Source organism: Nelusetta ayraudi, unplaced genomic scaffold (genome assembly GCF_046127955.1).
Source record: "Nelusetta ayraudi isolate G7.1 ecotype Tasmania unplaced genomic scaffold, CSIRO-AGI_Nayr_v1 ptg000131l, whole genome shotgun sequence".
NCBI classification, from domain to species: Eukaryota; Metazoa; Chordata; class Actinopteri; order Tetraodontiformes; family Monacanthidae; genus Nelusetta; species Nelusetta ayraudi.
Genome location: NW_027466181.1, coordinates 1,417,353 through 1,680,000, shown reverse-complemented (window position 1 = coordinate 1,680,000; position 262,648 = coordinate 1,417,353). Strand labels below are relative to the sequence as shown.

The following is a 262,648-nucleotide window of genomic DNA, read 5'->3' as shown; positions in this document are numbered from 1 at the left end:
AACTATTTAGCATTTGCTCCAGGGGGTCAATGCCTTCTTTAAAACATCAAACTCTAAAATATCAGAGATGCTGTAAAATGACTTATTTTATTCTGAGTTTGGAATTAAGTTTAAACCTATACTAAATTCACTGAGATGACTTTGCAACACGTTTTTCTTTTCTTCTCTAAACTGCTTTCACGGTGCCTACAAATTATTCTTTCATTTTGTTGACTTGTTTTTTGACACCTCTTCCCGAAAATAACACAAACTCCTTTTCTCTCTCTCTCTCTCACACACACACACACACACACACACACACACACACACACACACACACACACGCACGCACGTACGCGCGCGCTCCTCTGTTCTTTATAGGCGTGAAGTTGAGCCCAAAGGACACTCATCTGTTTCCTGGAAACAACAGATGGTTTCCTTGTTCTCGCTGTATCACCTTGTCTGAGGAAGTCAGAATCAAACCTGGACCGAGGAAGGAGACCAGGTGGTGGGCTCGCGACGCTCGAAGTGTGTAGCTAGTATCGAGGCACATCATGTTTCCCCCTTTTTTTGTTGCATAGACTGTGTTTTATTCCAATTTCGGTCGCTTCGTTTGCATATTCGCCCCGCAGTTGTGGTTGGAAACGCGCGTCTCGCTGCGCGCTCATAGGCTCTCCTGCAGTCAAACTCTTTTTTGAAAAAAAAAAAAAAAGGGGGGGGGGGGGAGCCACGCGCGTGTGTATTGATACGCTTCCGAATGCGCGTGCACGCGTGCGCGAAGGTCAGCTCGCCGGCGCGTTCGCTCCCCCCCTTTTTCCTATTCCTCTTCCCTCGCGCGGAGGTTTTGATCTCTCAGCCGCGAGATCAAAGGCGCTCTCTGGCTATTAGTCAGCGCGAGCCATTGATCCCGCATCGATCCGCGCGAGACACAGCCGCCCCGCGAACACCGCGCGAGGCTCCCCAAAGCTCGTCCCGCGCGTCCAGAGAGAGAGAGAGAGAGAGAGAGAGAGAGAGAGCGAGAGAGGAAGACTGTGTGTGTGTGTGTGTGTGTGTGTGTGTGTGTGTGTGTGTGTGTGTGTGTGTGTGTTTCTCCTGGCGCGGGCGGGCGGGCAGAGCCAAACTCGAGCTTTTTCTTTGCCGCGGGACATGAAACAATGAGGCTCGAGCCGGTTTTAATAAAGCGCGCTTTCCCTCCTTTCAACTCTGGCGCGAGGCGGACGAGCCGGCAGCGGAGAGCGATCGATAATTAATGACGATGAATAATTTAACCCTATCGATTGATACTTTTTTTTTTTAAACTTCATCCTTTGCCACCCCCCCCCCCCCTCCCCCTCAACCCCCCAATCTTTTTGCTTATTTTCTTAAGGGCCGTTCCGTTCCATACCGCGCTAATACCTTTTCAACCAACTCACATCCTGCGCTCCGCGCGCACTCACCTCCGTCTCACCTTTCTTCTTCGGTAAAATAGCGCAAATTGCGTTTCGAATATTTAAATGAGGGCAATTTTTATAGTCCTAACATCCCACAGGTGACAATTTACAATCAGCTCAAGTTGTTAACATGACAGCACATGTAGTTAAACCGCTTCAAACTTTGAATGTCACACCATTAAAAGGCATTCCGAATAAATCAGTTTTAAACTTCTGTGCGTTTACGTACATTTGAATAAATAAATAAATAAATATCAGAGATTGAAGTGAGGAACAGTTGGAGGGAAAATGACTTGACCTGCATTTCTCTGAATGATGTAGGGCGATATCACTCTGCTTAAGTGGCTCTGCTGCATCAGCTGACAGCCTCTCAGTGTGTGACAGCCACAGCTGGCGCTGCTCCCTGCGTGCACAAATTGCTGCACTGATGGAGAGCGATCCCTGCTCAGCAGCTTGTGTTAAGTTCTTTTCATGGAAATGTTAAGTTTACAGTAACTTTACCCAGGTTATTTTTTGATTATCACTACTGCCCTGAAAGTCTAACCTGAGATTTGAGATTTGTTTCACATTATTTTGGTACAAGCCCATAAAAAAATCCTGGTAGGAGGATTTTTTTTTTCCCCAAAAAATGTTTATTTTTCCACATGTCTAATTGTGTTTGTGTCTTTTTTTTTCTTTTTTTTTTAAACCGATAAAAAGTATAATGGAAGTTCTTTCATCTGAGGATAAACTTGTAAGGTCGTGTTTTTTTCTTTTCTTTGCTGAATGCAATTTTGTGTTTTCCGCAAGCAAGTCCACTGAGAAATGTCCAAACCTAAACGTCTGGGAGGTGAGTGCAGTGGTTAGAAAAGGGGCTTACGCTAAAACCAGAAGAATTATGGGCCACTGTGGTGATCAAATCTGATTCATTGACTTTTTTCGCTGTATGATTTAGACGGATATGGTCCTTGCCCCCCTCCTCCCTTGCACCTCATCCCTGACCTCTCCCCCTCCTCTTTTCTTCGTCCCGCTCCTCTTCTTCTCCGCTCCTCTCCCTCGCTCCTCCTCATTTCTCCTCTCTTCTTCCTTCCATCTCCTCTAACAAACCCATCGCAGAGTCCCTCTGTTCTTCCACCCTGAGGCTGACCAGTGTGTCAGAGCTAACCAGGGAGAGGAACAGAGGGAGAGAGGGAAAGACAGAGATAGTGGGAGAGAGAAAGGGTGTGTGTGTGTGTGTGTGTGTGTGTGTGTGTGTGTGTGTGTGTGTGTGTGTGTGTGTGTGTGTGTGTGTGTGCGCGAGAGAGGGAGAGAGAGAGGGAGGGAGGGAGGGTGCAGCCGGGCCCTTTTCAGGGCTGCCGAAAAAAAGGGGGGAAGATGAGACAGATGTACAGAGCCTGTTTCATCTGGTGGAAAAAGAAAGCGGGAGAGGCCAGACTCTTCACGCTTCTCATATTTTTCCATCTTTTTATATCATGACCCATCACTCTTTCCTTCTTTAGACAACACTGGAGACATAATGTTGCCTGAATGTCAGCCCGGGCCCCCTTTCCTCCCTTTTCCCCAGTCACACTGCAGAATTTTAAAACGCACTCGGCTCCACAGCATATTTCCTGTTCAGTCCTGTCAGCGGCTCGCCAACCTTGGCTTGCCTCCGCTGACAAGCGCTGTCGGCGCCGCGGCTCGCTGGCGAAAGTGCGCCACGGGTGTTTGTGCCAGACGCACGTGCACATACGAAGAAACAATCAAAACAGCCCCCAGACCAGTCGAATTGTCACACCAGGGCGGTGCTATAAAACAGGCCAGATATATCAACAGACACCGAGACGGTTGTTGGCGTGGCGTCGCACCGCATTGTGGGTAAAACGAAGCATCTGTTTAAGCAGGAAGATCGACAGGATGGTGTCGCAGAAGGATGTAACCAGAGGGCTAAATATGCACAAGTGATCCATTGAGCATTTTGGATAATTATTCACATGAGGCTGCTGCACTAAAGTGTGTGATTAAAAAATGAATTGACATCGTATGGGAACTTCACATAATAACTGTCTTTGAGCACGGTCAAGACTTTTACATATTTCAGTATTTCCTTGCAAGATCTAAACATGGAAAAATGCCCACAAACTTCCTTTTTGAATGCACCACTTAAAATATTATATGCAAGATAAGACAAGTTGACAGACATTAAAAGAATAAGACAGAGAGTTTGTGCCATGCAAGGTTTATTATGGGATGGATTCAGAGACCTGGGCTGGCCCACTTACTTTCTAATTTACTTTCCCACCTTTCCAGAGCAGAAATGATAAATAAATGTGCGCTGACTAATTGGCCCTGAAACACGACCTTGACCACATATTAGTTACCGATGACTCCTCAGCTGCCCTGTCCTGAACCGCATCCATGACAAATCCTTCTTAATGGCTCTTCCAAAAAAATTCGCAACTTGTAAGCTGGCTGTTTGCAAGCGTAGCCACGGAATCAACAGCGGCGCCGTCCCCTCTCAGCCTCGACCGGCCTTGACCCGACCCCGGGAAGTGTGTGAGTCGCTGCTTTGTGGTGCACTTGGCAAAAAAGCGAAGGTTGCCGCCTCCCCCGCCTCCCTCCAAACCGACGCAGTCCTCCAACCAAATTATCAAAAAAAAAAAGCCTCTGACTCACCCACGGTTGCGGTCAGAATGTGTTTTTGCTCAAGCGTAGCCCGGGAACTGCGTTCGACATCACGTAGGATCACAGGCGAGGCCTCCTTTGAGCGGTGGAGGTGCTGTTGTCACGATGCGACTGCGCTCAGTAACTCGGCGACCCCCTTTGCTGTGTGTGTGTGTGTGCGTGCGCGCGCGCATGTGTGTGTTTTACCATTGTTGCTGGCAACTGTGTGATCCATCATCCACTTGTGGGATTGAGGGTCCTTTGTCTGTGTCCACGGTCCCTTTGTGCAGAAAATAAAACAAAATGCAATTGGGTTTTTTTTTTGTTTGTTTGTTTTTTTTGTCTCTGCACATCTCTGTGTTCCATCAGTGCCATGGCATCTTTGGCATGAAAAAGAGGGGGAAAAAAACAAATAAAAAACAAAGTGCATTCTGTCTTTCAGCTCACCAAGGTGTGTGTTTGTACGTCTCTATTGATTCAGTCAGTATCTATGGGCTCCATGTCTTATTTTGTGTGTCTCCGCTACCTGAATACCTGTGTAGCCGTGCGCTGCATGTGTTGGAGACTGTGTGTTTACTGTGTGTGCACAATCCATTACAATCTGCCAGAGTCTGCATCTGACAGTGTGTGCATGCCTGTGTGTGTGTGTGTGTGTGTGTGTGTGTGTGTACGAGGAACAGTATTCCCTGGGCTGCTAGTTATAATGTTTCTGGGGGTGATGGGGGGAACTTGAAAGCCCTGCGCTGCCCAAATCAAAACTAACAAGGAAATGATGGGGGCTCCTTTATCTCCTCTCTGGCCTGGAGGGCCGAGAGGGGCGAGAACGCGAGACTGGGGCGGAGGGGGGAGTGAGTGAGGAGGGAAGTGGAGGAGGGGAGCGGGGGACGAGGAGGAGGAGGATGAGGAGGAGGAGGGGAGAGGGGCGCAGCCCGGGCTTCCTCTTTGATTTGTAAAAAATGCATTACCTCCGAAATCAAACGGAAAATTACTGCGCCGAAGCAAAACACACAGAGCAGGAGAGAGGAAGAGGAGAAGGGAGGTGGGCGGGGCGGGAGGACAGTGGATGCGCACGTGCGTGAATAGGCGAGGAGGTGGGGAAGAGGAAGAGAAGGATTCACCTGTGCGATTATGGCTGTTGCCTGGTGGAAAGGAAGGTTGAGGTGTGCGTATATATAGGCGGCGTGTAGGTGGTGCGAGTGGTGGCGGTGAAAAGTAAATAAATAAATAAAACAAATCCTGGCCGCTGCGAGAGCTCGTCCTCAGAGGAGACCGTCTCGTTCATGACTGGGCGTCAATGACCTGCAGCCCCACTGGGAGGAGAAAGAATGTATAGATTACTGCACAAAGATACCCGGCAGTACTAAGCTGAGGGTCCTCAATTAAAAGCACAGCTTATACTTATTAGGGACATGTGTAGGTGAGTGTGTGTGTGTGTGTGTGTGTTCAAAGACGCACTTTCTGCATTACAATCTCCCTGTGCTTTACAAAGTATTGTCTATTTTCTTTTGAAAAATTATAAAAAGTTGTACCATGCAAGTATATGTTGCGATTGCGACACTGAACTCATATGAAGGCTGTGTGTACGCTAATGTTTTTTTTTTTTTTCTATTTTCCTTATTGAGGTGCAGAAACTTCCTCAGTCTAATCCTTAACAAAAAAAAAATAAGAAAAACACAAAAATGACATGTAAACCTGAACCCTGATAGCAACGTACTGAACAGCGCTCAACCAGGACAACTACTCATTTTGTTTCCGATTTTTTTTTTTTACCGCTACTGCTTCTCCTTGCATTTTATTGTAGCCTCATGACTGTGCATTTTGTCTAGGGTCACCTACTGGCACTGCCATATTTTCACTCCAGCCATTTTACAAAAATACACGTAGGTGTTTTCTTTTTTTTGCCGCCCTTTCAAAGGTTATGCCCCACTGAAGCAGAATCAAGTGCAGGTCGCTTCACGTTCAGTAGAAGGAAATAAAAAGGTCCCTTATGAAAATGAGGGTGCTTTCTCTAAACCTGTAGTTGACACATAAACCTGTGCGACCACTTTAACCCGTTAGTGAAAGTGTGTGTTGGCAAACAAAAAGAATATACTGGAAAAAAAAAACATAACATGAATGATGAGGAGGGAAAATAAAAGAAATGTGACTTGGATTGGATGAATGCGGAATCTGTGTCTGAAGACAGAAGGAGCGACTTGAAAACAAGAAAGATGAAGAGGAGAGTTGGGCCACGATCCGAAGGCTGGGAGCAGGGCGGGAGTCGGCAGCGTAGACGAGAGAGAGTCGGTCAGAGAGAGAGAGAGGGAGAGGGAGGGAGAGAGAGAAGTGCCTGGAGTTAGCAATAATAATTTATACAAACACACCTTAATAATTCACGTTCCATTTCAATGCTGGAGGGAAAATCCAAAATTCACAGAGCATAATTAAATAGCGGCAGAGAGTGAAGGGAGAGATAGAGAGGCCGGCATTAAAGATAGCAGTGTAGCAGCAGGGTATCTCTTCCATCAGAGCTTTGTAAAACAAGCCTGATGAGACCTGTGATATCCAAAGCGGGTCCCGTCCCCATCGCTCCCCGTGGAAGCGCCGCCTCGCCGTCTCCCGCCGCGGCTCTTCTGAATGCATTTAGCTAGCAGGGTTTACTAGCTGCCTTCCGACAGAAGCTGCCTCGTCGGCACACGCTCACATTCAGGTGTTTGGTTCAAATGCTGTTTGTTAGACTGTGATTCAGCGTGTTGGACCCAGGTGCGAGTACTTTATGCAAAGAAACAACAATAAGCCATAGTAGATAATGTTTATACACAATGTATGATGCGACAGGAAAGATTCTTAAGACTTTAGGGTCTCTTGCTGTTGTCAAGTGTATCGGTCGGTCTAGAAGGGAACAGAATAACATTATAAATACATTCATTATGTCATTAATCAGTCATTTGTGAAGGGAAATATAGGAAATCAGACAGACAGCTGTTTCCTCTCATTATGATATAACGGCCTCATCTTATACGTCCATGTATATTGTATTGTATAGTATGCATGCATATATTTTACTCCTGCACTCAATATACCCAAAACGAAACCTTCCCGCTAAAAACGATCCTTTGTTGGACCTTCCACAGGTTTGGAAAGGGACAAAACATGGCGGACTCAGGCGGCAACAGCGCACACAAGTAAACAACACACAAGCAAAAAGTGGACTTTTTTCACTTGTTGGGCAATTGGGAGTTCTCTGACAAATTGGGATCCCTATTACGATTAGAAAACACAGATGAAGTGAATTTTGCATGATGTGAGACTCTTTAAACATTGTCTACGTGTCACTCCTCAACAAACTTGTTCGCGAAGGGCTGACATTATAAAAGTGTTTTTTTGATGATGACAAACATCAAGGGATTCCCAAGCAGCGTTATCTATTAAACATGTTATTTTTGATACATGACCTGCTTTTCAAATCTATTAAATTGCTCCTGTTCATAAATGCACTATGGGGATGTCCACCACGTTGCATCAGACACTGCCTTAGGTGGCCTCGCAAAATCCCATCCATCAAACACCTGGTTTCAAGTAAAGATGTGTGAAACGTAGCCTTGCCCCGGCATCACATTGATTTTGAAGCAGCGGTAGCAGTTGAAAGTGCGCTGCACCCTCATGCAATACCTCCACTTTCAATATAGTTTTCAGCTTCAATTCCATGAAATAAATAAAACTTGGCTACAAAGCTTCACCACTTGGCCACCGTCTGCTCTGTGAAGTGTGTTTCTCTAGGAGTGCTAGCATGAATCTGCAAAAGTAAAGAAATCATTTAAAATGTTTGTTTTTTGTTGTTGTTGTTGTTCAAACTAACTTTTCTCCCTGTGCCCTCCTCCTCCTTTATTTTTGCCATCCTGTTTTCAGGTGTTGTGGAGGCATGGACTGTAACTGCGTCAGTGATCTGCTCCTGCCCCCGGTGCCTGCCCTCTGGACGCCAGGTTGGTCCCATGTCGTCATGGTTACGTGATGCACATTGTTGTTGGGATTACTCCATTAAAGTAATTCAACTACTGATGACTGATTACTCCTCAAAGAAGTAATCCAATTACTTCTTTAACTACTTTGTTTCATAAGTAATCAATTACTAATTAGTTTAAAAAAAAAAAAAAAAAAGATAAAGTAACAGTTGCTTTGGAATGAACCCTGTTAAAGTGCAAATTTTTGATTATGCCTCTGTCCTCTTAACATGATTGAATGTTTGCTCTCTGAACACAAACTGCACATTTCACAGAACAAACTGCCTTTTGCACATCCCATATTGTTAAAAATAATTAGAAGATTTCGGAAAAGTAACAAAATTGTTACTTGATAAAGTAATTATGACATAATTACCAATTTTGCCACAGTAATCTAGTTACATTACTACTCAAAAAGTACTTAGATTACGGATTACTTAGTAGTAGATTACTGTTCAACACTGTTCCTGACCATGCACAAAAAGACAAGTTGGTTTAAACCTGACTGTCCATACAAGCAAATATCTAACTGCCAGGGATCAACCTTGGAATTCATTTCCAAACGCACCACACACTCGCGCGCACGCATGCTCACACACACACGCACGCACGCACGCACTCACACACTCATTCACACGAGCACGCACACACGCACTTGGGTAAACAAATTCAGCTTCTGGTTTTTAGGGGGCTAGTTAGATCCGGCCTCACCTCAAGAGGGGTCAAAAAGCAGCTTAACTGCCTCCATGATGAACACGCCAGGCTTTTAGAATTCAGGCCCGGGCCGCATCAATCAGACCTCTCCCAGTGAGCTGTCATCATCCCACTGACCAATCTGTTGAAGCTAGAGGGCATTAGCGGCAGACTAACATTGCTCAAGGCACGTGCCGTAATATTAAACACATCATCCCTCACGCGCATCACTCATCAGTCATTCGGACAGCGATCCCTCTTGGCGCAGCGCTGGACAAATGACGGGCCTCCGCCTCACCCTCTGCCTTTTCCTTTCCTTCTCGCAACAACCTCCGCCCACCTCCTCCTGCCTGCTCAGGGTTCGCCTTCCCCGACTGGGCCTACAAGCCCGAGTCGAGCCCCGGCTCCAGGCAGATCCAGCTGTGGCACTTCATCCTGGAGCTGCTGCAGAAGGAGGAGTACCAGGGCGTCATCGCCTGGCAGGGCGACTACGGCGAGTTCGTCATCAAGGACCCGGACGAGGTGGCCCGGCTGTGGGGTATGAGGAAGTGCAAGCCGCACATGAACTACGACAAGCTGAGCCGAGCACTGAGGTAAGTGTGCGGCCGACGTGCTTAAATGTCAGGCAATAACGTGGCTGGAATCAGATAAATCAAGATGTGTATCGCGCCGCGGTTTACATAAATTGTTTACTCCGCTTGGGCCGAATGTGTCTGTGTTTCATGTTGGCTTAATGGAAAGATAAAGATGGGAGTGTGCCGTGGTTTCCAAGGGAACGTCAATACACTCAATTTCTCCTTATCTGTGGACATCCAAATGGAAAGTTCACCACTGAGCTGCTAAATACAAAAAAAATTCGATAGGGATTTGGAAATTAAGCCCCGGTGCGAAATTGCTTGCACTACTTCTAAAAACTGGTGAAAGTAAAAGTTGCTCCACACTTGGGTGAGATTTTTTTTTTTTTTTTTTTTTTTTAGCACCACCGCCTCGTACGCACTTCTCTTATGCAAATACACACCGCTTCAGCACACACACACACACACACACACACACACACACACACACACACACACACCACCACCCACCTCAGTTTTCCTTTGGCCTCTTGTTAATGGGGGCTGTCGTCAGAGTCTAATTGTTATGAATTGGCTGGGGCCACAATTAGCCTTCTTAATTAGCCTCACTTAATTGCTCAATTAGGGGCCACAGCACAATTGCCACGCGCAGCAAAAACACGCACACGTCGTCACGCCGGGCGCCGCCACCGTGGAGAGACACACGCCGCCACTTAGACGCCTGCCGTGTTTTTCTTTTTACATATTCATATGTATATATATATAGTGCGTCTGCTTTAATGAGCCGTTGCGGTGTACTAACGTCGAGGGTGCCCCAGCTGCATTTCGTATGAGGGCACGCAAACTCCGCCACGGTCACTCAAGACAAAGACATCCGTGCGTGCAAAAGAAGTCGGCGGGCGTATTTAAACCCTCTCAGTGCTGGTCTGATTTGACATGTCAGCCTCGGCAGCCTCCACCAACCTGAGCGCTCAGCCCGGCCCCACCCTGCCGCCTCCTCTGCGTCTTGCCTACCTGTGCCAGATGGCTCCGTGTTTGTCGATGGCAGACCTGGCAGACTCTGACACCTCGGTGGGTGGCACAGGAAGCTGGCATGACACGGCAGCTTGACATGCCCAGCGGGAGACTTTTGGCGTCGTCGCCATGGAGACCTTCTCCCGCTGTCCCGCCTTTCTCCGTGAATGCACTTCCTGTGGTGGTTGACTGGGACACGTCTTCCTGATTAGACCTACCTAAACACTTTAAGCAACCTAAATTTGACTGCATTATTCTGCATCCAACCGGGAGACCTGTGCATTTTTTATGACTTTAAAAAACACTCGTTACCTTGGAAATACGCCCGCGTGTGCGGACGACGTGCTGGTGTGCGTCTGCGCGAGGCCCGACAGCGGAATAAAATTCCACTTTAAAGAACCATATTGTATTGAATCAGGGCAGTCAGACATGAATCGATTTGAGGAAGGAGGAGATGAATAAAAACAGTGGGAAATCAGCATAGCGCTCGCCCCGCAGCGCTGAAGTTGTTTACCTATTCTCTTCTGCCCGCGATGAAACAAAACCTTGATGTGAGCATTGCATTAATCCTTCCCTCCTCTTTTCCTCTTCCTCTTCCTTTTTTTCACCTGCATCCTTTATCCTCCCCGCTTCCTCCCTCGATATCCGCTCCCTCTCCTCCCCTGCCCTCCCTCCTCCTTCGCAGGTACTACTACAACAAGCGCATTTTGCACAAAACCAAAGGGAAACGCTTCACCTACAAGTTTAACTTCAGCAAAGTGGTGCTGGTCAACTACCCCATCCTGGACATGGCCACCTCTCCTTTTTTCCTGGCCCAGAACCACTTCACTGGAGGCTCGGCTGCACCGGACTGCAGCCCGGAGGTACAGTAGGGCGGTGTGGAATGGATGGAGCGGATTTTAAACCACATGTAGGACTGTTTAAAAAGACGTTTTGGAGAATTATCGGTTTTCTTCAGCAACAGCAACAATTTCATATTGTGATTTAATACGACGGGCAAAAATCCATTTCATTTTGGATTTTCATTTCTCTTGTATTTCCTTTAGGCCCCTTGCTTCTGTCTCTGTCTCCGCTTTTTCTGGTTAAAGGAGACAACAGATGTTATTCATCTTGTCTTTTATAATAATATATATTATATATATATTATATATTATATATATATATTATAATATATATATAATAAAACGTTGATATCCTTTGGTCCGAGAGACCGTAAGATGTTTAAACACACACAGCTGGGGGGGGAAATTTTCAATTACCATGCGATGTTGTTCTTTAGACATGAAATAACGGCTTAATTATTAAAGAAACAATGATGTTGTTATTTCTAAAAAAAAATCTGCAGTTATGGAATCTGTGTGGGTTTTTTTTTTTTTTTTTTTTAACTTGGACACAAATTCCAGAGTGCAGGCAATTTTTCTAGTGTATAACCAGTGTGGCATGAGGTGCACACAATTTAAAAGTACAGTAAAAAAGCAGGGAAAGAGTCATCCGTCATTTGCCTGCGCTCTCCTTAAGACGGGATAAGTCTCCAAAGAAACGGGAGCGGAGGGGCCGCGGTTTTAACTTGTCCTTAAAACAAAAGGAGACGTTATCCTCTGCCTCGGCTCTTATCCCCGTCTCCGATGGCGAATCCATCTGTCATCGATTGAAAATGAAAGGAACACAAAGCAAAGGCCCCCGCGTCAGATCAGATCAATGGCGGGTCATTAATGCGGTTAGTTAAGACGACGTAGATCTCGCAGCTTGGGAGTACAGTCTTGTCTTTCAAACTTGGGGCAGCGGGGGTGACAGATATTATTGATCCAAAGTCTGGCTCCCTTTGTCCACAGGTTTTCCTTAGGTTCCTCAAGTTCAAATTATTTTCTACCTTGACACCTTCGCGCAGCTGTTTAACACACGCCAACGCCGGCGCTCGGCTCGGCTGGCCTACATCCTGAATAGATGTCACTCCCTCGGATCTGAGTCCCCTTTGCCACATCTCTCCTCGCGAGAAACTGAAAATCCTTCTCTGCCTCCTTGTCATTTATCCTTTGTGCCCACATTCTTAATCGCTGGTCTCCATTTGACTCTGTACTCTTCCTGCCTTTGAGTCTCGGAGCCCCTGCGTCCCCCCCCCCTGCCTGCCTCTCTACCCCCCAAGTCCCACGACGCTTCTTTTATCCCGTCCTTGCTGCGACTCTGTCACTGTTTGCATCACACTCTGTAGTGTGTTGCTGTCAACACACGACTTTAACCCCGGTGCAGAGCCCCAGCACCAAGACGCATATCATATTTCTCTTTTTTTTTTCTTTATTTTTTTTTCTTAGGAATACGTGTGGTGCTTTTAAGGAAGTGCATAAAGTAATTCCACTGATTTACACTCTCTTCTTCTCTGTCTCTCAGGCGATACAGTCCCTCTTCCCTCGTCTGCCCGAGTCTGGCAGGGGAACGTCCCTGTTTGATCGAGGAACGGCCGCACCAGGACCAGAAGGAGACAAGCTGAGATTGGACACGTTTCCCTTCCTCAGTTCAGGTGAGCGACAGAGGGATAAAAGTTAGCTGGAAGTTTTTTGAGCAGCCATATAAAACATTAAATGGCCTCGTTTGTGAGACTGAGCAGCATCGCATTTGGCACAGTACGGTTGCCTCCTTACAAGTGGAGCTGCTCTGTATGTAAATATAAATTATTTTCGTAAGTAAATAAAAACATCATTTTTGTTGACGTCGACTAAAAACATACGCACACACTTTCTGTTCCTCGCCACACCAGAAGATGCCTCCAACTCTTACACGTTGGGCCTTTAAATAAGAGAAAACTGGAAGCTCTATGTCCCCCTGACACACACTCAGTCTGCACACTAGTAAACAAGGCAGGTGATAACAAGGAGGAAGAGAGCAGGCAGCCGAATGAGGATGCAGGGGAGGCGTGAACATTTACTGTTGAAGGAAATAAGAGGGTCGGCCGTCCCATCGCAGCCGAGCGGCAGCACGGCGGCTGAGCTCCAGGTTGAGAGCAGCCAGGTCGGTCCGCCGACGATGAATTATGCACGTCGGCACCGGCGAGGAACAAATTGAAGGTTGTAGAGATCATCCGCCGCGTCCTGGCGTGCTTCACCGCACTCTTTCCCCAGCATGGGCTTTTTGTCAGACGATGCACGCTCCATATAGGTGCATCAGAATGTACATGAAAAGTGTAGTGTGTAAACAGATGTAACCCCCCCCCCCCACCCCCCAACCCTCCCCACCCTGTATATCTCCCCCCTCATCATCCTCCCCACACACACACACACACACACACACACACTTGACTCCTGATCACACAATCTGCCACCCCCTTCCTCCCCAGCCTGTGTGTCCTCGGGTCCTTTCCCCCCCCCCCCGCTTCACTCCCCCTTTCTTCCCTTCCCGCCCTCCCCTCCCCCTCCCATGTGTCCCCGCTGTCCTAATCCCTTCCCAGGCAGGAAGGCCCTAATTGAGGGTGCAGGCTTCGGTTTGTGGCCTGTGGGCGCCCATTACTGTGTTTTCATAAGCAAGTGAGGCCTGCCTGACTGATTCAATATTCATGTGTCTGCCAGCTACTTCTGGCCCAGCACGCAGAGTATTCACCACTGTCAAATTAGCCCTGCATAGTAAATAACGGAGTGGAAGGGAGAGAGACGAGGAGGAGAAAAGGGAGTGAGGAAGACGGAGGGAGAGGGAGAGGGAGCGAGGCAGCGGAGGGGGAGAATCTTTGAGTCAGTTGTCAGTTGGAAGGAAGTACAGTAGGCCGAGAGGCGATGCCTTTTGTTTGTGCATTAAAATTGGATCCCGGCATCACCTCGCATTTACCTCAGCTCGCTGCCGACGAGCGTCGCTCACACGGAACCGAATCCGGACGCGGCGCGGTGTTTAATTTGTCATGTCGCAACTCTGGGACGGGGAGATTGACAGTTTCCTCTCCCGTTTGGTCACACGAGCCTGCGTGTTGGCGCATTCTTGATGAAACCCATGACGATATTGAGCGGCAGCCAGCTGTTACATCAATGTTTGATATTTGATTGTTGCTTTGCACAAAAGATGCAAACTAAAGTTGTTGCTTTAGTTTTTTGGTTTTTTTCCTGACGCCTTTGTGCTCAGGCTCCAGTTTCCAGCAGCGTGCAGTGGGTGTATTACACAGTACAGGCATGCATAAATCAACCATCAGGTTTTTTTTTTTTTGGTGGGTTGAAAGCAGCCATGGCCCCTGTGGCTTCTGATTAGACTTGCTAATACCGCTGATCATAATTAGAGAACATTCTTGGATGCTGTATGTCAAGAAACCTTTGGCCCCTCGGAGAGCTAACCTGCGCGTCTGGATTTCTCTTCTTTCCTTTCACAGGGGCCCCGTGCTACTCCAAACCGCCATCCCTGCTGGGGCCCTACCCACGTAACCCACCCTTCGACTACCCCTGGGGCTTCAACCCCTACCTCCCAGGGGCCTTCTCCCTCAATAACTGCCCCAAACTGCCCCCCGGCTCCCTCTACCCCTCGCAGTTTTACCCCAGCCCTCTGCAGAGTAGCCTCTCCCAGCTGCCTCACCCCTTCGCCTCCATGCTTCCCCCCGGGGAGACGGGTGCGGGCGAGAGGGGAGCGGCGGGCCAAACTGGAGGGACGAACGGCACGGCGGGCAGTCAGCCGATCAGACTCTGCCTGCCGTCCTACCCGGGGAGCCTCGCGATGGGTCGGACAGAGATCGGGGCCCCGCTGGGCGACAGGGAGAGGGCAGAGGCCAATCCCCCAGGGAGGGGCCTCAGCGTGGGCCTGGGAGCAGTCAGCCTCGGGGCCGGGACTGGGGCAGGCCGGCAGAGTCCCACGGAGAGACGAGGAGGGGTCAAGCAGGACCCGGAGTCAGACTCGGACCTGGAGATCACAGACCTGAGCGACTGCAGCTCGGACAACGAGAACGAGCACGACTTCGGCATCGTGAAGGAGTCGGGCCTGGCGAGTCGTTCGCAGATGGTGCTGGATGGGAAAAAGGGCGCCGTGCTTCCACCCATCTCCTCTCTGCCGCCTCCGGTGTCCCCGCATCCGCTGAAGAGCCTGGTGCCCATCAGTCCTCCTCCCCCGTCCCTGCCGCCGACACTCTCCCCGTCCATGGCTCTGCATGAACGACACAGGGAGACAGAGACTCTCAAAATGATACACAGCTAATACATTCTCTCCCACACACGCGCCATTTTGCCAGTCTGCACTCTGTATAATTCTCTTTTTCTCTCCTTTATCCAAGTCTTTTCTTTTTTTTTTATCTTTTTTTTTCCTTTGTTTTATATTAATGCTCCCCAATCGCTCTTAATGGATTTTTCCTGAAAAGGCACTTAAAACCCTGAAGTCCAAAAACGACTTTTGGCCACTTTGCTGTCAAAGTTTTCCAACTTGCCTTGAGTCCAACACACTGCAGGCAGGTCGATTTTTCCAAATACACCGGCCGTGCGGTTTTGCAAGTATCGGCTGTCTATTTCACCATCTTGACCTCTCTGTTTTAATCTCTCATGCCGAATGATCACTCCATGTTTTGTTTTTGTTTTTTCCAAACTCGTTTTGAAGCCACCGCGAGCAGCAGCCCTCCACAATTTGCTGTCTGCTGGGCGACCATGATGGGAGGCAGTGAGGTGCTAAATTGCAGCGCAGCAGTGTCTGCCTTGACAGACAGTAACAAACAACATCCCAGTACAAACATAACAGCACATGAAATGATGCTCGGATCGATCCAATTTTACACATTTCCACTCTAAGTCCCGAGATTTAGGTATGTAGAAAAAATATATACGGCTCAAGGACTGTCGAGACGTGGTCAAATACTGCCACCTAGCGGTTCTTTCTGCCCTTCAGTTCCGTTAAAAAAAAAAAAAAAAAAGCGCATTTCTTAAAGCTTCTTCTCCGTGCATTTTTTGGTTACATTTTTTTTTTTTTTACTTGCAGGTGAGTTTAAGTGTTAAAACATGTATTTCTGAAAGTATTTATTGTATTTGTCCATGATTTTTTTTTTTTTTTTTAATCTGTACTTTGTAAGTATTTCCCTGTACACTTTCCAAAAGGAAAGAAAAAGGGAGCAGAGGGAGCTGGACCCATCTAGAAATTTGTATGAACATATCCTGTGTATATATTTTATTATGGTGTACATTACATTTAATTATTATTCGCTATGATAAGATTTAGCTGTATTGTGATTTAATTCCGTATTTAAACATGTTGGAAAATTTATAAGCCTAGGTGTATCAAAGTTTAAATTATTAATGGCAGACGATCTGCACTCTGAAGGTGTTTTTCTACGATGAGGACAGAGTTCACACTGGGAATTGTCTCTGAATTTTCTCAACCCCAATTAATTGTGCCCTTTGGTCATTTTTTGCCAGATGCCCAATGTACAAACCCTTTGGGTTCAGAAATATGCTGGTAGACTTATTTTTATAGTTAGCATTCACCAAGTGTATCTGTACTGTAATTAGTCTAATGTGGATAATATTGCTCTTTGCCTTTTTCTTTTTAAAAATCCCCTCACTGAAATATGTTTGTATTACTTTCCAATGGGTGCTTTTTTTGTCCAGGCAAGCTGCGCATTTGGGGGATGGGGGATTTAAGAAAATTGTTTATCTGTGTCTGATCGGATAAACAAAACGCCTCATCCTGTGGGGCAGCACAGGGCGATCACAACACCATATTGTACAGCTTCATAGCTTTATAGCCAATGATTTGTCAAACAGTGGCAGTATATGATTAATTGTGAAAGCTATATTGTAAAGTTAATGTAAAGTCTTTGTTTGTTAAGTTGCAACAGAAAAAGACCTCCCGCCATTATCACACGGACGACACTGACAGCTGTAAATACTCTTTCCTTTGTGTGTGTATGTGTTTGTACACAAAAAAGACAATACAGTGGTTTCACCTGTCATCTCTCTTTGTTTTAATGTAAGGAGGAAAAGAAGGAAGTGCAAACAGTGAAAAGAAAAAAGATTAATATCTTCAAAAGCAATAAACATTATTCTGGATAGCGTACAGTTTTTTCAGTGACTTCTTTCTTAAATGACTATTGTGACAAAGAACAAATCGAAGAAATACAATTGAATATTATTTATTTCTCGGTGACTGTAAAAACATTTGTGCTTTATTGTCTATTTTGGTTTGATGAAAAGAATTAATGTTTCCAAATTGAAATGACAAAAAAATAGAATTTCCAAGAAATTCTAGCATGTTTTCATAAATGTCATTTCAAAATGTAATTACATAATTTACACAGGTTTACAAAAATATTAAATGTTTAAAATATAAAATTGTATAAAAGTAATGTATAAATTGAAAATCCAATTTGCTTGTGTTTGACTACTTATTCTAATATTGAAAGCAAATTACATACAACATAAGAGATTACTATTGTAAATATCATATAATATAATTATTGGCTAGGTCTGATTTGTACAAACAAATTAAATTGCCATCCAGTCAGTAGAACAACAATAAAGTTTTAAGACTAGCTCACACAACCGTACATTTAAAATTTCACACATATCATTATATTTCAACATAGGCATGTGCTATAATACTACTATTCTAATTAATTAGTAGTCGTGGTAGTAACTGCATCATTAAGAATGCACCATTGATCACAAAAGTAGTAAAACCTGGTTTCAAAAAAATGAAAATAGTACTTTTGGATCGCATTGCAGGAAAAAATTTGACCGAGCCTGGTGTGTCCCGCCGACACGTGCCCATGCCTGCTGACCCCTTGTTTAGTGGGTGAAATATGCAGTGAAAGAGGTCTCATTAATCATATGTGTAAGCAAATCATGCAAATTGTGCACTTCTTGTTTGTTTTGAGTAAAGTTTGTCACATGTAAATTGGAGGCCGTGATGAAACAAATACGTGAGTTTTTGCTTGACGACTCTAGGACCTTTCTAAAATGGCAGCCATTTATGTGTGTGTTGCAGGCAGGACCTGCAGCAGCTACTGCCATGTCTCCCCTGGGAAACAAACACTTCCAATGCTTATATTTCTTTTCTTTAAAAAAAAAAAAAAGAAAAAAGAAAAAAGAAACTTTAAATTAAAGAAGATTGGGCATTTAACTTATTTAGAATTTGCCATTTGTAATCTGTTACCATCAAGTAAACCAAAAAACAGTCCCAAAAAACTCTTGTCCAAAGTCATAGTATACTTGTAACATTTTTGTTTGTTGGTTTGTTTGTTTTTTTTTCCTAGAAGAGCTGACAATTACCTAAATAAACAAAGATTTGGCTTTTCAGTAATTGGTAATTTGTCATCCGGCGCACCAACTGAGAATTTGAACCCACATCAGAGTTTAACCAACTGAGCTAACCATCTAGTTAGCCTGATAACTATGGAGGTAAATAAGTAACCCTATTTACACAGCCAGCCTCCATGTCAGTTCTCTGCTTATGATAAACACACTACTATAAACTGTTTCATGATATCATACAGTGGCCTATATGTTTTATATCTGTAAAATTTGCGTATTCTTGATTTGATCATGATAGGATCTTCTGTAATTCATAACTAATCAGGAAATGAGGTGAAGAATCTTTTGTTTGGGAGACTTATTGTATGCCAAAAAGGTTGTTTCAGTTTATTTTTTTTATTGTGTGTGTGCGTGTGTGTCTGAACAGCTGTTTATTTCTAACTGCAGCGGCAGTTTATTCAAGAGTCCAGTGGCAAAATGGATCAATGTCTTTGCTGTTTACTTATGTAGGCTACTGATGTCCACAGATCCTATGAAGCTGGCCAGGTTAGATCAGTGGGTTAGGCCTCTGACTTTGGTGCGGGAGCCCAGGGTCCGAATTTTGGAGCAAGAGCAAGAAAACAACACATCATCTCATCAGAACAGATAGCTCAGGCTGGAGGAAGCCTGAATGTAGTGTATGAAGTTGTAGGTTTAATTCTCCACAACACCTTGTGGGGTTTTTATTATTTCTACCAGTGATGACACCACAACACAAACATGACACAATATGAGGGTGAGGGTTAGGTCTTCCGGTTTGTCAGAGGGCAAAGGTCAGAGCTTACAAAATGAAAGGCTTGATCAGACAAAAGATATTGGATTTTTGTTTCATGTCTCCAGGACCTTCCTAGTTGCCAGTAGCACAATTTTAGTGTTAGAAGTGTTTTTGCCTGTGTACGGCACTGTGGAGCAGTTTTCATGTTTGCATTATATCAACTTTTTCAGCATTCCTGAGCAGCTTGCCAAATTTGGTGAGTTTGGGGACAGTTTAAGGGGTCAAATTGCGGATTGAAGCCACGTATGAACAAAAATAATAATAAAATTTGCCATTTCAATGTATGCCTTTGACCTGGCGATTCTCATTGCTGGGACTCATTCCTTAATTTTTCACCCTAATCTTGCGTCATCCAGGATGCAGATCACCAGATGCCAAGCCAAGCCTGAGGTGAGAATGTTTTGTTGTTACAAAGTTCATACCTATATTATTCCGTTGGGTGGCGCAATTAGGTTAGAATAGAAAAAGCTGGCCGATGACCGGACTCAGAGGCTAGAGCCAAAAAAAAAAAAAAAAAAAAGGATAGAGTTCGCATATTCATAGTTTTGTTGATGTTTTTTTTTTCTTTCAAGAATACAGTTATTAATAACTTTTATGTAATTATCAATTTAAAAGCCATTTTAAACAACAACAAGAACACACAGTTACAAAGATTTGTTTGTAAATAGTATGTGTTGCTTACCAAACAAAAACAACTACAGGCTTGTTTCCCCCCTTTAACTGCTAAAGTTTTGGGCCAAACGATGACTCGTTATCGCTACTGAAAGATCTTCAGTTCACAAAAAGTTTGCACAACTCGCCGGACCGCCGTACAAGAGACACAGCATACAATGAGCACACATTTCCAACTATCAGATTAGCAGAGTGACAGAATTCACTTCATGAATACCAACACTGTTACCAAACTAACTATATCAAGTAGTAGCAGTAACACTACGATGAAGCAGAGCTCAGAGGTGGACCTCGTCGGGGACGGCTTAGTGTGTGACACAGTGCGGAAACAAGCCGTTCAAGTAACTACTTTATCTACTGCGAGAAAAATAAATAAATAAATTTCACTCGAGACATAAAACTGACCACAATCACATTCATCTTTTACAATCATTCTCTGTGTGTGGCCATATATTGCCCCCTGTTTGGAATCCGTCCAGCATCGGCGAGAGTCGCCGTCTGTTCGACACGACTTTTTTTTTTCCTTTTTTTGATGTCTACTTCCGCGTACAATGTTTTTTCCCCCCACTGACACACGGCAACTCTCGAACGGCGAACCTTTAGACGCTCCCACTGTCGTTTTCCTCTGTATTCACGGGTGAGTACGCTATATTTAACCTGTTCTGATGCTGGTGATCGTTAGAAGTAGTTTTGGTTGTGTGCGTTGTGGGTTTTTTTTCTCCTTCTTTCTCTCCCATAAGTCTGAATGGTTTTTAGCGAGACGAACTGCTCACCCCCCTCCTCTTATAGCTACAGACAGACTGGTCCGCATACAGGAATGCTGTGCGCTGAACTACATACCTAATCCTGGTTGGATTGAATTGAGAAGAAAACCGTAATAGTGGTGAATAATTGTTATAATAATAGAATAATTGTGTTTCTGCGTTTCATATTTATGACTCATTTCTATTTTATTTTTATTTTATTTGGGGGGTGGGGGGTTGAACGGGTCTGTTTCATTGAAGTTTCAATGTCAGTTTGTACGTTACCTGGGCTGGACTTGACTTCGGTGTCAGTATATAGTAGTCTGACTACAACCTTGTGGTCCGCCAGACATCAGTTTTAGGAAATTACGTTTGGCTTTCGTCAGAATATTACACTGATGAAATATTAACCCACTTAAAAAAAAAATCCATACCATATTTCCATTTAAGCATTGTGTCTTCCCCTTTAAATTGCTCCCACTGTTGTGATTACACACTATCAGTGCCCCTGCTCTCCCCTTTTGTGTTGTTGTTTGGCTGCCATTGTCAAAACCGTGTTTGAGCAACATGAAACCAGCACAGTTTTCAACCCGTCCCAACCATGTAACCTCTGTCTTTCTCCTCTCCCTATACCACAGACTCCGTCCAGCCCGTATAGAACTAGGGGGTGGAGGGGGTAAGGGTGGAGGGGTCAGTGCAGACAGCGTTCAGTAATTAGTTGTCTGGATTGAATTGATTACCCATGATGACTTTGCCTGGTGAAACAAAGCGACATTGCCTCTGCAGAAGTGGGTGAGTAGCTTCCTGTCGTCACAGGAAGCTGCAATTACTGTGTGAATAGTTGTGCGCCGTCATTATCTGGATGCAGTCGTTGGGTTTGAGATAGCGGGGCCGGATTGTGGGGTTTCTTCGCTGTGCTTGTGACTGAAACAACAACACAACTCTTAGCCAAATAGCCAACCTGCCATTCCAGTTTGACTTTCTCGCCTCTATGACTTTTTATTTATTGCACCAGCTCAAGTTGTGTCTTGACAAAGCCAGGCTCTTTTCATTGTGATTGCAATAAGGTTTCCTGATTATTATTTGGCACTGAGTGTGAGTGCGTGTGTGTGTGTTTGGCGTCTGGTGTGTGTGTGAGTTGCAGCTGGCGGTTTTTCGGAGACTGTGACGTGTTCCCAGCCCGTCGCTGCACCCCAGAGGCCCCATGTGAAGCAGGCCCTGCCACTTCCTGTTACGCTCTGGTACGCCAGTGGAGTGCTGCACTTGTCATCTCTTTCTCGCTGTTTCTCCTTCCTTCGCCTTCTCTCTCCCTCCACATTACTACAAGTGCTGACCTGTCTGCAGTCCAAAGGCTACCGTCTCTTCCTTTTAAAGGAATGTTGACTATAATCTGACTCGCTTCGGCGCTCTCTCCTCTCCCGTCTCGCACTATTGTCACCACTTTCAAAGGCCCTGCAAAACAACAACAACAACAGCAGCAACAAACTCACCCACGTTCCCTCACCTTTCACAGAGTAGGTAACAGTGAGTAACACGTGGTAACAGTGAGGCGTTTCAGTCATTGTTAGCCTGTGTGAGAGATGGCCAGCGTCGGGAATGAAAGCTAATGGCACCCTCTGTGGAAGAGCCAGGAGATGTCCTCAGGGCCCAAAGCTGTGTTACGGGCAAGCTAATAATTTACTGTAGTTAGGTTCGGACTTCAAAGCAGACACAGGTATTCCTCTCTGGTTGCCGTCAGATTGACGCATAGTTAGCAGATAATGAGAGACAGACTGGATCAAGCTCCTGTTCTTCTCTCGGCATCTCCGCAGTGAAATCTGCTGATTCCTCCTGAGCGGGCACGTGGGGGTGAGACAAGGTGAAGTTTTCAAAAATGTGTGTGTGTGTGTGTGTGTGTGTGTGTGCGTGTGCGTGTGCGTGTGCGTGTGCGTGTGCGTGTGTGTGTGTGTGTGTGTGAAAACATTGCAAGGAGTTTGAACTGTGGCTCAAACAGAGATTCACCTGACACCCAAGATAATCTTTGCACAGATCAAGGTGACATTCACTGCAAGGTGTTTCTCTCCGCTGTTTGTTTGCATGGTTTAATTATAGTCGAGTGTCCTTGCATACTGTATGTAACATTGCGCGATTGGCCATTTAAAACGCTGCAAGAGTAATTGACCATTACTGGCTGATATTGTTTTCTAGAAGAAGCCTACTTTGATGCACCTGTGCACGACTTCACCAAGACTCCAACCCTCCTTTTCAAACAATGCAGGCATGTCAGGCCTCCTAGAGTCGGCAAAGCATGCTAGCCCTGTACTCCTGGAACATCTGCATCTCACACCTTTCAGACAAAGAAGGCTGAAAAGCAGAGGGGAGTTCTCTGTAAACTCAGCATTTGGAACTTCAAGTATCTTTGTTAAATCCAGGCAATAATTATATTTTTTCCTCCATCCGCATACTAGTAAATTGATAACATTTGTTTTAAAACACAATTTACTCTTTTCTTTTCAGTTCACAGTGTGCGTGTGTATGTGTGTCTGTCTGAAAGATCTTCACCTATAAAATGTAAGAAAAAAATAAAAGGGCGCCCCCAAATCTAAAGTCCAGAAGAGGAGTTTGGCCACAGTCAATTGATTCTGCTGCTCATTGGTATTGAAAATCTAAAATGTGAAATTGATTCTCTGAGCTTTAATTGGGAAAATGAAGAGGACAAATGGCAAGCAAAAACTGGAAAATATGAGGACCTCTCCAACATTGTCGCCCAGCATACTGTCGTTCGTTACACACACTGCAGATGATTTAGAACAAAGTTCAAGCTGAATCCAGTGGCGATTCTTTCGTTCAGGCCAGTCAGATCTTCTTCACATAATTTTAAATCCCACATCGGTGACCAACTCCACCTGACAGTCTGCCCCTGCAGCTGCACAGGATCGCTCTGCAGTCAAACTGCAGCCAAACACAGCAGGTTCTCCCAGCGCATGTGATCAGCGTGCATGTCTGAAACATGTGAGCCATGTGTGGCCGGCTGAGACAAACCCCGACCCCGACATTCTCTCACACCATCATGAGAAGGAATTTTGGAGAGTGTGACCGCGGCTGCGGCACCTTGTTTCCCCGCTCTGGCAGAGAGAGACGAGCGAGCAGGGGATGGAAAGAGTTACGTCTCTCCGTCCGTCAGTCCGGGTCTTAGCCAGGGAGACGACTGGAAAGCTGATGTGACAGAGTGTGTTGGAGCCAACGAGAGAGGCAGGAAAAGGAGAATGGGCTCTTTCATTTTTCGGGGTCGGGGTGGAAAAAGCGAGAGCTGACTCCGTGAATGGTGTTTACTCTTGAGGAGTGAACGACTTGCACTGGCGACGGCGGCAGTGTGAAAGGTCCTCCAGTCTGCCTGATTGAGTGCAGACAGTGGGCTGGCACTCAGGCCTTCAACAAACACACGGAATCTTGTTTGTGACACATTGTAACAACAACGGGGATAGGTTATTGATGGCACAATTTTAAGATATCTCATCATCTTCTTTAGGGGTCTTTTTTTATTTCGTATGGTCTATAAAATTGTGTTCTGTTAAATGAAAGAATTGACAAAAATAAAAGCTATTTTACTCTGATGGCGATAAAGAAGTTTTCTAAAATGAATCACAATGATGTGCTTTCAAGAAAGTGTTGTTTTATTTAATGCTAATTCAGTCAATCAGGATTTCCTGATTTGCGATCACAATTTTTTTCCAAGTAAAAGTAATATTTTTTGCCGCCATTTATTTCACCAGTAGTATCAATCGAAACCAAATGATTCACTTCCAAGCCATTATAAACTCACAACACGTTGTATTGGGAAAGCCACATGCTGTCAAAAGGTTATGATTTCAGAGGAAAGTTTAATGTAAATTTAATGTGACTCCAGACAACACTCAAGAAAATATGTATAAATATGATCACACCGTCCTTCAAAATCTGAAGGACGGTGAGACTCGGACAGAGATGAAGACTTCACAGTCTTCATCTCTGTTTGACTGCCTGTAACATGAGGAAACGCTAAGTCACAAGCCACAAATGTCAAGTGGTTGAGCTACAAGATGTCGGTGCCAGGGTTTGATTAGGAAGAAACGTATCTATGTCAGGTTCTACTTCAGTTTCATCCTTCAGTTTGCCGAGAAGTGTGCCACATCGGTCTGACGGCGTTATCATCGATGATAGCTCTGTCTGTAGCCAGCCATGTCATTATTTAGATATAGCTGAGTTTAACAGTGACATAGAGCTTAGATAGAGAGGAAGGATAAAGGAGGAAGTGAGTGGAGAATGTTGTCTGTCTGGATCGCTCTCTCTGTTGGCATCAAGGTCTGAGGAATGCGGGTGAAATGAAATCCTCTTTTTTAAATTATTATAATTTTTAAATTACTTTTTAAAATTTTAGAAATTTCACTTCTGCTCCTGAGCTCGTGTTAGCAGTACTTCTCTACTTATTGGTGCGAACGGTGTGTTTGGCTTCAGTGCTGGTCGCCCCACCCCCTTGACTACACGCACACACTGAAGCAGTTAGCCTGGGCTAAAGGTTCACTGTGAATTGCCAATCTATGCCTGTCGATTGGCCCTGGCCTATCAACTGTTTCCATGAAGCCAGTGACCTCCATACTGGGACAGGCAGCTGGAGGGGGACATTGTTGGGGGGGGTTGCATGATGTCTGTGAATGAGGTGTTCTTTGGTCGTAAGCAGAAGCTGGAGGAAATGAGGAGGAGTCCTGGGCCAGCAGTGGATGACAAGCAGCTGCTTGTAATGTGTTGTATGTGGATATGTTTACACTTTGTCGAAAGGTCGCGTTTTATATTGCAATGTCCCAATTTTGAATTTTTTTTTTTACCCAATCTTTATTTTATTTCCAAACCGAGGTCGTTTCTACACACACTAAAAAAGAAAATGAAGTAAATTAAAGAAGTCAAGGATGAACCTTTCTCATTTCTATGGAGTGTGCTGAGAGCCACATGACCGTTAGGAAACCCTTGCTGAAGCATATTTTGCCTAATAGTTTTACTGTTATCCTCAAAAATCTCTGGAAACTCTAAATGGATTAATCCATTTGAGAGCAATACGAGGTCTACTTGACTGAAAATCACACAATGCCAACGATTTTCTGCTCACGATGAGTCACTGAGGTCCGTCTGACGTTGAGACGAAGAGTTTTGAACAGCGTTTTCTCCCCTTGTGGGATTTATTTCCAAAGCACCTTGAACAAAGTGCAAGGTGAAATCCAGCGGCACAATGAAAAAGACCTGCCTGTGTCTTGCCTGCACCCTCGGTCATAATCTTATTTTAGCCGCTACGCAATGGTCGTTAAATTACATAATTGGCCCTTGTCTGCCGGGCCGTGAATGCAGCGGCTTGTCTTGGAGGGATTGCACAAGGGGCCACTTTATTTTCAACCTGTTGGGGGTGGAAGGCAGACGCAGTTCGAGGGGGAGGAAGAAAAACTAATCGGAGGAGGGTGACGGGGGAAAAAAGGATGCGGTATAGAGTGGAGGAGCGGAGAACCTCTGCGGCAGCACTCACCACAGCTCTACCTGTCGCATGCGCACCCAGAAGCCACTTCCCTTGTGTGAACACAACACAGTGCTGTGTTTTCATTTTTTTTTTTTTGCGATCTTCAGTATCTCACAGGCTGCGTTCAGACTGCAAGCGAATCTGATTCAAATCAAATTTCTTCTCAAATCCCATTTTTAGGGCTGACTGTCCACACTGGTTTTAGCAAGTGTCCAAATGGGATGTGGCTCTGTTCAGACTGGGCCACATTATTGACCCATCTGACAGGTTGCTGTAGCAACCACGTCGGAGCGGAGGCGTCGTCTAGCGCGTGTAGTGTGTGACGTCGTATGGTTGCGACAGCGGCACTTGTTGCGATACACGGCCTGGAGCTTGGCTTGAATGGAGCTACAGTATCTCCCCACACACTGATGAGCCAATGAGTTTCCTCCTCTGTCCAGGGACTGCTGCTGTTTTCTACTGCTTCTGCTGCTTCATGGCGTTCCAGCTCCGCACCTGGAGTGGCGCCCTCTGGTGGCGCATTGGGTCTTGCGTCGCGTAGAGTGGCGTAACAGACAGTCAAAACCCATCGGTGTGTTTGGAGCTGTTCACACTGAGACGCCTCTGTCCAGATGCCATTTGAAACTACCTCCTCGAAGGTGGTTTCAATCTGTTTTGCAAAAGTCTGATTTCACATGATTTGTGACTGTTCAGACTACTAAAGAGCCATCCGGTTTCAATCGGGATGGGCTAAAAATCGGATTTGGGTGGCAGTCTGAACGCGTCGATAGTAAAACCTCACTTCCGTCTGTTAGCTTGCCGCCGGTGCAGTGAGCAGATTCCTGGGCGAGCGTTGCCCCCTCTGTTCCAACCCTGCTGTCCTTCTGTTCCCCTCGACTGCCCTCGTCATCGTGCACGCAGACGTTTGGCCACCGTCAGCTCTGTTACCGCAAAATCTCTTGTGTCTGTGACTGATAAGAGCCTTATCTGGAAAGAAAAACCTGTGTCTAGAGGATAATGTAAGAAGCTTTGGATTCACCCGATTGCAAGTTTAATCCAGCGCCTTTAAACAAATTAAGAAGGCAGTCGGTCCAGTTGTAGGAGCAGCAGATTTTGACTTCCTGGCTTTGAGTTGCTAGCACGAGTTCCGAACATCTCATTGTGTTTGTTCAGAGTTTCATGCGAGTGCCTTTGTTCAGTTGGTCATCAGATAATGAGGTCAGTAATTACGATCTGTGTCTTTGGGTTGGGTTGCGTAAGCTCAAGTGTAATGCAACTAATCTCCTGTTTGGAGCATATTTAATTGTTCACTGATTAACGTCTCTGCCTGCTGCCTGGTTTTGACCGGGACCCCGGCTCTCATTGTGCAATTCTCAGTAGAGATCCGGAGGAAGTCACATCTCACAGAATTCTGCAGAATCAGGCCTTTCATCAGTATGACTGGGGGAATCCCCTGCTGCGCTACGTGAGAGACGACTTCTGACAATTACCCACGCTGCCGTGTGGGTATTTATCTATGACAACTGCGGATCGTGCTACATCTTCTGTTCCAAAAAACGTCCAAACAATGTTTTATCTGTCACAAAGGCTTTCTAAAGCATTTCCTGCTGACTCTGTGTGATCCTGGTATATCGCTGGTATGTCCCGATTATGTCGTTACAGGGCAGAACCCTTGTCATTCCCTCCATAAATCGGCTTCTAAAGCCAGAAGCACTTCTGACGATTTCAATCTCCACCAGCTGCCAAAATGAGCAGAGGCTCCTAAATTATCCTCATATTCTATGTGCGCATTCTTTGCACGTGCATTCGCTCCGAAAGGTCAGAATGCAAAAAAAAAAAAAAAAAATGAAAATTATAGGCCCCGTTCCAGCAGACTCATCTTCAGCTCTTCCATCTGCAACCAGGAGTATTTTTTTCCAAAGCTGTAGCGCACATCCAGATTCTTCATTACTCCACACTCTCATTTTCCACTGCCCCTTTTCTCCCTCCCTTTTTTTTCAGCGTCACTACCTTGTTCTTCACTTCCTGCTACATCACCCCTCTCCTTCCTCTCCACCATCTCTGCTCACAAGATCCCCTTTTCTTTCTGCGTTTAGTCTATGGAAATATATTAAGCCGGTGTTTTACCGCTGCGGTAACGTCCCTGCATTTCACAAGAGGTGGATGAACATATTACAGACCTCGTCGCAATGAATGAATTACTCTTTTTTTTTTGTTTGAGGGGTAGAGGTAGAATCCAAGTTTCCAGCAGCGACACCCACCTCTGCGCTCCTGAAAGCCCATTCACATGGGCCTCACGGTTACATAACGTGCACGTTGACCCTGGCGTTTAATGCCACCTCCTCCTGTTCGCACTCCTCTCTCCTGAGCTCTCTCAGTTCCTCATTCATTCATCAAGCTTTCGTTCATGCTGCGCTGCAACTTCCTTCCCCGGGTCTCCCCACCACCACCTCCCCGCTGTTAGCGTTGGGTCAAGTCATACAGGAGGTTTCTCCGGTTAACGACCTCTACTTAATTTTTTTTCCCTCCTGCCTTTTTTTTTTTCTTCGTCACGCCTTTTCTCCTCTCCCTCCTTCCTTCAGAAGTTCGGATGGACTGCACAAGAAATGGCTCTGATAGCTTCCTGAGGAAATTACACCCACTTCCTGTCTGTGTGCCTCCCAGTTTGCCACCTTCCACCACTCCCCTCGGTCCTGTTTTCCCCCTCCCCCCTGCTTTTCCTTGGTTTCACAGCCACGGGAGAGCGCCGGCGTTTCGGAGGAACTGGCCACTCACTCACAGTCGCTAATGAGGCTGCGGCCTGATGAGAAAGGCAGATAAACGGCAGTAAAAACACAGCGAGTTCTCGCCATCAGAGGCCGGGCTATTTTCGGACACTGCCCTCATAATGTATAGAGGACAGGACACGACCCATTGTGTGGATACTTAGGAGGAGAAGTGATCTTTGCTTATAGAATAGCTGCTGCGGCCAGGTGCGTTTTAGGAATTGTGTGAGTCAGGGTCTTGTTTTAGTTTTTTTTTCCTGTGTTTACGGTTCGCATCAGACGCCTAAATACCAAAAGGCTTTCATGCAATTTCTGATTGTTTTTTTTCACATTTTGATTTAAAAGTCAGTGAAATGAAGGATCGAAAAACATTATTGTGTTCGATGTCATTCAAACAGCCAGTCATACAGTTTCTCATAGCTTAAATAAAGAAAAGTCGTTTGTAGAATTTACGTTGTCCCTTTTATACAATAAATATTTATTTGTTTGCCCTTTTTGTGAACTAGGCTCTTAAGTGTTGCTGAAACTAGTGCTGCAAATGGCTCATCATTTTTTTAAAAAAATGCTGCGAGATCCGTTCTCGTGATCCAATCACCCAAAACAGTTACAAGTGTGCTGCTGGGTGTGGAAAACAAAAAGTGTACTCCTGGTGCTCTTCGGCATGGGGATCAAAAAGTTCGAAAAACATTTTTTTTTTTTTTTTTTAAAAAACGAGGCACTCGAGGAGATTGAAGAATATATAAAACGCCTTTACATGTTTCGGCCCTGTAGGCCTTCTTCCAGGCAGAAAACAGACACACAAGACACTGCTGAAACTGGTGCTGAAAAATGGCTCATCGTGAATTAAAAAAAAAAAAAAAAAATCAGTTATCTCCAAACCCATCACTCTGCCTTATGACCATCACCTTTTGACAAGCGTGGGCTCCACAGGTCGTGGTATGGAGGCAGAAGATGCCCACTTTGGGGTGAGGTCACTGCTTGACTCCTCCTGCTCCTCCTCCTCCTCCTCCTCCTCCTCCTCCTCTTCTCAACTTGTTCCGATGGGCTTCTACTAAATCTGCTTACTCAGTTTCGCAATAGATTTCAGGGTGTGCGAGAGCACTGCTGACGTAACGACAGCTCTGTTGTTGTTACAAGGGGGCGCCGGCCTCCGAGCGGCCCCGGTGGAAATGCGAAGCGCTCACTGTGCTGCCGACTCAAGAGGCCTCGTAAAACAGGTGCTGCTTTCTCCCGTTTTGCCTGTGTACAGTAGAGCGAGCGCAGCCTGGTCAGCCCAGAGATGGAGAGGAATGCTGCCGCTGTAAAGACCAGTTGTCGTATATAACGCACACATGCACACACACACACACGGGCGTGCGCGCACACATTCACTGGCAGCTCACCACAATCACATAGGAATGCCCCCCGCCAACCCCCACATACGTGCTCAGTCTTAACTCACACACACAAAGGGGCACACGCTTGATGGCTATCATTGGATTGATGCCACCTGACACTTAGTTCCAAGTGGAATGTGAGGAGGGGGGCAGCTGCTGACTTGCAGGAGCACCAGCGCAGATTTCTTTTTTTTTTTTTTTTTTTTTTTTGCACTGCCCAGGTCTTATGTGTACGCAAACTGCGTTCTCCTCCGTCTTAACTGACCCTGGAGAGGTTTGCCGCTGCTGCCTGTTATCTCGTATTAAAGCAGCAACATGAGGAGGTGGGGGAGTAGGAGGAGGAGGGTTGGTAATATTGGAAGTTACAGACTGCCTCCATCTGTTGTCTCAACTGTGCCATATGCTGGAATGCACCTCTTGGCTCCTTCCGGGACTGAGGAGTCTCTCGCTGCTGCCCCTCAGTGGTCTCATGCTCCTCAAATAGAGCGCCGAAATGACCCCGACGGCGACTTTTCCAGTTACCCAAGCTGCCAACCAGAGGGCACAAATCTGATTGAATTTACACTTGCATTGCAAGGAAGGCGTGGCAGCGACCTGGGCCTGTGCAACCTGAAAAAAAATGTACATTTCACCCCCAGGAATGTGAAGAAATGCAGTTAGCCTTAAGCTTTGACTGACACTGACATCCCCTGTAAGTCTTACACACATGTACGAATCACATTGTATATCGACAATGTAGCTTAAATAGGCAATTTTCACGTCTTATAGATCCACCACCAGTGTAAGAGTGCTCTCTAGTGGAAAAAATTTAAAACATGCTATTAATTAAGATAGCCATAAAAATGTACAAAATGGGATATTTAAAAAAAAAATGCAAGTAATGAGAAAATAAATGTGGGTGAGACAGTAGCTGTGTTTCCATGACTCCATGTTTCCATGTTTTTTGCAAAATAAAAGCAATATTTCTAAAATTTTGACAAAGTACAATTGCAAGAATTCCATCCCCTCTTCCATCCGGGATAAACGTCATTTTTACTTGAAGTGAACTGGTCATGTGACCCCGTATGTCACATCCGGTGACGTGGAAAAGTGGAAAAAAAAAAATGTTTCCACAACGCTTTTGCGATATACCTCTATATTTATACGCCTGAAAAAAACCCTCAGGAGAGAGTCAAAACCTTTTAGCGATATTTGAGAGGTTTTTCGAAGTTTAGGTGTTCCCATTACCAATTTTTGTTGCAATATTTAGTTATGTTTTGCACAATTCTAGGGGTAATAGAAGCGCAGCTACTGTGACGACAATACCATGCACCTGTCACTGCACCTTGCCTTCGATCCAGAGTGCCGTCCTCTGTCAAACTGCAGCACAGCGAGATTTTGCGTTTCCACGACAAAGTGGTTGCGATCAGATTGGCTTCTGCAGCATCCGCCATTCATGATCTGCAGTTGTTGTTATTTTGTATTCATGGGAGTTTTTTGTTTTTCCCGAGAAACAAAGGCGTTGTGTCTATCAGCGTGTGTGCTCATGTCTGTGAGTCCTGGCCTGCGTCTCTGTTTGACTAACCCCTCCCACGCATGTTGCACTGACACTGGCCTTCCTTGACCCGCCGCCCGCTTCTGGATATGGTCATGAATGAACACATTCTCTCCACCTCGCACTGTACGTCCCATCACTTTCACACACTCTATGCTTCTCTCTCTCTCTCTCTCTCTCTCTCTCTCTCTCTCTCACTCTCTCTCTCTCTCTCTCTCTCTCTCTCTCTCTCTCTCTCTCTCTTTGCAAGAACTCACCTTGACTCTTCGGCGATTGGTACACACAAGCAGCGGTCCGGTCTGGGCAGCGAATCGAAAGCGTCATTATGTACACACACACACACACGGCTGCATGTCCCTGGGAACCCCAACTTGTTAATGTGTTCACAGTTCCTCCGTTGGCCAACAGTGACACCGGTTGTAGCCTCACACTAGATTCACATTGGCTCTGTAAAATGTAGATTTAAAGGCCCGGCGGGCAACATTTTGACAGAATGTACCAACCTGGAACGGAACAGATAGTACGTATGTATGTAAATGACTGTTGGCCTTTCAATTTCTAAAAATAAGCTCTTGGGTGGGTTTATTTGCTATCAAGCGGCTCCATTACTATCTACAGCAGTCCTGTGGGAGGATCTGCTCCACAGCGGGAGGTTCTGCTCATTTTGCTCCACAGGATCTGCTGTCACCCTGACAGTAACCGCTGGTTTTAAGAAAGACGTGCCATCATTGGGGGGGGGGGGGGGGCGTTGTTTGCACTTAGTTTGCCTTAACACCATTAGATAAATATAAATATAATATAATAATTCTTTCATGATGCACATTTAAGTGTGTAAATGAAGAATTGTAATAATGTTCATTTCTTTGCATCTTTATCTACCATGTGACCCTGTCACCCACGAGCAGTGGACAATGGTAAACTCTGCACGGCGCTTCCGTATGTTTGTGCATGTGTGTGTGTGTTTGTGTGGGTGTGTGTGTTTGTGTGTGTTCCCTGGTAGCGTCTCTGGGTCTGCAGGCTTAAGAGGGCCTTACACGGCACACAAGCTATGTATTATTTGTGTGTTTTGGGTGTGTCTGCATGAAGAAAGGGAAGTGGTGTGGGGGTGAAACCTTCCAGGGCATCATGACGTATTTTTTTCCCCTGTCGTTCATTTTTTTTTTTTCTCATGCTACGGAATTTAACACTCGTCCAGAAAGTTTTTTTGCCTCCTAATTTGCTTTCAAATGTATTTCTCCTTCATTGAAACCAATAAATTAAATGGACAACAAAAACAGTGTTAAGTATTGAATGTAACTCGCTTAACCAAGGTTCTCTGGCAGTAATTTATGTATCTGTCCTGTCAGGGAAATCAAGTAAATAAAGAGACATTTTAAAATATTTTGAATTATGCAGCAAAGTGAGTTGATCCACACAAAGACAAATGCAAAGCTATAGTTTGGATTAACTTTTAACTCTGTTGTGTGTCTTGTTCGATATACCCGTATTTGCATGTGCCTCATTATGAAACATGAGGTCAGCTGGAGTTGGGACGTGGGTACCGGGATGTTTTTCCTTCTCTGGGTTTTTTTGTTTTTTTTGTGTGTGTGTGTGTGTGTGTGTGTTTGCATGTGCCTAAGTTCACTGTGTGCAGAGCCTAATCGGGCTTTATGTCTGGCTCTGCTCAGCAGGGGCTCAGGATGTCAAAGTTGGAGTCGACCCGTTCAAGTATGTAGCACTTAATGTTTGCTAATTATCTCCTTCTCCCTCCTCTTCTCGCCACAGCAGGGCGTGTTTGGGGCTCACAGCTCAAACCCAGCCATGAGCATCATCGGGGCTGAGGATGAGGACTTTGAGAATGATCTCATGAATGATGTGAGTGTTAACAAGTGGCATGATGGGATGCCGCGGCCTCCTTTGTTTGCTGCTTAGCCGAGCTCTGTTTAATATCTTCCTCCTGCTCTCAGGCGGTGGATGACCATTCCGGCCGCTTCAACAGTATAGAACAGCTGAGGGAAAAGCCGACCCACCTGCTCGTCTTCCTGCAACATGTCATCCTTCAGTTTGACCCTGCACCCCTGGTGAGAAACGCAGGAATGACACACAGTTTGTTCATGACAGGGTGCAGACATGGCCATTGTTTGATTTAAAAAAAAAAAAAAAAAAAAAAAAAAACTTAATACTGTACCATTGCTTTGGCTAAAATGCAAGAAATTAGTTATTACCCTCTATTTTTGGCATTGCAGGTATTTGGCTTCAGTTTTTTTATTATATATATTATATATTTCATTTCAACATTGCCCTCTATAAGATTTGAATCGTAAGCTGGGGTAACGAAAGTGATTCAAGGAAAATTCAAAGCATTTGCACCAGGGATGTTAACAATGAATCGATTATCGATTCATTGTCGATTAAGAAGTTAATCAATTGAATTAAATTAGTTGCGATTAATTTAACATTTTTTTTACATGGGTAGTTAATATTATCATAACAGTGTAGTGGCAGGAAAGAGCAATTCATCTGTAGATACTGTGATGGTCATAATATACCTAGAATAAGTTACTTTTAAACAAAATAAAAAAAAACAAACTTGAAATGTGACCCATAAGAAGTCAACTCAAAGTCAGAAGATAAATGTTTAGGGTGTTTTTACTGTTCTCTAATGTAAAAATGGGTCACATTGGACCCTCAACATTATTTAAGGGTTAAATAATGTTTTCCTTACACATTTTTCTTTGTGAAATGTAGGTTCTCAGAAAAAAAAAAACGCCACTTATGAATTAATCGTGAATCGATCGATAAGGTCAATCAACTAACGATTAATGAATTAATCAATAATTTGCATCCCTAATTTGTACTGAAGCCACTAAAAGTCGATCATGTTGCTGTTACACACACACACAAACAGAAAGAAAAGCGCTATGTGTGGGCGCTTTCTTATCTGTCACACCTTTTCTCCGAACGCATCGACCTCATTTAACATGAGAAAATCTGTTGCGGCTATTAAACGTTTATCCAGAATAAAAGCTCGGTATCAACAACTCGATTAATCTTGCGGCTTATGTAAACCACTTGGATAAATAACCTTTCCCATTGTGCCTGTGTGTGTGTGTGTGTGTGTGTGTGTGTGTGTGTGTGTGTGTGTGCGCGTGTGATCGCACATGCACAGCCTTCCTCATTGTTCTGCATACAATCAGTGTGACGTACCCAGGTACTATTACACCCCACCCACCACAGTCACGGACCACTTACCTTCCTTTATAACCGATTTCCTTCCCCGAGGTACCAAAAAAAAAGAAAAGTACCCTAATAGACTGCAGATTGGTGTTTACGGCAAACAAGAATATTTATTATTATTAATATTTATACTGCAGTCATAGATCAGTTATGTCCATTATTGTACAAATAATATTTGAGGTCAATTTCTGATATTGTGGTGTTGCCAGATTAGCTTGTGTGGTAATTAATTAAGACGTGCATTTAGTGGTGCTGCACAATACATCTACTATTCATCATCATCATAATAACAAGAGAAAATAGCAAGAATGCCCTCTGTTCGTGTTTTGTGTGAAAATGCGTTTGTCAAGTCATGGAATTAAAAAGTCGACACAGTTGATGGTTGAAGGAAGGATCCAAAAAGGTTTAAAAAAAAAAAAAAAAAAAAGACAATGTTTTCTGGTCTAGAAATCTAAAAACATTAGTGCCCAGCTGCAAAGTTGGTTTGCTGTCTGTAGATCAGCTGTGGTGAGGTGGCTCTGCTATGTTGCTGAAAAGGAAACGGTAATTCCTTTTTTTAGCGTCTGCATAGTCAACAATCTGAGGGGTCAACTGTAGCAGCAAGCTGACAGTACAAAAAACAGCGGCAGTGTGCTATTAAGCATTGTAGTGTTTATTGTCAGTAATATTACACATTCATATCACATGTTGCCTTCGTATCTTCTTGCAATCACAGTTCATATCATACCCTCACTTTTGTCCGTCTGCCATCCATCCAACAATCATTTGTCTCCGTGTTGCACGAGCAGATGGACCCTTACAATCAAATTTTCCTCATGTGATCCTCGTCAGTAGAGTTCTACACAAATGGCCTCTGCTAGATTTCCCAGCATCCATTTCTGCCTGTAAACACAACTCACGATGTTCCTAAATGGAACAAATCTTAAAAACCTCAACGCTTGTGACCTAATAAACAGCTAGTAAATCAAAAGACATCCACCTTGTTAACGAGTCTCTTAACTGAACTTCCGTTCTAATGCTGCGCAACAGGCGACTGATTCCTTTCCCTTCTCTCCTCCACCACTAGCTGTGCTACCTTCACGCCGACCTTTTCAAGTACTTCAACGCCAAAGAGACCAAGAAGCAGTTTATGGAGTTCTACAACACTTTCCTGGACAAGGGGGCAGTAAGTAGCGCAACCGCATATCATCGAGTCCAATTTGGAGTGAAAGCCTACAGACTTTTAAAGAGCCACTTATCGAATTGTGGCAAATGGGGTTTATTGGGAACTTGAGGGCGAGTAAGAATAATTCTGTTACTGCTAAATAAGAACACATGTGGCGTGCGGATGTATGGGCACGTTAAAATACCAACTTGGCGACGGGGAAGGATGCCGGGTTGAAAGAGTGCAGACACGTGCGCGCTCATCCACATGCAGCTCCGAGTTAACTGAGGTTTTTTCCGTGTTATTGCAGGGCAGACTGTGTGCAGTAATTACTTTTGCTTTAGGGTAGCAAAGATTAGGTTTAATTTTCTCGGAGAGTATGTCTGTAGCTCACGTTCTTCCAGCTCCAGAGTTTTAAGGTAAAGGAAAAATAGAACCTTTTGTTGTTTTCTGGTACGTTTTTTGCCTTTGTTTCATGTTGACTCGCCTCAAATCTCCATTACTCTTTGGTGCAGGATAAAGTTATGTTCTTTTAAAAAACAGAAACAGAAAAGACATACAGTAACCTTCTGAAAAGATGCACTGTGCAGCTGTGCAACTGTGTAGCGGGCTCGGTCCCGTTTGCTCTGTCAGCGTCCCCCAGTTTGTCCTCTTCCTCTCTGCACACCTGGCCTCTGTCTGTTCTCTCCTGTTTCCTCCCCGAGCGTCGTGCTCTGTTCATGCCTGTCACTCAGTCCCTGTCTCTCAGTCCCTGTCTCTCGCTGTGCCCCTCCCCCACACCCCACCGGACTTCCTGTCAGGATTGTGGGAAAGCTCTCGGATAGTGCCTGTTCTTTTTTTCTTTTCTTTTTTTTTTTTCAAACTCCCTCTCTGTTGTTAACCCACTGACTCACATGGTCATATGCAAGTCAGAGTTAAGTGTCTTGAGTGTTGCTTGCCAGTCATTTTTTTTATCCCTTATGTTGAACTGACCTCTTGTGGTGAATAGTGGCTCCTGCACATTTCAGTTCCATCCCTGTTTCTGAAATGCAGTGCTGGTAGAATCATTCTCATTTGATTTTGCTACTGTCTATGAGTTATCCTGCATATGTAGTTATCCTGCACCTGTCTATCAGGAAATAATGTGAAACTTTTTTTTCTCTTCTTTTTTCTACAGATATGATACAAAAAAACTGACTGTTATTACGTCATTTACTTTCCAGTCCAACAGGGGGCAGTGCCAGGCATCGTAATCAGTAGCTGTTGGCCATCTGAGTCAGTTTATCCTTGCTTTAGTGGTTGGCATGGTTGGATCACAGCCAGAAAATTGCAGGTTCAATTCACATTTGGCCAACTACCAACCCTGAATTGCCCAATTGAGTGTGGATCTTTGTTACCCTGTAATAAACTGGCAACGCGTCCAGGGTTTAACCCTGCATTGTATATGGAGTACAATTAAAACACTTTTTTTTCCTATCATAAATAGGAACCTACAAGCTTAACGTGTACATAATACACATTTTTATGTCTGTTTTTCTTCTTTTACAAATAGATTCTCAGAGTGTCGGTACCACTTCACATATCCAATGAATTTGGTAAGCTATGTCTGTGCTGTGTTTAAATAAAATTCTTAATATTTGACTTTCTTTTACCTCCATACCTTCTGTTATATACCTCTGGCACCAACAAAAGAGTAATTTAATTTTATCTCTCCCTGCCTTATAAGACCGAACCCGACCAGACGTGCTCTCTGATGACACCCAGAAGCGTTACGCTCAAGAAATTCAGGGCTTCCAGGCATCTGAAGTGGCCAAACAGCTGGAAGATTTCAGGTGAGAATGATTATTTTCCGTCTCGTTGAAGAGTATGTACAATTCACTTCCTCTTAAAAAAAAACCCCAACAAATGATGTTCTTTCTGGAGCACTTTTTGTTTTTGTGTTTATAACTAAGGCAAACCATCAGCCTGCATGCGCAACCTTGATTTTGTTGCCTAGCAACAGGGGCCAAAAGATTGCTTGTCACTGTGGTCAATCTGGTCTCACTGCTCAGTCTGTTGTCATCCTCATGCAAGGCTGATTGTTACACAGTTCATTCCTTTTTTAATTTTTCATTGTTTTTCGACGTCTGCCCAAATTTGAAGGACGCATTTTTGTATCCTTGGAAAATTCTGTGGCACGACCCAAGGGAGTTCCACAAAGTTATTTGGAAGAAATCATCTATTTCAGAACAGGTCCAGCTGTGTAGACACTCAGGCACCCTTTGACAGCAGATTTGATTCTAAGGACTGTTGGAGAGTTCTTGCCTGTGCAGTAGTCATCAGTTTTGAGCTATATTCCGTTTACAAATTTAGTCAATGTGCTACACATTCATGTATCACCATCTGATGGGATTAAAATGAGCATTTCAACATTTTTCGAACACATCATTGGGATAGGTTTGAGATTAAATCACACATTTATTTACTTTTGCCCCTGTTATTGTTACTGTTGCTTTCTGCCTTTATTTGAGACCACATTATAACTGTGTTGCGCAGGAAAACAACCAGCACCATTTAAAAGCGGGCTGCATCTAAAGTGCACTGTACAGCAGTGTTTTAATAAATCATGCAGAAGCAATCGGTCCTATTTCATTGCTCTTGAAAAGCTGTCAATAGCCATATTTTTAGTACAGCGCTCCTTTGTGTGAAATTTGTGTTTTTATTATTCATCTGCCAACTGTCCGCTTCCCTCCACCGCCTCGCGCAGGCAAAAGAGGATGATGGGAATGACCCAGAACGAAAGGGAGCTCATCGACGTGGAGAGTCACCATCCCACTGAGCGCATCCCCATGGAAATGAAGGAGAAGTCCGTTGCTGAGAACCTGCTGGACAGGATGTCCGAGACACAGTAAGCTTTACATGTCATATCAACAAGCAAGTGAAACATTTTAAATGGCAAAATCAGGTTGACGTGGCTCGTAATGTAGATTGGGAAGAAGCTTTGGGAAGTAGTTTCCCCCTGACAACTGAGGAGCGCAAGTTTCTCAAAGTATGAGCTTCACTGGTTTTGTCAAAGAGTTGCAGAGAGTTACATTAGACTCGAGATTGAGGTCTTTCACAAAATGCGGCCAATGTTAAAATAAGGCAAATTAGATGAGCAGACAATTGAAACAATGCAACAATTGGACATTGGATTATAAATATCAATGTCCCTTCTTTTGCACGTTTTCTCTTTCCTTAAATGATTGCTCACTGTTGTGAGTGATATCAAACATTGGGTTTTCACATTCCCCCTAATTTAAAGAACACACACATATGCAAACTTTCAGCAATGCAGAAAGAGACATTGAAGCAGGGAGAAGATGGTGTAATAGGGGGAACGAGGAAACAAAGAGGGAAAGAATGGAGTCGGCTTTGCCACGTTGGCAGGAAGGCTCTCCCCTGGCATTCTGCCAGCCTGAGGGGAGGAGGGGGATTGGAGGCGGCGGCGGTGTTTACACGGCGGAAGAGACGAAGGCCAGAGGGTTATCCACCGTGCTGGATAGCTGCTGTCCTGCACACTGTTAAAGAAAGAAGAGGAGAGGTCTGTCTGAGAGAGAAAGAAGTTAATCCGTCCTTGACCCCGTGTTCAGGCGGCGGCGTGTGATCTGCAGCGAGAGTGGATGCCGACACGGAGCCGTAGATCAGGTCAGGGAGGGCGCAGCACACTGTCTAACTCCATCTTGTCAGCACAGAAAAGCCTGTGTGTGCGTCTGCGCGTGTGTAAAAGGAAAACAGCAATAATACAAAAAGATCCAACTGGCCATTTTGGATGCGAGTCTGCTTGGCTGTCGCTGCGGGATGGGAGCTGAGCTTTTGTCTCACGCAGCCAGACCCTCAACTGCGACGCACAGATGATTAATTCAGCTCCGCGCTGTTCATTTCCCCCAGCCGACAATCATCGCACTGTTCCTCTCACTCTCAATGCACTCCTCACTCTCCCACACTCTCCTTGCACCGAGTCACCCCAGTCAACCGCGATGTGGCGACCTCGCCCCCACCGTCTGCTTCTCATTGGTCGCCGAGGTTCTGAGAGCGAAGCGGACCGGGCCGTGCCATTGGATTATGCAGGGGAATCCCAGGGAAAGCCCTCCCTCTCTTTCTGTTTGTGTCCAAACACGAGTATCCAGTTTCATGTGTCTTGCCTGCCTGTTGCATCAGATAGAAACGTGCTTAAATAGATGTTTCCGCTGAACCAGAGCATTTCTGACTTTGCAGACAGCTCTCCAACGTCGACCTGGTCCAGAGAAGTTTTTTTTTTTTTTTAGTGGTTGTTGTTTCTGCAGCCTTTGAGAACAATATTCTGTGTTATTTCTTGATCCTTAAAGGTCCAAACTTGATTTTTCTTGATTTTTGAAGTTGTCGTTGTCATAGTGTGCAGTGGTGCAGCTTTTAATGCGTCTTCCACTTTTTTAAAATAATTTTTTTTTTGTTTGTTTTTTTTTACTTTTTGCTTGAGGTGTAGAATATGTTTAATAGCTTCTGCTGTGAACAAAATAATACATCAGTGAGCTTTGAGTTGGATCAGGAAAAGATCGTTAACTTCCGATTTCATCGACCTAAAACACTTTTAACCGTCAGCCGAGAGAGGGAGAGAAAAAATGCTACTTAAAAAGAAGAGGTGAGCTCAATTCCGCAGACGCTGGACAGTCTTTTTGGAGCATTTGTAACTCACAATCGTCTCTTTTCTTTCAGACCCACAAGCGTCGCAGATGAAGAAAAATGGTGAGTTTGCTGCTTTTGTCTAAGAAAACTTTGAGATGAATGCCATGTGATGCCAAGTAGTCTGTGTGTGTTCTCTGACATTGAGCTGATGTGCTTGGGTGTGGCCAGAGTGCAACATTTTTGGGTTGTCGCTCGTCTGTATCAAATCTTTGTTAAAACGTTACCTTTTGGTTGGTGTTTTTCTTTCGAGAGAAGGTTCTTCTTTTTTTTCATTTCTAATAATAAAAGAAGAGTGCACAATTTCCATTGAATAGCTCAGAAAACGCATGCATTTAAACCTTTTTGCAGTCTTGGCCTGTAATGCCTGCACAGCTTGAGTGTTTCCCCCCGTTTGTGGTTAAAGAATATTGGTTCCTTTTATCAGTCTCTGCAAATGTTGTTCGCTCCTGAACTGTGTGCTGATGATGCGGGACACTCACACTTTTGTTGTGGGCTGCCTCCCCAAAGCTCCTCCCTCATCCTCTTTTTTTTCACCAATACTCCTCCTGTTTCAGTGAACACCCTCTTTGTCTCTGTGATGTCTTTCCCTCGTCCTTCCATTTTTTTTTTTACTGCTCACCATCCCAATAGAGCTCATTATTGAGCTCTATTCCGTTATACTCCGTTATACAATAACAAGTATATATACACACACACACACACACATATACATATATATATATATTTATATATATATATGTATATCATGATATATATATATATAGTCGGCTTTGTATATATATACAAATATATATATATATATATATATTTATATATATATATATATACATATATATATGGGTGTGTGTGTGTGTGTGTGTGTATATATATGTATATATCACATTTACTAAGAAAATACAAGCTTCTCTGTCAAATTAAATATATTTCATTTATATAAACAGCAAAAAGCTGAACAATAAATCCAGTTTATGAGGTAATACTGAAGTTTGTAGTAAAAAAAAAACAAACAAAAAAAAAAAATGTCTCCTCTTTTTTGTAGCCAATCCATTTTTACAGCGGTGGCCTTCTACATGAAGCACCTCGGTGTGAAAACCAGGGCTGTGGACAGCAAGAAGTCCAGAGGAGGCTTCTTCAAGAACCGTTTGGCCAAGGTAAGCACTGACTGCAGTGTCCTAAAGAACCTTTCGGAGTTTGTCTTGAATTGTTTGCAGCATTTGAACTTTTCCTAAAGCCCGCGTGCGTCCTTGTCCTTTCAGAATAGGAAGGAAGAGTCCGCAAAGGGCAAACCTCGAGGAGTGTTTCCCAGCATTCCCAGTTGGATTGCAGGCACCAGTATGTATCCCACTTAAAGTCTTGTACTTCCACTTCCTCTCTCTAGTATTTATTGTCATACTGTGAAATCACTACATTTAGCCTCTTCACACATTGATGTCTTTGTAAAGTGCGGCTATGAGAACGTGTTGTCCTGCCCTTTTTTTCCCCTACTGCAGCTGAGGTCAAACCTAAATCGGAGGCCGAAGGTACTTTAGCCGTCTCGTAGCGCCCATCCCCCAACCTTTTATTTGTCCCAGCGGAATGAACACGCATTGCCTACTAATCAACACACAAGCATGTCTGCATGTCCCAAAATCACCATGGGAGGGGTGGTGGGTGGGGACATTGCTTGGTTGATTTTGTGTTTCAGAGATTCTGCTTGAAGAATTAAGTCCCCATGTGTATTTCATCGTTACTAGAGAATCAAAACAGCGCACGGGTTCTCTGACTAACCCTCACATTTGCTCCAGAGACCCTAACTGCACCACATCCGTTCTTTTTAGTTGTCCATCCCAGTCTTTCTCAGTCTTTCTCAGTTTTTCAGACTTAAATGACTTGTGAGTCACGTGTATCTCTGCCGCATGTCATTACATGTGTTGATTTTTTTTCTTTTTTTTTTCTTTTTTTAATTTTTGCACTCCTTCCTCGTTTCAGGCGAAAAGGACAAGGCGAGCATTGAGCGGAAGGGTCCATCATCAGGCCGAGGCTCCCTGACTGAACAGTCGGCCCCGTCTCTCTCCGGCAAGAAGAGTGTTCCCAGCCCGAGCCCCATCTCTCCTCTGGGGTTGGACACCATAGACGTCTCCGGCAACAACATCAGCACTGCCAACAGCCCCGAGTCGGTACACAGTGATGGTGAGTCCTTCATGTCCTATCCACAGCTTCACTTGGAGTGGGGACTGAATGTAATAATCATACACTTCCACAGTAACTGCATTGTGAATTCTTGACATTCATGTCATAAACATTACTATATATTCATGTTGAGCTGAGCTTAAAGGCTCAGAGCACAAGACTGAAGGTTGAATATTGCGAGCAATTATAATTTTTATCCAATGTCCTAATGTGTCAGGGTAAATGGGTTGGATGTTCTGGGCCACTGACACGGACATGTGGTGGAGCAGGTGGCCCTGACAAGTGGATCTGCTCTCTTTGGAAATAAAAATGCGTATTATTGGTCCGAAAAATGGAAGAAAAAAAAACAAAACAATTTGATTTTCCTAACTTTGTGTAATTGCATAATGAAGAAATGTGATTTCTCTGTTTCATTTCATCCCTAGAAATTTTACAGTCTGACCCAAACCAAAGATGTGTCATAGCTCCCTTTAATTTCTCTTCTTCCTCGCTGTCTTACCTCGCAGGCCCTGTGAGCAACCGTTTAGAGCCTCCCAGCCTTTCAGACGCAGGCGATGTCTCCCCTATCATGCTTATGAGCGGGCTAACTGTGGGCGAGCCTCTCTCACCCAGTGACACGACATTTGAGGAGAGTCTGGAGAGAGACAGGTGAGGATGATGGCGATGAGCAAAAAGTGAAACACGGGCAGTGAGATATTTTTAACCTCTAGTGGCAAATACATTTAATTCAGGCTTAAGGTGTCGATTGAACAAACTTGAAAATGAGCGTATAGGGGCTGCTAGCGAAAGACATCTGACCTGCTGCGGCTGAGGGAGCATGGTAAAACTCCCCCGGCTGTTCGTCCGTCCATCCGTCTGTCCCCGCTTCATGCAAGCTTTTGTCATGCTGCCTGTTGCTCGCTAGCTAACAGAGCCCAGTGTTGTTCAAAAGGACCCTCCCCAGGTGAATTTGGACTCCGCCTTCCCTCTCCCTCATCCCTCCCTCCCTCCTGTCCTCTCTCCTCTTCTCTTCATACTAGCATTTTTGCTCTCCTCTTTTTTTAAACTACCATGTGTGTTATTGTTCTCCAAAGCTTTTGTGTTGCTATTAAAACCATGTCTTTGCATTCCTTTTTAGATTCCTACCACTCAAGCGTGATTATTTTTTTTCAGACAGTTCAGTTGCCTGGTCTGGGATTTTTATCAGAAAACTTTGTTGAGGCATATGACAGTTGGATGTGTGGTCTATCGCTTTTAAACTATGCCAGTTAGCGACTCATGGGGCTTTCACACGCCTTGGTCCAGTTAAGTCGCATTAAGGCCTCGTTTACACGAATATGGGTTTCTCTGAAAACGCACAAATATTTATGCGGTTCGGCTTTGCTTTTACACGTATCCGGCGTTTTCACTGAAACCGCACAGAGAGAAACCGCACTTTTTCGAAAACGCTTCTCGGAATGGAATATTGAGCCCGGAAACCTAAATGACAAAAATGTTAGCAAACTTTTGCTGGCACGACTCCTAGTCAACCTTAACATGGACCTTTAAGACTTTGTGTTCTAAAGTAACTCAAAGCAGAAGTTCAGCTCATTTATCCACACCGTCTTTTCACAAGCAATCTTTCTTTTTGTTCTCAGTGGTGCTAATGTTTTTTAGCAAACTCCTGCTTCTGCAAACACGGCGTGCTTCAGATGTTTTTCTTGTTCATTCGCATTCAGGGAGTAAACTTACAGCGCCACACCAGGCCTGGCTTAGGTACTACATCGTTTTCAGTCGTTTCTGCGTAAACAGGAATTCTTTTTTAATTCGTGCTAATGCGAGCGTTTTTGAAAACGTGCTGGGTTTTTTTGTTTTTGTTTTTTGTTTTTTTGTTTTTTTTAGTAAGAGGTCTAACTTTACACTGTGCTGCGCCTCATTCGGGCATGTGTGAATGCGGAACTCGTACTTGGCATTGCTGGACTAAACCAGCTGCTGTCATCAGCTGTGGAGCATTGGATTATGGAATTAGATTGTTTGCACGTTAGAGCCGTGGCAACCCATGATGGGAAGGATGAGCGAGCCGTGAAAAGATGCAGAACCAGTAGGAATTTTCTCTCCGATGACCATTCTAGCTCAAACGGTGTGAACGGTAAACCTGAACACCTTGAAAATTCTGCAGCGTATGTAATCTGCAAACTGTTGTGAATAAAAGGCCGCAGCTGTGGATGTGGAAGCAGCGTCAGTCTACGGCTGGTGACTCACTGAAGCCTTCATTCTGTGCTGTTGTGTACTTGGTTTGTTGTTGCTCGTCCCATGTGCTTCTCCAGGTGTCGTCTGCGTCCCCTGTTGCCAGGGCTCCTTCTCTGTCCTGTTTGTCTCAACAATGTGTGCGATTCATGTTTTTTGTTGTTGTTGTTGGTTTTTTGTTGTGCCGTGGGCTTTGGCATCACGTTCGGCATGCTTTTCACTGTAGCGGCGGTTCATACGTTGTTCAGTACGTAATGCGGGGCTCTGAATTTGTATTCTTTGGTTGTGAATTTGGGGGCTTGGCCTTAAAAAGGCGGACGTGTAACAATGTGATGTCCCGTATTTTTGCAGACGGAAGACAAGGTGGGTGTCTACGCCTTGACATGGAGATGGCTTCAGGCCTTATGTCGATGCATGCAATACACACACACACATACACACTAACACGTGCCCGCTCGTGGCCAGCAAGTTCAAGGTTAGTTGGTTTATTTCAAGGTAAAACTAAACATGTTTTGTGGATTGAGTGGAACATTACCTCTAGCATTCAGACAGGTCATATGAAGCAATGCATGGCCACTTTACATTTGTTGGTAAAGAAATAAAATATCAGAAATGCCTTCAGGTGCTACTTTATATGTTTTATTACTAACTACCATGTGCATGTCATAAGTAATCATGCATATACACATTGTCATTTTACTATTTGTTTTCCCTTTTTGTTGATTTTTGTTTCAGTCCTTTTTGAGAAATTCTCGTTCATGTGCTCATCCCCATGATTAACAGTAATGTCTGCGCCCTCTGGCGCCACACATTCTGATCTGTCTGATTTTCTTCTCCTTTCTTTCCTCCTCTTTTGGCTGTTTCCCCTCCCTCCGTACTACGTTGCACGTTTTCCTCCTCGTCCCGCCTCCTCCCTCCTCATCCCTCTCCAATCCCTCCCCCACAGTAGGAAAGTGGCACGTAGCGAGAGTGCCCGCGTGGACCGACACCCCTCTCGCCGCCGAGGCTCCTCCCGCTCCAAACAGTCTCGCTCTCGTAGCGACGTGGACCTCCAGCCGCCGTCTTCGACCACTCCGGCAACGTCACCCGTCCTGCTCACCCCCCAGCACTTCCATCCGTAAGATGGACAGACCCACTTTTAGTCTCGTCTCTTGTCGGACGGGAGCGCAAGCGGGGACAGGCCGCCTTGAAACAATCAGTAAATCCTGAAGCTTAGTAATGATTCAAGGAAGGTGAAACAAGTGAATTAATAAAAGAATGAAAATATGGGCAGGTTAAACCCACCGGGGTTTATTCAGAGCTCCAAAGTGAAAAGATTAAAAGGGTTAATGGAGAAATCTTCTTGTAAGTATGTTGTCGTCAAACAGGGAAATAATCTTACTTGACCGGTTTGTTTTTATTCATTAGTGTTTTGTATATCTTAATGATTTAATGATTCGTGTTTGGACGAACAAGAGCTGACTGAACATTTCTTAACCACCCTCAAATATATCGGAAGCACTGATGTAGTTCTTCAGGGGAAAAGATGCTGAGTAAGTGATGAGAACCAGGAAAGTGTTTGCTGTCAGCTGTTAATTAAAGCTTCCCTTACCCCTGCCAAAATACCCACCACTTGTTCATCTTTACTTTCTTATTAAATTCTTTTTGAAATTGAATTCTGGGCTTCAGCGGTCCCAATTGTGCCATGGCAGATGATTCATTTCCTTAATCTTGCGGATATCACGTCTATTTGGGAAGGAAAAGCTTCTGTCTCACAGATTCAAGTAGAGCCGTCAGATTTGTTGCTAGTACCCTCGTGGGAACTGCCTGGTAGCTATCAGTGGCTTCTTACTATTTTTTTTTTTTTTTTTATCTAAAACCACAGTTTTTATTCTAAAAGGCTCCTGGAGATAAAGAAAAAAATGCCTTCTGATTTCTTTTCGAACAAAACATTATTTGGTGGATCCTCACAATCTCCTCTGCATTACATTTGGATAAAGCATCGGCAGCTGCCCTTTTCATTAAATTCATTAATTTAGGGTTTCACTTTTGCTCCTCAGTTTTGAGGGAGCAGTTTCTGGCTCCGAAGGGCCGGGCCCCTCCCCGACTAGTCCCTCCCCTCAGCTGGAGGAGATGGATCCACGCCTGCTGGAGTTTGAGGCGGACCCACCTAACTGGAGGGAGATGGCACCCCCGGAAGCACTGGGCCGCCTCGGCAAGAAGGAGACCAAAAGGCAGGAGGTCATCAACGGTGAGGGCGGAGAGAAACAATGCTCCTCGTGACTGTCATTGAACAGCCGCTCTGAAAGTCTGCCAAAAGTGTCAACTCTGCATGTTCACTTCTGTATTTTTTCCGTGTCTGCACCTTCGCCCAGAGTTGTTTGCAACCGAACATGCCCACGTACGAATGCTCAGCGTCCTTCAGATGGTCTTCTCCAAGCCTCTGGAGAGGGAGGAGCTCCTGACCTCCACGGATGTGGCCACCATTTTCCCCAGCCTAGATGAGATCATTGAGGTGCACTGTGAGTGCAAAAGCATGAACTCCAGTACCACACTTTGTCCTTCCCCATGCAAAAAAAAAAACAGGAAGTGCTTACCAGAGTCCAAACGTCTCCGTCTTCAAACATGAACTTTTATAGTTTGTTTTTCTCGTGGCAGAGAAGAATTTTTCAGCAGGAAGAGTGGCAAGTCTTCTATTTGGAGTGATGTTTTTTATTGCTTGTTGTTCCAGATAACTTTTATATAAACCTGAAGAAACTGCGCGCGGATGACAACTTCATTGTCAAATCCATCCGCACCACAGTGCTCAGCATCGTGAGTTTGTTTCAGTCATTCTCTGTTCATAGTACTACATTTTGTTTCTCCATGTGACCGTTCAAAACAGTGTCAAAATATTTGCTCTCATAATTCGGTGTTGGGATGCTGCCAGTGCTTAAGAACAAAACAATTACAAATAATCGCAAAGGCTGTTTGGCCTGGTGTAACACAGTTGTACAGTCTAATGTGGGCCAGTGTGTCGCTGACTTGCGCGTACGTCTGTTTTCTTCAGTTTGAAGGTCCTGAGGGGGAGTGGTTCCAGAAACTGACCGCCAGGTTTTGCAGTCACCAGTCATGGGCTTTGGATCAAATCAAGAGCAGGCAGAAGAAAGAGCCGCGCTTCAATTCCTTCATTCTGGTATAGCTGGCACAGAGTGAAGCACGCACAATGCAATCTTATCATTATGCTTTGCAGATATTGATGCAAGTGTGTGTTCAAATTCCAGGAGGCAGAGAGCAAACCTCAGTGCCGCAGGCTACAGCTGAAGGACATCATTCCTATAGAGATGCAGAGGCTGACCAAATACCCACTGCTGCTGGAGAACATCGCCAAGAACACGGGTAGGTTTTTCGACCATGTAAAAGCCAATTGGGAATGTGTCAATGGTTATATGAATAAGAATAACAATATTTTTGCATTAAAGCAATGCCATCCTATGCAAGCGCATTGCTGCCACATGATAGTTTCACGTTATTTTGTGATACTGAGCCTTGTTTTGTTTTGTTTTTTCCCTAGGCTGGTAGCAGAAGCAATGCACTTCTGTACCATCCTAACACTGATGTGTAAATCAAAAGTCCCCAATCCACTTTGTTTAAAACAATATTTTCAAGCAGCTGCCTAAAAATACAACTCAGCGTGAGGCTGAATTAGTGGGAGTGTTTGCATCAATAATTTGGAACTTACTTGGGACAATGCAGAATATTAGAATGTCAATGTTTGGAACCATCAGCCTCTGATCAGAGCACATGATTAATGTGGAGTTGCGCAGATTACACGGGTGCACAAAGAGAAAACCCTTTCACTATCCATCTCTGTCCGTCCGAAAGTCTTTTTTTTTCTTTTTTCTTTTTTCTTTTTTCTTTTTTTAGTGAGCCCTTATGATTTATTGCTTTTGTTTAAACTCCTCTCTGAAAGCCGCCCCCCCCCACCCCCTTCATTTCTATGTTTATCTGACTGTCCGCAGAGGACCCAACAGAGAAGAAGGGGATCCAGCAGAGCGCAGAGTGCTGCAGGAAGATCCTCAACCATGTCAACGAGGAGGTCAAACTGATGGAGAACCTGCTGGTGAGAAACGCACGATCCATCACTCAGCACACCGTTACGTAGTGACTGCGTAGTGACTGAGCACCAATTGGCGGCTCGACTCGTTTGGAGACCTCCAGAGGTCTGCGCCTCTCTGACAACCTCTCTGTCTGCCTGCCCCCTCATCTCCTGTCCCAGACTCTGAAGGACTACCAGCGTCGGTTGGACACTTCAGGGCTCAAACCCAGTAATGAGCTTTACACAGAATATAAGGTAAGTCAGCAAACACCGTCGTTGGCACCTTCATTGTTGTGAATACACTTTGTTTTTTTTAATATTCGGAAATGAACCTTCCCGTGTTCTCTAGAACGTTGACCTGACACAGAAGAAGATGCTGTACGAGGGCCCACTGACCTGGAGAGTCACCAAGGAGAAGGCAATTGGTGTGTACATTCATTCTCTACATTTACCGCTGTCTGTTTTGTCTTTTGTCAGCTTTGCTAAACTCCCAGTGAACCTCAGAAAACATCTTGTACAGTATTGAGGATGCCCAGAAAAAGTCATTTATCCTTTTGCTGTTGTCATTCAGCAGTAACATTGCAGGTCCATGTCAATTCAAAGAATATGCTGGTACATTCAGCAAAGACATGCAGCACAGAGGAAGTAAAAGGATTTAAACCTCATCCGAGCAGTTAACCAAGTGTGATTCTACTTTTGATACTGATGCTAAATATTGTTTGATAGCATCAAATAGCTATGGTATTAATCTTATCTTTTTGTTTTCTTAATATACGTCAAAATAGTCTGCTATCTGCCTCCAGGTAGCAAGTTTATTTTGACTTGATGAAACTGAATTTCCCGTTCACAACTCTGCTGCTGCTTGATGTTTTATCAGCTCTTTTCTTCTTTTATTTTCCTGAAACCGTTCAACCCCTTCTCCCCCTGCTCTCTCTCTCTCTCTCTCTCAGAGGTGCAGTGCGTGCTGCTCGGGGACCTGCTGGTGCTCCTGCAGAAGCAGGACGACAAGATGGTCCTCAAATGCCAGAGCAAGAGTAACATCGCCGTGCAGGAGGGCAAGCAGATGCTGAGTCCCATTATCAAGCTGGACTCGGTCTTCCTGCGTGAGGTGGCCACAGGTCAGCGGGCACGCAGCGGGCCTGATGCGCCGTCACTGTGACTTCCATTGTCGGATCAATCTCGTCCAACCCAAAGATTGTTCTCTCTTTTTCTTTCTGCCAGATCCAAAAGCCTTCTACGTGATATTCACCTGGGAGAGTGGCGCTCAGATCTATGAACTGGTGGCTCAGTCCGCCGGCGAGAGAAGATTGTAGGTTCCCGGAGAGAAAATTACTGCCTGTTCACGCGCTAACCGGGTGTTGGAAGACACGGGAAGCATTGTGAAACCTGTTTGTGTTTACAGCTGGGCCAACATCATAAGGACTGCTGTGGAAGAGCTAAAGAAGAGCGGAGCGTCCAAGAATTTGCCTAGTCCACCGATTCCCGCCCCACCGGGACCCTTCACGTACGACCGATTCGAGTTTGTTTATCTATGTTTTCCGACACCCTAAGACTCATCTCCGTGCTGTTGTCCCTTTCAGGCATAATTCCCAGTTGAGCCCGGCGGAGAACGGCGGCTTGAAAGGTGACCGCGGTGAGACTGCGAGCGCCTAAATTAAACAGTTTCATCCGTTATTCTGGAGTGACTGTGAAAGCCGCAGTCTAAGTTGAGACCCTTGTCTGTGTCTGCAGAGCGCGATAAGGACATCTTAACGGATGACAAGTCAACAGAGTTTATGTCCAAGCTGATAGATTACCTGTCAGACAAAGGGATTGACTTGATCGGCCACTCCAGGAGTCAGGAGAAGGTGGCCGACAGCGCGATTGATGAAGGTGAACAAGTGCTCTTCCTCTCAGCGTGACGCTGCTGAGGCTTCTACCACAGTTCCTCTTGGCTTTTAGCTCTTTGCTTTTTGGGTTTTGTTTTTGACACCATTCAATCTCTCTTCCGCAATAGCCATGTTGCTGAAAAGACTGCTGGTTGGCAGCATCAGTTTGTCCGATGACGTGCAGCTGGACGAATTATTTGGGGAGAACCAAGCGGATGGGATCCAACAAAATGCAGACGGTTGTCAGTCGACGGGTCAGTTTTAATGTTTTATTTTGTTTTTTTGATGACTTTCTGAAGTGATGATGATCTTTATCACCTTAATACTCTCAGTTTGATGTACACGTTTATTGGAAAAGAGCATGAAATGATTGGTTTCAGTTCCTTCAAACGGATTCTCATCACACAAGCCATTTGATAGTTTCAGCAAATCTTATGGCCTAGTTTAAATGATTTTGTTTAGCTTCATATTTATCTGGCAACAATACCCACCTTCCGCCCGTGTTCAGGCTCTCAGAGCTGCCATTAAAACTTGAAAAACAAATTGCAGAACGAATTTGCTCCCTGACAGATCACATGCCTGACACGGGCCCTTTATGTATCCGCAGAAGAAAACCAGACGACGGACGGGGGAGAGGAGACGGAAAACAATAACTTGTGTGAGAAGGAAGCGGGGCCAGGCGACGAGGAGGAGAGGGACATCGGCGCGCCGCTGGTGCTGTCCCCACATAGGGTCGCGGAAGTTTGCAGGCTGCTCCACCGGCTGCAGGAACTACTGAAGAGGCTACAGGTGAGGGGCGAAATCAAGAGCGAGGGATAAGAGCGTGGAAAAGAAAAGCTATTAGTGGCGAGCGCGGAGCAAAGATGAGGGGGGCCCACACCCCCGACCAAAGATGAGGGCTGAATGGCAGAGACACGTGGGGGCGCCGAGGCTTTCGGCGAGGATAACTTAAGTAAGGAGCGGGCTGCGGTGTACTTTGGACAAATAGGGGCTAAAGTGGCACGCAGGAGAAACTAGAGAAAAGAAAAACCGTTTAACCACTGCCGTTATGGCCCGGCTGAAAATTGCCTGGTGAAATTGGACTGTTCTCAAAATGGCTATTATGTCCAGCGCTTTGCAATGGGATGTGTCACAAAAGAAGCAAGGGAGATGAAGATAAGACGTTGAGAGGAGGATGCAGTGTGTGAGTGCGCGTGCTTGCGTGTGTGTGTGTGCGTGTGCGTGCGTGTGGCTGATGGAGTGGCGGCGGGCTCTGCGGAGGCCTGGACTGGAGCGACTCTCCTCCATTACTGAGGTGATATTGATTTTGTGCGTGGCAGACTGTCGAGGAGGACCATCACAGGCTGCTGGAGGCGCTCGCCCACTGCTCTCTGCACGAGGCCAGGAACTTGCAGTAGCATGACGTCACGCCACCTGCTGGCCACGAGGTGAGCGACACTGACAAGTTTGTTTTGAATGAAAATGTGTTCACTGATTATTGAATATTTTCGTTTGCTTTAGAAAATGAAATGCGTACTACATTTTCCAAATATTTGCGTTTCTGACTTTGTTACTTGTGTCAGTGAGCCACTCACTGACAAAAAAAAATGTTCCTTTGAACATGTTTTGTATCTTTGAAAAAAAGGAAATGGGAAAATTGCACCAAAAAAAGTGTTTTGGCCAAAGCATATGTTTATTCTGTTGTATTTATTGATTTTTTTTTTATTTTCCACATATTTTATCGGTAGTTATCATAAGTGTCCACAAGGTGGAATTGTTTCCATCTGTAAAAGTTCTATTCACAATTTCAATTAGAGGATGAGTAACAATAAGATTAAGTTTCAATTTTCAGACGACCAACTATCCCTTTGTTTTATCAATGAAATTCAGATCAGGCAAATCATGTAGTGGCATGAAGTTTTTATTTGTTTTTTCCGTGTATCAACGCATGAGTGTAAATAGTGCAAAGAGGAAGGAAGTTACTTCCTATCACCAAAAACAGCATTTTTATCACATTTTTCTCAAAACGACACACTTCTCCTTTGTTAGTGCTGACACTGGTCTTCATTGTTTTCCTGTTCACACGTCTCTTTAGTCCTTTACAAAAGATAGTTGTTTTTTTTCGCAATTGGATGTCCGGTGTCCTATTGAGAATATAAAAAAAAAGCAAATATTTTTTAAAAATTGTTTCTTGCGCATGTGATTCAAGCATTTATCAACAGCTCTAGAGTTTTGAAGTTCCATTGGTTACATTTTTATACTCTTTGTAATCATTTTCCAAAATTTCAGTTTGCCATTTACAAACAAAGGCTGGCACATTTTTTTATTGTTGGATGTTTGCTTCCCTGCAGGCCTTAGTTAGACTTAAATTTGAGAAGCAGCAGGTTTTGTTTACCTCCAAAGTGTTGCCTCCGTTTTACATTAACTTGTGCTTATTCGCTCTGTTTGCTCATCCCATCAGCCATTTCCTCCCTGCATTAGAAAAAAAAACCCTGGACTTTCATCTCAAACTCTTGAATGTCCACAGTCACAGGCCGATTATACTTCGTCTGTACCACAAAACGCAGGCGGCCGACGGCTTCCGCCGTACGATGCCAAAGCACACAGGGCACATTATCTTCTCTTGAAGTCAGCTGCCTCCGATATAAACCATAACCAGACCGTAACCATATCATGGAAATTTGTTAAGGTCTTTATGTACTCTGCTGACACACTGCGTTCTGTTTAATCTGATGATTTCATTCAGTCTCATTTGGGTGCGTAAACATTGTTTGGGTAACAGAAAGGAAGCTTCACTTGAGATAAATTTGAAGTTAAAAAGCAATTCTAAAATTAATCGGGCTTTATTGCAGACTTCAAAAAGCAACCAAGACTTTGACCTTTGTCCCAGAAATCTATGTCCTCGTTTATTGTTGTTTATTTATGGATGTGCTTGTACCATATAAACATTCCCTTTCTTCTCCTTCTTTAGCTTTTTTTCTGGTGCTGGTTTGGAGTGCAAGACTTCCTTTCAGAGGCTCCCTGGAAATTCCTAAACCCTCGTGCAAGGACTGTGACTGCATTCGGGGGCTGCGTGTACAGTGCAGTGCTTCAGTGGTGGAACATGGGCGGGTGGGGTGGGGTGGGGGTGGGGGGAGCATGTGACTGTTTGGCGAGTGCGTGACGACGAGGTGTGCAAAGAGAAGAAAAAAAAATGGGACACCTTTTGGTGAGAGGTCGTCTGCGTCTTGTTTTTGTGTTTGTTTGTTTGTTTTGGGTTTTTTTTCTCAAAAGGAGGGTTGCCAAAATAACAGCGCAATATTTTGCAGTGCGAGAGATATTCCATAACTAATATTCTGATTGTGATCTGCTGTAACACACATACGCACACCGGACACGTGCACGCGAGAAAAAAGGATTTGTATCAATGCCAAAAGCTGATGTACAGCAAAGGATTCCTGTTCTCCTGCAAAGTTTAGTGTAACCAGGTGGAAGCCTTGATAGGACAGGATGTAGCATTTAAAGATGTATTAAATACTACTGCGTTTATAAGTATATATAAAGTGTTCCTTCTAATCTACGCCAAAGTACCACAGAGATGCACTTTTTCTGATCAGAACAAGCTGAACCGACGCTGTTTTTGCAAAATCTATTGTTTACTTTCCTCCATTTAGCATTTTAGTCCTTTAGGCAGCCATTTAAAAAATGCATGCCAGAAAGTGTGTGTATGTGTGTTACTAGGTCTTTGTTTTTTGTTGTTGTTGTTGTTGTTGTTTTTTGTTATTATTCCTTGGACGGTTCTTACCGTTACTAGACAACGTAGAATGAGTTAAACGTAGTGGCACTATAGGTAATCATGCTGTCAATAATTGAGACTTGTTTTGTATCTACTGCTTTTATTTATTCTCACAAGTTGTACTGGGGTCCATTAGTCGCATCACCTGCACCAAACGTGTTGCCGGCAAAGCAAAACAGGCACGTTGTCGAGAAAAAGAGACCAGAAGGCAAACTGAGAACGTGCGGCAGAGACGGAGGAGCGAGGACGAGACGTAGGGACGTGCAGGAAGTGTAGAAGAAGTCGTTGTTGTTATTGTTGGCTATTTTTAAGTCAGAAGATCAGAACTTTTCCCAAGAGTTTTGTAGAAGTATGCACATACACACAAACACACACACGGACACACACAAACGCTCATATGTATTTAGGGCTTAAAAAGGAACCCAGTGCGAAGTTCTCTGACGTCATCACAGCTTGTATTAAAAGGATGTCATTTGCACACGAGCAAGTTACAAAAAAAAAAAAATATGTATCTCATTTGTTTTTATCTTCTGAGTAGTGCTAAATCTGGAGTCTTTCAAACTGAACCAAAGATGTAAATGAACACCTCTAGATCCTCCTCACTCAATCTTGTCTTTTGTCTTGTCCTTTTAATCGAGAAACCTTTTTGTTAGTGTGTAGTTTCCAGTTTTCACGTAGCAGCGCTGCCTCGGTGGCGCCGCTCTGCGCGCTTTCCATATTTGTAACACGTGCCAACACAGTGTTTTTGGAATTGTCTTGTGAATCCAAAGGTGGAGGAAAGTTTGTTTTTGTTTTGTTTTTTTCCTTTTCTTTTCTTTCCTAGGCTTATAACAAAATGCGAGCAATGTGCATCAGGCCATGTTTGAATTTGGTGGGCGGTGCTCAAGAAAGCCACCATCCCAACCCAGGTTGGGATAGCACCGTTACCGCCAGGCCACGAAAATCTCTGGTGCTAAGCTAAGTAGGACAACTGAGAAACCTGTGAGGGGATACAAAGGAAACCTTGACCATCTGAAGGAAGGAAGGAAGGAAGAGCGACGATTGGTTCCAGCGGCTCTCGACGGTCCCTTCCTGACACGCGTTCACATTGTTGGTTGCCGCGAAAACCTTGGCTCAGCTCGCCACCAAAGCTCGGCCCTGAGAACGTGCACGTGATGCTTCCAGGATTTGCTGAAATTCGTCTGGTTTTAGGATTCTAACACGCGCTGCAAATCACTGTGCCCTCGTCTCCGTCATGGAAACTGTACCATGGTGTGAACTTGAAGAGGTACAGGGGGCAGTGAATGACCCTTCGCCTTAGACATACACACACAACCACGCCCCTTGACGGCGCCGCCGCTCAATTTTTGAAAGCATGTTCTCTTTTCCCTTTGTCACATCTGTATCATGTCTTTTTGTCTGTTTCTATTTTTAATCCGACTGGATAGGTTATTTTTTTTGTTTGTCTCCACGTTTTCATACAAGCGTTTGTAACTTCCTACCACGGCCGACCGAGACAGGACATGTCTGCAACTTGTCTATGCATGATTTGACTAATGCAAATATTGTAAAACAGATTTAGATCATCGTGGGGGTGTTGTCGAGGGCTTGGGGGAGGTTAAACTTTGAAACTGCAGCGGTCAGCAGGTGGATGCCCGTCGCCGCCGGCTTACAGTGCTGCCCTGCTCATCGGCTCAAGAAGTAGTATGCACACCTCTTGGTTTTTTGTCTTTGTCTACCCACTCAGATGATTTCCCTTAAGGCATTCTTTACGCAAATATGTATAGACCTTGTATTTATAGAGTGGTGCCTTGTCCTGGCGATCAAGTTGTCTTGGTTTTCTTTGTTTAAAAAAAAAAATAAAAAAAAAAAGGTGCTCTTAGGCCAGCAAACGCAATCATTGTTGCTTTGTTTTTTTTATTACACTCTGTTTTTTGTTTTTTCCTGATGCTGTTTAATGGTGGAGGATGAATTTGTGACCTCCATCACAGCAACAGGATTGAGATCGTCACCCACGCAGCCAACTAGTGCCGTGTGTAAAATCAAAACGAGAAGAAGAAAACCGGTAATTGTTTTTAGAGGCATCTGTCAGCTGGTCATTCTATAAACAACAAATATACAAGAACTATACTGTGTATTTGGCTTTGATTTTTATTGTTTAAGACGCTCTTGAGGGATGTATACTTCAAATTGATTGTGGTACGTTCTGTTTTTTAATTCTTCTTCTCTTTTTTTTAAATAAACTGGGGAAATAAAGTGTTGTGTTGTTATTATTTAATGGGACCTTGGAGGAAAAAACTATTTATTTTAATTTATTTAGGATAGCCCCTTGAGATGCATCTCGGTTTCAAGGACGTCACACAGACAAATAACACAAAGACATATAATACAATGATACACAAAACACACTGCTCTCCAACTTCAACAGCCCGCACACTTTATTCTCAGCTGGTGCTTATCTAATATTGACAGCTGCCATAAATATAGAGAACTGTTTCCCACTGCGGTGCACTGCGCTTGTCCTCAAAGTTCAAGGTCAACTTTATTGTCAAATATGCAATATGTACTTGACATACAGCATAGATGAAATTTCTGTCCTCTCGGGCCCCCGGTGCAGCAAGTAATGAATAATAAATAACTAATAACATAAAAACTACTCAAGAACTGCAATCATGATATTGACAATGTAACTACAATCATAGTAGTTGGTAGAAGGCTTTTTTCAATAGGATTCAACTTCATTTAATAATAAGCATGCACGAAAGCACTACAGCGCCAAGATTATTGCTCTGCTGTTGTTTTTTTACTCCCTTTGTAATAGCAAAGAGATAATATGTGGACTCAAGACCTGCAGATGTGACTTTAATGCAAATGCGAGACCCTCAGGGTTCACTGAAGCGTGAATCCTGACGGATAAACAAGACAGCGGACCAGCCTCTTAACAGTGCAGCAACAACATCCTCAAGTCAGGCATAAAAAAATAACTTGGATCTTCTCATCTTATCTCAGTATTGAGCAAAATGTGGAATATTTCATACATTTTTCTATGCAGTTTTGTTGGTGAGTTGACACATTCGTATATGTAATTATCTTTATAATAATTAGCATATATTTGTAAATGTGCACTGTATCAATTCTATTTTCAGATATGCTCCAGCTTTTGTGGAATGTAGGGATGAAAACGAACATAATTGGTACATTTTGTAAAGAGTTCTATTGATGTTGTGTGCACTTCATATAAATGTGTTTAGGTTAGTTCCGCTTCAGTGAGCTGGACTTCCTCTCAAGGCACATGGCAATAATATGCTTCTCGAATAGATTTTTGCAGGTACTTTACGCTGTGGTAAATCCGTACTTTGCTAACATCTGCTTTATTGTACAATCTCACAAGGGCTTTGGAATTAAATGAAACAACAACAAAAAAGTGTGAATTAATGTGATATAATTATCACTTCTTTCGCAGTGGCTGTAGCTGAAAATGAGGTGTACTTTGAGAGAGACAGGCCCTATTTGAAAGTAAAACTCCACGGGCGAGCTCAGTTGGAATGCTGTCATGCCGCCACCAGCGGGCAGCGGGAGTCATATTGGCTCAAGCAAACGAGGCCGTTGAAGAATCTAACAGAGGTGCAACCCTCAGAACGCATCTCTATTGGAAGCAAAATCATATCCGGCAAATTCTGTGGCACGGTGTTGTTCGAGTACGTCCACCTGAATGACACCGCGATGTACCACTGTTACGTGACCAAAAACAGCACCCACAGGTCGTACGGCACCTACATGCAAGTCTACAGTAAGTGTTGTTGCGTTTGGGCCGTGGGAGGGAGGGAAGTGATGGGGCATCTGATAGCAATGCAAATCAGTCTGATATACAAGCAAGGAGTGTTTGTCTAACACGGAGAGATAGCGTCACTTGCGCCCTAAGCGCCACTAACACCTCATTAGCCACAAATCCTGTTAACCTCACTCCACCCAGAGAGCCATGTGTCAGTGGCACCGTTCTCACATGTTGCAGCATAGTTAATCTTTGCATCATCATCATCAGGCTGGACTCAGTGCTGCCAGTCATTTACCATAAATAGCTCTGAGATTAAATAGAGTTCTAATCAAACTAATGTGCACAGGTATTGGACGAGAAGGAAATGCCTCCTCGCGTCATAATCCCATTAGCTGCACATGAAAGATGTAGAAATGTATAACAAGCTATAAACTCTCTGTGGGGATTATGTGTGCAATAACCTGCATTAGTTTGCGTGAAGCTTTGCAACAATACCATCAATTGTTTATTTAGGACTTCCTTACGTTCTACTGGGCTAATGCTAAATGGAGTTATATAACAAAGCATTATTTTTTTCTCAAATCGCCAAGACCCTTGGTTTCTTAAGTCGGCTAATTATATTACATTTTCTTTTCTTTCTTTCTTTTTTTTGTTTGGCACTGCACTCAAGCAAGCATGCTTACACTACAAATGTCTCTCCTCTGACTGTGCCCAGGAACAATCGACAAGACACTAAACCTCTCGGAAAAGACCAAAAACCGGATCCTGATTGTTGAGGGATCGTTACTGTTGCTGTGTGTGCTTGTACCATCGTTCACCCTGCTCTTCCAGGTTAGATAGTTGCCTCACTAGGTCTGCCTGTATGTCACCACACCCAATTACACATTAATCTCTCTTTTCAAAGTTAGGTAAGGGCTGTTGATGCAGTAGATAATATTCAAATTTTGTCAAGCATACAAGGCCTAGTATTGCTTCCTCAAAGTCGGGTCCTTCAGTTCTTTTCCAACCATTAACAGCTATCACTCTCTGAAATGTTTTGTTTACATTATGCCTTTCCATTTCAATGAGCAACATCTCTCACCTTTTCTTCCCTGTTTACAGTCAAAGAGGCTTCAAGAACTGGAGAAAAAGAAAGCATTGAAAGAGGAGGAAAACATTTATCAGGTTACCTTTAAATCTTGTTGTCTGAGCCAAACTTGTCAACCCCGAACAATGATCTGTTGTTGTCAGTAAATGACTCTTTCATTGTGTTTCCTTGTCGCTATTGTCGCTAACTATAAACCAGGGTCTGACTCTGGATGATTGCAGCAGCACATACGACCAGATTGAACGCTCCCAGAACCACGGCCCGTACCAGGATGTGTGCAATACTCTGCATGATGACATCCAGTTGGAGAAGCCTTGAACGGCGAGTCCTCAGTCCACTATAGCGGATTTGTTTGTTTGTGTGATATTCACTTTTAATCAAATATTACACTTTTATTTACACATACTTTTTATGCTTCAGTTTAAAATGTGCATTTTATAATCTTTTGTTTAATCAGTTTTCAGAGCAAATTTAAAAATACATATTTCGGTTTTGTTTGATAATGGATGATAGAGGGACTCATTTAGTGTAATTATTTTTGCATAATGTGTGTAATTTCTGCCATTTCTGCTCAGAGAAACAATAAAGTCCTTCTTAAGAATCCCACAAATTTCTCTGTACATTGTCTGACCCCTCCTTTCCCCCCCTTTGACCTTTCCTGTGCTCGCTGGACGGGAGCACGTTACATTACAAGCCAAAGTTGTACAACCGTATTGGGCGGAATTTCGAGTGTCGCGATTGGCTTGCGGGGACACAAAGGCGGCGTTCATTGGCTTTGAGTTTCGGCCATAGGCGGGGCTTACGCACCCCCAGGCAGGTATGAAGGGGAGACGTGAGGGCTGGATCGTAAACAAGAGAGTGGGCGAAGATGGCGTCGAACAAGAAAGGCGGAGGAGGTAGCAGGTTCGAGAAAGGCGTGAATGGGAGACGCTCCTCGAAACACAAAGAGTGTCCCGTGGGTGAGTCGGCGGTCTTCCGTCCCGAGCCCTTTCCCACCCTCTTGCGCTCTTCCCTTTCATGTTGGTCCCTCGCGTCACCTCTCGCTAGCGGGCATTAGCATCTAGGTTAGCTTCTCCGCGGTGTAGCCGCACAATCCACCGGCGGTGACCCGGTTACGTCGGTCCCGTGACAGGCGGCTTGAGCGAGGTGTCCCCCTGTTAGACTCCGTTCTCTAGAGCACAAACACCACACTAGCCCCTGCTCGAATCTTCTTCTTCTTCTTCTTCTTTTTTTTTTTTTTGGTGACAGAGTCGTGTGTACCGTTGGCTGTAGTAACAGTAGTGATCTTCATCCGCCACGCATTGATGATCTTTGTTTATATTCACGGTTTCACATCTTCTCTCAGCTGCTGCTGACACTGGCAGGACGCACCCGAACAGGTAACGGTGCTCCTCACACTCACACCAGGGCATGTGAAGGGGAGGAATGAGAGAGGATAAACGTCACCAAGTACAAATAAACCGATTACATGAAGCGATGGGGTCCCGGGATGACTTGTAAACGGGGTTGACGTTTATGAGCAGCATTTGAATCAGGACCCCATTACCTGCTGTGATCCGCTGTCGGACATAAACGAAAGTTCCTCCTCTGCCCTGTTATACCATTTCTTTCCTATTGCGACTTCTAGATTTGTCCAGTCAGGCCCAAGCCACAGCTTCAAATGCGTCCTTGATCTTTGACAGGACCCCATCATGATGTAACTCTTTAAATGCATCCAACAATTGAGCTTTTCCTGAGGTTGGATTTGTACTGTATTTGTTTTTTTTTTTGTTTTTTTCCTATAGTGTGTGTTGTGTGTGTGTGTGTGTGTGTGTGTGTGTGAAGTTTCTTTATTAGGGTTTCTACAGAATAACGTGTGTGTAGCCTGTGAATAAGTGTTCAAGAGAGAGAGGAAAAGTCCACCTTTCACTTGACACACTTTCAAAGTATCTGTGCTACTTGAAGATTAAGTTGAGGCAAATGATGAAGTTATAGAGCCCCTTTAGGACCAGATCCAAGTTTTTTTTTGCCCCACCTTGCTGGTTAAATAAGTTGGAATCTCCAGCCAATATATTTATATTTTTAGAGCTGTATAAGCCTCCTTGGATGAGAGGTGAAACACGTCTAAATAAAAAAAAAAACAGTTGACTCAACTTAATCTTCTCAGTATTACAATTACTTGGATGTCAGAATCTTCAGACAATCTGTGGCATCTGTGCTAAAACCTTTTCTTCTCTTTGTGATGTCACAAAGTGCCCCGCTACCTCTTGCAATTCAGTGACAACGCCTTCTGCCAGATGTTTTTTCACCCTCTGACCCGGTGTCTGTTACTGCTTTGTTTTGTCTCCTTGCGATCACGTGGAAGATAAACCTAAAGCATCAGTTTTTATTTGAGACAATAAATAAAGACAATTATTAAAACAAGTACATTGTATTCATCTAATATAGAGACTTTCTTTATTTAATATATGAAATGTGCAGTCTTGAAGTGAGCTTTGCGTTTTCTCCTTCAGCTGGGTGAGGAAACTCATTGTTGCTCGTTTCCTGTCGAACCTGATCTGTATCTGCGGAGGGTGGTCAGAGACTTCTTAGAACAACGCCACTATTCTTTTGACGACGGTGCTTCCCTTTTCTGTATAAGCTGTCTATTTTCAAATTCTGCTCTACTCCCGAGAAAAGTCTCTTTGTAACTTGACAAAGTAAAAAAAGAAAATCTAATTGCGTCTATTCTTTAACAAGCAGTATACAGACAGTTGCAAACAGACACCAGTCCACGCGAACAATGCTGTAGCCTGCACATTGATAGCCTAAAGTGTAACTTTCAGGAAACCAAAACAATACGGTGGAAATCCTGAGGGTCATTTTATTGACCGGTTACATACCTTGTCACGTGGCATTGTTCACAAAAAGTGAATGATCCTGTTTTATCCTTCATATCCTTATTGGCTCAGTGGAGGTTCACTGCAGTGTACAACTACGACCTTTAGCAGTGGAATAATAATGCATGTAGCCAATTCACCTCTCTCTGAATGTCTTTTCCCACTTTATATGCTTATAAGTGCAAAAAAAAGAACTGCGGCGTCACAAAGAGAAACTGTGTTCACTGCTGCCCTGTCTAGTTGGGTGCATGCACAGAGAATTGTCTGCTTGTAAAACATGTTCTTGTAAGTGTTGTAAATGATCCTCCACACTTTCAGCCTGCTTTTTTTAATTTACGAAACACAGTTTGAAAACCGAGTGTCACTAAAGTGCACAACAAACAAACATGGACAAGAAATGAGAAAGACCCCAAAATAGACCAAATTATTATTCTTTTCACAACAGAGCCCTAATATGCACAAAGTGCTTTAAAAAATGTTGAAGGTAAAACAAATATGATGTAAGCAGCTCCATTAACCGGCAAGTCATGTCAGTGACGTCAGGACTGATCTGATATTTTAGTTTTTGGTCTCATCAAACTGAATTTCGAGCTCTGTGTTGGGAAGTGAAACAAATCAAAGATCTTAGATGAAGGGAGTGTTGTCTGTACAAGTCACTGTGGCGTCACTGGTAGTATCTGCCTTTACCGGCTCTGCCAATAATGTTAAAGGTTGCGGGGAGTTGCACACTCAACTACCAATAGCAAAGGAGTCCCAATGTCAGAGGGATCCTCTTCACTGGGACGGGCTTGTCTGAAGCCGTGGCTCAAAAAGAGGCTGCATGGGAGAGACCATCGGATCGGAGAGAGCACTCCCTGCTGTCAAGCGCCGCTGCCGGGTCGGTGCAACCAGGCCGATTCATTGGACGAGCAAGTGACAGACGGGAGAGAAACAAAAACCAAATTGGAAAACCTTATCTCATTCCTCTCCGATTCCTCTCTTTGCCACGCCTCCTCCCCTCCCTCGTCCTGCTTCTCATTCCCTCTTTCTTTACTCTTGAACTGCTTTCATGGAAGAGAGGAGACAGACATGGACACAGCCTTGATCTCAGACACTGGTAAACACTTTTACTTATTTCTCCCCCTCCCTCCTCTTGTCTTTCAGTCGTCATGTCCTTACACTTGGTTCCTGGATGCACCCTGTTGGTATTTTTGAATTATTGAATAAACTGCTCCTCTTGCAATGTGAGGGCTTGGGGTGAAGTGCTAAAAGTTTTTTATTGTCCACTGGCGCCCTTTGGATGTTTCAGGATAGTGTGATGTAAATGACAGAGGGCTTTTTGCATGAGTAGAGGGCTTATTGTTTGAACAACAAATGTCCTGCTGAATAATAAGAAGCATTGCAACAGCCTTTAAAAAAAAAAAAAAAAAAGATATTACCATGTGGAAATAAAGGCATAGTGCCTTGCATTATAAGGACAATTGCATTTAAAATAACATTCTGCTCCACCAGTGCAAATCGCCCTTCATCATATACAATGAAAACACTTATACAAAAGTCACGTGGGCTCAGCAAGAGTCATAATAATGTTCCTTTGGTTGTATTTTGCCGTGGTTGTTGCACCTGACTTTTTAAAACCACCGCCCATCTCTGTCTAATGTGGAGGAACCGGCTGAAGTGCTCTGACCTTGGGGCCACAGTGACCACACGGCTCCACTCTCACGTGGGTGGATGACGGTGAAATATGATGCTTATTATCAACACGTTTGGCCTTTCACTTTTCTTTCTAGGTTTTAATTCAAGCATCAAACACAGTAAAGCACTCTGTGGCCGCAGAGGTTATAGAGTTTAAAGAGAAGTGCTGAGTGCCGTTGTAATTGCAAAAGTTAATTTGCATCATGTTTACGCATGTTCCACTCCCTGCGGTCGGCAGGGCTGTAATATGCACAAACTTCATTATAATTAGGTGAGTTTTAGAGCAGCTTATGCTGATCCAGTGGTTCCTAATGTCCACGCCTACATTATTGTGTCAACACGAGGCCCGTCGGCTCCCAGTGCCGAGAGTTTTACCTGCAGCTCTAATTATTAGAAATGCAATTTGAATTTTGTCTCTCTGTGATGACAGTAGCCGCTTCTCTGGTATGCTGTTTGTGTGCACCCCGCCCCACCCCCGCAGTTGTTGCTCCCCCCCAAGAGCAAATGAATGTGTTTGCACACTGCTGCCAAGGCTGGCGCCTGCAACATCCAGTCAGTGCAGCACAAACAGAATCGATTTATTTGTCCTGCCTAGTCGGTGATGACGAGCACAAGTTCAATGGCAGACCGTTATTGAAACAATAACAATTGAACAGTTGAAACAACAAAACAAGGCGACACAATGAAATGTCACTGGAAAACTACCCAACACCACTTGACACATGAACAAGAAAAAAAAAATATTGAATTCAAACAAAAACCTGTCACCATCTATGAGGGGATAACAGGGCATGTTTTCTGTATCCATAATCGACCTTGTCAGATAAGCCTCAGGGAAGCTGAGCAGTGTTCAAAATTCACATGGAAGTTTTACAAATACACAGTCTGGGCAAGTATTTTTTTAAACATCCATTTTTTTTGCCAGCCAGGAGCTCATATAGTGCAAGTAGAATAAAATGATCTGACTGCCTCAGAAAACAACGATAAATTGCTGAAAAAGTTTCAGCAATCCATATTTCGTGTCTGCACAAATTGCACCCCCCCCCCCAAAAAAAACCTGTCTTCCTCGAGAAATAAAAAGGAGTATTTCTGATTGCTGCCACATTTAAAATTCGCCCAGAGACCCTTGATTAGATGGAATACCTAATAATACGGATAGTTGCATTGCCCCTATTAGCTTTAAGAATCTCCAGGCTGCCCAGTGAGAGGAACATACCAGTCAAAAACACTCAAATTTAATGCGTCAAGCCAGTGCAGTAATCACAATTTTTCTGTATTTTTATATTCATTTTGTTTTTTAAAAATACCAACTGGAATTGCACTTTCTGTGTTCTGTTTCCATGGTGGTTTAGTCATGAGACATAATTATATTTGATGGGGTTGCAGTCATTTGCCCTGAATGGGCGTGCAGTCAAGGCCCACAGCAGATATGTTAGCCTTTGTAAGTATTTATGAGAGGATTGTGAAAAAAACATGAGTGCAGTGCAGCTCTGTTTTGTCTGGCCTTCCAAATATTTTATCGGGCTGTCTTTGGCCTGGAGGACCATGAAATGTCTCTTGAACTAAAAAGGAACATTAGCTCAGAGGGACGGTGGTAACATGGATGTGTAGCGCACGTGGGCTCGGTTCATCCGAGTGAGACAAGGCTAGGAATTGTTTTTTTCCCCGTTTCTTTTTTGAATGGCCGTTGATTTTGGTTGGGCCACAAATCCTTGCTCTGTAAGGTTTGGGTTGTTAGAGATGACGCATGTTTTCCCCTGCCAAGTGAAGAGAACAAGTCAAATGTCCCTGTTCTTCACATTGAATCCAGTTTGCTGGTTTGCTAACAGCTGAAATAGGGCAGTTTTGCACCGCAGCATTAGGTCATTTTTCTTCTAGCCTTCCTTATCTGTTTGGAATCTGCACCCATAATCGCAATTAGTCACAGACTCTCTGAATGATCTTGTTGTAAGCAAAATGTCAAGACAAAGAAATATCTCTGTACAGGTCTCTTTGGTTCCCCCCTGGTAACCTGACACAGCAATGTTTTTGTTGTTGCAAAATTCTAAATAGGATGGGATGGCTTTATTTTTTCTTTTCTTTTTTTTTTTTTAAGTGTTAAGGTCCTTACACACCGGGCAATAGGCGAAGCGACGCAAATAAGCGATGCAAAAATGCGAACTTTTCGCCATTTTTTTCTGAACACCAAGCGCGACACAAATATGCATATAAAATTCACTAAGCGAATAAAGTTTGGGGCTCAAGGAGAAACGATGGAGTCGACTACATCCTCAAGTGATGATGTCCTGGTGATGGTTGAATGAAAAAGGAAAAAGAATAGAAGTCATTGGCTACACCCAATATTGTTCTTGAGAAGTGTTGCGGCCGTTAAATGAAAGCGATGACTTTCGAATGCTTAGTTCCTCAGTTTATAGTGTGGACGTGTGTATTCTTGTTGTATTGTTAAAGATCTTTATCATTTGTTTTTCCTGTCTTGAGAGGGTGTGTTGTGGGCATCAGGTGGATTTACAGGTCCATGTTTGCAAAGGGAGAGAACAAATTACCAAAGTTTTGATGTGATGTCATCGACATGCCAACATCATTTTGATTGGTAAGAAGTCCAGCCGTCCGCCTTTTCGCCTCTGCAAAATTTGACACGAGCCAAAAAAAAAAAAAAACGGCTGCTTTTTCGCTCCGTGCAAATTCGCTGCCGGTGTGCAAGGACCTTAAGAATCAATTAATCAACTTTGATTTGTAAAATGCTGTATCGCAACCAAAGGTGTCTCTGAGCAATGATGCACAAACCGACACAACAACAACAACCAACAACAACCAACAACAAACAAACAAACAAACAAACAAACAAAACTAACTGAAACCAAGACCAACAAGGTGTGATGGCAGCCAGGAAATACTCCCCTGTAGGAAGAAACCTAGAGCAGCTCCGGACTCCAGAGGGGTGGAGATGGTTGGAGTAAAGAAAATTACAAAAATGAAGAGAGAGATTTGCATCGTCAGAATTGAATGATATAATTGGCGTTTGTTAAACACAAGGAACGGAAGAAGTTTATTTTATCGTACTGTTCCAGTAGATTGATGGCCAGAATTGTCTCAAGTGACCTGAGACTGGGACATCCCAGGCTCGATCCCCTAGCCTTGGTGCGCTGTTTACGTTCAGTGTGGTTCGGTTCGGTTCAGTTTATTTCATGTCCCAAAGGGCAAATTGGGTTGCAGCTCATAGGACCCCACAAAGTAAAACATAAAAAACATACACTGACACAATCACACGTCATACATACAGTACATATAATATAGATAGTGATATAAATATGAATAGCATGATCTATATAAAAAGAATACAATAAATATAAATAGCACTCTACACCAAAATACTAAAACTCCTAATTAAAACTGTTAATAGTATAGTGCTCCATCAAGTGCATTAGGTCAAATAGAGTGCAGTCTCACACAGTGCATTGGCCAATACAGACAGCGACAGAGTTGACATTGCGCATCCCGCAGCTACTTTGAGGCATTCAGTGCTCAAATGAAAGTAGGCACAAAAGAGAATTTATATCTCTGTTTTTTCAAGCTTTTAAGGTCCTTAAACAGCCCACTCCCCCCTCCCCCCAGTGTCAAAGGAGGACCTGCCCCCCCTTCCCATCCCAGTCTCCTCTGATCTGATTGCCACTTGCCTACTGTCAAAGTCAGGCTGCTCGCAGACAGCCGCATTGTGGAATGAGAGCTCCCATGTGACGACGGGCTCAGTCCACAACAGTCGGGATCCAGCGGGACGGGCTGTCAGGTCTTTGTTCTGCTGCATTAGGGCCAGTCTGTCCTTCCGCACACCTAATAAAACTCACACTGCGCTGTGTGTTATCGGCGACGCGCCTCCCTCTGGGCGGCCCAAACCCGAGTCGCTCTTTGTCGGCGTGCGACTAATCTCGTGTTTGTTCCTGCTTGCGTGAGGTTTGCAAAGGGCGTCTGCGGTTCCACTCGTGCCCGCCCAGATCTCAGCGGAGTTCGGCTGCTTAGTCGGATTTACGTCATTTAATTTCAAGCCTTGTTTAACATATCTCAATCAATGCACTTTTTTTTTCTTCTTTTTAATTCCAGGCTATAGGGGATTAGTTAATGAGGGCGAGAATATTGTGTAGGATATGCCCAATGATATCCCACCTGGCACAGTGTCTACATACTGATAACACCTCCGTGTGTGTGTGTGTGTGTGTGTGTGTGTGTGTGTGTGTGTGTGTGTGTGTGTGTGTGTGTGTGTGTGTGTGTGTGTGTGTGTGTGTGTGTGTGTGTGTGCAAACGTGATTCATTATCTTTTACCCCCCTTGTTTCAACTCCTGGCAGTGATGGACACCAAGGCAGTGTTTGCGGCCCTCTACAGCGTGTGCGAGGAGAACGCCGCCTTCTTCTCGGGGGGAGACAAGGGCCCGCAGGGAGACGCGGCGCGGCGGCTGGTGGCCGTCATGAGGCTGATCCAGGAGCACGCTCGCAGCCTGGAGCCCGTCGTCTCGGGCTTCGCTTCCGTCTACCACCACTTCGACTTCGACCCGCACATACCCGCCAATGGCTACCGCTCGCTGGTCAAGGTAGGCTGTGCAATGCGACGGTTATGGATGTGCTCTCTCGCCCGCTGAGCTTTGGGATTTGCAAAACCCTGTGCTTCGGCACTTCCTTGTCGATATCCCTCTACCGCCCTGTGATTTTTCTTTATTTTATGGTCATTTATTATGATTATTATTATTTATTTTTTTAGATATTGATTTAATGTTAGGAACCAAGTGAATTAATTCCTTCTTGCTACAGATGATCTGCCCCGGGCTACAGCCACTGTACTTTATCTTCTGTACTCATCGATAAAATTTCATGACCTTTAGTGACTGCGGGCCTGAATGGATGCAGTGAAACAAACAAGTCTTCTCTCTCCAGATTGCCTCCTATAGATGTGTATATGTAATCCTCAGAGTAGACAAAGAACTTTTTACTCCAACCGCAAAGTTTCCAGGCCTCTGAGGAATGTTTTGCTTCTTTATGCATTCAGGGCAGACCTACATATTCTTTCAAAAACAGAACTGTTACAAAAATGTGTTGAACTCTCTTGTTCTGCAAAAACAATTGTTAATTTGCAGAAAAGTTTGACAGTCTGAAGTCTAATTATTGTTTTCAATCAAGATGAATGGGTCTAACTACGGCTATAAATGAATCTTTGTTTTGTTTTTTTCAATGAGCTCCTGATATTGTGCTGAATTCTGAAATGCGTTGCAGGTGGTGCGATGCTGCCTCCTCCACATCATCCAGAAGGGCCGCTACATTGCCGCCAACCGCCGCAGCATCTTCTTCCGGCTGGCGCACAACGCCAGCGAGATGGAGGCCTACTGCAACGCCCTGTGCCAGCTGCGCGCCCTCATGTACCTGGCGCGGCGCATGCTGCACGACAACCACCACGGTGACCTTTTCTTCCACGACGAGAGCGGCCTGAGCGAGAGCTTCGTCCGCGAGTACTCGTCCATGCACAAGGGCTGCTTCTACGGCCGCTGCCTCGGCTTTCAGGTGAGGACGGCCACGCGTGGAACAGCGGAGATAAGAAAAGGGGGTGATGAACAGGGGGACGGCTGTGACCCCAATTCTAGATAAAGATAAAGGCAGAGGAGTTCAGGGTGTAATTGTTTTTCTACGTTCAAACATTCATGCAAATTCTGCATCACCTTTGCCTGCAAAGCAAGATATGCAACATTCTCATATTTACAACCCTGGCAAAGGTTCACGTGCATGTTGCTGCACATCATGAGATGGGACATCTCCCCAGTTGCAAATATTTGGATAGCAATTTCATGTCCAGGCTCGTGCAAAGAGACCTTCCGCACTGAAATCAGTATGGGGTTGGGGGGGAGGGGAGTGCGATGTTGATTTGTATTTGTTTTGCATGTGTAATGTCTGTGCCAAGGGAAGAAAGTGTTGCATCGTCAAAGTTTTTCTTTTGAATGAATAGTTCACTCAAAATGGATCCTCGCACAGTTACTGCCTGAATTGGTTTGCACTTAAATGTAATGTTTGCGTGAACTGTCTTATGCAAGTGTACAACGCACACCAGTGTCATTATGTGCAGTGGCACTGCGCAGCTGTTGAGGAGTCACATTGGTTCAAAATGGCAAAACACATTCAATTATAGATTTGTTTCTATTTTATTTATATTTATATGGCCTCCCAGTTCACAGAGGGGGAGACTTGGAGCTCTTTTTCTGGCTGTACCTGCGAGCTGCTTCACCACTGCCTGGAGCCAATCTCCCACCAGTCGGCCGATTTATGCAGGCATTTTAAAGTAGAGGAAATGAAAGAATTTGCAATTTGAGGAAGCCAGGAAAGGTGCACGGCGCTAAAACCTGCAGTAAAATGAAGCGGGTGACAAAAGCTGCAGTGCACGGAGGAAAGTACTTTTTTTTTATGGGGGCGGTCCGACTAGAAAGGCTGAAGTCCCAGCGGGCAAGTTGTCAAAGTTATCTGAAGTGAAGAAAATGATGAAAGCCTTTTCGTATTATTTACATCAATTAATTATGTACAAGGCTGCTGCCCGTCTCAGGGAATGGAGCCTTTTTTTTTTCTAACTCTTTATCAAAGCCCCTCACATCTGATAAAGAAATCTACCTCTGGAATTTTGTTAGGACTGATGCCTTTTGCTCAGGTTTTGTCATATTAAAGGATGTGACAGCCTGTGGGCAGGGTAGTCTGGAACCATGTGATGTTGTTGCGTATTGCAAGTGACAGGTGAAATCATGCCCTCAGGTCGAGGTGAGTAAAGTAGACAAGTCGTGTTTGACTTTGCTTGTTTGGTTGTATTTGTTTCTCATTTGAAAGCACCCCAGCAGCAAGTCGCAGGGATTGCTCTCCTGGATTTGTGTGCAGACACTTTGCCACAAAATGACCTACATTTTTTTTCTTTTCTTTTTATGGAATGATGCATTGCTCTCTTGGCAAGCTACACACAATACTGCTTTTGACTGTGGAATGTCTGTGGCCTTTTAGCAAGAGAAAGCTATGAAAGAGAACATAATTTAAGCCAGGTTTAAGACGCGTCTAATTTTCTCAATATACGACACTATTTTTTTTTTTTTCTTTTCATTTTGCTTTCTCCGCCCCCCCCCAACCCCCACCACCACCAGTTCACTCCGGCCATCCGGCCCTGTCTCCAGACCCTCGCCATCGGACTGGTGGCCTTTGGAGAAAACTACAGGCGCCATCAATCAGGAATAGGTCAGTCTCATCTCGCCTGCCGTTAAACGGCCTCCCCATCCAACCACTTGTTCATTCTGAGCTCGTACTCATCCCGATGTTTACACCGCTCCACAACCCTGGACTCTGCACCTTTTGATGTAATGTGGGTTTGGGGTGTAGTTGCTCTTTCATCCCTCAGAGTCTTGTGTGGGGGAGGGGGTGGGAGCTGGTGCGCTGGCCTTCGGTCTGTATTTTTCAGTATTTATTTTTTTAATTTTTTTTTCGAAACATGCCCAGTTGCACCCTAAGCTAGAGCTGGAAACGCATGTTTAAGGCTCAAAAGGAATCCTAAAGTTGTCATGATTTCTCTGTGCTCTGTGCTGCACCACAGTGGAGGCAGGCGGCATTGCACCATACGGTGAGTGTCCTGGTGTTGTGCTGGGTCCTATGTAGTGTAGCATTAGGACTATGTTGATGGATAATGTCTCTGTTCTAAATGCTAACTGGTTTAGCGGTTAGCCTCATTAGTCACCCACGTTAGTTGTGCTGGGATTGTGTCGCTGCTTGTGTTTCTTTGTGCTACGCCTCCCACCACTGACTCCTTGTGCAGTGGGGAGGATGACACCTCGCTGAAAACGTTTCTTTCTCAGCGACTCAGCTGGAACGGCATGTGGCAGCAGGCACAGTTCATTGCTGCAAGGAAGTAATTAACTGTTGTCAGCCGCCACTCCTCTGAGGTTTGCTGTGTTTTTAATGCTGTGTTTTCTTCCCGGCCATTCTTCTTCCCTTTTATTATTTCTCGTTTTGGATTCTCATTAAGATGTTCCAATGATGCTGTTTACGTGCCCCCGTCGCTTCTGTTGAATTGTTTCTTCCTTCTGCAATTCCAATTATTTATTTTTTTTTCCCCCTTATCTTCATTTTTTCTGTGAATATTTTGAGCAAATACTAAACTCTTATTTTTGCGGTGTAATGCCTCCTCCCCTTCTGCAGGTGTAGCGGCCAGCTCCTTCTTTACCTCAGGCAAATATGCCATCGACCCAGAACTGAGAGGGGCCGAGTTTGAACGAATCACCCAGAACTTGGACGTCCACTTCTGGAAGACGTTTTGGAACATCACAGAGACGGAAGTCCTATCAGTAAGTTGACTGTTAATGCTTCACTTTCTCTCTCTCTCTCTCTCTCTGTCCCTCTCTGTCTCTCTCTCTCTCTCGCACATGCACATGCACACACACAGTCAGTCAGTAACCGACCCGTGTCGTCACACGTGTAGGTGCTGCCCTTTCTTTGACTTTAAAACCACATCAGGAACATTTTTTTTCATTAGGTTCTATCATTATGCATTTTTGGCTTACAGGCCGCCGTCTGTAATAATAGAGTGGAATTCAATTTCTCCTGCCTCATGATTTATTCATCCGGTCCCGTCTTCTCTCCGGTGACCCGACTCGCTCCATAACTCGCTCTCCTCTTTCTCCCCCTCCCCCCCCCCCCCCCCGACTCCCGCAACTTCCTCCGCACCTCAGAGCCTTGCCAGTATGACTTCCACTCCGGTAAAGGTGAACCGGGCGCTCTCCGTTCCGCCCGTGCCCTTTGACCTCCCGCTGGCAGCCAACCACAGAGCCTCTGTGACCATAGCCCCGCCCTCGGCGCACATCGGCTCCGCTCCGGTGCAGATGAGGCTCATCTCCTATGACCTGAGGGAAGGACAGGTAACAAATCACCCGTCTGTGTGCCGCTTTATAATGTCGGTCGCTGTGCGACTGTCTTCTCACGCTGCTTCCCTGTAACCATCTGAAGAACTGAGTCGTTCTTCTCTGTCGGTTTGTACCAGGCTGCAAAAGAACAGTGTTTTAGTGTATTTTTCTGAAGCATTCTCTTCAGTCTATTTAATGCAGCCATATTGATTTGACACTTATCAATTGAGAATGACTTGCTGCCAGCATGCTTCAACACCGACAGTGAGGTCCCTTTTTTTGATTGTGCAAGGTTCGAGTTTGCATCATCGCTCTGCAGCAGCTACTCTCAGCTCCTCACCCTCCTCTCCCTCCCACCCTGTCTGCTGCTAATGAATAGAAGTGATTGTGTGTGGTCATGCAAGGACTGGGGTGGGGGTGCAACTTAGCTAATCCTTCCACTAAAAAAAAAAAAAAAGTTGCAGTGACGCACATTAAGAGGGTGTTTAATGAAGCAATTTGACTGAACGTGTTCTCACCTTGGTCGTCGTAACCCACTTTTATCCTGTGTGTCGCTCCCTCCACTCCAGGACAGCGAGACGCTGCTATCTCTGTGCCGCTCTGAGGGGGGAGCCATCTCGCTGTCGCTGGGGAAGAAGGCCAAGAGTCTCCCCTCCTCGCCCTTCCTGCTCATCCACTTCCACGGGGGAGGCTTCGTGGCGCAGACCTCCAAGTCGCACGAGGTAAGCGGGCTGCCGACAAAACGCACTTGTCGTGCTTAACGTGCTTGCAAAGCAAAGTGATTAGTGTTGAGAAATAAGCCTAAGCCTTACAGCCAATGAAGTTGCTTCATCTCTGCGTCTTTTCATTCTGGCAGCATGAGATTTAGATTTGTCAAATAATTTTTGATGAAATACACATTTCTGTTTCTTCAATTAGCTTCAGCTGGATTTGAGCTAGCGAGACGTCACTTCACCTTCTCTTCAGATCCTCAGCCTGAAATGATGTGTTGATTGGTGGCTGGCAGTGAAGAGTTTGGTGCGGGGGTGGGCGTGGTGGTCCAGTCCGGATGTCGGTGTCGCTGCTTATGTCGGGTGTTCGAGCTAATCAGATTATTTTTGCTTCGTTTGTTCCTGAAAGAGAGGACTGTTTTGCACCCTGTTACTGAGGCACTGATGCTGAACAGTAGTTGTGCCCAAAATGACTCATGTTCTAAATGAACACTTTCTTCCCATTTCGTTCGTCCCCAAATGTATTTCAATCCCTCTGCACTTTAAAAGACTGTAGCTGGAGGCAGTGGGTTTTTTTGGGGATTTGTCATGGGTCGATCCAACTCTGTAACCGAATTCTGAAGAGTTTATTGTGACCCTGAAATTAATTTTTGTTAATGTGAAGAGTTATGGTCAAAGGTCAAGTCTGCAGGGCCATCAGATAATCCCATTATAAGCACCTTAATTCAGAATGGCAACTTTTTTGTTGCTGTTGCTGCATCATCCATTCATCCTAGTAGTGTTGTAGGACCACTTTTTAAGGGTCTTGCTGTGGTCTCGGACTGGGCGGACTTTTTTGATCAAGACCAGTCAAGATTTAGCCAGCACTACAATGACAGATAATAATAATCCACCTGCTGTGGTTTTACACTCTGTTTGTGACTCCCAGAGTGACACGGCCCCTTTATTCTTAGTTAATTAAGTTTTTAATTTTATTAAGCAAAGTTGTGTTTTTGGAAATGATTCAAAATAATTGGCAAAGCAGCAAAATGTTAAAGAATATTATTAAAAGATACTTTGCTGAAAAGAGATGTTACTGTTCGATTTAGAAGCAAACTTGAATTTAAAAAATATACTGGTCATTTTTTCTGTTTTGTTGTTATTTTTCTTTGATATATAAAGTCTTGTCTTGTCTTGTCTCAATCTCGATACTCTCTTGTCTTGATGATGTCTTGGTCTCGGTTGGTGCGGTCTTGACTATAACACATCCACCAATACATCCTGGTTTTGCCTCCCACTTGCACGTGAAGGCAATTCTTAAGGCTCGTTGTGTGCGTGATCTATTGGGCAGCTCGAGTCAGGTGTGCAGGGGATTTATGTTCCTCCACGGTGCCACGACTTCCCAAAGTCCCCCCTGCTTGGCTCAGACATCCTCATCCACAAAACTTTTTGGGGTTTAGGCTTCAGTCTTTCCGCCGGTTTGCACGGTCGGCGGGACGCAGCTCCATGGAATCACAAGGACACGACCATCCTTGATCCGCTGCTGCGTAGCAGCCAGACGACGGGAAGCTGCAATCAGAGAAGGGCGTGAACGGGGGCCTGTCATTTCGAATTAAAGACAAACTCTGCAACCCCACCAAGAAGGATTACCGGGGGCGCTAATGGAAAGCCTGTCTGTGTGTGTGTGTGTGCGCGCCCCGCTCCTCCTCTTCTTCTTCTTATTGGGACTTATTTGGGCAGTACACACTCTGCCGCTCTCCATCATTTTAATATCACAGTCCTGTTTGTTCTCTTGATGTTAGTGAGTTCCAGCAGACGTTGCACCCCAGCCGTTCGGACTTCGCTGGGATGGATGTGCTGGCTGCTCATTTAGCAATTTGGCACACCCGCCCTCACCCCAAACATGAATAGAATGTTTGTGTACAAGACGAGCTGCCTGAGTCATGTCAAATTAACCCGATTAGTTCTAGCTTAATAAGTCTGTGTGTGCGCACGCGCTTGCAGAAAAGCGCGTCTGCCTGCTGGGCCTGTTGAGTCATTTGCTCATTTTGTGCAGGGAGGTGATGAACTATGACTGGCAGACCTATCGGTGGTCTCTGAAGTACATTGAGACTCTTTACCGCCCGGCAACTTGCAGCTGTCACTCGTACATGGCAGCAGCACCTCCGCACACCTTTGGGAACAGCAGATAACTACAGATGCACACTTGCAGCACTTTCACCCACTAATCTGCAGACACTTAAGATTTAGTGGGAACACTGCAGAATGGGTGTTAGATTTTAGGCTGCGTTCAGACTGCAGACGGATCTGATTCCAATCAGATTCCTTCTCAAATCCCATCTGGACGCATCTGTCCAGTTGGGATTTGAAACTACCTCCCGAAGGTGGTTTCAATCCTTTTTGCAAAAATCGGATTTGATGTTATTTGTGACTGTTCAGACTACAAACGAGCCATTCTGCTTCAATCTGGATGGGCTAAAAATGGGATTTTGACTGGCAGTCTGAACAAGGCCTTTATAGTTCAATCCAATACAACAGGTTGCCGCTTTGTAATCTATCCATTCCTTTTTCCTCAAAATGTTCAGTGTATAGAATAGTGCAGGTATGTTAGTTGTTATACACTTGGTAGAGTAGTATGAAAGCCTGCCAAACAGTTCTTCCTCTTTTGTTGAGGAAAATATAAATTTAGCCAGTGAAATAATTTCCCCTCTATAACTGACGGTAAAAACAGGAATTGAAATTTACATGCAAGCAAACGTTATGCGCATTCGCGGTTTTCACGTCTGATGCTGCAAAAACCAGTGTGGCCTCCATGCAAAAATACAACATGGGCTCTCTTGGTCTGTAGCTATGCAAATAATTTAGTCAAAGAAAAGGGCAATGCGCTGTATTTTAATTGTAGTTCATTGTCGACTACTGAACTAGTAGATTGTACTCGTGTCACAATGGCTCGAAAATAATTATACGCACTCAAACCTTTTTTTCGTTAATATTCTGTTTTTTTAATAGTATTTGTGTGTATTTCTCGCACTTTTCAAAAACTTTCTGCCATAACACACAGTTCAGGAATTTGGCTCCTTATGATGTCAGAAAGGGCACCAACGCTCCACTCCACACAACCACCTGGCTTTAGCAGTTTTTGTTGGTCTGTCATTTTTTTTTTTTTTTTTAATATTTATGTAATAATTAATCAAGCGAGGCTTCTGATAGCAGGTATTATACAGGACCTTTAATGCTCAATTAATTGCTTGTCACTGTAAAGTTATACAAACACCGACAGTGTTTGTGTTTTGTTTTACTCTGTGTCTGTGTGTGTGTGTGTGTGTGTGTGTGTGTGTGTGTGTGTGTGTGTGTGTGTGTGTGTGTGTGTGTGTGTGTGTGTGTGTGTGTGTGTGTGTGTGTGTGTGTGTGTGTGTGTGTGGTGGATCCAAAGCTGTCACTTGTGAGCCGAGCCCTGTCATGGTTATTCAACAAGGTGTTTGTGAGGCGATAAAGACGGAGAAGGGAAGAATGGATGCACCGCCGAGGGAATATTTTGTCAAGATAGGTTCTGACATATCTGTCCCTCTCTGAGGTCACAGCGTTTGCAGGTTTGTCGACGCGCCTCGTTTCCGTCGTTGCTAGGAACAGGAAAAACATATTCAGACGGAAGCGGTGCAATGAGGACGGCCTACAGTCTGCTGCCTCGGTGTCACGGCCCTGTAAATCCACACTGTTCCGCTGCCGTGAAAAATAACGAATAAAACAACGCCAAAAGTAGGACATGTGGGAATGTTATTTGTTTCTACTGTATGAGAAGAAAGGAAATGGAGGTGACTGCGAGGGCAACGCTCATTCTGCTTTAGTCTAGACAGTAAGCCCGAAACCAGACAGATGACATCAGAGCGACGCATCATTTTCATAACTTTGCCTCCTCTCCTTTTAAAGTTCACTCTCGCATCTCTTCCTGAGCGCTGGCATTTATTTATTCATTCATCTTTTTCCCTCCTCTCCGCCTCCTCACTTTGTTGTTTTACTGCGGCTGCTATTATTTCTCATACAATAATGGAGCGATTGTCAAAGGGAGCGTTTGTCTGCTGATGACTTTAGCCCTCAGAATGCATGTTGTTCTTTGTTTGTTTTCTTGCAGCCGTATCTGAAGAGCTGGTCTCAAGACTTGGGCGTCCCCATCCTGTCTGTGGACTACTCTCTGGCCCCTGAGGCTCCCTTCCCTCGGGCCCTGGAGGAGTGTTTCTACGCCTACTGCTGGGCTCTGAGGAACCATCACCTGCTAGGTAGGTACCTCACGTCGCTAACAAAGCAGAGCTGAACTGAGGCCTTTTCCGCGTGTATGTGGGTGGTGTTTTTTTTTTTTTTTTTTTTTTAATAACAGCTTCTCCTATGCCAGTTTGCTTATTGCCTTTTTTAAAGCCAATAAAGAAGAATGGGGCTTTTGTAAAGCTAAAGCTCAACCTCTTTGTCTCTTAGACATCATCTTTGAAATAGAACGGGAGAAAATTGTCCTTTTATTATCATTGCAAAATATATTGTAGAGTGCTGCAATTTATTTTTTTTTCTCAACGATGTGCAAAAAAAAGCAGTTGCAAAAAGTATGTTAAAGTAAGATAGATAAAAAGCAAAGATGCACTCCATGTCTTATGTGCAGAATTTGTTTACATGATCTTATCCCCTCTGCAGCCGTCCGCCAGAATCACAAGTGAAGCTAGTTTTCTAGCAGCACTTTGTATTTTTTTTTCACAAACCTTCATCTATTCTCCCACTCATGAGTCTTTACATCCAGTTTCTCAGCCGTCACTGTCACTCCAAACTGGTGACTCGCTCGTACACTGTGCCGCTGCCATTGCTGTTGTTGTTGTTTGATCTATTTCTGGTATTGTGTTTCATTTCTGCTTACAGGACCGGTCACTACAGTGTTTATGTCAATTTTGGTGTGTCTCTGCCATCACACAAGAGTTTTTTGAGCAAAGATTGTTTAGTTTATAACCCTTTCTGCGTGTATGTGGACACTGTCTTGGCCTCCACTGTCCAGTTTCTGTTTGCGGTTTAACCTCAAGTCAGTCAGTCACGCTAAAAAAGGCTAGAATTTTTTTTATTTATTTATATATATATTTATATATATATAGAGCCAGGATGCTCCATCAAAGTGAAATAGCCCTCACGCCTTTCAAGAGTGGACTCATTCATCACTGTGAACGTAGCGGCACTTGACTTTTCCTCTGCTTTAGTGCCACTATTGTGACACTCAGAAGGCAGAAACAAGGATGATTAAAAACCCATCAATAGGTCTCCAAACCAAAATCTGCCTGCTCCACTCTAAATCTGATCTCCAATCACCAACCCGTCAAATGAACCGGTGGAGCGGCGTTGGAGAGGGTGAAATCCAGCGCTGCAGCCCCTCGACAGCCACACATCCAGCTGTGATCCTGCGAAGGAAAACAAAGCAACAAAAAACCCAAAACATTCTTGTGACACGATGTGCATCACATTCCTCTGTGTATTTCAACGTGACGTTCTATTTCCGTCCATCTGTCCCCGCCTCCCCCGCAGGTTGGACGGGGGAAAAAGTGTGCCTGGCTGGTGACAGCGCTGGAGGCAACTTGTGCGTGACGGCGTCGATGCGCGCCGCTGCTTTCGGTGTGAGGATGCCAGATGGTATCGTGGCGGCCTACCCGGCCACCCTGCTGACTGCCTACGCGTCACCGTCCCGTCTGCTAACACTTATGGATCCCCTGCTGCCGCTCAGTGTGCTCTCCAGGTGTCTCAGCGCCTACGCAGGTCCGTGTCTCTCTGTGTGTGACTATATGTGTGCATGCATACAAACAAGTGGCTTGCAGAAGTATTTTTATACTCTTTGCACTTTTCCACATTTAAATGTTTGATTGGATTTATGTGTGAAATGAGCAACAAAAAGTGATTCTTAATTGTGAATTGTCAGGTGAGTGCATGGTTTTCCATTTTTTTTTTTTTTTTTGTTGGCCACAATTAATGTCGCAGTAGTATTCAGCACCCATCAATACTTTGTAAAGCCACTTTTAACTGCTGTTTCAGCTGCACCTCGTTTGGAATTTCAATCAATCAATCAATCAAATTTTATTTATATAGCACCTTACAACAGCCAAACGGTGCACAAGGTGCTTTCCAGAGTAAAACATAATAAAAGCAGTACTAATAAAACATAGTTGAAACACAAAATTGCCATGAATGCGCAATTCTAAAACAAGAATAAAATGCAAAAAGTGGAAGATATAATGAAAACAACAGTCCAGTCAGTGGCAATGCATAAAGTGCCAGCCTGAATAAATGACTTTTTAAAAACTGTGAGTTCAGTGACAGCTTGTAACTGAGCTGCGAGAGAGTTCCACAGCTTAGGGCCCAGAACGGCAAACGTCCAGTCTCCAAACGTTTTGTACTTGGACCCGGGGATGGAATTTGTGTCTACCAGCTGCTCACGTCTAGACACTGAACTTTTCTTTTGGGCCATTCTTCTTTGAAAAATGGCAGATCAGATTGGATGGAGAGCGTCTGTGAATTGCAAATGTCTTGTCTGAGATTTCTAGTTGGATGAAGGTCTGTCTGGCCTTTGACCGGGCCATTCCAACACACGAGTTTGCTTTCACCGGAACCGTTCTGTTGTATCGCCGGCTGTGTGTTTAGGGTCGTCGTCCTGCTGCAGGGCATAAAATCTCAGTCACACACGTATATTTGTGGTTGTAATGTGGAAAAGTTCAAGGGGTATGAATATTTTGGGAGCCACTGTGTGTGTATATATATGTACTTGTGTATGTGTGCCATTCCTTAGAAATCAAACCATAACACTTTCGATTTAAATTCTCTTTGCGGATCTTGGATGTGAGGAAAAGTACATTTCACTTAAAGGTTCAATGTTATTGACCTTTTTTAGATCTTTAGCTTCCATCTCAGGCTCCAGAGCAGCAGACTTGCCTGATAAATTATACCAAACATGCTCCACAGTTTTCCAGAAAACGTCTTATTTCATTTAGCCCTGTGTTTCCAGCTTCCTGCAAAAAATATTCTTTAGCTTCTGGCTGAAACTGATTTTTTTCAGGTGAGCTTTCAACGCGTTTGTGTTCCTCTCATTTCTGGGAAGTTCACAGGCGGGCCACGTAACAAATTGTGGTTTGAAAATTAAATTGAAATTGAATTGTTTGAAGATTGGCAGCGTGAGTTTAGCATAATCTAGGAACTGTTAATATTTAATGCGTTTCTGGTATCTGGCAGCGGCTGAAGTAGCTGCACTGCTGCTGCTATGAGCCCCATCAGTCTCGGCCACTTCACTCTTGACGCGCTCTGATCTGATCCATCCACGGAGCCGCAGTGCAGCAGTGATGAGGATATTAGGGGTTTGATCACTAATTGGTTAACATCATTAAAATTCTTGTCACAGGAGCCCTGAAGAATGGCACTTGGTGTTACGTTGCTGTGCCGAGTTACAGCAGCATAACAGAAATTTTTACGTGTGTGTGTGTGTGTGTGTGTGTGTGTGTGTGTGTGTGTGTGTGTGTGTGTGTGTGTGTGTGTGTGTGTGTGTGTGTGTGTGTGTGTGTGTGTGTGTGTGTGTGCGCGCATTTTTTCCATCTGACTTGGCTAAAATTAGTTTATTTTTTGCCATCCTATCTGAAGCAGGAGGTCTCCTGGGCTAACTGGAGATTTGCTGACTGCGTTGCACTGTGAGATTTTTACTTACGGCTCTCAATGTTTGTTATTATTGCCGTTATTGAGCCGTCCGCTCGCCACGCGTCAAGTAGGGGGGAAAAAAACGCTGCATGCAGCGTGTTCGGTGACAGCGGCGCACGCTGCAAGCTCTTTAGCTGCCTCGTAAGACAAGCGGAAACGGTTGTTGGCAGCGATGATGACGGTCATGATGGAAGGTAAAAAAAAAACGAACGTGGAGGTGAAGAACCTCCCACGCGCTGTTTTGTCGATGTGAACAGATTTGCAGTTATTGGCCAAATTTGCAAAAAAGAGTTGTGGTTTCTGCTGCGTAGGTTTTTTTTTTTTTTCTTCCTGCTGCACCACTTTGCATTGCTGCTTATCGAACCTTCTCCCCACGCTGCCATTAACCATCCAGCCCTTATTGCTCTCCAAATGACAAAAACCACACGTGGCGCCTAATGCTTTCTGACTGTGCCTCCACCTCCCCAACACCTTCTCCTCCTCCTCTTCATCCCTCCTCCTCCGCCATCCCTGCCCCCTCCAGGCACTGAGCCGCAGGGGACGGAGGCGCAGATCGAGAGGGTGAGCACGCTGAGCATGGTGAGGAGAGACACGGCGCTGCTGCTGAGGGACTTCAGACAGGGGGCCTCCAACTGGATCCACTCCCTGCTGGATTCCAACAGAGCGCCGCCGTTGGCTGGCGCCGCTGCGGAGGCGCCTCCCGGAGCCACCGGTACACAAACACACACACACACACACACACACACACACACACACACACACACACAAACCCCCTGCTGCGGCCGAGAGCTTGGGTGTGCGTGTGTTTTGTCTTTTGACGGCTCCCGGCGGTCCGGCTTTTCTCGACGGCACCCGGCCGCCTCGCCGCGCAGGTCCGCCGCCCACGTTTGCGCCGCACTTTTCATCAGACAGATTCAGTTTTTTCCCAGCCCGATTTTGATCGGCGCCAAGGCCTCGTGCCACAGGTCCCCTTTGTTCGACGCTTGTGTGCCCAATTATCGCCGCGTCGCGCTGCGTCGCTCCATTCATAGCGGCTCACCTCTCCGGCGCCGCGGGCCCGCCGACAGTAATTTTTAATTGTAGCCGCCGTAAATCCGCTCGTGAATAGCAATTTCCCCGCCATCCCTTTAGCAAGGTAACACCCCTGCAGCTGCGAGCGCAAACTAATGAGAATGTCATCGGCGTGTGTACATTATTAAAAGGCCGCGGCGGTTCATTATTAGAGGGCTGGGAGACGGGCCGCAGTGTTTCGCAGGAAACCGCCGTGACGGCGACTCGCTCCTCCGTTTTGACGGCGAGCGTCGGGCACACGCCATCGCCATGGCATGACGCAATTTTTTTCCCCCTCCTCCTGCCCTCGGCCACCTCGGCCCACCTCTGCCGTCGCCCCCTCTGATACATCCCAATTTGCATTTCGGGCTTTTAACTATTGGCTGTCAACCAGAGGACGTATTAAAAGTGGAAACGGTAGGATAAGCAAAAGTGCCTGCGCGCTTCTTTCTGTGTCCTTCCGCAGCTGCCGACCCCAATTAATTCTGAGTGGTGTCCTCATCATAGGCACAACACTATGTACTCTGTGTGTGACTGTGTGTGTGTGTTTGTTTATGTAATTACGATTGTTTTCCAGGGCATTTACTCTGCACTTAGATTTTTGTTTGGCCAAATATCTAATTTACTGCCACCGCTCCACCTCCACCTCCCCTCCCCCACCCATCCATCCACCCACCACCACCATCTCGTCCCTCAGGAACGGTGAGGAAGAGCATCTCGGAGGCGTCCATTTCCTCCCCCCACGCTGACCCCCCGGTGCCCTCAGACTTCCCCAGCAGGCAGCTATCTGCCAAGAGCCAGACCTGCCAGGATTTGGGATCCCACAGCAGCTGCACCTCTCGCAGTGCTCCGCTGCTCTCCGAGTGCACGGTACGCCGCGCTTCACTGGCTTTACATTAAGATTAGGGAAAGCTGTCCGTTCGGACGATCCCAATTCAGAGAGTGTTGACGGTATTAAACAGCTGAAGAGGGCCGGCGTGGCTTTTTAGCGGCCCCCGCGTAGTCCAAATGTCACATATGCCGCGTTCAGACTGCCAGACAAAATCTAGATTTTTAGCCCATACAGACTGAAACCGGATGGCTCTTTTGTAGTCTGAACAGTCACAAATCACATGAAATACATATCTGTATCGGTAAAGTTTTGCAAAACGGATTGAAACCACCTTCGGGAGGTAGTTTCAAATCACATCTGGACAGATGCGTATCAGTGTGAACGGCTCCAAACACACCGATGGGTTTTGACTGTCCGTGACGTCGCTCTACGCGACGCAAGACACAATGCGCCACCAGAGGGCGCCATTCCAGGTGCGGAGCTGTAACGTCATGAAACAGACAGGAGTAGAAAACAGCAGCAGTCCCTGAACAGAGGAGGAAAGTCATTGGCTCATCAGTGTGTGGGGAGATACTGTAGCTCCATTCAAGGCCATGAATCACAACAAGTGCTGCTGTCGCAATTATATGAGGTCACGCACTACACGCTACGCTGGACGACGCCTCCGCTCCGACGTCGTTGCTACATCAACCTGTCAGATGGGTCAATAATGTGGCCCAGTCTGAACAGATCCACATCCCATTTGGACACTTGCTAAAACCAGTGTGGACAGTCAGCCCCTAAAATGGGAGTTGAGAAGGAATCTGATTGGAATCCGATTCGCCTGCAGTCTGAACGCAGCCTTTGGCAGTGTGTTGTCACACCAAGCCGTGTCTCTGCGCCGTCACTCGGCTCCATAGAAATGAGAAAACTCCATCTTTTCGTCCCTCTTTTGCCCAGCGATGCTTGGTTAAGTTGCAGGCTGAGTGCCTCTCAATGTGCTGAATTTGTGAAATCGGCATGTTTTTTTTTTTTTTTTTTTTTGGGGGGGGGGAGATGATAAATCTTTGCGAGGCTGCTCTGCCGGAGTCCAGTGTGGAAAATGGGAGATCTATCTACTAAATGGGACCTTCAAAACATAACGGGACCGGCCAGTTGGGAGGATGTAGTGGGAGATGAGAGCCACTTTGCGGCAGTTGCTTTTTTTTTTTTCTTTTTTTTTTTTACAAAGCCCGCGTGAGCAAGGCTCAGATTTAAAAAGGTATCAAACTCTTCTGGCCCTGCCTCCCACAATGCGGCGTGCCCTGCAGCAGTGTGCGCGCCTTTCCTTTCATAAATCTCGGCTCAGATTATGTCACCCGTGCCTCCAAGACAGTTTTTTTCTCCCTCGTTTAAAAAAAAATGCTGACTGAATATCAAAGTTTCTGTTGCGTGGGCGCCGGCAAGGTGTTGCAGATTATCCTCAGATGTATTTTCTCACCGAGCAGACGGGATTAGCGGCGGGCTCTGGGAAAACTAGCAAGCAGAGGTGATTTTCTGACTCAGACGGTTTTTTTTTCCGTCTGAGTAGAGATCATTTTGCCGAGGCCATAAGGCTGTTTGGATGATTTTTCAGATGAGGGACTTTTTTATGCTTTACAAAAAAAAAAAAAAAAAAAAGTTTTAAGTTTTCTTCTACAACAACGTGTAGACTTCATTCCTTTTTTATTGTTTCTTTTGTCATCCAGCCTGAGGACATGAATATCTTCCTCACCAAGAACGCAGATCCTGCCGTGTCCAGCGACCTGTACTCAGTGGCCATACCGCCCCCTTCAGGAGAGGAGACGTCGGGGCTGGAGTTCCCTCGAGAGTTCCCCCAGGGGTTCGAGCCCCTGCGCACGGAGCAGCTGACTGAAATGAGAGTGCAGAGTTCCCCGGTGGTCAAGGACCCTTTCTGCTCTCCGCTGCTGGCGCCTGACAACATGCTGAAAGGACTGCCGCCCATTCACATCGTGGTAAGACACAGCTGCAAGATGAATCGGTCCACATAGAGAGCAGGTAGCAAGCCGTGACTACAGCCCATTATATCACAGACGTTTTACTTTTTTATTTTATGTCTTGGTTTGAGATTCTGACTAGTTCAACTAATTTGACAGCCAAAGTGTGTAGCTTTTTATTTGAGGAGAGAAAAAATATTCAAAGTAATAATCCAAGACTCAAGCAAGGAGGATAAAAAAAAAAAGAAATATATATATATATATATATATATATATATATATATATATATATATATATATATATATATATATATATATATATATATATATATATACATATATATATATATATATATATATTTATATATATATATATTGACCTCCGTCTGGTTCCTCGCTTGGGAAATTTTCCAGCAGCTCGGAGCTACCCTGTTCATCTGTACAAATAGGGGCTTGAGTATAAACAGCGGGGAATATTCAGCCTGTCAAGCGGCCGAGCTAATGAGACGGGTTATTTCTTTTATCCCGACGCTCCTTCTTCTTGGAGGAGACCTGTTGGAAGGAGGCCTGCACACCTGGTGGACCAATTTCACACTGTTGGAGGAAAGAGTTGCTCTGTTCCTAGAATAACAGGAGAGGGATGGAAAAAAAAAAAAGCCAGCGTGGGCTCTCGGAAAGCCTCTACAGACGACCCCGGTGCTAAGCTCGCATTTCCTTTCACGCCACAAGTGTCAAACTCTGGCCCGTGGGCCAAATTTGGCCCGCAGCGTAATTATATTTGGCCTGCGTGGCAATACAAAAATCACCACTACAGCTGGCCCACCGGTATTGTACAGCACATGTACTGCTAATGCTACACATCCCAGAGTGCTCTGCTGGTATTTTTGCTTACTATTTACTTTAACACACGACCATCATTATCATCAACTTTATTTATATAGCACATTTTAAAAAACACAGGGGTTGCTAAAGTGCTGCACATTGGGACATACAAATAATAACTTGAACAGTTGATTTAGAAAGATAACACAAGCATAAGGACAAAACAAACAGGCTCACGGCAAGTGCTTTCCTAGAGGAAGCCAAACAAAGTGGAAATAAGTGTATTTAAATGTATTGAAAGCCAAGGAATTAAAGTGTGTTTTTAAAAGAGATTTAAAAACAGGAAGCGACGCTCCTGTTTCTGTCTAATGTAAAAAGGCAAATCCTTCCAGAGCTTGGGAGCAACTATAAGTAACATTTTCTTTATGCACCTTTTCTTGCCCCTCCAAGGCATGGACTTGAATGGTTGCACGTTCATTGAAGGATGTTATGATTAGTTAATTAGTTTATTGTTGTTTTTTTAAATATTTTTAAATGTATTATCATCCCGTGGAAAAAGCTTCCTTTTTAATCAAAGGTTGCAAATAAATAAGAGGCAGTGTTGGCCCAAGTTTCACATTTTGGCCCAACTGTGTATTTAAGTCTGGCACTCCTGTGTTATGCTGTTAATCCGCACAACCTGAGTCAAAGCGCCAGTGCGGCTAATAATGAAGGAACATTAATGGCAAAAGCAGAGCAAGTGCAACAAAAAAAAGCCAACAAAACCAAAATCATTTAATCCTTTTATTTTTTGAAGCATAACCGAACTGACGAAGAAGCGTTCCGTCTGAATACACATCGGGAAGAGAGTGTGTTTGAATATTGAAATGTCTCCGCCTCGGGAACCGTGTTAACCACCACCGCCCGAGTCCCGCGTGACGAGCGCTGCGACAGAGGGAAGCCGAGGCCCGCCAGCTCGCCTCTTTTTGAGACGGGTGTTAATATGAAAGCGAAGGGGAATCGCCGCTGAATTTAAAGCGGCTCGATCAAGTCGGCGGGAATGTAAAGGAGAGGCGGGACAAAAGCGATCAGGGCTTCGTGACTTCCTTTGCTTCATCCGTTAATTAAGATTCTCAACATGACTGACGGGAATCCTAATTTGCTTTTCGCCATTCACACCCCACTCTCCTCTCCTCTCCACTGCTCTCGCCTCTGCTCTCTCTCTCTCTCTCTCTCTCTCTCTCTCTCTCTCCCTCCCTCCCTCTCTCTCTCGACTCTCAGGCTTGCGCTCTGGACCCCATGCTGGACGACTCGGTGATGTTCGCCAAGCGTTTGAAGAGCCTGGACCAGCCCGTCACCCTGTGCGTGGTGGACGACCTCCCCCACGGCTTCCTCAGCCTGTCGCAGCTCTCCCGCGAGACCCGGGAGGCGGCCAACATCTGCGTGGAGCGCATCGGCGCCGTCTTCGCCCAGAAGGACACGCCCCCGGAGCCGCGCAAGCACCGCAAGCTGGAGCGGACAGATAGGGGCGTGTCGGGCGCTCCCGGGGAAGCCGGCCCCCTTATCGTCCGTCCCGTTGACGAAGTGACGCTGGCGCCGGCCAAGAACGGGGCCGAGATTACCGACGGAGAGGACTTGGTTGCCGCGGTTGCCCAAAATAACAGCGAGGCCGACGCTGTCGTGCTTTGAGCAAGGTTGTATCAAAGGAGAAAAAGTAAAAGAAGAGGCTGCAGAGACCTGAGGAGCGAAGGCAGAGAGTATAAATGAAAGTCAGACAGATTTAGGCACTAGGCAGTGTAATGCCTAGGAAAAAAACCCCAGAGTAAGAGAAGGGTGTCATCGCAGGAGGAATGCCTAAACTTTTGAGAGCAAAGAAAAGAGGAGAGCATTAAAATTCGCCTTCCTGCGCTTTAAAATTCATGCCACTTGTCTGCACGCCATCCGTGCACTGAGGCAAATCTCACAGAGGAGAGGGGGGAAAAAACCATGAAAGATAAAAAAAAAAAAAAAAAAAGGCGAAACAACCACAGACGACGGTTTTAGAATAAAATGATAATGAAGCAGCTTCTTAAAATCAAAGAGCGGCTCTCATCCGCCACGCACAATGCAGACTCGGTGGGCTGAGTTCTGCCGTCGGGAGGCAGAGGAGCCCAAAGTCTCAGTGGGTGACTCATCCCAGGCCAGCCAGGCCAGCCTGGGCCCCTGAAAGGATGCACACTGGAGGGGTGTGTGTGTGTGTGTGTGTGTGTGTGTGTGTGTGTGTGTGTGTGTGTGTGTGTGTGTGTGTGTGTGTGTGTGTGTGTGTGTGTGTGTGTGTGTGTGTGTGTGTGTGTGTGTGTGTGTGTGTGTGTGTGTGTGTGTGTGTGTGTGTGTGTGTGTGTGTGTGGAGCCACTGAAATGGCCGCTCCTAACTCACACTATATAACCTCTCATCACGCCGCTCGGTAGGTGTCGTGCACACAGCTGCTGCTGCTGCTGCTGTTGCTGCTGCTGCTGCACCGACTCGACGATGCAGAGAGGAAACCAAAGGAGCAAGATTCCCTCTTTCCTGAGGTTTCATTTTTAATCATTTACCTTTTTAAGAAAAAGTAATCAATAGTATTATAGATATACCCACTAACCCCGCACAGTTAGCTCACTTTACTTTTGATTTGTACACTATGTTTTGACCTCATGCTGATTGGTGTTGGCCTCCGCTTGGACTCGGCTGCTCCGGCACGCCCCGCACCACCTGACAGTTTGGTTTTGCCCGCCTCCTCCTGGCGATGCATGCTAAGTGGGCAACTTAAACACAGCGCGTATATGGGGAGGGGGTCACGGTACTCAGTTAAGATGCTGCAAGGTCACCTCTTCTTTTTTTTTGTTGTTTTTTTTAACGGCGGCAGAATTATGAATGCATAGACTGCATTTTATCTGAGATTTGCCGTTTAGCCGATGAGTCGCTCAGCAAACGCTGCTTCACATCTTTATAAGGAATTCCAGAAACACTACTCATTTGTTTTTATTATGTTTTTTTAGGTTTGTAAAAAAGTAGCTCTGCTCCTAGAATAACAGGAGAGGGGTGGAAAAAGCCAGCGTGGGCTCTCGGAAACCCTCGACGGACGACCCCGGTCCTCAGCCCGCACTTCCTTTTTTTTACGCTGTTTATCCGCACAACCGGAGTCAAAGCGCCAGTGCTCTTGAGCAAGGCTTCTTCCGCTGCTGGACAATCTGCCTGCACAAAGCAGCAGCTTTCAGGCCAACGTTCAGGAAGTCGGGCTGCAGCATCCACCAAACTTCTAATTTGGATGCGACAGCTCGTCCAGATCCCTCCTCCCTCCTCCCTTTTTTCTTCCCCAGCACATTTTGGGGCTGTTTGTTTTTAATAGGAAGTTGCTTCCGATGCAGTTTGAAGTCCGAACCCCTACTACCACTCTGTCCTTCAGAGAGGGTCAATCCCTCTGCCAGGTCCGACTAAATATAGACGGCAACAATGCCGGCGTCACGCCGCCCTTGCCTGGTTGAACCGGGACTCGGGGTTGCCAGGTCTGCCGAGAAGGGATGCTGTGCAATGAATAGGATTTCGCCGAAGCTCAGAGTGCAACAATTCCACCCCCCGACACACATACACACACACACACACACACACACACACACACACACACACACACACACACACACACACACACACGCGCCTCCCCCTCACTGAGAAGAGCTGGATTTTCAGCAGCAAAGTCACACTGCGGGATTAAAGCGCGCTCAGTTCTGTCACTTGGCGCTACTTACCGCACATTTTTTAGTCAGCTTGATGGAGAGAGAGAGGGAGAGAAAGAGAAAGAGAGGAAATGTAATGCACTCATCCTCCCTGAGACTCGTCCAGGCTGGAGTTTGGACTTGCTGGGAACTCACCACTGTTTATGTCCACTCTGCAGTTGTGCAGGAGCTTGATTTGTCGATCAGCGCAAGTTTGTTTTTTTAAAGCCTGTGTGTGTTTGTGCGAGTGTGTTTTTTTTTTTTTTTGTTTTTTTTAAATGTTACTCAAACGGAGTGTACACGTGTTTGCCAATTCGCCGTCTCCCCTCCCCCTTCCTCCACCCGTGTTTGTCGCACGCGCAAAGTGAACACAAGAGTAGCACTTTAAAGCAAAGACATTATTACCGTGTTAATCGTCCGTCAACTCTGTTAAATCCCTGTGGAGCACTCTTTTTTTTTTCCTCTCTCTCTCTCTCTCTCTCTCTCTCTCTCTCTCTCTCTCTTTATGTGGCTTCCCTCCTCTCGAGCGCTTAAAACACTTGACGAGGCCCATCAGGCCTGGCTGGTCTGCGCCACTTTCTTGTATAAATTATACGAGCCCGTATAACACCGTCTCAAATTTGCCCACTTCCTGTTCAATGAGCTGCGTATGTCTCTCAGTGTTGTTGTCGTAAACCCAAGAGTTCATTTAAAGGCCCCGTCGATGTGACATTGGAGTGGATCTACTGGCAGGAAATGAAATATTAAAAAAAAAAAAAAATGTTTTCTCTGTATTAGGTTAGAGAAGGTCTGCAAAGGGACATACTGCTCATGTTCATTAATGAAGTCACTATAATTCAGTTCTGCATAAAGAGTGAATCCGCTAGTCCAGAGGTGACCCAGTGGCTGCTGCCTGCCTGGTCCCTCCAGTAGCCCCAAACTCAACTTTCAAGATTTGCATCATATGAAATTTGCTCTCCTGCCATGCGATGCAACTGAATCTGACACACACGGGCCTTTAAAACAAATGCAATAACAATAAAAGAGAGAGAGAGAGAGAGAGAGAGAGGGAGGCCACGGTTTAATGATATTGGCTTTTTGTGGTTCCAACAAACAGCACCTGCAATGCAGAGTGCAGGTTCAGCGTTGCTGCCTCGCCACAACTACACTAATATTTTATTGAAAGTGACTTTCATCATCGTCATCGTCATCCACTTTGATGCTGATTTTGTACCCCTGCATCCCCCACCAGCAAAATGATCAAGTTGCACAGATGCACCTCCACACCTTTACAATGTGAGCTCTTCTTCTCATTTGAGATTTCCCTTTGCCCCGGGCTGATTTTTAAGTGAAACGCAATCCAACGTGCAATGCTGCTACAAACACCAGGACGAGAGGCTGGAGCTATGCAGTAAACACACCAGCATTACTTTATGTTTTTGTTTTTTTTCTCCTACCGTCTTCGTCCTGAAGATTTTATTTTTTCCAGCTTCGCTCAGAAATGTTTTTGATGTTGTTTGTTGTTGCACTGTTACATGTTTGATCCGCCTCAAGGTTGGACTACTTTGACGCCCATCAGTATTCCGCTGCAATTGTCTCGGCACCAGGGGGGAAATAAAGGATTCCTGGAAAGCTTAATTTCCCCGGCCGGGGCGTTAATTAGACTGGTTTTTAGCATTTTTGTGCGAGATATTTATATGATCCAGGAGCCGGACGCTTTATCCATCCCACCTCTCCGACTGCGACTGCAGCCCCGCGAGCAGATGTGCTGTCAGTGTCGTTTAGTGCTTCGCCGTTAACTGTGAATTTGCAGGTGTTAGTCGGTTAGAGTCGCAGTAGCCTAATCCTGCCACACATGCAAATGAGTTTGCTCGGCGAAATGCTGCTCCGATGTTTCAAATGTGTTTAGCCTTTTACAAGAAACAAGCCATAGACTGGAAACAAAAGCTGAATTTAAGTTTACTATTATTATTTTTTTTCTAAGTCAGTCATACGTTATTTAAAACACCACAAGTGCAAACATGTGAATGGAAAAGAATGTATATTTAACACCATGTGATTATTTTTTAGATATTTTTACCTTATGGTTTTTTGTTTTTTTTTCCTCCTTTGACTCGTCGCCAATTGACGCGACCGTGTTGTTTTTTTTGCTGGCTGGGTTCTTCTTGTTTTGATTTTTATGGAAATAAATATATTCTGCCATGAAACTGCTGCTCTGTCGTGTTCCGGCTCGTAACGCCTTTTCTTTTCTTGCCGTTGATTAGAGAGAGACACAAATGTCAAATGTCACAGAGGAAGGGAAGCGATGATTTGCTCTCATTCCCGCTGATGAATTGCGTTCAGCAGACTTGAGGGTTTTTGGTGGCGGCCTGTGATTTGTAATTTGTGACTGCTTTTGCTATGAAGACCAAAAAAAAAAAAGAAGTTTCATTTACGTTTGCCATCGACGTGATTTATTTCAGAATTCATGCAAAGGTCAATGACGATGCTGACCTTTTAATAATCTTAGAAATGTTCAGATCACATTCCCTCTGATGACTCTATCGTGACATTATCATATTTTTGACAAGAAGGAAAACCAAAATCATGATTTCCTCACAGTGCCATTTATCATGTACAACTATTTATATATTGAAGGCTGTGCTGCTCCCAGTTAATGAAAAACAGCATTTTGTAGGGGGTATAGAAGGTGTGATGATGAGACAGATGCACCCTTTAAATATAGATCATAGACCTGCATGAAACACTTGCAGCTATTTTTTGCATGTTCAACCAGTGAAACGGGCTCTTATTCCTCTGACACTGTTTGTCAATTAAGATTCCCACCTGACGCAAGGTTCACTTCAGCTGTTTTTTATTTTTTAATGTTCCTCCAGTCTTTCAAAGAACTTCCCTGAATTGAGAAAGTCCTTTTATGATGTCACAAAGCAAATGGCACCCATCTTAGTTTAGTGACGACAGATTAACAACTGCCTTGTTTTTGTCCCTTTATAAACAAGTGGAAGGTCAGACAAAGTATGAGTGTTAGCTGGGAGCGTTGTTCCCCCCCCCACCCCCCACCCCCCTCTCTCTCTCTCTCCCTCCTGCAACAGAAGGCTAAATATGCTGTTTTCTGGGAAATAAATTGCACGAGGCTGCAGGCTACGGGAGCTTTAAGATAGTGCGGCTACACCCGAGCATAATATTTTATCAGCTACACTGGGTTGCGCTGACCCAAAGTGCATCTTTGGCCAGAGACGTTTAGATACTGGCACTTTAATTCACTTTATTTGTGCAATGTTTTTTGTTGTACTCATTTGAAAACCCTACCGAGTGGGTCCACGGCCTCCACCTCTGGCCACTCAATCCAGCTGTGTTCACACAGTCCACCGACCCTGTGGGCACCGTGTCGCCACCGTGACATCCATCCTGTTGATCAGTGATGTCACACACACACACACACACACACACACACACACACACACACACACACACACACACACACGACATGTCGCATTGTCGAGGTGGCACGAGCGGAACACATAGGCACGCGCGCTCCCTCTCTCTCTCTCTCTGTCTCCAAGCCGAACATTGTAGGGGTCCGGCGTGCACTCACCCGCCACCCCTCCCCTCCCCTCCCCCGCAACTCCTCCTCCTCCTCCCTTCCACCTCTCCCTCCCACCCCATGCGCGCGCCCGCTCAGACCCAGGCTGCGCGCGGAGCCCCGGGAGCAGACGAGCGGCGGCAGCGGAGAGCGAAAGATGGAGGCGCGGGTCGCGGAGAGACTCGTGCACCTGGCGCTGCTGTCCTGCGTGCTGTGCGTGGCGCCCGCCCTGGGGAAATACGTCAAAGGCATCGTCGACACCAAGGATGTGAGTGCTGTGCACGTGCGCCTTATTATTTCTTTTATTTCATTTTGTATTTTCTCATTTTTGTTTTGAATCCCATCGCCACCGTTGTTTGTTTGTTGTTGTTTTTTTTCTTTCCTTCCTTCCTTCCTTCCTTCCTTCCCCCGAGTTGCGACGATGACAGTAGCGCCGAGGCGAGCGAGCGAGCGGTACCCGGCGGATCCTGGTGGGCTCCCGGCCGAGGCTTCAAGGCTCGGGGGGCTTCCGCCAAGAGTTGCCCCTGACATTTGCTCACATCACCACACACACACACACACACACACACACACACACACACACACACACACACACACCTCTCCGTCTGCCTCGCGCGCCAATCTTGCGTCGCGCGCGTGTGCTATCGAGTGGCGTTCTGTTTTCGACCCCAGTGATGACGCTCTTTGGCACCGGGGTGTAGTAGCGCCGCTCGGCTGCCGCTGCGTCCCGTCGCTCCGCCGCTGCTACTCGCATCTGCTCACGTCTTCTTTTTCCTGTCTTTTTTCTTTTTTCTTTATTTCTTTACAAAAAAAACAAAAACAAACAAACAGCTCGTTATTAAAGCTCGTGGCGCTTGGCTTGTGTTCGCCCCGCTCGGAATTCCCATCTGTGATGAGGTGAGACGTTACAGGTGTGCGTCATCCGTCTCCTCCTGGGGCGCAGCGTTGATACGGTGCTGGCCCCTAGCTGCCACAAAAACACTGGTCTCAGTCAGTCAGTCAGTCAGTCCAGTCATGGCTCTGCTGATCTTGTCTCTTGCTTGTTTTTTTTTTTTTTTTTTTTAAATCTAAATAAATCAATATGAACATCACAGTTGCCTTTGTCCAGGTTTAACGCTGACAGGTGTTGTGCAGGTGTTGTACAGATATTGTTGCTGCTTTGCAACCCACCCCACTGCTCCGCATCTCGGACTGCACGAGTTTTGCAGATCGAGTGCAGAGGAGACGAGCTGCAGGACCATCTGTCTCTTTCAGGGTCCCCTTGTTTGCTGCCGTTTGAGGGTCTTTAGTTTTCATCCTGCGCTCTGTTTGATGCAGCTTGTTAAGATTTGTCATCACGAAGGCGCTCCAGATTGCTGAGAAACAGCAAATTTAGCCCTGTGTTACCGGTCTCCTGCAGAAACCCCTCGTTTTGAGCTTCCTCCTGGAACTGATGCTTCGTACGACCTTCTGCAAGGCGTCTGCAAGGCGGGTATCAAAGGGGCCTGACTGGGAATCAGCTTGTAAAGTCATAAACTGAACTGTGTTTCAGTGTGCTCTATCACGCAGAAGAAGAGAAGGGGGAACTTTTCTTCTCCCCGGTGGAACTCACTGGAGGCTGGGGATACTGATAATTGTTGGAAAACACTGAAAAATATCAATTTGCCTGATAGGGGAGCTTTCTGAAGTTAAAACAGTCCACAAACACAGACATGAAGCTCTTACACCGCAAATTCAAAAAGGACTCAAATTAAAATGTCTTGTTGTTTAGAACGTTGTCGTTAGGAATTTTAATATCAGCCTCATTAAAGCAGCAGGGGGTGTGTTCGGCATTTCTGTTTGTTGCGTCAACTCCCCAGGGTTTTAAATCCTTGGGAGAAAATCTGATATTAAATGAAAAAAAGGGCAGTAAAAGGGCAGTAAAGAGAATTATCCTGAGAACAAGGTGACACGTTGTTCATTTGGGCAATGATATGATTTGAAGCTGTTAGATGTCGTCCACCTGCGTGCTTTGACAGCAGATTGAAAAGCTGTGACTGGTTCATCCTGGTTCGCTCTCAGGTGTGACCGTCGTCACTCACCAGCTGCTGTTTCACGCTTTGTCGGTAGCGGGCAGAAGACTTTTTTTTTTTTTTTTATTGCGCTGACAATTTGCAGCTTTCCAGAACAATTTCCAATTTCTTTGTTTCCTGCAGCGGCGGCGGCGGCAGTTTCACCTTACCCGTCGTCTCGGTCCAAACAACGAAAAAAAAACAAAAAAAAAAAAACAAGAGGCTGACGGCAAAGAGGCCAGCGCGCTTTAATTCCCACTCTAAATTCCTCTTCTCACGTTCCATGAATTTTGACGGCGGTTAATTTAGACACAGCCCTGATCTGAAAGATTGAAGTCGTCGGCTGGGAATCCTGGCAGTGGTGACGATGTTCTGACCGCTTATGAAATGAACACATTCATCCAGCCGTCCTCACTGATGAGACGGCCTTGGAGGCAGCACCGAAGCCTGTACCTGCTTTGTCCGAGCTGATGTAAGAAATGTGGCCTTGGTTGCACTGGGTTACTTCCAAGTGTGTGTGTGTGTGTCTGTCTGTCTGTCTGTGTTAGCGAGCAAGTTCGGCTCTGATTATTTGATTTAACCCGACTTTCGTATTGAAATACAGTTTGAACGAAATTGTCTTGCGATGCAAGGGTGGGTTTTCAACAAGTCTATCGATTCCTCTCAGATCGTGTTCGAGGGTGCAACAAAGAGCCGTTCACACAGCTGACAGACTGTTTTATTCGTAAAAGTGCCACCTGCAAGGCTGGTCAAGAGATTCTTACATATGATTTTGTGGTGATTTTATTTTTACTTTTCCAATAAATGGGGCTTGGATTTTGTATTACAGATTGATGCAGTTGTGTGTATATACTCAGATTTAACGCATCGGAATACCGACATACTGACAATACTGACCATCCTGAGCTGTTCTGACCTTTGTCCGAGGCCAGTTCTCTTCTCTCGCTGCTCATCGTCTGATAACCTATAAGGAAAACAACGGAGCGCTGTGAATGGCACCGGGCAAGAGGAGATTTGACATTTTGATATTGTGCACCTTGGCATGTGTGTGCAAGAGAGGGACTACATCGTTTTGAGACATCACCCTGTCAGCGTTCCTCGCAGACTCCCTGTCTCTCTCTCACAGACACACACACACAGACGCACAAAAACACACGCACGGAATAATCACCCAGAGTGAGTCTCGGCACTTGCGTCCACAAACAATTTAATCCCGGGATGATTTGGCTGGATGGCTGTCTGCGGAGTGCAGAGCCGTTAATTGACACAACATCATTGTTTTCTCTTCTTTCTAACGAGCGGGGACGAAGTAGTTTGAGGGGCGCGGTGCCTCCGCAGAGATGTGGACAAACGGGAGCAAAGTTATCGAAAGGCATCTGCGCTGCTGCTGCTGCTGCTGCTGCTGCTGCTGCTGCAGACCGGTCCACAGGCTCGCTCGGGGTCGGTCGATGTCTTCAATTGGCTTTGGTGTCTGGTGGCGTGTGGAGGCACTGATAAAAACGTCCCTGGGAAAGCAGCTTTAAGGTCAGAGGAAGGATGCTGCTTTCAATCCAGCCAGGATGCAAACTGGAAAGAAGGAAAAAACTTTGCCGTCACTCTGACGTCAACTCTGAACGGACCATCCATCTTGTCGAACTCCCACAAGAAAGAATTGTCAGCCTTGTCATGTTCTGTTTTTGCTTGGATTAAGTAACGTTTCAAAATCCTTTTTGGATAAAGAGGGGCGGATGTTTCATCCATTGCAGTACGCTACAACTCTGAAATCTTCTTCCAACTGAAATTGTTGTGGCTTCCAGAACCTACTTTTTATGAATAAAGAGGTTAGAACATCCACGTCTCAGAGCAGCTTTTTAAAACCACAGAAGAAGACCAGGAAGAACTTAACCCTTCTACGCTACTACAAGTTGTAAACTATGGCGGCCGATGCTGAAAGTGATTAGCATTGATGCTGCAGCCGCAGTGGCAGTTTTATTACAGGTTTTTTTTTTTGTTTTTTTTTACGACATTTTAACAAAGGAACCGCCAGAGAACAACACCGTGGGATTTCCCCAATAGACAACATTGTCGGATTTTACTGCGGACCGGGTTTGGCAAGAGTGCCGCTGTGAATAGGGGCGTGGCTAATGTCAAACGCTGCATCGCACCACGCGAATGATGGATGATGTAGCGATATACTTGCCCAATCACCGCGGCCGAAGTTTTCTATCTCGCCTCCCCAGAAATATTTCTGCGAGCTCGTCCACAGATGGATGCGGCGGATAAATGTGAAGGATTTAGGAGCGTTTCCATCTGGCTGGGTTGGGGAGGTGGGTCGGGGCTGTGAGCGCGGTGGTAAATCCAGAGTGCTTGTCCCGCCGTGCCAACGTCCATAAGGCAGAGAGGAGACTGATTAAATTTCTATGCAAGCAAAGACCTTGTCTGACCTCCGATCTGGCTGAGGTGTTGCTCAATGGACTGGTTCCACCGCGGACGCTCCGATAGGTCGGGAGGCAGGAAATTGTTTGTTGCGCCCGGTGATTAATACGTCTCACTTCGGAGGGGCCGCCGCTGTTGTGCACGCTCGTTCACTGTCGCAGTTAGCGGGCATTGTAATGGAACCGAGCCGTCGCTGTACTGCCGCATTTCTCCCCCCCCCACCCCCCCCCACTACTATAGGTGTTGTGTCACAGCGTTTGCTTGGACAGCGAGGCCACGTGCACTCCCTGTTTGCGGTTTCACACCTTGGTTTAGACTAAAGGTGAATCGTGAAACATGAAAAATAGGACCTGAGTATAATTTTCTTTTGTATTTCTGCAAATCAATTTACTGGCTTGCGCCTGCTGGTGTAACTACACTTAAGGGCCTCGTACTCTAGCTTTTTTCAGACTTCAGTTCTCCTCCTGTGCTGCTGTGGAGCAGCTCAAACATTAAATTATGGAGAAGAAAACCAAACAAACCCAGAACTGTCCAGAAAGGAGCCTATTTAGCCCTCTATTTACATTCTCTGGCCCTTCTGTGACATCACAAAGGGTGGTAAACCTGAACTGCCTGTTTCAGCAGTTTGCTTTTATAGGATAGGTTTCATTCATTTATTTATTTATTTATTTATATTTTATCTTGGCTTACTTGTGTGTGAAGGACTTGACAAAGGCAGATGCTTGTTCTCAGCGTGAGGGTGTTTCTTCTGAGACGACTCCGACTTCAGTCACTGTAGAAAATTGAGCTTCTGAGGAGCGAAGGTGAAGTGTTCAGTCAGCGTCAAAGGCTCAAATTTCACCGCCGACTTTTCTTTTTAACGTCTCACCAACACATTTAAAGGATTATGTGGAAATGGGTCAAATTGTTAACCTCCGACTGCATCCACCTGCGGAAGTTCAGTAGCAGTCGGCGATTCAAATTCAATACACTTTTCTTTTTTTTCCCCCACTCAGATTCAGCAAATATCATGGTCTGCTAGCTGCCCACTGTGTGTGCACACAGCCACAGTTCCCTTTGGTCCACAAAGGGAGCCTGTGTGTATGTGCGCGTGCATGAGAGTGAATGCACACACATCAGAGAATGTCTTACTTTTCATTTTGTGGCCAACATTAATGTGTTGGAGGCGCCAGTGCACAGCAGCACTGCGTCACGCTCAGCTTCAGTGGGGCCTCATCAAGAGATTTGGGGTCACCTTTATATATTTTAACTTCCTTTCATGCCAGACACACAGTTCCCAGCCAAAAAATAAAGTGTACCTGGAAACTATGTCCCATTAATTTACAATATATATATATATATATATATATATATATATATATGGAAGAAAATATGTCACAGGCGTGGACAAAATCATCAAGTGCAGGCCAGCTCTGCACCCCCACCCCCCCACCCCCCTCTCTCTGCACTCTCAGAGCAAGGCTAAAGGAAAATCGTATCATCCTCATTATTGGTAACATCAGAGGAAAAGCAAATAACAGTGTTTCATAACAGCAGCACTGCGACTGGCCTGAACTGGATTTTCCCTTCACTTGGGGCCGACGGCCACTGGCGACTGTCAGAGACGACTCTGGCTGAGAAGTTAAGCACAATTTTGATCAGCGCCCCCTCCCTCCCCGCTCTGACTTAATGAACCAGTTAGGCCTGGAGACTCTTGTATTCCAGAGGCCGTCGACATATTTTAAAAGAACTCACAAAAAAATTAAAAGTCGGCTCTGGCTTGCAAAGCAGTGTTCTGAGTCTCCGTCTTCCGAGTTTTATGGCTCTTTTAAACTTCCATCTTTTAAAAATTGATGAAAACGAAGCAATGTCCTTGAAAGTTATTTTTTTCCCTTTCATTGAAACATTCCACAAAAAAAACCCCAGCGATTAATATCATATCTCGTTTGATCAAAAAAAGTGCTTTTTTTCTTTAATCAAGAAATTTCCTGACGAACACTCGCACTCGACAAGGAAGTTTTGCTAGCTGTGCGCACACGCCTGTGTCTTGTCAGTTTGTTGCGTGTGTTTTTAATTACGGCATTGAGAGTTTAGGTGCTGTTTGTGTGTGTGCGTCTGTGCATGTGTGTGCAGTGTGTACAGGTGTCCATATGTTTGCGCCTGTGTGTGTGTGTGTGTGTGTGTGTGTGTGTGTGTGTGTGTGTGTGTGTGTGTGTGTGTGTGTGTGTGTGTGTGTGTGTGTGTTGTGCATCCTCAAGGTCTGTGAGCAAACTCATGCGAAACATCTTCCAAGGGACACACAGCGTGAGTGTGTTTGTGCGTACATTCACCGTTGAGTGTGTGTGTGTGTGTGTGTGTTTTCGTTGCCGTGTTGTGTAACCCTGACTAATGAATCATTGAAAGGCCTGGCGGTCCAGGGGTGACTTGACTAGCTGATTGGTAATTAATTGTTAATGAGGCTTAGCGAGCAAATGGGGATCTGTAGAAGAAGAAGAAGAAGAAAAAGACGGAAACCTCCTGAGATGATGGGACAAAAACTGTGATATCCCCCCCCTCCCCCCACCCACCCACCAAAACAGAGGAGAGACTGAGACGACGGGCTTGTGAAATTGAGCTAAAACCGCATTAATGCACAAAAAACTTGATTAATGGGGTTTCCACAAATACGTGCACGTGTTTCCTCAGGGAGGGGGCGAGTGACTCTGCATCACAATGCAGTGGCGGTGAATGAATTAAACGTTGGAAGCTCTCACACTCTACCTGTGTGGTCTGTTTGTGTGCACTGCAATACAAAATGCAAAAACAATTCGCCAAGTTTGTTGGTAAAAGATGATTCCAACATCGAATATAGAATATTGACGCAGGATATTTTAGTGTATTATTTGGCATATCTAGTGTGTTATTTTTTTTAGCGGAGAAGGGGAATGCCACCTGTAGATCACGACATGATGACTGATGAAAACTTTGGAGTATTTATCTTCTGAATCATTCCCTTAACTTGAGTCCCGAGCATAAAGTAAATCCACACAAGCTCACTAGTGGGATCTGAAAGAAATGCATTGGTTCAAATCCATTTGTTTTGGTCCTTGGTTGGCTTCGTGTCGAGCAAAGTAGAAAGTTCCAAACCGACCGAGTCGAACTGCATCCCTGCCTTCGGGAAGCAGCTCGTGCCGGCGACTGCTGTATATTCTGCGGAGAAATTTGTTGCTTTGATGTTTGCTTTGCCGGGCCATGAAACTCATTACGCAAAGAAGATAAACAACAACAACAAAAAAAAAAACAGAACCGAGCAATTCCTCTAGATCCGGGGCTGTGGTTCTTTTTGAGTCTTGTCTGAAGATTTGTCGTGCAGAAAGTCCAGGCAGTTTGTCGCTCGTGACAGAAAACGTCATAAATGAGAAAGATGAGCTGAGGAGGAAAAAAGGAGACGGGATGAAGATGTTTTTCTCTCTTGAACTATGTTCCGACGGCATCGTAGATCCAACAGGAAGGAGGTTGTGGACCGGTGACGGGATCCGACCGGCTGAACTGCCCTTTGTCAGGCCTAGCCAGCAACTCTGCTGCCACTTCCTCTTCTGCCTGGCTTCCATTGTACCAGAGCCGAGAGTAGCACATGAATTCCTTTTGAATGCTCGTCTTGTGTGTGTTTAAAGGAGACCTTTGAAATACATTTCTTTTTTTCCTCTGTCCTGGCACACGCTGATCGCTGAGATGCCTCCATCCACCCCCTGTGGATTGCCGAGAATCCTCCTGGTCTCCATGTGATTGTATCCCACCACTCCACCCCACCTCAGCTCAGCTCAGCCACCCTCATCCACAAAGCCAGGAGGTATCTGTCTGAACGTGTTGACCAAGACTTCTCTGGCTGCGCTGACCTCGGCCCTATCAGACACCTCCGGCTGAACCGAATGCCGGCTGAGATCCGGGACTTATCGCCTCTTTGCAGCACTTGTGGCTACAAAGAAGCCAATCCCTGCGGCCATTGTGCTTTATCTTTTCATTTTTTTTTCTTTTTTTTTTATCGTTCTTCAAGCTCGCCAAAGATGAGGTCACGATGTTGCAGTGGGTGATACACTTGGAGTTTATGTTTTCAGGAAGCTATTTCCATTCGCTTGCTTATCTGCTAGCCGGCTGCCTTTATGTCAGGTTCATGTCCCATTTAGCCCGACTATGTTTCTCCTGCTTTTTTTTCCTTCCACATCCTGTCCATACGTCTTTTCCGCAGCATTTACAGTATTTACTGTTTAGTGGTTGAGGGGACTTCTTTTTTCAGTAATGACACAACTGCTGTTGCCCTCTTATTTGCTTAAAATTTCATGACTTGAGCAAGTTAATAGAATCCCAAGACACCTCCGCCGCTACGTTAAAGCTATTAATGCCACTGACAATGTAAATGGCCTCTGGAGGCTCTAAGTGAGTTAAAGGGTTGTCTGGAATGTTGATGTGTAATTTCTTCATGCGCAGTTAAAACTCACAACAAATCTACTTCTATTTGGCAGCGTCGCTGGAAAGCACAGGCTGTACTCGTTAACTAGCAGGGTCCCTTGCTCTATAACTCTATCACTAATAAATCACCTGATCTAGGGGTCACCAACGTGGTGCCCACGGGCAATAGGTACCCCCCAAAGGACCACATGAGTAGCCCGCAGGCCTGTTCAAAAGATTGCTCGTTGAACTGCGTCTATAATTCAATTTTATCCAACCTTGTTAAGTCCCTGTTGATAATTACTGAGAACTCGTTGACTTGATAAGTGTCTTCACATAGATGAGTATCATTAATACTAATATGTAACTCACAGAGTTTGTTATTTCAGCAGAGTCTAGCAAACTGGTAGCCCGTCATATGACTCAGGACCCATGAAGTAGCTCTCAGTGGCAACAAGGTTGGTGACTTCCGGTCCGATCCATCCATCATTTTCTGTCACCAGCTTCACAGAGGGCGTAGAACCATACCAGACTAAAAAAAAAAGATGGGCAGTCGGTGGATGCTGCTGATATGAAGACCTTGAGCATATAATAACCACAGTTTTGCAGTTTCATGGCTTTCCTGCCGCCCCTCTGAAGTGAGTTGTTTTGAAACGCCTGGCACCTGCCTGCCTTTGGCCTGAAGTGTGAACACCGACGGTGGGATTGTTGGACCAATGAAAGATCCCCAGTCAACGCTTTGCTGGCCTGACCGACGCGCTACCAGTTTAGTGCCAGCTCACTGGTTTTGGTGTCCAATTTAGTGGGTCAGCGAAGAGAAGAGTCCAGTAGAAACAAGCTGAAAGAGGACGTATTGCCCCCACGTATTGACTTCTTTTTAAATCAGAGGCCTTTCACCCCACTATTTACTAGTAGAAGTGTTATATACAGATGTATGTATATATGTATTGCAAACATTTACTTGCCATTTTGGAACAATGTCTGCCTCCAGCCCGTCAGTAACCACTCCAGGGATGGAAAAAGTCCACCCCGTCTTTCTGTTGATTGATCTCTTTGAGTTCTAGGAATCCGCCAAAGTGATGTCATAAAGAGCTGCAATACCTCTCTTACGTTATTTCAGTCCACGTTCACACTATCTCAGAGTCAGTCATCTTGTTTTCATCTATTTCCAAACACGTGAAAGGTCCAGCAAGGCATGATTTTTTTTTTTAAACAGGAGGCTGTAAACAGAGGGCTAATTGTGCTGTGTATGTAGAGATCAAGAGAGGTGTTTTTACAGTCATTTTATAATCATGTGAGGCTGCTCTACTACAATCTGGGATTTGAAAATGTGCGTAATATGTGACCTTTAACTTCTCCTAAGGTCTCGGTGCTGGTAGCTGATTACTGAAACGGTTCAATTTGACATCGTTTTTAGACATCAAGGACTTTGGGCGGGTTTAAAAAAATTTTAAAAAAGAAAGAAATTCAATTACAACAACTCGCCGTGTTCCATCCGACCCGAGGGTCAATTTCTCTTCGCTCTCACTGATCACAAATTAAAAGTCTTTGAACGCACTCATTACTTTGTTAAATACATTTTACGATACACTGTCGGGATCCTCCGTGGCTGCTGGTGGAGCTGAATATAATCATCTCCCATATAGGAGGAGAAGGAGGAGGAGGAGGAGGAGGAGGAGGAGGAGGAGGAAGAAGATGTGTAATTATCCACTTTGATCATCATCTCCAGTAGGAAACATACAGTGACGGCCTTTCTCAGGGACACTTGGTGTGTGTGTCTGTGTGTGTCTGTGTGTTTCTATTGAGTTGTGTGGCCTTTTGATGTTTCTATGGCAGCTGCACACTAAGGCTTTGCAGAGGTTGCCATGACATTAAGGCTGTGAAAGTGTGCGTGCGTGTGACAGATGCTTATTGGCAGAGTTCTGTGTGTGTGTGTGTGTGTGCGTGCATGTGCATGCGTGCGTGTGCTGGCCCCACAGGGGGGTCTTTCACAATCCAAGCCTATGGTGAGATAAACGATACCCCACAATCATCCCAGGCAGGCAGGCAGGCAGGCAGGCTCTCCTCCTCTTCCTTCTCCTCCTCTTCCTCCTCTTCCCCCTCCACCTTCTACCCCTCCTTCCTCCTCTTCGTCCACCTCCTCCCCTCAGCATTTCCTTCCTCCGTCTCCCGGTTGTCATGGAGTAATTCTCGGGCTTCACTTTGTCGTGAATTACAGGCCGGAGGCTCTGCGTCCGGGGGGGGGGGGGGAGGTCGACGTCTGAAATATGGCCCCTATTTTTTTTTTTTTTTTTTGCCCTGATGTATGGAGGCCGCCGCCATCACCGCGCTACACCGCTCAGCCTGCACTTCATTCCTCGGTGCTGGAATTATTGTGCTTGTTTAACACACGGCGAGGTAATTGCGGTATAATGGCGCAGGGTGGGATACTGCCGCCACTGCCGCTGCTGCTCAAGACACTGACAGCGACCAACCCGAAGTCCCCGTTACAACGAAGAAGTGGAGCGACGCCGCCGCCTGTCTCAGATTGTCCTCGTTTTTAATATTTGTAAAGCAAAATAGATTTTTCCCATGCAGGAGGTGGGGGGGCGGGGTGGGGTTAACCTCATTTGGAGCCGAACGTGGAGTTTCATCAGCGCGTTGGCCGTGTCCTGATATGAGAGTCGATGGTTCGCAGGAGGCTGTTATTGATACGTGAAGGGATTGCGAGCGTGGAACCAGCTGCTCTGTAAATGTTAAGCTACTCAAGAGTCGACTCCCCCGTGCAGCGGCAGATGAAAGTCTATTGTGTCTTCATCATAAGAGAGACTCCACAGCAGCGGCAGCAGCGGGTTTTTTTTTTTCTTCTTCTTCCTTTAAAACATGATTATGAATGAGTTTTAGCCACCGACTAAAGTGTGCTCCAGGCAATGAGAACCAAGCACACTTTTGGAACATTTCTGCTCAGGTTGGAGCTGCTCCACTTGCTGCCGTAATGACAAAGTCATTTTTCTGACATATTCGTGATTAATTTTTTTTAAATTGGTTTTTGGTCATTAAAATGTCAAGAGAGTAATGGAAAATGCCCATTATAATTTCTGCCTTCTTGGCGGGATAAATTTCCCGTGAAAGCAGACAGGGAGTGTAAGCAACATAAGTATAATGATACGACGTAACACTCGGAAGACAATGAATAATCAGTCATCGGAGTCGTCATCATTTTTCTGTTTATCAACATTATTCTTTATTAGTGATCTTTGTTTATGTTTTAGGACTCTTTACTTTTACATCCTGGATTCTTTGGAGCGGCTTGACTTGGTTAATCATAATCAATTATTCCAACAAAAAAAAACACCCTCTATAGAGACACAAAAGCAGCGTTTTACGCCCTTTGTTTAAACCCTGCTGCAAATGTACTAGTATTACTAGTATATATACTACATAGTTGGACCTTCCCCCAGTAAATATGGGCATCTTTAATGCCAAGACGAGAGCAAATTGGTTTCCAGAGTTGAGTGCGTGGAGGAAAAGTGTTAAAAATTTCAGCATTTGTCGCCGACAATAACGCATTTCACCGTTGGCTGCTCAGCGATTATCCAGTTGCTTTGGGTCCCACTTGATGTTGGGGAAACAGTGGCGGTGACAGAGCTGCTGGACTTAAACGTCGTGCCGCTGCTTCTGCCTCGCTTTGAAAGAAAATATATTTTGAGCTAATCATTTAGGAGAGCCCTTGATCCTTCTCCATCTCGCCGGCTGCCGTTTGTTTTGCCGTCTGCGAGCGCTTCGCTTCGTCTTTCTTTACCCGCAGCATTAATGTCTAATTCCAATTTAAACTCGCTATTTATTGTCGAGGCTGCCTTCGCACTGGGCAGCCGTCCAGACGCAGGAGACTGTGCAAACAACATGCCAGAGCTGCTGTTGGTACAGTGGACAGTGGACGGGCAGCGGGTCGAACACGCTGCTGCTGCTGCTGCTGCTGCTGCTGCTGCTGCAGTGTCTTACGTAAGGCCTGATGAAAAACGCCGTCAGCACTGTTGTCTGGCCTCCTGGTGTCCAGGTTTAGGATGAATAATGTCGCCCCCCTCTTTTGCATCTCCATCCTTCATTAATCTGCTCAGCGGCTCTTCGCTCCCCTGTTTGTTTACGGGGGAAAAGAAAATCACCCGCTTGGCACCGGATTCCTCCTTCGCACTTTTTCTTTGTGATTTTCCTGCTTCGCTAACTCTCTTACACACCACGGCCTCCACGAACACCCCCGCCCCCATCCCGCCTCCCCCAGCGCCCCGCTGCCGCCACCTCCTTCCTTAACTTTGTTAAAACTTTGCTCTCCTCCCTTTTCTTTTCTTCAACTTTTTCTTTTTTTTTTTTTTATTACTGTGTCTTTTGTCCGCTCCAGAATTGATCGTTTTTGTTCTCTCTGACTTGGCTAACCCTACCCTACCCTACTCTCCGCACGCACGCACGCACGCACGCACGCACGCACGCACGCACGCACGCACGCACGCACGCACGCACGCACGCACGCACGCATGCACGCACGCATGCATGCAGTCTGTGTCCCTGAATTTTCTCAGCGTCTCTTGGAAGGACTTGTGTTAGGTTGTGGGTACACTCTGAGCTTTCAGGAGTGAATTCAGTTTTCTTTATTCACTGACTTCATTCAGCAGCGCCACCAGAATGAGAGAGGTATTCATTTTTTTAAAATATATATATATGTATATGTATATATATATATATACATGCGCTAACATTTTATAGGATGGCTTAAAGGGTTTCCCAGTCATTTCCCTGGTCATTCAGGCTCCCCAAACGGAAGAATTTCCAGTTTTCCTCTGACTTTATTCCCTCTTTTCTCGCTTCCTTTTCTTGGTTGGCTTCCCTGATAAAAAAGAAAATCCTTCTTTCAGAACCGTTCGCACCATGAAGCCAAGTTTCAAATGTTGCCACAGTAGCGGGTGGAAGAACAGATTGAGGTTGTGTGTTTGCAGTGCGTTTGACTCCCGCATGCATTCATCCAGCTTGCGGGAAGCCTGTTGTTCATCTGCTCAGCTGGTTCCTTTTAATCAATTAAAAGACTGCAGTCCTGAAATGCTCAAGAGAGAGAGGAACGGAGAGGGAGGGGATGAATTCTGAAATATTGTAACGGCATCACAACCACACAAAAACACACATTGCGGCAGTCGTACTCGACTTCCTGATGCTGTCGTTCTTGATGTGCAGCCGCCTCCTCACTCTGGCTCAGGGATTCTGCTCAGGTGCCGTGAGAGGTGACGTGACAGAGTGTCGTCTCCGGGGTTCTGCAGCTTCTGAAAAGGGGGGCTGCCGCCCCGCGAGCCAACCGCAGGTTCTCTGTTTTGTCGCCTTTCAACGGCCGCAGGACGCGCGGCAGGGCGTGCATTATGCATTTCGCGGGGGGAGCCGCTTGAATTGCAATGAGCTCTTCTCAGCGCGCCGTCCCCTCCGCCAACGAGTCCGACAGTGTGTTTGGCAGATCAGATGGGGGGCTTATTGCCTTGGATGGCTGCCACTCACGGAGGCGCTCGTGGCTGGGCTTTGTGGCTACCGGCTTTTAAGGGTTTGCAGGTGAGCAAGCGAGAGTGGAAAGTCAATGTGGTGGCTGAAAGAAAGGAAGGAACGGAAAACGTATTTTGGGGTGATTTAAAATGTTGAAGGAAGCGAGAAGCTACTCGCAGTGCGGCTCTCAGTCATTGTCTGAGCTGCAGCGATGTGTGTTTCTCTCGATAAAAACATGATTGGTCCCTTTATTGCTGCACAGTCACCTGACTCTCAATTCGAAGCAGCCTTTGCACTGTGATCACTGACTGTGTATTATTTCTGGTTTCTGGTTATCTCTGGTTTCTGGTTTTAAAAAGGAGGCCAACGCAGAAGTGCCAAAAAAAGATTGCAAAATGAAAAGGAACCTTAAATTCATGCCCTACCTGCCTTTTACGTCCAATTTTTGTTGTTGTTGTTAGTCAAAATCGCATCAAATTCAATTGATGAGGCTATAATGTTGACCTAATTAAAAGGCCCATGAAGTTGTTGGCTACAGTTCAGTGGCCACATTGCAATTGCACTCCATTCATTGCCCACCTTCAGTACAACCTACACATCCAAACATGGAATCTTCCAGGTTTTCTACTTATACGTCTGTGTAGGCTCTCAGTCTTCCATCTTAAGGCAGAGGGGTTACGCTTAGGGCAACTGGACTTGTTATTGTGATCTGAAAGGCTTCTTCAGTTCTGAAGGGGGAGGTGAGACGTCTTCAAGATCACAAGGACGAGTCCAGTTGCCCTAACTTAACCCTTCTGCCCTACTAATCTAATGATAAACCATATCGCCTGTAAACGTTCATCAAAAACGTTGTGAATGTCTGGTCACTGGTCACACTGGAGTCCTGCCAGTAACCACCGTGGACATGTGGTCCATCCATTCATCCATCCGTCCATCCATCCGTCCATCCATCCAGCCGTCCATCCATCCATCCATCCATCCATCTGAACTGAATCTTGAACTGTCTTCTCCTCATGTTTCCCTTTTTTGTCTCCTCACTCCAGGACTGGGTTTTCCTCACTCGCTTCTGCTTTCTCACTGACTTCGGACGTCTGGACTTCCGGTTCCGCTATCCAAAGGTAGGAGGCTTTGTCTGCTGCTGCTGCTGCTGCTGCTACTGCTGTTGCTGCAGCTCTGTGTGAGACCTTTTCACTCTTTGCAAGTGTTACCTTTCCTCTTTCTTTACTCTCTCACTCAGTTTTTCTCTCTTTCACTCAATTTTCACCTTCTCCACGCTGATGCCTCAACTCTGTCCCCGCTCTCCTCCTCCGTCCTCCACCTGTTCCCACCGCCCCCCCACTCCTCCTGCTCCCGCTCCAGTTCCGTCTTCCTCCCATATTTCACCACCGTCGCCTCTGGACAGTTTTTTGTCTTTCGAATTGTCTCCGCTCCTCATCTCTGACCCACCGGCTCTGTTTCCTCTCCTCTGTGCAGTCCCGCTGCTGTCAGAACATACTGCTCTACTTCGATGACAGTTCTCAGTGGCCAGCTGTGTACAAGAGGCCCGAAAAGGTGAGAGTCTGGAGTCCCCCGTCTCCCTGGGAGGCGCTGCAACCGCTCTGCCTACTAATTGGACCGTCGCTGTGCTGTTGAAAACGCCCATTCAAGTGAATTTTTGTCTGCATTTTGGGTCCAACCGTTGGTAACCACTTGAACTAAAGGATGGCTCGCAGCCCGGGGTGAAGCCGAAATGAAAGGCTTTTCCCTGGCAGGCAGTGATGTATTATTGATGATACACACAGTGATCAAGGAGGGAACGATCCGTATGTGTGATCAGAGGATGAAGCCCGGTCACGGAGAGTGACAGCGGGATTCACTGCACGTAAACGTCTCTTCTTTTTTTTCTTTTTCTTTTTCATCCAATGTGTCAAAATGCTCTGCGTGAGCCCAGGATTTCACACCATATTTATCTTTATTTAGGTCGATGACAAAAATTGAAAGACGTGTTAAGGTTTATTTCAAAAAAATATTTTGAAAAAAAAAAATCAATTTTTTGTTTTATTCTGAGCATTTAAATCTCAAGTGAAATCACCTTCCTCCACTCCTGCCTGACTGCATTGCTGGATTTATTTTGTGGGTTTAAATGATTTCCCCGTCAATACAGTGAAACCGTGAAGGTTCTGCTTATTCTCAGATCTTTTTTTTTCCAACTCGTTCAAAGGACTTGACGTTAGTTTCAGCTTCTAAAAGGGAGCTGCTTTACAGGCATAGGTCGCATTGGATTTACGATTTGACGATTTGGATGAAAAATTTGACTTTTACTTTTTAGTAAATCTTCCTTTAGAAATAAATGCAATAAAATGAAATAAAAAATAAAAAACCTAGCAGAACTTCCAGGGGAGTTCCCCGACAGGCAAAAAATAAATTATTATTTAAAAAACCCCAAAAAACATTGCAAATCTAATTTATCAAATCAAAATATCCATACTGCCTGTCATAGGATAACAAGTGCATTGGTGTTACATGAGTTTGTGTTTATGACTCTCAAGTCCTGTTTTGGGTCTGTCTCTGTAGCAGTTGGAAAGAGACACGCTGCTGTGCATGAAATTGACATTAAACCGCCACCACAGTGGATGAATAATACATTACGCAACCATTTGAAATAGGACGAGGTTTCATTTTAAATCCTAAAACAGGTTTTGTCACAAAGTATCTGCTGTAAGTGCCGAAATAACGCACAGACACCACGCTCTGTCAGGGTTTGAATCCCCTCCTCCACCTCAATCTTCCTCTCCGCCGACCTATAAACAGTCAATGGTTATTTCGACGTTCTCAGACAGATTATTGTGTCAGTTAGCCCAAATTAAAGCGGCGCAGCCACCATGGCGCGCTCGCCGAGGTCTGCATCCATCACGGAGCAGACGAAAGGCATCGCTTTTAATTGAACTCCGCCTCGGCACTCATCAAGCCGGAGGAGCTGCCGCTGTTTATTTCACGCGCGTCTGAGCTGGAAAACATGAACTTTGCGACTGGCTGGAAGTTCTCTTCTGGTGGAGTCTTAAAGGTCCCACTAAATTCACTCTGACACACAAGTTGTTTGTATGAAAACCCCATCGATCTCCAGAAAACTGCACGTTTAGCCCTGTGTTTAGCACCTCCTGCAAAAAATGCCGGGTTTTTATTGCTTCCTGCTGATTTCCACGTGTGGAAGCTCCACAAACGGCCTCGAGACGCAAATTATTTTGAGAATAAAATAATCAAGCGCAGACCCGTTTTGAGATTCTTTTGAGCTGACACGGTTTCGGCTTCTCCCAACAGAACTGCTACCAGAAGGAAGCGGTGCTGCGGCCAGAGAACAACCAGGTCATCAACCTCACGACACGCTACACCTGGTCGGGCTGCGTGGTAAGAGAGCACCTGTCAACCCACAGTTTAACGTCCACAAAGCAGCATTCTGTTTTCCCACGTTTCCACTTTCTACAGACTGCAACCACGACCTTTTAACTCGAACTGCATGCCGTGTTCGCACAAATTAGAAATATGCAAAGGAGCAGATCAGCACGCGGAGAGGCAGCCGCAGCCGCAGCCGCACCCACACAGGGTCAACAGCCTGAAACGTGTCTGGCCGTGTTCGCCCTCCTCCGATTCACACGTTTGGCTTCACATCTCGCTCTCGTCCACACGGGAGGCGAAAGATATCTGCAACATCCAGCACCCCCCCCCCTTTCCCCCCCCTTTCCTTCCTTCCTCCTGCCTTTTTTAATAAGCATCCCGATGTGTTTGTTTATCGCGTTTGGAAGTGTGACCGCCTGTGTGACTCTGCATGTGTGACGTTTATTGGAGCTCGTTGGCGCTCCTGGAGACACGTCGGGGTGTGAAATATGTTAGCATCTTGATGTATGTCTCCCGGCCTGCTGTGATTGTTCAGCGTAGCCCCAGAGAACCGCGCTCCTCTCCTTTTTTTTTTTTTTTCCCCTCCTTATCCTTAAAATCCTCTACATTTCTCCTGCACACACAGAGTGTCTTTCTCTCTCCTTTCTGGTGTCGCTCAGGTGGAGGGAGACGGCGACGAGGAGGTTCTGAGTTGCGTGGGCGGCCGCAGCTTCCGCTCGGTGCGGGAGAGATGGTGGTACATCGCTCTCAGCAAGTGCGGGGTAAGGACCGGACTCGGTTTTGGACATGAGCGCGCTTCAAAATCCAACACGCATTGTTTATCTGTTTTTTTTTAATTAGTATTTTTTTTTTTCTTCAATTCATCAGAACGGAGGACACATTTTTTCCTCAGAGGGAACCACTGATCCGTGAATGTCATCCACCATTTTTTCAGTGTTTAGCTGTTGGAGTGAAGAGGCAGAATTCAATGTTTGGTAAAGAAAAGCAGCGGAGGAAAAACGGTGCAGTCAGGAACCGGGACACGCTTGAAGGTTGTGTGAATCCCTCGGTGTTTAACTTCAGGACACTGAGAGAGAACAAGTCTTATTATTTCAGATATGACAGTGTTCCAGATTTGATTTGAGGTCATATAAACACCGAGATTCCGGTTGGATTTTTGAAGTCGGCCTGTTTTTGAATTTTATTTGTAATATGTTATATATTGAAGGGATATTTCACTTTCAAACATTTTCAAACTTTTTGGCGATCTCTCGAGAGACAAAGTACTTTTCAATACTTGATAGGGCCGTCTTGTTCAGAAGGACTTTTATCTCTCAAGCGATGGACGCATATGTTGTAAAAGTGAGTCCCACGTGGAATTTGAGGTAAATGGATTTCACTTATATAGCATTTTTCCAGCACCTTCATGGTACTCCAAAGCGCTTTACAAAGGCCTCTCATTCACCCATTCACGCACACATTCATACACCAATGGGTGGCTGCTGCCATGCAAAGGCGCTGACTATCCCCATTGGGAGCAATTTAGGGTTCAGTGTCTTGCCCAAGGACACAACGACGGACTAGGATGGAGTGGGATTTGAACCGCCAACCTTTCGGTCATTGGACAACCCGCTCTACCTCCTGAAAATGGTCTCTGGAGTTCACATGAGCCCAAGCAGACACAAAAACAGCCACAAAACATTTTCAGGTGAAATATCCCTTTAAGCTGTGCAAAATGTGCCGAGTTTACTTAGTTAATTAGTTTTTCTACTATTATTTCTCACAGTCTGCCAAGAGGGTCAGCGCTTCCTGCTCCTCCGTTTGCCTCAGCTATGATATTTGGGGATTTTCTTTAACGCTCGTATTTATTAGTTTGAGAATATTTATCTCTCCGAGCGCTACAAAGGTTGAAATGTAAGCCCTTAAATTATGGAGGAGACATGAGGACAGCTCCAGCCCAGCAGCAGCTCTGCAAATGTCAGTGTTTTTCACTCCTCGGTGCGTTTGTTTCTGTGCGTACTTAACGCCACGCAGTGTTTGCTCTCCCATCTGTGGCCACTTGCCTCTCCAGCGGCGCCGGAGCCTGTTACGCCTTCATCTCGCTGCCCCGTGTCTCTCCCTCTCTCTCTTGATCATCCAAAAGTTTCTCCGTCACCGAGCTTATGCTGCGGGGGAATTCTCCATTAACGGCGTCTCACGCAGAGCCGCTAAAAAGAACGACTTGAGGAGACGATGATGCAAAAGTTAAGAGGAGCGCGGCGGTGATTATGCGCCGGGAACGGGAGCGACGTGACTGCGGTTTTGCCGAGGAGCGAGAGCAGAGACGGGAGACGAGTTTGCATGCGCGCTCCCCCGGCCACTTTATTGGGATTAGCTGTATCTGAAATGCATTGGGTGCCTATTAAAGTGGCCGCTGTCTTCAATCGTGCTACTCTGTGGGACCTCGGCGGTAACCAGTGGCTTTTAGATTTGCTCTCGCCTTTCTATGATTCTGTCCAACCAGGCCGCCCACTCTGACCTCTGACCCCTGACATCAACAATGCATTTTCCGTCCGCACAACCGCAGCTCCCGGGATACTTTTCTCTCTGGGACATGTTCTCTCTGAACCCTGTGAAATGCGTCGAGTTGCAGCCGTGCGATTGGAATGTGCATTATGTCCATTTGTTAGCCGTGGATGCAGCTTCATAGGAATATGGAAGAGGATTAGGTCCACATGAAGAGAAAAAAATCAAGATAGAATTTTTTTTTTTTTTTTTTAAGTTTCCAATTCGAGAATAAAGTTGTAATTTCGAGAATAAAGTTGAAATGTTCAAGAGTAAAGTTCACGTAAAAAAAGACGAAATTTCGTGAATAAAATCAAAATTTTGCATTTGATGTCAACGTAAAGTAAGTCACAGTGTCGAGAATAAAGTCGAAAGGCTCTGTGCGCAAGTCTAGTGGAGTACTTCCGTTTCTACCAGTTTCCTGATTACTGAGGGTGAACCTTGTGGGATGCACCTGTTTTCGACAGTTTACTTTTAGCTGTGGATAACTGGGCTAATCCAGCATCCATCAAGTCTGCCCGCCAATTTCCACTTTATTTGCGTCGACTGTATTCACCAATTTTGTATTTTTTTACGTTGACTTTTTTCACAAAATTCTGACTTTACTCACGAAATTTCAACTTAAAACTCAAAATGAAAACTTAAATAAAAAGCTCCTTCTTGTAATATTTTTGTCTCCTCTTGTGGCCCTAATCCTCTTCCATACAGGAATGATGCCTGTCTTGGAAAAAGGTTGGAAAAACTGGAATATTAACATTTTAGTATGAGAAAACTTCTCTCTGCCTCAGCCGAGGTCTAATCTCTGCATCTGAGTTTGAATTGCCTTCTCGCCGCCGCCGAGTACTTTATCTCCCTGCCGTGTTCCGCGGCTTTGTGCAGCGGACACTCTTAATGTCGACCCTCTCATCTTAAAGTGTGCTAAACGCGGCCGACAAGGACTCCGGTGTGGCCGGTTGATCGGCAGCCTTCAGGGACTTTCGAGGGCAGGAGATCAGGGCTAAAGCTATCAAGATATTTGGTAATCGATTATTCTATTGAATATTCCATCAATAAATTGAGTAATGGGATAAAACATACGTTGGCTTGATTAAAGCCCGCTCCGCATCGGATTAACGTCAGTGTGCAAGTCCACACCAGACGTGGCGCGGGTTTTAGAAGCGTCCCAGAAGTGTGAAACCCTGGTACGGTCGCCCAGAGGCCGCTTCCGTCTTCTCCTGATTGGCATTGGGCGCTTGGCCTGGGACGGAAGCACGTCGTGTCACACTAAAAAGAGTCTGTGAAGAACGCGCGCTTTAAATTTAATTAAACAACGCCTTGAGGCGGATGAAATTCCTTGATTATTTTTTGTAATCGAGTTACTCGAATTACTCGAGGAATCGTTGCAGCCCTGCAGGAGATTCTGGATTCCCTCACCGTGTCAACGGAGCTCCAGCGTCTCGTCGGTGTTGCAGTCGAAAGCTAAAATCAAAAAAGGGGGGGGGGGGTTTTGTCGTTGCTGCCGCGTGTGCTCGTCTGAAGAATCCATCCGTTTTTGTGGTGACGGTGGTCCATGTATGATGGTGGCCGCGTGCCATTCCTTGTTCCTACGGCTGCCTGTCGGCGCCATAATCCCAGGGGTTGCGTCAGTGTCATGCGTCGCTGCCTGACGCGCCACTGTTTGTTTTTTTTGTTTTTCACGCTGTCGGCAGAGCGCGCCGGCCGAGGCGGGATCTGATTAGAGGGGGGCGCTTCCTGCTGGGCGGCGTGGCGGCGTCTGCTGATAGACGCGGCGCCTAACGCTGTCGGACTACAGCGTTAAAGCTCGTCTCCACTCAGGGAGGGGGGACGTGGTGCTCGCCGGGCCCCCCCCCCCGCCGCCGAATTTCCACCCCTGGTTTCCTCGCCCTTGCTGTCTTCCGTCCGCACGTCTCCGTCCCTCCCGCCACTGCTGCCGCGACACGTCAGTTTCAGTCTCTCAGATTGTCTCTCTGATTTTTGTTTCTTCCTCTCCGTCGTGACACCTCGCCAGTCTCTTCCTGTCTGCGCCACTCGTCTGACCATCATCGCTTCAACTTCTTCTTCCTACCTCTGCCAACTTTTCATCGACTAGCCACCTGCGCTGTGCAGCACCGGGCTCATTTTCCTTAATGACTTGCAAACTTGCAAAGCGCAGCGACTGGCTCTCTCTCTCTCTCCATCTCTCTCTCTCTCTCTCTCTCTCTCTCTCCATCTCTCTCTCTCTCTCTCTCTCTCGCTCTGTCTCCGATGGAGACCTGCTCACACAAACTGCTAAAATACCCCCGTGTTGTCAAATTTCAAGGCAATTTCACTTGATTAATTATAGTGATTGTAGTGGCGGGCCTCGCTGTGGCATCAGCTAGGGTGAAAAAAAAGAACACGACCCTCTAAATGAAATACAGGTCACTTCAAATTACAGCACGGAGCCAGATGAATAGTTCTCAGCGAAGTCAATTGGCAGAAAATGGAACGCTAAATACAATGACCTAGTTTAGATTTGGATTTGTTTACCCTCCGTTACTGGCTTTTAATTTGATCATTTAGAGCCTTTAAAAACGCTTTGGTCCACCTGCTTAAAATGGGCAGTGGAAGCAGTGGTAGCTGCTGCAACATGGTTTGTCAAATACACAGAACAATATATGTATATATATATATATATACATATATATATATATATATATATATATATATATATATATATGTTTTTTTTAACCCAGATGTGCTGCATAATTGACAAGTAAATGATAGTGTTGTGCTGCAGATTAATCTGGTCCAATTTCTGAGGAGATACAGATTGGAATCGGTAAAAACACACCAACTCTGATCAGAACATGTGGAAATGAATTGGCTGCGATTGGGATATCTGCCGGTGCACCTGTACTCCCGCCAGGCCCGTCGGATCTCCCCCGGTCCTGCAAGCAGTGCTCATCTCTCTCTTTCCCGCCTCAGAATGTGAATTCATTTCCTTCTGTCCTCCTTTCAAGCCTGCCAGAACAGATAAGGAACACACTGATGCTATTTCACACAACTTGACCTGATTTAACCTTTAGCAGAAGAGTGCAACCCCCTTGCCCCCTCCCCCTGCGCTGGATCGTGCTGTACTTTGTCGGCGTTCCGCTCAAATCCTTCCCCGGACCAATAGCTGTCCTATATTGCTGCAGAAAGCCACAGTCGTAGTATCTCTGCTCCAAATCCATCAGCTCTGTCCAGCTGCAGCGGTGAGCCAGGGGTGCCACGCCGGCGGCTGCAAGCTCCAGGGCTGCTTCTCTCCGTCCCAACACCGACAATGTTCAAGGCTGCGGCTTGTTTACCCGTCCAGGTCGATCAAGCATAAGTAAAGTTTCAAGCAGGACAAGGAAGAAAGACTTTAACCAACTGAACGGTGGTTCTCTTCTCTCAGTTGCTGCAGTGATGAAACTAACTCCGCTGTAGATGATGTGTGTAAATGGTCCAGGCCACTTACCAAGAGGCTGTAACTGCTTCAGTAGTTAGCCACAGTGGATGGCTGCAGAACATCTGCACTCTGGCTCCTCTGACGTCCTCCTGCAGCAGCTTGGTAGCAGCCAGACGAGGCCTCTGGCTGAGCAAAGTGGAGTTCATGCTTGACTACCTGGACCGCAGCCGTCAGAACTTTTTTTGAGCGTGTTATGTTTCCCCGCTATTGAGAGTAACAGCTTGCGACTGGTACTAGATCACTCGAGGGAGAAGAAGAAAGCACTATGAGCGGGCCAACCTTTGGCAGGCGGTGTTGCCCTTAAGGATTTTGTGCCACTGCGGGTGCGCCCGCAGCTTCTGGCTGACTCTATTTACAGCACCTGTTCTTAAACTCAGGTAGGCATGAATCATTGGCACGTCCTCGTTCGCTCACACAAAAGCCGGGATCCGAAATAGAAGAATTCTCCTGCTAACCCGACACACCGGGCGGAACGTTATTTTCCCCTGAATCCACTGGACTTATTTGATGTGTTCATCCGGGAGGAAATGAAAATGTGTCAGGGGGGCAAAAAAAAAACTCACTTCAGAATGGACCAATCCAGTTTTATTTAACTGCGAATTTTGCCCATTGGCCGCAGCAGCAGTAGCTGGATTATTCCTGTTGGAAAAAAGTGTCCCAAGGCGAGCTGTGATTTGCCGTCTTGTTTCACTAAACTCTTACCAAGACTGGTGGAGAGTAAAGCAGAAGCGCCGAGGGAAAGGCTTCAGTGATCATTCTGATATAAAAAAAACAAAACAAAACAGCCTCTTCTGCTGCATCTTTAGCATACGAAAGGGGATTAAGGCTACAAGAAGAGAAGAAACTGTTACAGGATGGAGATTTTTGTGTTTTGTGAAATTTCGTCAATAAAGTCAAAATTTCGTGAAAAAGACAAGACTTCATGAATAAAGTTGAAATTTCGAGAATAAAATCAACATTTTGAGATTAAAGTCAAACTTCGTGATTAAAGTGGAAATTTCAAGAATAAAGTCAAAATTCCGAGATTTTAAGTGAGCGTAAACAAATTTGAAAGTCCAAGAATTGAATGAATTTGAAATGTCGGGAATAAAGTCGAAAGGCTCTGCACACAAGCTTAATGGACTACCAGTTTCCTGTTTTTTTTCTGCTTCTGGCCCTAATCCTCTTTCGTATCAGCAGCATCACCGCACGCTGAGACTGTCTAAAGATGGAAAATAAAAGCTTTGGGTTGAACTTTGCTGGTTTGGCTCGTCTGACATTTTTTTCGACCTGAAATCTGGTTGGAATTCCGACTGCCAAATGCTCCCTGCACCGTGGCACTCTTCAAATAAATCTCTCGCCAAACACTTTTGGGCGAAGAGGCTCTCGAGCATTTGTGGAGTCTTTGGTAAATATCAGCGACTTTGGCGACGTGCGCGACCGCACGCGGGATGGAGTGAAGGCGCCTTCAGTGGAGTGACACCGCTGGGAGGAATATCAAGAGGCCGCTGCCTCCAAACATCTGAGGCCGACCAATAAAACGTCCACATTCATCCCGTCAGTCTCTCCTCAGACCCCCCCCCCTGCCCCCCCCCTGTTTTTAACTCCTCCACAGCCCTCTATCTCCGTCTCCTCGCTCTTTGTGCCCGTATTGATTTTTGTGGCAGCGTACGCCTGGTTCGCTATCTTTTTTTTTTTTTTTTTCTTGACGGAAGGGAGTGAGATGGAGTCTGGAGCTGCCAAATGAAATCAAAGTCCCCCTTCCCCCCTCTCCCCCCACCTCAACAAGGCGCAAAACCCCATCGGCTTTGAACTGGTGGCTGTGAAATGAGCTCTCTGTGCTCTGATTGTCAAGCCATCTCGGCGCCGCGACGGCGCCGCGACGGCCCCGGCTGCGCTGATTTTCGGCGCAGACATCCGTCTTTATTCTAACCCCCAACCCCCCAAACGCCCTCCCCCTGGCCCCCTCCTCCACCTCCACCTCCACCACCACCACCACCACCACGTCAAAGTTTGTTTCTGCCTGACACTCTTCACTGGTGGGAGCGGCAAAAACATGAAGCGTGGCTGCCGCGGTTCGCCACACAGGTGCAGTGACACGACTCCTCGCTGCTCAGATGCTGCATGTGTGTGTGTGTGTGTGTGTGTGTGCGTGCGCGTGCATGCACAGTTTCGTCACTGGCGTAGACATCCATCACACTGGGTTTAATTATAACAAGATATTGTTCCTCGCATTGCTTAAAAAGGGGGCGGCTGACCCGAATTGCTAAATTTATTGGAAAAAATTCTAATTCTGGTTCCTCTGAGTCAGACTCCGGATTGACATGGATGAGCGGTGGGATTTTGAGTGAACTTTCCCCGCAGCAACGAGTCAAGAATATATTGACTGTAAGAGGTTTAAACGCTGCCTTGAATGCGCTCCATCAGTCATCCTTCCTGCTCTTTTTCCCTTGTTTTGTTGGTAGCAAAGCAGGGCAGGAATATTTTTTTTCTTCTAATCTTTCTGCCAAATTCTTCTGCACGTCCCGTCAGCCAACTGAGGCGAGTGTGTGACAATGTGGGACAATTACAGAGAGCCGCACCCCCCCGCCCCCCCTCACCCCCATCCTGAGGGAGGAGTCTCGCCTCCCCCCCGGCTTCCGTTGTTGAAACTAAAATTTGCCGAGGGGATTCATTTTTTTCCCTTTTTCTGCCACAAAGAACCAACATGATAAATCTGCACCATTAAAAATTGATGTCCAAATAAATTAGGAATAATTCCATTGCTGCCCTGTTCAGTTGCTGACGCATCATTGACGATGAAGCTTACGTTTCCTTTTTATGATGGGCTTCAGGTTCTTATTCTCCTGCTGTTAAAAGCAATTTCAAGGAACCGTCTCGCTGTGACTTCATTTGCAGGAGAGGGTTTTCACACACTCAGCCGCAGGAATTGAGCTCTTTAAAATAAAAAATTGCGTTCTTTAAATTGTTCCCATGTGTGAAAAAAAAAAGTTCTATAAATGTACCAATTTTCTTCTCTAAAATGAAAATCAATTTCTTTTTATACTGTAAAGATTCCAAGGTGTTATTTCAGCTGCAGCAGTTTAATTCCCCTTGTTTGCTCTCTGGATGATCCACCGAGACGACTTGAGTTTTTTTTTTCCCTCTCTCTCTGTCTCTCTCCCTCCCAGAACTGCTCAGTCAAGAGTTGAATTGAAACAGCAAAATGTCACAGGGATCATGATTAAAAATACATCTAAGGGGTTGAAAGCCCCTCTCAGGGCTTTCTCTGAGCCAAAGCTGCCTGCTTGTATGTTTAAGAATTGATAAATCCTCCCTCCACGATTCCCCCCCAAAAAAAAAATAAAAAAAATTGGGGCTGGAAATAAAGTCAGGGCTTGAACTCTTCGTCTCACCTGGTTCCCGTCTCCTCCACCTCCTCCTCCTCCCCCTCCCCCCACCCCCTCGCAGGGCGATGGCCTTCGGCTGGAGTACGAGATGAAGCTGACCAACGGCCAGTCCTTCTGGACGCAGCACTTCTCCGCCGACGAGTTCGGTGAGAGCGATTAGACTGAGAGATTACGGGAGCGATAGCCGATGGCACAGGCCGGCGGCACTTAGCACAGCCAATAAAGCACAGTGAACTGAGCAAATTGCAATAATGAAGGGACGGCCGAATGAATTAATAATGACGGATGAACTGTGGGCCGGGGAGTGGCGCCAGTGCCGTCCTCTCCATGGGTTGTTGCTTCGTCCCTGCTGATCTTCTCTTTTTCGCTCCTTCCCTCCATCAGCTGCTCTCTTCTCTTTTTTTTAATCTCCGCCCAGCCTCCCTCGATCTTTTAATCCTTTTACTTCTTTTTGTTTTCCCTCCCTCATCCCCTCTGCTTCGAGACAGAACCTCATTAACTCGGCCTCCGCTTTTAATTTTCTGGCATTCGTTTAAACTTTTCCTCTTTCCTCTCTTTTTTGTGCTGATTTCTGTATTTCTTTGTTATCTCCTCTCTGCCAATAATTTAAGTCTTCTTTTCTCTCCTCTAATTCCTCAACCACAGGTATCCTGGAGACGGACATCACCTTCCTGGTCATCTTCTCCTTGGTCTTCCTCCTCTCCTGCTACTTTGCCTGTGAGTATCCGCTTTTCCACTCAGCGTTTTCCTCTTTCTCGTCCTCTTCGATAATTCATCGAGATTAAAAGAAAAAACGGCCGGCAACCCCACGGAGTGGAAGGAAGGTATCCTAAAGATCTACATGGATCCTTGAGGACAGAGAGGTTTGCTTTGCTTTGGAGGTGAAGGTGGCCGAGTGGAGGAGGAGGCTTTCCCATTAGGGTGGGAGGCGAGGGGAGGTTTTTACATGAAGGTCACATCAGGAATCATCGAAGCAGCTGAGAACTTGAAGCTCCAGTGACGCACGTCGCTACACTTTAAGCTTTTAGCCCATTAAGAAAAAAAAACCCGAAACAGCCAATGGCTGTAGCCGTCTCAATGTTCAGTGTAGCGTTTTCACGCATCGGCGTCTGCGTCCCGGGAAGAAAATAAAAAATAAAAAAATCGTGTGTTTACGTCACGGTTGGCAGCCGCCGGCTGCGCGGCGATGGCGGAGCCGTCGTGCGGGCCAGAAGGTTGATGTCTCCACCGGGTCATAACTTCCAATGAGGTGCTTCCTGGTTCCCGGGGTTCCAAATGACTTCCCCAGGATGTCGAACCCCTAATTCACAGCAGACCCGCTTGCAGTGCATCTCCGGTCCGTCAAAGCTGCATGCAGCGAGCCGGAGCCTCGGAGAGGAAAGGACCGGGTTTCTGTTTCTGCTGGATGGAGGGAGCAGGGACGCTAATGATGTTTCACAGAAATGGAATGATGATTCGGCAGTGGGACACGCTTCTTTCAGACTGATCACAAGCTCACATAAACACGTTAATTGTTTATGGAGGTGTTTAATTAGAAATAGTAACAATGTTCCCTGTGGTAGAAGAACAAAAATCTCCTAAACACAGATGAGCAGCTCAGTCTCTGCAGTACTGCAGTCCAGCACCGAGTGCCACTTTGACGAGTAGATTTTTACTTGAGAGTTTCTTTGCTTGATTTTAGCCCTATACTGAAAAGGCAGAAACAGCCGACAGGCAGTCAGTCAGCTGTGTGGGCTCGCGTGGACCTCCTGGTTGCAGGTGGATGTGGCTGCGTGAAGCTCTGAGCTTCGGCTCCCTGTGACCTTCACGCTGCTGGGACATGGAGAACCTCAGAGAAAAGAAAGCGTGACCCTCGTATCCTTCAATTTCAACCTGGCTTCAGTTTGAGTGGCTTCTAATCTGAGCGGGTAGCAACCAAAAGGTGTTTTTCTGTCTCTCAATCTTGAAAGCTGGCATAGAAACATTTTTTTTAGAGCTTGTTTTTATTGTTTTTTTCCGTCGGATGCGCCTCCAACATGATGACATTGATTGAAAACAGGGCTGACGTAACCGTGAATGGTTCGCAATGGTAGAAAAAAAAAACTACCTGATGTGCGAAAACGGTTGACTGATGGATTCTTCAAAGTTTCTCTCCTCTTTTTATCAGATTTATGCAGATTGCGTGGAAGGCTTTCAACAAACCGTGCCTCCTTTTTTTTTTCCCCCTTCTGAAAGTTGTTCTAGGCGCAGAGAAAAAAAAAATGAGGCAGCAAATAACCGGCTCACACGGACCTCTCATCCATCACATCCACGCTCTCAAGAAATGCGATTATGTTCCGAAGGAGGTTTTAAATTAATAAAAAAAAAAAAGACAAGGGGAAAAAAAAACTGATGCGGGGTGACGGAAAGATTTGCATTTTTAGGAGCGATCGTTACCTTTGCTGTTTTTTTTTTTGCTGAGCAACGGCTGCACAGGGCAGCTGTGTGTGTGTGTGTGTGTGTGTGTGTGTGTGTGTGTGTGTGAGCGTTCACGCCGGCTCTTCCTCCCCTCTCTGCAAATTCGTCCCCGGGCGGGCGCTGTTTTGTCGGAGTGTTTTGCTAGTAAAATTGCCTGCTTAAATATGCATTAAAAATGTTTCCGGGTAGATTAAGACGAGCGGACGGGCGACGATGTAAAGGGGCCTCATCGAGAGACAGACATCACAAGGCGTTTGCATGCTAATGACGGCGGCTCCCCTCGTCTATCTGGGCTCCATCTTCTGCCTCTCAGTGCCTCTGCCTCGCCATCTGTTACCGGAGCGTTTATTCTTTTATCTCTGTCCCTGTGCTTTCGGGCACGCGCACGCATGCACAGAGAGAAACACTTCCATGCACAAACCTCCGCCGACTTTATCTCATTCTCGTCCCTGCTTCTCTCCCCCTCCTGCAGATAATCTAAAAGGAAGACAGCTTCTTCACACCACCTACAAAATGTTTATGACGGCAGCAGGGGTGGAGGGTAAGATCACATTTCCCAGCACGACACGCACACACACACACACACACACACACACACACACACACTCAAGGTGACAGTATCCCGTATTTCTGTCTATTTTTTTTTTTTTTTAAACTTCACTTCATATTAAACTTTTTCTTTTTTTTTTTCAACGTCAATCGAAACGCAGTTGGAAAATTCCGTTGAGTGATGTTATGCAACAACAACAACAGGACCAAAAAGTTTGTGTTTTCTCCTGTCTCGTTCCGGGAAGGATGGTGGCGGCCATGGTGGTGGTGATGGATGCTCTACATTTTTGTCATCTTTGTTTCCATCAGAACAGCCGCGCTCATCCAACTGTCAGCGCTTTTTGTTTTTCTTTTTGCTAAAGTCTGTTTTATCCACGGGAAGCTTCTCTTCGGAGAGTTTCACATTATTTCCAGCGTTGGTATTTGCCACGGCTGAACGTCCCTCTCCTTCATTTGTTTTGTCTTGGATCCGTTAATATACAGCCTCGTGGTTTGAATCTAGTATCACAGGAATAAAAAAAAAAAAAAAAAAATCTATCACTGTGCTCAGGTATCTCAAGCCTCCTTTGAGATATTCCACGCCGTGCAACTTTCGCAAATGGGACAAAGTGTCGCTTTTTCAAAAAAACATCTTTTTCATATTACCTGGCAGAAACATCACCTCTTTTTTTTTTTTTGTTGCGTGTACCAAAGTTTATTCCCCAAAATAATCACATGCTCCTCCTCCAGCTATTCCCTTTGCGCCATTCCAGGGTTGATAATAAGCAGCACCCTGTCGCCGTGCAGCATCTCGCACCTTAATCCCGGGCTTCAAGAGAAGCCCAGATACAATCTGCCTTATTAGCCTCTGAATAGCAACCATTACAGGCAGCCGTGCGCCCGCCGCGGCGCTCAGCCAAGTGTGCCGTCGACTGACGAGCACCCCCGCGCCTCCCCTGACTGCCTCACTCGCTGCGTCGGCCCTCGCTGTTGCCTCGCCTCCGCCGCCCCCACCGAAACCAGTTTCCTGTCGCCCCCGAAAATCTCAGCCCTCCCCTCCCCCATTTTTTTCCCACCTCCCTCCGGCTGTTTTCCTCTCCATCATCTCCTGCTCACTGACATCCATCCTTCCTCTGCTCCTCTCTTGCTTCCCTCTCTTTACCTGGGTTCCTTCCTGACTTCGGCTGGATCATAATAATGAAATGAGGCTCTGGGATAGATGCACTTTGTAATGTTGTTCACTGCTGCTTGGTTTTTGCCAGTTCCTACTTTGGCGTTTTGCTGTCTGATGTCTTTGTTGTCTGTACGTGTTTTTATTTGCTAGGCCTGTATTTGATGCCTAAAACAAAGTTCCTATGTGGACGTTAAAGTTAAACTCCTCCTCCTACTCCTCCTCATCCCTCTCTCCTCGCCAGTGCTCAGCCTGCTCTTCCACTGTGTCTACTGGGGCCTGTACGCCAGGGACGGAGTCGGCAACAACAGCCTGAAAATACTGGGTGAGCTTGCGCACGTCGGCCGCCGAGTGACTCCGCCCACTCCGCTAGCGCCACTACCTGGATAGAACGAATGACTGCCCCAATAGTGTGTGTGTGTGTGTGTGTGTGTGTGTGTGTGTGTGTCTACATCCAGTGGTTTGACTGGCAGAGACATTGGTTGTGAGAGCGTGTGTGTGCGTGTGTGTGTGTGTGTGTGTGTGTGTGTGTGTGTGTGTGTGTGCGTGTGTGTGTGTGTGTGTGTGTGTGCTGCGACCTGATTTTATCTTTCCTCAGCGATCTCACAGATTTGGAAGCACAGCCTAATTAGCCTCGGTCTTCTCTCCCCGTCTCCACCCTCACCCCCCCCCCACCACCCGCCCCCCCTGTGTCTCACCCGCCCTCCTTCCTCCCCCCCCCGTGTCTCCAGGGAAATTACTGTTCTCCGTCAGTTTCCTGGTCTTCCTTCTGATGCTCATATTGTTGGGCAAAGGTTTCACCGTCACCAGGTGAGGGGGGCAACTTGCCCTTTTTTTTTTCTTTTTTTTTTTAGTTTTCTGTGTGTGTGTACTCGGGCTTGTCACATTATCCGGTATCGTATTTTGCCGCGACCCCCCCCCTCGCCGCCGCGTCTGCCACTGTCACGCCTGGCTGTCACAGCCATAATGTCGCGGCTCGTCACAGGACAGAGAGAGGTGTCGCTCAGGGGTGTCGGCGCACTGAAAGAAGCAGCCGTCACGTCCGAGGAACCCGGATGGCCGCTCGCCGCTCCGACTGTGAAACTGTCAAGGATGGAGGGGAGTTTGCTGTCACCGCCGCCAAATTAAAGTGGACACTCCCAGAGCAGCAAGGTGTCAGAGTTGTAAAATAAAGGTTTATGCAAGCTAATGAAAGTATAATACAAGAGAATCAATTGGATTAAAGTGAAGTAAAATAAAAAAAATCTATTAGTTTAGGACCTCTAAGAATGAATGGATTTTTATCAATTGCAGAGAGAATTTCTGTTTTGAAGAGAATTCCAGAAGGAGCAAAGAAGTGACGATGAAATCTTCCGACCTTCCATCAGTCCCAAAGTTATTTGCATTCAGTTGTTTCTTCCATTTTAAAATACTGTTTACTGCGTCAGCCAAACGCATTGGTGCCCATGAATATAAAGATTTTTTTTATATATATTTTGTGAGATGGGAATATGTCTCTGCGGACAATGTCCCCCAGGGAATCACTAGTGCACATGGACCATCCGCACAGCACTGTGTGTAAACATTACAAGTGTGGTGAAATGAGGCTAAAATCGGACATTGAAAAACCCTAAAAATCAGAACAAAAGTTGTCAGTTGGCCCAAAATTCTTTGCAAGGGATAAAAAGGGTAAATAGGTGTTTCTACAAAAGTAAAAAAAAAAAAAAAAAAAAAACATGGTAAAAGGTCAATTTATTTCACCAAAGGAAAAATTAATTGTGGGATCATTACAGCAGATTTTACAGGGCCACTGGACGGCTAAATGAAAGAAGCCTGCTTGATGATTGCGGCAATAAATAAAGATGATGCACTTTTAATAACCCTCCTGTTTGCAATTTGCTTCTAATCAATCATCCATCTTCTATACCCGCCTCCTCCTGCACTCAGGGTGACAGGGGGTCAGCTGGAGTTCATCTCAGCTGTCATGGGGCAACATTGAAAGACAGACAAACAAAATTCACACTCACACACACACACACACACACGGAGAATTTAGAGTTCCCAATTCGCTCCACATGCACGTTTTCGGATTGTGAGATTAAGCTCAATCTAAGTTTGCGGCACCTTATTCATTGGAAATGTGTCAACTAAATGGCAGTGGAGGTGCAAAGTCTTGTCTGGTGGAGGCAGCGGCTCGGTGGCCGTGCTCCTCCTGCACCGCCAGCTGTTGAATCCTCAGCTGGAATCATTTTTCACCGGGAGATTCTGGGAACGTTTTCCCCGCAGCAGGTGACATCAGATTGTCTCCAGGAATAGGTTTTTATTTATGAGCTCACTGCTCGGCGGGAACGTCAGCGCTGTGCATCCGTCGCACGGCAGAACAAATGCTGTTCCCTCACCGCGCTCTGCTGCCTCGTGCCTTTCCTCCCAGTGGCTCCTTCCTGATTTCCAGTTATCAGACACGGCAGATGTGTCAGGGAAACGAGGGTTTAATTCCCGCTGAACTGTCCCCAGGATTGCGTCTCCCACTCGGTTACCACCGGGAACGGCTTAGTGGCTAAAAGGAGCAAGGAGGTTTTGAAGCTTGATTTGTGGTGACTCATCATCGCCCGTCGCCCCCGCTGCTAGTATTTCCCGGCCCTGGAACTAAACTCCGATACATATCCGAGACTCTGGCAGCTCCAGGGATTAGAACCCTCCTCTGGGTTGAGAAGATTGTGCGATCGCTCTCACTCATTAAAATCCTTTCAACGGCCCCATTGAACAAACCTGTGAGTGCACCGTTGCCGAGCTAAAGAGCGCACTCATCTGGAGCGAGTGATGACTTGACAGTCTGAAGATGAATCGCCCGCCTCCCATCGTTGACTCCTTTGGCATTCGGTGTTGAATCAGCTGCGAGTGGAAGGATGCTGGAAAGCCGCTGAAAACCCCTCAGAAATGAGATGTTACTATTTTTTGCTTCTCGGTTCCGCAAAATAAATAATGTTTTCTGCTTCCTGGTTAGCAGAGACCCGGAGCCGTCTGTGTGCAGCCGGTGTGTGTGCAGAAAGTGTTGGAGTTGAGCTCGCTGGGATTGAGTGGCTGTTTTTAGAATGAAGCCGTAGTCGTGGCTTGCAGTGCAAACAGGCCAATGTGGTGTTTAGTGTTTGCCTTCTTCTTCTGTTGCTGCAAACACTCTGAGTGACCTACCTTAAAACTGTCTTTCCTCTGTGTGTGTGTCTGTGTGTGTGTGTGTGTGTGTGTCGGGTGTCAGGGCGAGGATCAGCCACAGCGGCTCGGTGAAGTTGAGCATCTACATGACCGTCTACACCATCACCTACATCATCCTCTTCATCTACGAGGCCGAGGTAAGATCGCCGCTGCCGCGGGACTCCGTTTTCCAAACAAACCAATTGAAATGAATGAATTGATTCAATCAATTAAAAAAAAAAAAAAAAAAAAGTTGTAAGTTAAAGTCTGTGTCAGTTGCCGTGGCAACTTAGTCTGTGAATCTAAACCTGGCCAGGCAGCGCAGGTTTCTCCTCGTTGTCCTTCCTGGTGACAAAGTCACTGAAAATTTATTTGTTTCAAAAAAAAAAAAAAAAAAAAAAAGATTTTCTTTCTGAGTTAATGAGCAAATCCAAGATGCCTCCGTTGTGTACAGTCAAGAGTGTTATCCTCATTCACCCCCCCACCCCCGCTGTTTAAGACACACTTATGCCACAGCTGTCTGTTTCCCTATAGGGAGCCTATAGAGGAGGAGGCTGCGATACTCCGCAGGGACTTTCCTCTCACACATTCATTTATTTTGAGAGACGCAGACGCGATCCGCTAATTAAATTCTTTCTCTGTCTCCCACATGTCTGAATGAGCTTATACCCGTTCGTGAACCGAGTTTGTTTATCCCCCTCTTCTGAAGCCACACCCCGGGGCTACTAGACGGGGCTCGAGGGGAGCGAGTTGGAAAAAAGTTGTTATGTACGGGGCAAAAAAAGTGAAAGTGGCTGTGTTGCCCTAGAAAAATGAGACAATCTCTCCAAGAAGTGCAGTGAAGAAGTCACTGAATCAGTCAAAAGGATTTAACATCCACATTAATTAGAAACAGATCTGTTGTTTTGTCTCCATTTGTCATATTTTGGTTTGGAATGAATCTAATTTTGATTATTAATCGTTGAATGATGGAAAAAGATTAAAAGATAAAAAAAAAAAAGAAAGTCCTACTTCTTTTGAAACAAATTACTTTGTGTGGCTGTGTTATGCTGACACAAGTCCTTTATGTTTTCATCATTTTCAGCTGCATCTGGGATATTGATAATAATAATCAACAACCGACAACAGTTGGTGTTGACGTTTCTTTCCTCTGCTTGCAAAACGTGTACGCAGACTCTTCTCCTCCTCTTAGTTTACTTGACAATACAAATATCAGCAAACTTAATTGGGCAAATAATTGGCAGAACGAGCTGCTGTGGAAATTACCCTCAGAGCGAAGCCTTAATTTCACACTTATATAAGACATTTTTCACGCTTGCAGCAAAAAAAAATGAAAGTGGCTTCCGTGTGTTGTGGTTATTTTTACCCTTATGATCACAGCTGGGAAATAATCGTCGTTTCACAGACTGCCATAGCTCACATAATCGATTCTCGGACCATCGGCTGTTGTTATTTTTTTCTCCACATTTCTTTTTTTTTTCTCAGGGATTATTAATCAGCACACTGTGTGATCTCCCCTCTCATTAATTTTGCCACGGCTGTGTGGTTGCGAGGACGGAAACAGATTTCACCAGCCATGATGTTGAGCATATGAGCTTATGAATTAATAAGAGGCTCCGTCGTGTTCCAGATACATGCATCTCTGCACTCTGCAGAGGCTTCTCCGCCGTCTAATCGCCGCTTCCCACATGGTTCCCCGACACCGTGGTGGGTGACCCTCAGCCCTGCTGCCGGGGAGGAGAGAGGTCCCAGGAGACGCTCCTCCTCAAGAAGATGTTGCTTTGTTTTAATCGAGTTTGAAATGTAGGATTCTTGATTGCAAGCTCCTGTGCTTTGGCATGTGCTCACTTTTGGCTGAATTCTGCGATAATATAAATGAATATCTGGAAACACTTTGATTTGTTGATAAATACTTTAAGTACTGCTTTCATTAGGCAATACTTGAATTGCATCCAATGTCTGGCCTGCAGCAGACAGACAGACAGACAGACACGCGCAGCTTATTGATACGGACAAATTAAAACAGATGGCACAGCAGCTCCCCGTTCGCGGTATTTTCAGACCTCGGCAGGAACAGATTTGCCTGATTGGCGTGATCTTAATGTTTTGTCATGTTTTCTGATTCAAGTTGAATCTCACTCAACTTGTGAAAGTTTTGCACTTCTGGCAAAACAATCCCAAAGGTCCCATGTTTTGTTTTGTTTTGTTTTTGTTTTTCCCCACTGGTGAACGCTCGGAAATGACAATGGGTCGAGTCCTCCACTTCCTTTGCTTGCTCCACTTTTTAGAAATTGTGTTGAGACAGCTGTTAGCTCCGCCCTCTGAGACCGCCTGGTTCTGGCCCTTGTCGTCGATTTGCAGTGGGGAAAGTCCGACATAGCGTCGCATTCAGCAGGAAGCAAATCATTTCTTGCAGCGGGCTGCCAAACATGGGGCTAAATCTGCTGCTTTGTGGAGACACGTGGGGGATAATGAATCATGTGTGTCAGCTCCACTGGAGTTGAGGATAAAAGAGCCAAAAATGGGAGCGTTAATCCTCTGCCTGGTAAGAGGTGGAACTCGTCTGCTTTTGGAGCAGGAGGTGCAACAGTTCAGACGTCTTCACGTTGTCGAGTGTAAATGCGACAATGCGCAGCGATCATTTCAAAAACTGCCACTGCCTGAGTGGTAAACGTGAAAAGCGGCATTGCGGGCTGCGACGATAACGGCACATTTAGAGTGACTAGATTACAGTGTTTTCCATAAAGCGCCGTTATCACCCGGCGGGAACGGAGCGGTGGAAGTGTCCGTGCTATATTTAACAGCGCAGCCTATAGCACGCTGCCCAGCACGCTGCAATATGTGGATCCAAAGCAGTGTAATTTATCTAGTGCCTGCCTTCCTCCACACTTTAAAAGAGCCCGGAACTCAAGGGAGCTCCAGCTAAAAATACAACAAAGTAGGTTACAATTGGAAATAAAATATAGAATACAAGCCCGCATGAAAAAAAAAGAAAGAAAATAAAGGTTGGACTCTTCAACAAACGGAATGTGCTAAAAAAAAAAATGATGCTTTTTCTGACATCCAGTCAAAGCAAGTGCAGACAAGACAATTTTCAATCCAATTTAGTTGTTTCCAAAAAAAAAAAAATATATATATATATATATATATATATATATATATGTATTTTAGTGTTCAACACATTCCTGTTTGTTCTTAGATTTATTTGTCAGGGAACATTGTATCGTGACTGCAGTTCATTCAGAAGTTGACTTCTTTTTTTGTATTTGCCAAATTAGCTCCAGACCTTTAACAGCAGGCAATCTGTTAGAATTTCACGAGTTTCGCCGGTCGAGGAGAGAAATAGCCGAGACTTTCAGAGATGGCGTGTAATGAGCGCCGAAATCGGCGATGGAAGCTTGTGACCTTCACTCCCTTCGGCAGCTCGGCCTGCCTGCACTACAGATCGCTCTGGCCCGCAGCGCCAGGCAGCGCACTTACTGCGGCAGACGCTCATTACAACAGCACAAGGTTAAACACTGCATATCTCACCGCTGATCTCTTATCATGTATTTTTCGGTTAAGAGGTGGAAAATAATTGCGGAGCTTAGCTCTATGGCCTTAAATAAGAGGGATTGCTAAAACAAAGTTCCAGAAATCAGTCTTCCGTGATATGAAGGGCACCGAAACCTGCCCCCAGGTGAGTGACAAAGTCTGCAGCTATGTGACGATACCATCCTTATAGGATCTGCCTTGTTTCTGTAACCTTCCAAACATCATGAAACTCCAACAAAGCCTGAGCTTTAGCAGGAAGCTAAAGCCTAGCCAGTGGCGGCTGTAAACAAAGGGCTAAATGCAGTTTGTGGAGATCTGTCGTTTTTCTTTGGATGGTTTATTCAGAGAACAAAAGACCAAAGACAAGAAAGATCTGGCAATAAATATTACATGACAAGAGTCCTTTTTTCCTATTTTTACGATGATGTCAGCGATGCTGGGAGTGTTTCTGCAGCCGAAGCTCTTCTGGACTCTTGTTGCATCCCAGAGAAGCTTCACTCTCTGAAGTGACACACCTATACATAATGCAGTGAGGGTAACTCTGTATGCTGGCTAACGCTAACCAGTCCCCGGACACTGAAATGCAATCTGGTGTCCACACCTGCGCCCGCGCGGGCACGCAACCCACACACACACACACACACACACACACACACACACACTGACCTAGTTGTGAAGAAGAGCTTCAATGTCAAAGACCTGCTACAAACTGGGCTTTGGCTTGGTTGAACCACCAGCAAACAGTCTGTAATTAGTAAGTAAGTAATTAGACCGCAGGGCGCATCGCTTTTTCTTTTTTCTTTTTTAACTTTGTGCAGTTTGTGCTTCTGCTTAACCAGCAGCGTGCTGTGTGTGCTAGTTCTTCGACCCAGGTGAGGTGCTGTACGCCTACGACAGCCCCGCCGGCTACGGGCTGATGGGCCTGCAGCTGCTGGCCTACGTCTGGTTCTGCTACGCCGTGCTGGTCTCTCTGAAGCACTACCCTGAGAAGCAGCCCTTCTACGTGCCCTTCTTCACCACCTACACGCTATGGTGAGACTCTCCCACTCTACTCACACACTGGCGACAAATCTAGCAACTTTCTCTGGTGATGTTGGAGACTGGAGACCTCACATCGGTTCTCTTACCTGCCGTGTTTATTTTTCTCTCCCATGCAGCACGACAGCATCCATTACAATCTCGTAGCAACTTCTAGGTTAGCCAATGGCTACTCTTTCTTACTGCAGTAGTTGGCAGCACTGCGGGAGAGGCGCGTCTCTCTGATTTGTGTCCCCTTGATTTCGAGGAAATTGACGCTGGTTGCTGGGAGGCGTCGCCTCCCCAGTAGTGGGTCATTCTTTTTTTTTTTTTGCAGCACACTTTACAACATTGTGGCGCTCTTTTGACGCGCAACATAGATAATTATACCAGAGCCAGTAGTTTCCAGATGGATTTTTTCCCCCTCTCCTTTTTATTGGAAGAATTTTTGTGCACTTGATAAATCTTCGCACTCAGAGGCAGAGGTTTTTTTTTTTTGCATTTTCTCTGCCCTTCTACACACACACACACACACACACACACACACACGCACACATTCACACTGTGCTCAGTTTCTCTGCCCTTCAGCCTCTCTGCACATAATGACACGAATGAAGACTGGATTATAAAGGCCTCCATTATCTCTGTATTTTTCTCTCAGTGCCGCCGCTATCTCCCTCCTCATTATCTCCGCCTCTCCTCCCATCCTTGTCGTTTGCGCCTCACATCTGTCCCCCCCCCCCACCCCTTGCCGCTCCCGTCGTGCCTTCAAGTGCGGCTTTCCCCCCGGCTCCATTATCACTAAAAAAACAAAAAACTTCTGTCTTCCGCAGGTTTTTCGCCGTGCCCGTCATGGCTTTGATCGCCAACTTCGGGATCCCACGCTGGGCCCGGGAGAAGATCGTCAACGGCATCCAGCTCGGCATCCACCTCTACGCTCACATCGTCTTCCTGGTCCGTGTCCCTTCCCGCACGCAAGGACCCGCCTGCGCCGGTTCACATTGCTCAAGAGTCATTACGCCACTTTGAGTCATATATTATTCACCGTCCTCAAGTCATAGCCGCTCCACGCTGATTGTCTCCTCCACACATCATTATCTACCTTCTCCTCACCTCCGACACATTGTTCCCCACTAATGGGCCGTACTGCAAATTTTATTCCTGCCCGCCACTCGCATTTCAATTCCTACCTCCAATTTTTTTTTTTTCTTCCTTTGGCCCTGATGATTTATGCAGACAGGCCGGGTAATAAAGTACAAGTGCAACGTGCACTCAAGTAGTTTTAGCAGTACTTGATATATATATATATATATGTATATATATATTTATTCTAGAATTCAGTGTCCAAGGACTTTATATGTTTTAGTTTCTTATGCTGAAAATTCAAGTATCTGCTTTCTTGTCAAAGAGTGTTGTTACATTTCTATTCTTTTTAAAAAGCGTATTAGCAGAATGGTCTGCATTGTCTTCTTTTTGCATCATTGTAACCATTGACATCGCTGAATGTTCAATGTAAACGGGTCTGTCTTCCAACACAGATAAAATGAGAGCCCATAGCTGAAACAATTTCATATCATAGATATTAATCCGTTCTTCCAAAGTTTTCATCTGAATGACTTTGAATGACTGAACTTTAGTTGACATGATGACAATGACGTGAGCTTAGCTTAGCACAGACACAGTTTTAGAGTTAAAAGTGTAAGCAACACAAAAAGGGTCGATGTATTTTTACCTCCAGATTGACGCATCTTTCCCTCAGCCATTGTATCGAGTATATGTGCTTTTCTCATTTCTTGCATTTATATGCTGTTGATCTCGTACATGTAATTATATCTAATGCGTGTACATTGTCAGACAATACATCATCTTCCATTCGGAGAGGTCGTCTGATTAGTTATCTTCTCATGGTGCCCCCTTCAGGTCATCACAAGACCCTCGGCAGCCAATAAGAACTTTCCGTACCATGTTCGGACATCCCAGATTGGAATCCTGCTGTCCAGTCCGAAAGGAGACGAGGGCACCGAGAGTTTTCCCCACCACGCCTACGGAAACAGCTCCTTCCTCGGAGACTCTCAGCCAAACTTCACAGAACTCTTCTCCATTCAATCAGTGAGTTTGTGGATGTGCTTCATCTCCTGAATATTGACCGAGTGGCCAACTGGCTTATTGGTTGGTTGACTGATTGCTTTATTTGTTCCAAACAAGAGTCCCCTAAAGCACAATACAGATATGACCACAAAAAAAAAAAAAAAAAAAAATGGACCTTGAGGATATGAATGAGATTTGATGAAATTCTGTACAGGCATCTGAAGGTATGAAACCAGGACCCAGTCTGACAAGAGCAGATCATTCTGAGTGCAGGATTTGGGGCGCAGTGCTCTTCTGATCAATATGATCAAAGAGATGAAAGAGGGTCTGTGACATCCCCCTTCACTTTCTTTCATCACTCTGCAGTCCAGCCCATTTACTTCTGACTTGACTGTAAGATTTCCAAATTCAGCCGAATTCCCTGGCACAGTGCGCTCTCCATTGCACCATTAATCCCCAGTCCAACGCCCTCACTGCCTTCTGAAGTAGTGGAGTCATTGTTGGACCATAGCGCACATAGAGAGTTTTGTAAAGAAGGAAGTACTACTACTATACTACTATACAGATTCATTTTATGTCAAATTTTTTAAGCACAAATAAGTAATTTAAGGTAAAAGTTCGCTCTCTCTCTCCCTTCCTCTTTAAACACATTCGATGCTTCATTAAATTTAGAACTTCACATTTTTTAATTAGTTCCATCTGTCAGAGACGGAACTAATTAAAGCGGAGCAACAGTGCACTTTGCAGAGAGGATTTTTTTTTTTTTTTCCTCCCTCAACGTTTTTAACCTTGGCAGAATCTGTCGTCTCTCCCTGTGGGCTGCAGGTAAGTGACGGTAAGAGCATGGCAGCGTAGCTCATGACGGAAAATGAAAGCACTTCAGCACAAAAAAAACAAAACGCTTCATCTGATATTATGACTTTGAAAAATAACCTTTTTTTTTTTTTTTTTACCTGTATTTCTCCGTTTTTGGCAGAATCGGTAAGTGCGTTGTCGAGATCTATAAAATAAAAAGTAAACGAGGAAGTTTCTGTGCAGAGCTGAAAAATCATGTGTTTGGTGTTAGTTTAGCAATTAGGCAGCAAAAACAATTTAAGAAAAAAATGTTATAATAAAAAAAGATAGTTGGCTCTGTCGGCGGAGTGAGATCTGCTTTCCAGGAAGCAAAGTAATCGAGTTGAAGGTCAGGAAACCCAGGACGTGCGTAATCCAGCCTGACCTATTTAACGACCGCAGCATCTCTGAACCGCAGAGGAAGCTGTCAGATTGTGATGTATAGCATGTTGTTTCTTGCACCGCGTCTACAAGGACCCACTTTCAGGTCAGGCGGCTCATTACCGTAAGAGGTGAGTCGGAGGAAGTCGGTCAGGAACCGGGCGGAGTCTGTTTTCCGCTTCGTTTCGTCACCTGTGTGGTGAAGGTCAGAGAGGAAGGGGCCAGAGTCTACATGCAAATAAGGATGCTTTGGTGTGTGTGTGGGTGTGTGTGCGCGCGTGCTTGAATAAGCTGATGTGACCATTTGTGTGCCGTTTCTGTTTACCAATGACGGTATGTTTTTCTTTTGTATTTGGAAAAAGCAAACGGTATCAGAATATCGAAAACTGCATTTACTTTTCAGAGTGAAACAGTGTCATGGCCCTTTGTGACGTCACAACGGGCCATGATACTGTACCTCTGCCCTATTTTCACCTTTAAACAGCAGCAACAAATGAGCTGCAAGAAGCGATAACGGAGCACATCAGCGAGGCTAAACGTTGCTGTTCCCTGCAGCTGTGTCCAGTTTTCATGCGATGATTCACTTAAAATGTGGAATGAAAAAGAATTGAAGATCTACAGAAGGGTAAAATAAGGAACTTTAGGAACACTTCTTTTTTTTTTTTTTTTTTCCATTCAACCTCTATTTCACGAGGTCAGTGCCGTTGAGATCAGCGTCCTCTTTCTCAAGGCCAAGAAAAGCGTCAAACACTTCAGTTCACTGACAATGAGATTCACTCAGTAAAATAAGGAGAAAACGGGGGAGTCAAGAACTGCGACAAGTGAAAAAAAAAACAAAAAAAACAACGTCAAACAAACCACGAGGAGCTAGAAAATATGAAACATCTCTGAGAGATATACTAATACTAATCTCTTCGCCTGACCACTGACGCCGCCGTTGCCTCTTCCCTCTCAGGACCCGGTGAAGACGGTGGAGGAAACGGTGGCCCGCAAGGGTCCGGAAGTGGCGAGGAACAGCGAGCACAAGATCATCACCACCGCGGCCGACCTGACCACCGCCCTCCCGCCTCCTCCTCCGCCTCCGGTGCCGCCGCGCCCGGCTACGCGCTCGCCCCCGCTGCCACCGCGGCTGCCCTCCTTCACCGAGTACTTCAGCATGCAGAGCGGGGTAGGCGGGCTCGGCGGAGGAGGAGCCGGGTACGGGACCAAGGCATGAGCCGGAGAGACAGGTGGGAGATGGGGGACGTCACGGAGGGATGGACGGAATAACAATGTCACGTAAAAGAGGCGTGAAAGGGGGTTGCAACTTGAAGACTCGAGGAGGAAACAGCGTCGGCGGCCGCCGAATCACGAGGAGGAAATAGGAAGAAGAAGAAGAAGAAAGGAAAAAAAAAGAGGCGGAACCCCACGGCGGTCCCTTCTCACCTGTACACGCAACGCGCCGGCGTGGAGGAGCGGGGCGGGGAGTTCTCGTTTAAAGAATTGAAGAAGCAATAAATATTTGATGTCGACCGGGAAAAGAGTTGCGGAGGGAGCGGGTTTACAAAGTGGGTGTAGCCAGAGCAATAGAGTGATAGCTGCTGTGCGCGAGGTCGTTCTTTTAATTGAAAAGATTCACAAGGCCTCATACGGCGTGCCTGGAAGAGTGTAAATAGCGAACAGCAGAGGGCGCTGTCAGCCACAGCTCCATGTGGGTTCAAAGGTTTTTCATGTTGTTGTTTTTTTTCCCTTCTTTCCTCAACTTTGAATTTCCCGTTGGTGCTTTGACCATCAGAAGAATATCATGCCATTATAGTAATCCCATTAATGTAAAGGGGGGTGGGGGGGTTGGCAGGGCTTTTTATGTTTGACACATTTTGATAAAAGCGTTGATATTTACTCTCATGAAAAAAACAAACGCAGCTGGCTTAATTTATATTCTTGTATGCCTTCATTGCAGTTGGATATTCTGAATTGATATGCTGACGTGTTAATGTAAAATGTCATGTTTACTGTGGGCACTGAAAAACAAACACGAAAAAAAAAAAAAAAAAATACCCGCATGTTCGTATTGTACTTCCCGCTCAGAAATTCTGATGTATGTGTCGCCATGTGACCATAACCAAGTTTTGTGTGCATTGAAATCAATACTCTTTTTTTTTTTTTTTTAAAGATACATACAATAGGCGGTGGTATATTTTCGATAAGCTGCGACCTGTCTGTCGTGATTCCAACCCCTAAAACTCAACTTGCGCTGTCCAAAAAAAAAAAAAAAAAAACTCCATATGAAATCCAGTATTGGGGCTGTACTGGAATTTTGCCTGCTGAAAAACGTTGTTTGTGTATGTAGACGCTGGTGAATGTACTGATGCAACGTAGCTCACGGACAGGGGTGACTCTGAAGTTACGCCACTCTACACCTTTCTTTACTCCAAATTATTTAGGGAGTAGCTTCATTCTTACCCCTGTCCTGTTACTGAGACGTTGCTTTATATCACTTTGATATTTAAAGGTACAGTTGGCCCAGAATTGACATTTCACCTGTTGCTGGTCACCGCTGATGTTTCTGAACATGTGGTGTCATTTTCTCATTCACATGACGATGAGGAACAAGTTGCACACAGTTGTCAGAACAGTGATAGCTCCCAGTGACAGTTGGTCCTTACCGCTAGTGCATTGTCTTCCAAAAGTCTGGAAGACTTGGGTGGGAATCCAAACCTGCCATATCTTGAGATGACAGTGACAGAAATACAGACTTTTCCATTGTATTGACACTGGGAGGAACTCTTAGCAACAGTGAAACTGTAGAATAGTCCTGTGGAAATTTGAAATGTCACTGCAGTGTGGTGGCAAAGTAAATTTTAAGTCTTGACAAATAATTCAAAGCTGTATCTTTCAGAATGACTGGATTTAAAAAAAACAAAGAAAAAAAAACAACAGATTCATGTAGACGAACTGTGAAAAGTGGCGACACAAATGTACATTATGTCTGTCCTGCATGGAGCACTTTAATGTTCCTGGTCTTAGTCTCTTTATCCGTGATGATGTCACCTTATAAGAATGCTTCGATGACCTGTAGTCACACCACATCCAGCAGTATTACACACACACACACACACACACTTTGTGACACTTTGTACGTAAAGTCTGAAGCTGGTTTTTGACTATCAGGACCTTTTAGAAACCAGATTGCTTTGTTCAATAGCGAAGAGATTTTTTTTTTTTTCACCACCAGCTTCCTGCAGTTCAAAAAATGCTAAGTGGATGGACCCCAACAAATCCAACGTCTTATCCTGACCATCTACTAAATGATTTTTTAAAAATGGTTGCCAGCTATTAGTCCACAGATGTGTCGGTGGCAGTTCTGCTGTGATAAACTTCTTTAGGGTGTTAGGACTGTGGCGTGTACGTTGTGTGAGTGTCGTCATGAGGTGTAGTCCGTGAAAACAGAGCGATACTGCGAGTCTGAGTAATAGTCGTCGACTTTGATCACGTGTCTGGTTTATATTGGGCATGTCTGCCATTTCTCGCGTGCCATGACGTGACCGAGTGGACTGCAGGCGAGTCCTCTAACTGACTTAACGCCTGCCTTTTTTTGTTTGTTTGTTTCGCTGCTTCGGCCTCATGTACGCTCACCTACGACCCTGGGGACTGAGACGCTCAAGCTGAGGCGGGAGGGCCGGGGGAGGGACGGACTTGAAGATTTCAGTAGCATGTTGGCAAACAGCACAGCTTTTAGGCAACTCGGAGCAATCTGGTTAAGAGCACATCACTGAAGCACCGCTCCAATGCATTTGTATGGTGTCAAAAGACAATTCTAAATATGCTGTACATATACACTTTTTGCCAAAACAATAAAATATGGTTTTATTATCGGCTTTTCCCTGAGTGCATGTGTCATTCGGCGGCCCTGCCTTTGTTGTGGGTCAGGCGATGGGTGGCACGGGTCCGCAAGAGCGGATCTAACATCTGCAGTTCTATTTCAGGATGACTCTGCTCTCATTACAAGTGTGTTAGAAGACCACAGCTTGCTTCTATCAGAAGTAGGCCAAGCTAAATAATTATCGCTAACATAAAAAACCCACTTCCTTTCTTAAGAGGAGCATAAATCTACTCAATGTATTCAGCCAGATCACAATTAAAACTTCTTAAATAATTTTGTTGTGATGCGTGGTACATAGATTGCATTTAATTTATGTTAATTTATTTATATGTGATGGGATATTCTCTTTTGTCAGCCCCGTCAGATGAAGTGACTACGACAAAATTACAGTATCACACTCCAGTGGACACCAAATTACTTTTGTTTCTGATGGCAAAACAAAAGGACAAGTAACTTGGTGTTAACAAAAAAAAGGCCTAAATCTCAGGAGGTTCACTGCATAATTTATGAGCTCATGGCTAATCAGCGCTGTTATGTTTAGATTTACTTGTGGTTCAGATTAATGGCTTGGTATTGACTGAAATATCCAGATTTCATGTTTACCTTTTGCACATTAAAATACTTGTGTAAAAAATATGATGATATAATAGTTATGGCTCTGTGATGCACCTTTCAGCTGTTCTCACATATAGTGGAGGGTTTATATTTTTGTTCTTTAACCCAGTGCACAAAGCAAACTAAAAAAAAAAATTTGTTAGCTTGTTTTTTTTGTTATAAAAAATATTTATTAACACACGTTACATAATGAATGTCCTTTCAAACTGAAACTGTTGGTGACACACTTCAGTCTGCAGTGTGAAGTCGCTCTCGGTTTCACCAGCCACCTGCTTGGATTTTGGCGCCATCCCAGTTTCATTTCTCTTTGGCTGGAAACAGTTGTGCCCTGTCCTCTCGGTAGCCCTTGAGCAGCTGGTTGATGAGGCTGAGCTCATTCTCCTTCTTCGCAGGATAGAGAGGTGGGAAGGGGTTCCCTTTGTACTCCAGTACAGCCATTTTGGCTCTGTCAAGGTTCTGCCTGTTGGGGAGACGTGCCATCCGCGTGTAGCCGCTCGGCTGACCCTCAAACCGAGGTGCGAGGACCTTGAAAAGCTTTGGAACCAGATCCTTCTCCTGCAGGGACGGGAAGTGATTCAAACTCAACAAAGCGCCAGTAGCTGCTTCGATTTACAAGGTCAGCATGTGCAATTGGACGCAGCTAACAGGAGCAGATACCCACCGTCAGCCAAAAACTGGCCATTTTCATTGCTTTCTCATTAGCGTCTCCCTTTTTGGCGTAATCGATCATCTGTAAGATAAAAATAAATAAATAAATTAAATGTGAGAATGACTGGTTCAAAAATAAAATCTTCAGCTTCACAGTTCAATTATGACAAATTGATAAGCCAGTTATTGATTTTCAAAATGTCGTGTTGAGGGTTTGGGGAGCGCAATGGCAACATTTTTTTAGTTTAGCTCCTGCGCTCAATTTAGTGAAGAAAGAGGTGGTGCAGGGTTGTTGTTGTTGTTGCTGCTGTTTTTATTATTATAACTTTAATAACTTGTTTTTAAAATGACTAAAATCGTATACATTTTCCCTATGTGAGAATAATCAAGTAAAATAACACTAACAATGCACATTTCAATTTTACCAATGCTAACGAACAAATGTAATATCACATGGTGAGTTCAATTAATCCAATTTGGAATTTACTTAAGAGAGACAAACGTCCCTCCCAGTTCATCAGCTCAACGTTAGCAAGCCAACAGCAGCAGCAGCGATGCATCGCCGTTACCTTCTCGGCGTAGAAGCGGACTTCATCTGCTCGTGCCAGCGTCGTTTCGATCCTCTCGTGTCGAACCAAGCCCGACAGAATGTTCCGCAGCATGTTGATTCGGGACTCTGGACCCAGACCCATTTTCCGGGCCACCCGGCCGTGGGAGATCAACATTTGCAAAGTGAGGCGCATGATGTCCGCCAAATTCCGCGTCAGACAAAAAAAATAATAATACTTACACGAAAATATGAATATATCTGTTTGCAGCGTATACTTTCATTAGAGTGTGTTCTTCCCAGAATAAGAAATGTAGCCACGAGTTCAGAAAAATCAGCACCGAGGTCAGTGAAGTCAGACTTTCGAAATCTGACATGGGCGGTGCGTCGCCAAAATCCGTCCGGGTCGTTCCTTCGACTGTGAAAAAGCAGTTCCGCTAATTTAACGACTGGGTTTAGTGCATAGGTTTACTGTATCTGTTAAATAACAATGTCTTTAACAACAAACCAAAAAACTTCATACCGCAAATTTTACGATTTTTAAAATGTTATTTATTTTGTCTTCCAACATGCAACATGTTAAAGGAGCTGTCCTGTGTACGACAAAGAAAAATGTAGTCTGGTCAGGCTGTTTGCTTTCAATGCATGTTTTGACTGTCCAATGGCAGGTCAAGTCGCTCAGATGAGATATATTGTTGAGTATAATGCATTTATAGTTCATAGCTTTACAGATTAACAGATTTGTAGCACTTTCGACATTCTCTATTGTTGATGCGAGCCCTACTTTGGAGGTGCCTCAGTGTCCCCAAAATTAAACTCAGCACCCCCAAAAGTAATAATGAAAAGTTACTGTTTTACACTTTTACCTCATCGTTAACAAGCTCAAACAATGTCCAATAAAGAGTCAACTTCTACTTAAGTTAAAACATAATATTCATATAATAAATGGATACTCAACTAAAGTGTCTTACGTTTATATTATCCTTCAGTACCAACATATTTCAGTTATTAACAGTGCCCATTTTGCCTCTCAAAAACATTCTGGATATTATTTTTTAATATTGTTAGGAAGGACTACTAACGGATACTGGTCCTAACAGCTAACGTTGGCTCATTACCCAGTCATATCATTTTAAGAACAGTGGTTCAAATGTTTTTGATGGCTGGAATACTCAACCAGAAAAAGAAATGCTGCTTTTTGCTTTTCTTCTTTAACCGTTTAACTTAAAATTAAAGAAAAGTTTAAAAGAACGTTTTAAAAGATTTATCTTTCTTTTTCTAGTCAACCCCCCTGCACTCCTGCCCCCCCCAAAAAATAAATAAATAAATAAATAAATAAATAAATAAAATTATATATATATATATATATATATATATATATATATATATATATATATATATATATATATATATATATATATATATATATATATATATATATGATCTTATTCTCACACAGGTGTCAGAATGCACATTCAAAATAGCAATATTCTTTTTTTGTCCCTCATTTTGTTGGAAAAAAGAGTGAGTAGACCGTCCTGTTGGCGGTGGTGGTGGTAAGGCTCATTGGGTGCTCAGCACTCCTAAAGCTTTGATCCTAGAATCGCCCCTGTTTTAATCAAATATTAGAATGTTAGAGAACATGCATCAGAATTAAATTGAATTATTAGTAGGCATTAAAGATCCAGGCAATAATAGAATGATCAATGTAAATACACTTTATTGAATTGAAAAGCCAAGGTCCTGTAGCTCCTAATTAATTTCTTGAACTTTGCATTTCTTCTTCGTGCAATGTCCACACACAGGACTAATGAGGATTTATTCTCTTCTTTTTAAAAAAAAACCAAACGAACAAAAAAAACACTTTATTTGTAATTTTTCTGTCTTACATTAGCTCCAGATATTGTCACGGTACAATGTGACCCAGTTATGAATCTGTCAACACAATGACAGATTTTGATCTTGTACATGTCAGAAATTGTATTGATTTTCTGTTCCCTTCAATCAAAACATATGGAACACAACTGGTTTCTTCTGCTATCAAGCCACAAGGCGGCATTCTTATTAAAAGAATTGGACAGATGACTCATCACGACATGTTCGTAAATGTGTGCAACCTCACTGGTTCAGAGAAGGAAAGAAGGCAAGAAACTTTTTGGGGGGTGGGTGTGGGGGTTGTTGCTCCACTTTTCTATGTGATAATGACTACAGATACATGAATCCAGACAAAGACTAGGTGATTTACATTCTTTATTTTTTATTTCATCCAGTACAAAAGATGGAACATAAACAGCCAAAGTTGTTCAGCTGTTTCCCTGGACTTGTTGACTGGACCACTTAGTTGCTGTTCATGGTGTTTGCCAGCCAGTCAGAGAACATGCAGACCTGTGATTTAAAAATGACCAGAGTAAAGTTGAATTAGTTTAAAGTGACATTTGAGTCAGACAAAAACACTTGGGCACAGCGTATGGATTACCTTGGCGTAGACGCCAGGGTTGTCCTTCTGAGCGCATCCGTAGCCCCAGGACACAACACCCTGCAGCTGACCGTTGCACACCACGGGGCCACCAGAGTCACCCTGGAAACACACAGTGTTCATTGTGAAATGCCATGGAAGTTTAAATGAAGCTCGATACTGCAAATGGTGCCGTGTTTGTGCATACCTGGCAAGAGTCCTTGCCTCCCTCCAGGTATCCAGCGCAGAACATGGAAGAGTCGATCATGCCGGGGTAGGCGTTCTTGCAAGCACTGTCGGACAGGATGGGGATGTCCAGGCACTGCAGCTTGTCACCGTCAGCGGCTATAATGTGGGAAATGGGGAACAAATAGATTGAGATTAAGAATTGGAGGAGAGTTGACTTAAATATGTCCAATTGTTACTCACTGGAGCTCATGGTGTTGCCCCAGCCAGAGACTCTGCACATGGTTCCAGAAGCAGCACAGCCACTGGGCAGAGACACAGGCTGCACGTAGCTGTTGAGGGTGGCGGGAGAGCTCAGCTTGATCAGCATGATGTCATTGCTGATGGTCCAGGAGTCATAGTTGGGGTGACGGATGACGCGGGAGGAGCTGATGAACTGCTCGGTACCCTCGTTGATCCCGATGTGGTGCTCGCCGAGACGCACCTGAATACGGCTGCAGAGGAGACAAAGGAGTGATCAGGACAGTCTGCGTGACTGAGGGAAAGTCAGGGTGAAGCCAGCATGCAAAGTGTGGAGTCGTGACGTACGACTGGTAGCAGTGAGCAGCAGACACAACCCAGTTGGCATTGACCAGGGAGCCACCGCAGAAGTGGTAGCCCACGTTCAGAGACACCTGGTGGGGCTCAGAGTAGGGGGTACACTCAAACCCTCCGACGATCTTGTCGTCCTCTGCGACTGGAAGACAGACAGGAATTACCTTCTGTCAATATAGGCTACTTGGTATTCACTACCTAGGTCTTTTTTTTTTTCTTACAAATTTAGTATGTGACATTTAAAAAAAAGAAAAAAAAGAGGCAAGCAACTTACAAGCAGCTCCGATGAGCAGAACAAGAATGAGACACCTCATGGTTACTGTGTGATCCAGTCGATGATGGAAACTTCACCTGGGCTCCTGGTTTATATCCAAAGTTGGGAGAACTGCCCTACTCTCCCGCTCTTGTCATTGGTCCATCAGGAGCCAATCATAGGGGTGAGATGTGGAATAGGTGATTAAATTCTAAAATTAGATTGAGATAGAAGTGAAGTTGGCGTTCCTGTGAAACCACATGTTCTCATTCTCACGCTGCGATTATTTGTCCACCATTTTTTTTCCAATAGATTTCATTTTAACAGTAAAGTTTTGTGTTTTAAAGAAGGGTTTGTTTCATTGCATATATGTATATGTATATATATATATATGTATATATATATATATGTATATATATATATATATATATATATATATGTATATATATATATATATATATATATATATATAATACCATGATTACACTGTGAATTAACTTGTGTATTTTTAACTATGTTTTATTTTTGTCAAAATTAAAGTTTCCATCTCTGAACTACGCAATTTTTTTTTTGAGGCAGTATATTGAGAATTACTCAGTAAATGGAGGACTAAATGGTATTTTTGCAAGTTGTTTTTCTTCATTGCAGTTTTAAAAGTCTCCTATTTTGTGATTATTAATTTACACAAATTTGCCATATTATGCAAAATTTCCTTTGCGAATAGTTGTATACACTAATATAAATCAATCAAACAATCAATCAACTTATTGCTATAAAGTGCAAATATACATACTTCTCTCTGGTAGCCTGCAAGAGAAGTGGGCGGACTCTGTCTACATGCCTCAAGTGACAAAATCCTTTTTTGGGAGATGTTTTATGTGTTGAATAAAATTCTCTTCAGTCAGAAATTTCACCCAGGTTTTTGACGGGATTGGATGGATTTGAGCACAATACATCTAGTTTTGCCAGGTTTTTTTTCTTTCTGTGAGCCTTATTGCTGATGATTGAATCCTTAGTTTGGCCCTCAGAGAGCAGTGAGAGTTTTTCTGCAATATAGGATGTGATGTCTAAAGTACAGTTAAAAGGGTATCAGGTGGCCATGTGTCAACAGCAGATGTGAATATACACGGTATGTCATCAGCAAAGCTGTGGACGTTATATCATGCCTCCTGGTGACGCTACAAAGTAGAAGGATGTATTTGTGAAAAGGTATATGGCCTAAAAGTGAGCCTTGGGCCACACCACATTCAATTTTGACACAATCATAATTTTTTACAAGCAGCTCCAATGAGCAGAATGAAGACCAGACACCTCATTGTCGATGTGTGACTTTGTCAATGAGGGAACTTTGCTTGGGCTACTGTTTGATACCCAATGTTGAGAGAGCTGCCCTGCTCCCCCAACTCTTTTCATTGGTCCAACAGGAACCAATCACAATCATGGGATATGGAATAGGTGATTAAGTTCCAAAATTAGATTGAGATAAAACTTTGTGAAGAAGTTAATTTATCATTCTTGTCGCAACAACATATGTTCTAATTCTCACTCAGCATTTACTTGTTTCATTGACTATATCCTTTTGTTTCTATCTACATACTATGATAAGGCCGCAGTCTTTTCTCAACACTTGGACTTTTTAAATCAAAGTTCAAGTAAAAAGAAGTTTCACTTAAACTTTTTTTTTTTTAAGTCAACAACTAAGAGGCAACTAATGTTTGTTGCCTCTCAGAGTTTGTCCATCATTAGACCCAAGATAGTGTCAAGTGGTCAAAGAAAAATTTGACCACGGTTGAAGAAAATTTTTGATGTAGACTAAATTATCATCTTTAAACTATGCAATAGTTTTGTTAAGGCAGTGTGATCAAATCCACATAACTGTGATATTAAGTCAGCAGATTTATACCTTTCTTTTACACAGACATATACCATGTCTCAAATCTGTTTCTCCAATCTGTCCGTTAACTCTCCAGAAAGAACTAAAGAGTACCTTTGAAATGTTTAGCTTGTTCAACTTTTCAGAAAGCATGTTCTAAAACACTTTTGTCTGGAATGCATTTTTTTTCTCAATTCACTGAAATCCTAATTAAAAAATCAAGACCTTGGCGTTCTAAGAATGTGGGACCTTGAAGTCCCAAACAAACTCTATATATTGAGTTTCAGGTTATCATCATAGCACAAAATGACCCAGTTATGAATCTCTCACCAAATGCAAGACTGTAAAATTGTGAAGAATAGCATATTTTTGAATTGATATGGATGTTTCCTTAATTTGGAGCGTGTCTGATGGGTTGGGGCAGACATGTTTGTAAATGTGCAGTCCCAAAGACTGGCTTGATATAGACAGATTGTGAAAATAGTATATAATGGGAAATTACAGGCAAAAAGTAAATTCAGACAAAGAGTGAGCGATTTACATTCTTCATTTTTTATTTCATCCAGTACAAAAGATGGAACATAAACAGCCAAAGTTGTTCAGCTGTTTCCCTGGACTTGTTGACTGGACCACTTAGTTGCTGTTCATGGTGTTTGCCAGCCAGTCAGAGAACATGCAGACCTGTGATTTAAAAATGACCAGAGTAAAGTTGAATTAGTTTAAAGTGACATTTGAGTCAGACAAAAACACTTGGGCACAGCGTATGGAATACCTTGGCGTAGACGCCAGGGTTGTCCTTCTGAGCGCATCCGTAGCCCCAGGACACAACACCCTGCAGCTGACCGTTGCACACCACGGGGCCACCAGAGTCACCCTGGAAACACACAGTGTTCATTGTGAAATGCCATGGAAGCTTAAATGAAGCTCGATACTGCAAATGGTGCCGTGTTTGTGCATACCTGGCAAGAGTCCTTGCCTCCCTCCAGGTATCCAGCGCAGAACATGGAAGAGTCGATCATGCCGGGGTAGGCGTTCTTGCAAGCACTGTCGGACAGGATGGGGATGTCCAGGCACTGCAGCTTGTCACCGTCAGCGGCTATAATGTGGGAAATGGGGAACAAATAGATTGAGATTAAGAATTGGAGGAGAGTTGACTTAAATATGTCCAATTGTTACTCACTGGAGCTCATGGTGTTGCCCCAGCCAGAGACTCTGCACATGGTTCCAGAAGCAGCACAGCCACTGGGCAGAGACACAGGCTGCACATAGCTGTTGAGGGTGGCGGGAGAGCTCAGCTTGATCAGCATGATGTCATTGCTGATGGTCCAGGAGTCATAGTTGGGGTGACGGATGACGCGGGAGGAGCTGATGAACTGCTCGGTACCCTCGTTGATCCCGATGTGGTGCTCGCCGAGACGCACCTGAATACGGCTGCAGAGGAGACAAAGGAGTGATCAGGACAGTCTGCGTGACTGAGGGAAAGTCAGGGTGAAGCCAGCATGCAAAGTGTGGAGTCGTGACGTACGACTGGTAGCAGTGAGCAGCAGACACAACCCAGTTGGCATTGACCAGGGAGCCACCGCAGAAGTGGTAGCCCACGTTCAGAGACACCTGGTGGGGCTCAGAGTAGGGGGTACACTCAAACCCTCCGACGATCTTGTCGTCCTCTGCGACTGGAAGACAGACAGGAATTACCTTCTGTCAATATAGGCTACTTGGTATTCACTACCTAGGTCTTTTTTTTTTCTTACAAATTTAGTATGTGACATTTAAAAAAAAGAAAAAAAAGAGGCAAGCAACTTACAAGCAGCTCCGATGAGCAGAACAAGAATGAGACACCTCATGGTTACTGTGTGATCCAGTCGATGATGGAAACTTCACCTGGGCTCCTGGTTTATATCCAAAGCTGGGAGAACTGCCCTACTCTGCCAACTCTTCCTATTGGTCCGTCAGCAGCCAATAACAGAGGTGGGATATGGAATAGGTGATTAAGTAAAACCACACATTCTCATTCTAACACCAGAATTGTTTGTGAACTTTTTGTAACATTTTGTTAGAAAGTCTTCCGAATTTTATTTTAGCATGAAACAAGGCTCTGTTTTGGAAACCAGTGGTTGTTTGATTGATTCTTTATCTTTTTGATACCATCTAGGACAATTAAGTTGTTCATAATTAAACTTTACAATACTGTGTATTCTAAAGTTACAATACAAAGTAATTGATAATGTATGAATCATGAAATTATTTCTTTGAAATAGTATATGGAGAGTAACATGGCATCTTCTAATGCAACATATTTTCTTCTTATGAAAACTTTAAAAATGACTTGTTTTGTGCATTGTAATGTGTTTTTGCTATAATTTTTATAATAAGTTTCATGACCAAACACACTCATGCTGTCCAGATTCACACTTCTCAGCTCTGCTTAGACTGTAAACACCGTATCTCTCAGCTGTGGATTTCCCAGCATCTGAAAAAAAAAGCAGATAAGGGGGGGGGACTACTAAGATGTACACGAGATGGTTGTTCATTTTTTGAACCACAACTGTTGTAAAGAAATTGGATGTTAATAATATTATTTTGAAAGAAAAGAAAAAGGTAATCGCTACACATTTAAAATTCATCCAACATGTAAGTGTACGTGTATGCAATCAAATTACACTCCTTGCACAACAACACAAGTTCTGTAATGGAAAGTTTAAGGAAGACGTCAGTCTCCTCTGGAAGCTCTTCCTAAGTCTTGACTGAGTCTTCATTACCATTTTTAAGAAACCTTAGTTTTCTTTCCCCCCCAGTTTCTTGTTTAATTATATAGTGTTGTTTACTTCAAGAGCAGTTTCAAAATACATTTATACATTTCATTGACTTATAACAGTAATAATGGCACACCTGCTGCCATAGGCCCATGATAACAAGCTCGCCTGGTACGCAGCTGTTTAACTTTGGTTGGCTGTCAAACCAACAACACCTCCTTGAGCTCACTAGCCTCCAATAGTTTTGTAGTGGCAAAAGCGCCACGGAAGGCATAGAACATGGTGACTGTAGGAGAGCGAGGGAATGGAGAGGTGTACTGAGGTGTACTTTCATGAAGGCATGCCAGGATAACAGCCAAGGTTATATAGTCCTGCACAAGATAATGGTAAAAAATCAATCAATAACTGAATAAATAACATATATCACATATGCTCTAAGATCATATATATGATGACAATGATAATTGGAAAAGAACTCTAAAAAAACAAAAAAACAAAAACTTTTGAAACTAATATTTTAGGCCAGAAAAACAATGTGGGATTGAGAACAAGTGTGTTTCACATCTGTTGTAGAAATCTATCAGAGAAAGATCAGATCATTTCAAAATCAACTAGCACAGGTTGGGTATCATTATGGAAGTGTAACAACATTTTGACGAGTGTAAGGAGATTTAAACAAGAGAGCAGTGAGCCGGTCTCAGGTACTGGAACACTCACCTGAATAGGTGTGTTGTCACTAACCTGAGTGAGGTATCATCATCATCATCATCATCATCATCATCATCATCATCACACTTTCACAAGTAAATGGATGGAATTCTCACATTTGGACATTTTGGCCTCGAGTAGCTCTGATGACTGCACGCATTGCACCGTCTGACCATGTCTGAATAAATGATGCCCAGAATTTAAGAGATGGGTAGGTAGTTAATGTCGGATTACAAATTAAAAGAAACAAAAATCAAAGGAATTAGTGGGAGGGTCCGTAGCCAAACAATCCTACCTTAAAACACACTAATTAAATGATAATACCTTAAATCTGTGCCACAATTAACTTTCAGATAAGTACATCAAGGGATAATGTCAGCGCATATGGAACTTTCTTTACAGTTGCTTGGAGTGGTGGCGTGGTACACTAACCCGTAGCTCACTTCCAGTGGCACACACATGCACACGCAGGCACGCACACACACACACACATGCACACGCAGGCACGCACACACGCACACTCTCAGACACACACACTCACATAGACAAACACATAGACACACAGACTTAAGACACATTTGTACGCACGCACACATCAAGTCAATTCTTTATTGTAGTTATTTATGGCTATCTTTATTTATTTACATGTTCATTTTTTTTCTCTTTTTATTAATTAGTAATTTTGTTCAATATGTGATAAATGATTATAAAATAAAATTGAGACAGTATTGTATTTAGTTGCCTCTTGATCTCTGTCCCTCTCTCCCCTTTCTATTCTCTCTTTCACTCTCTTTCCTTCCCTCGGTTTGGTCTCGGCTAGGATAACATTAATATAATAAAGCCACACGACATCTAGGAACACTATCGGGTCACAAGAACTTCCTTTGAAAATAAATCTGTCAACCATTATAAAGACATTCAGAACCATTTCTGCTTGTCATTATGGCCAGACAAGACAAGGGAAGAAAACAAGGATGTTTCCTTGTTGTAGGAAGTCAAGAAACAGACATTTGATTTACCAGCAACACACTGGAATCTAAATTGTAGATGGTCTGCACAATAAGCCTTGAGACTGTTGCGTAGGACATCCTGCAGGGGATAATGTTCTACTAATATCTATATCTAAAATTGCTATCGTTCAGCAGCAATACAGCACAGCATGCAGTTCTTTTCGTTTGCATCTTAATGTTAATGCAAATTTTGCCAAAGCTTTTTAATCTTTTAAAATCACTTTCGAGAAATATAAAGGATTATTGAGAAAAAATGCAATTGAAAAAGTGGTCGTTGGCACCTGTCATTTTACAGAGAAAACTAAGATAACTACTATAATGTAAAAAAAACAAACAAAAAAACACAGCTCAGCTTTCCTGTGAAAGTTACTGAAACACGTGGTTGTGAAACGGAGCATCTGGCAGACTGACAGCCACATCCTCAAAAGTTGAGCCAGTCAGGGTTAATAATTACAAAGCACTTTCAACACAATATCTATTGCAATTACACACAAAATGTACAGCTTCTTGGCAAAAACTGGACAATGAATATAAGAAATAGAGCAAAGGTCATATCACCCACCCTAGCAAGTTTTACTTTTATGTTAGCGTAAAACTGTCTGTACCTTTTTTTTTTTTTTTTTAACTCCTTGTACAGTACTGTCAGCATGTTTGCATTTCCATTGTCAAGTTCACAGCATTCTGATTGGTTAAAAGTAACAGTGAGGGCGTGTTTTGTTGGAAGGAAGCGGTGGAGCAGTTCCATATAAACCAGGAACCAGGCCGAAGTTCCATCATCGACTAGATCACACAGCAACCATGAGGTGTCTCATTCTTGTTCTGCTCATCGGAGCTGCTTGTAAGTTCTTGCTTGCCTCTTTTCTGAAAAAAAGAGAAGAAAAAAAAAGTCACATACTAAATTTGTAGAATAAAATGTGTAGGTACTGAACAATACTGATATAAGGTCATTCCTGTCTGTCTTCCAGTCGCAGAGGACGACAAGATCGTCGGAGGGTTTGAGTGTACCCCCTACTCTGAGCCCCACCAGGTGTCTCTGAACGTGGGCTACCACTTCTGCGGTGGCTCCCTGGTCAATGCCAACTGGGTTGTGTCTGCTGCTCACTGCTACAAGTCGTAGGTCACGACTCCACACTTTGCATGCTGGCTTCACCCTGACTTTCCCTCAGTCACGCAGACTGTCCTGATCTCTCCTTTGTCTCCTCTGCAGCCGTATTCAGGTGCGTCTCGGCGAGCACCACATCGGGATCAACGAGGGTACCGAGCAGTTCATCAGCTCCTCCCGCGTCATCCGTCACCCCAACTATGACTCCTGGACCATCAGCAATGACATCATGCTGATCAAGCTGAGCTCTCCCGCCACCCTCAACAGCTATGTGCAGCCTGTGTCTCTGCCCAGTGGCTGTGCTGCTTCTGGAACCATGTGCAGAGTCTCTGGCTGGGGCAACACCATGAGCTCCAGTGAGTAACAATTGGACATATTTAAGTCAACTCTCCTCCAATTCTTAATCTCAATCTATTTGTTCCCCATTTCCCACATTATAGCCGCTGACGGTGACAAGCTGCAGTGCCTGGACATCCCCATCCTGTCCGACAGTGCTTGCAAGAACGCCTACCCCGGCATGATCGACTCTTCCATGTTCTGCGCTGGATACCTGGAGGGAGGCAAGGACTCTTGCCAGGTATGCACAAACACGGCACCATTTGCAGTATCAAGCTTCATTTAAGCTTCCATGGCATTTCACAATGAACACTGTGTGTTTCCAGGGTGACTCTGGTGGCCCCGTGGTGTGCAATGGTCAGCTGCAGGGTGTTGTGTCCTGGGGCTACGGATGCGCTCAGAAGGACAACCCTGGCGTCTACGCCAAGGTAATCCATACGCTGTGCCCAAGTGTTTTTGTCTGACTCAAATGTCACGTTACACTAATTCAACTTTACTCTGGTCATTTTTAAATCACAGGTCTGCATGTTCTCTGACTGGCTGGCAAACACCATGAACAGCAACTAAGTGGTCCAGTCAACAAGTCCAGGGAAACAGCTGAACAACTTTGGCTGTTTATGTTCCATCTTTTGTACTGGATGAAATAAAAAATGAAGAATGTAAATCGCTCACTCTTTGTCTGAATTTACTTTTTGCCTGTAATTTCCCATTATATACCATCTTTAAAATATGTATATCAAGCCAGTCTTTGGGACTGCACATTTACAAACATGCCTGCCTGACCTGAAGCTCAATATATACCAAGTTCAGAGACTTTGTTTGTTTTTAAGGACTCCAAGGTCTTTATTTTTTAATCTATTTTTTATATATACATCTTTGCACTAATGTATATAGTAATTATGTACTGTAATTGTGTATCATAAATAAGCATAACTATCATCCAGATGCCCAAAAATGCCGTAACACCCATTACGGTGTTGGCAGCTGTAGGGTTAGCCAGCCATACCCATACACATTATTGATGTTGTATTTTTGCATGAACAATATTTTTTGCATGCACAAGACCTATCCATGTAAACTCTTTCAACTCACTGCTACTGCTTAGCTGCTGTATACCCTGGTGTGGGACAATAAAGGTTCATCTTATCTTATCTTAATACAAACAAACAAACACACACGAATGCTTCACGAAATGGTGTATTTTATTGATTGCAGCCTGACGAAGGACAACTTTCATCTTCTTTTGTCTCTTCTCCCTCTTTTCTCCTTGTGGCCCTTTTTATTTGTCAAGCCACTCTCTGGCTGCCCCTCTTTTTCACAGCCCCGCCTCTCATGTCAGTCTCTCTCTCTCTGGTTTCAACTCCCCCCTGAGTGCAGTCACTGTTGATGAAGCTGACAGCTTAGCTATAGCTAGCCAGAATGTCTTCAATCCAGGGCAGCAGGGCGCAAACTTTGGTGTAAACACCCGGGTAGCCAGGCAGAGCACAGCCGTCGCCCCAAGAGACAATGCCGTGCAGCTCCCCATTGCACACCAAAGGACCACCAGAGTCACCCTGAGTGCAGAAGAGGAAGAAGACAGCTGGGGTCAGGTTCATGATCTCATCCCATCAGTTTTTGCCCAACACGTCCACATTCTACCAAGGGTTTTATTAGGTACTGCATGCACATCTACCTGACAGGCATCCTTGCCTCCCTCTGGATATCCAGCACACACCATGCGGTCAGTGAGCCGTCCTGGATAAGAGTACTCACAGTCGTCGGCCGACACGATAGGGACCCCCACACATTGGAGGTTAAATGGATTAAAGACTGCAGAGCAATAGTGAAAGTGACATTAGCACAACATAATAATCAATGTCATCATCCCTGATTCCTGTTTGGACATGATGTTGTGGTCAGACCAGTTTGAAGCATGCTGATGTGGACAGTGTTGAGAGAAAAAAAAAACATTCACTTCTTTTGCTTTACACAAAATTCACAACAGTTTGAAACTCTACTTTTGTCTGGGGCGCAAAAGCCACAGACTTGGTGAAATATTTCTGAAAAAAGAAACAAACAAAAGATGTCTTTTTTGTTAGATGTGTGTCCTGAGGTGAGAGAGACAATATTAATATTTTCCTTTGGCCTCCTCCTTCTTGGCATAATTTATGTTGCAATTCACTTGTATTACAAATATTCTCACCGAGTCATGATTTACTCATTGTTAACTGCAGAACTGCTTCCCGTTTAGCATTTTTCATTTTGAGTTCTATTGAATGGCGTACAAAGGCTTTACACAGGGCAGTCTCTACAGACTCAAATTCCTCGGGAACGGCTACCGGGAGACACCAAAAGGCTGTCAGTAACTGCATATTGGTTTTCTCCAGGGAACAGCAGGCTTTTGTTGTTGTTGATGTTGTTGTAGTGGTAATATTTCGGAGCAGCTCACCGTCATCGGAGTAGATGTTGCCCCATCCAGACACTGTACACATGTCTCCAGCATTGGGGCAGCCTCTCGGCAGGGCGATGGGCTTCACATTGCTGTTCATTTCAACTTTGTGTGCCAGCTTCATCAGCATGATGTCGTAGTCCAGGGTGGTGTAGTCATAGCTCTGATGCCAGTAAATGGCATCCACTGACATGTACTGCTCGGTGCCCTCGTGCACCCAGATGTGGTGGTCACCCAAGATGGCAATCTGACTGTAGGGGCTAAAATATGCAAAACACAGAGGAATTAGGATCAAAGATCACTTTGACCAGTGCACTTTTCGCAGACAATGAATAATAGAACCGAGATGCACCTTTGCCAGCAGTGGGCTGCAGAGATGATCCACTGGTCGTTGATGAGGGAGCCGCCACAGTAATGGTAGCCGATATTGATGGACACCTGCCAGGGCTGAGAGTGTGGAGAACATTCATAGCCACCCACAATCCTGTCGTCCAATGGGGCTGCAGCTGCGGTTTCAAAGAAATAAAGTACTTGTTACGTTTGCGGTATTAGTTCTCTGAGACTGGTGTCCATAGCGTAGCTGTGCATTACCTGCAGCACCCAGGAGCGCGAGAAAAACCAGGCCAATCATCTTGCCGGACCTGACCAGAGCCTTGCTTCAACCAGACTAGACAAGAACGATCCATCGCTCCCCAAATTTATAGTGAAACTCCCCCTTCCATTAAGTCACCCTCCCAGCCACCACCCCCACACACGTACACACCCTGACCCCTCCCAGTCCCCTTCGTTCCTTATCATCTTGTACATCATGTTTGTCCCTTTCAGTTAATGAGTGAGCCACATCTTTGGCCTCATTTTAGCCTTGAAAGGTAAATGTTGCGCTCCTATATCTAGACCCTAGCTTTTCATATTTACCAATTTATTGCAACGACATGAGCCGTTACGCCTGTCAGTTCATGTAAGGGGCTTGCTATTTGACATGGCACTAACTTACTGTGCCTTCCCTGATTCTGACATATGTAACAGTCACGTACGTTAAATCAACTTGATCATGTCACTACAAGGGAATTGTTTCAATAACCAAATCAACAGTCTGAGGACAGACAGTGTCAAACAGGTTGTAGGCCTTTGAGGTAAACTGTTTCTGATATTCAGCCTCATAAATAAAATGAAAAGACTCCTTGTAGAGGTCAGTGGCAATTGAGCCCTCTTCTGAGGTGGAAAATAAAACAAGATCAATATTTGTTAGAATTTTCAGCCAGGGATCACAGATGATTTCTTTCTCACGACACAGCTCCCAACAGCTTGTGCCATTTGCCCCTTGCCAGCCAGCAACCCCTCTACCCCCTCTGTCACCACCAATGGCAGCACTTTTATCAGCTGTCAAATGGGCAGAGACCTTGGTTTGCATTAGTAAATGAGTGGTACAGATGACATGCGAAGTGGGAGTGGGCAAACATGAGAAAAAACAAAAATCTGATAAGAGGTTAGATCTGGGTTGCAAATTGGTGCCAAGAGGAAAAACCGTCGAGTGACACAGATGGGGTCAACAACTGCAAAAAAAAAAACAACCCCCCAAAAAAAAAAGAGTTGAGAAAGGACGGGGGAGTGGTGCAGGCATATAAAGCCAAGCCTGGGTGTGTCCCGGTGTCTGCTGATCACTCATCTGACACCATGAGACTGCTGGCTCTGCTGCTGCTGATGCTTGGAGCTGCCGGTAAACACGTATGCACATACAGACAAACGCTCACTCGGTCACACTTGGGTCTACACCCCAGAGGGCAGCGTGTCACTTTCTTCTCTTGCTGTTTGTTTTGCGTGCACATGCAGTTGCAGTTCCCCGCTGGGATGGCAAGATCATCGGCGGACGGGAGTGCCAGCCTCACTCCCGTCCGTTCATGGCCTCCCTTAACTACGGATACCACTTCTGCGGCGGTGTGCTCATCAACGACCAGTGGGTGCTCTCCGTCGCCCACTGTTGGTACAAGTAAGTATCTGAGTTTGGAGGGATGGTGGCTTTCACATAGTGCAACTTTTATGTCTACCTTTTGTTGGGCTGGATTTCCCACACTTTATTTCCCCACAGAGATAAATGTACTTAAAAAATAACATCTGTAGGCGGAAGACCAATTTCTCACTTCAGTCCAGCAACATATGTGGAGAACATCTGTTACATCTGAGCCAGTCAAAAAAACAAGAAGACACGAAGATTTAGAGATACTTGAGCGAACTTGTCAAAACCTTGAAATATTTCCTCGATCATTTTTTTTTCCAAGCCCCTACGCCATGCAGATCCTTCTGGGAGAACACGATGTAAGAGTGTCTGAGGGCACGGAGCAGCTCATGAAGACTAACACCATCATCTGGCACGAGAAGTGAGTTTAGAGAATTTGTCACACTCCAGAGATTTCTCAAAACTTTGTAGAGTTCCGGCATTGTCAGATTCTTCCACTCTGTGCGTTCAAACGGCCAAACCTTTTGTCATGCATCCTTGTGCATAGCTACGACTATCAGACTCTGGATTACGACATCATGCTGATCAAGCTCTTCCATCCGGTGAAGGTGACCAAGTCGGTTGCGCCCATCCCCTTGCCCACAGGGTGCCCCTACGGTGGGCACGTGTGCTCTGTGTCCGGATGGGGCAAAACCAGCAAGGATGAAAATGGTGAGTTGGCATTTGGCATTCTTGTTGAGTAGGTTCAGCTTAATACCTAGTTTATTTATACACAATTTTATCTAGACAGTAAAGTATGGGGATGTTTGGACTGTTCGGTTTACAGGCTAAATATAAAAAAGGACGCATGTTAATTTATTGTAGCAAATATGGACTAGTCTAGTTCATCTCAATGCTAATCTGTCCACCCTGCTGCTGGAAACAGTACTACTATGGCAGTAAAATTGGTTTTGGCTTAGTTTGACGTCACAAAACGTTACAATGTATGTTAGAATGTATTCAAGAGTCAAAATCAGCGGTATAGCAGTTTCTCGACTACTTGCTGATATTGACTCTTGTCCCTTTGAATGTTCCCGCTCTATTCAGAGGCCCTGCCCACCCGCCTGCAGTGCCTGGATGTTCCTGTGGTGGACGATGCAGCCTGTGAGAGAGCCTATCCTGGCATGATCTCACGCCGGATGATGTGCGCCGGATACATGGATGGAGGCAGAGACGCGTGCAATGTGAATTATTATTTTCCCTTTTTTTTCACGTAGAGTTGCAACTTTTTTGTTGCGAGGTTTTCGATGAAACGCCACCTGCCACTTCACAGTCTTATCTCCCTCTGTTGGTCAGGGTGACTCCGGCAGCCCCCTGGTGTGCTTTGGAGAGGTCCACGGCCTGGTGTCATGGGGTCAAGGATGTGCAGAGCCCGGCTACCCCGGGGTCTACGTCAAGGTGTGTGAGTTCCTCGACTGGATCAACGACGTCGTCAAGGCAAACTCCTGAAGAAGTTTCCCGTTTTTCGTTCACGGCCAATCTCAGTCTTCCACCACCTGCGTCCTCAAAGACGACCTCTAGTTTACCTTCTCTCTGGCGTCATAGACGAACACACGAGCCAGAATGTAGAAAACAAAATAAACACCTCTTGGTACATCCTCATTTTTTTTTTATTTGTCTTTTCATTTTTTTGAAAGGAAGACAACAAACCTGCCTGACAAAACAATAGACAAGAAGTACGAGCTATCAGTTATTTATTTGTTTAAATCTATCCTCAAAACCATTATTAAGTTGGGAGCCATTTATTAAATTACATAAATTACATTTCACAAGATGGGGATTAAACGGTGAGGTAGCGTATTTTTCATGTATCACTTCTTGCTGACTTATCAGTATAACACGAGTATAACATAAAGCCTTTTTTAATATAAATGTTTCATCTAAAATGTTCATTAATTTTATAATATCATGAAGGCTCAGAGGAATTTCATGATAGAGGAGACGATGTGTGAAGCTACTGAGAAACTGTGGCTGCACCTGCTGCAGAGGTGATGATGGCAGTGTGATTACTGAACAGTAGGAGGCCTCACTAAGTTATTTTCGGTATTACTAAACCCCAGCAGTGCAGGACGGTCCTGGTCATCTCCAGTCGAAACAAAAACAGCTATTTCAAAACGAATGAAAGCAGATTACAGCTGGATGTTTTGGTTTCTCAGTTGCGGTGCATGTCTCATTCTATTGCGTGAGAGCAAGAGACTTCGGTCAGGATGACATGCTTCTTGTCATCTCTCCCGCGTCTCTTCTGAGAGCCACTGCCCTCTCCTCCCGCTCTGTGTGCCTCTGTCGCGGTTTGATCGGGCTGGGCTGCTCGAGCCACACTGCTGCACCTGAAGGCACAAACAACACAGAGGCCATCAGACAAACCTGGGCACCTGAGTGTACGGTGACATTTTCTTGGATGAATGAATTCTTGCATGAGCCTGGGGTCAGGAGGGGGGGCTTGGTAGGGGAGGGGAGGGTGGACCCTCAGGAGCTGCAAGCTGCTTTTACAGTGTTCGATGTGACGAGACATTTTGGTCAGACGGAGGTGCCACAGTTGTGAACAGGCCACTGCTGGCATGATTCTCTTAAAGTCTCACAAGTTTTCTGAAACACCATCTTCCTCCAGGGTCAAAGTGAGAACTCTGTCGGTTTCTTTAGTAACAAACTGGTCGGTTATTCATGCGCATAGCACTGCCTTAAAACAAACATCTGTGAAGGTAAGCATGCATCACCAGAGCTGAGCTCTGCTTTGACCTTTATCTGCTTTGCTGAAGTGTGGCCACCAGCTGCTGAATTTAGCACATCCTAAGGATGGTTTTTCCCCTGACCGCTCTTCATAAGCTCTGTTGAGCTTCAGTTTTCGTGACAACGAGCGCGCAGACAACTTACCCCTGACGTCCCTCTGAACGGAAGAAAGAGAAGAAACTGTTGCATCTGAGAGGAATTCGGTGCTGTTTTTTGAACAAACAAACAAAAAGCATTAAATGAGGGGTTGAAACCACAAAAGTGAGCTTGTGGTAGAGAGCGGTGGTTTTATGGCAAGGAGTCGCCGGCGGCTGCGGATCACCTGCGGGAGAGCTGAGAGTGCATCGACCCTGCCGGTCTTTCCGCCGCACCGCTGTGTGGCCCCTCACCCTCGCAACTGGAGAAGAAAACACACGTTTGACTTGGTGTCTTCTCACATCAAATGTGCGCTTTTGGTAGTGTACCCTCCAGCGCTCTAGTGTACTCTGGGAGGATGTGGTACATTGAGGGAGCCCTAAATATTATTTGGAATGAAAAAAATATATATTCACAAGTAGCTAAACATTAGCAGTCACGTAAAATAACAAACACTGACCATGTTAAGAAATAAAATCTCTCACTTTTCATCTGAAAATACAGTATTTTCTTTTCCAATTTAAAGTCGAAAGAGAAAGAGCAACAGAACAGACCAGGAATTCTCTGTTATTCTTTGACGTATAAAACCTCCTTTCTTGTCGACGTTCACCTAATTCTTCCACTGCATAAGTATTACATGACGGATATTATTCAATTTATTGCAATTTTATAATGTAATGTGCACCTAGATATTTATATTTTTCTTTATGTTATTAACTAAATGGCAGAAGGTGAAAGGTGCGAAAGCCCTTTGCTTGCAAACCCAATATTCTTTGCAGTGCTGAGTGCTTAATGTTGACAGGCGGCTTTCTTAGAGGCGCCTGAATGTTTCCAGTCAGAACGGAAACACGAGTATCGTGCCCTCCCTGGCCCAACCGTCTCTTTAGTCAGCTCTCACCTCCTGGAGTTGGTGTGCGGCCTGCTCCTTCTTTGTCCCCCGTCGCTGCCGCGACCCTGCCACGCACACAAAGTGTCACACAGACTCTGCGTTAGCGGCACCTCAAGACGTCAGTCGCTGGTCGGTACAAGAGTTCCTGAACATTCCCCAGAGCGGGGAGACAATGAACCCATCACACGCGCAGGTTTATGGTGATTATCGGCGCAAGTTACCGTGTTAGGGTGGGCGTGTCTGGTCAGCGTCGTGCTTTCTGCAGCGTGGGACTGAAAGAGGGGAGATGGGCAGCGTGGGGCGCTGCAGCTCCTGGAGGGCACCGGTGGGCCGCTGACACTGCTGCTGGGAGCTTCCAAACTTGAGAGCTGGTGAGAAAAGAAAAGCACACAGGCAGTCATTAGGAGGGGTTTCAAAAAATAAATTAAAAAAATAAAAATAAAAACATCTACAGGTGAAAGTTGCAAAAACATGTAGGGCACTGAGCAACATTTGGTTTAGGGAAAAGGGCTTTATGATGACCTAACCCCTAGAAATATATATCTCTCTCAAACACACAAACGCACACACACACACACACACACACACGCTCAGGTGAAAAGAAAAGTACAAAATGCTACGAAATACATATTTTCTTGGAAATCTTACTTTTTTTTCCTCTGATTTAGATTTCTTCACATTAATACTTTTCCATTTCTTCAGATTCCCTGATGATAATGTGGGAGGTTCCCATATTATTATCATAATTTTTCAAGATTTAATTTCTCCCTCAGTGAAGCAGCCACACACAAGTATTTTTGCCAAGAAAAAAAAAAAAAAAAAAAAAGCCTCCTGCTTCAACAAATTGTTTGGAAGGAGGACAAAACAAGCTGGTTTCAAAGTTCAAAACCGACTCCTGGCTGCCTGAACTCTCATTTCTGGGGAGTTCACTGACTGACTAGAATGATATATTTATATCTATTGTGGCAAATATAATTTTTTCAAAACAAAACCTGTTGTGGACCTGTGAGCGAGCGACAAGTTAGTTCGGGACACAGCATATACAGGTCCTACCCAGAAAATTAGAATATCCTGAAAAGGTTGTTGTATTTCTGCAATTCAACTTAAAAGGTGAATTTGACATATTATATTACAAAAAAAAAAAAAAAAACTCAAATTTTATAATAATTTTCTGAGTTTGTGGTTTTAATACGCTGAAAATCTTAATCAGCAAAGTTACAACAAGGAACTGCTTGAGATGTCAATTTGCGTGTAATGGTTCATACAATTTGTTGGTTTCATCTTTTATGTTTAATTGCCAAAATAAAACAACTTTTACTTGATATTCAAATCGGGTAGTACCTGTATTACATACAGGTACAGGTACTTAAATTAATCATTTAAGTCCCCGCCCCCCTCCTCCCTATCCGCCGGTGACCCAGCGTCACAACGACTCCTTATCTCTCAGTCTGCTCACACACCTTCTTCAGCGCCGCCATCTCTCTGACCATCAGCTCGATGTCCTCGTGGTCGTCCTCGTCGCTGGCGTCCTCGTTGCTGGCGTCCTCGTCAACGCGAGCGCCGCCACTCCCGAAGGGCTCGATGCAAACCCTCTCCGTCCCTCTGATCTCGCAGCGGCAGTACGGGCAGGTCTGGCCGGCCGACTTCTGCTGAAGAGTTTAGTCGTGACAGTGACACGTGGCGGGGATAGCAACATGTGCGGCGGCGGCGGCGCCGCCTCAGGCCCGGGCTCAAAGATAAGATCAACAGGTGACCCGTCATTTTAATTTTCCACTCGCTCAACTGTCACTCGCGCCGTCTTGTGCTGATACACGACGCTGCGTATCTTCCTCATAGATGCTGTGTGCAACCTGCGTTTCACAACTATGATTTTTTTTTTTTTTTTTTTTTTTCCATTTGCTCTTTCGATATACTGCCCCCTGCTTTCCACTTTATCACAACCACTACTGCTCCTATGTTTTTTGTTCGGCCACACATATTGTTCCTGTTGTTAGTCAGCCGCAGATGTTAGCTGATTTCCCTGCAGCAGCCAGGCAGTTATTTGTATGTGCTCTTCAAAGAAGATCTACTGTACGGTGAACCTGCTGTTGCTGAGGAAGTCTGACTGACCACAATCTAGAGTAACTTGCATATTTTTCCATTGCGGTATGACGTCCATTCTCTTTTCCTGTGCCTATGGGTGTGTGTGTGTGTGTGTCTCTTTGCCTTTCATCAACACCAACAAAGCAGAAACATTTCATGGGGTCGTGGTGGGGGGTTTGTGAGCCTCAGAAAATACAGGAAGCCTCGTGCCAAATGTCAGGACATACGAACGCCTCACATCCGCAAAGACACGAGAACCCACCGAGCAGATTTATGAAGCTACGTTTCCCCAGCAGCACCTTCTGATTCTGTTTGCGTTGTTCTTCAAGACATGTTTCAAAGAGGAAGTTGGACAGTTAAAGGAGCGGGGAGTGAAAGCGCAAAAATAGAAAATAAAAATAAAAGACTAAATTTAGAGCAACTTTTGAGATTTGTGGTCACAACTGTTTTACTCTTGTGTCCATTGTCTGACATTTAGCTGCCTGTGATGAGACCAGGCTCGCTGTTCGAGGTTAGCGCTAAAGCAGTTGTTGAGCGTGCATACTTAAATGCGTAGCAACACGTTGAATGTTACTGATGTGTCATAAATCTACCTCAGGTAACAGAAGACACATCTAGAAATGCCCTCATATTATAACTGCCCTTATCAATAGTTGTGGTTTCCACAACCCTCTACTTGAAGAGGGTTTTTTTTTTTTTTAACCACTTTAATCAAATCGGAAAAATAAGCACAAATAAATAAGGCAAAAAAACTATTTGCATTATCAATTTGTATTAACCACATTAATCATAGGTTCGCCAATCAAGCATAGAAAATGTTACTTAACAGATCACAAGGCAGGGGGGGAAAATCTCAAAAAATATACAAAGAACAAAAGTCTAAAAAAAAAAAAAAGAGAACAATTTCTATTATCAGCACATTAGACTGATTTGCTTCGCTGAACATGTTACAGCAGCTTTGGTAACTGCACATTTCTGCGGCTCGCTTGACTGCACCAGTGCATGGAGAGTGGTTTTCATGTCTGTATGGTTTTGTTGCAAATCTCGCTGTAACGACGAGGTGGATTCGGATTCATACCTGCCAGCCTGTGAGACACGACAGGCACAGGAGGTGGCCACACGGCAGGATGCGGGTGTCCTTATCCCGCTCTGTGCAAATCTTACAAAGCTGGAAGGTGCAGCCGATGTCGCAGTAGAGCTCGTACTGCTCCTGATGAGACAAGATAAGACTTTATTGATCCCGTTCCGGCGAGATTCGCCCGTGAAAGCAGCCGAACTGCAGCGGGGGGGGGGGGAGCCGGTGAATGGGATGACTGCAAAATAAGGAATAGAAGGTAGAGCAAAGGAACACAAGGAAATACAATAGTAGAAACAGAGAATCAAACGAGAAAAATGGGTGGTATTTGATTTTAAAAGAAGCCAAATAAGAACAGATAATTAATCAGCAGTGCAGATGATCGTCAGATGATAATGCAATTACTGGTATTAAAGTGCTGGTTTGGTGGTTTTATGTAGACACACGAGCCAGGAAGGAATACAGGGAAATTTGATAACATGTTGTCTTCTTGTGTGTGAATTCAGGCGCTGCTGGCACTCTGATGAATTAACAAGTTGTGCCAAAGTACATCTTCTTACTTCGGTCACTCTGAGTTTGCCCCTCGGTGCTGCCGGCTCACACATAATGGTCAGGTCGGGGTTCACATCACGGCCATCGGGGTAAAGGTAGCTGCAGGCAGAGAGGAGAACGCCGCTTAGATAGAGGTGAGTGGGTGTGTGTGTGTGTGTGTGTGTGTGCGCGCGCGTGTTTGTGTGTTTGTGTGTCCTTACCAGCCTTCCCTGAAGCCCTGAATAAGGGCCAGGTACAGAGGTTTGTTCTGCGGGATGGTCTGGACAACGTTCCCCTCCGGGGTGACATGACCTATGGCCCACTGGCCCATTCTTGTGCAGCTCAGACGAAAGATGTAGCTGGTCGGGTGCAGGCAGGTCAAACATTTCACTTATCCATCCACAGATAAAATAAGTCAGAGAGAAAAATCTGCCTGTATCTTTTCTGGATGTTTTGAGCCATGCACACATGCCATTGCTCGGATCTGTAAATGTCTTTTATTAACTGGCAAAATGACATGTGTGTTTCAGTGTGTTTTGGGGGTTGGGTTTGTACATGCAACTTTGGTTCTCCCAGGTGGGTAGTTGTGAATTATCTCAAAACTTTTGTGAGGATTCAAAGAAAAAAAGGGAGGGTAATTGCCCAAAATTCCAAACCTAAAAAAAAGTCACTTGAGTTCTAATTCAGTTTCACATAAGTCAAAAGTTCCTATTTTTTCCCGGCTAATCCTCACCTCCCAGGTTTGTGTAGGTAGTGATCCAGACGCGCAATGACCTGGTCGTAGGTGAGAAAGGCCATGTACCCCGGATGAGTCACAGCGAGCTGGTTCCAGTTCCTAATGAGTGAGCGCCAGGGCTAAAATTAGAGGAGACTCGTTATCTCTCATCGTCAAAGAAGCTCAGTTCTCTCTTCTCAGTTCTGGGGAAAATGTGTCTCTCTCGCCTCTACATATTGTTCAAAGTTTTTCGTCTTTGTATTATGCACTGAAAATGAGGGACCAACATAGCAAATTACTATAATCATAATTATTATTCTTATGTAATAATAATTACGATAATAATGGAAAAGACAGCAAAACGCATTGCATCTTAAAATGAATTTTGTTTAGGTCCAGCGGTTTTGGAAACACCAACTTTGATATTAAAGTTAGTGAATTCAATGAAATAATAAAAAACAAATTGAAACCAGGTGCACTTTTTCACTTTTAACATGCAGCTATTAAAGAAAAAAAAATTTGTTTTGTAAGCTTTGACTGTTTAAAACCTACACAAACCTCGTATTACACTGAAAGTTTATATATATAGATATATATACATAATAATAACTGATACCTGAAAGAGCCTTGTAAAGATGTCGAACTCAAACACAGAAATGTGGTCATTACAGGTGAGATCTATCGTGGACTTGAGTGCCATGGACTCCATCCCCTCCTCAAACGCATGCACGCTCTGCAGTTGCTCTTTAAAACTGTTCCACTGCATTATACACCTGCAACAACACATATTTGTTTTGTTTTCCAATACAACAAGAGATGCAAAGGGTGTTTTAAAACAAAACAAACAAACAAACAAACAAAAAATATAGCCACCGAAGAAAGAAAATAAAAATCCACACACTTGTTGCCAAACGAAATTTTCCAGAAGTTGTCCGCCTCTGCCTTGGACAACGTGTAAGTGTCACCGTGAAAAATTCCCCCTGGAAACAAGGCCTTCATCTCCCAGAGTATGTGACTAAAGAGCAGGGACAGCTTGGTCAAGTTCCTCCTGTTAAGGGGGGGGGGGGGGGGAGAGAAAAAAAGATAGTGGTCACTGGGTTGATTTTAACCTCTGACCGGTGGTCACGCTGCTTTACAAGTAAAAAGTCAGAACATCTGAGAACCATTTGTGTTGTTACAGGTGTTCTTGCAGTTTAAAGTCTCCATATAAAAGCCTATCTGTGGCTGCGCTTTAAGTTGCAGTGCAGTTGCGTGAAACCATCGGTGGCCAACTGGGGAAGTTAAATCAGCAATGTGGACAATGACTAAAGAAAATTATTTAAAAAAATGTCAATCAGAGGCATGAGTCTACACAGCAACACTGTAGCAGGAAATGTGTCACTTGAACCAAACTAGATGTAATACTTTTCTGCATCGTTTGAGCCTATGCAGACAATGATGCTTTCTACTGGTACACGCTGGGGTATCTCAGCAGGCTAACAGGATGCTCTCTGCTGTGCACCAGTGTGAAGTTACCACAAAATGTTTTGCTCGTTTGTTTCCACCCGCCAATCCTTTGTACGGCCATTAAAATGTGACCCGTTTGACTCCATCGGCACAGTTCTCACCATGTGAGATTGCTGCGTTCAGTAGTCATTGGCAATTGGACACATGGCTACCCACTGGTCACAGCACCCAGTGGTGAAGATAATATTCTTTTAATTAATGTAATCTTTGAAATGGTGTTATGGTCGTTTTATAACATTCACATACGGCTTCACATGAAAGCCTGACAAAATTCACATGAAAAAACTCTGCGGGGGATGAAATACAAAATACATAAAACAGAATGTCAGTGGGCTGCGGAAAGTTGCCGCCATCATATCTTTTATTATTATCATTATTATTATTATTATTATTATTATTATTATTTTTGCTTCTTGTGTTCGCTATTGGCAACAGACGCAGCATAGTATTGTGCATGGTTGTGTTTGGACACATGCAAATGATCTAGTTTATTTTTAATAGATTGCGCTCCCGCTCCCCGAAAAAGCTCAGATACTGAGTTTGTAATTCCTTTTACCGAGCTTCCCGGCATTAGCATCACAAAGATGCCGGTTTGACCCTGTTTTTCTACTTTCAGCATTAGTAGTCCTTCCAACAGCAGCAGGGGATGCAGCCCAAACTCGTTTTGAAAATATTTTATTAGATCTGTTCTCTGCAAATCCTCAAAAAAAACAATTTGACCAAAACAGCTAACAAACAGTGACAGTTTTTCTTATTAGAGAAAGCATACTCGATAATTTTCAACCTTTCCTAACATGGACATCTTAAAATATGACATTTCAGGACTAATAGCTGAACTTGAGAAAATTAAATAATTTGTTAAAAGTCGGAAACTCTCAGGAAAACTGTTTTCATCCGCTTGAAATTTAATTTGGTGCGATCTTAAAGCTCAAAGCGACGACGCAGGAAATAGTTCATGGAATCACACATGAACTAATTTCTCTTAATCCGTCTCAATTTCTCAAATATGAGACCTTGCGCTAAACATATTTACATAATTTTTTGATTTTTATGTTCTGCCAACCAACACAAAACAATAGTGGGTTGTCTTGCGACAGTTTATCACAATCAAAATGAAGAAGTGTTTTTGTATGTTTTTTGTTTTTTTTTGTTAACTTGTTAATTGATACGATGTATATCTTAATTTAAATGGCTTAAAAGACAGGTCCTCCTTAAGTTGTATTTATTAATTCAATTTAATCCAGTTTTATTTGTACAGTGCCATATTCAGCGGCCTGTCCCAGCTTTTTACGTGTTGAGTAGGTCACAGTCTTTCCGAAATGGTTTTGGGGGTCAAAGGTGAGGTCTAAAGATGTTTTATATGGATAAGAAATGTATGTGGTGTGAGTAGCCATCAGGTCCTTCTCACCTGTAGCTGGACGTCTCCTCAAATATCTTCTCTCGTCCCTCTTTAAACAGCGTGATGGCCCTGTCCACTTTATCCAGGAGGTTCCTCACGTGGACCCTCAGGTACTTGGCCTCGTCTCCTCGGGCTCCCCTGGGGCCTCTGTAGGGTTCCCAAATCTGCACCATCAACTGCACCGTCTCATACACTATGTCTGGCAGGTACGGCGGGCTGTTCCTCAGGCACAGCCGCGGGTTGGTGCACAGCTCGTGGAGCTTCAGGAGCCTTTTCAGGGCCTTGTCTGCGAGCCGCGAGTCGGTACTGCTAGAGGAGTGCGAAGTTTCCGAAGCCTCTGTTGCCATGTTTGCGCTCTGGAAAAAGACGTGAAGCGAGAGTTGAACGTGATTGCCACTTTAGGTGTACGTGTATGCCGACGACGGTTGGTTTAGCGGCGCTGAAAGCAGCAACTTTTTTTTCTTTCATTAAAATGAACTTTCTTTTTTTAAGTTTCATATACACCCACATAAGATTCTCTATGTATCATTGCCCTCGACACCTGAGATAGGGCCAACATATATTTTCAACTATTGCAACTTTAGTGATTAACATAGCCACGTCTGTTCATTTTTAAGCCAGCCGGAGCATCTCTTCCACCTGTCAGGGCTTCAGAAAAAACTACAGCGTAGCACACCATCCACGACAGCGGCGCTATTCTACTGCACAGCGCAAGAGGAAAACCAAAAACCAAAGGGAAACTTTACCCACAATTAAAAAAAAATAGTAATGTATTAAACTTGCACCATTATTGTGCTCACTACCAAAGCAACAGTCTTCAACCAAAACACAGTGGGCTGTTTTCCCCTCGGTATTTAAACACACATACCTATGTCTGCGCACACATCTCAAAGATTCAGGAGCCACACTTGGTCAGGAGCTGCTCAAGCTGAGACGTCGACCCTGCAGTGGGAGCGGAAACATGCTCACTAGAAGAAATGCAGCAGCAGCAGCTGCCTCTTTTTGTTTCCTCCCCTGATCTCTCTCTCTCTCTCTCTCTCTCTCCCCCTTCCCCCCTCCCTCGCTCTCTCACTCTCACTCTCTCGCTCTCTCTCCTTGGTGTACCCTTGTATTGGTTTCCTGGTTACCAGCCAGCTAAACAGGTTTGGTGCACTACTGCAGAAGGAGAACAGCAGACGACAAGAGAAAGAGAGCGTGAGGAGGATCATGGAGAGGATTTGGCACAGAGATAAACGTTTGCCACAGTGAGCAGCAGTGGGCAATTTTTGAGATACTTGAGGCTCACTGAGGCTCAGGATGTTTTTATTTTATTTTATTATTTGGGCCTATTTTCTATTCCCCCAATTCCCCTCCTCCCCCCAATATGGGTTGGAATTTGATTTGGCTCAGCCGTCAGTTCAGTGTGTTTACTGTGTACATAAAAGTTTTTTTTTTTTTTTTCTTTTCTCATAAATCTTTCGCCCAATCATCTGCTCCCTTTAAGACAACAGCCGTCACTTTGTTTTCAGGCTGTAACGCTTCTAGGACAGTGAAAGTAGCGTGCAAGCACGTGAAATCCGGTATATTTTACGCCCTGAGGCCAACACCGCTTTAGGCTGTCACAGTGCAAACTTTGTTGCTCCTCTAATGTTGGGAGCGATCGGAACTTTTAGACATTTCCTTTGAGCGCCATCTTCAGATCAGAAGTGTGATGTGCATCGTATTACGGTTAAAAAAAACAAAAAAACAAAACACAAACCCCATGTGGCCCCAATGTCTGGGTCGAAGTGACCTTTTGAATTTTTAATGAACAATAAAAATTGCAAGATCCCAAACATTTGTTACTAAAACCAATTTTCTGTGAATGGTACCGGACCTTCATTCACATATTTATGTCTGTAATAAGATTTTCAGGCCAGCTTGACCCGCATATAGACGAATGCAGCCACATACTTACAAACAAGCCATCCCTATCACACACATACACACACACACACACACACACACACACACACACACACACACACACACACACACACAAAGCCGATTGTCTTTGCTCGTAAATGTAAAAACATTTAATAATACAAAATGCAAAATAATATAAAAATGTACAGTTTTGTTTTTGTTTTGTCTTTTTATTAGAAATAGGGTGAGTGTGCAAGTAAGCAGTGGTGGTAGGGCTGATTTGGTGCTTAACGTTCTACTCCCATCTAACCATTTGGAAATAATGTAATAATAATAAAATAGCCGCAGAGACCTTTAGACAACCACTAACTTGCCCTAAGAGAAAACAAAGATAACCTCTCTTGAAATATAATGACCAAACTGAGACTAAACCATATATTCACCGCATACTGACATGTTGCCCCCGCGTGGTTTTAAACGGAGTTGCACCATCGCTCTGCTAACACAAGGGGGCCTCCTTTGTCACCTCATGACCGAAGTCTTCCACAGTACTGTGCCAACGAGCCGCTTAAGTGACGGCCGATGCCGTTTGTCGAATATTATGGTTGAATGCCCCCAGGCACCTGCAAATAGCATGTGTACAGTGTGAGGGTCTTTTAGGGACTTTAAACAAGGAGTTCGGTTTGCCGTTGGTGGTACCACACGCCTCGGTGGAAAAAGGAAAGTCCCAAAATGACCCTGGTAATCGAGTCCGATGGGCTAGGCTCGGGTGTGTTGGAAATGATGCGTGTCTTTGTTAGTGTGTTCATTTTTGCTCCGTTCAAGTGACTGCAGTCAGGTTACAGTGTGCTTTTAGGGAAGCAGCAGCAGCAGCAGTGTGACTTCGACCCACCACCTGTTTGTCTTCACTTTGGACCGGCACTTCAGCTCAGTGCAAGCAGCTCAACACTGTGCGCGTCAAAACCAAAAAAACCCTGTAAAAGAAAGAAAGAAAGAAAGAAAGAAAGAAAATCTGCATGCACGGTATATCTACACTCAGTTGTGTACATTTTTGAGTGAAAATGAAAGCTTTTCTCAGCTGTCGTGTCTCATGCTGACACGTTTGTCAGTATGTTGGGTGTGTCGAAATCACAAATCTTAAAAATATTGACACCCCCCAGAAACTGAAAGCTGAGATTGAAATAAGGACTTAGTTGGAATCATGAAAAAGAAACAAAAGTTGTAAGTCACCACTTCGTGTGGCCCCATGTGTAATTGGATTAATATATTATGCATTGTTGCATTACTTATGAGTAGTCTTCAGTAGTTCCATATACTCAGTTTAAGGTGAGAGCATTTACTTACTCACATTCAAGATAACCATTATCTACATATTACAGCTCTCATGCCTTCGAATTCAAAGGTGCCAAGTTAGGAATAGCGGACTATGTCCCGACATATTCAAGTATTTGTTAGAATTAACAGAAACATTAGAGAAAACGTGAAAAACAAACAAAGTTGAACGGCCCCTCAAACGCCGTCAACGTCATTTTCAAAGAATGGTGCCAGCCTTTATTTCTTGAGCCCAACTGCTCAAAACACCTCAACCGAGAACGCACGCTGCATGAACTTCTAGAGAAATTCGGCACAAGATGTTTTGAACTTTCACGCAAAACAGGCAGATGTCACTGCAGACGGAAATGCGCCACTAATTGCACATTCAAAGCAGCGTCCTCTCGATTTACCCTGTCTCGTTCAAACCTGCTCCCTGGTATAGAGTCGCTCGCTCGCTCGCTTTCGATTTAAATGGAAAGCACGCGGCGGCGCCGTCGTTCATTCAGAGCCAGGCGCGACCGTACCTGTCACGCTGCTACCTGGCTGCGCACGGGTCGCCGACTGGATCCATTCATATCGCGACTGTTCACGCCGGGTCATCGGAGTTCAGCGCTCCGTTAACGCGAAGGGAAATCAGCTGCTTTTGATCGCTGCTCGTGATGGGGATCGCGCACTGCTGGCCGCTCTGGACGATCCCACCACACTGACGCAGGACGTTGACTTTACTTTGAATTTTATTCATTTATTTTTCTCCATTTGAGCCATCCTGCTGCCTCCAGGTCCCGGTTGATGCCGAGGATCATGACCATGAACGGTGACCACCAGTCGGTTGCCGCGGCTCCGCTGGACCTGCGCACCACGCACCGGGAGCGCGGGACTCCCGGGTGCACAGAGCGCGTCAGGGATGCGCGCACAGGAGCGGACAGCTTGGAGAAGAACGGAGCCTCGTCACCGGGTTCACACGGCGGCGCCTCTCGCAAAAGGCTATTGGACAGTTCGTCGCTGCCACTCAGGAAGCGGCCGTTCCCCGTGGAGCCCGAGAGCCGGAGTCAGTCGCCGGTCCCTGCACCGAGCACAGAGCGGTTCCCCCCGGCGGAAGACGCCGGTGGGACAGGGCACCAGGGGGCTTTTGGTCCCCCGGCAGATGCAGGGTGGATCCTACCAGCATCCGCAGCTCCCAGGCGGCCTGAGAAGGCAGCAGCGTTTTCCATCCAATATTTCGTTCGTAAGTTGACATCGGACCGAACTGAAATTTCACATCTGCCCCAAACTAAGATTAGATTTGGTTGGCTCAAAGTGCTAAATTTGCTCCTACTCACAGGAAACCTCACTGACCTATATAATCAGACTGTCTCTGAGCAGATGTGGGAAGGAACAAAGTACTTTGTTACAGTACTTTACTAGATTTTTAGGTGTTTTAGGTGTGAGTATTTTTTAGTCTGATGACTCCACATTTGCACACAAATATCGGTACTTTCTATGCCTTACACTGTAAGAACACACTCTGTATTTTTGTGTTTAAAAGTCTTTCAAAAAAGTTGAAGTGGGGCTATTTGAACTACGCTGTTGTGTAGTTGAATATCAAGAGAGAGGGAGATCATTTTAGAGTTCCCCGGCTTTGGGGCCACTGTTCAGTGTGTTTTATATTTGTAGTACAGAGGAAAATAATGTGACCCTGCGATGAACTGGCTACTTGCCCAGGGTGTACCCTGCTTTCGGCCTATGACGGCTGGGTAGGAAGAAGTGGGTAGGAAGAAGTGGGTAGGGCGGGGGGGGGGGCAACCTTTTTCCTCTTTCAGTTTACACCAACAGGAGTTTCTCATTCAATTCCAATGATAAGAATGTTTGATTTTTGTTTTTAAAATGACTTTCTACATCATGCAACCAGATTCAGTCACTCTGCAATCCAGCCTAATGTCTTCGTCTCTACGTTTCCTCCCAGCTTCCTACCCAATGTATCGCCTGCACCCTGTCCCAGAGTTCTTCCATCCTCTGACTCACCACACCAAAAACCCGCTGGCAAGCGACCTGGCCACCCGCCAAGATGAAGATGGAGACACGTATGTTAAAGCCAGCGTGTTTTTGGCCATAATTAAGGCGTTTTTCTTTTGTTGTTTTAAAGAAACGTGTTTGTTGTTTGTCGTTGAACAAATTACATGAATTAATTGAATGGCAGCAAAGTCAACTTGTGAACTCAGTACAAGAGTATGCCCACAGCAAAAACACTTCAGTTCTTCCAGTTGAAACTTGTCACAAATTGATCAAACTGACGTCCACCAGTTCTAATTATTGTTATGTGTGAGATTTCCCCCACAATAACCGAACTGTTTATCATTTTGTGACGACAGCGTAGCGTTTTTGATTGTGCCAAACCTTCCTAGAAGTGTTGACTCAGCAGGTGCCATGTTGCCAAATGGGAAAGTGGCCACGTAATATAATATTTTTTTTTCCATTGAGATGTCCTGGCTGCACACGGATATAATGTGCACATGCAGCCTAACTGGAACAGAAGGCGGCTATGCAGCAACAAAGGTTGCTGAGGTTTTTGCAAGATGCCCATATTATCTCTGAACGCTGGTTGCATTTTTCTGTGACTCAGCGCCACGTTTGAGCGCGTTGCTTCTACTCAGGCCCATTCTTCATGACTGTGCCAGTACTGCACAACCAGGGATGAATCATAAGGTAGCGATGGAGACTTTGATTTAACGCGTTGACCTGTTAACTCTAGTGGTTCACTTTGGGTTGCCTAAGTAAACAGACGGCGTGTGTGTGTGTGTGTGTGTGTGTGTGTGTGTGTGTGTGTGTGTGTGTGTGTGTGTGTGTGCGTGCATGCGCATGCAGTCATAAATCCAAATTTAAAGTAACCCTCCTTCACTGAATGGCCTTTTTGTTTTACATAATGCACTTCACCAACAATAGCACATGTCTTTGGCCGGTCAGACCTGCCTATAAATGAGAAAAGGTCATCTTCGATTTATTGTTTCTCAATCCACTTCTCAGAAAGTGTGTGCTCAAAGACGACTTTGAAAATCAAGCCTTATGTGATGTCACAAAGGGCACTGATAACTCCCAGGTAAGTGACTGCACACTGACACCGCCTTTTGCTCAAGACGCCTTGCAAATATGTTGATTTGATTTGATTTTTGATTTGATTTGATTTTTGATTTTTGATTTCTTTTTAGAAAACTGTGCATTTTATCTGGGAGGAATGTAAACAGAGGGCTAATTAGACTCTTTTCCACTGTTTTGGTTGATTAACCGAGTAAGGTGGCTCCATTGTTTTAGATTATCTCATGCCAGTTGGCAAAGGACTCTGTCATTTGAAGCTCCCATTACAGCCCACGCTGTGTCATTGATAACATCCATCTGAACTGCTTTGGATACATTTTTTCTCATTTTTCACTGAGGAGAATAAGCTGCATTTGAAGGGGTGTCTTAGGCCCAGAGTGCGCTTGAAGACGAATGTAGATGAACTGAGACGCACATCTACCCTCAACTTTTCTCCGAAACACCAAACGCTCCTTGCATCTGTGTGTGCAATGAGTGCCTGCATATGCAAGTCCCCTTTTTCAAGGCCACAATAAATGCAAATATTAAACTTTAACACGTGGTGACTTTACCACCCACTCACACACTAACTGAAAAGTCAAACTGAAATGCGCAAGCGCATGCACACATGCACGCACACACACACATGCACATGCACACACACACACACACACATGCAGTCATGTGACTGAAAATATAGCATGTCCGAGGGATATACAACACTTTGATGTTGTGGTTTCACCAAGTTTCAGCATCGTTTGCATTAGAAAAACTCGTGATGACCAACATCGCTCTGTGAAGTAGATCCCGTGACATGAGCCAGCTGTTTTTTCTTCTTCTTCTTTTTCTTCTTCATCACCATGCCATGTGCACTGTCTAAAGCCATATATGATGAAGAAATATAGGCAAAATCATTGTAAAGACTCAAAAGTGTCAAGTGTCTCAATATTTTGTGTTGCATCAATCATTTTTAAAAAAGAAATTGCCAATAGTCCTCTGGAGCACGCAATCACACCTTTGGTATTTAGTGGGGTTCAATGATAATTGTCCTCTTATGATAATCAGCGCCTGCAGACACTTTGCATCCACTCCCCTTTTGCACAGAAGATGAGACCATGGCTTACTTTTACTGTACCTACTTATCGCTTTGCGGTTGCATGAGACTTTGTGCGAATTCTGCAGAATGAAACATTATCAGCCCCCCTGCCTAGTTCACACGGCAAACGCATATGAGTGTGTGTGTGTGTATGTGTGTGTATGCGTGTGTGTGTGCTCTCTTACGTCAATGCGGCGCTGTTCTCAGCGCCTCTGTGCTCCCTAGTTTCGGGAAAACCAGTGAGCGCTGAGTTTTAAAACATAATTGCGGTTTTTCTCAGGTGTCTGCGTGTCTCTCTTTCTCTCTCTCTGTTTTTAAGTGAATGGGTTCAAAAAAACCCAAACATCCTCTCCCCACTTCCTTTTTTACCGCTCTCTTTCTGTCAGACTCATCTCGCTCTCAGTCCCTTCTCGCTTCAATCTGGCGTTATGTGTCACTAGCTTATCCGCTCTTATCCGCATGTTTGATTCCCAAAAGTGTTGCCTTTTCTTAAAAGATGTCATTTTCGAAGAATACAGCGGCCCTTTGCCACGTGATAGTCTAAACAGAAGAAGCTGCCCGAAACATGCAGACTTGAATTGCTTCAAATGGCTTTGGCATTGAAACATCAATAATTAGCATTGTGTTTTTCAAACAGCTCATGCTAGCTCAAGACTTGACGTCAGAACACATACCACATAAAAGAGGATGCGGGTGGGGTGGCGCCCTTTACGTTTTTTGCTCAAAATATCAGACCCCTTCCAGACAGTTTAACTGGTAGGCCTGTGCACAATTCACAGGAGTTGTAATCTTCAAGAAAGCTTAAAAACCCCAATGAGGAAGTTTTACTTGGACTGATTTTGGCGCTTCTCTGCAGAGAAGCATTACTTTCTATTGTCATAAGATTCCTGCCAATCTTATTGCTTGTCCCAGGCGGCCCCACGATACACGCTCCAGAATCCAATTCATTATCTTTTTAAAACCATCTTTGTCTTCAGCATATGGCAATATTAGGGCCAGAGCCAGAGGGTGGGTGGGGGCTAATAAGTCCTAAATATATCTCAAGCATAGAGTCAGAATTTTAGTACTACGACAGGTAAGTCATAAAAGTGCAAGCTTAAAGTCTTAATATTACTAGAATGAAATTGCTTGATAATTTTAGAATAAAGTCATAAACTTCTGAGAATAATTAACTTTTCTTTTTTTTATCAGATGTTTAATAACAATATTATCACTAGTCAACTTGCCTGTTGACTGTCTGGTAGGCTTGACCGAGACGGAAGGAAAGTGTTTCACTGTGTCATCCAGGCTGAATCACAGCCGTTCACAATATTGTATGGTTTTAATATTTATATGGTTCTGAAAATGTAACCCAAAGGAAAATATAGTCATAGTTGATTCATTTGCTTTGGCTCTCATCTGCTGTCACAGATAGCACATGAGGCACTGTTGAGGTATTTTATAGCCATTGAAAATAATGCCTGTAGTCAATTTAAGAAGAATTTCAAAATGAATTTTTTTGTGTGTGGTAAGTTTTATGACAATTGCAGAGACATTTTACTTTATATCCATGTGAAAATATTCCTCGTTCTTGCTGCTTGCATTTGTCTAAAATGCACATTGTTAGAAATATATGCCAGTAAACATTAAATTGCTTGCAGCCCAGATTCTCTCAGACACAGAGGGCTTTCATCTTTTCTTTTTTCTTTTTTTTTTTATCCGAGGCAGCAGTGTGATGTAAAACGTCATTTCTTGTTAACCAAACTCTGTGGCACGCCTCTGGCGTACTTTTGTTTACTGTTCACACACACTAACAGATCATTCTCAGCTGTTTCGCAGACCACAGGATGTGTTAGGGCTCAGGATGATCATTCACTCAGGCTGCGTCTTCACCTAACACACCAAAAAGTCGACCGCATATCGCCGCCTGCTCCTGCTGACTGTCACGGCTGCTCTTCTTTCTTTCTTCTTCTTTTTTTTTTTTTTCTTAGTCTCACCAACGTGCACGCACTCTCTCTTGGGACTGTCAGAGGTGATGTCGCGAGCCAAGCCCTGTGGTCTGCCCCACTTCCAGGAACTAAACTGTACAGTTTCATCTTTAGAGAAAAGGGAGAGATGCACACTGAGATAAAGGGATGGGTTGAAAACAGAGTTATTGTGATCTGGTGAGGAGTCAGTTATGATTTAAGATGGCAAAGAAAAGCTTTAAATGAATAGCTATTCTGAGTGCAAAGAGAGCAGACTTGCAGAAAATGAAGCTTCTGTTTGGAAACATTTTTGCAGGGCTTGCAGAGATGAACCCCATTCTGAAGTGATGCTTTGCTTTGAAGCTTTCCGTCCAGCTGTCTGAACCTTTTTTGCATTTTGTAAAGTCTTTTCAACTTTTGAATCACAAGGATGAACTGATTTGAGTGTTCAGGCTGGAAGTTACAGTCCATATGATATTTGACCTGTGGACTAGAGGTGATTAAGGTCCATCGTTGACTCCCTTAGGTTTCTCCACTCTTCAGGAAACGTCTGCTAAAGCAATTCACCCTGTGTGATGTCACAAAGGGGCATTGGCATCGCTCCTCGAGGGGTCCACTCTATGAGACCATCTTCCAGGTCAAACAAAACCTCAGTTTTAAGGGAAACCTGAAAGGTTTTGCTTGTGGCTGTAAACACAGGGCTAAATGGGTTGCTTTCTGGAGACCTACTGTATATACAGGTCCGGGCAATTATAATGCACTGCAGTGGAGTCTGGGGTGAAAAATGAGGGTTGGACTATGGGGATGTTCTAATCTATTTCCATATCTAAAGACTTGTAGCTGTGTGAACATTCAAAGAGCTTATGAAGGACTTCAAGCGTGATCGTCGTTGCAGAGTGTGACTCACTCATCAATCCGTCGCCTCATACAGGATATTGTACAAGTCAAAACGGCCTCTGCCTGGTTTCTTGACATTGGAACATGACTGGTTTGTTGAGGTGTAATAGCCACAAGCCGGCAGGTCAGAGAAACTGTCCTGTCACTGCTTAGTGGAGGAGTTGCCTGCTGGGGGCGACCAATCAGAATGACTCTATAACCCGTAGAGTGCAGTTATCCCTTTACTGTCTCTCTGCTCTCTTTTTTCCCTCCGTCATGTTTGGGCTGATTATGACTTGTCCAGTGGAAGAGGTTAATTGAGTGAACTTGCAGAAAGTCCCTGTCAGAAATCACACGACTCATTGGCTGGAGTCTCACAGCGCACAGAGGGAAACAGAATGCTGCTATTGTCACTGACAACAGGAAGTGACAGAAAACCAGTCTGGCTCTTACTGGAAGCAGCCTCTTCTGACACAATGAAAAGTGTAAAAAAAACAAAAAAAAAAAAACGGTACTGTCTCCTGTAGCCCTCCTTGCAGTCTTTCTTGTCTTTCCATTTTATATACTTTGGCCTGTGTTTGTTCTTTCGCTCTATATAGTGGTTTCCCCTTTAGCCTTGATAAGAGTGTGATAAGGTTAATGTTAGTCATGCCCGTACATCTGTTGAGTTCCTAAGCACGGGTGTAATTTCGGTCATTTGGCTGAAGCAACTAAGTAGAAAACACAAGAAACCCCACTTTACCAGACCCTTTCACTTTTCATCCAGCACTAGTTGTTTTGTTTACCAGTGTAAAAGCCAAAGCCCGGCCCACTCTTTTAGAATTTCCTCCTCATTTTGTTGTCCAGGATTTTCTGTAAAATGCTTCATTATTGTCAAGGGGGGCATTAATCCTCGAGTTAACCCACTGACAACAGACCCTCCTAAAAGTCTGACTGTTGCTGTGGTCATTTTCAGGGACTTTATTTCAGAGATGTTTTTGTCGTTGTTGTTGTGCACCTTTTTTGGCACAACAATTGCCATGTGGCCCGAGCAAACGCTGACAAATCTCTTAGTCATACCGTGCATTATCATTGTCTATTTTCCACGTAGTGGAAAGGCTCACATGGGTTTGTTTCCGGGTGAAAAATGGGAGCATTACGCATCAGGGAGTAGAACAGGATTAATTACTTCATCGTTTCATTGTTCTATTTGAGCCAGCAATCTTACTCAAGACTCTTTGAAATGCAGCTGTCGTTTGCAATGCTCTTTATCTCTATTAGGTCTTTTAGAGTCTAGACTGACTGAAGCAGAAATGGACCCTCGTCTCCCAAACCGTTGGTGTGAAAAGTGCTTGATTGTTTGTCCTTCTTCTTCTTTGCAGAGCTCTCCACATCGCTGTGGTGAAGGGGGAGCTGGACATCGTCCGCAAACTCATCCAAATTCTGCACAGTGCCCTCAGAAGCCCGGACATCTTCAACAATCTCCGGCAGGTAAAGACTAATGTGCGGTCAGTACGGCCGTTGCGCACCACCGTGACGCCCCTGTTGCGCATGTGTGCGAAAGGTCTGTGGGATCAGTGGCTGAAACGTGAAAAAAAAAAAAAGCCGAGTCATTCACAGAGGTGTGATGGGGGACTTTTGGCTCATTAACCCCAGTGCGTACGTAGGCACACCAACCTGTCAACCCTGCTAATAACAGGAAACCTCGGATGCAGTCGAAGAGGAAGTGTCTTGGGTTTGTCCTTACTTTGCACCACATACTCATGATAGCAGTGGGAATTTACCTCTCAGGCCGGCTTCACCTGTACTGTGTCACAAACCGAGCACAGTCCAGGGAGGATCCACTTTCCCTTTCCCGGCATTCAGTTTTCATTCTCGCACGTGGCTTTTCAGTAATTGCGTTCTGGACATGAAGTGATTCCTCCCGCCTGTTAGAGTCACACTCTGGGGAAATACTGGAGACGCAGCCAAGGCAGTTAACCTGTGTGACTCAGCTGAATGACACAAAGCTCAAAAGTTGCACGACTGTAGTTGCAGTCAGAAGCTAGCATATAGCCAAAGGTACTCTCAATAGATTGTAATTTCAGAATGTCCTTCAGACACTCCTGTTCATTTATCTGCAGTTTGATATTATCATCTCTATAGCTCTTATCAGATGGAATGCAGTACTTTTCTAGCTGCGCTACTGCATTTTCAGACGACGGCACTACAGTATGTGGCTTAAATTACGAAGCAACGCCCTACTTCTCATTGTTCGCTTCAGTTGTACTTTACAAAAACGAGCCCAGAGCACTTTTCTCAGAGGTTTCCAAATCCAGGGCCATCCCGATCACACGCCTCGAGTCGACACTTTCACACTGTCGTCACCTGCTTAGCCGTCTAGCGCCGTGCTGTGCCAGCTTCCTCTCTTTCTTCCTTAAACAGCAACAGCACCTGAGCCGAGCACAGCTCTGGTTGTCATTGCTGGGGTTTCACACCGCACAGGACGCCACAGGCTCACTTACCAGAAACGGCGGTGGCGCTGCCGTTGATTGCTGTCGTTTTCCTCATAGCTGAGGCTTAACAGCATTGGTGCTCTCTCTCTCTCTCTCTCTCTCTCTCTCTCTCTCTCTCTCTCTCTCTCTCTTACACACACACACACATGCTTTTTTTTTCTTTTCTTTTTTTTGCACATCTATGTGCAGTTAAAACCAAAAAGGGAGATTTTCAGGTACTGGGGCCGGACACAGTCATTTGCCTACCAGATCATGTGGTTTTAAATGCATAGCAGAGCATAAAGAAATTACTTTAAAAGCAAGGATGCAGGGTTTACAAGACGGGATAAAACACATTTTCTGGCACAGGCAAACTTCCCAGAGATCGAGAAAAAATGTATTAAAAAAACACGAAATTTCCAATAATGATGACAAATCCTGGGTTTCTGTGGTTTTGCATATGGCACTTTTTGACAAAGTGTTACTATCGGAGCTGTACATGAACAAAAGTGCAACTCTACGAGCTTGATTTTTATTCCACGACCCAAACTAGTACAATGGCAGAGACAGCTGTTTGATGCGCCCACACACTGGTCACGCTACAAGTGCGGCAATGCAAACACACACACTTCGACGCACACCACGGCAGCACGTCAGCTGCTTGACGTGCTGCAGTGGCACTTGTTGGAACCGTCGTTGGCATTTAGTTGAGGCCAAGACCCTCCTTTTAATCCCGTGCATCACTCTGCCTTCAACGGCACAAAAACGCAATCGCAGCTCACATTTTTAAAATCACCCAAATGACAGTTTTTCTTAAACCTAATTAAAATACTGTGTGTATATTTGTGCGTGCGCGCCCGTGTGTGTGTGTGTGAGTAACACATTTGTGTGTGTTTTAGTATCCACGTTCCGAGAAGTCACATGACCTCGTCCCCTCCCCCCTCCCCTCAGGCTGTTTCTCAACATACCTTGTGCTGAGGGTAGTTTACGGGGACTTTCCCTTCCTGCGTGTGTGTGTGTGCGTGCGCGCGCGCGCGTGTGTGTGTGTGTGTGTGTGGTGTGTCTCGCTCTCTCTCGCTCTCTCTCTCTCAGTTTATCTTCTTTTTTCCTGCTTCGTATATCAAAACAGAACTTTGGTTTCTCCAACCATAACCGATTAACGGTCAGATGCTATCTGAGCTCTCAGTATTGTCAACACTGACTTAAAAAGGCTACGACGGTGATATTTATATTTGTGCAACACAGCTGGTGTTACGATCTTTTGTTCGTGTCAGAAGAGCAGCCAGCTTCTCTTTTTTGTTTTTGTTTTTTTTAATCCGCCGCTGTATGCAGCCCGAGGCAGCTCTTCGCGCCTACAAACATCAAACCTGCAGCTCTCCCCACAACCACTTCAACTCCTTCATGCCGATCGCCGCCTAATTTTGCAGGAATGCAACTGTGCAAGGACAGAGCCAGGGGGAAAGAAAAGGGGTTTTCCCTTGTTATCCTGTCTTTCCCTTGGACTCCCCGCTGCTGTTTCCGCTTCTTCCATGTTCCTCTGTACTGACCTCCACCCTCTGCACACACATGCACGCACGCTCGCGCACGCGCGCGCGCACACACGCACACACACGCCCTTTGTCCTATCTCTGCAGGATTTCTCACTTTAAAAAGTCTTGTACAGGAAGGTCGGCTCTGTGAACTGTGACCTTGGTGTGTGAGAGAAGTAACGTGGACGTGAGTGGAGTGGTCAGTGCCTCATTACGTCAGAGGTCAGACAGGGTCAGCTCCTTTTCACTGTGTTTGTTTCATGGTGGCAGTCTTAGAGAGTTCACAGATTAGCTCCTTCACGGGAAAATACGGGTGTCCACCCAAAACGTGTGCGTGTGCGAGTGTAAATGTGTGTGTGTGAGTCACAGGGTTCAGGGAAACAAGGCAAAAGGGAAGAACTCTGGCATTAACACACTTCAGGAATTCCGGAGATGCTCTCCAACTGATGGACTGCGTCTTACTCAATCGTCTTTACGAGAAGAGCTGAAATACGCACACGCACGCGCGCACATTCATAGCAAACATAAGATTAAATAGTATTGCAAAAAGAGAAACAGGGAAAGATTATGTCTGACGGCTGGGATAATTGCGCAAGCTTAGGGAAAAATTCCATGTGAAATGACTTCCCTTTATGACTCAGCAATTGCATTTCTTTCTTTAGGCAGCGCAGAACTGGCAGAGCTTTTCGCAGAAGGATACAGGCTGACCTCGCCTAGGAAGATCCTCAATTGCACAAGTCATTTTTCACTTGGCCTTTGAAAGTTTCAACCTGAGCAGGTTCCTCTGTGTTGCACAACAATCCCACAGGCCTGTTTATTTATTTTCACACTGAGACATGAGGCCAAAGGTTTTGCCCTGCGGCAGTCGACCACTTTCAATTAATTTGTGACATTGTGTGAATTCTATGTATGCTGTTTTTCATATGTGGAATCTCTTAGTCTCGTGTTTTCCTGATAATAATACCACATCTTTAGCTGGATTTTTTTTTTTAAAAATGAACAAAATATGTGTCACAATACTGAAAACAAGAAAGATTTTTTTTTTCAGAATAATGGTGGGAAAGAAATGTTTTCATGTTAGAGGCCTAATGTGTAAAACTGAGCAAGATTAATGTTAATCCCTGATATTACAGACTGAGTATCTGTCGCCAAACAGCCTCGCTTACAGCCCGATGTGCAAGTCTTTGGACTGTGGGTAGAAGCCAGAGAACCTGCAGAGAAGAGCACACAGGCTCCACACAGAAATGCCCTTTGCCCGGGAATCAAACCTTGTTGTGTGCTAACCACTGCAACATACTCAAACATACAAGTTCATTTTCTGTTTTATTTAATGCTGGTAACTTCAAAACGTCACACACTGGCACTCTGAGGGTGCGAATAACGACAGCATTGTATGGCAGTCAGTGTAGCCGTACACTGCAGTGCTAAAAAAAAAATAAATAAACCAGAGTTGTTGCGCCAGAGAAAAGCTATGTTTAATATTAGAATCAAGTATTTGGTTGTAACTGTGGTTGTGACTAATTTTTGCTCTCTGCACTCATCTCTTCCCCCAGACACCCCTACATCTGGCTGTGATAACCCAGCATGAGAGGATCGTGGAGGAGCTGTTGAGAGGAGGGGCCGACCCTGCAGCCCTGGACCGCAATGGCCAGACAGCGATGCACCTCTGCTGCGAATATAACCAGCTGGGCTGTCTTTCTGTTGTGCTCTCTCAGCCGTCATCCTCCGCATGTCTGGAGATCAGAAACTTTGAGGGTGAGTCATTGCATAGTGGAGATTCTCCTTGATATGTGGCTTCCTAAATGTTAAATTTGTACGTCAAAATCGCTTGCTGGTCGTATTTCTGGTGCGCGCTGAAGCAATGCATTTCGATGCAACAATGCAGACAGTCAACTCTGTTGAAGCAGCGCTGGCTGAACAGAAGATATGAGAAGAAGGAAGAAACCGTCATGCCTGTGTGTGGTTTGTTTTGGGTGTGTGGGCAGAGAGAGATGTTATGTTCTCTCTCTGAGGTGTGCTTTTGCTATTTTTCTAGTTTTGCTAGTGGGGGATTTGAAATGATGGAGCCAAATCATGTTAGAATTACACCTGATGATAATGCCTGCTTTAATAAATGGATCTGCCATTGCACAAGGTGCAAATTAGCAAATTTTTCCTTTTAATGGGGAATCTGCATTGAACAAAGGGTCTACACCGAACCAGATTGCATTAAACTGCTCATACTTGATTTAATGGGGGGAGGCAACATGCAACTGAAAAAAACAACTGAAGAAAAAGCCCTAAAGCAAAAAAGCAAAAACAAAAACAGGAAGCAACCGTCTGTGTGACACATAGCGGGGATTCTTGATGACATTTAGTCCTTAATCCACTGTGAGGTGTCATAAAGAGATGCAATTCTCTGTCTGGATGTTCAGGTAGATGGTTTGAGCTGTCTGATCGGTGTCGCTCTAAATTCACTCCCCGTGAAAATGTTTCCTTCATTCACACCCTTTTCTCCTCTTCTCAGGCTTGAGCCCTCTGCACCTGGCTGTGCTGCGCGGCCATATAGATCTGGCCAAAATGCTGCTGGATGCAGGAGCCGACATCAACGCAACGGTCAGTCCCCTGCGATGCACTGACTCAGCACTGACTGAGTTTCACAACATCACACACTTTACCGTCTGAGCATCCTGACTTTTATTTCCCATTCGGTACTTTTTTTTTTGTTATAAGGATATAAAAAGTGGTCAGAGTCCTCTCATGCATGCGGTGGAGTGCAATAATCCAGACATGGTCCACTTCCTCATTGAGGTAATAAGTGTGTCAGTGTGTGTGTGTGTGTGTGTGTGTGTGTGTCAGATATTATGATAATAATATATGTCTCTAAACTCAGTTTGGTGTCTTTGTCATACTAAAAGGAGAATGAATAATTTGACTGTTACTATTTTTATTATTTATTCATTTTTTGTTCAGTGTTTAACAAGAAATTTAAAGAATCCGAACAAAAGCAAAAATGTTATGTTCCATTCAAAGCAGCAGGCCTTTCTACAATACAAAATTAGAAGCACTTTCTGAATCGTTTATGATTCTTTGCACACTAAACTATCTCATCACTGGCTTTGCTTTTGAATCACATGTGGGTCAACTTCTATTTTCTCTCCTGCAGAATGGCTGTGATGTCAACAGCCAGTCGTACAGCGGCAACACGCCACTGCACAACGCCTGTGGCCGAGGTCAGGTGGACACGGTGCGCCTGCTGCTGAAGAGCGGCGCTGACAGCACCCTCAAGAACTACCACAACGACACCCCCATGATGGTGGCCAAGAATAAGAAAGTAAGCCACGGGGACGGCGCCAAAAAACTGAAGCTCACCAAATCTCAACGTTTAATAACTAATTCATTTTTGTTCACCATTACATTTGAACTTGGGAAGAAAAACTGCCAAACCCCAATCTTAACAGGCACGAGTTGCTTTTCAAGACATTCTCTGACACTAATTATATGATGCAAAATCACATCCATGCCATTCCAGTCAGAAGTACTATAAACAATGGCACATTTTTCCAGAATAACTTCCATAGCAGGGAATTGGTATTTGGCTGTTTACTCTTCCCTCTAGAGGTGACACCTGGATGGTGCAGTATTTTATATTTTTGTTTTATGTCTACACTGTTGTGGCGTCACTTCTGCAGGTTACTGCGAAACATGTTTTAGGCCATTTACGCTTCTGACATGTTGTGAATCTATTGTAGATAACCGATGTGTTACGCGGGAGAGTGTCCAGTCAGATAAGACTTCAAGACCAATACTCGGTATCCATCTCACCCCGTGAAAGAAACTTTCCAGAAAATGGTAAGCACGTGCAGTCAAGATAAGTTTTCAGTAAATAAATAAATGTACTGATAACCGTAATTTGTTTAAACTGATTGCTTTTGGCCTTCTCTGCAGGATCGCCGTCTCCCAGTCACAGTAGTGGATGTTCTCTTCACTATCGATCCTCCCACTCTCCAAAGACTCTGCCATCCCCCGTGTTCCCTTTTTATTAGTTCAGTTATTGCCTGGCGCAAACTCACAACTACCTCCAGCACTGAGATATCGGTGCCCTGAAGGGCGCTTTGTCAGCATTCCACCTGACTGTTGCAGAGATAAGGCCAAGTCTCCTTCTGTGGACAGTTTGGGACATGAAGATCTCGGATACCAGGATAGACATATGGACAAGCTGCAGAAGCAATTTCTTGAGCCACAAGCTGCTTGCGGCAGAGCTGGATGTATCCTCACTGACCCACATGTGCTATTGCCTGCAGCCATCGGCGTAAAGGAGTGCATTGCCGCAAGATGTCGAAATGGACCCTTGCTATACTGATTCGGGACCGTTCGAGTGGAGTTGGATGCATACAGCTAGACTTTAAAACAAAAAAAAATGTTTAGACATTTTAACATTTCGGGGATTTTTCTTTTTAATTGATGTGTAATTTTAACTATACCTGCTTAATTTGCACAGTCAAATGCCTGATTTGTTTCGAGTACTAAGGTGCATGACAACGTGCCTTTTCCCACTGTATGTAAAAGTGTTACGTCATCTTTGTCAATAGTTGTACATCTACGTACATATGCTTGTTGTTTTGTATAAAAATCTTGCCCCAAAGACGCTTCTTGTCTGGATTGTGTCGCAATAAACACAAACGCTGTGATAGGTCAGTGGGCGGGACCATTGGTAGCAGACAACCAATCCAAAAGCGAGCGCGCGGCCATGTTTCATTTCCAAAAAATCTAAAAGAACGGACAAAAGACGAGCGACTCTCTGGACACGAAGTGTTTACAAAAACAGTTAAAACTCTCGAGAAAAACGTACAACAGCAACGGTACTGATCTGAAGTCCTTGGAAGAACATGGCAAAGTGAAGGTAGCCGCCCTCTTCGATTACACCAAGTCATTTGTCAAGAGTAGTGATGAATTTCAAGACGCTGCGTCTTTTGCCGTGAATTCAGACAGGCTAAGTGCTAACGCTAGCATGCTAACTTTTTAAAACATTTTTAAAAATACGAAATAAGTCGCACGGTGCAAGCGATACTAATATGTCTCAATCTGGTTAACAAAGGTTTCCGTTTTGTGGATAGATAATCTATCTTCGAAAAAGTTTGAGACACCGGGCTCACAACCACGGAGCGAGGCTTACTCTTTTAACGTAAGCTAGCTTAAAGCACGCTGCCAAAACACAAAGTTTCAACGTTATCCAAAGACAATGCAGATTGGCGTTTGTCCCTCTGTTATTCCACTAGTCGGTGACGTTGATGTGTATTTAAAAAGAGTACACGATTCAACACATTTCCAAGTGGTTGACTTAATTACCGTGTTTAACGACTTAATGTCAAGTGGCTACCCAGCTTCCTCAAGTGTGTTGCGATGGTCGTGGCCGTTGCTCGCTACGTCGCCCCGGACTGGCTTTGTAGTTCGAGCAGTGTGTGGCATCACATCAAAACGGAACAAATCACATCATTTGTTTAGAAGTTTGTCGCTTTTAAAACCGCTTTCTTTCCCGATGCCGTTTTCTTCTCTTGTATTTTTTGTAAACTGTAATGATTTTATCCAAGAATACGTTCTTGTCAGTCAATCTTGTGTATCGTGGGGTTGTTTTTTTGTTTTTTGTTTTTTGTTTGTTTCTCTTGTATCTGACCAGATTATTTTTTCTTTGACAGTCCATTGGGATGTTCTACAGCTGGAATTCTCAAGGCACTTTGTGAATGATAGCTTTAACATTTAGTTAAGAAGTCGAAAATAATCATTTACATTTCATGAAGGTAGTCAAGATCTTCTGTGAGAGTGTCAAAATACTTATGCTTAAAAAAATACATGTGGAAGGCTGTGAGTTGACCAAATAGATAACATACTTTTGAATGAATTTCCACAGCACTTAAACAGAAACATCTACAAAAACCAGGACACCCAAGAACAATATTAAGCAAGGGACTACAGTATTTAGACCTTTTGATCAAAAAGGATTATTTTGGTCACATACTTGATGTATTTATTCATATGAATCTTAATTTCTCCTTTTTGGAGAGTTACCTGTAAATAAACAGAATTTCATTTGGACTTCTTTTTAAGAAGTTGAAATATCAAATCCTGTGCAGACTGCCATCTATACGCTGGAAAATTACAATTTGGGTTGTTACCCGTAAGTGCATTAAAAAAAAAAAATAGATCCGCAGCTGAGACGCAATATAAATCTAGCACAGAATAACTGGTTAAAGCATTGTACCCATGGCTACCACAAGAACAGCAAACCCAGCAGCAATGCTTGGATTGAACAATTCTGCCAATGGGCCGTACAGAGGACCGGTGAAATCAACTGGGTCGCAGCCAGGAGTCCCCACAAATTCCCTTCAGCTCAGTGCTCCGAAGAAAATGACCACCATCCCACAGACCAGTGGGGGTATCAAGTAAGATATTGATTTTTCCATACAAAAATTAAATTTGCTTCATCTGAAATGTCATTAAATTCGAGGGGGGAAATGGTCCATCATCTCCCTGATGCATATGTGGGTTTTGAGGCGTAACAGATTTCAGATTATCACTGTTGAAATGGAAATGCCGGTTTCTTGTCTTTTGTTCTTATTTTTAAGCTCCACGTCTTGGCTTTAAGTTGTTAACAGATATGACTGGGCCAGTACATTTTTTCTATATAGAAGAGCCACATGCAGACAAAGAGTTTACCGTGTGTTTATTATTTTGTTATTAATTTGGAATTAAACAAAACATTTGTTACTGCTTACAGGTTTGGTGATGACTGGAAAAAGTGCCTGGAGCTTCCTCCAAAAGATACCAGGCTTAGGACATCGGTGAGTTTATAGTATTTGATGATTTTCTGTTGATAGTTCACATTCAAAAGATTTTGGAGACAGTGAAGTTCTTAAGAGGTATATTTAAAACTTGAAAGCGCTACTGATGCCTAATTCAGTTTTTATTAATTTAGCTTCTATTAACATTCTTATGCACTTCCAGCAGTCTTTGTCATGTTTAAATCTGATTCTATGTGTATGACATGGTCCACCAGGATGTTACATCAACTAAAGGAAACGAGTTTGAGGACTACTGCCTAAAGCGAGAACTTCTAATGGGAATCTTTGAAATGGGGTGGGAGAAACCCTCTCCAATCCAGGTAAAAAGAAATAAACAGTCTTGCCACCTCTCAATTTCCTGCTACTCTTTAGTCAGTTGCATTTGTCAATGATTATTGTCCAACAAAAGAAAAAACATTCCAAAATGGGAGAGGTGACTTTTGCATGCATTTTTTTTTTTCTTTTCTATTTTTCTTTTACTAGGAGGAAAGCATCCCCATTGCTCTCTCAGGGAGGGATATTCTGGCTCGGGCCAAGAATGGCACAGGGAAAAGTGGAGCTTACCTCATACCTCTGCTGGAGAGAATAGATCTGAAGAAGGATCACATCCAGGGTAAAATGTCTTTATTTTCCTGCCTGACTGGGCAGTCGTGTTTCACAATAAGCCTTCCCGATGCAATCCAACAATTCTGGCCCTCATTCTCTGTCTCGATGCAGCCATAGTCTTGGTGCCGACGAGAGAACTGGCCCTACAGGTGAGCCAGATCAGTATTCAGATCAGCAAGCACCTTGGGGGTGTGAAGGTCATGGCTACCACAGGGGGCACCAACTTGAGGGACGACATCATGCGACTTGATGAGACAGGTACTCGACAACCATTAGTGTTAGATTGATGTTCTCCAATAACAACTTATGTGCAATATTTGAAGTGTGCTTTCAATTTCCTTGTTTGTTAGTGCACGTCGTGATTGCCACACCAGGCAGGATACTAGACCTTATGAAAAAGGGTATAGCAAAAATGGATAGGACTCAAATAGTAGTGATGGATGAGGTATGTTTCGCCTGCCCCTTTGTCATTTTTATTCTTAATAATTATTGACTGAAAATGCTAACTACTCATACAAACTTTCTTTTTTAGGCAGATAAGCTACTTTCACAGGACTTTGTGGTCATAATAGAAGACATTATCAGCTTCATGCCAAAGGAACGTCAGATCCTTCTTTACTCTGCCACCTTTCCCGTCAGTGTACAAAAATTCATGGTAAGGTCACAATTTAGCGATTTGACTTTTCAAAATGTATTTGAAAATTTGACTGAAATTTTGTTCTCTTTGTTGAACTTGTGTGTTGCCCAGACCAAGCACCTGAAGAAGCCTTATGAAATCAACCTCATGGAGGAACTGACGTTGAAAGGCATCACTCAGTACTATGCCTACGTGACTGAAAGACAGAAGGTGCACTGTCTCAACACACTCTTTTCAAGGGTAAGTGTAACGAGTTTGACTGTTGGATGTATAGAGCCTCAGATAATTCAAAATAGCTCATATATATAAACTATACTCATTATTTGTCAATTTGTTTTGCTATAACAAAAAGTACTGTGATTTTTTTTTTCCAGCTTCAGATCAATCAGTCCATCATCTTCTGTAACTCCACCCAGAGGGTTGAGCTTTTGGCTAGGAAAATCACCCAACTTGGCTATTCATGCTTCTACATTCACGCAAAGATGATGCAGGAATACAGGAACCGTGTGTTCCATGACTTCAGAAATGGATTGTGCAGAAACCTGGTCTGCACAGGTAGGTGTAGCGAATCAATTTTGAAGTCCCACTAAATATATATATATATAAAAAAAAGGTCTTCCCAGTTGGATGTCTTGCAGTCTTCCAACTGGTACTGTAACACTAAGTAGCAGGTTGACTGCTCTAACATTCTCTCTACTTGTAGATCTATTTACTCGGGGAATCGACATCCAAGCAGTGAACGTTGTCATCAATTTTGACTTCCCCAAAAGTGCGGAGACATACCTCCACCGCATTGGCAGATCTGGTAAGGTGTTGGTGCAGCCACCGATTAAAAAAAAAACAAAAAAAACGCAAATATAAAAATCCACAGCATGGCATACGTTGTGCCTATGATACACATAACTAGCATCAAATCTCTTCTTTGTTAGGTCGCTTTGGCCACCTGGGTCTCGCGATCAACCTAATAACTTCAGAAGATCGTTACAACTTGAAGAACATTGAGGAGCAACTGATCACTGAAATCAAGCCCATCCCTGGCAGCATTGACAAGAGCCTGTACGTGGCCGAGTTTCACTCGGTCGACCCAGGGGATGAGGACAGCAAAGGAGAAGTGATGGAGAAGGACCTCTGAGGGGCCTAAATAAATGGTCTGTTCTTCAAATGCAAAATGATTGTTTTGATTGGCTATCTTAGCACCCCCTAATGTTGACATGAAACTGTACAAGGTATTTTTTTTAAGTGATCAGTTCACACAAACCATGTTAACATTCAGCAGAATGTTTAACTTTAATGTTGTGTTTAAACCTCACATGTATCAAGCTCACTGTAAAGCAGATCCCCGTAGCCTGCTAACAGAGCGGTGATACTCTCCCTTCAAGGAGCTTAACAGAGGTTTTGCAGGATTTACAGGTGGAAGGGTTAATTTTTGTCGTCCTCGGGCTGCTCAGCAGTAGTCACCGTGGATTTGGACAGAGCTAATGAATGTCGGCTGTCCTATCTACGGGTTTACTGGACAGTCATCCACACGGCAGTTATCAGAAATTCTGACTGGCATTTCATGGCTTGCTTTTCAGAACAAATGGGGCACCTGGCTTTTGTCGCACTTCACCAGGATTCCAAGTGAAGTCTTTCAGTTCTGTGGTTTTACACCCACACGGCCTGTTTTACATTTCATTTTTACTTTGAGCTTATATTGAGTTCAGTTTCTGTTGACCAAATACTAAAACTGAACTGCCACTCTGACAAGTTTACCTGCTGGCCATTCTGCCAGAGATAGCTACCACACAATGTGAAACCAAAGCTAGACATAAAGAGACCGGCTTACATATATGCTGTGCATATAACCGTGCTTACATCTTGCTGAGACTATTTCAAAGGAAACACACATTTTTTTTTTTGCCATTGGAAGGTATTGGCCAGATTTTTTTGGCATTTATAAAAGCAGCTGACGGGATCCTCTGTTGTGGAGAATCACTTTTACTCCTTTTTTAAAGCTGTAGCAGCAGGCAGGATTTCCGACGTCTCAATGCCATGCTAGTGATCACTTAGCAGGAGGCCATCCATTCAAGTGGCAGGACAGGGTTGTTTTTTTTCTTTTTGTTCTTTTTAAAAATTGTTTTAAGGAACGACAACCTTGAATCAATCTCAAAGTTTGAGCTCCCTCAAAGCTCTTAAGTGCCTCAGTCAACATCAACCATGTACAGCACTCACTTCCTTGTAGGAGTTAAGCAGATTGATCATATATACATACTGCAAAATTTCACCTTTGGGCTTTTTTGTTTTCCTTTATTTTTCCAAGAAATACATTTATCATCAAATGGGTTATTTTGTCCTGTCCAAGCGCTAAGCCTAAATGTGTTTCATCTTTTACTTTCGCATCAGCTTAAAAATATTAAGTATAAGTTCAAAATATCTGTGAAAATCAACTTTAAATACTGTTGACTACAAGCAAGGGCCTGTTTCATGTACCTTCTTAGTAGTCCGTAGTAAAGTTCAGTTTTCGTTGTTAATGTAATATCATCAGAAAGTGCGCTTTTGATAATATTACAATCACGTATCATCTGTGCCAGTAACAGTCAGAACATGCCATCGAACACACATTTTTGTCAGATCCATTTAGTGTAAAATAAGATGTGACAAGAATCCTCTGTGAAGTGCCAGTGCCAAAAATGAATAAAATTCCAAATTGAACCCCTTCCCCTTTGTGTTGATGTAAAGTGCTTTCCTCTTGCTGTACAATTAGTAATGCATGTTTAAAAAAAAAAAAAAAAAAAAAAGTCTTTCCGTTTCAGAAACTATTCTTCTATGGTTCCTAATTCAAAATTAAAGGTCTCACTTGAATGGCATTTAGATGTGTGGTTATATCATTTTTAAATAATAGTGCCAATACATTCACAACTATCACACGGTTTTTTTGTTTTGTTTTGTTTTGTTTTTACATTTTGGATCGCAACATCTACATTGTAGCGTTTCAATGCCATAGTTCAGGGGCTACGAACCCCCAAAATAGGTGTACCCTTGGAATGTCATTCAGCGTCAGATTGAATGAAAGCAACGTTATGCGAATGAACCCTGTCGTGCGTCATCACCCTGCGGCCTGTCGCTGCCGCGACGCCCACCAATGGCGTTTGAGGACGAGTGTGCGCTGGCCAATCCGCGGCTGAGTCGGTGGTCACTTGTCAAACTACGGCAAGGGACGTTGCCGTGAACTTTGCCGGTGTTAAACTACCTCCTGGACCCAGACCGTCAGCGTGAGTAGTTAAACCGCCACACCATGTGCGAAAAAAAGAAGAATGAACCTTAATTACTCTTCGGTGGGACACTTACTTGTTTGTAGTCGCCGCGTTTCCCTTCTAGGTTCGGCCGCGTCTCGTGGTCTATTCCACATGGCTACCTAGCCACCAGGCTAACCCCGCTAGTTTGCGTTAGCTTCCACAGGTTAAACACTGCTATCGCGTACTCTTGCCGGCTGATGGCTAATCTCCTGCCGTGACCTTTGTTAGAAAACCCTTAAACCACGGTTCAGCGTATTGTGCTTGCATCGCTTTACCCGCAACCTGACTGGACTCTGTCCGACATCATTGGGCCTTAACCACAACCAGCCAAGCTGCTGCAACCAGCACAGCCGACACTGTAACATGCCAAGTTAATAGAAACCAACTGTATGCTTATAAGTGATGCTAAGGCTAATGGCTCGGTTGCTATGAGGTTATGGTGCCTTACGCTTCAACAAATAGATCAATAAATCACTTTTAAAGCTATGCAAAGATTTCGATCAAGGGTACGTCAGTGACAGTTTTTAGATAACAGTTTTACACGTATAGGCTTTGAGTTGAGCAATTAAATAACGTTGTTTGCTTACATGACTTGACTTTGTAACCCTGTCTGTTCCAGTCTCAGACGATGGGCAGTGTGTTGGCTGCCGCCTCCCCCGGTCCTGCCCCAGCAGCAGCTGGGGTTGGCCAAGGGGTGCCAGGATTGGTGTCCGTCCCACCAGGTTTCACGATGCCCCCCGTGTCATCCGTCCCGCAAACATCTGGATCTGGCCAAGAGACAGCTGACTCAGAATCTCCTCTCGCAAACCCGGGCACATACGAGGAGTGCCACCGCAAATGTAAAGGTTAGGAAGAGATCCTTCATGTTCATGTGAACGTGTCTTCGTGAACTGTCAAGGATGAGTCACTGATGCTGAAGTGTTCTGTATTTCAGAGGTGTTCCCTTTGCAAATGGAGGGCGTGCGTTTAGTGGTTAACAAGGGCCTGAGCAACCACTTCCAGGTCAGCCATACTGTCACCCTCAGCACCATGGGAGAATCTGGATATCGATTTGGTTCCACATACGTTGGCAGTAAACAGACTGGACCTGCGGAGGTATTGATCCATCCCACCCTAAACTTTTAAAATCATATTTCTAAATCATAGTTTTTGCATTTCAGTTTATTCACAGGGACTGCTCAAATATATACCTATTAGAATTGTTTCCCATTTCTAATATTTTGTCTTGCCTAGTCTTTCCCAGTGATGGTTGGGGATATGGACAATACCGGCAGTCTGAATGCACAAGTCATCCATCAGCTGACGACTGCTGTGCGCTCCAAAATAGCCATTCAGGTATTCAGATTGCAGCCAAATATTTAGTTTTAAGCAATCACAAATGTTATTGCTGCTTTAGATATTGTTTTCTCCTTTAATTGTATCTTTCCTATCATTTTGCAGACTCAGCAACATAAGTTTGTAAACTGGCAGTGTGACATGGAATATCGTGGTAGCGATTTCACCAGCGCTGTGACACTGGGAAATCCCGACGTCCTGCTCGGATCAGGTTTGTTAAATTCTAAAATTCATAACATTCAAAAGATAAACTTGGCACATTTGTTAGGGGCCATGCATGCAGGCTGGGAACATACACCCCTAGCAAGGCAATCTCAGTGAGGCTGCACAATGTTGAGAGGCCTTAAATATCTCTGTTTATATCTGTAGTGATTTGTATAGGTTTCACTGTAAGACATACCAGTGTGCACAATGCTGCTAATCTGGCAAGTTGTTTGGTTGTGGTCGATAACTGTAGTTGAGGTAAAAATATGCAGTTTTTCTAACTATTGTCTACAATAATAGTTTAAATATCTCTTTTCTGATTCATTGCTTTGTCACAGTGCAAGTGCTCTGCTTGCTGGCCTGGTATTGAACTATATAACTTTTTGGTTGCCTGCCTGGCACCCTCTCTTGAGAATATGCTACATATAATTTCAAAGTGCCTGAAAGATCTTGTTAGAGCAGTGAGAAGAGAGAGAAAGCAGTAGAGCAAGCAAATGAGTTAGGCATTTGATCCCAAGTCAACCAGGCCTATTGGCTTGGCCTGTACCAATACATTTTGGTACAGGAGTACCAAAATTTATTGTGAAACGAATGCCGTTTGCCTGTGTCATGTTCAAATGTTGAACATTTTTCACACTGGTGGACAGACCTCTAAATAAAGCAGCGCAGACAGAGGTTGCACTTAGCGGAACTCCTGCACCCAAAAAGAAAAGGTAACTCTCGTGAGGTTTTGAATTTGTATTACGACTTCTTTCCAGGCATATTGGTTGCCCACTATCTCCAGTCCATCACACCAGCGCTAGCTCTGGGAGGTGAACTGGTCTACCACCGGAGGCCAGGAGAGGAAGGAACCGTCACCTCACTTTTGGGCAGGTACACAGGTAAAAGCCAAACGTTTCTCATTCCATGTTTCCTCTTACTGTTAACTCTTCAAAAATGTGATTTTATTGTCAAAATTACTTTGTTTTTTGTTGTATAGTGTGACCAAAAACTTCAGAAATTGATATCATAGTACTTGTGACATAATTTGTTTTCTCATAGGCGACAACTATGTAGCAACGCTGACTTTGGGTGGAGCGGGAGCCCACGCCACCTACTATCACAAAGCCAATGATCAGGTACTATCAAGTAGAAGTGTGGATTGATGCAAATCTAATTGAAATTGCAGTTTCCTTGCCTGTTTTTTTTGTTTTGTTTTTGTTTGTTTTTTTTTACCACACTGCCGATCCAAGAAGTACAAGTTGAGTTTCTTATTCCTAAAATTTCTCATACAGTTGCAGATAGGAGTTGAACTTGAAGCCAACACCAGGATGCAAGACTGCACCACATGCTTTGGTTACCAGCTGGACCTACCCAAGGCCAACTTACTGTTTAAAGGTAAAGTCAAGTAGAATAAAGGCAACTCTGCATCAGTGAAGCAGTGGTGGGGAAGTAGCAGGCCACACTGTAGTTGTAGTTGACTAAACTGTTTCTAGTTTTCTTATTTTCGGGACAGTGAGTATTATGGTGCCATTTCTTTTTCACCAGCTGCTTCATTGAGCTTCAGGGTTCCATATTGAACCAATTTCTGCCACAAAACAGGAAATTGATCCCTCGTTGTGTAACCTCCTGCCAAAAGGCTGGGCTTTAGCTTCCCGTTAAAACTAATGCTTTTTGCATTTTTTTTGCATTTGCCCTGCCATATGTTAGTTTATAAGGGGACACAGCTAAGCAGCCAAAAGGCAATTTCAATTTGTTGGATTAGCCATGTGGCTGGGGGTGTTGTCATTAACCTGGGAGAGGTGTCATTACATCTGTGCCACGCAGAGGGCAGCATTTGGCCACTATGTTCCAGTGTATGTGGAATGAAACGTAGAAAAAGCAAAAATTTCTTCTTATTTTTCTCTGACAGACTAGAGACACATTTTCAAAGTGAATTTACATGTTTCTGCGACCTTTCAAACCTTCCCACTGCTCGTACTGCAACAAACAAAGTATTTGTCAGAATAAGGCTAAACAATATATTTTTCTATACAATTACATACAAGTACAAGTATAATTGTTGGACACAAGATGGCAGTAGTCTCACTGTTATGTCTTCAGTCAGAGTGAAGTGTTCAGTTTTGGCCTAAAGCCAAATCCCAACCCTAGTACTCATTAATGCAGGACACTGAAAATAATTCGTTTCTGCATTGGTTCTGCTTTGAAGCACTTTTTCCACTTGGTGCAAGTGAAAAGGCAGTCCACCACAGCAAGCACTCGACAAAGCAATATACTTCAGGACAGCACAAAGGCAAAGTCCATCATAAATTAAATAAGGTGCTTTTTATTTGTTTTGGGGTTTTTGTTTTAACTGTTGAGCCGCCGTTTGAAAAATCAACATCAGCCCAGCCGGCGATTAGAGTTAGTTGCATTTCTCTTGTTGCCCCAGTGGTACACAAACTGGAGAAAAGGTTATGCTTTGCAAACGTTTTCAATGGATTCTTGTTCCAGCTGTCGCCATATTAAATTTAATATCATTTAAAAAAAATTCTGCAAATCAAATTTTCAAAATATTTTTGGAATATAATATGTAATTAAATTTTAACTTTTAATACACATCATATCAACTTTGGTAAATATCAGTTATCAGCTATAACAGCAATATTTTATCAGCCAAAATATTTTTTTGACACCAAAAATTCCACTTTGGTGTTTCCACTACCTGTTATTCCATTGCCTGTCATACTGCCATTATGTCATTTTGTCATTTACCAATACCATTATCATGAGAACAACATTCTGTGGTCGCCACCGCTAATATACAGCCAGCATCATATCCTATTTAAAGGACAAAAGGAATGTTATATTTGATTTAAGGCAATGGCATCTTTGCATGAAAAATAGAAAGTGAGTCAGTGGAATGAAATGTACGGTAGATAACTTGCATTGGGGCACGTCGAGAAGTTTAAAGTGCTCGACACACCACTGTGTTTTGCTCGCTTCGTGTTTGGTAAGGCCATTACACACCGGTCACGAGTAAACAGCGCAAAAGTGAAGATATTGGTTTGAAGTTTTAGTCCACATGAAAACAAGTCAGACCGGCCACGATGATAGTGAAAATGAATACGCAGGCTGCCAGCTATCATGGCGATAGTCATCCTACATCTCCAACAGTGACTAAGAAATTGTCGCCAGAGAGAGTGAGTCTCGCTTCATACAAGAATGCGAAAGATATCATGATAATTCTGAACAGAGTTTCAGATGTTCGTATGACAATATGATTACCCATTGTGTAATGTTGCCACATGCGAGATAGAGGTAGAAGAATTGACCGGAGCCTATAGATCCCAAACAGCAGCTGGTTTTCCAAGGTAAATTGTGGCTATATAGTCGTCATGCGCTGGCGGTGGTACGTGACGCGATGTCGGAGCATTGTTGATATGAACTGGCTGATACTTTCAAGGCTTTGGAAATAGTGGTGAATTTTTTTTTTTTTAACTTGTTCTGAATTTTAAAAGTGTCACGTTCTCACAACAAAAAAAAATGTGTGCATTTCAAAAAACACAGCCGGTGTGTAAGGGCCTTTACGGTCTGACTTGGCATGTTGCACATCAAGTTCATGTTTGTGCTTAGGACATGGAGTTCATAGACGCCCTTATTTAGACCAGCAAAAGCTTCACGATTTGAGAAAATCCTCTTCCTCCTCTACAGGCACGGTTGACAGCAACTGGGTGGTTGGCGCAACCCTGGAAAAGAAACTGCTTCCGCTGCCGCTCACGCTGGCCTTAGGCGCATTCCTTAACCACCGCAAGAACAAGTTCCAGTGTGGCTTCAGTGTCACCATTGGCTAGAGGTGTGGCCTGCAATCAGCTCGCGGGCAGCAGCTTGGACCGGCACAGAGACACACCGGGATCTGGGCTATGTTTTAGATTTTGGACGCAGAGACTCTCTTAACAACTGTGATTTCTGGGTCAGAGCGAGAGACGGTGACAACTACCAAGGACCAGGACTGGCCAAGCCATGCTACACTATGTCTGTAGCACAAATGTTTTTCGTTTATGGCGTATTGAAACATACCCAGAGGATAGAGAGAGATGTGTTTCAAAGGGCATCAGTGATGCATGAGAATATGTGATGTCCAAATCTAAAGTACGTCGTTAGAAATAATATATGGTGATTATGTACGATGGATGGAAATAAATGTGATAACTTTTTCTAAAAATCTGTTGTGGTAATTGTTTGCCAAGATAAGGGGGTTTGAACGCAGACTTGCCAATCTAGAGTAATGTTTCTAATGTAAGATGTGGATTTGAGACCGTGCCAGTCAGAGACTTGTTAGGAGAATGTTTTTTCTTGTTGCAGCTCAAAATAACACACCTGATTTTAGCATTACCTCTTTAGTGCTACAGCCCATTGAAAACGCAAGTTGTGTAGTGAACAAATAGATAGAAAATTCAACAATAAATCCTCCGGTGGTGTGGCCTTGCACGTTTGTAAATGACAAATTCTGTAGATCTCCAGGAAACAACATATTCAGCCCTCTGTTTACAGCCTCCTGTTTAAAGTCTAGAGCAAAATAAATTTGAAAGGATGTGGAAACAAGGCACTTTCAGAAGGTGTAGAGAACAGCTGACTGCAGCTGGCAACCCACACGGTTTCCTTGATTCCCACGAGTAGTAGCACATTTACTCAGCAAGCAAAAAAAAAAAGTGAAGGATCAACCGCTCTCATTTCTGAGTGGCACATTCAGAGACAAGAGAGGCTACAGTTCACATCAAAATGAGTAATGCTTTGTAAAGAGTTTATTAAAAATGCAGGTACAGATTCAAAATTCAACCACTTTAACATCCCTGAAATATAAAATGTAGAGTTTAATGGAAAGGAAAGTGTTTAAATCCTATGTCTTATTGATTCTTGCACAAGAACATCTGGGTTATATCTGTAGGTAGTCCCCAAATATCACAATTAGAAAACGTAGTAGTGGAAAAAGCTTTTGCGCAATTCATACAATTGTGATGTATTGCCACATATAAGAATCAATTCTTAAGTCCCAAAAGCCAATTTCCGTTTGTCCCATCACCAACAACCCACAATCCACACGCTCACTTCTGTACGTGTACTTTTCAGTCAAGGTCAGAACTGGATGCCTTGCAACACGTCCAGGGCAAGTAGAAGAAGGGTGTTCATTTAGACCATCATAAAAATTATCCTCTAAAAGTTATGCAGTAAACACCAAAAATCGACTGTTGCTCCATTCCATGTACACTGGTGTGGTGCCTTCAGGAGAAACACTTCAGGGCATGAAACAAATCAGGGCCAGCAGGAAGGTGAGGACGGGCGCAGCCATCATTCCAGGAACAATGGAAAAAATGCTGTGGCACAAATAAAAAACAAAACAAAGAAATGTGTCATCAGTGACTGATTTCTGCTGTCTGTGGAGAGAGTCTGGAGGAAATAAGGAAGGTACACACCTGTCGTCTGGTGTTGTTGGTGTGGTGATGGGTGAGATCCTACAAAATTACAATTGTTGCACAGGTAAATGTTTTGATAGTATCTTATGATGTAAACATGATGAGACAATAATACAAGTGTCCTACCGGGAACACGGGACCCCAGTGTCGCGTCTTGGCGGATTTGCCACCGGCTCCTGTTCCACCTTGGGACATGGAAGAGCACTTCCATTGACGAGAGGTGTGAGATCTATAAGCACGACAGTTGTTAGTGGCGATTACGCGGTCTCCAGTTGAATTGTGTGATTCTGCAGTGGGGAGTCTATACCTTCAAATCTGAAGGTGAAAACGGCACTCGCTCCCTTCAGGAAACTCAAGTATTTCATTTCCTCTAAATTTGAATAGTAGACATAGCCTATCTTGGGCCCCTCGTAACTTGTCTGTCCGTCTTCATCCTGGTACGGAGTTCCAATTATCTGAGGATTGTCCCAAAGGAAGGACCCTGTGCACGCAGGGTAAGAACAGAGTTAAGCATTAAAAGTGAAGAAACAAAGGAAATTTATCAGCAGGCTATAGCAAACATCTCATCCATGTGTTCATCAAAACACACCATTTCCAAACGTTGACATGTCACTGGTAAAGCTTCTCGCTTTGGACATCCTCTCCAGGAGATTTGGCTGCTGATCCATCATTTGGAATGTCACCTGTCTTTGTGGGACCGGCCACTCCAGATTGGCATCATTTTTTCCAGACAAGAGCTGCACATACAGTCCAAAAAAACTCCCGAAAAATATAATCCCAACTCTATAGGAATAGCCGCCTCTGGAGTACAGCTGTGGGCTGTTTATGATGTCTGCAGAGTTACTGTCATTCAGAAGCCTCTCAAAGTTATTCAACTGCATGGTGAAGTGTGGACACTCTGTCCCGGACAGATTGATGTCGTCGATAGAGAAGCCTCCCTCTGAGGTTCCATTTCCTTTACGCACCTCAAACACCACCTGGTAAGACTTTGTGGCATTCAGAGGAACGTGCACGATTTTCCAGTGAGTTGTTCTGTTGCCTGAAGAAGCAGCACCATTGTGACTGTACCATATTACTTGACATTACAGAGCAGATGATGCAAAATGCAGTTGTTTCCCAATTACCAGTGATCTGCTTGACGAGGCGATTGGCCCCTGTGTGGTCAGACTCGCTTTCGAACTCTCTGAGCCAGATGTTGAGCTGGTCCGTCTGGTTCCCACTGTGGAAGAAGTAGAACTGGAGACACTGCACGTGGCACATCCCAGAGGGCATCATCCTGGGGGTCTCCAGCCAGGCAGAGTCCCCCAGCCCAGCAGCTACTGTGCTCACGTGCATGAAGTGAGCACCCACATGGCCTAGAATTGTATGGGCCAAAAATATGTATTTTGTGTGTCAGATCGTTCAAAGTTCCAACGCATGTTTAATTTTTCAACAGCAAAATCACTATTTTCATGTTTGTGAAAGCCTTACCGTTGCCTGAAATCTTCTTACCAGTAGGTAAACTGGTGTGGTCAGTGTAAGGACCACTGAGAACACTTGGTACCAGCTCCCACCCAATGCTTCTGGTACCACAGTTAGTCATTTGACACATGGTACTATTAGAAAAGTCACAGAACAGGCTCTTAATTACAGAAGAGTCTGAATATTTGTTTTGGGAGGAAAGGAATAAACGTTAAAGGAGTCATTTTATTTACTTCACACCATGACTATTCAAACTTCCACCGCAACAACACTCACTGCATTTATAGAGGCGGTTTAACTCCAGATTGTCCTTGGGACTGATTCCATATGTTTGACCAATAATATCCTGGAACTTTGGATCTTTGGTGACAATTGTTGAGCCATTTCCGTTGCTGAATGCATTTTTGCCGTAGTGCATCACCGACCAGTAATCGTAAGGAACCCCATTATCGGTGCTTTGATCTTTGGGAGCTGTTTCAAAATTAAACTCCCGTCCTACATGGACACACAAAAACACATTTAAGTTGCAGGGTTGTGTTGTAAAAATTGTAGAAACTGATATTTTCTGGGTATTTCCAATTTTCAATCTGAGTTTGGTGCACTTCATTTGTAACTAATACTTTATATACATCCATAAATATAAAAATTCAATTCAGTGTAAACCTTCTTGGATGTTTTCAAATTGAATAGTCACATAGTTATCACGGTCGTATCTGGACTGTTCGTGAAAGAAGCCAAGGGCATGGAGAATCTCATGCTCAACAGTGGAAAGTTCATCGCAGAATGACCCAATGGAAACTTTTTGCCCATTTTTCATCCATCTCCCAATGTAAGAAAAACACCTAAATCAGAGAAAGAGAAATGAAAGCATTTTACAAAATTCCTGGAGACGTAGTGCATAAATCATGGGGAGCATTGGCGTTCATGGAACTGTCTTTTAAAACTTTTAGATAATGTCATGTTTAGTAGACTCCCCAGCTGTTTGATGTTTTTCAGATAGTTTAGGCAATGTGATACTTACCCGCCTAGCTTCACAAAAGACAAGTAATATTTCTCAGCATTCCGTGGCTTGAAGTCAATGCAAGACTTCAACTTGAACTGAGTCATGGCTTTCAGAATGACTCCTCGAGCATTCATTTCTACAAGGGACAAGGGACATAAGGAAGAAAAATACAGGTAGGTGGTAGTATATACTGTATATGTAAATATGTTAATAAATCCATGCACCAGTTCAAAAAAACCTGGATGATACATTCTGAAGGTGCATTTTTTTTTCAATAATGTACACAATTATTGTTTTACTCATTCCTTTTTGTGATTTACCAAGGCCTTTGTCCAAAACATATGCAACTGGGGACGTCCAGAGGCGACTTGCGTCATTGATGGAACTCCTCTGCTTTGCTGGGTCCATTGGAGGAGGCTGAGGATAGAGCATAAAACAAATTCACTTGGTGAAACAGTTTGTATATGAGAAATGTTTATTGTGCTTTACTCACTGGAAGAATATCGTCCCCTTTGAATCCTAAAAATGAGCACAGAAAGTAAGCGTTGTTTTTTTTTTTAGTTTTTTTTTTCTTCAACTCAAGGCCTAGTGGGTAAGATCTAGAAGCATCTAATTGCTACTAATCTAAGCAGCATTGCTCTGGCAAGTGTCACAGGTGACCAAAACAACCAGATTAAGTGCATACCTGCATTCCCATTGATCTCTTGAATGGTCTTGCTTTTTCTGACATCTACCCAAAAAAACAGGGGAACAAAAATTTGTTACACCAACACTAAGGCAAATAATAATAATAATAATAATAATAATAATAATAATAATAATAATAATAATAATAATAATAATAATAATGTATTCCTTATCAAAAGAAAACAAAAATATAATTCGAAAACAATCTTTAAAATAAACAAATATAAGAAAATAAAAACTTACCTATTATTGTTGGATTTTCCTGTTAAAACACAATTATTCCAGTGAACATAAAGTCTCTCTCATAAGTAAGAATTATCAAACATCAAAACAAAAGTGAAGATACAATCTATTTCTTGGGCTGACGGTCAAGTTGGATACTGTGTGTGCTTTCACTGTTATCAATATCTAAATACAACAATAAACATAATGGAATGGAATGTTGAATGTCACATTAAGCAAATAATGCTGTCCATAGATTGATTTTGTTTTCTTTCACTGCTCATTCTGAATCTGCACATAGTTTAAAGCGTGATTAATTATTTGTACAACATACAGGAGTGTAAATCGAGGGAGCAAAATTTTTCAGCAACAGAAAAACAAAATGTTTGCCTGGATTTAACTCAAAAATCAATAAACTTGATTGTTTTATCAGGAGAAAGACATAAAAATGAGCTCAGGCTTTACTTACTCCGTTTCCAGCAAGAGCTGAAGAAATAGCTAAATTCACCATGAGGTAAACGAGGCCCCTCATCTTTACAGAGTGGATCAATCTTTAATAACAAGGTATACATTATTTTTAAAACAATGAATAAGTGAACAAAATGGACTTGATCCTAATGCAGACCGACATTAATAGTTGTTGTCTCTGCGTGTGATTTTAATATTAATTTATTTACCTATGCGAAGCATCTGTCAGGACGACCGGGACGTCCTGTCACTGCAGATCCCAGCAGTGAGGCTGCACTTCGCACAACACTTTAACCTATAAGTTAACGAGCTGTGGATCGTAGACAAACAGGTTTCTGATGCTAGGACCTTTCAGAAAGACACATGTTTATAATTCAGATGCGGGTCCTGAGCCTCTTGTTTGATCGGTGAACTTGCCCCCTGCATTTCACACAGGTGTATTTTTTAATAAGGGACATCTGCCGCACTAAACTGTCCCACTGTCGCTTCTTTCTTTTCATGAATACAATAGAAGTATAGAGAAGTATGATGCAGGTGACAGAGACTGCTTAAGCTGATGCTTTGACTGGCCTTTCACATATTGGGTTAAACCAGTTCTGTGGATGCCTGCATAGCTTGCACAGAAACAGAAAGAACTTGCGCTGTTCAGAGCACTGTTCAGTCACTCAGACATGACATATGGTTTTGAAGATATGCCGTTGTCGTGTTGTGGAATGCTGCGGAGCAAGATGAAGAGATTCACATAACACAGAAAACACAACGATCCTGCACTGTCTTTCACAAAATTGCTGTTCAACCAGTTTCAACATTTCATTTTATTATTGTCATTTCACATACTTGTATGGCGATAACGTGTCCGTTCTGGAACCATGAATACCTTGCTGTCTGGCAGACTTGAGTTCCTGTACTTTGACTGAAACTTTAGTGCTTCTATCCCAAATGGACTTTTGTTTGCAGCAGGCATCATTAAATGTTAAAATAAATGACATAGAAACACATAAATATGATATGCCTCGCCGTCAGTGCAAATAAGAAACCAAAAAAATTGTTCCACCTTACCTTATCCACTTATGTACAATCAGAGATTTTTTTTTAAATAAATTTGTAAACAAAATTACACATTAACAAGGGAAGACCACCCATATATATTTTTCAATTGCAGCTCGTTCTTTTACCTCCAACACACTTGACACTTCAATAGTTACAACAGATGGTCATAACTAGTCATAGGTGACACACGCATACCTATGCAATGCAATGAAGAATTTACAGCCGACATTAAACTCACAATTAAAAAATTACAACAAACTTCCAGTTCATAACAAACAGTAAATGTATTTTATAACCATTTACAATTTAACCCCCCCCCCCTCGTTTTTAATGTACCTACAGTTTACAGCATGCAAGCATGCACAGTTCAAAATTTTCAGTGTACTCACAGTTCACACCACACAACATATATAATATAGCCACACTTCAAAATGCATTAACCATTTAGTTGTTGGTATTTGATATGGGGGGAGGTGGAGGAAGGAATATAATTCATATAATTCCATAAAATGCCAAATATAATTCCATAAAAGAAGCGGTTCTCTGAAAAGAGCTGGAATTCCCTTCACTAGTAAGAGGTGAAGTCTAAAGTGGCCGTTTTAACACCCTGAGAGGACTCGTATCGCCCCCTAGTGTTGGGGAGGAGGACAGGTTCACACCAATAATTCGATTTTCTGACCTGCATGTATGCTGGGATAAAGAGAGAAGTCCGATTAGACGAGAAAACCTCATTTTGAGCATAGCTCGATTAAGCTGTGCATGTAAACATAGCCACAGACAGCAGAATATAACTGCATAAAAGTAAATGTGAACAATCCAGGTTTTCAAGTTTAATAATTAAAGTCCTCCACAAAATCCTTGACAGAGAATGTTTTATATAGTCTTCTAAATATGATCTTAGGCCCGGATTTTGTAACTCCTGTTTTTGTTGTTAAAGCTATAATGTGGTGGTCACTAAATGCAACAGGTACGCACACTGGTTTTGAGCATTGACTTTCACCACTTGGTGGTAGTGTAGCCTTTCCTCTTTTCCCCAGAGTTGAGGCAACAGTCACTTCTTGAGTGAGGCAGAGACATGGGGACACATGCAGACTAAGGCATAGTTATCAGTCAGTGGTAGTGCCTTGCATTGCACACAAACCTCCGTATTCAGGTTTTACACAACTGCTTGTTGTATCAATTGTTTATTACCCATACTGCACTGCAGCACGACCGTTGTGAACTCTACTGCTAAAAAAAAAATAAAGGGAGCACTAAAATAATACATCCTAGATGTCAATTAATAAAATTTTTCAGTTGAAAATCTTTATTAATCACACAATGGAATGCGTTGAGAACAAAAAGACATAAAAATGATCATTCATTTATTCATTCATTCATTCATTCATCTTCTATACCCGCTTATTTCTATTCAGGGTCACGAGGATCTGCTGGAGCCTATCCCAGCTGTCTTAGGGCGAAGGCAGGGTGACACCCTGGACAAGTGGCCAGTTCATCACAGGGCCACATAGAAACAAACAACCATTCACACTCACATGCACACCTACGGACAATTTAGAGTGTTCAATTGACCTCACCTGCATCAGTAAAACAATGAATCTGGCTATTGTCACTTAAGTGGCAAGATATGTCTTGTTCCAAGGAATTGAAAGTTTGAAAAAAGGCTGGCTAGCATCTAGTCACCATGATAAGACACTAGTCATTAGGATTACCTGCAGAGGCAGACCAGAGGTAAGATTTCTCTGTTGGGTTGGCCTTTGCTAACATGTTCAACAACACTTATGATGATTTAAAAAAAAACAAACAAAAAAAAACATCTCACTTTCATTTGACCTAACGAGGGAATAAAATGTGCTGGGTGGCTGTTGTCTGCGATCTCATGTTCACATGCCGTGTTGTTGTTGTACTATGACACTTTCTGGAAGCTGGCACTCTCCGCTTGAGGCTTGATATAGATCACCTTCTTGTTGTGCATACAGCATAATAAAGTTGCACAATCATTTCAAGGTCTTGTGGAATGATTTGGTCTTCAAGCGGAGGATTCAATTAGCTCTGCGCTAATCTGCAAAAGCATCATGGACATTTCTGAAAATGGTGACTATTTTTCTGTCTTCCAACTTTACATCTTTTTTGGGGGAACGCACCCGGTGAGGGCCTTCACAATCCAGCCGGAATGTTGCGTGCCAGGTTCAAGTTCACGTTGAGGACGTGGAGGTCATAGGCGTCCTTGTGTTTGCTGGAAAGAGCATCATGATTATCCCTCCATCGACAAAACACAGAAGAACTGGCAAACTTTAATCTAATTGTTTAATTGGGTAAATTCTCAACAGCAGTTAATCGATAATTGATTAACCTTTATCGTTTTTAGTGACTGTACGGTTAAATCCACACCACTGTCAAAGTGGCACTAAATGAATGCAGACTCCTCTTCCTCCTCTACAGGCATGATTGACAGCAACTGGGTGGTTGGCGCAACCCTGGAAAAGAAACTGGATCCGCTGCCACTCATGCTGGCCTTAGGCGCATTCCTTAACCACCACAAGAACAAGTTCCAGTGAACCATTGTCTAGAGGTGTGGCCTGCAATCAGTAGCTGGCACAGAGACACACTGGTATCTGAGCTATGTTTTAGATTTTGGACGCACTCTCTTAACGACTGTGATTTCTGGGTCAGAGCGAGAGACGGTGACAACTACCAAGGACCAGGACTGGCCAAGCCATGCTACACTATGTCTGTAGCACAAATGTTTTTCGTTTATGGCGTGTTGAAACATACCCAGAGGATAGAGAGAGATGTGTTTCAAAGGGCATCAGTGATGCATGAGAATATGTGATGTCCAAATCTAAAGTACGTCGTGAGGAATAGTATATGGTCGATGGATGGAAATAAATGAAAATAAAAACGAAATTAAATAACTGAACACATCCTTGGTTGTGTCCTCAGATATACACAAACTCATAAAAGCGCCACCCAGTGAAGAAGCTTCAGTCTTGGTTGTTTTTTGTTCCAAGGGCACACGCCAGTGCGGCTTTGAGTGGCACATTCAGAGACAAGAGAGGCATATTGTTGGAAATCAGTGATAAAATGAGATTTAAGTGTGCACAATTATGTTTTCACAATGCCTATAGATGACTAGTAATATTGCTGCAATTAAATACAGTTCCCATCAAAATGAGTAATGCTTTGAAAATAGTTTATTTAAAATGCAGTTACAGAATCAAAATTCAACCACTTTAACATCCCTGCAATAGAAAATGTAGAATTTAATGGAAAGTGTTTTATTCATCAGTCTCATTTATACTTGCACCGTGCAGTTCTTGTAAAACATTGTTGTAACATTGTGTCACTGTGTAAATAAGTATGCAACGGAATGTGTTGAGGATTTTTGTGATAGAAATAACACAAACGTTTTACAAGAAACGCAATATCACAATAAAATCAAACAAAACTGGGTTATATCTGTAGGTAGTGCCAGAAAATGTAGAGTGGAAAAAGTTTTTGAGCAACTCATTCATTTGTCATGTATGGCCATATAGAAGAATCATTCTTAAGTACCAAAAGTAATTTCCTTTAGTCCCATTACCAACAACCCACAAGCTCCCTTTCCCTAACATGTTCAACAACAATTATGATAATTAAAATTAAAAAAAAGAAAGAAGAAAAACTCACTTTCAATTGATATAACCAGGAAATAACAATACGCTGTGTGGCTTTTGTCTGCGATCTCATGTTCACATGCTGTGTTGTTGGTGATCACCTACTTGTTTTGCGCACAGAATAATAAAGTTGCACAATCATTTTAAGGTCCTATGTAATGATTTGGTCTTGTAGAGGGGTTTCAAGTGGAGGATTCAAACAGGTCTGTGCTGATTTGCACTTCAAGGCATGAAAGAAATCAGGGCCAGCAGGAAGACGAGGACTGGCACAGCCATCATTCCAGGAGCAGTGGAAATAATGCTGTGGCACAAATAAAAAACCCAAAGAAATGTGTCATACAGCAGGCATTAGTGACTAAATTCTGCTGTCAGAGGAGAGAGTCTGGAGGAAATCTGTGCTGGGATTGCAAAGTAAAGGAAGCTACACACCTGTCGTCTGGTGTTGTTGGTGTGGTGATGGGTGGGATCCTACAAAATTACAATTGTTGCACAGGTAAATGTTTTGATAGTATCTTATGATGTAAACATGATGAGACAATAATACAAGTGTCCTACCGGGAACACGGGACCCCAGTGTCGCGTCTTGGCGGATTTGCCACCGGCTCCTGTTCCACCTTGGGACATGGAAGAGCACTTCCATTGACGAGAGGTGTGAGATCTATAAGCACGACAGTTGTTAGTGGCGATTACGCGGTCTCCAGTTGAATTGTGTGATTCTGCAGTGGGGAGTCTATACCTTCAAATCTGAAGGTGAAAACGGCACTCGCTCCCTTCAGGAAACTCAAGTATTTCATTTCCTCTAAATTTGAATAGTAGACATAGCCTATCTTGGGCCCCTCGTAACTTGTCTGTCCGTCTTCATCCTGGTACGGAGTTCCAATTATCTGAGGATTGTCCCAAAGGAAGGACCCTGTGCACGCAGGGTAAGAACAGAGTTGAGCATTAAAAGTGAAGAAACAAAGGAAATTTATCAGCAGGCTATAGCAAACATCTCATCCATGTGTTCATCAAAACACACCGTTTCCAAACGTTGACATGTCACTGGTAATGCTTCTCGCTTTGGACATCCTCTCCAGGAGATTTGGCTGCTGATCCATCATTTGGAATGTCACCTGTCTTTGTGGGACCGGCCACTCCAGATTGGCATCATTTTTTCCAGACAAGAGCTGCACATACAGTCCAAAAATACTCCCGAAAAATATAATCCCAACTCTATAGGAATAGCCGCCTCTGGAGTACAGCTGTGGGCTTTTTATGATGTCTGCAGAGTTACTGTCATTCAGAAGCCTCTCAAAGTTATTCAACTGCATGGTGAAGTGTGGACACTCTGTCCCGGACAGATTGATGTCGTCGATAGAGAAGCCTCCCTCTGAGGTTCCATTTCCTTTACGCACCTCAAACACCACCTGGTAAGACTTTGTGGCATTCAGAGGAACGTGCACGATTTTCCAGTGAGTTGTTCTGTTGCCTGAAGAAGCAGCACCATTGTGACTGTACCATATTACTTGACATTACAGAGCAGATGATGCAAAATGCAGTTGTTTCCCAATTACCAGTGATCTGCTTGACGAGGCGATTGGCCCCTGTGTGGTCAGACTCGCTTTCGAACTCTCTGAGCCAGATGTTGAGCTGGTCCGTCTGGTTCCCACTGTGGAAGAAGTAGAACTGGAGACACTGCACGTGGCACATCCCAGAGGGCATCATCCTGGGGGTCTCCAGCCAGGCAGAGTCCCCCAGCCCAGCAGCTACTGTGCTCACGTGCATGAAGTGAGCACCCACATGGCCTAGAATTGCGTGGGCCAAAAATATGTATTTTGTGTGTCAGATCGTTCAAAGTTCCAACGCATGTTTAATTTTTCAACAGCAAAATCACTATTTTCATGTTTGTGAAAGCCTTACCGTTGCCTGAAGTCTTATTACCAGTAGGTAAACTGGTGTGGTCAGTGTAAGGACCACTGAGAACACTTGGTACCAGCTCCCACCCAATGCTTCTGGTACCACACTTAGTCATTTGACACATGGTACTATTAGAAAAGTCACAGAACAGGCTCTTAATTACAGAAGAGTCTGAATATTTGTTTTGGGAGGAAAGGAATAAACGTTAAAGGAGTCATTTTATTTACTTCACACCATGACTATTCAAACTTCCACCGCAACAACACTCACTGCATTTATAGAGGCGGTTTAACTCCAGATTGTCCTTGGGACTGATTCCATATGTTTGACCAATAATATCCTGGAACTTTGGATCTTTGGTGACAATTGTTGAGCCATTTCCGTTGCTGAATGCATTTTTGCCGTAGTGCATCACCGACCAGTAATCGTAAGGAACCCCATTATCGGTGCTTTGATTTTTGGGAACTGTTTCGAAATTAAACTCCCGTCCTACATGGACACACACACACACACACACACACACACACACACACACACACACACACACACACACACACACACACACCCATTAATGGTGCCCATTATTAATAAAAAACAGACACTCATTTAAAAATTCAATTCAGTGTAAACCTTTTTGGATGTTTTCAAATTGAATAGTCACAGAGTCATCGCGATCATATCTGGACTGTTCGTGAAAGAAGGCAAGGGCATGGAGAATCTCATGCTCGACGATGAAACGGTTATCGCAGAATGACCCAATGGAAATGTTTTGCCCATTTTCCATCCATCTCCCAACATAAGAAAAGCACCTAGATGGAAGGAAAGAAAACAAAAGCAAAATGAAAGCATTTTACAACTTTACTTGAGGTGTAGTGTGTCAATCATATGGAGCATTGGCATTTAATACATGGAACTGACTATTTACTTAATGTCATGTTTAGTGGACACGCCAGTTAACCGTCTGATGTATTTCAGATCATTTAGACAATGCAATACTTACCCGCCTAGCTTCACAAAAGACAAGTAATATTTCTCAGCATTCCGTGGCTTGAAGTCAATGCAGGACTTCAACCTGAACTCAGTCATGGCTTTCAGAATGACTCCTTTAGCATTGATTTCTACAAGGGACATAAGGAAGAAAAACAGAAAGTCAAAAAATTGATTTATTATGTAATTTTTCCTCAGATACTTTGGGTAGTATTTAGGGAACCTGTAATATATACTGTATATGTACATATTTTTCATAAATCCATGGAGCAGTATAAAAAACCTTGATGATACATTCTGTAGGCACATTTTCAACAATCTACACAGTAAACTGTGTTGTACTAATTCATTTTTTAGATTTACCAAGGCTTTTGTCCAAAACATATGCAATGGGGGACATCCACAGGTGACTTGCGTCATTGATGGCGCTCCTCTGCATTGCTGGGTCCATTGGAGGAGGCTGAGGATAGAGGTTAAAACAAATGCACTTGGTGAAACAGATCATATATGAGAAATGTTTATTGTGCTTTACTCACTGGAAGAATATCGTCCTCTTCGGATCCTAAAACTGAGCACAGAAAGCATGTTTTTTCTTTTTAAAAATCAATTTAGTAGCATATACTTGCTACTAATCTATGCAAAGCTGCTCTGTCAAGTGTCACAGGTGGCCGAAACAACCTGATTTTTGTTTGTAAAAAGAAAAATGATTCAGTGCATACCTGCATTGATGTCTTCAATGCTCTTGCTGTCTCTTACCTCTACACACAAAAAACAGGAAAAGAAATATATTTCTTTAATCTTTAACATCTCTACTCCTGTGAATAATAATAATAATAATAATAATAATAATAATAATAATAATAATAATAATAATAATGATAATAATAATAATAACACATTCATGATCACAAGGAAACAAAAAATAAATTAAAAAAACAATCATAAAATTCTAAAAATCTATTTAAAACTATAATTCAGCAAATAGTTACATTAATATTTAAGAAAATAAAAACTTACCTATTATCGTTGTATTTTCCTGTTAAAACACAATTATTCTAGTGAACATAAAGTCTCTTTCGGAAATACAAATTCCATCACCAATCAGTCATTGAAACAAATAAAGGTACAATCTATTTTTTTGGGTTGATGTTCAGGGTGAATACTGTATTGATTTTTGTTTTTCTTTTGCACTGTTTATTCTGAATCTGTAAATAGTATAAAGCTTCCCACTAAAATGTATTTATTTGTACAACATGGTACGGAAAAAAATTTGAGGAAGCAGAATTACAGAACAAAATAAAATAAATGACTATTCTCAAATTTTAAATTTTGCCTGGAATTAATTTGAAAATCAATAAACGAGATTATTTTTTCAGGAGAAAGACACAAAAATGAGCACAGGCTTTACTTACTCCATTTCCAGCAAAAGCTGATGAAATAGCTAAATTCACCACAAGGTAAACGAGGCCCCTCATCTTTGCAGAGTGGATCAATCTTAAATAACAAGGTAAAAATGTTGTTTTTTTTTTGTTTTTTTTTTTTTAACAATTAAAAAAGTAAACAAAATGGACTTGGTCATAATGTACAGCAGATGCATAGTTTGTCTCTGTGTGATTTTCTATATATTAATTTATTTACCTATGTGAAGCATGTGTCAGGATGACCGTCCCTCCGTTGCTGTAGGACCCAGCGGTGAGACTGCACTTGGCACAGTGTCCTTTTTAAGCGTTGTCACGTCACTCTTAAGCATGAACATGTGTCGTGAATTGTGGACAAACAGGTTTCTCGTGCTCAAAGCATTCAGAGAGATGTGTGCTATCAAATGTCTTTAAAAGCTCTACAGATTACACCTGAGTTGTAGTCTCGAGAACTTGTTGCTCCCTCCCGCGTGGACACTGGGACGTTAAATTTAAACAGTCCCATTTCCTCTTCTTTATGTTCATAAATATGATAGAAGCAGTGTTGTTTTCGTTGACGATGTATTTCGTCAACGCCCCCCCCCCTTTTTTTTTTTTTTTTTTTTTTTTTTTCGAGACGAAGACGTGACGTTGCCGAACATTTGACTAAATTGGGACGGGACGAATGTGCGTTTTCGTTGACGAGACGAGACTAGACGAAAACGTTTGTGTTGCACGTAGGGTTGCCACCTCCGAGAGTTTCAAATCCGGGACATCTCGGGGGGTGGCGGGGTTCCGATTTCTCAAGTCTGCCGACGCACGCGGAGGCGTCCCCGAAATATACGGGACAAAGTGAAGTGCGTCCCATGTCAGTTCATTACGGGACAGCTTTTTTAGTTGCCAAATACGGGACACTCGCGTATTTTACGGGAGGGTTGGAAACCCTATCGAGACCACAGACGGAAATCAAATGAGGTTTTGTCATTTTCCCTAAAAAACAACAACAACAACAACAACAACAACAACAACAACAACAACAACAACAACAACAACAACAACAAAAAAAAAGGGGGACAAATTGTGTCCCGGGAGAGATTTTATTTTTCCCGGGACAAGGTGGTGAAGAAAAAGAGAACAATTCTGGGGGAAAACGGGACGTGTGGCTAGCTGCGTTGCTTCGACGGGCTAAAGTTAGTTATTGTGCCGTGTTATATGCTTTATTATTGCACGCCGAGCCTTATCGCCTTCAGGCTAAAGCCACAAGGGTACGTGAGTCGCGTTACAGAGTTGCGGCCACAGACGGTGCACTGTCCTTAAATCCTTAAACCTGATTTTGTTGCCTGCGGTAAATAGCTACACAAGCTCACCATGCATCACATTCGTAACACATGGTGAGCTTGTGTATCTGCTATTTACTAAGCAGTACACCAGTATGCCACTAAGTATAAATTGTTTTAAAACAATGCTGAGCAGATGTTGGTCAATGTGCCTATTTCAATGACAATATCTGTTCAGATCACTTCATGATTGCACTTTTGATGGGTCTCACTATTGGTGTGTGTGTGTGTGTGTGTGTGTGTGTGTGTGTGTGTGTGTGTGTGTGTGTGTGTGCCCGCCCCTCTGATTGCCTAGTGTTATATCGGTTTTTATCACTTTGTGATTGCATGGTTCTCAAAAATAAAATCAAAGAAAGAATATTTTGTCTCTTAACTTGCAGAGTATAATAATAAACAGATTCCACTCAATTGGGAAGTCTAGGCTAGACAGATATCAATCTGGTAAGTGGTGGTAAGGAATGAGTTGTTTTACAAAAGGGTTAGGAAAATGAACTGCTTTATGAATTCAATTGCACTTCATATGACCAGTCAACTTTTGGATTCAATGTAAGTTTGGCCTTATTGATAAACATCTTTTTAAAAAACTAACTGAAGTGGGCCATAACCTTTAGTGATTTCGTTGACAAAAATTGACTAAAATCTATTTGAGTTTTAGTCGACTAAAACTATTAAAGATACAAAATGACTAAAATGTGACTAAAACGAAGGTGGTGGTGGGCATACTGTGCAAAACTGGTGTTTGGTCAAAATCCTGCCTGCCTTGAGTGGAGAAAAAGTAGTAGTCCAGATCTAAACAAAGTATGGCAACTGGTTTTGCAACTCAGAGAGATTGTGGAGTTGGTCTGTGCACCATCCATTTCAAGTGGCCAAATAGGCTAATATTCAAGAGTTCTCATTGATGAATACTTGTATTTCAGACAGCATATATGTATATATATATATATATATATATATATATATATATATATATATATATATACATAAATATATATATATGTATATATATATATATATATATATATATATATATATATATATTTATAGATATGATTGATGAGTGATTTTAGTGATTACAGTATCATAATGTTGAAATGGATAAGTGTAGGAACCTGTTAAATTAACAGTAACATCCTGACAACTCCATTTAATTTTAGTTTTTTTGAGGCGAGGCCAAAAATCCCATAATACCCAGGGAAGACTGTTCTATGATAGTCTGGCATGAAAAAGTAAAAAGGACAACATGTCAAAATGTACGAAAATTTGGATAAGACATCCATGGGCATTGGAAAATTGTTATATCAACTCTATTATAAACTCGTGCAGCCTTCAGGTCACTATTTAGGTTTGTTCCCCCCAAAAAGATGAAAAGTTGGAACAGAGAGTTACGAAAATTCAAGGTATGTCCATAATGCTTCTGAAGATTAGCATGGCGCTGTACAAATCCTTATTCTACAAGACTGAATCGTTCCCCACAACCTTAAAATGATTGTGCAACTTTATTGTTAATAGGCCGCTCCTACCAACCCCTCACATGGAGCGGAGAGTGCCAGCTTCCAGCGTGGAGGGTCAGAGTACAACAACAAAAACACGTCTAGTGAGCATGAGCTCCCAGACAACAGCCACACAGCCAAACATTTTTGTTTCCTGGTTCATCAAATGAAAGTTTGTTGTTTTGTTTTTGTTTTTGTTTTTTTCCTGTCATTGTTGAACATGTTGGCAAAGGCCAATTTGACAGAGAAATATCTTCTCTGGTCTGCTTTTGCCACCTTGGGCAGCAATTCTGACTAAGTTTTGCGTGGGGGAAAAAAGGCATTCTTAATCCCCACTGACCAGCTTCGATCATGGAAAATAGATGCTTGTCTGCCCTTTTCAAACTCAGCGGGACAGACCACTGAGAGGAGAGTGGCCAGACTCACACAACAATGTCTTGGAACAAGACACATCTTGCCTGCAGCTTTTTTCGTGGCCTCCATGAAAGAGAAAACAACGTGCAATTGATCCACTGTGGTTCCTCTATCAAACACTGCTTGCTGACTGTGTTGTTACTGAAACAAATTGGTGAAACACTGCAAATGTCTCAAAGAATAAAAGAAGACTATAACTTTTCATGAGTTTATTCACTGATAACACACAAAAAACATCCCAGTTCCATGACACATGGTAAAAACTAAATATATACATGTTTGCAGGTTTAAAAGGTAAATTTGCCAAGTAATAAATATGATGTTTTCGGGTGAGCACAGCTTAATTCACTTCCAGTGATTACTGTTCAAGCTGTGATAAGACAAGGTCGGCATTTGGTTGGTTGGTGGTGTTGGAGGTCAACCTAGTTGCCGTTAACAAAGGACTGGTAGAGAGACGTGAGCTGGGCCTGGAGATCCTGGGCGTAGGGGTCCAGCTTCTCCCTCAGGTCCTCAGCATAGGGAGCCACCATCTGCCTCACCACACTAGCTCTCTGGCTCAGCTCCACCTGGAACTTGTTGGTCATGGGTGTGACACGGTCCTGGAAGTCCTGCATGTGCCGGTCCACCTTCTGCCTCAGGTCGTCGGTGTATGGGCCGAGCTGGACCTGCAGGTCCTTGACGCTCTGCTCCAGGGTGGTCTTCAGCTCCTCACTCTTCTGCATCAGGGTGGCCCTCAGAGCCTCGGAGTCCACGGACTCGGTGTAGGAGGCCAGCTCCTGCTTGAGCTGCTCCACTTTCTGCTGGATCTTGACCTTCATGTCCTCAGCGTACGGCTCCATCCTGGTCCTGACGGTGCTCAGCTCCTGGGCCACGCGCTCTCTCAGCACATCAGCCTCGGCGGAGACTTTGGCGATGACGTCGTGGGCTGCAGGGCGAAGCTGCTCCTGGATGGACACTGCATATCTGCCAGCCAGGTCGGCGCTCTCTGTCAGACGGGCACTAGACAACAGCACAAAAATTGTCAGATTATAGTTTGGAGAAAACGTACGTTACCCACAAAGCATATTCAATATTTCAAACACCCGTCTCTCGCACAACATTTGCACATTACCTCACATCCTGTCCGAACTGAGTCTTCCTGATCATCTGGAGGGTGTCATCAGCGGTCTGGGTGGCTTTGGCAACGTAGTCCCAGAAGGCATCAGTCAACACTTCCATCTGGGGCTTGGGTGCATCAGCGTAGAGGAGGTTGGCATTGCAGCCTGTTGGACGGACACAGAAAAGAAAAACAATGTCACAAATTTGCTGCATTTCTTGTCAATTCCAATTCCAACATCATGCCCGATGGCAGCAATTTGATCGGGCAGTGGAGGGGGAAGAAAATCTTACAGAAAAAAAATCCATCACTTACCAGACAGCAGCGCAAAGGCCAGAACCACCAATGCCCTCATGACTGTGTTTGCTTAAAGATGAGTCTGAACCAAGCTAACTTTGAAGCCTCTGCGTCTCAGAGCTCTGAAGCGTGTCTGTGGCTCTGTCTGACTGCTCGAGCTATATGTACTGAAGCGGCAAGATAACAGTTGTAACCGAGGGCCCAAAGTCCAGGGATCCCTGCCATGTTGTCGTGTGTGCCTCCCATTTCCTGTTTCGAACACTTCTCTCGACTCTTGCTAGCCTCACATGACCTCGGAGGCTGTAGCGCAGACACCCAGGCACAGTTCCTAGCAGGCACAGGTTAGGTGGCCTGTCCTCACAGTCACCCCACCGCCGCTAGGCCACAAACTGCTGCCGTTATTTCTCCTGTAGTGCACATTTAAAAAGCATAAAGGTTAAAGTAATTATCTGCCCGTAAAATCCAGTGCAGGCGGCAGATAACTATAACAGGCAGATAAAGACGAGAGTGGCGACGTGTGAGTGCATGTGGACTTTGTATCAGGGTCAAGCGACGTGAATGAAAGTTCACGTCGCACTGCTTGTTTTTTTTTGTGACAGCTCAAACATAATCTGAACATTTCAATCGTCTCCTTTTTTCGTCAATAATGTTTACATTTGATTCCCACAAGTGAAGTAATGAGAAGATGAATGTGGTCTTTTTATGCCCCCCAACTTCCAGATGCTCCAAGATCTCTGAGGGCCCAGCGCTCCAGAATTTAGATTGATTGACAAGCATGAAATAAAAAAAAATAAATATTTTTTAATCTAGACAAAATAGAGTTAAATGAACAATTCTGCTTACATTCACTAATAATAAGCACTGATACAATAAAACGGTGGGTCTACTTGTGATGTGGCTGCCATATTTTGTACCAAACAAATAGGAAAATCCAAAATCAGAGGGAGGTGGAACATTAATTTTCTCACCATCAGATAAGACTTAATCTCTCACACTGGGCCTTCAAAGCAAGAAATAAAAAAGAAATGATCTTTGACATACTGAGTATTTTGAAACAGACTTTCCAGTTTAAATTTTTGTCTCTGTGTAGGATAGATCTTTTTTCACTCTTTCTCTTTTTTCCTTTTCTTAAATATGTGTAAAGCAGCAATGATGTGAGATGCAAACATCGTAGATAAAGTCTATGAAGAAGCGTCGCTTCACTGGCCTTTACCGTTAACTGTTGGGGGAAGTACCGGGGCATTCACCCCGAAGAATCAAGTGTTTCCTACGTTTATTGAATGAAATATTTTACAACACACTGCATTGTTTTTTGGACAAACATCAGTGGGTGGCGTGTGTGTGTGTGTGTGTGTGTGTGAAGCACTAAGGCCTTTTTCCCTCCCTCCAGCAGCAGCGCTGAAGACGGTCTGGTGGTGAACTACAGCGACTCCCAACGTGGAGGTCGCAGGATCAAAACCAGCGTGGACCAAAGGTACAACACTCGCGTGTGTGTGTTGGGCTGTGTGTGTGTGTCTAAACAAACCAAAACGTAAAAACCCAAACCCAATCCAAACCCAAAACCAACAAAACAAACTACAAACTTGCGGTGCGTTGCATACGTCGAATTTCCGAGCATTTCAAATTTCCCGCATTTGGAATTTCCTTCAAGTTGATCAACAAGAAGCAGCAAACAGGTAAGTGGAGCTAGCAAGCTCCCCCTTCTTTCTTTTCAAATTCTGATTGAATGAAATTTAAGAGTGAGTGGACATTTTTCTTTGTCCACACTGCCGGCAGGTTGGCTCAGTGGCTCCGACCGATGACTCTCATGCAGGAGACCAGGGTTCGAATCCCGACATCCACCACCTGGAATTTATCTGTCTTTTCAAGTCAATGTCAGAGAGAAGGTGGAGAAAATCAAGCTGATCCTCACCAGGACACTAGCTCAGGCTGCTGGAGGTGACTGACTGTGGTGCACCAGGTTGTGGGTTCAATTCAATTATTTGCTGATTGTTGTTTTTGTTTTGTCTGTGTGTGTGTGTGTGTGTGTGTGTGTGTGTGCGATGCAACATTCCTCAAAGAACAGTAATGAACTTTTAAAAAGAGGCTCAAGACGCATTTTTTTAGTCAGGCTTTTAACTGACTTGTTTAACCTCACTTTTATTCATTTTATGCTCCAACTCAGTTTTACTTAATATTTTATTGTCTATTATAGTTAATATATTTATGATTCATTCATCTATTTATTTATTTTACTTTCTTAGTCCATCTAAGAAAGTTAATCTTATTTTACTCTTTTATTTTACTGTTTTAGTCGGTTTCAGTCAGTTTTTAGTCGGTTTTACTGGACTTATATTATCTTACCATTTCTAGTCTGGTTTTTAGCCTACATACCATTTTAGCTTATTTTATTGTTTTAGTCCTCGTTTCTCCAGTGTTTTCTCATGGGGGTGCATCACACTGGGGGTGCTGCCCCGTGGATGGCTCTGGCGCAGGTGGCCGGGGGGGCTCTGCACCTTGGTGCAGGGCCTCCTGTCTGACTGGGCTGGGGCGGTCCCCGTAGCGGCACCCCCTGCAGACATGAACCATCACTCCTCTTGGTGTGTGTGCCCCCCAATGGTAGTCCTTCCTCACCTCAGAGCTCATTTCTAAGCGATGTCTTCTCAATGACAGCGAGTGCCGGTGTGAGTGCGTAAGCCTGTGTACGTGTATGGGTGTGACTGTGGCCCTGTCCACAAAGGAACGTTACCGTCTTTTTTTTCTTTCCCGGGGTCGAAAAAAGTCGCGTCCACACGCTGGCAGATGGAAACGGAACGGTGGGTGAAAACGATGTAATGCCACACCGAAACGTGGCGCTGTTAACAGACGCTGACACAGCCACCGGACCAAAGATTTAGAAAGAGGACATTTCCGCTACACACTAAACACAGGTTTTGTGAGGTTTTGTAGTAATATTGCCAACAAATCCTGAACGTGTGCTTGTGCTGGTGTGAGTGTGTAGGTGTTTGTTTGTCTGTGTATTGGAGGGTTGGGTTTGTTTTAATTCTCTTTCATTTATATATATTTTCTCTTTGTTGTTTATATTTTCTTTCTTTGCTGTGAGGCACTTTAAGTTTCTTGGTGTGTGAAAAGTGCCATGCAAATAAATAAAGTTTAAGTAAGTTTAACTGAACAGAATAGTACTGTTTTGGCTGATCTCTGAACACCCCCGGCTAACAGTGCTGCTAACAGTCAGCCGGCCAACCCTTGGCCAGACTGACAGCTTGCTCTCTGATGTGGCACAGAAAGTGGAACGGTGACGATGCACCGACATGCTGGAAGTTTCTGAGCTAATAGGGCCAATAAAACCCCCAATCAAAGCCCCACACTGAAGACGTTAAAGGAGATAAGGATAAGATTTTGTCCTGCATGTCGGCATGAATGGTAGGTTGGCTAATAACCTCAATGAAACACTCATCAGTCGCATGCGGCCCGTTTTTTCAATATATGTATTTTTTAAATTTTGGCTGATAAACATAGTTGAAATGATTTCAAATTCAGGTTTGAGACACACAGTTCCACAGCAGTCAGCTCAGTTGTGTGTGCGCAGCGGGGCGATGATGAGGTCAGGTCGAGTAGGGCGAAGTGACAGCAAGGCACTCGCACTTGGACTTTGGGATCATCACTGTTTGGCCCCCTATATAAGGCGCGGATCCAAGGCAAAGTCAACACAAACGAGTGGAGCTCTAGAGAGACGCTGAGGAAAGCTCAAGGTAGGCAGAGGAGCGACTTGACCAACCTGGGAGGTTTTCATTTTCAAAGTACTGGCCGGGCAGCGTTGACGTCCTAACCGTTTGTCTTTTCTCTTCACAGATCCAATAACAACCATGAAGGTCCTCGTTGTGTTCGCCCTGGCTGTTTTCACCGGTGAGTTTGCTTGCAGAGCATTTTTGTTCCACATTATTGAATGTGAGAAACAGCTTCCCTGCGATCCCCCGCTCACCCCCACCAAAAAAAGAGAAACGCACATTATTCACTGTTCTTGTACCCTTCCAACAGGCTGCAATGCCAACCTCTTCCACGCTGACGCTCCCAAGCCCCAGATGGAAGTGATGACTGAGGCATTCTGGGACTACGTTGCCAAAGCCACCCAGAAAGCTGACGACACCATCCAGATGATCAAGAAGACGCAGTTCGGACAGGATGTGAGGTATGAGCCACTTTGAATCATAAGAACTGTCTTTGCGTTGGTCCTTTTTTTATATATATATATATATATATATATATATATATGTATATATATATATATATATACAATGCTAGTTTGAAATTCCTACCAATTGGAACATTAACCTGAACTGTCTCTTTTTCTCTGTGCTGTTGTCTAGTGCCCGTCTGACAGAGAGCGCCGACATGGCTGGCAGATATGCCGCCTCCATCCAGGAGCAGCTTCCTCCTGCAGCCCACGACGTCATCGCCAAAGTCTCCACCGAGGCCGACGTGCTGAGAGAGCGTCTGACCCAGGAGCTGAGCACCGTCAGGATCAGGATGGAGCCGTACACTGAGGAAATGAGGGTCAAGATCCAGCAGAAAGTGGAGCAGCTCAAGCAGGAGATGGCCTCCTACACCGAGTCCGTGGACTCCGAGGCTCTGAGGGCCACCCTGATGCAGAAGAGTGAGGAGCTGAAGACCACCCTGGAGCAGAATGTCAAGGACCTGCAGGTCCAGCTCGGCCCCTACACCGACGACCTGAGGCAGAAGGTGGACGCGGCCGTGCAGGACTTCCAGACGAACATGGAGCCTGTTCTCGCCACAGTCGGCGGGAGGCTGAACCAGAGAGCCAGTGAGATGAGAGAGATAGTTTCTCCCTACGTTGATGTGCTGAGGGCGAGACTGGACCCCTACACCCAGGACCTCCACGCCCAGCTCACCACCCTGTACGAGTCATACGTCACAGCCAACTAAGCCATACCTCAGAAATAGCAACCCGGCTCCAAATAACCAGTTTTGTAACCACCACAACTGCGTAATGACGCTTTAAAGTTAAGAAAATCTTTTGAAATATCGGTCAGACTTTGTTCTCCTTCTATATTTTTGAAATAAAGTTTGAAAAACAAAACAGCACTTGTCCTCCCTTTTCTGCTTCCAACCTCATAAAAATGTTTTTCAGTGGTGAATAAGAAAAAATAAATTAATAAATTAATAAATAATAATAATAATGATAATAATAATAATAATAATAATAATAATAATAAGTAGTAGTAGTAGTACCTTTATAACTACTACAACTACGAGCAATAATACTACTCCATAAACAAATGTTCTTGTAAATTTGAGAACACACCTTAAAACGTACAAAGGCCCATTTGAGCACACCTTGCCCATCATTTGGTCACATGCTACATGGGAGAACACACCATGCGTGTTTGCATGCATTGGCATGGCAAACATTATGAACGACCACAGAAGATCTTACGTGTGTACTCACCGTTGAGCGTCCCTCGATCCAAGATCTTTCCTTACTAATGATATCATGCCATCTAGTGAACAGAGGACGTTACTGCATGTGCTCGGATTTATTCCAGATGGTTGCGTTTAAAAACAGTTTCTTCCATGTTGAACATATTCCTCATTTCTCACTTATTTCGAGGATGAAGGGATTTCTCGTGAAAGGTACGGCTGCAGAATCCTGCCCCACCATGTCCCGCGTGTACAAGACATGTTCAGCTTTGTCCCTACGCGTCTGGAAGTAAACACGCTGATTACGCTGATTCCGTAATCACGGTAGTTTTCCCGCCGTGATTCCAACCAGATTGCTCCCACGGTGCCGTACCCAGTGGCAAACAACATTCCTCAGCCCTGCACCCAGCTGTTACAGACTTAACTGTCAACAGCCTGAGCACCCAGGCAGCTCAGAGCCCGAATGGCTCCCATTTAATTCAGGGGTCATGACGAGAGTTTGACTCCTGAACATTTTAAGTAGTGCAACTTTTCCAATAAGCTGAACTGGTTGTTTAGTGAGCCCTGTTTTTCTGCATTAATCAGGGCATAATGGTAAAATATATATATATATATAAATCAGTTAAATTAAAGTGCCTCCGACATCATGTCAGCACAGAAGAACTACAATAGCACTCTGTTTTTAGCAGAATAAAGTTCAGACAGTTCTAACACAGCCTGTTCTTTGTGTGGCCATGCTGAGTCACATGCAAGATCTCCCTTCTTTAAAAAAAGACCTGTGCTTTGCACATTTTCAATAATCATGACAGCTTGTGGCTGATTGTCTATGCCTTCGTCCAAATAAATTGAGTATAGTCTCTTTGGGAATTTTTTTAAGGATTTTTTCTTTTTCGTATTGCCTGATACGCAACTTTTACTCAGAACGCAACAACTTAAACGATTATTTCTTTTTGTCCGTGTCTTTCGTTTAAGGCCTTACATTTAATCTGTCTATTCAGAAGTTCAAAAAGTGCTCTTTATCCTTATTATTCAGCTGAAAGGGGTAACTCAAACCAAACAAACGATTCAAGCTCACACTAATCCTTGGAATCCACACAGAACCCAGTTAAGGATCTTGTTTCACTGACTTCAGGAATCTTAAATGGCCCCGCACTATTTTCTCTGGAAGATAAGAAAAGATCCCCTGGAGAAACGATTGTCAAGGAGGAGCCCAAACTTGCAGAGACAGCTGGCCAGCCGCAGTCATTATTGTTGATTCTGTGTGAGGGAAAGAGATCAGAGATAGTTTGCAGAACTGTTAATGTGGTCTTTGAACCATTCTTTCATTTAAATACTGTGGCACTGGAGTGCTTGCCTGAACTCTGCAATAAATAAAAGTTAAAGTTAAAGTCCCAGAGATTGTCACATCCCATAAGGATGCGAAATTTGTCAAAAAACAGCCCGCAGATAGACCTTTGTTCCTGTTTCTGAGGGTTAAGTTAAGGCAACTGGATTGGTATCATTTTCCAGACTGCATTAGGTCACTCTTCCTCTTTGTCAACATTTTTGATTTAAAAAAAAAAAAAAAAAAAAAAACTGCAAACAGATGGTCGGTTACTATCACAGAAAGTTTAGAAGTAAATGCAATTCATCAGATTTTTCGCTGTAGCTTGAATAAGTTTACCTAGCATGCGTTACCCAATTATTATAAACCAAAGAATACTGATGGCGGAAGTCTGACTGAAAAAAAACAACAACATAGTAGTGATTAACGTCAACAACAACAATAAAAACAACATCATCATTATTGGCTACTGCAATTTCCAAAGTTTGCCTGGCAGCTTTGTTCAGGTCAGGCACTGGTTGAGGGTGTGAAGTGTTCTCTATCCCACACTTAATTTATACATTGTTTTGTATGCGGGGCTCAAAGTGTCGCATTCCTCACAGTGTGAGGAAAGACTCGCGTTAAGTTTGCGATTTCATGCTGTTAGAGTCGTCTGATTGGAGCGCTGTTGCAAAGTGTCCTCACACCTGAAACCACTGTGCAGTAAAGTTAGCAGCAAAGTCAGCAGAAGGACTCAGACATTTGGCTCACGTCACCATCAGCTGTTCCACCACACTGACTCATAAGCAGATGCTGCACAGCAAATAGTTCAGCAGGAATAAAAACAACACGCACAAAAAAAACACCTACTTGGGAAGTTAAACGTCTAGTTGCACAACTTTCATCCCGCAGGCATGAACTGTAATAACCTTGCTTGGGAAAAACAGATGGTTCCAACTTTGGGTAGGTGAGATCATTTTGACCTCAACTCCGACACACAAAAGGAACACTGCATCATTGGACTGGGAAGTGGGGGTGGTGGTGGTGTGTGTGTGTGTGTGTGTGGGGGGGGGGGGTGTAACTGTCGCTCACACCATCTCAAGATGCCCTCTGACATACAGGCTTGCTGGATAAACTTTGGACGTTGACCGAGTCGTAGCGTTGCAAAAAAAGAAGGAACTGCAGTCCGGTGGACTGTGTTTGATATTTCACTGTATGACTTGATGGTGCCTTCCTCTTCTGTCTTCTCCATTCTTTGGAGTCAACAAATTACGACATGGAATGTTGGGTTATTTGGCCTTCTTTGTTCCATTGCCACTCGATAAGTACACTCACCAGTGACCTGATTCACTGCAGAGACTGAGGAGATTTATACGAAAATATCAACTGGAGCTGCGCTGACCTGTTGTGCTTCTCTTGAACTTGCTATCTCCCGCTAATGTGGAGAATCAAAATCAAAGGTCAGAAACCCAGATCTGGGGAGCTGTTGATTCTGATAACCACAATTCAATGAGAACTTTTTAGTGCTTAATTAGTTCCAAAATTCTAATTTCCCTGGTAAAGGAACATATGGCCCAAACCCTGCTGCTTTATTTTCCTTTGGTTCTTTTTGAATTCTTCTCAGTAATTGCACGCCAGCTCATTTCAACTTTGCCCCTGTGTAAAATTAGTTTCCTCAAGAAGTAGGAGGGCAGAAAAAAAAAAAGGCCAGCTGAGTCGACGACAAAGTCCCAAAGGCCTAAGGTCCTTACACATGGCCAGCCATGGTAGCAAAGTTGAACCTGACTTAAATATTAAGACTGACAGTTATCACTTGATAAAATATGACAGTCAAGTGTTAGAAATTCTCAATTTGAACACAGCTAAAGTGCAGCAGTGCAATAAAACACCAACATTATTTTGGCAACACACATCAAAAAATGAGAAGCAAAACTGCTCAAATAAAATTAAATGAATTAACTTATATTAAAAGTGCATTTTATCAAAGTAACACATTCTGCACTGACTTTAAAAAAAAAAAAAAAACGTTTGTGGTTAAAATTGAAAAAGTGATAGTGCCATTATCATTTTCTGGGCCAAAAGCCTATTTGAACACTGCAAAACTGGCCAACGTGTTTATTTTTCTAATTGGCTATATGTGCAAATATTGTCTGACATCCAGTTTGATCCAACATGACGAAAACTGGCTGATTTAATTTGCTGGTGGATTAATCAGTTCACCTCTAATGTGCATGTGAAACTCATATCAGAACGACAAACAGCATTTCTCAGTTTTACCCCCCCCACCTCGGGGGGGGGGGGGGGGGGGGAGGTGACACTATCAGCAAATCTCTGCTGGATCTTGTTCTTTCATAGCAGGAAAATAACAAGTCTCTATAATGAGGGGCTGGTGGTGGTAGTGCAGCTCTTCGCAGATAAATAAGCATTGCACAATCAGGAAAGAGAAAGCTGTGTTTGTTTCACCATTCCCACCATTCCCAACCCTCTTCCGTCAACATTTCAAAACCGCGGGTTTCTTTATATTTCCACATGACACGCAACAACAGAAATAGGAAAAAAGAAAAGCAGTAAAGCCAGTGCTTCATATTTGCTTGATGTTGCTTTTGTGCAGTGACCTACACTAACACCAAACATGTTCCTTTTGTGCTTTATTGGCATGGTAAACATGCGTTGACACTGCCATAACTCTCTACAGTCCAGTGCAGCCCGAACACGACACACATCCCTTTCATAAGTTGTGCAAAGAAAGACGGAAAGAAAGAAAGCTAACGTGTAAACACGATCAAATGGCGAATGGGTTTCTGCGCAGAGACTCCCTCGTGCCCTGGCTCTTTGTTGGTGACCGCAGGGGGGGGGGGGGGGGTAGAGAAGGTGTCGGGCCGCCTGACTCACCGCTGTGCGGGAAGCGGCTTCGCACCCCGCCATGATGTCGCTGAGACGTTTTAACGCTTCACACGCATGGAAAGGGGGGGGGGGGGGGGGAGAGCCCACCCTTGCATTGCCACTTCATATGCGTGACTGTTCACATCTGCGCATTGTAAATAAATAAATAAACAAATAAATAAAAAGGAACAAAACAAAAACAAAACTCATCCAACTCTCCCAGTGACGCGGTGTTTCGTGCGACTTTCACCGTGAAAAACATTATTTGCCTCCAAGAATATTGCCTAACACCAACAACAGCGCAATTAATGGCCCTAAAACGGAGAGGCGGGGTGGAGGGGGGAGGCGGGTCCCGAGCAACCAGTTTCACCACGTGTACGCGACAAACAACCCCCACCCCGCCATCTCTCTCTCTCTCTCTCTCTCACACACACACACACACACACACACACACACACACACACACACACACACACACACACACACACACCAGGACCCCGCCCACTCCCTCCGCAGCAGCCCATAAAAGCTCCGCGTCCCGCTGCAGCGGCCAGGAGAAGGTCCAACCTCTCAGGTGAGTGAGTGGAAGGACACACCCGCCCCACCCCCTCGGCGCCGACCCACACTCAAGATATCCGATCAAATGCTCATCCACTCTCTCTCAGCCCGTCACTCAACTCAACTTTCACCCTTTTTTTTCCCCTTCCGCAGGCACATCCTACTGTTTGACAACCATGCAGGCTGTTGCTGTGATCCTTGCCCTGGCAGTCCTGGCCGGTAAGATGAGCTAGCGTTGGTTTTGGCCCACGGAAAAGTTTCTAACAATAGCAAGTTTCTATATCAGATTTTTCTTTCCCCCCTTCACCCTTTTTTTTTTTTTTTTTTTGCGTCTTCGACAGGCTGCGATGCCCGCGCCGTGCACCCGGCTACTGAAAACTGGGAGGTGGGCATCAACAATTTCCTCGATAAGATGCTCGCACTCAGCCAGCAGACCAATGCCATGGTGCAGCAGATCCAGACCTCCCAGTTCAGATCGGATCTTGAGTGAGTGATTTTCAAACCACCTTGATGTCTTTGACCTCCTCCGTCCTCTCACCTTAACTCAATGCCTTGTGGTCCTCTCCCAGGGCTGCGATAGCCGACTCCATGGCCGAGCTGGAGAGATTCAGAGACGACGCCGAGGCCAAGATCAGGTCCTTCACTGAGACCCCCTCCACCCAAATGGTGGATGACTTGCAGCCGCTGTTTAGCAGACTTGGCAAGGACCTGCAGGACGGCAAAGAGCGTGGCATTCAGTACCTGACGGAGATGAAGGGCATGGCAAACCCCGGTAATATCCAGAACCACATGGAGGGCTACCTCAGAAAGCTCAAGAAGCGTGTCCAAGCCGACCTAACGGAGATCCAGAAGTGAGTAGCCTGAACGTCTTCTACACTTCCTCACTGCTAATGTGTGATCATGTGGGAGCTTCAACATCCTCTTGTATCTTCAGCACCGTGGCCATCTACATGGCTGAGTTGGAGTCCAGGACCTCCCAGAACCTGGACAGGGTCAGGGAGCAGGTCGAGCCCTACATCAGCATTGACGCCACCGGCGAGAAGATGAGACAGCTCTCCTCCGCGCTGAGGGAACAGGCTGAGGGGCTGGGCCAGCAGCTGGAGAGCCAGGCCGATGACCTCAGGACCCAGCTGGAGACCACCGGCCAGGAGGTGCGCACCTTCCTTGCGGGTATGATGGACAAGCTGAACGATGAGCTCCCCTCCATCGCCACCCAGGTCCGTGATAAGCTGCAAGAGATTGTAGAAAAGGTTAAGGAGACCGCCTCTGCTTAAAAATATAAAACGCATTAGAGAGAGACTCTGGGGTCGACTGTGGTTGATGTTGGTGGTCAATAAACCCTTGCAAACATGGGGAGGGAGTAGAGCTAAGAACTGCAGATTTTCATGTGTGCCATTCTGTCCAAGTGAAGGGACTTGGTGAGTTGAAGAAAGTTGGAGCAGAAGGGCGGAGTGGTCCTCCTTTCTTCAGCTGACTTGTCTCTTCACAGTGGACACAAACACACAAATCCTTAACCGCCTTTTATGACACAAAAAAGGAGAATCATTTGTACTGAGCTTCGCTTTTTATACTAAAAACCAGCCTGTCGTGGGTCTTTGCGCATTCTGCGTGATTGTAACATTACTGATGAGTATTGAACCTTGCAAAGTGTTGCCATTTCATTTCAATAAAAAATAAAAAATGCACTTGGACGCTTGATAGTGCTGAATGCACGGTCTCGCTGTTTCACAGAGCAGTGGATTGTCTCCGCAGCATGCAAGTATGAAAAAAAAGTGTTGTCTTGTTATCCAGTTTGGTCCGTTGTGTGCCTGTCATGCTGTTCACTTCAAACACATTGCTTCATGGCTACAGCTTGATGACAGTGCTGAGAAAATAAAGAAACATAGAAAAAGAACTCCTCTTGTCCTCTCCTTTTTTTTTTCCTTTTTTTTTTTTACCCTTATGATCAATGACATTGTATTTGTATAGCCCAGGTTAGAAAACACAAATGGCCACAGGCCCCCAACAGGAAAAAACAAAGAACATAAAGAATAATAATTAAAAAAAAAAAGTAACCTTAAAGAAATCCACGGAACTGGGATCCTTTGGATGTGCAAATACATGTACAGAACACAGCAATTCTTGGCGGCGCATAGAGTGTATTTCTACTGGATGTTGAACTATAAGACCCGCAGGAGTCCAGAGTCGTGGAGCGAGAAGCAGAATCAAGAGTTGCAGTGTCGTCAGTTTATCCGGAGACAAGCTCAGGCCACCAGATGATAGTGACACATTGTTGTAAATGTGATCACAGCTTGAGCACTAGCTTGCTAGCCAGGGTTATTTTACCTATTTAGATTTTCATTTCTTTTTTGGGGGGAGGGTAATAAATTAAAAAGAACAAAAACAATAATCTTTACTCCAAAAAAAAAAAAAAAGGATTAGAAACATTTGTTGTTGTTTTGCAAACCAAAACAACAACAAACTGCTTTCAAAGAAAGACTCACAATACTGGAATACTTAACAGAGTATATGACAATAAAAAAAAAGTTATAGCCAAGCATCATCACCCAACGTGTTGTTTTATGTGCCTGAGCAATTGCAATAATAATGTTTTAGGACCTGTTACGTAAGCAGCCCATTTCTCCTTGTTGAACCCTTTTGCATGCTCCATCACACCTTTTCGCACAGAGCCCAGTGTTTCCTGTCGCCACAACCTGCAACCCCCCCGCCACACACACACACACACACACACACACACACACACACACACACACTCAATCCAGTCCAGACTTGTTAAAAATCTCTTCCCAGATTACTTTATTTTCATCCCTGCAGGCATTTGGGAACATGCTGTGCCCTCGATGGAAATCTCCTCCAAGGTGACACGGCCATTCCCAGCTTAATCCTGGATAGATTCGCAGGGGTCGGCGCATTAGTGTTCCGTTCTTTTCAATGGGCATTGTCATTGTTTAAGGGCGCCTCTAAGAAGATTTTTGAAAATATGTACGTTTTTTAGGACACTGACAATGGAGGTTTTGTAAAACACAATTGACTAAAAGTAAATAATAAAATAATAGAGATTTTTGCACATGCCGTAAAATAAAACAATTTTTAATTAAAAAATATTTTTTTTAATTAAAAATTACTTGGCACCCAAGCATAGTTTCACTTTAGTTACTTTGCTTAACGGTTCATCTGTGACATAGTTTTGTTCGTTTTTTTCATCCTTCCACTGGAAGTAGGGGCAATTATTGGTTTTTCACATGAGAGACAAATTAAACATTATTGCCATCTATTGGTTTAATTTTGTTTATTTGGGCATTTTACAAGATATACTTTTATTGTATTAACACGCAGGGAAATTGAAGGTGCAAGCATGGGTGCACGAGTATCACAAAATTCATCACAGAACAAATATCATCACAAAAAGGTTTCTCCGTGTGACTCTTAAGCCACTGGGAAGCACTTGCAAAACTGACAGGCATCAACCACGTGACCCGATGTTGGGTCATCAGATATTTTGTGTCTTTGCAACACATCTGGATCTGTATAACAACTAAGATCCCCCAGATCTTCCCATTAGAAAAAAAAAAAAAGCCTTGCACTGTTTTGCTCATCACACTCGGCAGGACGTCTGCTTTGAAGTGCAGCACTGAGGCCAGCAGAGGACACCATTTGTCCCCAATTTGTCTCCTCACCTCTGACCCCTTAGCTTTGGATCCATGCAGCACAGAGATGCAGCTGTGCTTTCTTCCCGGGAAGATAAAGTGCACTGCATAGAGCCCATAAAGAAAAACACAAACTGAGTTAGTCCCAAAAGCAAAGGACACATATTGTGCGATTTATCCTGGTCTGAACGCTGTTGTCTCAGAAAGTCTTATGAGGAGGAGAGAAAAAATAAATAAAATAAAATAAAACATTCAGCCCCAACCTTAAATTTAAGCCTCAAAGTTATTTAACATTATATTGACAAGTCATTTAGTTGTTGTTGATTTTTTTGTTGTTCTTGAAGAACAGTTTTTCTGTTTGACAGAAAAGTCCTCACTGTGTTCCATCAAAACATGTTTACCTCTCCTCTCTGGGTAGGAGGTTATTGCATGCGCACCAGAACAGTGACTAACACGGTGACTAGTCGCTGACCCTGTGATCTCACTCGTTTCAGGAAGTGCAGTTTCTTTCAAAAGCGCTCCTCGGCACACAAGTAAAACTTTATCTGCATCAGTCACAGACGGTAGAAAACAGGAAAGGCTGCAAATCACCCTGCCGTGTCAGCATTTCTGCCTCGTCTCCCCCTATCATGTGCCGGCTTTTGAGCGATGCCCAGCAAATAAGAAAAAATGAACAAAGAAAAAATCTTGCAGGTGCCAAGGTAGCCTTTGACTGCGACTCACCCATTGAAGACACCCCTGCTGTTAATCCCCCCTCTGGCCTCCCCTCCAGCGTGGCCGCCCTTTCTTCTCTGAAAGCTTCCTCACCCTTTCAGAGCTTGGCACACAACTCCAGGCACCGTGGGGTCTCTGGACCAAACAAGAAAAAAAAAAAAAAAAAAAAAAAACTTTTTTTTTTCCCTTACATAAAGCTTGTTATTACAAATTGGAAGCATGCATGGCGTGCACTTCCCAGGCTGTGTGCCTCCTGCAATTATTCAAGAGGAGCTAACATGCACGCAAGCTCATGCATAGACAGAGTGGCCAATTGATGACAAAAGGGATGGAGATTCTGTCTACCTGCGAGTGCTTCAGGCATGTGATGGATCATTAACTTGATTGTGGGCTGTTTATCATGGTGATGGCGGTGCTGTTGAACAGGCCGTCTGCATCAAATGGGCCTTTGTAGCAGAGGTGTGGGTGCGACAACAAGCTGTGACGAGGACCTCAACAAACAGCCAGACGCCAGACTTCCTGGCTCTTATTGCAGGTCACAAAGGCTCAGGACAATTTCAGGCTTTTTTTTCTTTTCTTTTCTTTTTTTTTATTTAACAGCACGCAATCCTGAGGCTCCGTCTGAACTGTTTCCCCTTTGCGAAAGGGAACGTCTGGGGAAACGTCAAAAGTGACAGTCAAATGGAGAAATGTACCAGGAATAGTGCACGGCTGAGACTGCTGAGACGCAGACTGCAGCAGAAAAGCAGCCGGGTGGCGGATCTCTGTAACACACGCACACTTGCGAGCACGCACACACACACACACACACACGCACACACACACACAAAAGGAACAGTCAAGTTGGACAATAAGTGTAACGATAAATAAAAATGTAAAGGAGTTAACCAAACACCTATCCAAGGTTTAAATTGTAATGCATTTACAAAAACTCATTAGTGATTTGAAAATGATGTAACACGTTATTCATGCTTTTAAGTGATGCGTCTCTTCTTTGTTTGTCACCATTTTGTACAAAATTGGTTGTGAATAAATCTGAATTTCTTCTTAATGTTTTGTGATTTTTTTTTTTTTTTTTGCTTTTTGAGATGTAGCATTTTTTCCTTTTTTGACTCACTTTTACCTCTTTCATTTTGAGATGATTCTGTGTAAGGTTGTGACTGTGTTGCCTCAACCTCCCTTTTCTCCTTTCTAGAGATAGAGAGAGAGAGAGTGAGAGAGTGAGACAGAGAGAGACAGAGAAAGAAAGAGAGAGAGAGAGAGTTTGGTTTTTTTGGGAGGCGTAAACCCATTTAATTTAGGAATTTGTGTATTAAAACATTTCTATCAAATTGTGTTGTTGCAGGGTGAGTGTGTTATTGTACAGTACTGAACACCCGTGGAATGATGGATGGGAATCAAATTAAATGAAGATCCTTGTGAGCTGCTCAACCAATAGCAGGCAGTCAGACCCAATCCTGTGACGTCTCTGGAGCAGATAATAATGTTTGTGTAACGTGTTCTGATGCACATGGTGAGCGTCTTGACCAACACTTTGGGTTCAAAGGAGCCTCCAAGAAGCCCAGAACACTATCAATGCTGAACTGCGTTCCCTCACATCACACCTTATCTATTGGCACATTTGCTGATGGACACGCTTGGTTCGCCCTGAGTTCCCTCGCACACCAATAACTCAATATGATATTTCTCTGACCCCACATTTTTACTTGTTGGTCTACAAAAAAGTCACTTTTTGGGGAAATGAGGCACTTTTTAATCTTATTATCTCTTAAAGGCTTATTTGGTGGAAGCAAAAGACAAAAAGTGACAAATAAATATATTTACAAGCATTTAGTTTAATTATTATTATTTTTTTTTCTAGAACTGAACTTCAAGGACATAATAATTAGAAAGAATCATCCCCTAAAATCTCCATGGGCTTCAAATTACATTCTCCAGCCAGCCTACAGAAGAAATAGTTCGATTAAATTAAAGACAAACATAAAAACAACAAAAAAACAACAAAAAACAAACTGTGAGTAAATCTTGCTACATACACTCAGGTGGTTCATCGGAGGAAAAACATTCACTTTCAAATCACCCACTCAGTGTCACTAGCACCCATGGTTTGATTCCATCCTGAACACGGATTTCAAAGACTGCACTCAGAAAGACAGGGCAGGGCAGGATGCATAAGAGACAGAGGCGTTTTAAAGGCTTTGAACCGAACCTGAACTAACGTGATAGAATTTCATCTGCAAAACACCTTCAAGTGCGCCGAGTCCTAATGGGATCAGTCACGTAACATCGGCACCGCCAGGGGGATGCAGGCGGAGGGGAAGTGCTTCAGTCACAATCCGCATCTTTCCGAAGCCTCTTCGGTTGCCAGACCATGTATCGGAGGAAATGTACGGCGACGACTTTTTGGCGCTGCGCGTGTTTTTACGTCATCGCCATCGGACCGGCGAGTCTTATAAAAGAGGAATTTACAACAGGCTCGGGCTCATAGTCGGTTTCCTTTTGTGTGCGAGAGTGTTTTGTTTTTGGTTGGTCTGTGTTTGTTTTTTTTTTCACTTTAGTCTTGTTCTCTTTTCAAAAGGAAGACAGGTACGTAATTCACTTCATTCATTCACTTTTTAAGATTGAACTTCGAACAAAAGATCGAACAGGCTTGCTGTGAACTGTCCTGTCCTGGGAGCTGTCCTGTGGCGGTGGTGCTGATCCACGTGGCTGTTAAAAAAACAAAACAAAAAAAACAAAACAGCAACAAAACAAACAACCGCCGGCTTCTGTCCTCCCCCCCCCCCCTCCTCCTCCCCAGGGACTCAACATGAGACTGTACCTGGCGGTCGCGGTGCTGATGCTGGTTCTGGCCACGTGCACAGGTGAGTCAGACGGATTTAGTCGCGCGCCGCAGAGCGCGCTTGTAATGCGTGTGGAGCAAATGAAATAAAAAAAAATAAAAAATAAACAACTCTCTGTGTGCGTCTCGCGTGTCCTCGCCCCATCCTCTAGAAGCCCAGGAGGAGACCATCGAGCAGAGGCTCGTCAAGTTCCGCGAGCAGGTGGTGGCGATGGGCAAGAAGGCGGCCGAGACGGCCAAGGCGATGGGCAAGAAGGCGGCCGAGTCGGCCAAGGTCAAGCTGGAGAAAATCAAAAACAGCGAATTCGCGACTGACTCGAGGTAAGACCCCTCTAGTCCCCCTGGCGGACAAACACAATCATGTGGAGCCCACGACACACACACACACACACACACACACACACACACACACACACACACACACACACACACACACACACTTGTGACTCAAGAAAGACGTGCATTTATTTATTTTATTCATTCATTTATCTATCATCTTTCTTTCTTTTAATATCACTCATCTGACAGGAACTGGATTCGAGAACGTTTTGACGAGATGTCAAAAAGACTTCGTGACATGACCAACTAAGTCCTGTCCCCACTCCTCCAGACGAAGCCACCTCACAACCCACGAGTGCGAGTGCACTCACTGAAAAGGTCACTCCATGTTCCCAGCTCTGGACAGCAGCTGTCAAGAGTTTTCGAAGAATGTGTTTGTTTTAAGTGTAGTGCCAGTATCAACCACAATGAAACAATAAATTTGTTTTCTATTGGAAGCACTTTGGCTGTGTCAGCTTTTCTCAGTGTCCACCTGCTGCACTCATAAATTCAAATGATAATCAGTATTTGAGAGGGTCCACTCCATGAATTTAACAGATTTTTCCAGATCTATTAATGCATTTACTTTTTAAAGAACTTTCTTTGCAATCACCTTTTATTTGTAAAGCAATAAATCACAATTAAAGATGTCTCAAAGTGCTTTGCACAATCAATATCAAGGCAACGAGCCTAATTAGGCTGACTAGTTCTCCAGTACAGTTGTGATGTCTCAAAATAGTTGAAATCAATCCAAGAAGTTGTAGACAAATGGCCTTGTAGCAGTCATTTCACACAAGTAGATCAGAAAGATTTTGACAGGCTTTTAATCTTTCACCTTCCAAAGAGCTTGATCAACATTGCATTTTTGTGCTACATCTCGAGGTATTCTGATTCTGAAAAATCTGATTTTCACCATCTGAACATGACATGATGAGACCATTTTAATTAATGACGGTGGGATTGTTTAATGGACGGGCCACCAAGCTTATCTAGGACCTGCCAGCAAAATCTGAGCGATCAGAGTTCTATTTGTACATCAAGACTCGTAACAAAGGGCAAGTGCCGACGTTGCCATTTTTTTTTTCCCTTCCGGAGATTTCACAACTGCTGGGTTAAAGTCACTATGTATGCAGGGCTAATAATCAGCCGGTTTTCCCAGTTCAATCGGAGCTTTTCCAGTAAAGAGAGCAGAGTGACAGCGGTCAGCAACAGGAACACAGAGGAGGCAGAACAGCGTTTTTTTTCTGTATCGACCAGTTTGCAGGAGAACGCACTGCCACCCATAAGGACATATAAGCTCTTTGTTCTGTCCAAAGATCCCTGACCAACGTCAAGAGTGAAATCAAAACTTACTGACCATACTCTCGCAGAAACTTAGAAGCAAATATCCTGTTTTAAACAATATATATCATAGTGCTTTAAATCTTTCTGGAATATAAAATGAGGCCACTGCAGCGTAACTCACAAAGACGGACACACACGCACACACACACACACACACACACACACACACACACACACACACACACACACACACACACACACTGCAGATGTTTCAAGCCCAAGGCATTATTTAAAAACAAGGTCGAGACTTGATGTGTTCTGTTTTTACAGCTGTGCCGCGGGCCATGCAGGCTAAACATGATGAACCCTTAAAAATCAAACGTACAAAATATCTGAACATGCAGCGGCACGAGGCAGATGCACGCGCTGATTCCAATTGATTTTACTGGTGGACTCTGGCCGCAGATATCCCCTTTTTTTCTTGGCGGCCGAAAATGTTTGCCTTTCTCTAACAAAGCTCTGGTCTTTGCAGAGAGCCATATCTGGTGGAACATGAGACTTTGACTAACCTGTGCACATATCAGCCCCCGCAAAATGGCTGCAGATATCTGATCCAAAGGGCATTTAAGCGAACTTGTTGAGCTTGTGTTGAAATTTAAGTTAAAAAAAAAAAAGAAGAAAAGAATCCATTTGCAGGTTTAAGAGAGAGACTGAAGGAAGGGAAAAAAAACATTCACATGATCGGCAGATAAAATCAGTAAGCAATACAACTCTACTGTGAAAATAAAACAATCAAGGGTCTCTTGCGAGTGGCTGGAAATTAATAGGCATACACACAAAGAATTCTGAGTTTTCTCTTGCGCTTGATGTGAAAACAGAGTGGCTGAAATGTCAAAAATATTTTTCACTGGCAGGAAAAATCGAATGCTTCTTTACGTAACTTACAGACCGGTATCCGGCACGGCCATATAAAGCGTGAGAATTATTTGTGGTTATCAACAACACACATGCAAATTACAAATAAAATACAAGACAAGAGAAGAAAAAAAAAGTCATGGAATAAAGCATAAAAAAAAAACTTCAATTCATCTGAAAAACAACGCAGCTTGTCTACCTGGGTGAAAGGTGAAATCAGACTTCCCACAATGCATTGCCCAGGGCTCAGCATAAAGTGGCTAGACACGTCTTGGTTGACTGGCCAGCTCAGGGTTCTGGTCTATTGGACATCAGACCAGAACCCCCCCCAACTCCAACTCCCTTTTCCAAAGGCCATTCCTAATTAATGAACCTGATCTGATAAACTTGTAATTTTGCAGCAGCACGAAATCAAAATTGAAAGGCCTGAATATGAAATATTGTGGCACGTTCAAGACAAATCTGCATTGAGGCCAGTGCAGCTCTCATGAAAAAAATAATCAAGGGCCTTAATTGCAATTCAAACCACTTCTATTTTTTTTCCCTTAGGCTTGACAATGAGTAAAAACACAGTGGCAGAAATACTGAAATCATTTTGTCCTTCTGAAATTGCATTGAATGCCTCATTTGTTTTCTTCTTTTACCTCTTACCTTTTAGTTATTTGCAAAAGGGGGGGAAACAAACAAACAAACTCGCATGATGAACATTCGATCTAGACCAATGTGCACCTCTGACTGCCCTAATACAAATAACATGACTCAATAGCATTTTTTCCATTCAACCTCTGTTGAGCAGACACAAAGGAAAAGGTAAAACGCAGCCTCTTTTTCCAACACGTACTGAGGAGCTTCATGAGCTCGTCCCGGCCTTGTCTCCTCTCCAGCGAGGCCTTAGCCAGGCTGACTTTGCTGACATCTTCTAAAAATGAACTCACTGCAGATAAATAGCTGATTGTCTGTGTTTCTCTCACCTTGCGGCAGATGCATACAAAATTGCTCGCTGTCAGCCTTCTGCTATTCATGCAAGGTACGTCTTAAAGAGACGATTCCACACAGATCCCAACACAGTTTTGCTTCTGCCCACTAATGAACCTCCTTCTCTACAGTATGCGACCAAGTCTCGGCCCAGACTGATCCTCCAGGAATACTGCAGAGGCTAACGGACAAAGTCAGGTACACGGGCACGATGCGTTTTGACGCCACTCATGAAATTAAGCTCTGCGTGCGTTTGAACCGCCTCTCACATTGTCTTTGCACATGTGTATTTTCTAGTTCAGCCAAAACGAAGGTCCAGACGTTGGGCACCACACTCTATGGCTATGCTGAAACTTACTACGAAGACAACATTCAACCGCTGACCGACAGCTACACTCAATGGGCGTCCGGTGTGAAAAACTCAGTGTTGGAAAAGATCCAGCACACCGTGGGCAACTACATACCGATAACAGCGAACGAGACCGACAGCGCGGGCCAGCAGTAACAATGCGCAAGAGTCGGCGATTAAATTACAGAGTCTCACCGCAACTTATCTGTCTCACTCTTTGCCGAGCTGATTGTCAGTCATGATTGCGTCAGAATGCAAGTCTCTGGAATGAAGAGGTGATGACAATCCTAATAAAAATGTTTCTCTGCACATAGCACCTGTGTTTGACTCTGCTGTAAAAGGATGTGTAAAAAAAAAAAAAAAAAAAAGCCTATTTTGCAGTAATATGACATGAAGTTTTTAATGCAACCTCAAGGAAGCCATATTCATCTCACGCACTTGTGTCCGAAGTATGACCATCTATAAGCATGATCATATATAAACAGAGGCTTTTGGTAATCAACAACACACGCACATTATAAAACATTATAAAAATCAAACAAATAAAAAGGGGGGGAAAAAAATCTATTAAAAGCTTGAAAACCTTAAATCACTCTGTATAAGAATAACGCAGCTACTCTAGCTGGGTGAAAGGTGACATCAGACCTCCCAGAATACATTGCACAGGGCTCAGCACAAAGTGTCTGTTTTTCACTCAAAAGCCATTCCTAATTAATGAACCGGACCGAACCTGACCGGACACAATGTCGAACATTTTATGATTGAGAAGCAGCTCAAAGTTACAGTTAAAATAAACCAAAAAAAAAGAAAGAAAAAAAGCCCTGTATGTATATTAAAAAAAAAAAAAATTGCGGCACATGTGCACTTTGGAATGTACTACATTTGCACGGTGGCATCTGGGGGCCTTTGACTGTATGATGTACAGATAAAACAAACATTTAAAGGAACATCATGCAGTCACATGGTCATATGTCAACATACAGTATTTAAAGTGAATACCATGTACACTGGACTTTGCTAAGATGGACGTGTGTGTGTGTGTGTGTGTGTGTGTGTGTGTGTGTGTGTGTGCGTGCATGCGTGCGTGCGTGTGTGTGTGTAGGTGTGTGTATGCTCATCAGATGACGTCTGTTTGCTGTCCCCCCCTATATTATGCCGGCCAGATGTGAGCTCCGAGTTACAGACAACTCTCCGTCAGAGAAGACTGTCGCCTCTTGGATCCATCCAGCCCAGCAGCAGGTAGACCTCCTCTCCGCCGTGCAGCACCTTCTTCTTTAGAGACAAAAGAAACGTTGTGTTTTTTAAAAAAAAAATGTTTTTAACGTTTGAAATGGTGCATATTCTTTCTGCAATGGCGTTTGTTCTTTCTTTTCTTGTGAATAATGGCTAATGTATTTTTTCTTTTGTTTCAGAGATGCAAACGAAGTATATCCTAGGACTTGTCCTGTCCTGCGCCCTTCTGCAGGGTAAGGCAGCTGCAACATTCAGCAGGGAACTGAAATTGTGGAATTAATGATTTGTTTTTAAAAAAGCAACTGAGCTAAACGCAAAAGAAAAAGTATTTATCGGTACGTTTATATGTGTTGAAGTGAGCTCTAAGGTTAAGGTTGCATTGCTTTAGCTGCAGTTAATAAAGATTCCGTAATAGTTCATATACAGTCAAAATGACTTGAGGAAATTAAAAATGATTTATATGAATTATACTGAATAGTAGAAGTTTTTGTAACCTGGTTCAAATGACAGAGAAAAGGAATAAATCAATCCACCTTTCTAATTCTTTTTCAGTCTCCCTGAGCCAATGTGTGGCAACAGAACCATCGGCGGAGCTCGTGGCCAAATACACTGAAATGAAGCAAACATTCTTTTCAAGAGTAAACAATTTTCACCAAACTGTAATTGGTTTGCTGCAACCGGCTTTGGCGTCTCCAGAAATGCAACAGGCCCAAACATACTTCACTCCTGAGAACCGACGGAGATTAAACGCTGCCATTGGTTTCCTGGAGTAAGTTACCACTCACATATTTCTTTTTAGGCTAATGCCAATAAAACAGCGCAAAAGGCGGACCTTATTTTTTACCTGAAAAGATTGTTTGTCAGGAACCTTTCTCCAATCCTGTCACGTTCCTCACACATGCACTCTGGTTTCTGCAGAGTTCTTGGTTCTGAGATGGGTCCCATGATGGACCATGCCAGGCTGGCGGTGCTGGGCAAATATGAGAACTGCCTCCGTCCCCAAATTGGTGAAGTTGCGAGCGAAATAATCGACACCATGAAGATCTACCTGGACCTGTTCATGCCTACAGCCTAAATGGATGGAGCGCCATGTCTGTCATTGGTCTGGTTTAGATGATAGTTAATAGGAATCGAATGCAGTTTAGGCCAAGAAGAGCGATGCACAATGCAAATACAACCTACTGACTCTCGTTGGATATTCAAAATCCGCGTTAGACCATGCAGAGTTAGGAGTGGAACAAATCCTTGGAACACCACCTATGCATATTGTGCGTGTACAGTATATTGCATTTGACACATCAACCAAAGTGCGATTGCGTATGTCTGTGCATGAAAGTCTTCAATAAAAAAGGAACTGGAAATCTATGAGACATGTGCTTTGTTATTGATGCATCTAAAGTGCAAAACCATGTGATCCCTTGGCTTCTGCTTAGAGTTTCGCACTCCCACATTATTTCATCAACACTGTCAGAATGCAGCAGCTTGTAGTCTCACAGTTAGGCACAGCAGCTGACTCACCACCAGCGGTACTGGACTCTTCTTTTCTTAAAAAAAAAAATCAAAAGATTTAACAGATAGTTAATGCCAAACTAATTACAGTTTTAGAAAAAAGAGCTTCAGTTGTCTCATGGCTTCATAATATCATTATAGGGTATGTGTTTATCAAAGTTTGTCTAATATTAGTGAGAGAAACCAATATTTATCTAACATTTCAGACAATTTGGCAGCAGTCGTACAAACACGATGCCTATCCCCAACTCCCGCCCTTGTTCGCATAAAAACAATATCCTCGCAAAGAGTAAAGTACAACCGGCCCTGGAATGCTGTCACTAACAAGGAACAGCTATTTGGGGCCATCCATGAGCATCTGTTCGCAAAGATTTCCTAGCAAATGAAACAAACGGTGAATGAGTGAGTGAATTATGTCTTTTTATATTTGCGGGGAGCTCACTGACAAGCTAATGACACATTTCAAAGTGAGAAAAGTCTCCGTCATGTGTCACGGATGTCAACTGAATACAACAGAGCAGTTTCGGGTACAATTGACTTTATTCATTTGTAGTTACACCATCCGTTCACACACACAGGGGGGGGGACGCAGTCAGATCTGGAGCAGATTTATGATCTTTTGACCTGTTTACTTTGAGCTGCTGTAAAATAATATACTCTCAAACGTTTGAAATAATCAAGAACAAACATGAATCAACATCTTTAGCACGAATTTACAACGAGTGATGCCTGACCTCAAGCAGCCAAGCTCCAATACCAAATCCCTGTGTGAGTGCCACAAATATCTAACAAGCTAAGCCTCCAAAAGAAAAGTATTCAAACAGCAAAACAAACCAATGAACCACATCACTAGAGTTGCACTTTGCAATCCAACCTGAAATCTTTTTTTTTTTTTTTTTTAATTGAAACCCCACCAGTGGGCTGGAGAGGTCAGCAATATTGCAACAGTTGGGTGCTAAGTTTCGCACCTTCAATGTTGCGTAACGATACGCAAGACAGCTGATGACGTGCGACTCTCTCATGACTTGCGACCACGCTTGGTGGACTTAGGACGGCAGGGATGTGACACGAACACGGCTCCCTGAATTATGCAAGCGGCTCCTTTGAGGAGGTGGCGAACCGGGCAAGGTGTAAAAGTGCAAGGCGGCGTGAACCACTGACCCAATCAGCGGGGGAACGATGGATCGCAACGTGTGCTCAGTGGGAGACGATGCAAACATCCAATTTCTGCGCTTCCTCTCATTACAAATCTAGAGCTTTATTCACTGCCCTGTTTGCCTAGATGGCCACAGTGTGTGTGTGTGTGTGCGTGTGTGTGTGTGTGTGTGTGTTTTGTTTTTATCAAGATGCAATGACAAACACACCCACACACACAAGCTCGCACTCGCGCGCGCGCGCGCGCGCACACACACACACACACACGCGCGCGGTGTGTGTTTATCTACCACAGAGTGCACTTTGGTTCGGAGAGCAACAAGTCAACAGTAACACTCCTATATAAACGGGTCGAGCCAACGGCGCTTCTTACTCTGTTTTTCTTCATCACAACCATTCCATAGGGCGGAATACAGTGAGTACTTACCCCTTTTTTTTTTTTTTTTTTGGTTTGAAAAATATTATAAATGCATGCAAAAAAGTAAATAAATGAATAAATGACAACACTGAGACTTGATCAACTCTATACAAATATAATAAAACTTGTGAGAGTGCAGGAGGCGGGAAAGCGCTCGACAAGAGAGTTAACGCTGCGGAAGCAATGAAAAATGTGCCAATGTCTCACCCTAGTGGATGAAGTGAGGTGTGCTTTAAACTCTCTCCTGGCAGACGGAGGCGACGCCATGAACAAGCTGCTCATCATCACTGTGCTGGCTGCGCTGCTCGCACTCAGTAAGTCAAATCCCAATCACGTCGGAGCTCCGGCCAGTGGGAAAAGACGAGAGGATAAAGCAAAACACGTGAGGTGCTAGTTAACCTTTGACCCCGTTCCAACCGCCAGACGCAGAGGGCTACCGCATGCCCCGACAGGCCGACTCGGCGGCCGACTCGGAGCAGGGGACCATGAACAGAATCAAGTCCTCCATCAAGTCCATGTACGACTCGACCGTCAACACGGCCATGGACTACGTGGAGGGCATCAAGGGCATGAAGTTTGAGGAGAAGGCAGCGTAAGAGTTCAGAACGCAACATCACAACATAACATCATCATAACATCAATAACATCGTCTTCCGTCTTTCCTCGACAGGAATCTTTACCACGAAACTGCCAACATCGTGGGCATGTACACCGGGGTGATGCAGGACCAGCTTTATCACATTTTTTACTCCCAGTAGACGGAGCTGTTTGGCACTCATCATGGAACATCCCTGGTAGACGTCACCTCACTCACAACTCTAGCAGCGTCCTCAGAGATTGGATGTTGCACTCTCACAGTGATTTTTTTTTTTTTTTAGAGGGGGGTGGGGGGCTGGAGGGGCGGGGGGGCAGTACTCTTGACAGGCAGTGAGGAGACAAGCTGACCAACTATTCCAACACGCACAAACTTTTCTTTGGCACTCAAATTCCTCCATGTGCATTCAAGTGGAGCAAAAGCCCCCCCCCCCCCACATAAAAAAAAAGAACCCATACAAATAACTGTTCTCTATCGCCACCCGCTGGATTGACAGTCATATTTCTTCATCGTGGATTTGATTTTTTTTCTTTTTGTCTCTGGCAACGCGAGGCCTGAGATGAATAAAACACCAAAGACTGTTTTAGAATGTTTGGTTTAGTGGATTTTGAAGCATCACTGGTGGAAAATTACTGTAATCCTTGTATATCTACCAAACAGATGAGATACCATTTGTTCAGTTAAGTTCCTCTTTACCACCTGCATCTGATATTTAATGGTTTACATGTTATTATGAGTTTGACAGTAGTGTACTTGTGAGAAAAGACTCTTTTCTGCTGCATTAAATTAAAAAAAAAATCAAATGATACCTCATTAAAAAATACTGGTTGGAGAACTGGGTCGAGCACCTTTCAGACATGTGATTTCTGAGGGAACTCGTGTCAGCAACATAAGACAGCGTGTCTGAGGGTTGATCTGTGTCTGGCGTTCACACTAGGAGCCAAGATCGAAGAACGAAACAAACAGTCAAAGCTGAAAGCGAGGAAGACATCAACTGTTGCAACATTCTCCTCCTGTCAATAATCTCTATGGAGATTATCAGAGAGTCAGTGGACTCCCAAAAATGATAAAGCCCCATCCTTCACACGTGCTGTTTTCCTCAAGGATGTCAATAATAGTCCACAGCTCCTCCACAGCTGTCAAAACACACTGAGTCTGCAATGTTTAGTTTAGTTGAGTTGAGTCGAGTTTTAGTTTAGCAAAATATATTATCCCAGTGGGGGGAAATTTGTTTTATAGCCAGCAGAGAATCACATAAAAAAGAAAAACAACACAGCAACACATACAACATACATAGTTGCAGTGACAATTCTTTAACGTGTTCCTTGCCCTCTAGCCTAAATCTAATGCTGTGGATATTCAGCAGTACGTATAGAAATCCCTCACATGTTGCATCGTGATGGCTTTCACCCAACTAGCATCTGTGATCAACTTTGTGTTTGTTTGTTGCCTGTGTGCGTCAGTGGAAAGTAGACAATTTAATTCAGACTGAGAGTGTCAACCACAACACGACAAACGTCAAGATATTGTGAGTCCACACATTCCACCGCCGTGTTTTCAGGAGTGACGATTTTCAATCCATCCATCATCCATCCATCCATCCATCCATCCACTCATACCTTTGAAGAGCTGACAATTGACCTGACCTGCACTGCAACACAATGCTGATCTAAAATTCAATGAGTTTAAATTTAAAAAGGTCACAATGAAATAAAGCCGTAAAAAAGAAAAGAGTAAACTAACAAGATCCATCGCATTGCTTTCGCATTTTTTTGATTATGAGTGCTACACTAGAGTTAGTAATCATTAATGAAAATAATATCATGGGAGTCATTGTCATCAAGTCCTCTGTTGAGTAAAGTTCATTTATGGTCTGCTGCAAGTAATATAATAATAATAATAATGATAATAAAACTTTATTTGTACAACGCTAAATCACAACCAAAGGCGTCTCAAAGCGCTTTATACAATCAGAGAGAACCAACCGGGCCGGGTACAATAAGTACTTGAGAAATCTTATCAAGTACTGTCAATTGAAGCTCTTAAATGGGATCCTGGACTTCTGAACGAGAATAAGACAGTTTGGTTTTTGTTTGGCGGTGACGTGGTGGCAGGATAGTTTTCTAAACTTAAAAAAAGGGATTCATTTTTAGCCTATTAATAATCAAAAACATTCTGGTTTCTCAAAACAAGAGTGACCTGGGTTTTACAAATACTTTCACCCAGGCTTGAGTAACCGCATTACAGTAAAATATTACCTTTCCCATGGAAAGCTGGACGTCGCGTTATGATCCCAAGGTTTTGTGAGACTTGGCCCAGTGTATTGTGAAATCCTCTCGCAGAGTAAGAGGTGCCACAAATATTCCCATTACATATTAATGCAGTTTACAGCTGACGCCAAGGCGTTCCTTGTGCAGGAAAGGAAAGGTTTGAGGTGCGGCACTGTGAGCTGCTTTGATAAGGCGACCAGTTTACAGCTGAGCTGGAAATGACACTGGTGAAACTATAGGGGAGGCTATAAATCAAACAAAAGGAAGGTCAGACTCTTCGAACAGCAGACAGACAGCGGCAGAGTTTCAACATGAAGCTGCTCCTCTTCACACTCGTCCTGGGACTGGCAGGTAAATTTCAACTGTCTGATTTTAAAGAAATAATAATATCTCTACCAGTGGTATTTCGTTTCATTCTACTTGTGCGCGTTGCCATTGTTGGTGCTGCTGCAGGAGCTTCTCCACTGGACGAGGAGAAGGTTTGCCAACCTCACTCCAGACCCTGGCTTGTCCGCCTGCACAGCAATGGGATGCACGGCTGCAGCGGAGCTCTAATCAATGAGTGGTGGATAGTTACGTCTTTTACGTGTGGATACTCGTAAGTCTCAAGGTCTCACTTACTGTCCAGTTTGGCGAGCATATTCAGGAGAGGATGAAACGTGGAGAGAGTAGAAACTCAATCTTTGCAGCTCTTTCGAAGCTGTATGAATATCTTGTAAATGAAAGGTTGTGCTGCTGCGAGAGCTCTACATTTGGCTCCAAAAACTGCACCTCCCATCGATGATTGTCACAGTGAGCCGCATGGAGGTGACCACCAAACTGCAGTGCTTTCACAAAAATACTTTTTTTTCAATTTGGTAAAAGGCGATTACATTGATGACATCATGATAACTAGCTCTTTTGGCCTTATATCTGAAAAGTAAAACCTTGTATTCTATTGAGCTGTGTATGAGAGCCAGTCACGTGTTCTTATGAGCCGTCCTTACAGCAAGTATCCACATAAATTTATACCGATTATTTTATGAACAGTTACTAAACTTGCCTTTAATAATAATAATAATAATAATAATACAAAAAAATAAACATAACAAACAATAATTCTCTCCCTGCAGCTCCATCACCACTGCATCTCTCGGAGAACACAATATCTCTGTGGCGGACGGCCCGGAGCAACACATCCCAATTGGCCAAGTCATCCAGCACAGTCCCTACCGCTCACCCCTGCACAGCCTGGCCATGGTGCGCCTGTCCAGGCCGGCCCGCTTCAACTCGTACGTCAGGCCCATCCCTCTGGCCAGCCGCTGCGCTCTGCCTGGAGTGTGCTGCAGTGCCAGCGGCTGGGGAACCACCTTGCCAAATCACAGTGAGTTTGGACTTGAAGGTGTTAAAGCGGCTGGCGATGTCTTTCCGAGGGATCAAAATGAATTGAAACACCAAACTAGATGTTGCAGCTGCCGTGTTTGCAAGTACGACGTGCAATCACACATCTCGGTTTTCCGATTTGCAGAATTATGCTTCTTAAACAACAGGGTTTTAATGATGAGAAATAGCCACCAGAACCAGTTTCAAGCTGCAACTGCAGAGCAGAGTTATAGTTTAATGATAATACATAATGATTTCAAAAGTCACATAACTATCGTTTCAAAAAATGTTTCCCCTTTTAAATGCAGTGGACTAACTACACATATTTACAGTTATAGACTTAAAAATGAATGCCTCTTTAATGAAATGACACGTTTTGGTGGCCAATCTAATTACCAATTAGATCAGTTAACTCAAGCAGTCCATTATCTTCGAGCAGTGATTGTTAGGGGAAACATGATATGCTTGCACGAGCTGCGGTTGTCTACAGTCGCTCGTGTGAACTCACCCAAGGGGCAGAACGGATGCTGAGTGTGGAGCAGCTTTGACCTTCTGCTCCACTGGAGAGCGATTGCCTTTATGTAAATTTGAGGGGGAATAAAGAGAAAATGTATGGATATGCAATATTAGTCGGACTTGACAGAAAACACTAATCCTAAACCCACGTGAAGGCAAGAATGGAAAAAGTGCGACAGAAAAAAAATACCTGAAGCTCGTTTAAAAACAAATCCCTTTGTCTTCCTAACGATCGGAACCAGAGCTATTCCTCTGTAGATGAAATGAACACGATGCAACGGAAGCAGAGAGAGATTTTAACAGAATACGTAATGATGGCATATATTCACGGGACATTAAAGCTTAATGGAGACAAAGAAAATATCAATGTTCTGGAGCGCAGGCTGGATTCAGCCTCAACGCGGGGTTTCATTAGTATTCTGGCCATCTCACAAGGAAGCAATGTTCCGTTTTTATTAATGGCAAAAACGGAAAAAAGAATTGGCCTTACCTCATCTAAGACTCTGTGGTCATTGGCTGTCGGAGCCACAACAAGTCAGTGGTCAACGCTAATTAAAAGAGGCAGACCTTGACAATGAGTTCCTGTGCGCGAGGTGGAAATCAAATAAAAAAAAGAAAAAAAAAAGACAAAACGAGCGCTGGAGTGAACCACCCCCCCCCCCCCCCCCCCCCCACACACACACACACACCCTTGTTTTTCCCTTGCAACAGACGCGGTTGTTGAGCGGCCGAGGTGTGTGGACGTGCCCACTGTGGATGACCGGACGTGCATGGACTGGCTGGCTGGAACCTCCCAATGGGGCCCAACGATGATCTGCGCTGGCCAAGCAAATTCAGACAACTGCCTGGTGAGTAGCGTTACTCCCAGTGGTGCTTCTGGGAATTTGTCACCCAGAGTGAACAGGCAGGGTTTTTAAAAAAAATGAGATAAATAAAATAATCTTGGGGTGGCACCTGTATTTGTATATGCACACAGCCACTGTTTCCTGCACACACAAAAAAGAAAAAGAAAAAAAAAGAGAGAGAGAGAGAGAGAGAGAGAGAGAGAGAGAGAAACTGCAGATCACAGCCTGGCGCTGATCACATGGCCGACCTCATGTCGTCATCTCTTCCTGTCGCGCCCTCTCTGCCTCCAGAATGAAGACGGCGGCGTGCTGGTGTGCAACGGCCAGCTGCAGGGCGTCCTGTGGTACGCCAACGGCTGCCTTGACCCGGCGGTGCCGAGCGTTTACACCAAGCTGTGTGCGTACACCAGGTGGATCAACGAGGTCATGGGCAGCAGCAGCAGCTACCCCACGACTACACGGGGCCCCTCAACAATCTACCGACCAGCTTAACACAAATGGTTACTCAGGTAGATCGCATGGCGACTCGCTGGAGTTCAAAGCGAGGCATGAGATATGAGTGAAAAAATAAATATATATATACATATATATATATATATATATATATATATATATATATATATATATATATATATATATATATATACATATATACATATTATGAGTCCTTTTAATTTGGTGGGTTAGGAAACTTTTGCACAGGCCGATTACAGAAACAACTGTTGCTGTGGTATTGATTGTGCGAATTTTTTGTGTGAAAGAAACTACAAAACAAATAAATGAATAAAACTGAACCAATCACTGGACACTGGAATCCAGTTGCTGTCACTTTGTGGGTCACAAAATCCACATGTGTTATGTAGCACAGACTTCAATGTTTACATTCTTCTGGGCTGCATTAAATGAAATAAGGGCGGGCCCTCGCTCAAGAAAGACAAATAAGGTGCATGTCATTTGGCGCACACGGCCAGTAGATGGAGCCCAAGCACAGAAATACACCTAGCAAGGCACAGAAGGAGGAGAGCGAGACAGTCGAACAGAGAGACACAGGCGGACATGAGTGGACAGGTGTCAGGAGTCTATCATTCCCTGCGAGGTTTTGTGTGAAGTATGAGACCAGAGAGTGACACCGACGAGTTTGGAAAACGAAAAAAAGAAAAAAAAAATTAAACACCACCCTGCAAAAAAATGTGTGCTTCTCATGTGTCATTACCGAGGAAATTCTCAGGACAAAGGCATGGGAGAGAGCCGCGAGCACAAAAATCAAACATGCAAAATATGTACACACACACACACACATGAAAAGTGACTGACAGCTGTGGCCATAATCACCCAGGCAGCTGAACTTGGGGGCCACTCCACCATCTGTTCCCTGGACGTCTGTGCCGCTCCTCACCCGCCACCTCCACCTCCCCCTTCCACTCCCACCTCAGCGGGAAGCAGGAGGGAAAAAATCTGAAGGGGCCGCCGCCCGTCACTCGCCGGGGCGTCACTCCAGCGGGCAGCATGTTGTTAATTGCTGTTTTAATCCGTGCTGCTGTTGGTGTTGGTCCTTCCCTTTCCTTCCCCTCCCCTCCCCCCCCCCCCCAAGTATGGATGGCCATTGTTTTGGACCTTTCAAGAGGCTGGAGGGGGGAGGGTGGGGAGGAGGGCTGATACCAAATGAGCTTTTGTAATAGCAACAATGTGTGTTTACTACTCCCTCTGGCAGGACAACAACACAAAAAGGCAAACAATGTTTTGGGACTCGCAGTTTTGGTAGCAGAGACCCAACTGCCTCTCAAAGTGGACGTGGCTCCCGACCACGGCAGGACTGCTTTGAAGTTCAGGCGTTGTTCGTCCCGTCATTTAATCTGCAAATACGATGAGTCGGAATCGTTCAGGCACCGCAGGAGACACACGACGATGGGGCAAGTCTTCCAAGACCACCATCCTGTCGGCTCCACGACAATACAGGATCAATTTCCCTGTTTAGGCTGAAGCTGCTGCTTTTTTTTTTTTTTTTTTAACAAGGGTCCAACGCTTTTCAGACCTTTGTTGTTCATGCTGGACCTCTGAGGCTTTGCATAAGTAGTTCTCTAAAAGTTGTCAAAATTTCAGAAAAAAATGTTAAATTCAGCTTGTAAGGGTTAAAGAAAAAGCGGAGGCTTGGTTGGCGCTTCAACGAGTTTGTAATGGGGGTGAGGAACCTGGTCTGAGAGAGGAACACACATCTGCCTCGGGATGTTGTCACAAACCTGGGAGCTGTATCAGTCTTTGTGACATCACAAAGGGTTATTTCCAGAATTGCGTTCATTGACACTCTTTTGGGAAAGTGGAGCAAGTCGAGAAAAAAAGAAAGCCCACAAAATGCAATTGATTGAATTTGCACCCGATATCACAAGTTTGTCACGATTTAGAGATCAAAGCTGGAGAAAAAAAAGCCTCTTTGTCCCACAAAAACAGCAGGTGTATTTCTAAGTCTACGTCGTGCGTTTCCTTCAGAAAGACTCAAAATGACGCCTTGCTTTTTGCCGTGCAGAGGTCACATGCACCTTTCAGAGAGCGCGGATGGGAAATTCAGAGCTTAGCGCAGCTACACAGTCGGGCTGCAGAGTAAATGCTGCAGAGGGAAGTTTAGACTCTGGAATAAATCTTGAACATAAGTCTGACTCCCACATGGACCCTCTGTCTCTCTCCTTCCTGCCATTCTTGCCCTTTGGAAAAACACACACACACAAATACTGACTGTGGGCGGACTGCACAATTCCCTCCCTTGGCTTTAATATACTTAACTTTATAGATGGTCAACCTTTCCCGCCTGCCTCACTCCCTGCCTCCAAATCATGTAAATTATTTCCCAATTTTCGAAATGTCCTCCCTTCGCTCCTCCCCTCCACTGTGCTTCTTTTTCTTTTCTTTTTTCCTTTTTTTACAACTTGAGAGCCCGTGTCGAAAACAAATATCGCCCCCTAAATTGCCCAAACGCTGCAGCATAAGCTGATTAATGAGGGAATTAAAGTGAATGATGATCCGTGAGGGGGAATCTTTTTTCCTGGGGTGTGACGGTGCTTATCAGCGGTTGGTACAATATCTATAGAGTCGACGTGAATCATCTCCCTCCCTCCGTCTTCCTCCCTCCGTCTCCCTCCCTCCGTCTCCCTCCGCTCCTCTGGCAAACTGTCGCCATCACTCATCGGTGCCTTGCATTCTCAGCATTCCCCTGTGGCACCTGGCGCACGAGAGGGGAAGAGTGACGAACACACAGGCCAGAGAGGGAGAAAGTGCACACACACACACACACACACACACACACACACACACACACACACACACACACACACACACACACACACACACACACACACACACACACGCACACATACCAAAAGGCTGCTACGATGGCACTTTTTCAGCGCAAACAAATGACAAATCCTTTTCTTTTTTTTTTCCAATGATGCAAATGAATAGAGGAGGCTGGCTGACATTAGCAGAAGCTTGTGGATGCGTCTCTACAGGTATGTGTGTGTGTGTGTGAGAGCGAGTGTGTGACTCCTTTCACAAAGCTAATGGCTGTTCGACAACAGCAGCGGCCGAGTCAATCAGCCCCGTCGTCCCACTGAGACCTGTGGCTCATCAGAGAGGAGATAATTACGCTGACGAGCGCTAATGACACCGGCCTAATAGCTACAAGGGGGGATACTAAGAGGAGACGCTGAGAGCATGTGTGAGTTTGGTGTGCACGTGTGTACCCTGTGGAGGTGGTGGGGTGGGTCCCCAGAGAGGCAGTGAGCCAGCTGGTGGTGATTGAAGGTTCCACGTTATAGAGAATTTCCTTTACAACCATTTCTGACGACAATGTGTGTCTGGCCTGTCTGTGAGTGGACCAGACTAAACACATACACATCTGCTCTTTGTGATCTCACAAAGGGCCCCATAGCTTTCACCTCCGTCCCTGTATCCATGAATGTTTTAGTCAGTATGCCAAGAGGCAACTCAAATCAAGACTGTCAGTCTATTTTTCCCCCTTGAAGATGAGCTTTTGTGGGAATAAATTATTTCCATTATTTTCCGTTTGCTTCTTACTTTGTGTTTGGAATGTGCGGATGGTGATGGAATCCTCCGCTTCACCGTCACCTGGCTTCCTCTCCCACTTTGCGTTCCTACATGGCTAAAGCTAGCATGAACCGGTGAGTTGGTGCTCACCTGCAGCAGCGCAACAGATGCCAACATACAACCTTGAACAGTGTCACAGAGATGGAACAGGAGACCATGGTAGCGGGAGGGGTAACGCATTCATATTTAAAATTGCTTGTGCATGTAAATGAGAACATGCACTTGGGGCGTGTGTGTGTTGTGACATAGTGTGCAGCATGTTTGTTCACATGGAAGGTGAAGGGGGGCACATATATTTTGTTTGACTACAGATCTTCATGAAGTATTAATAACATTCAGTGGGTTTTGTTAGGAACTTTATTCACAAAGGACTAGTGACCCCCCCACCCTCCTCCCATTAAGTTGATGTTGTGAATTTTGCAAGCCAAGCAAAGGGAACAACATTTTCAAAAACAAATATGCTATTAATTATAATCTATGTTTACAGAGATGAAGCTTTTTAAGGCCCCTCAAAATGAATATAAGAACAATTAATGAGCAAATACTGGAAAGGCAAAATTTGGCTCCGCTGCTGACTGGACAGCAGAATCCAACCAAGCAAAACAAAACAAAACAAAAGTTCAGTGCAGTGCAAAGTTCTAATGAAATGACAATAGAAATGAAGCCTTCTGGATGGGGGACAACTGTGAAGAAAGAACAAAGATATATGCGTGTCTAAGCGCAGCACACGTGCATATACGGTTTAATGGTTTGCCTGAAAATGGGCCACTACAACAAAAGAGCGAAACCCCACAGGGAATCAATTTGCCTTTCTCTTGCAATCATCATATGATTAAAAAAAAAAAAAAGAAAAGAAAAACAAATTCCCAATGCTGTTACCATGGATACACGGCACTTAACCCCCTCACGGCTCGCTGTCCTTATTCCAGTGTGTCTCCCTTTTCTATGGGAGGCCTGTCATTGCACCGGATTGCAGCTTCTACATACCAGAACATGTTGTTTCCTGAGTGTGAGCATGTCTTAAAGAGTTTAACAGTGTGTGTGTGTGTGTGTGTGTGTGAGAGAGAGAGAGAGAGAGAGAGAGAGAGAGGGAGGAATGCAGCAATAAATGTGTACCTGGGGGGCACCTTTACTTCAGCGAGGTCGGAAAAACAACATCCAATGATCCTGCACAAATAGATACATGGAGCGTGATGGGGGTTTTACAGCTGCACGCTTTAAGACGGCGAGCGCTGCGGGGACATTGTGCACTGTGTGTTTTATCAGTACACGCGGACAGCAATGCCATTTATTGAGCCATAACGGAGCCGCCGCTGCTGTCATTGCAGACAACCTGCAACAGCGGCGGCGGCTCCTCTGAGCTGATTGATAAGTCTGTCACATAGCTGAGAGGCGCCGCTATGTCTTAATGGAATTATTGTTGAGCACATGACAATAAAGAATCTCCATCTTGATCTTGCCGCCCAGTCAGCGGGACGTCACCGTCCGAAACACGCTGAGGAGAAAGTGCCCGAGACTGTTTTACTTCACAGACGGTGACGGCGAACGGCCGGCAGATGGTGGTTGGTTTCATCTCGGCGGATCTGGTTGTTGCTGAGTTTCTTGGCTTCACGGGCCGAGACGCATAAATAATAAATCATATGGAAAGATAGCCCGGTACGCACCCCAGAGAAACAGAGACGTCTCCGCCTCTCCGAAAGCATGAGAGAGCAGTTTGGCTTTAATGTCAGAAGGAATCTTTTCATTGACCAGACTTATAATTAAGTTAGTAGAGCAGACCAGACTTGTGAGTACAAGTCGCTGGTGAGGGAGGAGAGGAGGGGGCTTTCTGGAGAAAACGGCTTACAAGACAACGCAATTATAGATTGAGCAAGGTTTACTGAAGCCTGGGGAAAAAAACAACAACCTTGCTCTGAAGTTGAGACAGAAGGCTTGGGTGTGTTTGCCTTTTTAATACACCACGTTTGAGAAGCCAAAAGATTTTATGATACTATTAAACTTTGAAGCTGTTCATCAAATGGCGGACAAATCAGCGAGAGCGGTCTAATAATCTTACTGTCTGACTGGCAGTGTGTCGCATCAGACTGCTGGCTCACTTGACATGCTCAGGTTTGAGTCAGTGATCACACAGCAAGAGCCTTCCCATTGGTGGGAGGGGCCGCAAATGATGCTCGGCACTGCCCCCTGGTGAGCTAGGCTGAGCTGCGATGGACAGCAACCCTCTTGCAGAAGCCAGTCGAGGGGCTAAAGCGGAACCACCAGTTCCAATGAGAAAAGCACATGGTCGTCTTCTTTTAAAGTGAAAATGCAGTGTGATTGCAGCCAAACAGCAGCAACTGCAGATTCCAGTATCTTGACTTCCAGTCGCTTCCTGTATTTCTTTGTTTTTTGTCTCTCATTACTTCCACTTTTTTGCATCCTCGCAACTAAAACAACGTTTACAGTCCAACTGAAGGTGCTGAAGATGGATATGCAAAATTTTTAAAAAGATCTCCAGGCCTCCTCAAGCCACCTTCAAGGTTAACAGCTTTTGTGCTTCGGAGCAATCTGTGTCGGTGCGGCGATGCGCACCATCAATGCTAGGAGCTGAACATATTTCATTAAAACAACCTGCTGCCACAAGGTTTATTACATCAGTCCCATTGTAGGTTTCGGCTTTGATACCATTTTTTTTTTTTTTTTCTTTAGAAAGGAGAAATCCTTTGCCGCTGTGAGCTAGACAGGAGCTGTAAAAGCTTTTCTGAGGCGAGCATTGACTGAATCAATAGTGTGGTAAGGCCTTTGCCAATAAAGCAAAACAAACACAGAGGCACACAGGCCTGGCTACGGCTTATTTTGAACCGCAGACGTCTACAACTTCAGACAAAAATAGCAGGAGGAGAAAAAAAAAAATCTCTCCTGGCGTGACCCTTGACCTCATCCTCACTGTACCATAATGGCTGACGTTTGAAACACGAAAGCTGACCTACACCCAGAACCTCCGTGGCAAAGGTCAGCCTCGCGTCTTGGTGGCAAACCTCCAAACTATTCTGCCCCGTGAAGCACAAACACGGATGTAACGCGCACATACTGGGGAGGAGGGGCAAAAGGGGGGGGGGGGTGAACGAACGCCATGCAATTAGCAAGGAATGCAAGCCCCTTCTTACCACACCCATGCAGCCCCCTTTACCCCTGCAGCATGAGGCTCGAGCAGGGTGCGGCCAGAGAAGCGTAAATCCCTCCGAGATTCTCTTCAAGTATTCACGTTGAGCGTTCTCCAGGTGTACTAGGGTCAGAGTTCCGGCCAATCACAGTAAAAGGGAATAGATGCGTCGCAGAGAGAGAGAGTGGTGCTAGACAGACAGGTGGTGAAGAGACGAGGCAGAAGAGTCTGGGGGTTTCGACCACGTAAATGATTTAGACCATCTCACAGACTTGCTGTGGGTCTGCAAGACATCTTACAGGCACATACCCGCTTTATATCCTCCCCCTCCTTAGGTGTGCGTGAGCTTATGCAAAGCCAGCCGGCGGACCAACATCAAATGAAGTGGACAGGTCTGATGAAGCCAATGAGGATGCAGCCGAGAGAAACAGCAGGGATGCGCACTTAGAGCTCACAGAGGGATGATGCAAGTGGAAGGAAAAAAAGCCCCAGCGCAGGTAGACGCTGAGAAAGAGTGGCCGCCAGCGAGTACACGCTGGGCTGTGTTCTAATACAGAGGAAGTGCAAAAAGCATGGCTCTCTCCTTCCTAGATTGCGCACAGTCCCCCTTGCAAGAGCGGAGGAAAAAAAAAGGTCAAATCGGCAAAAGAAAATTGACGTGAAATTGGAAAACTAAAAAAAAGGGCACGAGGTCGGAGTGGAGCGCGATAGACTGCTTGACTTTTCAGATGGTTTCCTTAAAGGCCTAGGGGTAGACAATGAGGGAAATTTGCCACTGGTCCCCACTGGCCCCACTATTGTACCCAGTATTGTAACCACTGGTCCAGGTCAACGCCAAGTATCGATCCCCATAAAAACGAGAAATTAGCTACTCCACATTTCTATAAAGCAAGCGTTTATCGTTAATTACCTATTAAAATAATTGCATCGTAATATTCCCAAGATATTAATAACAATAAAATAGAAATAATAATTGAAACGCTGATGTACAGTGTAACAAATGGGATACATGTGCTTGCAGATCTGCAGTTTTGAAAGTACGCCCGGGCCCCAGAGGCCTTTCCTACCTACTGCTGCTATGCACTGTGAACAAAAGTCACATGAGCAAAACGCCATTTGATCACTGGTCAGACAAGCTGAGTGGGTGAAAAGGCAAAACTCCCGCTCTCTGTCCTGATTGGCAGAGCAGTTCTCCAGAACTGGACTCATGGACAGCCCACGTACAAAGTCAAACAATCTACGCACAATGATGAATTAACTGCAGTTGCATTTCTGAAGAAGCAATCTGCTGCCAGGAGGAGATATCAAAAGAGGCTCTGATTAGTCAGAAGACATCTAACCCGTACTTTCTCCCCTGTCACTTATTCTGTTTACCGCAACCTGCACGCTCTCCACTCACAGGGATTGAGATGTGAATGCTATGCTTTGTGTGATTGGTGTAAATGGCCTCCACACCCTGTCCGCTCCAGGATTTCACCTTCCTAGTCGTCCAAGTCCAAACCTTTCGAGCGGACCGGGGTCTCATTGTTCAGTTCACACCCAGATTCTCCGAACGTTGCCGCTCGAGCCAATCTAAACAAAACACGCCTGCCGATTGACAAAGGTTCCGCTCAGCAAGGCTGCCGTGAGCATCGGTGAGCCGAGCGAGGGATGAAACGACCATGTGTGTCTAAGTGTTACTGGCACAAAAGTGTGATACACTTACCGGCACAGCGGCAGGGGAGACAAAAGGCATGTAAGAGTGAAAGGGAAAAAAAGGAGGACAAGACAAGACGGGATCTAATGGCAAAGCTCCATTAGGAAGTCACTGAAGTGAATGATAGTAATTATCGGGCGTCCTCTTGGGATGCCCCAAGTCTTATCTCACTGTCACCCGCTATTCCTGCGAAAATCCTCGAGAGACGCAGATTCTCACTGTGCGGCGGAGGCTAAAAGAAGAAGGAAGGTGGGGGGGGTAAGCAGCCTAATATACACATACTATAAGTTTGCTAGTGCCCCGTTGGATGATGTACAGGCAACCGTTGTTTTCACTCTGACCGACTACAGCGGTTGGCCCCAGGCAGGTGTGTGTCTGCGCGTAGCTGCAGTTTTCCACACTGAGAGCGGAGCAACAAGGTCAAAGACGGCGCCGCCATTCCATTATGCTACGCTACCAAACACGCTCCGAGGTATGGATGCAATGTGTGAAATTGCATCCATACCTTGCAGTGCACAGGCACACATGCGCATGTGTGTCTGTGGAGTTGTACTCTTGTGTGGACTTTGATGGATTAACTTTATTGTGAGGACGTGATTTGGGCTGGGCCACACAACTCCATCATTGAATTTTAAGCTGAAGGCTTGGGTGTGTAGAGTCAAAGTATGAATCGAGGGTAAGCATACTCGGGCTGGGGGTTTAACACAGGGACCTGGGTAAAGCTGTACAAAAGAATGGAAAGCAAACGGAGGTCAACGTGACGTCCTCGCAAAGGCCGTGGAATACGTCTAAGTTCTGTGTGTGCTCATGGAGCGATACTGCGCTGCAGAGTGGAAATCATCGCGGGAGTTGTGGGTGTATTAGAGTGTGCGTTTTTGTCTGCTTTATGCTCCAGGCAGCTGCTGTGCTGTAATATTAGCCAATGGAAGGTGCCTGTTGCATGCATAGAAGTTCTCAGAGGAGCAGCACTCAACAGCTGCTCCTCCACTCCTCCAGGCCCTTCTGCCTCCTTTCCTCATCTCTTCATGCAAACCCCCTTCTCTAATGTGGTCTCTCCTCCTCCCTACCTCCTTCACTCCCTCCCTCTCTGTCTCCATGAGGCCTCAGGAGACTTTTTGTCTTCCTCAGGCAGCCAAAATGCAGTTCATATTGGCGTAACATGCAAACACAAACGCAGTATCCTGAGATCCTGAGATTGTATCTGAAATTTTAATCAGGTCAAAGATCTGCTGCGATTTTATTTTCGTCTTTTCCAAGTAAATCTATCACACACACACACACACACACACACACACACACACACACACACACACACACACACACACACACACACACACACACACACACACACACACACACACACACACACACACACCACTTTAAGGACATGTTTGATTGAGATAATAGTGACGTTGACTGATGGCCTGCTTTGCCTGATGGAACGTTTCCCTTATTAAGCAGTGCTCCACGCACACCAAAACAAAGAGGCTTTGGAGCACCACCTATCTGCGCTTCCTTAAACAATAATTAATGCATTTAATTTAATTACTTAATTTCCACTCCTCCGCCACCTCCCTGGTCTCACCCGCCAAGCAACAAACATCCACTGACGAGCCAGGAAAGTGTCAAGTAATGATGAAAGTCAAGTGAACAAAGTGGACATGCTAACGTTAGCTGGAATTATGCTGGATCATTAGGTTGTTAAGAGTACAAGAAAAAAAAAAAGAACAGAAGATCAATGCCCACAAGCCTGCAGTCAACTCTTCATGGGACTTTGGTTTTGAAAGCTGAGGGTGAAATTAAAATGCTGTCCTCTCATGTAGCCTTTTGCTATTGCGCATTCTATTAAGGATGATAAAATAACAATGGAAAATATGAAAATTCCAAACAGTCACAAGAGCTCCTCTGGAATTTAGAAAGTGATGTTTGAGACATAGCCCTGACCTTTTATTTTTCACGGTCCAGCTTGTTCTCGGATGTGACCACGGTCCATCGAGGGAAAGTTAAGCGACCTTTGAACCTGCACATGTCCTTAGACGGAGTGACAAAAACACACTCACCAATCTCCCATCAAGTTTTGTTTTTTGTTTTTTTTAATTTTGTGCAGCATTTTATCTTTGCGAGTCTCTTTGACAAGCAGGACATTGGATTAAAACGGAAATATCCTCTGCTATAAAACAAAACAAGTTTGGTTATCTACCTTAAACAACCAAACTTCTTGCAGTCCGTCTGTGACACGCTGGCAGAAGCTGGGACGGCTGGGGATCGGTGGCTGCATTCTTTAATAGCGCGCTCAAAGATGCAGTGGGAGAAACCAATCTTTGGTGCTGCCGAGACAGATAACAAAATTGCAGTAAATAAAAAGCAGGCTTGCAGAGAGGGGGTGGGGTTGGTTTATCTAGTACACACACACTGAGTAAACAGGTGTTCCATCTCTCATAATGACATCCAAACAGTGAGGACAAACTCGGGCGGCCTCACAGGATATTAAACCATCGGAGTGAGCCAGATAGCCACTTATCAGTCGAGTAATATCGGCCGCCTTATCTCCGTCGACCTATCTGCATCTCACCTTCACTCTTCCCCCTTCCTCTTTTCATTTTCACAAGCCGCCGCCGCCTCTCTGTATCTTGAGAGGAGGCCCCTGGTTGTTAAAAGCCCGGCGCCGCAGCAGATTCATGACATCTTAACAAGGCACCTTCTGTCTCATCCTTCCTCACAATCACCACTGTCATTTCCTCTCCTCCTGACGCTAAACCCCTCCGATACCATACACACCTCCTCCTCCTTCTCTTCACTCCACTCCCTGTCAGGCCGTTTAATTCGTTTCCCGCTCGCTCCACCTTTTTTTCCTCCTCTTGTGCGTTTTCCCCCCGTCCCTAAGTTCCCGCATCAATAACCTCTTCTCCCTTGACACGAAATGCTCTTGATTAATCTCAACATCCACGCCAATCTTCTCTTAGCCTCCTTGGCTCTTGGGGGGGGGGGGCTGCGTGCAAACCTACATGTGTGCGCTGATTATGTAGGATGATGGAGCTCGCTGTCAGCGAGTCTGTCACCGGAGCCTTGTTCAACCAGGATCGGGTTGGACTTCCAAGAGGTGCATGGAGACAGTAAAGCCTCCATCTCTTTCAGAATGCCTGGCTGAGCACGAGCTGAGTGAAGGAACAGGCCGTTAGATTCAGGTCAAGCAGACAGTGGGGACAGACACGTGGCTGCCATACCTCAACAGGCTGACACTAAATGACTGAATCAGTTTAAAGCTACTGTAACTAAATCCAGCGGAGACAGCAAGGGGAACTCGCAGGGGGGCGTATGGAAAAGCGGTGGGAGCGAGGGAAGTAAAAGAGGCTTTGAGGAATGACAGTAATCTCCCACATTGTTCGGAAGACTGAGAGACTCTGATCCGCTCATTCTTTGTAAAACAAAAACAAGAGGTGGATTTCTCTTTCTCTGTCTCACACACACACACACACACACACACACACACACACACACACACACACACACACACACACACACACACACACACACCCCAAATTTGAGTTCACTCAGGTCTTAAACATTGCATACGACCAACCAAAAAGGACGCTTTTGACCATCACTACTCTTTTTTTTTTTTTTCATTGTAACTGCGAAGAAGGCACATAATTGACGTTTTGGCAGAACCCGACCTCAATGAATGTCTATGAGTGACCGTGGAAGGCGTATAATGGCGCCCTTGGTGGCCGAGGAAGGCACTGGGTGCCATCGTGGGGTTCTGCCAGAACGTCAATATGTGCCGCCTTCTTAGGAGTGAGACTGTGTTGAACGGTGCTACAGTACACAGGAGGTTTAATCAGATGTAAGAACCTAGAACACTTATTACCACGTTTATGCCTTAGTAAAAAACGTGTCTCCTTAGTTCTGAGTATGTTAGCCAGCAAGCGGCAACTAACTTTAGCTAGCATGCTAACTCCGTCACGCTTCTGCCAAGACAGCAGCGTGGAGTTCGTTCACGGTGTCAGGTTCACCCACACGTTTCCCCCACAAGTCGAGTATATATTCTCAAGTGCGACGCTGTACGCCAACACTCACAATGTGCAAAAGCTGCAGGGAACACAACCTTGGTTTAAAGAGAAAAAAAAAAAACCTTTCGCTTTTGGAATTAGCTTACAGCTAATTGTTACAGAGTGATGAATTGCTTCAGAACAAACTGTTATAACTCGACACCTTGAAGAAATTTGTTGAGGATTTTATCTTTTACCATAATAATAAAATGCGTAATTCATCAGCGGCTCAACAAAATGTGGTGTAAATCACACAAGCACAAGTGACACTCGAAATCCACTCAGCTGCTGACGTCTTCCGTAACTGCCATAAATAATCAGAGACGTGTTATTTACCCTAAAGACATTAAATCCATCTACCAATATATTTTCGGTACGTGATTCCTCATCCGCTGCTTTGTATTGGGAGCGCAAATCGATTTCTGCGGGTCACATTGATTCGAGACTTAATTTCTTAATGGAGAGCC

The 262,648-nt window shown here is 44.3% G+C and overlaps 25 protein-coding genes and 1 long non-coding RNA gene across 41 annotated transcripts in view; 17 read left to right on the top strand and 9 right to left on the bottom strand.

The window, feature by feature from the left end:
* erfl1 (Ets2 repressor factor like 1) overlaps window positions 1-17,334 on the top strand; it is a 51,134-nt gene extending 33,800 nt beyond the window's left edge. Inside the window, exons 3-8 of one of the 2 annotated variants that reach the window (XM_076050967.1) lie at window positions 7,145-7,195; window positions 7,920-7,993; window positions 9,063-9,297; window positions 10,979-11,156; window positions 12,679-12,808; window positions 14,633-17,334. In XM_076050967.1, the coding sequence (XP_075907082.1) occupies window positions 7,164-7,195; window positions 7,920-7,993; window positions 9,063-9,297; window positions 10,979-11,156; window positions 12,679-12,808; window positions 14,633-15,444 (1,461 nt within the window). In that variant the 5' untranslated portion in view covers window positions 7,145-7,163 and the 3' untranslated portion in view covers window positions 15,445-17,334. The remainder of the gene's footprint in view (window positions 1-7,144; window positions 7,196-7,919; window positions 7,994-9,062; window positions 9,298-10,978; window positions 11,157-12,678; window positions 12,809-14,632) is intronic. The other variant, XM_076050968.1, reaches the window with a different exon arrangement.
* Window positions 17,335-20,459: 3,125 nt separating this feature from the next.
* arhgef1 (Rho guanine nucleotide exchange factor (GEF) 1) lies at window positions 20,460-57,193 on the top strand. Of its 9 annotated transcripts, none has more exons than XM_076050996.1 (33): window positions 20,460-20,606; window positions 29,890-29,938; window positions 33,648-33,737; window positions 33,830-33,943; window positions 36,166-36,264; window positions 37,775-37,817; window positions 37,949-38,054; window positions 38,969-39,109; window positions 40,936-40,965; window positions 41,945-42,056; window positions 42,162-42,237; window positions 42,396-42,425; window positions 42,874-43,074; window positions 43,581-43,722; window positions 45,631-45,642; window positions 46,226-46,396; window positions 47,319-47,509; window positions 47,634-47,780; window positions 47,990-48,072; window positions 48,308-48,433; window positions 48,522-48,636; window positions 49,260-49,360; window positions 49,517-49,591; window positions 49,686-49,761; window positions 50,287-50,454; window positions 50,558-50,645; window positions 50,739-50,840; window positions 50,917-50,960; window positions 51,068-51,208; window positions 51,333-51,458; window positions 51,812-51,993; window positions 52,524-52,631; window positions 54,155-57,193. In XM_076050996.1, the coding sequence occupies exons 2-32, from the start codon at window positions 29,912-29,914 to the stop codon at window positions 52,599-52,601; spliced, it is 3,237 nt and encodes a 1,078-aa protein (XP_075907111.1). In that variant the 5' UTR covers window positions 20,460-20,606; window positions 29,890-29,911; the 3' UTR covers window positions 52,602-52,631; window positions 54,155-57,193. The 9 variants fall into 9 exon arrangements, with proteins under 9 accessions (XP_075907111.1, XP_075907109.1, XP_075907113.1 ...); XM_076050994.1 differs by having other exon boundaries at window positions 20,465-20,606; window positions 50,917-50,969; XM_076050998.1 differs by lacking the exon at window positions 42,396-42,425 and having other exon boundaries at window positions 20,465-20,606; window positions 50,917-50,969.
* Window positions 57,194-57,838: 645 nt separating this feature from the next.
* On the top strand, window positions 57,839-60,409 carry cd79a (CD79a molecule, immunoglobulin-associated alpha). Its single transcript, XM_076051024.1, has 5 exons — window positions 57,839-57,997; window positions 58,401-58,727; window positions 59,428-59,543; window positions 59,814-59,876; window positions 59,998-60,409. The coding sequence occupies exons 1-5, from the start codon at window positions 57,958-57,960 to the stop codon at window positions 60,115-60,117; spliced, it is 666 nt and encodes a 221-aa protein (XP_075907139.1). The 5' UTR covers window positions 57,839-57,957; the 3' UTR covers window positions 60,118-60,409.
* A 199-nt stretch (window positions 60,410-60,608) lies between these two features.
* Window positions 60,609-88,221, top strand: lipeb (lipase, hormone-sensitive b). Of its 3 annotated transcripts, XM_076051051.1 has the most exons (15): window positions 60,612-60,758; window positions 61,145-61,178; window positions 63,713-63,753; window positions 68,670-68,911; window positions 69,588-69,872; window positions 71,480-71,570; window positions 72,525-72,670; window positions 73,055-73,240; window positions 73,795-73,947; window positions 78,044-78,188; window positions 79,462-79,689; window positions 82,133-82,321; window positions 83,357-83,529; window positions 85,198-85,464; window positions 87,529-88,221. In XM_076051051.1, exons 1-15 carry the CDS (start codon window positions 60,668-60,670, stop codon window positions 87,934-87,936), a joined length of 2,679 nt encoding a protein of 892 aa, XP_075907166.1. In that variant the 5' UTR covers window positions 60,612-60,667; the 3' UTR covers window positions 87,937-88,221. The 3 variants fall into 3 exon arrangements, with proteins under 3 accessions (XP_075907167.1, XP_075907166.1, XP_075907168.1); XM_076051053.1 differs by lacking the exon at window positions 61,145-61,178 and having other exon boundaries at window positions 60,656-60,758; XM_076051052.1 differs by lacking the exons at window positions 61,145-61,178; window positions 63,713-63,753 and having other exon boundaries at window positions 60,609-60,758.
* Window positions 88,222-93,548: 5,327 nt separating this feature from the next.
* On the top strand, window positions 93,549-138,670 carry tmem145 (transmembrane protein 145). Its single transcript, XM_076051007.1, has 15 exons — window positions 93,549-93,809; window positions 108,927-109,001; window positions 109,357-109,434; window positions 111,181-111,267; window positions 111,915-112,016; window positions 120,659-120,743; window positions 121,243-121,314; window positions 123,506-123,574; window positions 124,977-125,057; window positions 125,464-125,542; window positions 127,965-128,058; window positions 132,294-132,466; window positions 133,285-133,405; window positions 134,372-134,560; window positions 136,710-138,670. Exons 1-15 carry the CDS (start codon window positions 93,699-93,701, stop codon window positions 136,968-136,970), a joined length of 1,677 nt encoding a protein of 558 aa, XP_075907122.1. The 5' UTR covers window positions 93,549-93,698; the 3' UTR covers window positions 136,971-138,670.
* A 1,706-nt stretch (window positions 138,671-140,376) lies between these two features.
* Window positions 140,377-141,829, bottom strand: mrpl17 (mitochondrial ribosomal protein L17). Its single transcript, XM_076051025.1, has 3 exons — window positions 141,449-141,829; window positions 140,893-140,961; window positions 140,377-140,786 (listed from the first exon to the last, which is right to left on the bottom strand). The coding sequence occupies exons 1-3, from the start codon at window positions 141,620-141,622 to the stop codon at window positions 140,529-140,531; spliced, it is 501 nt and encodes a 166-aa protein (XP_075907140.1). The 5' UTR covers window positions 141,623-141,829; the 3' UTR covers window positions 140,377-140,528.
* Window positions 141,830-143,659: 1,830 nt separating this feature from the next.
* Window positions 143,660-146,274, bottom strand: LOC142904737 (trypsin-2-like). 2 transcript variants are annotated; one of them, XM_076051022.1, is made up of 6 exons: window positions 146,191-146,274; window positions 144,656-144,803; window positions 144,311-144,561; window positions 144,090-144,226; window positions 143,903-144,004; window positions 143,660-143,811 (listed from the first exon to the last, which is right to left on the bottom strand). In XM_076051022.1, exons 1-6 carry the CDS (start codon window positions 146,228-146,230, stop codon window positions 143,764-143,766), a joined length of 726 nt encoding a protein of 241 aa, XP_075907137.1. In that variant the 5' UTR covers window positions 146,231-146,274; the 3' UTR covers window positions 143,660-143,763. The 2 variants fall into 2 exon arrangements, with proteins under 2 accessions (XP_075907137.1, XP_075907136.1); XM_076051021.1 differs by lacking the exon at window positions 146,191-146,274 and adding an exon at window positions 144,936-145,071.
* A 1,049-nt stretch (window positions 146,275-147,323) lies between these two features.
* On the bottom strand, window positions 147,324-148,742 carry LOC142904736 (trypsin-2-like). The gene is made up of 6 exons (XM_076051020.1): window positions 148,592-148,742; window positions 148,313-148,460; window positions 147,968-148,218; window positions 147,747-147,883; window positions 147,560-147,661; window positions 147,324-147,468 (listed from the first exon to the last, which is right to left on the bottom strand). The coding sequence occupies exons 1-6, from the start codon at window positions 148,629-148,631 to the stop codon at window positions 147,421-147,423; spliced, it is 726 nt and encodes a 241-aa protein (XP_075907135.1). The 5' UTR covers window positions 148,632-148,742; the 3' UTR covers window positions 147,324-147,420.
* A 3,197-nt stretch (window positions 148,743-151,939) lies between these two features.
* LOC142904738 (trypsin-2-like) lies at window positions 151,940-153,360 on the top strand. Its single transcript, XM_076051023.1, has 6 exons — window positions 151,940-152,096; window positions 152,224-152,371; window positions 152,466-152,716; window positions 152,801-152,937; window positions 153,023-153,124; window positions 153,216-153,360. The coding sequence occupies exons 1-6, from the start codon at window positions 152,057-152,059 to the stop codon at window positions 153,261-153,263; spliced, it is 726 nt and encodes a 241-aa protein (XP_075907138.1). The 5' UTR covers window positions 151,940-152,056; the 3' UTR covers window positions 153,264-153,360.
* A 517-nt stretch (window positions 153,361-153,877) lies between these two features.
* LOC142904735 (serine protease 1-like) lies at window positions 153,878-155,856 on the bottom strand. Its single transcript, XM_076051019.1, has 5 exons — window positions 155,716-155,856; window positions 155,477-155,630; window positions 155,125-155,384; window positions 154,369-154,505; window positions 153,878-154,249 (listed from the first exon to the last, which is right to left on the bottom strand). The coding sequence occupies exons 1-5, from the start codon at window positions 155,753-155,755 to the stop codon at window positions 154,097-154,099; spliced, it is 744 nt and encodes a 247-aa protein (XP_075907134.1). The 5' UTR covers window positions 155,756-155,856; the 3' UTR covers window positions 153,878-154,096.
* Window positions 155,857-156,836: 980 nt separating this feature from the next.
* Window positions 156,837-158,719, top strand: LOC142904734 (trypsin-like). The gene is made up of 5 exons (XM_076051018.1): window positions 156,837-157,111; window positions 157,401-157,499; window positions 157,626-157,789; window positions 158,165-158,301; window positions 158,414-158,719. Exons 1-5 carry the CDS (start codon window positions 156,852-156,854, stop codon window positions 158,564-158,566), a joined length of 813 nt encoding a protein of 270 aa, XP_075907133.1. The 5' UTR covers window positions 156,837-156,851; the 3' UTR covers window positions 158,567-158,719.
* Window positions 158,710-169,197, bottom strand: cblc (Cbl proto-oncogene C, E3 ubiquitin protein ligase). Of its 2 annotated transcripts, none has more exons than XM_076051005.1 (14): window positions 169,045-169,197; window positions 168,186-168,532; window positions 166,173-166,319; window positions 165,888-166,044; window positions 165,290-165,411; window positions 164,778-164,915; window positions 164,586-164,676; window positions 164,029-164,160; window positions 162,329-162,517; window positions 161,090-161,236; window positions 160,878-160,933; window positions 160,167-160,241; window positions 159,989-160,050; window positions 158,710-159,444 (listed from the first exon to the last, which is right to left on the bottom strand). In XM_076051005.1, the coding sequence occupies exons 2-14, from the start codon at window positions 168,521-168,523 to the stop codon at window positions 159,320-159,322; spliced, it is 1,779 nt and encodes a 592-aa protein (XP_075907120.1). In that variant the 5' UTR covers window positions 168,524-168,532; window positions 169,045-169,197; the 3' UTR covers window positions 158,710-159,319. The 2 variants fall into 2 exon arrangements, with proteins under 2 accessions (XP_075907120.1, XP_075907121.1); XM_076051006.1 differs by having other exon boundaries at window positions 162,329-162,514.
* A 2,483-nt stretch (window positions 169,198-171,680) lies between these two features.
* Window positions 171,681-186,946, top strand: bcl3 (BCL3 transcription coactivator). The gene is made up of 9 exons (XM_076051010.1): window positions 171,681-172,599; window positions 173,317-173,434; window positions 179,702-179,810; window positions 183,876-184,077; window positions 184,829-184,917; window positions 185,035-185,112; window positions 185,468-185,635; window positions 186,054-186,153; window positions 186,250-186,946. Exons 1-9 carry the CDS (start codon window positions 172,164-172,166, stop codon window positions 186,345-186,347), a joined length of 1,398 nt encoding a protein of 465 aa, XP_075907125.1. The 5' UTR covers window positions 171,681-172,163; the 3' UTR covers window positions 186,348-186,946.
* LOC142904742 (uncharacterized) lies at window positions 176,825-179,705 on the bottom strand. The gene is made up of 2 exons (XR_012929441.1): window positions 179,548-179,705; window positions 176,825-177,593 (listed from the first exon to the last, which is right to left on the bottom strand). It is a non-coding gene; the product is annotated as an uncharacterized LOC142904742 (long non-coding RNA).
* A 116-nt stretch (window positions 186,947-187,062) lies between the features above and the next one.
* ddx61 (DEAD (Asp-Glu-Ala-Asp) box helicase 61) lies at window positions 187,063-193,074 on the top strand. 2 transcript variants are annotated; one of them, XM_076051009.1, is made up of 13 exons: window positions 187,063-187,204; window positions 187,998-188,741; window positions 189,077-189,140; window positions 189,356-189,460; window positions 189,624-189,753; window positions 189,858-190,004; window positions 190,097-190,191; window positions 190,279-190,401; window positions 190,495-190,623; window positions 190,758-190,938; window positions 191,087-191,188; window positions 191,313-191,531; window positions 191,958-193,074. In XM_076051009.1, the coding sequence occupies exons 2-12, from the start codon at window positions 188,563-188,565 to the stop codon at window positions 191,513-191,515; spliced, it is 1,458 nt and encodes a 485-aa protein (XP_075907124.1). In that variant the 5' UTR covers window positions 187,063-187,204; window positions 187,998-188,562; the 3' UTR covers window positions 191,516-191,531; window positions 191,958-193,074. The 2 variants fall into 2 exon arrangements, with proteins under 2 accessions (XP_075907124.1, XP_075907123.1); XM_076051008.1 differs by having other exon boundaries at window positions 191,313-193,074.
* Window positions 193,075-193,337: 263 nt separating this feature from the next.
* Window positions 193,338-199,380, top strand: tomm40 (translocase of outer mitochondrial membrane 40 homolog (yeast)). Of its 2 annotated transcripts, none has more exons than XM_076051017.1 (9): window positions 193,338-193,634; window positions 194,278-194,503; window positions 194,593-194,753; window positions 194,892-194,993; window positions 195,099-195,204; window positions 195,956-196,078; window positions 196,239-196,315; window positions 196,472-196,574; window positions 198,870-199,380. In XM_076051017.1, the coding sequence occupies exons 2-9, from the start codon at window positions 194,287-194,289 to the stop codon at window positions 199,007-199,009; spliced, it is 1,029 nt and encodes a 342-aa protein (XP_075907132.1). In that variant the 5' UTR covers window positions 193,338-193,634; window positions 194,278-194,286; the 3' UTR covers window positions 199,010-199,380. The 2 variants fall into 2 exon arrangements, with proteins under 2 accessions (XP_075907132.1, XP_075907130.1); XM_076051015.1 differs by lacking the exon at window positions 193,338-193,634 and adding an exon at window positions 193,703-194,164.
* A 505-nt stretch (window positions 199,381-199,885) lies between these two features.
* On the bottom strand, window positions 199,886-204,825 carry LOC142904712 (meprin A subunit beta-like). The gene is made up of 15 exons (XM_076050982.1): window positions 204,680-204,825; window positions 204,472-204,534; window positions 204,024-204,042; window positions 203,779-203,823; window positions 203,587-203,612; window positions 203,414-203,510; window positions 203,112-203,229; window positions 202,754-202,932; window positions 202,367-202,585; window positions 202,100-202,267; window positions 201,754-201,984; window positions 201,474-201,668; window positions 200,937-201,110; window positions 200,756-200,814; window positions 199,886-199,891 (listed from the first exon to the last, which is right to left on the bottom strand). The coding sequence occupies exons 2-15, from the start codon at window positions 204,532-204,534 to the stop codon at window positions 199,886-199,888; spliced, it is 1,599 nt and encodes a 532-aa protein (XP_075907097.1). The 5' UTR covers window positions 204,680-204,825.
* A 3,871-nt stretch (window positions 204,826-208,696) lies between these two features.
* Window positions 208,697-213,753, bottom strand: LOC142904724 (meprin A subunit beta-like). The gene is made up of 16 exons (XM_076051003.1): window positions 213,698-213,753; window positions 213,472-213,553; window positions 213,077-213,095; window positions 212,779-212,817; window positions 212,596-212,627; window positions 212,423-212,519; window positions 212,073-212,190; window positions 211,703-211,881; window positions 211,343-211,561; window positions 211,076-211,243; window positions 210,730-210,960; window positions 210,195-210,644; window positions 209,913-210,086; window positions 209,732-209,834; window positions 209,606-209,644; window positions 208,697-209,477 (listed from the first exon to the last, which is right to left on the bottom strand). Exons 2-16 carry the CDS (start codon window positions 213,532-213,534, stop codon window positions 209,399-209,401), a joined length of 2,010 nt encoding a protein of 669 aa, XP_075907118.1. The 5' UTR covers window positions 213,535-213,553; window positions 213,698-213,753; the 3' UTR covers window positions 208,697-209,398.
* A 3,138-nt stretch (window positions 213,754-216,891) lies between these two features.
* On the bottom strand, window positions 216,892-218,267 carry LOC142904675 (uncharacterized). Its single transcript, XM_076050908.1, has 3 exons — window positions 218,109-218,267; window positions 217,809-217,959; window positions 216,892-217,696 (listed from the first exon to the last, which is right to left on the bottom strand). The coding sequence occupies exons 1-3, from the start codon at window positions 218,146-218,148 to the stop codon at window positions 217,120-217,122; spliced, it is 768 nt and encodes a 255-aa protein (XP_075907023.1). The 5' UTR covers window positions 218,149-218,267; the 3' UTR covers window positions 216,892-217,119.
* Window positions 218,268-221,722: 3,455 nt separating this feature from the next.
* Window positions 221,723-223,115, top strand: LOC142904677 (uncharacterized). Its single transcript, XM_076050910.1, has 4 exons — window positions 221,723-221,821; window positions 221,922-221,975; window positions 222,108-222,258; window positions 222,437-223,115. Exons 2-4 carry the CDS (start codon window positions 221,936-221,938, stop codon window positions 223,011-223,013), a joined length of 768 nt encoding a protein of 255 aa, XP_075907025.1. The 5' UTR covers window positions 221,723-221,821; window positions 221,922-221,935; the 3' UTR covers window positions 223,014-223,115.
* A 5,083-nt stretch (window positions 223,116-228,198) lies between these two features.
* apoeb (apolipoprotein Eb) lies at window positions 228,199-230,146 on the top strand. Its single transcript, XM_076050907.1, has 5 exons — window positions 228,199-228,268; window positions 228,406-228,471; window positions 228,594-228,738; window positions 228,822-229,103; window positions 229,187-230,146. The coding sequence occupies exons 2-5, from the start codon at window positions 228,429-228,431 to the stop codon at window positions 229,524-229,526; spliced, it is 810 nt and encodes a 269-aa protein (XP_075907022.1). The 5' UTR covers window positions 228,199-228,268; window positions 228,406-228,428; the 3' UTR covers window positions 229,527-230,146.
* A 4,801-nt stretch (window positions 230,147-234,947) lies between these two features.
* apoc1 (apolipoprotein C-I) lies at window positions 234,948-236,231 on the top strand. Its single transcript, XM_076050987.1, has 4 exons — window positions 234,948-235,199; window positions 235,414-235,477; window positions 235,608-235,776; window positions 235,984-236,231. The coding sequence occupies exons 1-4, from the start codon at window positions 234,999-235,001 to the stop codon at window positions 236,042-236,044; spliced, it is 495 nt and encodes a 164-aa protein (XP_075907102.1). The 5' UTR covers window positions 234,948-234,998; the 3' UTR covers window positions 236,045-236,231.
* Window positions 236,232-238,633: 2,402 nt separating this feature from the next.
* Window positions 238,634-239,610, top strand: apoc4 (apolipoprotein C-IV). The gene is made up of 4 exons (XM_076051037.1): window positions 238,634-238,782; window positions 238,954-238,999; window positions 239,079-239,145; window positions 239,245-239,610. Exons 2-4 carry the CDS (start codon window positions 238,954-238,956, stop codon window positions 239,450-239,452), a joined length of 321 nt encoding a protein of 106 aa, XP_075907152.1. The 5' UTR covers window positions 238,634-238,782; the 3' UTR covers window positions 239,453-239,610.
* A 771-nt stretch (window positions 239,611-240,381) lies between these two features.
* On the top strand, window positions 240,382-241,894 carry apoa2 (apolipoprotein A-II). Its single transcript, XM_076050913.1, has 4 exons — window positions 240,382-240,535; window positions 240,709-240,762; window positions 241,082-241,298; window positions 241,448-241,894. The coding sequence occupies exons 2-4, from the start codon at window positions 240,711-240,713 to the stop codon at window positions 241,602-241,604; spliced, it is 426 nt and encodes a 141-aa protein (XP_075907028.1). The 5' UTR covers window positions 240,382-240,535; window positions 240,709-240,710; the 3' UTR covers window positions 241,605-241,894.
* A 1,568-nt stretch (window positions 241,895-243,462) lies between these two features.
* Window positions 243,463-244,635, top strand: apoc2 (apolipoprotein C-II). Its single transcript, XM_076050985.1, has 4 exons — window positions 243,463-243,608; window positions 243,863-243,925; window positions 244,035-244,203; window positions 244,282-244,635. Exons 2-4 carry the CDS (start codon window positions 243,877-243,879, stop codon window positions 244,367-244,369), a joined length of 306 nt encoding a protein of 101 aa, XP_075907100.1. The 5' UTR covers window positions 243,463-243,608; window positions 243,863-243,876; the 3' UTR covers window positions 244,370-244,635.
* Window positions 244,636-246,671: 2,036 nt separating this feature from the next.
* Window positions 246,672-249,691, top strand: LOC142904711 (trypsinogen-like protein 3). The gene is made up of 5 exons (XM_076050981.1): window positions 246,672-246,827; window positions 246,930-247,074; window positions 247,589-247,839; window positions 249,066-249,202; window positions 249,491-249,691. Exons 1-5 carry the CDS (start codon window positions 246,788-246,790, stop codon window positions 249,689-249,691), a joined length of 774 nt encoding a protein of 257 aa, XP_075907096.1. The 5' UTR covers window positions 246,672-246,787.
* The last annotated feature ends 12,957 nt before the right edge of the window (window positions 249,692-262,648 follow it).

Excerpts from the sequence above, each read along its gene's own strand:
- arhgef1 (XM_076050994.1), top strand. The coding sequence starts at position 29,912 with ATGGAGGCAGAAGATGCCCACTTTGGG. Across the intron at positions 38,055-38,968 it reads AAACAGCTGGAAGATTTCAG|GCAAAAGAGGATGATGGGAA; the intron begins GTGAGAATGATT and ends CGCCTCGCGCAG. Across the intron at positions 40,966-41,944 it reads GTCGCAGATGAAGAAAAATG|CCAATCCATTTTTACAGCGG; the intron begins GTGAGTTTGCTG and ends TCTTTTTTGTAG.
- cd79a (XM_076051024.1), top strand. The coding sequence starts at position 57,958 with ATGTGGAATATTTCATACATTTTTCTATGCAGTTTTGTTG. Across the intron at positions 58,728-59,427 it reads CACCTACATGCAAGTCTACA|GAACAATCGACAAGACACTA; the intron begins GTAAGTGTTGTT and ends GACTGTGCCCAG. Across the intron at positions 59,877-59,997 it reads AGGAGGAAAACATTTATCAG|GGTCTGACTCTGGATGATTG; the intron begins GTTACCTTTAAA and ends ACTATAAACCAG.
- lipeb (XM_076051051.1), top strand. The coding sequence starts at position 60,668 with ATGGCGTCGAACAAGAAAGGCGGAGGAGGTAGCAGGTTCGAGAAAGGC. Across the intron at positions 68,912-69,587 it reads GCTACCGCTCGCTGGTCAAG|GTGGTGCGATGCTGCCTCCT; the intron begins GTAGGCTGTGCA and ends AATGCGTTGCAG. Across the intron at positions 82,322-83,356 it reads GGCGCCTCCCGGAGCCACCG|GAACGGTGAGGAAGAGCATC; the intron begins GTACACAAACAC and ends CTCGTCCCTCAG.
- tmem145 (XM_076051007.1), top strand. The coding sequence starts at position 93,699 with ATGGAGGCGCGGGTCGCGGAGAGACTCGTGCACCTGGCGCTGCTGTCC. Across the intron at positions 111,268-111,914 it reads ACACCTGGTCGGGCTGCGTG|GTGGAGGGAGACGGCGACGA; the intron begins GTAAGAGAGCAC and ends GGTGTCGCTCAG. Across the intron at positions 128,059-132,293 it reads TCTTCATCTACGAGGCCGAG|TTCTTCGACCCAGGTGAGGT; the intron begins GTAAGATCGCCG and ends TGTGTGTGCTAG.
- mrpl17 (XM_076051025.1), bottom strand. The coding sequence starts at position 141,622 with ATGCGCCTCACTTTGCAAATGTTGATCTCCCACGGCCGGGTGGCCCGG. Across the intron at positions 140,962-141,448 it reads TCCGCTTCTACGCCGAGAAG|ATGATCGATTACGCCAAAAA; the intron begins GTAACGGCGATG and ends TTTATCTTACAG. Across the intron at positions 140,787-140,892 it reads TGGCCAGTTTTTGGCTGACG|GAGAAGGATCTGGTTCCAAA; the intron begins GTGGGTATCTGC and ends CCGTCCCTGCAG.
- LOC142904737 (XM_076051022.1), bottom strand. The coding sequence starts at position 146,230 with ATGAGGTGTCTGGTCTTCATTCTGCTCATTGGAGCTGCTT. Across the intron at positions 144,804-146,190 it reads TCTGCTCATTGGAGCTGCTT|TCGCAGAGGACGACAAGATC; the intron begins GTAAAAAATTAT and ends TCTGTCTTCCAG. Across the intron at positions 144,562-144,655 it reads GCTGCTCACTGCTACCAGTC|CCGTATTCAGGTGCGTCTCG; the intron begins GTACGTCACGAC and ends TCTCCTCTGCAG.
- LOC142904736 (XM_076051020.1), bottom strand. The coding sequence starts at position 148,631 with ATGAGGTGTCTCATTCTTGTTCTGCTCATCGGAGCTGCTT. Across the intron at positions 148,461-148,591 it reads TCTGCTCATCGGAGCTGCTT|TCGCAGAGGACGACAAGATC; the intron begins GTAAGTTGCTTG and ends TCTGTCTTCCAG. Across the intron at positions 148,219-148,312 it reads GCTGCTCACTGCTACCAGTC|CCGTATTCAGGTGCGTCTCG; the intron begins GTACGTCACGAC and ends TCTCCTCTGCAG.
- LOC142904738 (XM_076051023.1), top strand. The coding sequence starts at position 152,057 with ATGAGGTGTCTCATTCTTGTTCTGCTCATCGGAGCTGCTT. Across the intron at positions 152,372-152,465 it reads GCTGCTCACTGCTACAAGTC|CCGTATTCAGGTGCGTCTCG; the intron begins GTAGGTCACGAC and ends TCTCCTCTGCAG. Across the intron at positions 152,938-153,022 it reads GAGGCAAGGACTCTTGCCAG|GGTGACTCTGGTGGCCCCGT; the intron begins GTATGCACAAAC and ends GTGTGTTTCCAG.
- LOC142904735 (XM_076051019.1), bottom strand. The coding sequence starts at position 155,755 with ATGATTGGCCTGGTTTTTCTCGCGCTCCTGGGTGCTGCAG. Across the intron at positions 155,631-155,715 it reads CGCGCTCCTGGGTGCTGCAG|CTGCAGCCCCATTGGACGAC; the intron begins GTAATGCACAGC and ends TTGAAACCGCAG. Across the intron at positions 154,250-154,368 it reads GAGGCAAGGATGCCTGTCAG|GGTGACTCTGGTGGTCCTTT; the intron begins GTAGATGTGCAT and ends TTCTGCACTCAG.
- LOC142904734 (XM_076051018.1), top strand. The coding sequence starts at position 156,852 with ATGCACATACAGACAAACGCTCACTCGGTCACACTTGGGTCTACACCC. Across the intron at positions 157,500-157,625 it reads ACCATCATCTGGCACGAGAA|CTACGACTATCAGACTCTGG; the intron begins GTGAGTTTAGAG and ends CCTTGTGCATAG. Across the intron at positions 157,790-158,164 it reads AACCAGCAAGGATGAAAATG|AGGCCCTGCCCACCCGCCTG; the intron begins GTGAGTTGGCAT and ends CGCTCTATTCAG.
- cblc (XM_076051005.1), bottom strand. The coding sequence starts at position 168,523 with ATGGCAACAGAGGCTTCGGAAACTTCGCACTCCTCTAGCAGTACCGAC. Across the intron at positions 165,412-165,887 it reads TCTTTACAAGGCTCTTTCAG|CCCTGGCGCTCACTCATTAG; the intron begins GTATCAGTTATT and ends CTCTAATTTTAG. Across the intron at positions 164,677-164,777 it reads CAGGGCTTCAGGGAAGGCTG|CTACCTTTACCCCGATGGCC; the intron begins GTAAGGACACAC and ends CTCTGCCTGCAG.
- bcl3 (XM_076051010.1), top strand. The coding sequence starts at position 172,164 with ATGCCGAGGATCATGACCATGAACGGTGACCACCAGTCGGTTGCCGCG. Across the intron at positions 173,435-179,701 it reads CAAGATGAAGATGGAGACAC|AGCTCTCCACATCGCTGTGG; the intron begins GTATGTTAAAGC and ends TCTTCTTTGCAG. Across the intron at positions 186,154-186,249 it reads AAGAAACTTTCCAGAAAATG|GATCGCCGTCTCCCAGTCAC; the intron begins GTAAGCACGTGC and ends CCTTCTCTGCAG.
- ddx61 (XM_076051009.1), top strand. The coding sequence starts at position 188,563 with ATGGCTACCACAAGAACAGCAAACCCAGCAGCAATGCTTGGATTGAAC. Across the intron at positions 190,192-190,278 it reads AAATAGTAGTGATGGATGAG|GCAGATAAGCTACTTTCACA; the intron begins GTATGTTTCGCC and ends TTTCTTTTTTAG. Across the intron at positions 190,939-191,086 it reads CAGAAACCTGGTCTGCACAG|ATCTATTTACTCGGGGAATC; the intron begins GTAGGTGTAGCG and ends CTCTACTTGTAG.
- tomm40 (XM_076051015.1), top strand. The coding sequence starts at position 194,144 with ATGCAAAGATTTCGATCAAGG. Across the intron at positions 194,165-194,277 it reads TGCAAAGATTTCGATCAAGG|TCTCAGACGATGGGCAGTGT; the intron begins GTACGTCAGTGA and ends TGTCTGTTCCAG. Across the intron at positions 194,994-195,098 it reads GCTCCAAAATAGCCATTCAG|ACTCAGCAACATAAGTTTGT; the intron begins GTATTCAGATTG and ends ATCATTTTGCAG.
- LOC142904712 (XM_076050982.1), bottom strand. The coding sequence starts at position 204,534 with ATGAGGGGCCTCGTTTACCTCATGGTGAATTTAGCTATTTCTTCAGCT. Across the intron at positions 201,111-201,473 it reads TGAGAGGCTTCTGAATGACA|GGTCCTTCCTTTGGGACAAT; the intron begins GTAACTCTGCAG and ends CTGCGTGCACAG. Across the intron at positions 200,815-200,936 it reads TTTCACCTTCAGATTTGAAG|GTGGAACAGGAGCCGGTGGC; the intron begins GTATAGACTCCC and ends CCATGTCCCAAG.
- LOC142904724 (XM_076051003.1), bottom strand. The coding sequence starts at position 213,534 with ATGAGGGGCCTCGTTTACCTTGTGGTGAATTTAGCTATTTCATCAGCT. Across the intron at positions 211,562-211,702 it reads ATTTGAAAACATCCAAAAAG|GACGGGAGTTTAATTTCGAA; the intron begins GTTTACACTGAA and ends GTGTCCATGTAG. Across the intron at positions 209,478-209,605 it reads CCAACAACACCAGACGACAG|CATTATTTCCACTGCTCCTG; the intron begins GTGTGTAGCTTC and ends TTTGTGCCACAG.
- LOC142904675 (XM_076050908.1), bottom strand. The coding sequence starts at position 218,148 with ATGAGGGCATTGGTGGTTCTGGCCTTTGCGCTGCTGTCTG. Across the intron at positions 217,960-218,108 it reads GGCCTTTGCGCTGCTGTCTG|GCTGCAATGCCAACCTCCTC; the intron begins GTAAGTGATGGA and ends TCCGTCCAACAG. Across the intron at positions 217,697-217,808 it reads CAGTTCGGACAGGATGTGAG|TGCCCGTCTGACAGAGAGCG; the intron begins GTAATGTGCAAA and ends GCTGTTGTCTAG.
- LOC142904677 (XM_076050910.1), top strand. The coding sequence starts at position 221,936 with ATGAAGGTCCTCGTTGTGTTCGCCCTGGCTGTTTTCACCG. Across the intron at positions 221,976-222,107 it reads CGCCCTGGCTGTTTTCACCG|GCTGCAATGCCAACCTCTTC; the intron begins GTGAGTTTGCTT and ends CCCTTCCAACAG. Across the intron at positions 222,259-222,436 it reads CAGTTCGGACAGGATGTGAG|TGCCCGTCTGACAGAGAGCG; the intron begins GTATGAGCCACT and ends GCTGTTGTCTAG.
- apoeb (XM_076050907.1), top strand. The coding sequence starts at position 228,429 with ATGCAGGCTGTTGCTGTGATCCTTGCCCTGGCAGTCCTGGCCG. Across the intron at positions 228,472-228,593 it reads TGCCCTGGCAGTCCTGGCCG|GCTGCGATGCCCGCGCCGTG; the intron begins GTAAGATGAGCT and ends CGTCTTCGACAG. Across the intron at positions 229,104-229,186 it reads GACCTAACGGAGATCCAGAA|CACCGTGGCCATCTACATGG; the intron begins GTGAGTAGCCTG and ends TTGTATCTTCAG.
- apoc1 (XM_076050987.1), top strand. The coding sequence starts at position 234,999 with ATGTACGGCGACGACTTTTTGGCGCTGCGCGTGTTTTTACGTCATCGC. Across the intron at positions 235,478-235,607 it reads GGTTCTGGCCACGTGCACAG|AAGCCCAGGAGGAGACCATC; the intron begins GTGAGTCAGACG and ends CCCATCCTCTAG. Across the intron at positions 235,777-235,983 it reads GAATTCGCGACTGACTCGAG|GAACTGGATTCGAGAACGTT; the intron begins GTAAGACCCCTC and ends CTCATCTGACAG.
- apoc4 (XM_076051037.1), top strand. The coding sequence starts at position 238,954 with ATGCATACAAAATTGCTCGCTGTCAGCCTTCTGCTATTCATGCAAG. Across the intron at positions 239,000-239,078 it reads CCTTCTGCTATTCATGCAAG|TATGCGACCAAGTCTCGGCC; the intron begins GTACGTCTTAAA and ends CCTTCTCTACAG. Across the intron at positions 239,146-239,244 it reads AGGCTAACGGACAAAGTCAG|TTCAGCCAAAACGAAGGTCC; the intron begins GTACACGGGCAC and ends TGTATTTTCTAG.
- apoa2 (XM_076050913.1), top strand. The coding sequence starts at position 240,711 with ATGCAAACGAAGTATATCCTAGGACTTGTCCTGTCCTGCGCCCTTCTG. Across the intron at positions 240,763-241,081 it reads GTCCTGCGCCCTTCTGCAGG|TCTCCCTGAGCCAATGTGTG; the intron begins GTAAGGCAGCTG and ends ATTCTTTTTCAG. Across the intron at positions 241,299-241,447 it reads GCTGCCATTGGTTTCCTGGA|AGTTCTTGGTTCTGAGATGG; the intron begins GTAAGTTACCAC and ends TGGTTTCTGCAG.
- apoc2 (XM_076050985.1), top strand. The coding sequence starts at position 243,877 with ATGAACAAGCTGCTCATCATCACTGTGCTGGCTGCGCTGCTCGCACTC. Across the intron at positions 243,926-244,034 it reads GGCTGCGCTGCTCGCACTCA|ACGCAGAGGGCTACCGCATG; the intron begins GTAAGTCAAATC and ends TCCAACCGCCAG. Across the intron at positions 244,204-244,281 it reads AAGTTTGAGGAGAAGGCAGC|GAATCTTTACCACGAAACTG; the intron begins GTAAGAGTTCAG and ends TTTCCTCGACAG.
- LOC142904711 (XM_076050981.1), top strand. The coding sequence starts at position 246,788 with ATGAAGCTGCTCCTCTTCACACTCGTCCTGGGACTGGCAG. Across the intron at positions 247,075-247,588 it reads TCTTTTACGTGTGGATACTC|CTCCATCACCACTGCATCTC; the intron begins GTAAGTCTCAAG and ends CTCTCCCTGCAG. Across the intron at positions 247,840-249,065 it reads AACCACCTTGCCAAATCACA|ACGCGGTTGTTGAGCGGCCG; the intron begins GTGAGTTTGGAC and ends CCCTTGCAACAG.